This window comes from Schistocerca serialis, chromosome 8 (assembly GCF_023864345.2).
Source record: "Schistocerca serialis cubense isolate TAMUIC-IGC-003099 chromosome 8, iqSchSeri2.2, whole genome shotgun sequence".
Taxonomy (NCBI): domain Eukaryota; kingdom Metazoa; phylum Arthropoda; class Insecta; order Orthoptera; family Acrididae; genus Schistocerca; species Schistocerca serialis.
In genome coordinates, this window is record NC_064645.1 from 510,075,790 (window position 1) to 510,364,147 (window position 288,358).

The 288,358-nt window shown below is 42.3% G+C and overlaps 1 protein-coding gene and 2 non-coding genes across 3 annotated transcripts; 2 read left to right on the forward strand and 1 right to left on the reverse strand.

Moving 5' to 3' along the window:
- The first annotated feature begins 97,775 nt into the window (after positions 1-97,775).
- LOC126416605 (autophagy-related protein 16-1-like) lies at positions 97,776-233,251 on the forward strand. The gene is made up of 5 exons (XM_050084359.1): positions 97,776-97,892; positions 187,157-187,336; positions 195,760-195,844; positions 222,418-222,564; positions 231,291-233,251. Exons 1-5 carry the CDS (start codon positions 97,802-97,804, stop codon positions 231,385-231,387), a joined length of 600 nt encoding a protein of 199 aa, XP_049940316.1. The 5' UTR covers positions 97,776-97,801; the 3' UTR covers positions 231,388-233,251.
- Positions 214,959-215,033, reverse strand: Trnat-ugu (transfer RNA threonine (anticodon UGU)). The gene has a single exon. It is a non-coding gene; the product is annotated as a tRNA-Thr (tRNA).
- Positions 233,252-254,021: 20,770 nt separating the features above from the next.
- Trnal-caa (transfer RNA leucine (anticodon CAA)) lies at positions 254,022-254,095 on the forward strand. The gene has a single exon. It is a non-coding gene; the product is annotated as a tRNA-Leu (tRNA).
- Positions 254,096-288,358: the final 34,263 nt, after the last annotated feature.

Sequence of the window (288,358 nt, forward strand, 5' to 3'; positions counted from 1 at the left end):
GTGATCATAAACAGTACTATTAAGTACCGGTGTCGCGTGCAGTTACGACTTTTAAGAGGGCAACGTCTTGTATGCCGGCTGGAGTGGCCGAGCGGTTCTAGGCGCTTCAGTCTGGAGCCGTGCGACCGCTACGGTCGCAAGTTCGAATCCTGCCTCGGGCATGGATGTGTGTGATGTCCTTAGGTTAGTTAAGTTTAAGTAGTTCTAAGGTCTAGGGGACTGATGACCTCAGATGTTAAGTCCCATAGTGCTCGGAGCCATTTGAAAAAAAAACCTCTTGTATTACCCTGTTTTCCTGTAAGTGTTTCCGTTAGCTCCTAGTGTGCACGTAAGACGTATATGTGTAGGTGCCTTAAAAAAAATTTAAAACAAAAAAAAAGCTGTGCTTGGCCTCACTCAATGCCCTATATCCTCACCTCGGGAAAGCCTTCCATACAATTTCGCTTCACAGTTTAGTAAATTATAACAAAGAAATATGTTAGAGAACAATCAGTATACTGTCTGCAGCGAGAAGATCCGAACCGCACGTCGACAACCCGTCCAGGAAGAACTGGGGAGACAGTGCTCTCGAAATCTGCACGTGGCTTTGTTTTCGAGCGATGCACTTGTGCAAAGAGAGAGACTGACATTGGAAAATTGTTACGAACAGTACGAATACTTACGGATAGCGTTCAATATATGGAATAACATGCGAGAGATCCGCTAGATAATCGAAATGAGCGTAATGAGCCAAAAGAGATGTGTATATTGAATATTTTAGGCTAACTTCATTTCATTAACAGGTTGAAAATATTCGTGGATAGCAGTCTTACAGGACTGAAGACTCAAATTCAGGAACATCTAAAGCAGAAGCCAACGAATGTGGTGTAAGAAATTGTGGGTAGGCTTGCCTCGTATCTTTTTACACCGGAGATCCATGCCTCGATTCTTCTTGGTATCAAAGTTGTGAACTGCGTTACCTTTAAATTTCTGATCACTTGTAACATTGAATTATGAACGCAATTCTTAATTTTCTTAAGAGTGCTCATCCTTCTTTCAGAAGAAGCTGTTTCTAACAGGGAATATAAGAATCAGTTTATAAACTTTGTTATTTCGTTATAAATATTTTGAAGACCATTGTCCATTATGAACTTAAAAAGGTCTGCAGGTGGTAAATATTTATGTTTGTCAATGCAAACGTTTCAGAAGTCATTTTTCAGTCGTTCTTTGTTGAAGTATAGGTAAATTGTGAGAAGGTGGTTCAGTTCCATTGTTGGGAAATTTGATTTATACTTCCCAAACTGATTCTTATCAAGCAACTCTATAAACAGAAATTCCGAAGATCTGCAAAACCCATAGCCATTTGCACTATTGTGTTGTATAATATCACCTAAGGTTAAGTCTTAAGAGACTAGAAGTCCCGCTCAGTATAGCTTACATCGCTGTGAAATTTCCTTTACAGTTTTCTACCATGATGTCACAGTTTTTTTCTGAAATCATATCGTTTAAAAAATTGGTGGTCTATTTGATTTCAGCATTCTACATAATAATATGACATGCAGTTTTGTGCTGAAGACATGCATAGAGATGGTCAACGTACAAAAATATTTCGTTGTAAAGGCAAAGCAGGAAAAGGAATTAAACTTTATTAAGAATGCTAAACAAGCCAAACCACTGTTGCCACAAGCACTGTTGAATGACTCTGCATCCTGATCTCCATCATCTGATGTTGTTTTGCGAAATTGTCTTTTAAGTCATGATGTTTACTCGTAAGATATATTCTCTGAACAGCTCGTCAATTGAAGTTCCAGCGTGCAGTACTTGTCCGAGGCAACCTGAATCCGAATTTTCTAAGAGTTGTGTCCTCTTTGAGGTCTTACTAAAAATGAATGGAATGCAACAACACTGTAAATGAAGAACCTAATTGCTTTGACCTTTTTAGAACAATGCAACAGCGTTCGATTAAGTTTATGAGTGAAAAAACGTAGTTCGTAGACATTTTTGTTCAACAAAATTTTGGACACCGCCGCATTTACCTGCCGGCCGAAGTGGCCGTGCGGCTAAAGGCGCTGCAGTCTGGAACCGCAAGACCGCTACGGTCGCAGGTTCGAATCCTGCCTCGGGCATGGATGTTTGTGATGTCCTTAGGTTAGTTAGGTTCAACTAGTTCTAAGTTCTAGGGGACTAATGACCTCAGCAGTTGAGTCCCATAGTGCTCAGAGCCATTTGAACCATTTGAACCGCATTTACCTGCTGTCGTTGAGGCTCCATGATGTGCTCGGCTCACTAGTTTGTCAGTAACTCTCGAAACATCAAATGCATTGAGTATAATTTCTCATAAACTCTGAGCAGTTTTGTCACTAGACATATAGTGAAAACCAATAAGTCCTTCTAAGATACCATCTTGTGTACAAAACCTAAGAACAATACTCATTTGTGACTTACAAGAAACGTCTAGCGTTTCATCTGCTTGCTTTCGAACAAACTCACGTGACTGTAACCCTTTTTTTGCCATCATTAATGATACTGGTAACCATGTCAGTTAATTCATTCTGAATTGTGTTTGATATTCCTCTGAACCCAGAAGAGCTCAGCAAGTGATAACGAATAAACTGTTCCTGTTTAGAGACAAGTTCCAATAATTTCAGGTAATTGCATTTGGTGTCTCAACTTTCATCTTCAGTGTGTCCTCTGAATGCGAGCTCATGCTTGTCCAAGAAACAAACAACATCAGTAAGTCCCTCGATTACAAATCTGTTTTGTTTCACAGTCGTATTATGTTTTATGGCTAGAAGTGGAGGCTCATTCAGAAACTCAATAGGCAGTGCGTCCATGACCCAACATCTGAAAACTCTCCTGATTCCGAAGGTGCGTTCTTGAATCCCGGCGTTTATGTGCTTTTGTGTATAATTTTTCTGTCACACATACTGCGAAAGAAACTGATGTCCATTCTTTTACAATATCAGTCTCACTAAACGAAATACACGTGTAAAAAATAAAATTCATTTCTTACAGAGCAACCTGTAAGCCAAGACTGGTTTTTATACCACGAAAATTGAAGTTTTCTGATTTGTTTGCATAAGCTATTTAAATGTCTAAGGAGGGTTTGAATCACATATCTTTATAAGCGCACATTGTTTCGTTAAGCCCAGCTTGAAAATGGTTTTATCACCTAGTTCTCAAAATAAAGACACAAGTGTTCCCGCTGCGCAAGCCATAATATAATCAGTTAATCACTTGTACTCATGAAATATACTGCTACGAGGGTAATCCCAAAAGTAAGATCTCCTATATTTTTATAAGTACAGAGCTCTGTTTGAGTGGCAGTTGGTCACATTGTTATGAAGAGTGGTTCACGCGCTGTGTGTAAACATGCGCACGCCGCGCTGAGGCGCTCAGTCTTGGCTTGGCAGCCGTTGAGAATGGAGCTCCCGTTGGATGTTACCGCCAAGTGCGAATTGCGCGCAGTTATTCGGTTTTTGAACGCAAAGGGCACTGCGCCGATTGAAATCCATCGCCAACTGACGGTAGTGTATGGTGAGTCGTGCATGGATGTCGAAATGTTCGTAAGTGGTGTAGAGAGTTTGCAGCTGGTCGGACCGAAATTCACGACGAACAGGCAGTGTTGAAGGTTGAGCAAAGCATGCGTGAAGATCGGTGGATCACCATGGATGCTCTCTGCACGTTGGTTCCTGAGGTTTCCCGAAGCACCGCTCACAGAATTTTAACGGAAACGTTGAACTACCGGAAGGTGTGCGCAAGATGGGTGCCACGCATGCTGACTGAGGACCACAGGCCGCAACGAGTTGATGCTTCCCGCGCATTTCTTCACCGCCTTGCAGCCGAACAGGACAACTTTCTTGACTCAATTGTCACGGGTGACAAAATCTGGGTATACCACTTTACACCTGAGAAGATGTTCATAACTTTCTGAACAGCATGGCGGCGAGCTAGTATGACATGAGCATAAAAAACTGACACAGCGTCTGCAGAAATGCATCGACAGAAATGGTGATTATGTCGAAAAATAGCTAAATGTTCAAGCTGTAAACTGAGGTAAATCATTGTAGAAATAAGAAGGTCTATGTACTTATAAAAAATAGGAGACCTTACTTTCGGGATTACCCTTGTAAAAAATCTTTGTTATATCAGGGCTGAACAGCACGCGAAATAACACACAATTCCACAACTGAGGCAAGCCTCAATGCCACGCTCGTACGACACACGTGACTGGCTGTTGCTCTCCCGACTGCCACATGGAAACAAGAGGCTACGTCTAGAAGCTGCCAGTTAATTGTTTAACTGGATAACGTGCATAACGCAGACAACTCTCAACACACGGGTGGATGGAATGGAACTGTAGTAAAATACTAAAGAAACTTGTGCTGTTTTCGACGCCTTGTTACATTCTAATTCTAATTGTACGTTTTCTTCAAAATTTTCGGTGGGCTGTGCCTGAAAGGCCTCTGAAGAGCTTCGACACTGCGGGACTGTACAACTCACTGTTAACTTGTTAACTGACACAGTACAAGGATCCATAAATGGTGGTCGGCTGAATTTAAATTTAATGATTGTCGTCGTCTATTATTGCCACGATTAGGTCCGGAGAATTCCTTAAAAATTTATCCGGATGAACAGCAGATCTGGATTACTAAGGATCGGGTACTCGCGTTTCCGCTGTATTTTGAATCCAACGAAGAAATTCATTGGCCCACCTACCATACATTCGCTTTATTACGTGCACCACTCGCTGGCATTTCGTTTCCGCTGCAGTCATAATTACCTCCGTTCCCCGATCCATTTGTTTCCTTGTTTGTCTTAGCGATTGTAAGCATCCATTTCTCTTCTGATCGCTGACCAGTCGTCAGTTTTTAATATCTTTCGCTTTGGAAATCAGTGTCATAAGTTGCGGCCGGGGAGCACACTTACTGCTTCAGAACCCACCAGAAGCTTAGTTCTGAAAATTCTGTCTACGTTAACAGAAGCCCTCCTGTCCATTTTTACGCATCTGTTTGTTTCTTTCCCTGTCAGTACAGTCATTTACGTTATCAGTAGGTATGAATTAATGCATATACAATTTTGCAGTATCTAAAATGTAAAACTTGTCTTTCAATTACACCAGTCTGTGTGATATTACATGGGAATAGATGAGTATTCCTAATTAACTTTTTACGGTGATTTCGAAAATGTTCTTAGCTCTTCTGTCACGTACATGTTTTTCGTAATGGAATGAAGTTTATTTTGACGAACTGCCTGTCGACTTCTGTCTCGGGTTCTTCGGCCGACGTTCGTTTGATTAATTTTTTTATGACGTTTCGTTAGCACAGGTGGCTGGAATTGTCAAACGTTCACCATCCATTGCTGGTGGTGGAGTAGAACCGATGTCGCGGCCGTAAATTATGTGTACCTGGCGCGCCAACGTCCAAGCGCTTTTCTGTGGTCATTTCCGGTGGGGTTCTCCTCTTGCTACCTGCAACGGTTGTTCGCTGCAACGCGGGAATCCGGGATCCGTTCATCCTAAGGCTTTCTTCGTTCTTGTTGAAGCTATTGTCACGTTTATGTATTTCTATAGCCAAAGAACGCGAGACACAAGCCAACAGCCAGTTTGTCAACAAGTGGCCACAAAAGCCTTAACGGTTTTGGAGTTCATTTTCTTTGTAGTCGTAAGAATGTTTATTGGGACAAGAAGCTGGGTACAGGAAAATGCACTGCTTTTCGTGGGATTAGGGCAGCTGGACGAAGCTAAAGCATTAGAGCAGGGCGTGCAGCTTGTGCGGGCCGCGGGCGAGCCAACGCCCTGCCTGTCGCTCGGCTTCGTTCGGTCCTTCTCGGAAGTAGCCGGAACGGCGCGACATTTCATTTAGCTTTGCAGTGCGCCATGTTGTGGTTGCACAGTTCTCTGAGTTGGGCAGAATCGTGGTGTCGGCGCTGTTTATTCATCGCTGTTTGTTGGCATGAGGGACGTTCACAGGTCCAGTGACTGTTTTGACAAAAAGAGGCAATTTAGCGATCCGTCGTAATCCTTTAAAATGAATGGGAATGACAGAAGCTAGGGCCGAGAATTCTCAATTCGTATAAGCGTCAGGTACTGTTTATTTTCTACGAAACGGTATTATAGTACCGTGGAGAAAGAATTTAAACTTTAAGATGAAAGTGAAAGAGAAAAAATTACAACGATCGACAGACGGGATTCATTGTTTTGAACACCAAGAAGCAGTTTCTGTTAAATTTGATGGCAAGGAGCACTTGAAGAAATTGGTGGCACGAATAGTAAAATTTCTGAAGTCGCCCCCATTATTCCATTTTCAGTTGCAACACTTTTCACTGTAAAGTTCAGTCAAGGGGCATGCCTGGAACGATCTTTCCATTTAAATCTCGCTATTGTTGAATTTATGTAGGAGAAAGTACTGCAAGAACGAAAGTTACAACATCCGGAATGGATTGCAGGCTTCGTATTTTAAGTTGACTTGATTGCACCCTGCACACAGTAAGACATTCCGAGGCAACTTCTTTCCGATTGGATGGGGATGCACATAAAAATAAAATCACTTTGTAGAGGGGACACATTCTCACATAGACAATCTAGTTCCATAAGCTTAAGGGCGTTAAAGACAGCGCGAGATCTGAAGAATTCATTCTGACTTTGCAAAAATTACGACGATAGTTTTATAGAGTTTTTGAGGACACTGTCAATCTTACATCTGTTTTCAACCTGTTTTTAAGACATTGCCGTTTCAGTTGAAAGCGCCCCTGTGCATGTGTAGATGTAGCTGACTGACCTGCAAGGTAATTCCAGTTTTAATTACAAATCTTCTTACGTTAGGACTGTCCACGACGTCTGCATTGATTTTCTAGGGTAAGGTTTCCAAGTCTTCATAATACGTTGCAAAAGTGCTGCAATATTTCGATCGACTTACTTGTGTAAAAGAGCTTTTTTCGATTATGGAACTAAATAAGTCACCATTACGTGGCAACTTGAGTGCGAAACTCTGTGAAATTTTCTGCGTCTGTCCGTATACCGACACTTTGTACTAGATAAAAATTACATTGTCTTCAGTGTGTCAAAAGTAATTAATGAATACTGAAAAATTGTTTTCTTTGTGATCTGTGTTGTTGAGAAATGGAGAAATGTGAAGTATAAAACGAAGTCGTATGCAGTACTACTGTACTGCGATTTAAATGCGGCGCGTTCGCTGTTTTCCCCTCTTCCCCATCCTCAGCGTGGCATGGCGTTGGTGTAAATCTGAAGCGAGGCTGAGCGCTTTGTCACTCGGGCCTGGGCACGACCGACGAGCTGAAATCTTGGCCACCCCTGCATTAGAGTGTAAAAGCTTTGCCAGATGGGAGACTTTTGTGCCTGAGACTAAAATTATTTCGTATGAACCGCCTTCAGGGAGGGAGAAAATTGCGTCTATCACTACCTATAAAACTGGGCCTAGTGAAACACTTGATCCTGCTTTAAGTACCTTCCTATGAAATTTCCTGTCATCAGTGAAGAAAAACTGAAAGCTGGATTTTTTGTTGCTTCTCAAGTTGACGAACTGTTGAAGGTTCATGAATTCGAGGATACAATGATAACCCTCCACTGGGGGGGCAAAAATTTGGCAGCGATGGTGAGTCATTTGGACTTGCCAAGCGCGGCAAAATTTTTCTTTAATTAACAAAATTCTACAACTTACAGAGTATTTAAATGTTGTGCACACGCACTAAGTACAAAATATATCAGACAAAGACAAAATGTGAGTACAAAACATAGTAGCAAATCAGAAAAGTATATACAAATTATTTGACAGATAAAGTGCACAGGCACTGAAAAAATTCTTTAGCATATTCAGAACAAATAAACAGACTGGCAAGAATAATTAGATGTAGTACATAAAGTAAATGTTGTGCACACGCACTAAGTACAAAATATATCAGACAAAGACAAAATGTGAGTACAAAACATAGTAGCAAATCAGAAAAGTATATACAAATTATTTGACAGATAATAAAGTGCACAGGCACTGAAAAAATTCTTTAGCATATTCAGAACAAATGAACAGACTGGCAAAAATATTATATTGACAAGTGACAGAAGTGTATTCGCATTGGAGTTCAGCGAATCGAAAAATGTATAACCTATGAACATAAATGATGTTACCAAAAAAATTTTTTTCTTTATGTGACAAGAATCAGGATAGGAAAGGGAAGGATTGCATCATGGTTGTAGCACTTTAGATTGCACACAGCTGCTCTGAAAGTCCATATCTTTCCACAGAAGTACAACACCAAGTGACACAACTTGAAGATCTTTTCCCATCAGAATTTATCAGTGTAGCAAAGACACTGAACTGTCGTAGTAATGTTCCATGTTTTCATTTTGGCAGTACATTAGGTACACCAAACAGTGGGACCATAATAACGTCTTCATTGCTCACGGTGGTGGACAGCATGTCGTGTCAACACCACACTCTTACAAGGCACACCAACGTAGAATTAGTGCAAAACCAAAGATAGTGCTCCATGATCACTAGGATAAACAGGACAAATGGACATTGCAGTAATTCAGGGTAGTTAGCTCATAAGGTGAAGGACATTAAGTCACATAATATTGTCAATTACAGTAGTAGTGTGCGGCATTCATAGCCCAGTTATTGAACATTTCTGTACCATGTATGTAGTATTACAGAAAAATGTTCATTAATTGTTTTACATAGAATCAGTAATCTTCTTTTCCTAGTTACAAAGCATTATTAAATAATCGCATTCTTTTCAGTTACAGAGTATAATTAAGAATCATTAACCTTCTCCTAATTACAGTTAATTAATTATTTTCATTCCAATAATCATTAGCCTTTTCCTAATTACAGTTAATTAATCATTTTCATTCCAATAATCATTAGCCTTTTCCTAATTACAGTTAATTAATCATTTGTCGTTAATTAATCATTTGTCTAATTACAGTTAATTAATCATTTGTCTAATTACAGTTAATTAATCATTTGTCGTTAATTAATCATTTGTCTAATTACGGTTAATTAATCATTTGTCTAATTACAGTTAATTAATCATTTGTCGTTAATTAATCATTTGTCTAATTACAGTTAATTAATTAATCATTTGTCATTTCAATATAGTAAGAATTATTAGCCTTAATTAATTACAAAGCATTATTAAACAGTACCATAGTTAATTAATTATGTGTCACTACAATCTATTAAGAATCACTAGCTGGCATCATGGGTAATCGTATTACAATAAACAGTGGCGGTCCTTCGCCAGTTACAAAGTATATTTAGTAAGACAGAATAATGTTCATCAGAAGTCTTAGTTAAAAAGGAGAGTCAATTATTGGCCTAGCATTAACATAATACATTGAGTGATACAAATTATTGGCACTCATTGGCCATTAACCAAAACATGAAAACTCAACATGAAAAAAAAAAGGCTAATTAATGGCATAATTAATAACAATTCTTCAAGTGACATTAATTATTGGCACTCAGTGGCCAGCAAGTATTGAATAGAATCATCATTCAGTATTATTCAGATTATTACGAAGTCATTATTAAAAATCAGTTAATTACAGTCAAATCATTAGTAATCACAGGCATTATAAGTAATATCATTCAGTATTATTCAGATTATTACGAAGTCATTATTAAAAATCAGTTAATTACAGTCATAGCATTAATAATCATGGGCATTACAAGTACTCATTACAATAAACAGTGTTCCTCATTCAGTAGTATTCAGATCATTACAAAGGCATTATTAAAATCAGTTAATTACAGTCAAATCATTAGTAATCACAAGCATTATAAGTGGTAACATTACAATAAACAGTGTTAGTTATTAGCTAGTGACAAAGCATTATTTTGAATATAGTCTCATTAAGAGGTCATTACTCAAGTGACATGCTATTCAGAGTTGATCAGTATTATTCAGAATTATCATAAACTAGTGACATTATGTGGGACTGGTAATACATTTTTTTGGTAGCAATGCATTGCGTTGGGATCGATAATTAATTGCTGAGGCATAATACCTTTTGCTTTTGACCTATTGCTGCAAATGAGGATAGGTAACGTCATTCGTCATGAGTCAGCTGTAGCAAGATTATGTAACAAGGCAGTACATGTGATCACATTTATAAACGATAAACACAAATGGGTAAAAAATATAAAAATGCAAGTACTAGAACAGGTATAATAAGTAACAGGTTTAGTAAGTGTCATGAAAAACTTCTCCTGGAAAAAAAATACAAAAACGGATTATTGACCTGAAAGAAGAAACGCACACTATGCTGAAAAGTAGTGAACTTCGAATTAACAGACAGTGAAGTGTGTATAAAAATGTGTTCCATAGCTGTCCTTTCCAAAACTTTCAGTCATCCTACTATGCAATGTAACACCTGCTGTCAAAGCAAACTGCAACAATTACTTAAATAACTACGTAGCATAAATACATTACTTCAACATTATCCTCATCTGTAAAGAAAAAAAACTTCATTATCCATATCATCATAACTTCACTATTATCATCACCTGTAAAGAAAAACTTCATTATTCATAACATCATATCCTTCATCATTATTCATCAGTATTCATTATCATCTGCAAAAAATCACTTCATTACTTATTACACAACTATTCCTTATCACTAGCATATTTCATCACTAAAACTAAGATGTGTAGTTCAGTCTGACAGCCTGCATCAATCACCTTGTATTCTGAAAGAAAAAATTAGTTAAGACTGCTATTCTTCGATGAGTATAGTATATTCTTGTTAATGTTTGTTAATCCTGATCCATTTACTCTTCCTCATAAAGTTATTGCATCTCCTTTCGTTTATTCCGTAGGTGAAATTCCCATTTATGTTAAATTTATTTCTTAGAATCATCATTCCTTTCTGAAATTGATGAACAAAGATTAATGTCCTGCATTTAAATCATATACCCACTAGATAATGACTGGTTTATGGTAACATAATTAACCATACAGCATAACATGACAGAAAACGTAATATGTTAAAGACGTTGACAGTGTTCAGATGCAAAAATGTACACAGAATAATACAATGCAGTAGCAAAAAAAAAATGTGAAACAGTCACGATGTTGAGATGTCATAAGGCAAAAAAATGTCAAAGTCGACTGGTGTGTGTTATATCTTAACTATTTCATAGTGCATACAAACAAAACTGGAGTACAATCATATACACAAAAAAGTGGAAAATGTGCACGGTCTGATGTGTAACGACAAGAAAAGCGACCTGCTAACCTTACCTTGCCGGGCACTTGCCAAGAAAAAATACGATAATCATCAGTAATTAGTCACGTGAAATAATTGCGTTAGTAAATGACATCATAGTGTGTTGAATCATACAGTGGTTTCACTCAATAAACGGTTTAATGTTTGAGATATGGTGATTGCCTTTCGATTTTCTGGTTCTCAAAGTTTCGACGTGTACAACATTGGGGTGAGGGATGCTGCGAATCCGATATGGACCTGCGTATAGAAGTTCAAATTTACTGCACTTACCTTTTAATTTACTGGATAAATAGTGTGTACGTACTAGTATCTTCTGTCCAACGTGAAAGACGCGGCGTGTACAAACCTGTTTTTGCTATCTTCTCCGGCGCTCTGCGGCACGTTTGATGTTGTTCAGCGCAATGTTAATTATTTCGTGGTGTCGTAGGCGACGACTTTTGGGAAATTCTATTAATTCTTTAATTTTGTTCGGTGGTTCAACGTTTTTCAGTATAACAGTCGGAGATAGCATAGTGGATTCATTTGGAATGGAATTAATTACATCTTGGAATGAGAGTATGTGTGTATCCCAATCAATATGTCTTTTGTGGCAGTATATTCGGCACAGCTTACCAATTTCTTTCATTAATCTTTCACAGGGGTTCGAAGAAGCGTGGTACTTGGATATATAAATCGGAGAAATGTTTCTAGCTCGTAACATGCGTGTCCATATACTACTACGAAATTGTGATCCATTGTCGGAAATTACTTTCATTACATGCCCTACATGAGATAGAAAATGTTTTACAAATGCTTTCGAAACAGTTTTAGCAGTAGCTTTGCGTAATGGAGTGAAAGTAACAAATTTTGAAGTGAGCTCAACAGCGACAAAGATGTAGCAAAAACCTCTGTTAGTTCTCGGAATCGGACCAAAAATATCTACTGCGGCCATGTGTCTTAATTTAACAGGTATAATGGGATATAATGGAGGAATATGTGAAGTGGTGTCTGATTTAGCTTTCTGGCAAATTTTACAAGACGCTAAAACTCGTCGTATACGTTTTTCCATGTTAGTAAAATAACAGTTCTGTCTCAGTATAAGAAAACATTTTCGTGCTCCGTAATGTGCGTAACTTAAATGAGTGTACCAAATTAATTTGTTAACCAGTTCGTCAGGAATGCATAATAACCAATTGTTGCTGTCAGGATGAGAGCGGCGAAACAGAATGTCATTGCGCACAGTGTAGTGGTTTCTAATCGTAACATTATTCTTATCTAGCCAAAGGTGTTTAATTTCTTTCCACACATTGTCTTTATTTTGCTCCTTTGCTATGTCCTGTAATGACGATGAAATAAAGTTTTCAAATGCAACTTGCTGAATGTACATGACACTGAAATTTGTTTTGCAGAAGTTGGTTGCTACGTCTTGTTGATTGTTGCCGAGAGAACGCGATAGTGCGTCTGCTATAACATTTTGTGTACCGGGAATGTGAACAATCGTAAAATTAAATTCCTGTAAATACAGTTTCCATCTACTTAATCTGTCGTGAGTAAATTTAGCTGAAAGCAAAAATTGTATAGCTCTATGGTCTGTGTAAACGGTGGTATGTCTGCCATAAAGAAAGTGCCTAAATCTCGTGAAAGCCCATACAACACATAATGTTTCAAGTTCTGTAACAGAATAATTTCGTTCAGCGGGTGACAAAATGCGGCTTGCAAATGCGATGTTTTTAATTACTGTAGAACCATCTTCTTCGATTTCCTGTAAAATGTGTACGCCTAAAGCGGTGTTGGAACTGTCGGTAGCAATGGAAAAATTTCTAGTAAGATCTGGGTGCGATAATAGTGGAGCATTCAACAGAGCATTTTTTCACATAACATTCTCGTGAGCAAAATTCTGCGTGTCAAAAGTAATGTTTGCGTTACTGTAATATAAAACCTGTACTGTGTCTGGTGAAATTCTGTCGTACGTACTATTATTTACGGGAGGATGCTGTGGCATTTCGACTATTTGAACTGCTCTGTTATTTCTTACTGACGTATTACGCTATCGATGACACCTATTGTCTGTTTCATTCGTGATAATATGTTGTTGCTAATGTTCTTGCTGCTCATAATATCGACTGTTATTAAATGTACGTTGAAAATTGTGCTCGTTATTTTTTTTTTTTTTTACGTCTGTCCTGATAGTAATTTCTATACGGCGCATTGCGATGCGAGTTGAAATAGTGAGTTGTCTGTACGTGGTTATTTCTTTGCTGCCATGCATCACTATTTGTTGGAGCTGGGACTATACGTGCACGCGGCGAAACATTAAAGTTTGGTTGACCTTGTAGACTGCATTGTTGGTTAGGTATGCTAAGCGGTTGACTTTTATGCTATTGTAGCGAAAAACATATATTGTTACCAAAATGTGGTTTGCTATTGCTGATAATTTTACACATACTGATGATTACGATTTTATCTGTAATTAAAATTACGGCGGTAGTTGTCATCACGGGAGTGCCTACTGAAAATTGTCACATTCGGTAAAATATTTGTCATATCCGGTTTTCATTACATATTCTTAATCCTAGATAGAGCAATAGTTAAAGAGCTGTTTGGATAGATATAAAGGATAGTAGAAGAAAAGGCAGCAGTGCAGAAAACTAAAGATGAAACAGCACTACTACAGCTCGGGGCCCTATGCTCGCTACGGCACATATTCATTAAAGCGTAATGAATCCCCTGAGGTCATTTACGCACTGCAAATAAATTTTAGCTTTTGCGTTGCAAGCAATAGCGGTAAAATTTCAAAAGTAAATCGCTGTATTCTTGCTAATTCCAGTTTCTGCATAATACGTAATGCTGATGAAAATACAATAGCAAATTGTCGCCTCAGGTTCAAAGCTCGCTTCTGCATTACAGGTAATAGCGGTGAAAATACAAAAACAAATTGTCGTATACAGTGCAAATCGTGTATCTGTGTTCTGCCATTATTAAACTCCTTACATTTTCTTACAAATGCAAATTGCTTATAATCAATGTTCTCGTCACTGAATTTGATAACACGCTCAAGCTTGTGTGTGAATCCGCTCGTCTGTGTCATTTCGTCCTTTAAGTTGTGTAGCTTTTCAGATTTTAAGTCGCGTGGCTTTTCGGATTTTACGTCTCGTAGTTGCTGTAAATTGTTCACATTATACACGCTGCGTAAGTCTGACAAATCTTCGCAACGTGGCGGGTTCTGTGACGTATTGGTGACTGAAATAATTGTTAATTCTGTTACTTTACTACTTTCGTCAATTTGGTTGTTGTGTCGTTCACTTTTATTAACAACTTCCGTATTCACAGTGTGTAAAACTTCCACTGACTCTAAATTAACTTCGTCGCGAATCTGTACTGCGTTTTTAGGACATTGTTCGGTGACTGCATTAATCTCGTCTTTATGTGATCTTGTTGTGTCTACACGTGTGCTACTTGATTCTTGTGCAACAGTGCCAACTTTTTCATTACTGTTATTAGCACAAGCCTTACTATCCACACGTAATTGTTCTTTATTGTCCTGACATTGAACGGTAACAGCTGTAATCTCTTCCCTAACTTGTTTGTTCTGTTCGTTAACGTTGTCGTGTTTTTCGTTCTGCTGTTTAAGACTTTCAGAAAATTCTTTGTTCCATTCTATAAATTCTTTGTGCTGTTCATCAAGTTTCTTAATCATTTGTAGCAATAATGCTATAATTTCAGCCTCAGTAGCATTACCTGCTCTATTCTTTGTACTGTTTGACGGTGTATTTGCCATTGTCGCGTTTTGTGTGACCATTTGGTCATTCTGTAATTTACAAAAAGGTTTCTCACTCGAGTCCGTCGTATTTTCGGTACACTGACCACTTTCACGAGAATTTTTCAAACCGGGTGTGTTAGGCTCGGCAGCGCTCATTACTATAGACCGCTCCGCGTCATCAATTGTCGTCAAATTAACAGACGAGACAATTGAGTTCGTTTGTTCATTATCAAGGTAAAAGTCATCACTAGTGGTTGGAATGCACTGATTGTTAGTGAACGCAGGATTGTCATCATTACACTGCGTGTCACATGTCCTATCGGTAAAGTTGCTTAAATCGGTAGTTTCGTTCATAATACCTCGCGATACACTATTCACAGTCTTTCGCGGCATTTTAACAATAGTCAAAATTATTCACAAAATAAATAAGCACAATGCAAAAGCAACACACAAATACAACAAAGCAACGAATTGCCGTTGACCTGTAGAAAAAAAAAGTTACAAGTTAATAAAAGCGTTGCGCCAAATCCTAATTATATCTAAGCAAACAAGAGCAGATATCTGACTGTTGCTCAAAAGACTCTCAACGAAATTCGATCCTGGACTGGGTGTCGCCAAGTGTAACCTCCCCACCGTAATTTTAAAAGGAATGAAAATGACAATACTTAATAGAAATGGGAGCCGAGTGTAACCTCCCCACAAAAATTTTACAAGAAAATGACGATACTAATTAGAAATGCTGATGGACATTGCTCTATGCGTAACCTGCCCACAATGAAATGTACTGACAATGCCAACCAAAAACGTGAAATTCGCAATCTGACTCAAATATAAATTCCTCATGAAAAATTAAAGTCCATTCAGTGATAAGGAAATTCAATTAAACCGAAATATCGGTCTTTGGCCCTGTGTAAAACAATCAGAATTAAAGTCTTACCTCAGAATAAATGGATGTCACATATCTGCTCTTGTTGTTGCGCACCGCTTGGAGGAACTGCATTGCAAATAATAATATTCTTTTTTTTGTGATTTTAGTGGAATTTTTCTTCAAAAGAAGTGGAATGAAATGGGAAGTGCAACGAAATCTTGAGTTCAATAAAAAATTAAATTTTTGAGAAAATGCTTTTGAAATAAAAAAATTATTATTGGGAGACTTGTTGGAGAATAATTACAATAAATAAAATTTTTCATTATCTAATGATTATATTAATTAACAGTATACCTTATTCCTCATCTTGACCAGTGTTGCCGACCGCCTACATCACACAACCGCACTGGGCTGCTACTACTAACCGACCGCTCTGCATGACGACTACAGACTGAGTACCGACTCGCAACGACTGAACTGACAGACTCGCAACGACTGAACTGACAGACTCGCAACGACTGACTGACTGCTACTAACTGAGAACCGCTCGCAACACTCGCGCGGTCAAGCGCATACTCTCTGGTCACAGATGCTACAATGCCTCGCCATCGCTGCTATGTTACATACGTGTTTCAGTAGATAAAAAGATTCACGGTGAAGCATTAATTATTATTTTTTTCTCTAGTTTCTTCTCGGTTAATCAGTACTGTGATAATGTGTAATAAGAGAAAATAATTTCACTTATAGGAAAAGGAACTATTTTGTGAAAAGCATTACTTGCTCAATATTCAAAGAATCTATTTGAGACGTCGATAGTTCAAGAAACGTATGGATAGTGAATGTGAAGCCACTGAGAAAAAGGCGGAGAAGCTGTCTGTCTTCCTCTTGTTAACTTGCCTCTTTTTCTTGGCAGCTCAAGCTGAAGGGATGTAATTCGTGTAGTTCTTACAAGTTACTGCTAGAATTACGCGGATCTGAGCGGTTAGTTTCCGAACAATGACGCCTGCCAACCTACTCAGTGGCCTGATGTAAAGCAAAAGACTGAAAAAAACGACGGGGATAGGCTACATTAAGGTAATCTGGTGATCAGAATCATAGAAACTTGGATGTGTTGCACTCCAGCGTGCCGTTTACGCTCAAGCTAACCATAACCAGTGTCGCTCGCCTACATGTCACGACTGTGATACTTTATTGAGCTGCGTCATTTATAGGTTGTTAAATTAATTAGATTTGCGAAATGTATGCAGTAATTCTCTCATTGCAAGACAGTAGGCAACGTCACAATCGTCGTCCTTCAGATCTGTTACCAAAAGAGTTTTAGGAAAAAAAACATATCTAACTTACAAGAACATTGTCAAAAGCATGTCACATAATTTCAAGACGTTGGATTGTAATGTTAGTGTAAAAATTCTCTTCCTCACGGAAATATTGACTACTACTGTGAAAATTTGGGAGATTGTAGTGAAGAGCAAAGACAAAGCCGTCAGCAGGACATTAAGGAAATGGAAAAGTGCTAGGGAGTTGGAACGAAAGTATGATGGCCATCTATTATTGGATTTTTAAGAGGAACAGTTAAGATGGAGGTTGTGCGAGGAAATCAAAAAAGAGAAAGTTTGAGAATTTATCGTAAAAAGATAATGCTAAGAAAACAGTTTGTTGTAGTTCTAGTACGTGCCTATTAAATAAAAAAATTATAAAAATTCAGGCTGTTTGAAATTTTATTTTAATATTTGTACATCAGTTGCTGAAATCCGCAGAATATGAGATCTTATTTTCCGATAAATTCTGATAACAGAGAACACAATCTAACAATAAGTAATTTCCGGAATCAGCAGTACAAACGGCGTCTAGAAAATCTGTTTTTGAGAAACCAGGTTTGTGTTATCATTCACAGTGATATCTATTCTCATCGAGTCACACCTGAGGAGTTCTGTTTACAAAAACTCAGAAAGGCTTCGTTTAAAAAAAGGTCATACGATGCTAAAGATACAATACTGGTACACTTGAATTTCTTCTAATTTCATTGGAAATTCCAAGTAGACGTTTAGGCTTTTATCAGATCCGTAAAGACAAATGTTTGAGAGCTCTTTGTAGTTACTACAGGGAGCTAAGAGTGTTCCGCGGTTTTTATGTTGTTTTGAAGAGTGCCACGCTGAAGGTAGTTGCGAGATTTTCTGCGGGGTACGTGTGTCAAGAGCGGAATGGAGGACGGATTGAGCACCGCAAAAGCCCCGAAACAGACGCGTGAGCGGTGCGCTAAGCCCTGCAGCCTAATGCGCAAGTTATTCGCTGAAGATATTAACGCTAACGAGAGCTTATCAAGAATGGAGCTCTTTTAATTACAAGCCATTAAACCAGAGCTTCGAGAGAGTTCTTGACGCAATTAATGCCGCCTTAAGAGACTGTTGTAAGGCCCTTCTTTCTACTGCGCCCGCTTTTCTTTCTCTGCGTTTCGTTTCGCTATATGCATTCAGGTTCTGAGCACAATTGAGTTCTCGCGCGATCAGTGCTCGACATAAGAACCGCGGAACTCCAGCTCCGCTTAACATTAGCCGGCCCGATGACTTGTTCTGCTACTCGGAAGTTTACAATTACCCTCTGCTGCTCTTGAGGATTTGCCAGTCACTGTTGCCGATTCACCAGTTATTCACTCTGTCCGGGAGAAGACATAGCGGACTTTCGATATGAGGAACGCCGTGTCCCGATCTCTCATGCATTCGCCAGTATTTCTTCGATCTCCGTCCCTCCCGCAAGACACTCGCTCTAACGGTAGCCGCATCTTTGCTTCTGGTTCGTGCTTAGCCAACGAATGCTTCGGTGTTTCGTTTAAAAAGTGTGGTATTCCGTGCTAGTACAGGTACACGAGTTGGCTTTTATACGTTCCACTCTCAACGGCAACGTGTAGCGTCGTTTGCAATGTCGGCTCGACACGGTGGTAGTTAATGTGTCTATTGAGTTCACTATCAGTCACCAAGTTCCCCACATTACATTTATTTCTATAACTGAATGTACACAACACGAACGACGGAGCCAAATAACGGCGCCGTTTTGCGGATGTCGCGCAGTTTAGTTAGTCGGATATTTACTTTCTTAAGTATGGGTCATGTCTCGATGTTTTGCTACGATGTGGGCCATGCCATGATTTGAAAATGATACCTTTTCTCATGGCGAATATTTACTTGATATCTAGTATACGTTTCTGTTTCAGTGTTAATGTTTCTGTTGCCAAAGATGATTAAAGAAATTGCTAAAACAAACTTTTAAAAACCGCAGTTAAAAAGTAACTTTTAAGAAATACATTCTAAACTTTTAAGAAATACGTTCTACACATTGAAGGTTTACTTGGATAACATAGAGTAGGGGTTTGGTAAAAGATGTTATACAGATAAATAATAATAACTAAACGCTTTCTAATCCGGCCATTCCTTGCACATACGCGTGCGGGATTAGCGGAAGTGCTGGATTATTGAGAATGTCTTCAACCTAGTGTAAACGCATAGGGATCATATATTATCAAATCCAAAGATACATTCATTTTCTTACAAGGGAACCTCCCTATCGCACCCCCCTCAGATTTAGTTATAAGTTGGCACAGTGGATAGGCCTTGAAAAACTGAACACAGAATAATCGAGAAAACAGGAAGAAGTTGTGTGGAACTACGAAAAAACAAGGAAAATATACAAACTGAGTAGGCCATGGGCAACATAGGCCACATCAAGGATGATGTGAGCTCAAGAGCGCCGTGGTCCCGTGGTTAGCGTGAGCAGCTGCGGAACGAGAGGTCCTTGGTTCAAGTCTTCCCTCGAGTGAAAAGTTTAAATTTTTATTTTCAGACAGTTATCAGAGTTCAGGCACTCACACATAATCAACTTCGCTCTCCAAAATTCCAGGACATGTTCAGATTTGCTTGGACATATGCAGGATTTGACGGTCTACACACGGAAAAATTTGAAAACGTTAATAACATATGTTTTGACAGAGCACAGAGAAAACTGTGCGACTGTGAAACTGTTGCATTAATTTGTTGCAGTTTATGTGACGCACTCTTATGTTTTCATCACTTTTTTGGGAGTTATTATCACATGCACAAGAAAACCTAAATCGGGCAAGGTAGAAGAATCTTTTTACCCATTCGCCAAGTGTACAAGTTAGGTGGGTTGACAACATATTCCTGTCATGTGACGCACATGCCGTCACCAGTGTCGAATAGAATATATCAGACGTGTTTTCCTGGATCAGATGTTTTCGGTTCCCATCGGAGAAGCATATCCTTTCGTCTATTGGTCGCATTGTTTTGCGGTGCGGTCGCAAAACACAGACACTAAACTTATTACAGTGAACAGAGACGTCAGTGAACGAACGGACAGATCATAACTTTGCAAAAATAAAGTAAGTAAACTTTTCGCTCGAGGGAAGACTTGAACCAAGGACCTCTCGCTCCGCAGTTGCTCACGCTAAGCACGGGACCACGGCGCTTCTGTGCTCACATCCTCCTTGATATTGCCTATGTTGTCCATGGACTACTCAGTTTGTATATTTTGCTTATTTTTTCATAGTTCCACACAACTTGTTCCTGTTTTCTCGACTGATCTGCGTTCAGGTTTTCAAGGTCTATCCACTGTGCCAAATTATAACTAAATCTGAGGGGGGTGCGATGCGGAGGTTCCCTTGTTAGAAAACTTAGTCCAAATGGCTCTGAGCACTATGGGATTTAACATCAGAGGTCATCAGTCCCCTAGAACTTAGAACTACTTAAACCTAACTAACCTAAGGACATCGTACACATCCATGCCCGAGGCAGGATTCGAACCTGCGACCGTATCGGTCGTGCAGTTCCAGACTGAATCGCCTAGAACTGCTCGGCCGCTACGGTCAGCAGAAAACTTAGTCCTTGAGTTTCATCATGTCCAGTAGTGTCACTCATTATGAAACATGTCCCTGATTTTTAGTTGACGGAATGATGATACGCGACAGCAGTATGGTTTAACACACAACGGCTATACAAGCATTATATCGGTACTGCATGTATGTGATTGTTGTATAATATAATCCATGCTTGCAGCATTTCGCAGATTTAGCACTAGCAGTGTGAGATGTCTTCATGTTCTCTCCTCTTATGTCCCCATCTTCATCGCTTTCGTCATTACTTTCTATTACACTTTTGATTATCTCTTCGTCTGTTGAAGTTTATCATAAACAGATACTCGTGCAACATTGTACCCACCAGCAATGGCGTTCTGTGAGGGATCTCAGTTCAACTTACCTCTAATTTCGAGTTTGTGCTCGAGATCTAGCATAACGTGTTTCCTTCTGTAATCTATGATGCTGAACCGTAAGGAAAGCCATAATTTCAAACATGTACAACATTGTTTAACATTGTAATAGAGTTACAACATTGTTGCACTCGAGAGTGCATTGTTGTATGCCTCATTTCCGCTCGATGTGGACTGCGTTAATGAGCATGAAATTTCACACGTGTGGTACCACAGCAGAGATGTGAGCAGGTGAAGGTTGTTGGCAATTGCCTGGAAGGACATACGTTTCACGGTTCCAACAGCTTATTGCCTGTTCTTACTCTTTGATCGGTCCCTACGTGTCTGCACTCAACAGATAGATAACACCAACAGAATGAGTGAAGGGGACGAAATGAATTTCTTTGCTATGGCTCTCGTATTTTGAGGCGACCAGTCTCCCCACGAAAAGAACTGCCCTCTTTAAAATTCACTTTTTGTGGAAGAAAAAAAAAGGGAGGCAATGAATATAAAAGTTTGCATACTAAAGCCCTCGCTAGCTATTATGTTTCCGTTACGTGAGCCATCGACTCTGCTTAATCTGCACATAACTGGTCGTTCGTACGACCGTTCGTAGAGGCCGTGCTAAATTTCTGGATGCCGAGAAAGCTGTTAGAATTTAGAATTTATGGTGCCGTCGACAATGAGGCCATTAGAGACAGAGCACCAGCTCGGATTAAAGAAAGATGAGGAAGGAAATCGGCCGTGCCCTTCTAAAGGAACTATCAAGGCATTTGGTTTTTGCCTTAAGGAATTTAGGGCCATCACGGAAAGTCTAAGTCAAGACAGCTGAACGGGGATTTTAACTGTAGTTCTCCAGAATGCGAGTCCACTGTACTGAATACTACGCTACCTCGATGGGTTGTTATAATTTCTATCTCACATTACATCTTAAACATGTACTTCATTCAGATTCCGTGGCGCTCTGTGTTACTGCTGTAACAAAAAGACAATTCTCGTATAATTCTGTACGTATCGAGGTGTAATCACTGTCTCTCATTCACGATACGAAAGAATGACAGATGAAATCGACTTCTTCATGTCGTTAAAACACAGTGTATGTTTTTCTTATATGCTTCTGAAGCTGTTTCAAGGTCTCTAATACACTACCAAAAAGAAATACATAAAAAAATACGCCATTCGTTCCATGTTCTGCAAGAAGTGGAGATGTACATTCCTACCGAACATAACACGGTCACTCTTTTTTTTTTTTTTTTAGCCTTTATGGTACCACAGCAAAGACTATGAGAATTTCGTGTTGTGTTACCGGTCCTTTTCTTGTTTCATCGTAGTAGTGTTCGATAGAACGTCAAGAGATTTGAGAGCCTCACTACCCTTCATTATTATCAAATACGATCATCACTTAACCTGCTGGTCCATCTGGCAGCCTTTACCTCTTAGCAGGGTGCTTTCATGGTGATGACGACGACGTCGATGATGATACCAACGTTTAGAGATGATGAAATGGAAATGAGCTTTGGCGTCATTGGCCGGGAGGCCCCTTACGGGGCAGGTCCGGCCGCCTTGGTGCAGGTCTTATTACATTAGACGCCACATTGGGCGACATGCGCTCCGGATGGGAATGAAATGATGATGAAGACAACACCCAGTCCCTGAGCGGAGAAAATCCCCGACCCAGCCGGGAATCGAATCCGGGCCCGTAGGACGGCTATGTCACGCTGACAACTCAGCTATCAGGGCGGACTGAGAGATGATGGAGAATGGCAAGTGTATCACGAGGAACCCATTCAGTAAGGACTGAGTCAACTTTATGAAACTAATCGTGTTACTGGTTAAATTTGCCAATGAAATGTGAGAACCTACGAATTCCTTCTTTTTAAAAAGTAATTAATTAGTTTATTATGTATGTAGCATCTAACAATGTAGAGTAGGCATTTCGACCAGCATGTAGCGCTCCGTTATGAGGATTGGGGACAAGAAACTCGACTAATGCACTTCAGAAGGTTTAATGTGTCAACTGACAAGGTTAGTCATAATAGTGTGTACCAGTTAAACTGTCCAGCAGATCAGGCATAGCAAAAAGGCATCGTATGCGGTTACGCTCTCAGCAGATGTGATTGTTACGTTCGGACAGGTAAATAAAAACTGTAGCGAATCTTACAGCTTGTATCGGGCAAGTACCAAGGTAGGAATCGTTTGACGCGTAACATATTTTCAAGACTGCTCCAACGCTTCAGAGGAACAGGGCAAGTGATGCTGTCATATAAGGAATGAAGAGGACGACTGACTATTCGGATACCTGACTCTGGAGAAACTGTATTTTATCAATAATTAGAATGCACAGTGTCTGTTCCTTCGAGAGAACTGACACCACGCAGATCCAGCAGCTGTGAAACACTATGTAAACTGAAGGGGGATCACTGCTATCAGCTGCAGTGGGACATTAAGCAGAATCGGCGGCGACGAACGAAACTATGTACCGGACCGGATTCGAACCCGGGATCCCCTGCTTACTAGGCAGGTACGGTAACCACTGCGTCATCCGGGACACGCAACTAAGTAGCGAACAGCAATATAATGGACAGGGAATGCGGACAGGTGGCGCTCACTGGGAGTGTGGATCGGCCTTGAGGCGTGCCGAGATAGTCCGTGCAGTTGCGGTAACGCTGGGCTTTAATAATTCCAACACTACAGCTGCGAAAAGCCGTCATCACAATTTCCAGTGAATTTTCGGACGATGACTGTCAAACTTTCTTTCTGTTTTATTTTTTTATTTATTTACTACGAAGGTTGAAGTAGTTCTAAGTTTTAGGGGACTGATGACCTCAGATGTTAAGTCCCATAGTGCTCAGAGCCATTTGAAACCCCCCCCTCTTTTTTTTTTTTTACCCATCGTCTTACAGGACCCCATTATCTACACTTTCTACCAAATGAGCTTCGATCATTTTTGCCATAATTTCGGATAAGTTCGTGTTGCAAGATGGGATCCTGCATATTCTAAAATTCCTCGTAAGATCTGTTCACTGTAAGTAAGTATTTAGATGTCAGTTTGACCCAAGATGCTGCTGTTACGTTCCTACAGCAATCGATGATGTGCATTACGACATTCTTTTGTAAACAAGAGAAGCACGATTCACGTTCTATCTTTTGTGAGCCCTCGTGTGGTTCCCTCTCTTGCAGCAGTTTAGCATGTCAGCATCGTTGTAATTAAACAAAATGGTTCAAATGGCTCTGAGCACTATGGGACTTAACATCTGAGGTCATCGGTCCCCTAGAACGTAGAACTACTTAAACCTAACTAACCTAAGGACATCACATACATCCATGCTCGAGGCAGGATTCGAACCTGCGACCGTAGCGGTCGCGCGGTTCCAAACTGAAGTGCCTAGAACCACTCGTCCACACCGGCCGGCTGTAATTAAACCTAAGAAGTTCTGTAATAATAATAGTAATCACTACTTTTGTCCATGTTTCATTTGTAGATCACTGTTGTTACCTTTTGTCACGAATGACATAAAAAAGTCTTTCGGTTTCTGTGCGTCTGAAATTCGAAGGTGATCAGTTTTGTGACGTGTCGATTTTCGCGCCAGCCACACGCAGAATTGCACAATAGGAAAAAGTCGAACATTTGCAATGTAAATTTATTGTATGAAGTGTGATTCATGTTGTTCAACGGAATGCAAAATTATTTGTTGCATTGTGTTTAATACAAACGCGCCCCGCCCAACAACGTTTCGGAGCGTGAATGTGAGCAAAGCAGGCAACCATATTAATTGTGATGGACCATTCATAGTAGAATTTGTGGTACATCGATAACATCCAGTTCATTTACGATTTCCACGTTTAATTCCTGAGGTGGAAGCTGCGACTTATTCCGACTTCCGAACAATTAAGGTTGGGGAGAATGTTATATCAGGAAATTTAACCATTCTTAAAAAAAAAAAAAAAAATTAGCTTATCTATATCTGTCTTTTGTATCAGCTGGGTGACATAACGTTTCTTGGTCCTCAAGTCCCCGGCCCTTTTGCTTTCCATTTTCGCCTTTGGAAATGTTGAAAGGCGCAGTCTACTCTACAGAGAAAACGTAAACACAAGAGTCGAACTGAGTGCTCGTATTAAGAAGAGTGTAGCTCACTGGTTAGTTTGGCCCTGTCCTGTCCTTTGGTCCTGGGTCATAGTGGTATAACCACCACGCGTCCATGATGACTGCTAAAGAAAAACGGATTGGCCTGACACAGCTGTCACGGTTTCGCTGTTGCCTCGATTCAACGTGCTTTTTGAATGAAACTTCCTGGGAGATTAAAACCGTGTGCCGGATCGAGATTCGAACTCGGGACCTGTGCCTTTCACGGGCAACTGCTTTTCCGACTGAGCTACCCAAGCACGACTCACGATCCGTCCTCACCGCTTACTTGCGCCAGAGGCTGGAGATGTACTGGCAGAAGTATAGCTGCGAGGAAGAGTAGTGAGTCGTGCCCAGGTAGCTCAGTCGGTAGAGCATATGCCCGCGAAAGGCACAGGACACGAGTTCGAGTCTCGATACGAGACACAGTTTTATTCTGGCAAGAAGTTTCGCATCGGCGCACACTCCGCTGGAGAGTAAAAATTTCATTCTGCTTTTTGAATGTTTACGATCAATCGCGAAAGGCAGCGGGCAGCGATCTTCGGCGCATTCAAAGTGTCGTGTAAGATGTTGAAAAGTGATCCATCAGTGATTTTTACTTTTCCCACTGTCCCGTCCACTGTGATACGTTGATCTTCGAGCATCAGGGGCGTCCCCTTGTGGTTCCCGAATCATCTCAGAGAGATGGTCTGCCACTTCGTTCTTCGTCATTGACTTGTTCGACCGTTCTGAAAGCGCCTGCGCGACCAGAACAAGTATTCCATACGGCGGAGCTTTGTTTCCGCATATTTCCACTAACAAAGCATGGATGGTTGCAGCGTTCTTCCTTCCTTTCCAATTCAGAAAACGAATTAGCGTGCGCTACTCCACTAAATCATTGGGCTCGTAGCTCCGTTACAGATTCCGGATAGCAAATTACGAGTGTCTCCACAGAATCGGAAAGGGAAGGAATGTGTGGAAATACTAACCAGGACAACGACGAGCATGATGATAGGATGTATGTTAAGACATCATGAAATAATTTGCATGGCACTAGAGGAAACCGTACAGAGCAAAAATAGTAGAACATAGATTTAAGGTAGCCAAGAAATAATTGAGAACATGGTGTGTATGTGCTGCTCTGAGATGAAGTGGTTGGTACAGGAACAGGGATGATTCGAGAATATTTTTCCACGCAAGCTACATACATATGGTTATTTGCCTCTCCTTGGGCTGTTGGTCGGACTATTTAAAGTGGTCTAGCGGTTCTACGCGCTCAGTCCGGAACCACGCGACTGCTACGGTCGCAGGTTCGAATCCTGCCTCGGGCATGGATGTGTGTGATGTCCTTAGGTTAGTTAGGTTTAAGTAGTTCTAAGTTCTAGGGGCTGATGACCACAGATGTTGAGTCCCATAGTGCTCAGAACCATTTTTTTTTTGACTATTTAAAAATAAATTTAAGGCTGGTGGTTGCTGAAATGGGTTGTTTTGTTATTTTGAAATAAGATCTACATATTCATGCCTCTGTAACATAAATAAATCTCTCTGGGCCAGATATTGGGAAAAAGTAATTTCCGTTAGGATAATTCGTGAGACCTGTGAAAGTGCTTATGGAAACAGAAAAAAACTAACCCTTTTTTATTGCTCTAGCTTCAATGAAAATGCGCTCTCTTTAAAACTGGGTAGAAAGAATGAAAACGTAGAGTTCTGTTATTTTTGTTCAGTAATGACAATTTTAATGCAGTAATTTACAAATTATTTCATTTTCCATCTTGAAAAGTGGGAGAGACATTTGAAAAAAGTCGACATTGTGTAACTGCGTAGCTCACCAGTAAATTGTAAAGTGCTGAAATATTATAGTACATACAGTACAGTGTCTGTATAGTTCGATAAATTTTCCTTCGGACATGCCTGCATTGCATCGAACTATGCAGTAACTGTAAAATACGGACGGTGCCCTACAGAATTTCATGCCAAAGTAAGGCAATCTGACGAGTAAAAACAATGTCTCTCCCTGTGCGGGGATCATACATTTAGTATGCAAGTACTTTGGAGAGTAGACACTAGGGCATGGAAGTTCAGGTCTGGCTGTGAGTCTTGGAATGATAACCAAAGCGGTTAAGGCGACCTTCCTCGTAATGCGGGAAAACCGGTTTCGCGCCCCGGTCCGACACAAATTGTCATATGTAAATCGTATAGCCGGCGTACAATCATATTCGCAGCTTGCGAGTACATTTAATAGTATAGTATGTCTTGTTAAGGGTAGCCCCTGGGTGAAATTCGCGTCCAATTAGATGGGGGTTAATCTGAAAGTTTAAATTTCTAATATATTTTTACTGAGTAGGATAATTTTTCGATATATAAAGTAGTCACTCAGCATAAGTTTATTTTAAAAATCTTGGGCAAGTCTGAGTACCGCTTAGCGTTTCGCCTTCAGAAGGAAAGTAACCTATAATGTTTTAAACATATAATTAAATAAACGTGTAACATACTTTACACCATTGAAATGGAGGGAGAAGAGATCAATGTCCCGTCGACAGCGAGATGATTAGAGACGGAGCTCAAGTTCGGATTAGGGAAGAATGTGTAACGCCGGAAATGCATATCCTCGTATTTCCATCTATTGTACTATAATTTGTTTTCCTTATTTTTGCTACCTGAATATATGATATTTCTGTGTCTTTACATATTGTAATTGTTTTACCATTTGTATATATATATTTATGCGTTTATGTCGATGTATAATTGGTTTGTTGTGTAAAGATTATTTGTATTTTTACGCTGGGTCTTGCCTAGGGAAAACTGCTATCGAACGATTACATCGATAGGTCGTGTGAAGAATCAAAGTGTGTAGGATCTTTGGTAGTGTTAACTCTGCCGCGTGGAGCGCGGGGAGAGCATGGAGGGAGTCTGGCTGGAGTAGCGAGTGGAGCAGGTGTGTTGTGTGTAGCTACCGCGAGTTGCCGCGCTTTCGGGGTTTGGCAGCATATAATTGCGCTCGACTTGCGATAATAGTTTCTGACATGGTGTCGCGGACGGGAAGCATTAGCTGGCGCACATCAAGAGCCCGTTTCGTCTGGTGACCGTGTTGAGAAGAAGGCGCGCCAACATCCAGCTTCTGCAACAGCGACGGCCGACAATGAGTGACTGTCGCTACCTCCTCGATCGACGGCTTCAAACCTTCAATCAACCAACAAGGAAGACTGGAAGCACGTAAAGTTTTAGAACTGTATGGCAGACCTCAGCTTTTCAAATTGATCCATTTGCCTCGCAAAATTACAGCAACTTAGCATGAACCTTTGTTGCTCATTGTCCCAATTGCATTACCAACCAGGGGTCCCTTCCTTTTCCGAAATGAACCCGAGTGTCGTTGAAATTCAAACGCCAGCATAATTCCATTTCACTGCTTTAATTTCAAAGTTCACTTTAAGTATTCATAGCTGGCTATAATATTTAGATTACACAAGCACAAATTAAGAGTGCGAGTTTTGTTACCGTATTTTAGCTTACCTGTGACTGCAGCTCAGCTTGGTACGTACTAAATTTTACCATTGTTAATTATTCAGAATCATTTAATTCAAGTTCAAAGTAAGATCTCTTATTTCTAAATTGCGTAGATTCAAGTTGCTTTTGAAATGATTGTTGAGGTAGTCCAAGACTAACCGTATTTTACTGAATTTCGATGTGCTTCAGAAAGAAAGCTCACTATTAATTTCAGTCACTAAATTAACTTTCGATTTTCCGGTTTTGTTAATTCTTTTGCTAAATTAAGTCAGAGTGTATCGAAATTAATTACTTCTGACAAACTTTCAGTTTTCACACTACACGTGTCAACCTTCAGTTGCCACGTTTCTAGTGCTAATTATATGTGTAATAACCTTTCTTTTTCAGTTACTATAGTAATTGTCCATAGGACTGGCGACCGTAATTTCCCCCAAATCTCAAATATCTAATTACCGCTAGTTAGTTGTTAACGTAACGGCCGCACATTTACTTTCTTTATTAACTTTACCCCTTTTCAAAATTAATTTCCACCAGTTTCATTCGCATTTTTCCTTTCACTAAGATGTAACCCTTTCCTCCCTCTTTACCGACAGATTAACTTCGGTGACGATTGCTTTTCCCAAATTTCCATTAGGTACACGCAGTTTAATTTTTCACTGTCATTAAGGTCGATAAGTGAGGGGGAGGTTACACGTGGCGACCCAGTGGCAGGACAATCTTCAGATTTGAGGTTGTTCTGGACACGAATTTTTGTATGGTGCAAATGTCGTAACAAAGTATTGGTTACGAACAGGTAGTTACGTCAGCGAGATTAAGTAGTGGAAGGAATCCTAATTAGATTTGAGATTTGGCATTTATATTGAAAATTATTAAAATGAGTGAAGGCAACAATTGCCAAAATTTGGTAGACTTGGATACGGAACAATCGGTCGAACAGGGGGAAACGCGCACCGCGGTACCCATTGTTCAGGGGCAGGCGGCTAGCATGAAAGACGCGACCGCCGAAACGCAACAAAGAGCAGAAATGGAATTCCAAACTTTAGAAAATGTTTCGGAATCGGAAGTGAAAATCAAATCTGAATCCCTTGATGACGAATACGGGGGGACAATTTAAGAGGAAGCCGCTACGGAAGTAAAACCGGTAGTTTCCGGGAATTTAACTGATTTATTGAATGTTTTGATTAACGAAATCAAGAGTCAATCGGCCAAGCAAGAAGATCAGGCTGCCAAGCAAGAAGATCAGGCTGCCAAGCAAGAAGCTCGGGCTGCCAAGCAAGAAGCTGTCTGAAAAATTTGAACGGATGCTAGACAATCAGAACAAAGCTATTAACGTTGTTATCAACAATGTTGGAGTTGTTAACACAAAAGTTGATAAAATCAAAGAAAATATTGTTGTAATTAATACCGAAATCGGTAATCTTAAACAGGAAATGATAGGCGTTCAGGCGGAAATTGCGAGCATAAATACTCGTTTTAATTCCGAAATTAGCAGAATCGAGAAAAGTGTAGGAGAATCAGTTGCTCCGATCATCGAGAATAAGGTGACGGAACAAATTCAATTAGTGAAAAAAGAGGATCAAAAGAAGGTGGAAACTTTAAAGGCTTTAGTATCCGCAGTAGATACCAAAGTGACGAAGCAGGCTAATACCTGCGAAGAGAAAAAGAGGGAAGTGGAAACGCTTGCGACAACCACTTGCCAAGTAATTACGAGAGTGTCGGAATTAGAAAAGAAACTTGACGAAAAACAGAGCTATGTGCCAATCTATGCACACAGTTCGGAATTGTTGACGAAAGAGGAGCGGTTCGACCCCTTGAAAAAAGGCGGTATACACGCGACGGATTTAATTAAGAATTGTGAAAGAGTTTTACCCAGATCATGGACTAATGAGAGAAAAATTAATGCGATTATTGATGGGTTGGCTGGTGATGCCAAGCGTTGGGGCTTAAACCTCAACATTACGAACCTGACTTTTGACGAATTTAAAAATTTGTTTCTGGCTGAATACTGGTCAGAGCAAAAACAGCAAAGTGTCTGGCGCGAATTTGTCGTATCGAGGCCTTTCGATGCGAATTCGCGCGGTTCGATGAAGGAGTTTTGTGAGGGCTGGATCCGCAAGTTGGATTATTTGCGTGATCGCCGCACGGAATCCGAAATAGTCTGGGAACTCTACAAAAAGCTTCCAGATTATACAAAACGCTACGTAGGAAGCAATTACAGGACAATAAATGATTTCCTGGAAAGAGTGGAGGACGAGGACAATTGGCACAATAATCGCGACAGTGGTAGAGGCCGTGGTAACAACAACGGGTACCACAGCAACCACAACAACGATAACCATGGGAATAATGCATACCGCAACCATGGCGGCAATAACAATAATGGTTCGGACCGTAATAACAATCGGTACAATGCAAATAATCACAGGAATGACAGAAACCAGTATCATACTAACTTGATACGGGCTTCACAGAATAGTAATAACGCTAGAGGGTGTGATCAGCCGCCTCAGCTGCATCCGGGGAGCGTATCTGCTGGGACGAGACAGGGAAACCATTAGCCGCGCCGGTGAGGGGCCGACCGGGCGTGGAGAAATTTTGGCGGCCCAATAACAGGAGAAAACTCAGGTGTCGTCGTTATGAAAATTTCGTATGGAATAATCAACGGCGGGAGAGTGTGCCAGTGTTAAGAGAAAGGAGTGCGCCCACAAGTAGTAGATCAGCTGTATACACGGCAGTAGAAAATACATTCACTGTCAGTGAGAACAATTTAAGTAGTGTTCCGGAAATCGATTATAAAGTGGCAGCTGTAATACCCACAGCGGAACTGGAGATTGAGTTTAAGAATGATTCGCAGTTGTTGAGAGAAGATCAGATGTCGGATAACACGTACGTCATCGAGCGAGGGGATGCAGAGAGGGATGAGGTCTGGTTAAGGCAGTTCGGTCGCTTATACGACGAACTAAGAGATTATAGGGGCCTGTATGGGAGAAGTGTTTATGGGGAGCGCGTGCAGGATTTTCCGCGTCTCGTCCCGCAGGAAGATAGTGTTTGTGAAATGATAGAAAGTTCTGGCCCTAACCGGCAGACTTTACTAGAAATAGTTGATGTTAAGGGGGAGCACGAGCAAGATTCGTCGTGTCTCGTCCCGCAAGAGTTGGATGTTGAAGTAGTAAAGGAAAGTTCTGGCCCTAACCGGCAGACCTTACCGAAAGTCGTCGTGGTAGAAGTAGCCGACCCATCCGACGCAAACCTCCAGTTTAAACATTGCGAGAGTATTAAGGAGAAAGATTACGAAAATTTTAGTGATAGCCGGACACGATTGGTAGAAGAGCACATAGATTACAGCGTGTATGAGGTTAGAGCTGACATTATACGGTCAGACGATAACAGTGTGGGTTGCGCAGATCTAGAGGAAGTAATTGCAGATGCGACTGGGCACATTCCTCCAGGTAGATTGGCAGATGAGATCAATCTGGCCAAAGAGGAATCAACAAAGGTGACAATTAGTGAATTGATAGCAAAGCAACACTCACTAGTTGACAAGTTACAGGAAAAGGTTTCGGTATTGGAGGCGAAGCTACAGACTAAGCCTCAGGACAAACGTGTTGAAATTAAAACTGTATGTGAACAGAGGCTAAAAAAGCCGCCAGATAAACCGGATTTAGGATCAAAGCCGGATGGTTTTTTCTGGAATGACCTGGATATAGACGAGGATTTACTGTGGGAAAATAAAGAAACAGTCGAGGACAAGTGTAGACAGATAGTAGTGTCTGTTAATATGCACGACCTACAACTAAACGTGTTGATTGACACCAGTGCAGAATTGAGTGCTGTATCTGGGAAAATATTTGAGTTACTGAAAGACAGACCTGGCATCGTCGTTATGCCAGTAACAGGAGTGAAAATTATCGGTGCTACTGGGAAGGCCAGTAAACCGGTCACAAAACAGATTTTTGTCAACTTCGAGATATGTGGGCCACGATTTGAACAAGAGTTTGTCGTCGTGCCAGACTTAACTACGGAAGTAATTATCGGGTTAGATTGGCTATTAAAGTACCGTGCAGTGATTAATTGCGAAAGCAAAACTTTGACATGTACGTCACAACATAAAACAATAGTAGTTAGTTTTGACGAGGCAGGAGACGGTGTGCATAGGCAATACCAGCCTATACACATTGTTAACTGGCCGGGTGGTATTGACGTGGGTATGAATCTGAACTACTGTAATGTGAAGAATCTCGGCATTGACAATAATGTAGAAAGTGAATTGGAAAGTATTGTAGACGGTGTGTCAAACGTAACACACGAACAAAGACGAGGCCGACTTTCCCGTACCTATTGCCATCACAACCATAGGGCATGGGGCAAATATGAAGCAGAATTTAAGAGAATTATGAACACCTTGAGACATGAATCGGGATTTTCTCCAGAGGAAATCCTGTTGGATGACAGAAGTAAAAGTCTAGTGGAAGAGATAATCAAATTCCCTCCACGGATTAACATTAGTATTGGTGTGAAAAAAGATCGTTTGCGAGAAGTAATGAAGCTAAAAGCCGATGCTCGCACACGTCGTCATGACGCTAAAGCGCGTTTTGCTAAGTTTGCAATCGGAGACTTAGTACTTGTAAAAACTCACGAGAAATCGAGCGAGATAGGCAATGAAATCTCTAAATTTAAGTTTGTTTATAATGGACCATATAAAGTCATTGGTATACCTCACACAAATGCTTATTGCTCGGAGTATCCAAGCTCTGGAAAACTATTAGGTATACGGAACATTGTAGACTTGAAATTGTACCAACCTAGGATCGATTAATACCACACAATGGGTAATTTGTACAGTATGTAATGTAGAGTGTAAGATTTAAGGATGTGCCATGTTGCGATGCTTTTGCCTGACCTAGAGGTCATTAAAGAACTTGTAATTAACAAGTAATTAATTTTTGATTAGACGTTTTAACCAACTGAAAAATCCAAGCCGCTAGTTTAAGTTTTCAGCTGAGTCACAGTAGATTAAGGAATGTAAATATGCTTTTGTAACTAGCTGTCAGATTTCATGAATGTGTGTTTTATTAGTCATTGCCGATGTACTTAGACGCTGTTTTAAGTTTCAGGCTAGTACATGCGTGTGATGATGGACAGTGTTGAGTTATCCACTGTGATAGTATTAAGGGACTCCTTGAGATTACTCGGGAGTGAGTTTTTCCTAAAGAATTCAGTGAAACGGACGTTCTGGAAATGCCGTTACAAGGGCGAGAGAGATCAAGCGTGCCGCACAGGCGGGCGCAACAATACTGGCGGGGCGGAACCGCTGTCGGCTCTTGTGCCGCTGTCGGCTCTTGTGCCGCTGTCGGCATTCTTTGTACTTGCGGGTACGGAAGGCGGAATTGTTTTTCTTCCTGGACAACTGAAAGAATTGTACTGTCAATATTTATGGTTTTTTCGATCTGCTGAATATTATTTTCTTGTTTAGCATTAAGTGGACTCTCATGGCAAGAGTATTAATTACGAAAAGGTTATATAAAATGTGTATTCTATGTAATTAATGATTAATTTGCGTATTTTGATCTACCTTTTTTATGACCATGTACTCTGATTAATTTTGTAAATAGTATTCCATTTCTTGATAGTGTTACGGATTTTGACGATTTTGGAATAGCTAAACCATTTTCTATATTTTCTATGAATTTTAATATGTTGTCAACCTGTTTTATTTTGTGCAAGATGACAGAGTGGAATAAGATTAGGAGTGTCTTCACTCAATTATTATTGTCTAAAAATTGGTTTATGGTTAATTAGACGAATGCTAAATTTTTTTGATGTTTTGAGCATATGCATTTCCGCTGTTTCTTTTTTGGGACATTTTCTGAGTCTGTTTACGTTACACGAACATCCTCAGACAATGTGGGGCACGTGTAACGCCGGAAATGCATATCCTCCTATTTCCATCTATTGTACTATAATTTGTTTTCCTTATTTTTGCTACCTGAATATATGATATTTCTGTGTCTTTACATATTGTAATTGTTTTACCATTTGTATATATATATATTTATGCATTTATGTCGATGTATAATTGGTTTGTTGTGTAAAGATGATTTGTATTTTTACGCTGGGTCTTGCCTGGGGAAAACTGCTATCGAAGGATTACATCGATAGGTCGTGTGAAGAATCAAAGTGTGTAGGATCTTTGGTAGTGTTAACTCTGCCGCGTGGAGCGCGGGGAGAGCATGGAGGGAGTCTGGCTGGAGTAGCGAGTGGAGCAGGTGTGTTGTGTGTAGCTACCGCGAGTTGCCGCGCTTTCGGGGTTTGGCAGCATATAATTGCGCTCGACTTGCGATAATAGTTTCTGACATGGTGTCGCGGACGGGAAGCATTAGCTGGCGCACATCAAGAGCCCGTTTCGTCTGGTGACCGTGTTGAGAAGAAGGCGCGCCAACATCCAGCTTCTGCAACAGCGACGGCCGACAATGAGTGACTGTCGCTACCTCCTCGATCGACGGCTTCAAACCTTGAATCAACCAACAAGGAAGACTGGAAGCACGTAAAGTTTTAGAACTGTATGGCAGACCTCAGCTTTTCAAATTGATCCATTTGCCTCGCAAAATTACAGCAACTTAGCATGTACCTTTGTTGCTCATTGTCCCAATTGCATTACCAACCAGGGGTCCCTTCCTTTTCCGAAATGAACCCGAGTGTCGTTGAAATTCAAACGCCAGCATAATTCCATTTCACTGCTTTAATATCAAAGTTCACTTTAAGTATTCATAGCTGGCTACAATATTTAGATTACACAAGCACAAATTAAGAGTGCGAGTTTTGTTACCGTATTTTAGCTTACCTGTGACTGCAGCTCAGCTTGGTACGTACTAAATTTTACCATTGTTAATTGTTCAGAATCATTTAATTCAAGTTCAAAGTAAGATCTCTTATTTCTAAATTGCGTAGATTCAAGTTGCTTTTGAAATGATTGTTGAGGTAGTCCAAGACTAACCGTATTTTACTGAATTTCGATGTGCTTCAGAAAGAAAGCTCACTATTAATTTCAGTCACTAAATTAACTTTCGATTTTCCGGTTTTGTTAATTCTTTTGCTAAATTAAGTCAGAATGTAGCGAAATTTATTACTTCTGACAAACTTTCAGTTTTCACACTACACGTGTCAACCTTCAGGTGCCACGCTTCTAGTGCTAATTATATGTGTAATAACCTTTCTTTTTCAGTTACTATAGTAATTGTCCTTAGGACTGGCGACCGTAATTTCCCCCAAATCTCAAATATCTAATTACCGCTAGTTAATTATTAACGTAACGGCCGCACATTTACTTTCTTTATTAACTTTCCCCTTTTCAAAATTAATTTCCACCAATTTCATTTGCTTTTTTCCTTTCATTTAGATGTAACCCTTTCCTCCCTCTTTACCGACAGATTAACGTCGGTGACGATTGCTTTTCCCAAATTTCCATTAGGTACACGCTGTTTAATTTTTTACTGTCATTAAGGTCGATAAGTGAGGGGGAGGTTACAGATGGAGAAGGGAAGCGGTCGTGCCCTTTCGAAAGAACAATCCCGGCATTTGCCTTAAGCGATTTAGGGAAAGCACGGAAAACGTAAATCAGGATGGCCGGACGCAGGCTTGAACGGTCGTCCTCCCGAATGCGAGTACAGTGTCACTGAAATGGAGTACATGGCATAAAACTGGTACTTGCATAAATTACATCGCGTTAAAATTGTAAACAAAAACTATGCGATCAGAAGTATGCGGACACCTAGCTGAAAATGACTTACAAGTTCGTGGCGCCCTCCGTCGGTAATACTGGAATTCAATGTGGTGTTGGCCCACCCTTAGCCTTGATAAGAGCTTCCACTCTCGTAGACATACGTTCAATCAGGTTCTGGAAGATTTCTTGTGGAATGGCAGCCCATTCTTCGCGGAGTGCTGCACTGCAACTATTCAATAGTTCAATGTTTACGCTCCTTACGCCAAACGAGGCGTCGTTTCGCATTTACCGGCATGATGTGTGGCTTATGAGCAGCCGCTCGTCCATGAAATCCAAAGTTACTCAAAAATGGTTCAAATGGCTCCGAGCACTATGGGACTCAACTTCGGAGGTCATTAGTCCCCTAGAACTTTGAACTAGTTAAACCTAACCAACCTAAGAACACCACACACATCCATGCCCGAGGCAGGATTCGAACCTGCGACTGTAGCGGTCACGCGTTTCCAGACTGCAGCGCCAGAACTGCATGGCCACTTCGGCCGGCCAAAGTTACTCACCTCCCGCCTAACTACCATAGTATTTTCAGTGGATCCTGATGACTTTTGGAATTCCTGTGTGATGGTCTGAATAGATGTCTGCCTATTACACATTACGACCCTCTTCAACTGTCGGCGGTCTCGGTCAGTCAACAGACGAGGTCAGCCTGTACATTTTTGGCTGTATGTGTCTCTTCAAGTTTCCACTTAACTATCACATCGGAAAAAGTGGACCAAGGGATGTTTAGGAGTGTGGAATTCTTGCATACAGACATATGAGTCAAGTGACAGCCGACCACCTGTTCAGGTTCGAAGTCTGTGAGTTCCGCGGAGCGCCCCATTCTTCTCTCTCACGATGTCTAATGACTACTGCGGTCGCTGATATGGAGTACCTTTCAGAAGGCGGCAGCACAATGTATCTAATATGAAAAATGTATAGTTTTGGGGGTGTGCTGATACTTTTGATCACAGTGTACATGATTAGCTTAGGAGCCCAAGTCAAACTAGAAAATATGGAATGAAGTCCTCCATGGAAACAGTATGTATTACTGTTAAGTTGTGTGTGCATTTCATACAGCTGAGCATTTATCACACGACTGGCGCCCAGTACGTGGCGCGCTCTACGCCACGTTTACCTGGCATCGCACCTAGTTGCCACATGGTGCTCTTTCTACAAGTTGTGCCCGGTGTAAGGATTTTTACTGTTTCCATGGAGGACTTTATTCCGTAATTTCTACTGTTTGACTTGAGCTCCTTAGCTCATCATGTATGTTTACAATCTTAACGCCGTGTAATTTATGTACGTGCCAGTTTTGTTCAATATGCCGGGTGATCAAAAAGTCAGTATAAATTTGAATACTGAATAAATCACGGAATGATGTAGACAGATAGGTACAAATTGACACACATGCTTGGAATGACATGGGGTTTTATTAGAACCAAAAAAATACAAAATGTCCGGTAGATGGCGCTTCATCTGATCAGAATAGAAATAATTAGCATAACAAAGTAAGACAAGGCAAAGATGGTGTTCTTTACAGGAAATGCTCAATATGTCCACCATCATTCCTCAACAAAAGCTGTAGTCGAGGAATAATGTTGTGAACAGCACTGTAAAGAATGTCCGGAGTTATGGTGAGGCATTGGCGTCGGATGTTGCCTTTCAGCATCCCTAGAAATGTCGGTCGATCACGATGCACTTGCGACTCCAGGTAACCCCAAAGCCAATAACCGCACGGACTGAGGCCTGGGGACCTGGGAGGCCAAGCATGACGAAAGTGGCGGCTGAGCACACGATCATCAGCGAAAGACGCGCGCAAAAGATCTTTCACGCGTCTAGCAATGTGGTTGGTTCTAATAAAACCCCATGTCATTCCAAGCATGTGTGTCAATTCTTACCTCTCTATCTACATTATTCCGTGGTTAATTAAGTTTTCAAATTTATACTGACTTTTTGATCAGCCGGTACTCAATTTCAGTGTTCAAACGCGCCTTCTACATATCACGCCCAAGGTGCTGTAGGTTTGGTGCCACCTACTTCAGATGTCCTTAGCAAGTATCTGGTGTTGACCACAGACCTACGTCACATCACGTTGAGTTGTCGTTGACTCTGTTACCGTGCGTGCGGTCTGACAGGCGTGTCATCCAGATGCAGGAGGTGTCGGCGGGATAATAAGACCTACCTCGCCTGTGATCTTCGAGGTACGGAAGGATGCGTTTTTCCTTTCGAATGTAGATGCGTCACGATGAATCGACCAGAATCAAGGACCCCGAAAAACTCCCTTTCCGTCGTCTTTCAGAGCCTTGCCGAGTGCGATTACTGCGCTCGCAGACACATTCTCGGGACTACTGTTCCCTGTACGGCGGGACGTGAGGGCGGCCCGCTCAATAGCCGGGCGAGTTCTTCCAGCGTCGGCTGCGCGCCTCGCGGGGCGATCCCCCGTGACGCCCCTAACGGTGCGCCTACGGAAGGCGGCCACGGCCGCTTCTTTCGCCGGTAGGCCGGCGCCGGCAGCAGCCAGCCGCACTGCCAGATTGGTTTTGGACGGACGGAAGCCGCCGGCGCGCGGCGAAACCGCACGTTTGCCGGTCGCGCACTGCCAATTCCTGATTGGAAATTAAAGTACCGCCGGCGGGAGGCACGCGGAAGGCTGCCGGCCGCGCCGTGTCGGGCTGGCTCCCTCGCTGCGGCGGACGCACGTTCGACTCCGGCTCGGTGCAAACTTCTGATTCAGTTCTTTTCTCTGCCGACTGTGAGACGACAAACAAAACAGGAGGAAGGTCTAGAATTTTAACTCGGCATCGAGTTCGTCAGGAACAGAGCACTGCGTCACACGACGCGAGAAACGGTGAGGGTCGACAGTTGTCCTTCGTCAAAGAACTCTATCGACATTCGCGCTAACTCACTTAGGGAAAATCACCTACAACTACTGTGTGTCACACAATATTTGTCCTGATTTAAACTGGTCACAATTCAGTTGTTAACATCTACAGACAGACAAGACGAGAGTGCTGATAAGGAATGCCTCCGAATTTTGTATCTGAAAACTCGCAAAGCTTTTTAAATAAAACAAACGTCTTTAACATTCTACAAATTTTTTCTTCAAGTATACATTCACTACTGGCCATTAAAATTGCTACACCAAGAAGAAATGCGGATGATAAACAAGTGTTCATTGGACAAATATATTATACTAGAACTGACATGTGATTACATGTTCACGCAAATTGGGTGCATAGATTCTGAGAAATCAGTACCCACAACAACCACCTCTGCCCGTAATAACGGCGTTACAGGTACAGCTGCCCATGCAGCTTCAACACGATACCACAGTTCATCAAGAGTAGGGACTGGCGTATTGTGACGAGCCAGTTGCTCGGCCACCATTGACCAGACGTTTTCAGTTGGTGAGAGCTCTGGAGAAAGCTGGCCACGGCAGAAGTCGAACATTTTCTGTATCCAGAAAGGACCGTACAGGACCTGCAACATGCGGTCGTGCATTATCCTGCTGAAATGTAGGGTTTCGCAGGGATCGAATGAAGGGTAGAGCCACGGGTCGTAACACATCTGAAATGTTACGTCCACTGTTCAAACTGCAGTCAATGCGATCAAGAGGTGACCGAGACGTGTAACTAATGGCACCCCATACCATCACGTCGGGTGATAAGCCAGTATGGCGATGACGAATACGCGCTTCCAATGTGCGTTCACCGCGATGTCGCCAAACACGGATGCGACCATCATGATGCTGTAAATAGAACCTAGATTCATCCGAAAAAATGACGTTTTGCCATTCGTGTACCCAGGTTCGTAGTTGAGTTCACCATCGCAGGCGCACCTGTCTGTGATGGAGCGTCAAGGGTAACCGCAGCCATGGTCTCCGTGCTGATAGTCCATGCTGCTGCAAACGTCGTCGAACTGTTCGCGCAGATGGTTGTTGTCTTGCAAACGTCCCCATCTGTTGACTCAGGGATCGAGACGTGGCCGAACGACCCGTTACAACTATGCGGATAAGGTGCCTGTCATCTCGACTGCTAGTGATACGAGGCCGTTGGGATCCAGCACGGCGTTCCGTATTACCCTCCTGAACCCACCGATTCCATATTCTGCTAACAGTCATTGTATCTCGACCAACGCGAGGAGCAATGTCGCGATACGATAAACCGCAATCGCGATGGGCTACAATCCGACCTTTATCAAAGTCGTAAACGTGATGGTACGCATTTCTCATCCGTACACGAGGCATCACAACAACGTTTCACCAGGCAACGCCGGTCAACTGCTTTTTGTGTATGAGAAATCGGTTGGAAACTTTCCTCATGTCAGCAAGTTGTAGGTGTCGCCACCGGCGCCAACCTTGTGTGAATGCTCTGAAAACCTAATCATTTGCATATCACAGCATCTTCTTCCTGTCGGTTAAATTTCCGCGTCTGTAGCACGTCATCTTCGTGGTGTAACAATTTTAATGGCTACTAGTTCAAAATGGCTCTGAGCACTATGGGACTTAACTTCTGAGGTCATCAGTCGCCTAGAACTTAGAACTAATTAAACCTAACTAACCTAAGGACATCACACACATCCATGCCCGAGGCAGGATTCGAACCTGCGACCGAAGCGGTCACGCGGCTCCAGCGCCTAGAACCGCACGGCCACACCGGCCGGCGGCTAGTAGTTTATTTGTTGTTGTTGTCGTGGTCTTCAGTCCAAAGACTGGTTTGATGCAGCTCTCCATGCTACTCTATCCCGTGCAAGTCTCTTCATCTCCAAGTAATTACTGCAACTTACATCCTTCTGAATCTGCTTACTGTATTCATCTGTTGATCTCCCTCTACGATTGTTACCCTCCCCACCCACCAGTCCCCACACTTCCCTCCAGTACCAAATTGATGATCCCTTGATGATGCCTCAGAATATGTCCTACGAACCGATCTCTCCTTCTAGTCAGGTTGTGCCACAGATTTCTGTTCTGCCCAGTTCTATTCAGGACCTCCTCATTAGTTACATGATCTGCCCATCTAATCTTCAGCTTTCTTCTGTAGCTCCACATTTCAAATGCATCAATCCTCTTCTTGCCTAGACTCTTTATCGGCAATGTTTCACTTCCATGCATAGGTACACTCCAAAAAAATATTTTCAGATAGGACTTCCTGACACTTAAATACATACTTTCTGTTAACAACTTTCTCTTCTTCAGCAACGCTTTCCTTGTCATTGCCAGTCGACATTTTATATCCTCTCTGCTTGGACCATCATCAGTTATTCTCCTCCCCAAATAGCAAAAATCATTTACTACTTTAAGTGTCTCATTTCCTGATCTAATTCCCTCAGCATCATCTGATCAATTCGATTACATTACATTATCCTCGTTTTGCTATTGTAGATTTTCATCTTATGTCCTCCTTTCAAGACATTGCCCTGTCTCTGTCTCTGACAGAATTACAATGTCATCTGATAACCTCAAAGCTTTTGTTTCTTCTACATATATTTTAATTCCTACTCCAAATTTTTCTTTTGTTTATTTTATTGCTTGCTCAATATACAGATTGAATAACATCGGGATAGGCTACAGCCCTATCTCATTCCCTTACCAACCACTGCTTCCCTTTCATGTCCCTCGACTCTCATAACCGCCATCTGGTTTCTGTACAAATTGTAAATAGCCTTTCGCTACCTGTGTTTTACCCCTGCCACCTTCAGAATTTGAAAGAGAGTACTCTAGTCAACATTGTCAAAAGCTTTTTCTAAGTCTACAAATGCTAGAAACGTAGGTTTGCCTTTCCTTAATCTTTCTTTTAAGGTAAGTCGTAAGGTCAGTATTGCCTCACGTGTTCCAACATTTCTACGGAATCGAAACTGATCTTTCCCGAGGTCGGCTTCTACAAGTTTTTCCATTCGTCTGTAAAGAATTCGCGTTAGTATTTTGCACCTGTGAGTTATCAAACTGATAGTTCGGTAATTTTCACATCTGTCAACACCTGCTTTCTTTGGGATTGGAATTATTATATTCTTCTTGAAGTCTGAGGGAATTTCGCCTGTCTCATACATCTTGCTCACCAGATGGTAGAGTATTGTCAGGTCTGGCTCTCCCAAGGCTATCAGTACTTCTAATGGAATGTTGTCTACTCCCGGGGCCTTGTTACGACTTTGGTCTTTCAGTGCTTTGTCAAACTCTTCACGCAGTATCGTATCTCCCATTTCATCTTCATCTAGATCCTCTTCCATTTCCATAATATTGCCCTCAACTACATCGCCCTTGTATAGACCCTCTATATACTCCTTCCACCTTTCTGCTTTCCCTTCTTTGCTTAGAATTGGGTTTCCATCTAAGCTCTTCATATTCATGCAAGGGGTTCTCTTTTCTCCAAAGGACTCTTTAATTTTCCTGTAGGCAGTATCTATCTTACCCCTCGTGACATAAGCCTCTACATCCTTACATTTGTCCTCTAGCCATCCTTGCTTAGCCGTTTTGCATTTCCTGTCGATCTCATTTTTGAGACGTTTGTATTCCTTTTTGCCTGCTTCACTTACTGCATTTTTGTATTTTCTTCTTTCATCAACTAAATTCTGTATCTCTTCTGTTACCCAACGATTTCTACTAGCCCTCGTCTTTTACGTACTTGATCCTCTGCTTCCTTCACTATTTCATTCCTCAAAGCTACCCATTCTTCTTCTACTGTATTTCTTTCCCCCATTCCTGTCAATTGTTCCCTTATGCTCTCCCTGAAACTCTGTACAACCTCTGGATTAGTCGGTTTATCCAGGTCCCATCTCCTTAAATTCCCACCTTTTTGCAGTTTCTTCAGCACGAGAGAGTGCTGATAAGTAATGCCCCCGAATTTTGTATCTGAAAACTTGCGAAGCTTCTAAAATAAAACAAACGGCATGTTGTTGGGTCCATCTGTACCGCACTGCATGGTGTCGTGGTTGCAAAGATGGACCTCGCCATGGACGTCGGGAGTGAAGTTGCGCATCATGCAGCCTATTGCGCACAGTTGCGGTCGTAATACGACGTCCTGTGGCTGCAGAAAAGCATTATTCAACATGGTGGCGTTGCTGTCAGTGTTCCTCCGAGCCATAATCAGTAGGTAGCGGTCATCCACTGCAGTAATAGCCCATGGGCGGCCTGTCATCGGCAGTTGCTGTCTCTCTGTATCTTCTCCATGTCCGAACAACATCGCTTTGGTTCACTCTGAGACGACTGGACTCTTCCCTTGTTGAGAGCCCTTCCTGGAACAAAGTAATAATGCGGACTTGATCGATCCGCGTTATTGACCCTCTAGACATGGTTGAACTACAGTCAACAGGAGCCGTGTACCTCCTGCCTGGTGGAATGACAGGAACTGATCGGCTTTCGGACCCCGTCTGTCTAATAGGCGTTGCTCATGCATGGTTGTTTACGTCTTTGGGCGGGTTTAATGACAACTGTGAACAGTCAAAGGGATTGTGTCTGTGATACAATATCCACAGGCAACGACTGTCTTCAGGATTTCTGGGAACCGGGGTGATGCAAAACTTATTTTGATGTGTGTATATCCTATGCGACTTGGGACGTGTTCTCAATTACCTTCCAGGATACCTAGTACCTACATGTCATAGAATTATTTGTTGAGGGTAACATGAGTCTACTAACCGGATCGCTTGGCCTGCCACAAAATCCCTGTCCCGTGCCATTCTCTTCATCTCAGAGTAGTACTTGCGAATAAATTGAAGATTACGCTCAGACAGGCGTGAGAGGTTAGAACACTGTTGTTGCCTTCGTATGACGCAACTAGGACGCAGTAGGCAAGTTTAACGCTGGGATAACCGGCATCTCTGACCTCACTTGCGAAAATGCTGACACCGGGAATACAGGGCGGAAATTGTGTTGAGCTCCTTTCACTCACATTCAGAATTAATTTCCGAACGGTTTCGAGTAATGCCAGACGTCGGCGCTGCAGGCAGCGATTTATTTTGAAAGACTGCATCCCTCACTCGTTGAAATTTTTTTCATTCTTATTTTAATATGTGCTGTCGCATTTCTCGTGGTTTTCACTTTGCTACAGCGAGAGTTCCTTATTCACACAGCTTCTTCTCGATTTATACTTGTCAATTTTAGGTTACTAATTTGTGATTGTCTTTCGACGTACACCTGAGAGAACCTGCTTTATTCTGATGTCTACCAGAACATCCTATACCGTATCCTTTCTTTCGCGTAACATTTCATGATTGTGGTCGAGTACATTAAGAAATGCTTTTAGAAGTACGTGGTTCGTGTTTAGCAGTAATACTCTTTCATAAGTCAATGTGATCAGCGTAAAGTCTTAGAACACGCGTCACAGTTCCCAATAAAATACATAATAAAATAAAACCAGACATACTGACAAAGATCTTTCTTTAGAAACAACTCATAAAGAAAGAAAAATGGAAAAAAGAATGGCATTCCTTAGTGCGAGTCACGATGACGCTCGTCAAACTTGAGTGGCAGACGCTACAGGAGAAGCGTTCTGCTTGACGGAGAGGTTTACTATTAACGTTGCGCGGGCGTATCCTTATGCGGCTGGCGGCGATCAAACTTGTTCGTGAAATTAGCTGATTCCACATGTTTGTCAAACAAGAGCGCGTCAAATTTAACTTCACATTTGAAACAGTTGTCGCGCAGTTGTACGTGTCGCGAAGTATTTTGACGCTAACGGTAATGGCTACCATTGGAGACAGAGTATTTCCTGCACTGCGTGTAGAAAAGAAAAAGAAAACAAGACTCTGGTCCTGAGAGTGGTTGAACTTGAGAGATACAGTGCATGGACAAAAACATTGAAACTCTAAAAACACAACACGTTACCATTTCTAAGGCGGTGTTGGAAACCCTTTGGCATTCAAGACAGCTTTCTGCTGTCTCGGAATGGATAAATATAGACCCTGTGTAGTTTTCAATGGAACTTTATACTATTCTTCCTCCAAAATAGTGGCAACTTCGGGTAACGATGATGGAGGTGAATAGCAATCACGCACCGTTGTCTCCAAAGCAGGCCTACAAAAGACTCAATAATAGTGAGATGTGGAGTCTGCGTTCGCCAGGGAAGATGCGATAATTCATCCTCGTGTTCATAAAACCAGTTCTGGACCATGCGAACTGTGTGAATACGTACCCTGTCGTCTTAGAATACATTATCATCATTGGAGAACAACTAGTGTACCATGGGATCAATCAAAGTTGTCACATATTTCTTGTCAGTAATGCGACCTTGCATTTATGGAATACCACCATATGGTTGCCCAAATCGTCACCGAACTCCCGTCTTATTTCACTCTTAAGACGTAAGCTTGACCAGAAGTTTGAAATTTGGAACAAGACTCATCTGTCTGAATGACAATCTTCCATTGCTTCAACGCCCAGGTAATATGTCTTCGGCGCCAAGTTTTCTGTTACGGGCAGTTGGATCACTCATGAGTCGTTTTGGAATTCCAGTTTACCCTGCAATTCCCAGTTTACGGAGCGCCCTTCGTATTGTTTTGGTGTTTTCAGAGTTCGCCAGAGCGACATTCAGTTCTGCAGTGACTTTTGCAACTGTCGTCCTCTTTATTTATCGTCACCGTCGTCTTCAGTGACCGGCCGTCACGATCACGCAACACACACTTTCGCCCGCGTTGTGACTTAGCAGGTGCTGTTTCTCCGCTTTCCCTATATGCTGTATAAATCTTCGAGGCGACTGTGCCTCTTGAAACATCGAACAATTCGGCTACCTTGGGTACGAAAGCACTCACCAAATGAACTTCGAAAATTTGTCCGCGTTCGAATACTCTTAGCTACAACTACACAGAACACTGATCTGACTACGGTTGGAACTTGAAATGTACGAGTACGGAGGACGTTACACAGGTACCGTTCCGAGTCATATACTGTACAAGAGCACAACCTGCGGGTTTGTCTAGCATCTGCATTTATGTTCAAGCATGCATTCCTTTCGATGTTTCCATAGTTTTGTCCAACCCCTGTAAATATAGCAATAAAAATCTGCTAATGGAAATATTGGACTCGGAGCGTGATAACTACGTCGACTTTTATTGTTTTTTATTTTATTGCGCTCCGGTTTGTATGTTGCGCATAGAACATTGTCTTTCTTCTTCACTTCTTCCCTATGTAATATATGGCTGGAAAAGATGGACTACCTCTACCGTTTCGATAACTGCCAGTGCTCTCTCGTTCTTACTTATATCCTCTTTAGAACGTAGTTTCCACAATCAATCAAAATTTCCATCACACACATCAGACACAGTCCGTGTTTGGCAAACACATCAAACAAGGTCGGACAAGGCCTGTTTGATTAGATTAGAGTAGATTAGTACTTGTTCCATAGATCATGAATAAGACACTTTGCGATGATGTGGAACGTGTCAGGTTAATAAAAGGTGTCCATACAAGATATTACATTACACAAAATATTACATGACACTCATTTTTTTGTGGAGTTTGGTAAATTACCCACTTACTATATCCAAAAATTCATCTAATGAGTAGAAGGAGTTGCCATTAAGAAATTCTTTTAATTTCCTTTTAAATGATATATGGCTATCTGTCAGACTTTTGATGCTATTAGGTAAGTGACCAAAGACTTTCGTGGCAGCATAATTTACCCCCTTCTGAGCCAAAGTTAGATTTAACCTTGAGTAGTGAAGATCATCCTTTTTCCTAGTATTGTAGCCATGTAAACTGCTATTATTTTTGAATTCGTTTGGATTGTTAATAACAAATTTCATAAGTGAATATATAAATTGTGAGACAGAGTGAAGATATCTAGCTCTTTAAATAAGTGTCTGCAGGATGATCTTGGATAAGCTCCAGCAATTATTGTAATTACACGCTTTTGTGCAATGAACACTCTTTTACTCAATGATGAGTTACCACAGAATATGCCATACGAAAGCAGAGAATGAAAATAGGCGTGATAAGCTAATTTACTGAGATGTATATCGCCGAAATTTGCAACGACCCTAGTAGCATAAGTAGCTGAACTCAAAACGTTTCAGCAGATCCTGAGTGTGTTTTTTCCAGTTCAACCCCTCATCAATGAATACACCTAGAAATTTTGAATATTCTACCTTAGCTACCGATTTCTGATCGAAGTCTATATTTATTAATTGTGTCATTCCATTTACTGTGTGGAACTGTATATAGTGTGGTGTCATCGCCAGACACCACACTTGCTAGGTGGTAGCCTTTAAATCGGCCGCGGTCCGTTGGTATATGTCGGACCCGCGTGTCGCCACTGTCAGTGATTGCAGACCGAGCGCCGCCACACGGCAGGTCTAGAGAGACTTCCTAGCACTCGCCCCCGTTGTACAGCCGACTTCGCTAGCGATGGTTCACTGACAGATTACGCTCTCATTTGCCGAGACGATACTTAGCATAGCCTTCAGCTACGTCATTTGCTACGACCTAGCAAGGCGCCATTATCATTTGTTATTTATCTTGGAATGCATGTACAGTCAGACCGATGTTCACCAATTATGGATTAAAGTTAAGTATTCCAGCAGCTACGTACTTTTCTTGATAGTATAATTACTTTACCTGTTCCAGACCTCACGCCAGCCTGCGTGAGCTTAAACGCGTGCCTTACGGCTTCCTCCAAACCCCGTGAATTGCCTCCTGCCAATTCACAACATATACTGTGTTTTGTCAAAGTTTAATGAGAGCCCATTTGCAGAGAACCACTTAATGATTTTCTGAAAAACATCGTTTACAATTTCACCAGTTAGTTGTTGTCTCTTGGGTGTGATAGCTATACTTGTATCATCGGCAAAAAGTACCAGCTTTGCATCTTCGTGAATATGGAATGGCAAGTCATTAATATATATAAAGAACAGCAGAGGGCCCAAGACCGAACCTTGCGGCACCCCATTCTTGATTGTTCCCCAGTTTGAGAAATCAACAGTTTTTTCCGTATTATGTGATTGTTTAGAGAGGCGTTTATAAAATGAATCGGGTAACGTATTGCGTCATTCCAAGTATCGGTCGCGCAGGATGCGGTGGCCGATGCGCAGTGAGCAGTTTTCATCCTAGATAGGGCGAGTTCATTCGTTTGTTCAGAAGGGGAGGCCGACAAGCGTTTGCCAGCTTTCGGCCGGACGGTGATGACAGAATCGACGCGCACGCTCTGCAATCTTTCTCAGGCGATTTTACAGAAACTACTCGGTAAAAAATGTCGTTTTCGCTTTACTTGTAGCCTTATAGGACAGGTTGATTATGATGTGCCGATCATTTCGTTAATGGTCATAGTTACTGTGATGTTTACGTGGAAGTAAGACACTGCGCGAAATTAAAAAAAAAATTGCTATGATGTTGCGTTTGGTGCATATTGCATAATATATTTAGGTAACATACTGAATTTTTCATAGAAGTTATGTGAAGGTCTCTATCTCTCACCAATCTCGAGAAAACTGATCTGATGTAGCGCACTTATTTTCGTCCCGTCAGCACAACTTTAACATATACTGATGTCCGATCTAATGTTACTACAGTATATAGTGAGTGAATTATCATATCTGAGGAGTGTGCTATCATGTAACAGGATTTATGTCGAGCGAACGGGGATAAAAGTGCGCCGCAGCGTGCTACCACCTGGTGGCACTGACGTAAACTTCTAGTTTAGTGGCAAGGGCTAGATGTGCACATCGTGAACCACGCACGTTGTTTATCAAATCCGAATGTTTCCAGAATGAAATTTCACTCTGCACCGGATTGTGCGCTGATATGAAGCTTCCTGGCAAATTAAAACTGTATGTCGGACCGAGACTCGAACTCGGGAAACATCCTCCAGGCTGCGGCTAAGCCATGTCTCCCCAATATCCTTTCTTCCAGGAGTGCTAGTTCTGCAAAGTTCGCAGAAGAGCTTCTGTGAAGTTTGGAAGGTAGGAGACGAGGTACTGATGGAATTGAAGCTGTGAGGACGGGTCGTGAGTCGTGCTTGGGTAGCTCAGTTGGTAGAGCACTTGCCCGCGAAAGACAATGGTGCCGAGTTCGAGTCTCGGTCTGGCACACAGTTTTAATCTCTCACGAAGTTTCATATCCATATGTATTTGACCCGTAAGGCAACTACGTCACATGAGCTGCGCATGCGCAAAAGCTCCTTAAAACGTGCACAACTGTTCAAGTACTCTTGTGCTCTTATACAGCAGCTGCCAACGGACAGTACCCTCCGACACAAACGAGAAGATTGCGCCCTGTATCTGACAGATATTGATGAGCCGATCGTACAAAATCTGCCATCTAGTTAACCAGCCACAATCAAGTTTGTGTGTGAAACGGCTTACATTGAAGTAATCATGTTTGCTTAATTTAACAACACTAGTTTAGCGATTAACGCGTGACGTTATCGTTGCTTTCGAGGACAAAAAGAACTTTCTTCAAATTGGTCCCCAGTCACACTAAATATGACCGTGATACGGCCATGACCAGTAAAGTACTCTGGTGCTCATACGGAACTTCGGGCTAAGGAAGGTTCCGCCCTATATTTAATTGTAGGATTCCAAAATTAGCCAGTGTATCTCACAACAATGAAATTTACCTGAAGAACCATTCTGTAATGCGCATTACTGCTGTCAAGCGCAGAACAATCCAGTTGTGTGCTGAAACCTGAGTGAATCTAATTAATTTCTCGTACATCTAACTAACCGAAAACCCCAATGGGCTACGATTGAAATTCAAAGTATTCGGAACGTTGTAACGTAGAGGAGACAAACGCCGTAGCTCCTTCCGTCAGCGGCACAGATAAATTCTCGATCTGAACGAACAGTGCGTGGCAAGATGACGGAAACTAACCACACTCTAAACAAAACAGAAATGACGAACATGTGAGGAAGCGAAGTAGACCCTCATTATTGGTAAAGGAGCCAACCTACAGCTAGACTTGAGCGTTGCCATCCTGATACACGGAATGTCCACATGAACCCTACCTGATTCCTGTTTTTTTAACTATGAGGCGTAGATACTTGCGGTTTGTCGTAGCATGTAAAGCAACTTAAAAAGTTTTGTACATTTCTTACGGAACGATTTTTTTATTTATTTCGGGTGTTAAATAATTGCCAGGAATGACTATTCCGCCGGCCGGAGTGGCCGAGCGGTTCTAGGCGCGTCAGTCTGGAACCGCGCGACCGCTACGGTCGCAGGTTCGAATCCTGCCTCGGGCATGGATGTGTGTGATGTCCTTAGGTTAGTTAGGTTTAAGTAGTTCTAAGTTCAAGGGGACTGATGACCTCAGCTGTTAAGTCTCATAGTGCTCAGAGCAATTTGAACCATTTTTTTGACTATAACTCAAAAGAGAGTCTAATAGATGGTGTTGATTGCGGAAACAAAATCAGTCATTACTGTTTAAAGAAATATCCATCGTGAAATTCAAAGGGAGCCACCAGACGTTAAGACAATGGTCTTGGTTCCAAGCCACTGCAGGTGTAAACAGGCTGCCAGGTTTTGACAGAAAACGCACATCTGATGAAATAATAGAGGCGATCAGAAAGACCTTTCAGAGCATTCTATCAGAGCCAGTTCGTCGAGCAGCACGACCGCTAAATATCCCTCATTCAGTAGTTAACGTTTAGAGTTTGGCATAAACGACTTCGCTTGCATGCTTACGAAGTTAAAATTTTGCAAGTATTGAAGTGAAACGACTTGCAGCTTCGCCACAAATTTGCTGTTGATATGTTGGAGACTGGCTCGAGCAAAATCCCAACTATCTAGGAAAGGTCATTTTCTCTGACGAAGCTACGTTCCAGAACATTCGCATCCGAGTTTCATAATACCCCCTCAGTTTCCGGAAACATGTCGGAGACAACGAAAAGGTGAATGTATGTGTATGTGTATGCTCCGCCTGTAGGTGACCTTGGCGATCTCCACAGAATAATTTTGGATGCAATAGCCTCCATCATCCCAGACATGCTTGTGCGCACGTGGGTTGAGGCAGAACACCGTGTAAACATTTTACGGCTTACGAAAAGAGCCCATGTGGAAGTGTATTAATTTTTTGTACAAAACTGTTTCAGTTACTTTGCGTGATACCGCAAACCGCAAATATCTATGTCTCGCAGTTTTTTAATTGCATTTGTAAATAAGGGGGTTTCATGTGGATACCCTGTATCTTGTAGGCAGGTCTGCAATTACGCGCAAGCTGTCTAGGATGCAGCGTTGGGCTTGCACCACAAACATTTATAAAATAAGAAAGCCGTTTTAACGCTGTGGTGAGAACCCTCTTAACGTCTTGAAAGATGTAGACAATATTATTTTGTTGGATTTATTCGGCTGCATTTTTACCGGACAGTTGACATGAGTTATGTCAGCATTCGCCTCCCAAACACAGCGCTCCCTGCCGTCCTATGAATTCCTAGTGCCGTCCAATAAAATGCGTTCTGCTTCATTCGATAAAATAGCAGATACTTTCAAAAGAATTCATAAGGAATGTTTGGGATTTTTAAGTTAGTTCGAGTCTGTGGACTGCAGAATTCTTCTCTAACTAATTTCGTCTGAGCCAGGCTTCGTACGGTCTTTCACTTCTGTCGTCAAATGCGGATGACTGAACTCTTGAAGCTTGGGAAACTATTTTCTTATAATCTGATTCGTTAACGAGATATTTCTGGAAGATTTTGTTTGTGAAGCAAATGTATTTCAAATCTGCGTATTTGTTTCATTCCTTTTCTTCACTAACAAATTTTCTTATCCGGGGACTGCCAATAAATAATGTTAATAATTTCTCACGACAGACTTTAATCTTTTGATTTTGTTAGCTTAATGTGCAACAAACACGCCTTACTAGTTTCCATTGTCGGCATTCCTGGTTCCCGCTTGTGAGAAGCGGACAAGCTGAAGCATGTTCAGTATCGTCTACCCGCTTCCGTGACAATGGTGGTGACGAGCGATCAACAGTATGCGAATTTGAACTTCTGCATTCCTCTCAAGAAATTTTCAGCTGAGGCTTATTCAGTGCTGATGGGGAGTGTGTTCTGCCCTACAGCACAGTCGAATATGGCTCAAATTGTTTGAAGAGGGGAGAATCAATTTGAAAGGATAGTCCACCGTGCGCTCCAGTTGCTGCTCGTACAGAAGAAACCATCAACACCGCTGCTGTCATTGTGAGACACGAGCGACGAATGATCATACGAAAACCTCCTGATGTATTCAAAATTCCGTTGACTGCCACACACAATACGGTGACAGGAAATTTCCACGTGAGACGTATTTGTGCGGTATGGGTTCCAAGACCTCTGCTTTCCGAACAAAAGGACATTCACGTGCAGGTCTGCATGCAGTTAATGTTAGAGGAAGATCCTAAGTTTCCTTCAGAGGCAATCACTCCTGATGAAACTTGGCTTTATCATTTGGTGCATTTTCCATCGCCAGAATTAGTAGTGAAGGCTGCGGAAGCGATCTGAAGGACAGTTTGACAGTTCTACTCCTACATGTAACGTCGTAAGAACAAAACTCACTGCTGTCAAACTATAATTAACGTATCATTTCAATATACTTACGTCATTTACCGTCTAATCAAAACATTGACAGTTGTAAGACGGTTCACCAACAACAAAATACCGACATCCCATCATTCTAGACTTGGTGATAAATACACAAACAGTCTGTCGTTAATAGAGATTAATTACTATACTTAGCTGTTCTAGTGCATGTTTCTAATAATCATGTCATTACCTGACATATACTGGGTGGTCCTTTGATCGTGACTGGGCCAAATATCTCACGAAGTAAGTGTCAAACGAAAAAACTACAAAGAACGAAACTTGTATAGCTTGAAGGGGGAAACCAGATGGAGCTGTGGTTGGTCCGCTAGATGGCGCTGCCGTAGGTCAAACGGATATCAACTGCGTTTTTTTAAAAATAGGAACCCCCATTTTTATTACATATTCGTGTAGTACGTAAAGAAATGTGAATGGTTTAGTTGGACCACTTTTTTCGCTTTGTGGTAGGTGGCGCTGTTATAGTCGCAAACATATGGATCACAATTTTAGACGATCAGTTGGTAACAGGTAGGTTTTTTAAATTAAAATACAGAACGTAGGTACGTTTGAACATTTTATTTCGGTTGTTTCAATGTGATACGTGTTCCTTTGTGAACATATCATTTCTGAGAACGCATGCTGTTACAGCGTGGTTACCTGAAAATACTACATTAATGCAATAAATGCTCAAAATGATGTCCGTCAACCTCAATGCATTTGGCGATGCATGTAACGACATTCCACTCAACAGCGAGTAATTCGCCTTCCGTAATGTTCGCACATGCACTGACAAAGCGCTGACGCATTTTGTCAGGCGTTGTCGGTGGATCAGGATAGCAAATATCCTTCAACGTTCCCCACAGAAAGAAATCCCGGGACGTCAGATTCGGTGAACTTGCGGGCCATGGTATGGTGCTTCGACGACCAATCCACCGGTCATGGAACATGCTATTCATTACCGCTTCAACCGCACGCGAGCTATGTGCCGGACATCCATCATGTTGGAAGTACATCGCCATTCTGTCATGTATTGAAACATCTTGTAGTAACATCGGTAGAACATTACGTAGGAAATCAGCATACATTGCACCATTTAGATTGCCATCGATAAAATGGGCGCCAATTATCCTTTCTCCCATAATGCCGCACCATACATTAACCCGCCAAGGTCGCTGATGTTCCACTTGTCGCAGCCATCGTGGATTTTCCGTTGTCCAATAGTGCATATTACGCCGGTTTACGTTACCGCTGTTGGTGAATGACGCTTCGACGCTAAATAGAACGCGTGCAAAAAATCTGTCATCGTCCCGTAATTTCTCTTGTTCCCAGTGGCAGAACTGTACACGACGTTAAAGTCGTTGCCATGCAATTCCTGGTGCATAGAAATGTGGTACGGGTGCAATCGATGTTGATGTAGCATTCTCAACACCGACGTTTTTGACATTCCCGATTCTCACGCAATTTGTCTGCTACTTGTAACCTTTCCCTCACTTATCGACCTTAATGACAGTGAAAAATTAAACCGCGTGTACCTCATGGAAATTTGGGAAAAGCAATCGTCACCGAAGATAATCTGTCGGTAAAGAGGGAAGAAAGGGTTACATCTAAATGAAAGGAAAAATGCAAATGAAACTGGTGGAAATTAATTTTGAAAAGGGGTAAAGTTAATTAAGAAAGTAAATGTGCGGCCGTTACGTTAACAATGAACTGGCGTTAATGAGATATTTGAGATTTGGGGAAAATTACGGTCGCCAGTCCTATGGACAATTACTATAATAACTGAAAATGAGATTAATGCACATATAACTAGCACTAAAAGCGTGGCAACTGAAGGTTGACACGTGTTGTGTGGAAACTGAATGTTTGTCAGAAGTAATAAATTTCGCTACACTCTGACTTAATTTAGCAAAAGAATTAATAAAACCGGAAAATTGAAAGTTAATTAGTGACTGAAATTAATAGTGAGCTTTGTTTCTCAAGCACGTCGAAATTCAGTAAAATACGGTTAGTCTTGGGCTACCTCAACAATCATTTCAAAAGCTACTTGAATCTACGCAATTTAGAAATAAGAGATTTAACTTTGAACTTGAATTACATGATTCTGAACAATTAACAATAGTAAAATTTAGTACGTACCAAGCTGAGCTGCAGTCACAGGTAAGCTAAAATACGGTAACAAAACTCGCACTCTTAATTTGTGCTTGTGTAATCTAAATATTGTAGCCAGCTATGAATACTTTAACTGAACTTTGAAATTAGAGCAGTGAAATGGAATGATATTACTTTAATGCTGGCGTCTGAATTTCAACGACACTCGGGTTCATTTCGGAAAAGGAAGGGAACCTGCTTGGTAATGCAATTGGGACAATGAGCAACAAAGGTTCATGCTAAGTTGCTGTATTTTAGTGATACTAATGGAATAGTTTGAAAAGCTGAGGTCTGCCATACAGTTCTAAAACTTTACGTGCTTCCAGTCTTCCTTATTGGTTGATTGAAGGTTTGCAGTCGTCGGTCGAGCAGGTGACGACAGTCACTCATTGTCGGCCGTCGCTGTTGCAGAACCTGGATGTTGGCGCGCCTTCTTCTCGGCACGGTCACCAGGCGAAACGGGCTCTTGATGTGCGCCAGCTAATGCTTCCCGTCCGCGACACCGTGTCAGAAACTATCATAGCAAGTCGAGCGCAATTACATGCTGCCAAACCCCGAAAGCGCGGCAACTCGCGGGAGCGTCAAAAAAATGGTTCAAATGGCTCTGAGCACTATGGGACTCAACTGCTGAGGTCATTAGTCCCCTAGAACTTAGAACTAGTTAAACCTAACTAACCTAAGGACATCACAAATATCCATGCCCGAGGCAGGATTCGAACCTGCGACCGTAGCGGTCTTGCGGTTCCAGACTGCAGCGCCTTTAACCGCACGGCCACTTCAGCCGGCGCGGGAGCGTCACACAACTCACCTGCTCCACTGCAGTACTCCAGCCAGACCCTCCTCTGCCCGCGCTCCACGCGACAGAGTTAACACTACCAAAGATCCTAAACACTTTGGTTCTCCACACGACCTATCGATGTATTCGTTCGATAGCATAGTTTTCCCTAGGCCAGACCCAGCGTATAAATACAAATAATATTCACAAAACAAACCAATTATACATCGACATAAATTCATATATATACAAATAGTAAAACAATTCCAATATACAAAGACACAGAAATGTTGTATCTTCAGGTAACAAAATAAGGAAAAAAAATTTGCAGTGCAATAGATGGAAATAGGAGGATATGCATTTCCGGCGTTACATGCTGACGCGCGGATTAGCCGCGACAGTAGCTAAAACACCTTCTTTGGCATCATCATTTATTGCAGGTCGTGGTTGACGTTTCACACTTCCTGTTTCCTTAACTAACGTAACTATCCGGCGAACGGTCCGGACACTTAGATGATGTCGTCCAGGATACCGAGCAGCATACATAGCAAACCTCCGTTTGGCATATTGATCACAAAAGCCATACATCAACACGATATCGACCTTTTCCGCAATTGGTAAACGGTCCATTTTAACATGGGTAATGTATTACGAAGCAAATACCATCCGCACTGGCGGAATGTTACGTAATACCACGTACTTGTACGTATGTGACTATTACAGCGCCATCTATCACAAAAGAGAAAGAAGTGGTACCACTAAAACATTCGTATTTCTTTACGTACTACACGAATATATAATAAGAAATGGGGGGTTCGAATTTAAAAAAACGCAGTTGAAATCCGTTTGACCTATGGCAACGCCATCTAGCTGGCCAACCATAGCGCCATCTGGTTTCCCCCTTCAAGCTAGATACGTTTCGTTCTTTGTAGTTTCTTCGTTTGACGCTTATTTCGTGAGATATTTGGCCCGGTCACGATCAGTGGACCACCCTGTATTGTGCTGGTGGCCCTAAAGTAGAATAATTATAGATCATTTCTTTCATTTTTTAAATGTCATCAATCCTGCAATCGTGTCGCAGGTTCGGACACCAATTATTTGCCGTGGTGGTCAGGATGACGTGAGCAGGACGATGGCTTGCGTAGCACCAGGTACAGGGCAGTCGTGATAACAGAAGAGCTCACGTAGCAAATTCATTCTTTATTCAGTAAGGCGTTCATACAGTGGTAGGTGGCAGCTGCTCGGTGGCGTGTGTTGAACCCCGGCGAGCAGTAGATACCTCAGCATGGAACAAGGCGGCGTATTTGGGCGGTGCGATGATTCCAGGCCGCAGTGAAGCGGCAGCTAGCTGCAGTGTGTGGCCTTCCACGCATGGCCTTCCAGCTGTCTGCAAGCAGCAGACGTTTGTGTACGGGACAGCTAGCTGCTCGACGGACAATCGAGCGCGTGGCTCCGAACCCGAGACCCCTTGGAGACGGCCAGGGGCCGGATAAAGTCACCCTGGAGGTGGCCCCCCTCTTGGTGGCTCCCGTTCAAGACCCGGAATCAACAGGTCTAGCGGCGACTCGCTGACGGGCAGCTTGCTGTAAGCATTAGACGTAGATGAAACTGCCAGACAGATGAAACCGATTAGCCCGTATGGACCGTCGGCTGGCGTGAAGTACGTCTCGACTCTAGCAGTATTCGAAGACAAGATGTGACGTATCATTTTCTGGCTATCCATGGGGGAAGGGGTTATTGTACGGTTAAGAAAGATGGTCCGCTGTTTTCCTAATACTGCTGCGTGGTATCAAATGGAGCCTATTGACGGGTACGACGAGAAATTTCCCCCCCTGACGGTGGTTGCAGACAGGGTCCTGCCAGAGGACATAACGGAAGTGCTGTAAGCAGGAGCAAGGGAATGGACAATCACAATGTCTAGTTTCAGCTCTGGTTGGGGGAAGGGATGATTTACAAACCACTGAAAATAACTAAATGCCAAACAACAGCATCTTTTATTAGTAACATAATAAGCAATCAGTGCGTTCAGGTTTGCTTCGGTGAAAATAGAAGTTCAGTAAGGAAACTAAATGATGGTCAGCCACAGGTCACAGTTCTCTCAGTTTTCCTGTTCAGCCTTCAGAATTCCGACCTTCCAAAAGCATCGCAAGGAAATTCTACTATGAAGACGATATCGCTCTGGCTTGTCGATCAAAAGGCCTTGGTGAGTCAGAGGGAAAAGTTAGAGAGGATTTAGCGGACCTTTACTTACACGCGGTCTGTTCAAAAAATTCCGGAACATTCTTAATTTCGTGCCAATGGTGTGCTGGAGCGAAATGCGGGCGGCATCCCTGCACACGCCTATGTTTAATGTGCAGCTGTCGGAAATTTCATTGCTGCATATCTGTTAGTTATTGTTCAGTGCTGTATTGAGTAGAACGTTGTGTCGCAGAGTTTTCGAATTTCGAGATAGCAGAGTTAGAGGAGTAACGCGTCTGCATTAAATGTTGCGTGAAAAGCAATAAAACCTGTACGGAGACCCATCAAATGATACAAGAAGCCTACGGCGATGAGTGCTTAAGTCGTACTCGGTGTTACGAATGGTTCACACGGTATAAAAATGGCCGAACGGAAGTAAAAGATGCTGATACCATGCTGATAGTTTTCGTTGACTTTGAAGGGTTATTTCATCATGAATTCGTGCTACAGGGACAAACTATTAATCGATGGTGCTATCGGGACGTGTTGCGACACCTGCGAGAAAATGTGAGAAGGAAACGGCCTAAAATGTGGCGAGACAATTCATGGCTCTTGCATCACGATAACGCACCCGCACATTCATCCCTGCTGGTGCGTGACTATTGCACAAAAAAATCAGTGTGCTGCTTCTTCCTCCGTACTCTCCAGACCTGGCCCCTGCGGACTTCTTTTATTTCCAAAGTTGAATACCCTGTTGAAAGGACAAAGATTTGCCACGTTAGACGAGACAAAAGAAAATTCGCAGTCGGCGCTTCGCGCGATTCTGAAAGAGGCGTATCAAGACTTCCAGACTGGTTCCGGAAATGTAAACGGCGGTGGGAGCGGTGTATCAGTTGTGGAGGAGAGTATTTCGAAGAAGACCATGCGCAATAAGTAAAAAGTAAGCGAAGAAAATTTTTGTTGACAAAGTTTCGGAACAGATCTCGTATTTCAAAAAAATGGAGACGGAAGCCCAGTACTAGTGAGAGCGAGGTTAGTGCGTTTCACCTTAACAACAAACAAGCTAACTCTGAGCTTAAGGTGCAATTTGATGGCAACATTCTCCTTCGCAAGTACCCCAAGTATGTTGTCATCTTCGACCACACTGTGTCTTGTAAAAAACATTTGGAAAACACGTCAGTCCAGATAAAAACTCGCAATATCATAATTCAGAGGCTGTGTGGCACAACATGGAGACTTTGCATACACCGGGTCTTCACTGCTTTTTTCGGCCGCAGACTACGGTGCTTCAGTGTGATGTAATAGTCGTCATACCAGTCTCATCGATACGCTGCTCATCTAGGATTAACTTTTGCCAATGCTTTACCTATGCTATTAGGATTTATACTATTTGGATGAATTAATCACAGAAATCATATGTGTACATGATGCACATGATTACCGGCACACTCAGACCAACTCCTGTCTACTGGCTTCACCTGCTAATATTCCACAACAGATTCGCAGAACTAAGATTCTGCTTAGACATTACCACAGTCTACAAGAGAATAAGGGACTATCTTTTCATCACGACATAACTGTCTTAAGAAGAAAAGGGCTTCGTTCGAGTCACCCGCCACTACTGTACTCTGAACAGCTATCTATGTAAATGATCTTTGGAACAATAACTGCCAACACATCGGAAAACCAGAATGGCTCGAGAAATATAGCTGTGATACTGTGTGTGTCGAATTTTACAGGAAACAATGGCCCAAATTAAATAGAATCCGCGGTGGATGTCGCCGGTGCTCTGACACTTATAAATGAGCTAGTGTGAAGTCTCATAGTTGTGACTGTGGCGCACTGAAACGATCTGCCGGACATATAAGGGAGGAGTGCGTCCTACGATGGTATTAGGTCACGTGGAATGATTTTATGAATGCCAGTGACACAGCGGTGGAATGGATTAGTAACCTAGATATTGATATTTAGTCGATTTATTTTTGTTTCCTGCAGTGACATTCATTACATGTTATAGATGTACTGCGTGTGTGTGTCTCATACGAATGACGACGATGCTCTGGTTTTCTGATTGTAAGCTGTGAGAACGTCACGAAATCGCGTCAGTCGGTCCGCGTAGGGTGTTCTCTGGTGTGGAGGTGGTATTTTCGAAGTTTCGTGATCTACGAGGGACCTGAGTGCAATACGGAAGGCTGGAACATTCGTAGTGTGTCATGTCGTGCACGGGCAGCGATTTCTGCTTAGGCATTTTCAGGTTGTGCTTCGTCAGTAAAACGTTAACTCCGTCCACAGCAGGTGGTTGGCTCGTCGGTACCGAAAGACCGTTTTGTTACCCTCTGCCAGTGGCGTCAGTGGATGCGGTATGGAGGGACAAGCCGCTCTACATCTACATAGGTACTCCGAAAACCACCGTACGGTGCGTGGCGGAGGCTACCCTGCAACATTACTTGTCATTTCCTCAACCCGGGCGTTGCAGTTTTCGTGGCCTGGAGTCGCTGCGATTCGGTTAAGTAACTCCTCGGTTGGCGTCACGAGGCTGACTATATCCCAGTCCAGTCCTCCCACCAGGGAAAAATCCTTGGCAATACCGAGAATCGAACCCTGGTCCTCCACATGGCGATCAGCCGCACTGACCTTTCAGCTAATGAAGAGGACAGTCTTTCTGAGTGATAAGGGATAGTAGGTGTCGACTTGTGCTGTAAGATAAGGGCCCTGCGGAAACGTGGAGATTTTAGTAGTTGGAAGTGATAAATAAAAAGTGACGGAATGGCTGGGGCTGTTTCATTCTAATAAACGTCGTATATTAGTGGGAACATGAAAGCTTTCTAGTGACCTTTTCCTTGTTGAAACAGAACTCTGTTCCTGTTTAGTTGTCGGGTAGCATTAGCAGCAATTGCTAAAAGCCAGTTGAAGGTGTTTTATTGAACAGTTGCGGTGAACCTTTCCAATCCGCCGGTTGGATCTTGGACTCTTTAATCAGTTTAGTAGCAATAAGATTTCATAATTATTGACTTAGGTTTGTGAAAATTTAACCCTGTCTCGCGCGTCACAGCGAGACTGGGGACCTTCACGTAGTTTGCTTGGATTGTGTGGCACAGCAGACATTTAACCCAGACCCGTCAAAAACGTTTCCGATTAAATGTGCGGATCAGTCTGTGGCGTCAATGGTCTCGCTCGCCGCACATCGCCAAGAGTAGACGAATTCAGTTCGCGGGCGCGGGCGTGATTTCGCGCGATGCCACAGGAGCTGCGAGGAACAGACAAAACAAACGTTTCAGAGGTAATGCTAGATCTGCGTAGCGAGTATTTGTGGTGGCTGTGCCCAGCCTTGTTATGATTGGGTTCCGTCTTCGGCCACTCGGGGCACCAAGTCATCATCCCGCCAGGCCACAGCTTGAGGCCGGCCGGTGTGGCCGTGCAGTTCTAGGCGCTTCAGTCTGGAACCCCGTGACCGCTACGGTCGCAGGTTCGAATCCTGCCTCGGTCATGGATGTGTGTGATGTCCTTAGGTTGGTTAGGTTTAATTAGTTGTAAGTTCTAGGGGACTGATGACCACAGATGTTAAGTCCCATAGTGCTCAGAGCAATTTGAACCATTTGAACCACAGGTTGAGGTGACGTGCACGCAGGATAACGTGGCTAATGGGCAGGGCACGCGTGGGGAGAGTGGTAGTGGTGGGGTTTGCGGGCTGCCGCTGTAGGGGAAACGCCGAGCACAGGAGGGGAAGTGCCGTTCTGAATGCTTACATTTCTTGGAATCATTAAGTGGAGCCCCTCCTTGCCCACACTTGCATGGTGATCATTCAAAAATATCTGCTGTCGCCTCTGATTTCCGTAGCAAATGCGACTAAAACAGCGATTTGCTTTTGCCTGGTTTTCTAACCATTCGCAACTTTCCGAGAAGCGTCATGGGTGGTGAATTTTTACTAAAACTTATATTTCTCTTGCTGCTATGTTAAAACTAGCTTGTTTTGGCAAAACACAACAGAATTTATACGGAGTCACCTCACGAACATGTTGTTTCTGATGTAATTGCGAGAGAATCGTGACACAGTGGTATGTTAAGTTAATGGTGAGGGATTGAGGAAAAGGAAGGTCAATAGCTCAAGATAAAGCACACCTTCGGTACAAAAATAAACGTTTAATGTCTTACTTGTGTTGTCCCAAAACCAAAAACATTCCTCGTTTCATCGCGCCACATGCAACATCGCTATTTGCTGCCGAAGGACGTAGTAACTGAACAGGTGCAGACGCAACTGTAATCTGACGGTGTCCTCACAATCACGACACCAATGAAGGCTGTCCCTCCAGCAGAGGACGGTGAGCGAGTAGTAAAAGTTGTGCAGTAGGGTGTTCCAGCAGTTACCAATCAGCAACAGCAGGGAGAACAGAGGATGGAGCAGTGAATAATCCATTGCTGGTGCACAACTAAGTTTTATATGGATTTAGTGATTATTTTTTGTATTGTCATTGCACTTTCGTTGAAGAAATTTAACACTTCAGTTTTCTGCCTCTCATCATGTAGGTGTTAGGTATGTAAAAGACTGCGTTTAGTAAATTTTGAATCACTTTCGTTTCTGTAAGTATAAAACAATGTTTCATACACATCTGTTTGAAGGCTGCATTTTGTGTACTGTTTGTAGTGATGCATAATTCCCACATTGTAAAACTGATAGTATTTGTATTTATGTTCAATAAACGCTTTCTGTGGAAATCGGTGGTCCTTAAAAATTACATTAATTCATCGGAAAAGTCTGTAGTTATAGAATAACTCAGTAAAAAAGGAAGTTTTGCTTAATAACCATACGGAAAGAATCAAGGAGCAATTAGAACAGGAGTTAGGGGAATATCAGGGAGGTTTAAGACAATGAAGAAGCTGTGCAGAGCAGATAATTAGTTTAAAATTGATTATGGCATACTACAAGAAACGGAACAAACCTCTGGCAATAACATTTGTAGATCTTAAGAAGGCATATGACTGTCTCCACAGACCTTCAGTATTAAAAATTTTAAGAAATCTAGGACTCCATACAAAACTAATTAAAATAATACAATTCATTCTAACCAACACCAAATCAAAAGTGAAGTTTAGAGGAGAAATTTCGGAACCATTCCTCATAAAAACACGCTTAAGAGAAGGTGACTGCCTATCACCATTACTGTTCAACTGTACACTGGAATACATAATGAGAGAATGGTATAAGGACAATCCAAAGATGATAAGAATTGGAAGTGCAAAAGATGATATTAGCTTAAACTGCTTGGGATTCGCTGATGATCTTGCTCTCCTAGCCAACACCGTACAAGAAGCCAGGCAACAAGTGAAATCACTACAAGAAATAGCAGAGAAAGTAGGCCTTAGCATATCATTTGAAAAAAAACGGAGATTATGCTGATATACCACTTGCAAACAAAATTACAATAGCAGAACAGGGAATCAAAATTGTTGATAAATTTAAATATTCAGGCGGAATAATAACATACAATCAAAATGAGAAGCCATCATGGCAGAATAGAATAAAAAAACTGAACTACGCAAATTACATTACCAAAACTACATACAACAAAAAAAACCTATCTATAGATACAAAATTAAAACTCTATAAAACAGTTACACAACCAGAAATAACGTATGCAGCTGAAACTATCTTCAAAACAACTAATACAGCAGAAATTGACAGAACACTAAAAATAGAAAGAAGAATAATTAGGACATGTATAAATAAACAGTACAAAATAAATGGACATTGGAGAACAGCATCAAATGAAACAGTATATAAGAAAATAGAACCAGTCATGAGCACGATCAGGAAGAAACGCATCTCATTCGTTGGACATCTGATGAGAACTCTAGAAAACAGAATTAGTAAAAAAATAATACAAAAATTGTGGAATAGCAAGAGCGACATTAAATGGATCACAGAAATTAAGGAAGATATAAAAGAACTCCAAATTACAGTAGAAAACCTAAAAAACAAGACAGAGAATACCAGAATACTGCAAGATTGATTTCCAGACTACAAATGAAAATCAATAAAAGGAGTACAGGAAGAGTGGTCTCAGATGAAGAAAGAAAGAAAATATCTGAAAGAATGAAGAAATATTGGGCAGACAGAAGAGCAAAACACCATTCAAATAAGAATAGACTCTGATAATTATATTACCTAAATATCATATTAAGTTATTGTCGAGCCAAATTGTATCCCTGTGTAACAACTTGTTTACAACTTTGTATTTTTGACTAGAATGGTCCAATGAAGGCCAAAAATAAATAATAATAAAAAAAACATACGGAAAAAATACTCTCCTCTTTGCGTGCTGTCATTTGCCAAAATCTCATTTCGGTATCTCACACCGTTTATGAAGCATGGGGAATGTTGTGGATATTTCACTCTGGCTGATAGCCACACGGGCGATCGTAAGTAAATGTGCTACATCAGATCTGTTTTCTGGAGACTGGCGGTAGTAGAAAGCGCCACCGAAGCAGAAAAAGCTAAATCTCATACATAGCAACATATTATGTAATATGCAGCAATAGGAAAATCGTAGTGCAACCGTATTCTGTGTTGCAAACGTTTTCAAATTTCCCGCAGTTTCTTACTTACATGCAAATATCACAATAATTATGACCATTAACGAAATGATGGAGACGTCATCATGAAGATGACATATAAAGCCATAGGTAAAGCCAAATTTTTTTTTTTATCGAATAGTTTCTGCAAAATCGTTTCAGAAAGATAGCAGTGCGTGCGCGTCGATTCTGTCATCGCCGAGCGGCCAAAAGCGGGCAAATACTGTCGACCTCCCATTCCGACCAAACGAATGAACTCTTCCAGGGCTTTGGACGAAGACTGGTCACTGCGTATCGACCACCGTATCCTGCACGGACGCTACGTCGTTTAGCTCGTGACTGCGGCGGACTGGAGTCTTGCACCACACCGCTCCAGCAATATTGCGACCAAGATAGACGGTTGTGAAGTCTGGAGTCTTTCCGCAACAGCTCATTAAATCATAATTAGAAAGTAAAATTTTGTAAAATTAATAAACCTTAAACGCCGCCTTACGGGCTTTTACTTCGAAAATGATGTACGGGCTACCTTCCACAGAATTCCCCTTATAGAGCCCACACCACAGGAGTCCGCGACTCATAAATACAGTCCTACTTATCGGTACGGCGTTAGCGGGTGTGATTACCTCGGCGTACCTCCATTCGTTCCTCGCGGGAAGCTCCTCCCTGGCACAAATGTTTAACACCTGCAGTAACTCAGGTCATTTCAAGCAAACGATCAGTTCCATTCTCGGCTGTCCTCGCCGACGTGTAACCAGACGAGGAACGCGTCTCTGTCCTGTTATATTCATCTCCGTTTTCACGCACGCTTCTTGACGACCATTGGTTCAGGGCCCCTGCAGAATTATGTATTACTGCCTTATTTCGAAAAATCATAATGAAAAGTACTTGCTATACATACACTTGAATCTTTGCACGTCAACAGTTTATTTTTGGCGTTACGTTTCTGGACCGCGGCATACCATTTCATACAAAGAATTATTTCGGGTGTACAGGGTGGTCCATTGACCGTGACCGGGCCAAATATCTCACAAAATGAGCATCAAACGAAAACACTTCAAAGAACGAAACTCGTCTAGCTTGAAGGGGAAAACCAGATGGCGCTATGGTTGGCCCGCTAGATGGCGCTGCCATAGGTCAAACGGATATCAACTGCGTTTTTTTCAAATAGGAATCACCATTTTTCTTGCATATTCGTGTAGTACGTAAAGAAATTTGAATGTTTTAGTTGGACCACTTTTTTCACTTTGTGATAGATGGCGCTGTAAGAGTCACAAACATATGGCTCACAATTTTAGACGAACAGTTGGTAACAGGTAGGTTTTTTAAATTAAAATATAGAACGTAGGTACGTTTGAAAATTTTATTTCGGTTGTTCCAATGTGATACATGTACCTTTGTGAATTTATCATTTCTGAGAACGCATGGGGACTGATGACCACATAGGTTAAGTCCCACAGTGCTCAGAGCCATTTTTTGAGAACGCATGCTGTTACAGCGTGATTACCTGTAAATCCCACATTAATGCAATAAATGCTCAAAATAATGTCCGCCAACCTCAGTACATTTGGCAATACGTGTTACGATATTCCTCTCAACAGCGAGTAGTTCGCCTTCCATAATCTTCGCACATGCATTGACAATGCGCTGACGCATATTGTCAGGCGGTGATGGTGGATCACGATAGCAAATATCCTTCAACTTTCCCCGCAGAAAGAAATCCGGGGACTTCAGATCCGGTGAATGCGCGGCCCATGATATGATGCTTCGACGACAGATCCACCTGTCATGAAATATGCTATTCAATACCGCTTCAACCACACGCGAGCTATGTGCCGGACACCCATCATGTTTGAAGTACATCGCCATTCTGTCATGCAGTGAAACATCTTGTAGTAACATCGGTAGAACATTACGTGGGAAATCAGCATACATTGCACCATTTAGATTGCAATCGATAAAATGGGGGCCAATTATCCTTCCTCCCATAATGCCACACCATAAATTAACCGCCCGCATCTCGTGGTCGTGCGGTAGCGTTCTCGCTTCCCACGCCCGGGTTCCCGGGTTCGATTCCCGGCGGGGTCAGGGATTTTCTCTGCCTCGTGATGGCTGGGTGTTGTGTGCTGTCCTTAGGTTAGTTAGGTTTAAGTAGTTCTAAGTTCTAGGGGACTTATGACCACAGCAGTTGAGTCCCATAGTGCTCAGAGCCATTTTGAACCATAAATTAACCCGCCAAGGTCGCTGATGTTCCACTTGTCGCAGCCATCGTGGATTTTCCGTTGCCCAATAGTGCATATTATGCCGGTTTTCGTTACCGCTGTTGGTGAATGACGCTTAGTCGCTAAACAGAACGCGTGCAAAAAATCTGTCATCGTCCCGTAATTTCTCTTTTGCCCAGTGGCAGAACTGTACACGACGTTCAAAGTCGCCGCAATGCAATTCCTGGTGCATAGGAATATGGTACGGGTGCAATCGATGTTGATGTAGCTTTCTCAACACCGACGTTTTTGACATTCCCGATTCTCGCGCAATTTGTCTGCTACTGATGTGCGGATTAGCCGCGACAGCAGCTGAAACACCTACTTGGGCATCATCATTTGTTGCAGGTCGTGGTTGACGTTTCACATGTGGCTGAACACTTCCTGTTTCCTTAAATAACGTAACTATCCGGCGAACGGTCCGGAACACTTGGATGATGTCGTCCAGGATACCAAGCAGCATACATAGCACACGCCCATTGGGCATTTTGATCACAATAGCCATACATCTACACGATATCGACCTTTTCCGCAATTGGTAAACGGTCCATTTTAACACGGGTAATGTATCACGAAGCAAATATCGTCCGCACTGGCGGAACGTTAGTGATACCACGTACTTATATACATTTGTGACTATTACAGAGTCGTCTATCACAAAGCGAAAAAAGTGGTCCAACTAAAACATCCCTATTTCTTTACGTACTACACGAATATGTAATAAAAATGGGAGTTCCTATTTTAAAAAACGCACCTAGCTGGTCAACCATAGCGCCATTTGGGTTTCCCCCTTCCAGCTAGACAAGTTTCGTTCTTTGTAGTTTCTTCGTTTGATGCTTATTTCGTGAGATATTTGGCCCGGTCACTATCAGTGGACCACCCTGTATAGGCTGTTTCGGACAGAATACTACATGTTGTAGGAGGTGGTAGAATAGAAGAATATAAATGCAACATTACGCTTACTATGTGACCAGCATATGTTGGTTACAGAGAGGCAGCTGTTTGAATGTAACTGAAACTCTCACAGAAGGTGGTAAGCAAACGCAAGTAATTAAATTCACAGCTGATTCTCATAAATTCTACCTCCGACATCAATGCACTTTCCATTTACCGTGACAACAGAACGTGTAGTTGTTTCTAGATTGTTTTGGTGTTCCTTTATTCATAATCCGAATGAACAGCTCGTCACATGTGTTTACTCTTTAGCGTACCGTAAAAACGGAACCTGTATGGGATCGCTTTTGTTGTACGTCTGCCTGTCCGGTTAAAAACACCCTTTCTCAGTAATGGGTAGACGTGTGAAGGTGACATTTACGTCACATGCTGAGAACCATCGTTCGTCGGCGGTGTAAAAAATTGACGCTTCTAAGGCAATGCAGGCAAAAGATACGGCGATTTATGTCACCTTTGATACTCGCAAACTCACTCATCACACTATATGGGATACTTCTCGTTGGCCTAGAATCGTGAAATTGGTAAGAAGCAAGGTTTCTCAAGACAAGTAAATGAAAGAACCCGATAACTGTTAATTTGTAATTATACCAAACGAAAAAATATTTCTTTTCCGATTTGTTAGTCGATGTCAGCCTTGAAATTGAAACAATCAGTAGGTCTGCATTCAAGTTGACTGGGTTGCTTTGCTAAAAGTGAATAATCAGGCAGGGAATGACTTTATTGCTCATGTGACGCGTTTCGGAAATTATCCGTCGTCAGAATGCAGGAGCCATTGCTGCACGTGTATGTGAAATATCTGATATTTAATGATGGATAAATTCCGAAACGCTTCATATGAGCACTAAAGTCATTCTTCGACTGAAGCTAACATTTACCATTGCGAATCAATCAGCCTGAATGCAGAACTAGTTATTATTACTACAATAATGGTCGCCTGCTTCGTGCATGAATTTGTCACACGTATATTATTACAATTAAAACACTGTCGAAAATCTTGGTATCGCTTTGATCGATATCTCTCGAGTTCATAATAGGCAAATATAGTCGAGATTCTTGATTTCCGGAATGGATGAACTGCCTATATACATAACTAAGTACTCGAGTACTACTCACACTTGGATAATTTTTTATTTGTTGACTACGCTTCTCAGCCATTCTATAGGTCAAAATATATTGGAGTAAGATACAGGTAGTACGTTTGTGACAAAAAAACGTGACCAATTTTGCCGCTCCATCTTTTGAGAAATGTTAGGTTTAGATTATGTGTCACCTGGCGACTAGAATGTGCAGGTGACCCGTCATGCTGCACCCATCTACCCAAAGGAACGTGTTCCGATAATGCTGGAACCTCAGACTGTTAGGTAATGGGGCCCTGTAAGAACGCGTGCTAACACGACAAGCCCAATCAAGTGACCGTCTGTCGTAGCAAATCACGCATTCACGGAGAAGCGTTCTGGAAAATGTGTCTCCGCGAAGACATGTGGGTTTTCAAAGGCCCTTCGATGTAAGTTACGAGTGGTACTGATGTCGTCACGAGTGAAAGTTGCTCCATCAGTTACAGTTCTAATGGGATTATACGGCGATTTGCAATTAGTCAACGGTAAAATTCCAGTCGTCTATCTCCATCTCCTTCTTGGTGCTAAATCCGCTGTAAATGATAAAGATAGAGGCCTTGCATAATGCCTAACATAATCTTTTCAATAGTTGTTACCCAATCACACAGAAGAACCTGCCTAATACCGTGTAGGGCCCCAGCGAGCACGCAGAACTGCCACAACACGACGTGCCATGGACTCGACTAATGTCTGAAGTAGTGCTGGAGGGAACAGACACCATGAATCGTGTAGGGATGTCCATAAATCCGTAAGATTACGAGGGGGTGGCGATCTCTTCTGAGCAGCAAGTTGAAAGGCATCCCAAATATGCTCAATAATGTTCATGTGTGGGGAGTTTGGTGGCCAGCTGAAGTGTTTAAACTCAGAAGAGTGTTCCCGGACCCACACTGTAGCAATTCTGGACGTTTGGGGCGTCGCATTGTCCTGATGGTATTGCCCAAGTCCGTCGTAATGCACAACGGACGTGAGTGGATTCAAGTGATCAGACAGGATGCTCACGTACGTGTCACCTGTCACAGTCGTAGCTACACGTATGAGGGGTCCCATATCACTCCAACTGCACACGCCCCACACCACTACAGAGCCTCCATGGCTTGAACAGTACCCTGCTGACATGCAGGGTCCGTCGATTCCTCAGGTTGTCTCCTTACCCGTAAACGTCCATCCGCTCGATATAATTTAAAACGAGACTCGTCCGACCAGGCAACATGTTTCCAGTCATCAACAATCCAATTTCGGTGTTGACGGGTCCAGGTGAGGCGTAAAGCTTTGTGTCGTGCAATCATCAAGGGTACACGAGTGAGCCTTTGGTTCCGAAAGCCCATATCGGTGATGTTTCGTTGAATGGTTCGCAAGCTGACACTTTTTGATGGCCCAGCACTGAAATCTGCAGCAGTCTGCGGGAGGGTGGCACTTCTGTCACGTCAAACGATTCTCTTCAGTCGCCGTTGGACCCGTTCTTGCAGGATCTTTTTCCGACCGCAGCGATGTCGTAGAGTTGATGTTTTACCCGATTCCTGATAATCACGGTACACTCGTGAAATAGTTGTACGGGAAAATCCTGACTTCAATGCAACCCCGGAGATTCTGTTTTCCATCTCTCGTGCGCCGACTATAAGACCAAGTTCGAACTAACTTAAATCTTTATAAGCTGCCATTGTAGCATCAGTAACCGATCTAACAACTACGTCAAACACTTTTTGTCTTGTACTATTGCGAAAGAGGGGCAAGAGTGCCACGGATATGATACGCGAATGGAAGTGGCAATCTTTAACACAAAAGGCGTTTTTCGGTGCGGCGGTATCTCCTCATGCAATATCAATCGCCGGCTGCTGTGGCTGAGCGGTTCTAGGCGCTTCACTACGAAACCGCGTTGCTGCTATGATCGCAGGTTCGAATCCTGGCTCGGGCATGGATGGGTGTGATGTCTTTTGGTTAGTTACATTTAAGTAGTTCTAAGTGTAGGGGACTAATGACCTCAGATATTAAGTCCCATAGTGCTTAGAGCCATTTGAACTATTTTTGAATATCAATCGCTCTCTTCTCCGAATGCGAAAATATTTTGTTGGCGCCCACCTTTATAGGGAGAAGTGACCATCATAATAAAATAAAAGAAATCAATGGTCGCAGGGAAATGTTTCAATGTTCGTGTTCCCTGCGCGCCGTTCGAGAGTGGAACGGTAGAGAAATAGCTTGAAGGTGGTTCGATGAACCTTCTGCCAGGCCCTTAATTTTGAACTGCAGAGTGATCATGTAGATGTAGAGACCCAGTAGAGGTTTGGAACTGAATAGAAGTCATTGAGGTGAAGTGTGTCCATCAGGAGCTTTATGCCACCACATGTTCCTTTCGCCGAGACATATTAGTGGTAAAAGTTTCTTCCAGCAGTAGTTTGCAAAGTGGCCTCCAGATCCTTGGTCAGCACCGTAAGCGTGGAGAACTAGCTAGTTTTCTGAGTGAAGACCTAGACAAATACTTGATTCTCGTGTTACGGGCAACTTTCAGTTTTTATTTTAAGTCACGCTGAATTCAGACCCAAACATTCAGTTCGCATAATGTGTGCCTCATCTTTTTAAGTACTCACGGAATGTGACCGACTGATAAATAATGGGAGCAGCCTGAATGAACCTACCAACTTCGTCAGTATGTCGAATCCAAGCTTTTCTCTCGCAGAGAGCAGCGCCACGCAGAGCAGGTCTGCGGCCACGGGGTAACCAGTGGTATCGCCGACGACAGTGAGTGTCGGTAGTGCTGTGGCGGTGGCGCATCATGTGCGACTGGCGTTTTATTCAGCGAAGAATGAGGAGGCTCTGGTCCACACACGGAGCGATAGCATCTCTCATTTCCTTTTATAGCCATTCGTTACCACGGCTCCATATTTCTTTCACTTTAATGCCGGAGACATTAGGCCCGCGTGTGGCGTCGGCAGGCGGGCTTATCGCTGTAACAGCGCCGAGAGCATCTTGCCCGCGCATTAAAGCCGTGATGGCGGGCGCTAAATAACGCGGGGGCGGCTCGGTGGGGGCGTGGGGTGGGGAGGGGGTCACTGTGGCACTGTGCATCCCTCCTCACCGGACCGCGGCCGTCCCAAGCGCGGTATTGACTACCACTAACTGTTCGTCAGTTCTGTGACATTACGTGTGTTTAGCATTCCACGTCGAAATTTCACCGCCAGGGACATGTTGGCGTTACGCGAGCAGCTTTTCAATGCGCGGTTTCGCTTCGTATCCAGTACTTTCCTCTCGATATTACCGTACTCGATGCTTGTAGTCAACTTAGTACTTAATAGCATATGTCTTATCGAATTATCCTAGTATTGATGTATTAAATTTTTGTTATTTACATCTACATCTGGTGGAAGGACTATATAGAGGGTCTATACAAGGGCGATGTACTTGAGGACAATATTATGGAAATGGAAGAGGATGTAGATGAAGATGAAATGGGAGATATGATACTGCGTGAAGAGTTTGACAGAGCTCTGAAAGACCTGAGTCGAAACAAGGCCCCAGGAGTAGACAACATCCCATTATAACTACTGACGGCCTTGGGAGAGCCTGTCCTGACAAAACTCTACCATCTGGTGAGCAAGATGTATGAGACAGGCGAAGTACCCTCAGACTGCAAGAAGAATATAATAATTCCAATCCTAAAGAAAGCAAGTGTTGACACATGTGAAAATTACCGAACTATCAGTTTAATAAGTCACAGCTGCAAAATACTAACACGAATTCTTTACAGATGAATGGAAAAACTGGTAGAAGCCGACCTCGGGGAAGATTAGTTTCGATTCCGTAGAAATGTTGGAACACGTGAGGCAATACTGACCTTACGACTTATCTTAGAAGAAAGATTAAGGAAAGGCAAACCTACGTTTGTAGCATTTGTAGACTTGGAGAAAGCTTTTGAAAATGTTGACTGGAATACTCTCTTTCAAATTCTAAAGGTGGCAAGAGTAAATACAGGGAGCGAAAGGCTATTTACAATTTGTACCGATACCAGATGGCAGTTATAAGAGTCGAGGGACAGGAAAGGGAAGCAGTGGTTGGGAAGGGAGTGAGACAGGGTTGTAGCCTTTCCCCGATGTTATTCAATCTGTATACTGAGCAAGCAGTGAAGAAAACAAAAGAAAAATTCGGAGTAGGTATTAAAATCCATGGATAAGAAATGAAAACTTTGAGGTTCGCCGATGACATTGTAATTCTGTCAGAGACAGCAAAGGACTTGGAAGAGCAGTTGTACGTAATGGACAGTGTCTTGAAACGAGGATATAAAATGAACATCAACAAAAGCAAAACGAGGATAATGGAATGCAGTCGAATTAAGTCGGGTAATGCTGTGGGAATTAGATTAGGAAACGAGACGCTTAAAGTAGTACTTGAGACTTGCTATTTGGGCACCAGAATAACTAACGATGGTCGAAGTAGAGAGGATATAAAATGTAGACTGGCATTGGCAAGGAAAGCGTTTCTGAAGAAGAGAAATTTGTTGACATCGAGTATAGATTTAAGTGTCAGGAAGTCGTTTCTAAAAGTACTTGTAGGGTGTGTAGCCATGTATGGAAGTGAAACATGGACGATAAATAGTTTGGACAAGAAGAGAATAGAAGCTTTCGAAATGTGGTGCTACAGAAGAATGCTGAAGATTGGATGGGTAGATCACGTAACTAATTAGGAGGTATTGAATAGAATTGGGGAGAAGAGGAGTTTGTGACAAAACTTGATAAGAAGAAAAGAAGAAGGACCGGTTGGTAGGACATGTTCTGAGGCATCAAGGCATCACAAGTTTAACATTGGAGGGCAGCGTGGGGGGTAAAAATCGTAGAGGGAGACCAAGAGATGAATACACTAAGGATGCAGTAAGTACTGGGAGATGAAGAAGCTTGCACAAGATAGAGTAGCATGGAGAGCTGCATCAAACCAGTCTCAGGACTGAAGACCACAGGAACAACAACAACAACAACAACAAGAACAACATCATCTACATATACATCATACTCCGCAAGACACCTAATGGTGTGTGGGGGAGGGTACTTTCGTTACCACTATCTAATCCCTCCAACCCTGTTCCACAGCCGACCGGGGTGGCCGAGCGTTCTAGGCGCTACAGTCTGGAACCGCGCGACCGCTACGGTCGCAGGTTCGAATCCTGCCTCGGGCATGGATGTGTGTGATGTCCTTAGGTTAGTTAGGTTTAAGTAGTTCTAAGTTCTAGGGGACTGATGACTTCACAAGTTAAGTCCGAATGATTGTCGGTAAGCTCCAATAGCTCGAATTTTCTCATCGTGATCAATGGGCGAGATGTATGTGGGGGGAAGTAATATGTTATTTGACTCCTCCTGAAAAGTGCTGTCCGTAAATTTCAATAGTAAATCTCTCCGTGATGCCCAACGTCTCTCTTCTAACGTCTGCCAGTGGAGTTTGTTTAGCATCTCCGTAGCGCTGTCTCACTAGCTAAACGATCCCGTGACGAAACGCGCCGCTCTTCGTTGCATCTTCTCTACCTCCTCTATCAGCCCTACCTGATAGGGATCCCAGATAGATGAACAATATTCATGGATCGGGCGAACAAGCGCCTTATAAGCCATTTCCTTCGTGGATGAGTTACATTTCCTTAAGATTCTACCGATGAATCTTAGTCTTGTGTCTGCTTTTCCCGCTATCTGTTTTATATAGTCATTCCACAGAAGGTCGCTCTGGATAGTTACGCCTAGGTATTTTACGGCAGACGCAGCATCCCGCTGTTTGTCATCAACAGTGTAGCTGTACAGTAGTGGATTTCTTTTCCTATGTGTGCGCAATATGTTACATTTATTTACGTTCAGGGTCAGCTGCCATAGTCTGCACCATTCATCAGTTCTCTGCAGGCGTTCTGCAAATTCTTACTATCTTCTGGCGTTGCTACTTTGGTATAAATAACTGCATCATCTGCGAATATCATCAAAGAGCAACCGGCGCTTTCTACTAGATCATTTATATATATTGTGAACAGCAACGGCCTATCACACTTCCCTGTGCTACTTCGGAAATTACCTTCACATCTGTCAGTTTAGTTCCGTTAAGAGCGACGTTTTGAGTTCTACCTCTAAGGAAGTCCTGAATCCAATCGCAGGTCTGCTCCGATACTCCGTAAGCTCCTATTTTTTTCATTAAACGGCAATGTGGGACGGTGTTAGATGTCTTACTGAAATCAAGGAATACGGCATCAACCAGAGAGCAGTGGTCCACTGCGCTGTGGATCTCATGGAGGAACAGAGGGAGCTGAGTTTCGCAGGATCTTTGTTTGCGGAATCCAAGTTGATTTTTATAGAGGTGGTGCTCACTTTCCAAGAACGTCATAATTCTTGAGCATAAAACATGTTCCATAATTCTGCAACAGATTGACATCAACGCTGTAGGTCTATAATTGTGTGGATCTGTTTTACGGCCTTTCTTAAAAACGGGAATGACTTGCGCTTTTTTTCCAGACGTTAAGTATCTTTCGTTGCTCAAGCGATCTACGATAAATTACTGCTAGAAGGGGAGCAAGTTCATTCGCATAATCTCTATAGAATCTTATAGGCATCTCATCTGGTTCTGTAGCCTTTCCACTACTAAACAACTGTGGCTGCTTTATAGTTCCGCGATCGGTTATCTCAATATCTCCCATTTCGATGTTCGCACGACGATTGAAAGGAGGGACAGTGTTACGATGTTCCGCGATGAAACAAGTTCGGAAGACCGAATTCAGTGTTTCGGCCTTCTCTCTGTTATATTCCGTTTCTGTGCCGGTATGGTCGCTGAGAGAATGAATAGATGATTTTGATCCACTTACTAATTTTACATCCGACCAAAATCTCTTAGGATGTTAGACACGTCGGTTGACAACGTCTTACTTTCGAAATCATTGAATGCTTCTCTCATTACTCTCCTTACCCTCATTTTCGCTTCGTTCAGCTTTTGTTTGTCAGCTAGGTTCTTACTTCTCTTGAATCTGAGTTGAAATGCTTTTTGTTTACGTAGCAATTTTCTAACACGGCTATATAATCATGGTGGATCTTTCCCATCCCTTAAAACTTTACTCGGAACATACTTGTCTAGGACATATTGGACGATGCCTTTGCATTTTTTCCATTTGTTCTCCACATCTTCGTCCGTATCACCGAATATTTGATGCTGACTGCTGAGATATTCTGAAATTTGTATTCTGTCACACTTGCTGAGCAAATTTATCTTCCTGCCTTTCTTAACATTCCTTGTGGGACCCGTCATCATAGATTCTGTCACAGCCTTATGATCATTGATACCTTCCTCTACGTTAACTGATTAGATACGTTCAGGTCTGTTTGTTGCCAGGTGATCTAAGAGGTTACACTCATGAGTTGGTTCTCAAACCATCTGCTCAAGGTAATTTTTGGACAAAACTTCCAGAACAATCCCACACGATTCCCTGTCTCTGGCACCAGTTTAGATGGCATAACACTCCCAGTCTATACCTGCCAAGTTGAACTCACCCCGTATTACAACGGCATGATCAGGAAATCACTAATGATATTCTGCAAGCTCTGTCTGAAGCGCTCTACAACTACAGATCCTGACCCAGGTGGTCCTTAGAAGCATCCGATCACCATTTTTGACCTTTCTTTGACACTCAATTTCACCCAGATTAATTCACATTCGGAATCCGGGGTAACTCCGCTAGATTTTATCGAATTTTTTACTGTAATAAACACGCCGCCACACTGGCGACTAACCAACCCTTATGATAAATATTCCAGTCTGTACTTAGGATTCCGTTGTCATTGACGTCTGGCCTCAACCAGCTTTCTGTTACCAATACTATCTGTGGGTTATAACCTTCAATAAGCGATACTAATTCTGTGATCTTTCCTTGGATGCTCATGCAGTTCATTAAAATCATATTAGTCTTTTCTATTTCTGATCTGCGACGACCTAGTTTCTCTGAGGTCGCTGTGGCTGATTTAACAGGCAAATTGTGTTTGCTCCGAAGGGAGGGGTCCCGTAACGTAAAAAAAACCCACGTTCACGCCACACGTACTCCGCTACCCTAGTAGCCACTTCCTGCGTGTAGTGCACACCTGACCTGTTTTGGGAAACCCTACAATTCTGCACCCGTTAGCGGAGGTCGAGAAATTCACATTCGATACCGTCGCAGAGCCGTCTGAGCCTCTGGTTTAGACCTTCCACTCTGCTCCAAACCAGAGGACCGCGATCAACCCTGGGTACGATGCTACAAATAGACAGATTAGCCTGTACCCCGCGTACGTTGCCTTCACCAAATCAGCCAGCCGCCGAAAGGAGCCGAGGATGTCCTCAGAACCCAAGCGGCAGGCGTCATTCGTGCCGACATCTGCCAGTACATGCAGCCGGTTGCACCCAGTGGGCTCGATAGCCGCTGGCAGGGCCGCCTCCACATCACGGATGAGACCTCCCGGCAGACATACAGAATGCACACTGGGATTCTTTCTCGCCTTTCGTGCTATCTCCCTGAGGGGCTCCATCACCCGCCTAACATTGCATCTCCCAATGACTAGCATACCCACCCTCTGTACTTGTCCGGACTGGGCAGGAAAATAGACCTCTGGCCCAACAGGAGAGGCATCGCGTGTTGGCTCAGAGTTATCATCAACACTGGGAAGCACCTCGTACCTGCTGCTAAGACGTAGGGAGCCAGCCGCACGGCGTGCTCCCTCTTCCGCCTTTGACACGCAATCCCATCACTGTCTGCCATCCACGCGGACCGGTCAGATGTTGCGTATCGGAAGCCACAGCGACGTCCGGGCCACCAGGGGATTCCAGTGACACCAAAGGTTTCGCAGGTCTCGCCACTGGCGCCCCGACGTCACCGCAACTTCGAGCATTAGCTAGAAGCTTGTTGACGGTAGCCAACGCAGGTTCCAGCTTTTTACGGACAGCAGCCAACTCTCCTTGTGTCCGCTCACAACAAACACAGGCCCTAGCCATATCGTACTGTGTATAAAATAGATATAAGGTCTCAAATGGCGCTACTGAGTTTGAAAATATACCAAAGGAGAATAAAGTAACACTAAAAGTTGGTGTTCAGATTTCTCACTGAACTCTGAGACCGCAAACTATTAAACAGAAATAAATTTCTGTTCACGGAAAATTAACACTAGGAAGCCGCCCTACACAAGGATAATCACGAGACTTACGCAAAAAACAAAAACTACGATTAATTTTCTAACCAGAAGTCTACACGGCAAAATACGCACGTAGAGTTCACTTCTTTGCAGAAGCACGTGAACAAGAAACAAAGACTAAATTAATTTACTGTTTATCACAAAAGTGCTGTTGCTGCTCTGCTGCGCGTGCTCTCGGCTCGCCGACTACCCAAAATTTTGCCTGCGTAACTTTCAACAAGTGAACGCACGGTCAGCAACAGATCAGCAGTTGAACGAGTGGTTTGTGTGTGTGTGTGTGTGTGTGTGTGTGTGTGAACGACAGATCGATTGTAGGAAAACATTTGCGACGCAACGTCAACCGTGACAAGATCTCGTTCTCAGTTGCCTCACTCGCAATGATCATGTTTTCACGATATGAACTCGATAGCGATTTTTCTTTTGAAACCGTATATTCCTTTTGGAGTCATCGTGAAGACCCCCACACACAATGAAACTTATTTGTGAACTTCGCTCTTTTCTGTCGACAGATTTGTAGCTACCCCGTAGACGATCCAAGTTTGTCAAGTAACATCATTTTTGAAGCAAACGCTGTTCGCGATGCCGTATTTTGTCACTAGTGGGAAGGGCTAAAAATTCGAATAAATCATTTCTAACATTGCCTCTGCTACTGTGTTTAAAGAAGAGAAGAAGAAGAAGAAGAAGAAGAAGAGGAAAAGAACTAGATGCTAGTCCAAGTTATGATTTAAAATAGAGGAAAATATACACATGAAAACTTTTTAAAGGAAATGTTACACTCGGAACCGGAAGTGTTTTAGAATGAACCGTGAAACTTTTAATAAAATATTTGGTTGACAAAGTCGGCACAAGTCTATGAAAATGTATTTTGTTTGCTACGGTCGCAGGCTCGAATCCTGCCCTGGGCATGGATGTGTGTGGTGTCCTTAGGTTAGTTATGTTTAAGTAGTTCTAAGTTATAGGGGACTGGTGACCCCAGATGTTCTGTCCCATAGTGCTCAGAGCCATTTGAACCATTTTTTATTCTGTTCTACTTGGTTCTCTAATTACAGTTCACTAAAATACCACAACCTGAGAACATATAGCCTACATCTCCTGTGGAGGAACTAAAGTACTTCAATTCTTTTTATTTTATTGCACTCCAGCTTATATGTTGTGCGTAGAATATTGATTTTCTTCTTAACCTTTTCCAGCGTAATACATGGCTAGGAATGATGCGATACCTCTATCGTTTTGGTAATTGTTAGTCCGGTTTTGTATTTATCCTTGGTCGTAGTTTCCCTTACTTCCACCAAGTTGTGGAAATCACGATGCAGTGTCATAAATTGTAATAAAACTCTTTTTGATTGAACATATGCGGCGAAACGTCAACAGAAATTACGTCCGCCATCTTGTCAAATTTTCCGTAAGTCGAAATTTCTCTTGACAAACACGTCAAACAGTACTGTACTCTGACAAATATTTGGCTAACCTGGTAAAGCTTCACAAATTGTTTGATCGTGTGATCTGAGGTGACTTTCTACAGCTAACAGGAACTTGAACTGAAGAACTGCCTTTTAGCCGTCAGGCGTACGAATTATTCTTTTTTTCTTTAGCGGTTTCGATCGTAGAGTCCATCATCAGACAAAGAAAAAGCAATGTATGAGACAGATAAAAAAATTCATCTTTCCAACACATTATCTGAAAGTCTTCAAAGTTAGCATATATTTGTACAACCATACGTAATGCACCATGACTCGAAACAGCATAAAATTGGCCTCACATTAACTCACAACCGAGCATGAGCACACTCATCACTTATGGTTATGGGAACATACTGCAACTTTTAGGACTTTCGGTTCATCTGCAGGAAAGGAGAACTGCTTATCCATATGTTGTTCTGCTTTTTCTTTCTGTTATGACAGTTCCTACGATTGAAACAGGCAAAGAATTAAGGATAATTCGTACAGCTGATGGCTAAATTGCTGTTCTTCAAACTTTGTGCTACCGTGTCTGACCGCCTGTGGTGTAGTTTTGCGCAGGCATTCGGACTGTTCAAGCTGTGTGAAGATTGATCGAGTTTGCCATGCGGGCTTATGCTCATAAGCCTGAGCGTGTGTACCTACAATATGTAGGCTTTGTGAAGGCAGTATGCGTTGTGGCACTATGTTGAGTAGTGTGAGCAAATAAGTTGTAAATTGCTGGAAAAGTTTATTCTTGTATTTGAAAACAAACATTGCTTCAGGAGCATTAAATCGAAAGTCTTTCACGGTAAGGTAAAGACGTAGTTCGCAAACATTATACTTAAGAAAATACGAATCAGTTAACCCTAACACAGACAGCAGCGAAGCAACTGGAAGGTACTGATCAATGGTTGGAGAAGATCATGTACAGAAGTCAGCTCTTGCGTATTACCACTGTGTACAGATACGTATTTGAGGCTTCATAGCCCCCTTCACCTCCTGAGACATCGCGATATTCATAAATAAGTTTCTCCATTGATCTTGAAATAATTAATTCAACATGTGTTAAGTACACAGCCGGAAAAAATTGGTATACCTCGGAAGACGACTTCATTTTTGATTCGGTGACGGCATATGTTACCTAGGGTACTAGAGATATACTGTTAACGTCTTCCGCCAAATGATAACGTAGTGGCGTAGTTACCAGAGCGCTTTCTGTGTCTGCCTTTTAATGGGGAATGCTCGCAGCCAGAAGCCTCAGTGGGATGCAGGCATATGAAGAAGCACTCGTGTTCCCACACCCATCTGAGCGAATGACCTTCCAAGTGACGGGATGGCTCTTTTAGAGAATTGCCACACAAGTTGGACGTGCTGCGTCGGTGGTTGGAGATGATGATGTCACTAGTCACGTGAACATTCTCACACCTGTAGGCGAGGTTGTGGACGCCTACGCAGCACACATGACACCCAGTATCGTCGTACTGTGAGGATAGCAGTGGTAGATCATACAGGGAACACAGCACAGATAAAGGTCTTGTAAGCCAGACGTGTCAACACGAGCTGTTGCGAACCAGTTACTAGCGATAGGACTACGGGCATGCAAACCTCTGCCCCGTCTTCCATTCACGCCGCAGCATCGACGTGCACGACTCTACTGGTGCGCTCAGAGGATCACTTGGAAGATGGAATGGCGCACCGTGGTCTTCAGCGATGGAAGCAGATTCTGCCGGCACCAAGGTCATGGTCGTTTACGTGCACGATGTAAACATGGTGAGCGCTCTCCTGCAGAGTGCGTTTGTGCAAGACAAACTGGTCCCACCACAGGCCTTATGATCTGATCTGCCGGAGATAGCGGTCACGTGTGCATTTGCTTAAGTGAATGAATCCGTGTCTGTTTTCTTTTCTGAGGAAGGCTTTGACCGCAAGCTAAATCGTAACAGACTTCTCGTTGAGACTGTCTGCAACTCAACGTGTCATCTTTTATATCAAACAGTGGAAACCCGTCCGAGTTCTACGCAATCGAAGCAAGCACAAACCTAATCTTGTACAAGCTTGCTTGGGCTATGGGAACGTGAAGGGGATTTGTGCATGCTTGACAAAATTAGGCTTAAAATGGTTCAAATGGCTCTGAGCACTATGGGACTTAACATCTAAGGTCATCAGTCCCCTAGAACTTAGAACTACTTAAACCTAACTAACCTAAGGACATCACACACATCCATGCCCGAGGCAGGATTCGAACCTGAGATCGTAGCAGTCGTGCGGTTCCGGACTGAAGCGCCTAGAACCGCTCGGCCACAACGGCCGGCTCAAGATAAAGGTTGCTTGTGCAGACGCCATTAGTCTTCTTTGGCAATGTGTTATGCAAACACACACACACACACACACACACACACACACACACACACACACAGAGAGAGAGAGAGAGAGAGAGAATTATATATGAAAATATGTATACTGAAGCACCAAAGAAACTGGTATAGGCATGCGTATTCAAATACAGAGATATGGAAGCAGGCAGAATACGGTACTACGTCGGCAACGCCTATATAAGGCAACAAGTATCTAGCGCAGTTCTTATCTCGGTTATCGCTGCTACAATGGCAGGTTATCAAGATTTATGTGAGTTTGAACGTGCTGTTATAGTCGGTGCCTGAGCGATGCGATACAGCGTCTCCGACGTAGCGATGAAGTGGGGATTTTCCTGTACAATCATTTCACGAGTGTACCGTGAGTATCAGGTATCCGGTAAAACATTAAATCTCAGACGGTACGGCCGGAAAAAGATCCTGCAAGAACGGGACCAACGACGAAAAAGAGAATCGTTCAATGTGACAGAAGTGCCACCCTTCCGCAAACTGCTGCATATTTCAATGCTGGGCTGTCAACAAGTGTCAGCCTGAGAACCATTCATCGAAACATCATCGATATGGGCTTTTGGAGCCGAAGGTACCCCCGTGCACCCTTGATGACTGCACGACACAAAGCTTTACGCCTCGCCTGGGCGCTTTAACACCGACATTGGATTGTTGAAGACTGGAAACATGTTACCCCGATCGGACGGGTCTCGTTTCAAATTTTGTCGGGTGGATGGACGTGTACGCGTATGGAGAGAGCCTCATGTATCCATGGAGCGTGCATGTCAGCAGGGGACTATTCAAGCTGGTGCAGGCAATATAATTGTGGGGGGCGTGTGCAGTTGGAGTGATATAGGACCCCTGATACGCCTAGATACGACATTGACAGGTGACACTTACGTAATCATCCTGTCTGATCACCTGCATCCATTTATGTCCATTGTACATTCCGACGGCCTCTGGCAATTCCAATAGGAGAACGCGACACGCCACTCGTCCAGATTTGCTACAGAGGTGCTCCAGGAACACTCTCCTGAGTTTAAATGCTTCCGTTGGCCACCAGACTTCCCAGACATGAACATTATTGAGCATATCTGGGATGCCTTGCAACGTGCTGTTCGTATAAGAGATCTCCACGCCCTCATACTCTTACGGATTTATGGGCAGCCGTGAAGAATTCAACGTGTCAGTTCTCTCCAGCACTGCTTCAGACATTAGTCGAGTCCATGCCACGTCGTGTTGCAGCACTTCTGCGTGCTCGCGGGGCCCTACACGATATTAGGCAGGCGTACCAGTTTCTTTGGTTTGCTCGGGGGTGGGGGACATCTCAAGTATCCAATCTTTATATTGTTGTTGCGTACAACAATGACGACAGTGAAGTGTTGCCAGGACACAATCTCTTGCAGAGCATTTATATTTTCTAGCGTTACTCGACAGGAGTGTGAGCCTCAGTGGCTGACAACAGTTGGCGGACGTGGGTGTTCATAACGGGTCAAACCTAAGCCACCTTCGTTGCGTCGTGTGTGCTTTAACAGAACTGATATGTAATCACTATATGGTGGCAGAAATTTCAGAATTTATTTCTTTTTTTGTTCAGCAGTCAGCACTTTAGCCTCTGAGCCAAGTTTTCGGAAATTCTACAGTTTCTAACCGATACGGAGGCGGAATAAATGAAATTCTCCCAGAAGAAAGGAAGAAAAGAATGAATGGACAAACAAACATAATGGATCACCTTTGCGCAGCGCACAGCGGGATCGAGTAATTGAACCGGCCTGTGGGCGAGCTGGACCGATTAGGTCTGGTCGACTGGGATGCTGGACCCCTGCAATTTCCGTTGCGAGCCTAGCGTGCGAAGGCTTGTGAAACAATCACAATAAACGGGAGCCGGCGGCAGTAGCGCTGTAGAACCAGAGTGAGGGTGGGAAGACGCCGCTGCGGAGAGCACCCCTCCACCTCCCCCTTACCCCGGCTCGCCGTAATTCCATTTCCCGGGCCCGTCCCCGCCCCCGGCGCCGGGGTAAAGCGTGTTAATTGGATCCGGGCAGGGGGCGGCCATCCATCAACCTTCACTCAGACGCCATTAATTCATTCACAGTGAAATTCATTGAAGAGCGTCGAGGAGCGGGCGAAAAATCTCTTTTCTACTCTCTCTCTCCCTCTCTCTCTCTCCCCCCCTCACTCGTTCACGCTCTCTCGCTCGCTCGCTCGCTCGTTCATGGAGTTCCCGCTTGAAAAAGAAGAGCCAGGGTGAAAGAGAAAATTGTTTCATCCGGAATATAAAGGGCAACTCTCGGCAATCCTGTTGGCGCAGGCCTGTGGTACGTAAACACTTGTTGACCAATTGCTACGAAATTGGAGGTGGCGAAGCGCAAAATTCGACCTTGTTTTCATTTTCTCCTCCCATTTGTCGCTGGTTGTGTTCCGGACAGGATTAATTGGAAATGGAAGCGACGAAGCTTGGACTCATCCTCTTCTATTTCCAGCGCCATCTTATTTAATGTCTTCAAGAATGTATCCTTGCCAACCCGCTTCCTGAAATTTTGCAGCCCCTCTGAAGTGAACTGAGAGCTTTTGTGGATGTTAATATAACTTACTTTTCCAGAAATGAGTGGTTTTCTCTTTTTCTTCCATAAATGCCCATATAACTTTTTTTCCTTTTCATCAGCATCCAATTGAGGTAAAAAGCAGGCACAGGTAAAGTACGCTAATAATGTTGTACGGGAGATTTCTGTGGTGATATGTCTGATTGTCAGCACATTAGGCTTGGTGGCTGAGTGGGTAAGTGCCAGACCAGAAATCCAGAAACCTGTGATTCAGTCGTCAATTGGTTCCAGAATTTTTTTTCACGTTTTCACGCCGCTAATAGTATACTTTCTGCCGTTCTTTGGACGCTAGGTTATTTTATATTTTATTGGATTATTATTTTCTATCAATTATGATCATTTTCAGATCGATATGTGTCAATAAAATGCTATGAAACATTTTCTTTTGTGTTAAGAGTGGCAGCGTGCGGAAATATAAAGCATAATATTTTACGATGCTATCATTCGTGGCCAAAAATTCGTTTTGTTATCACAGACGGATTTGAAGATTGTGGTAACTAATTATGTTGTGGGGAAAGCGGACCAAAGACAGCGATGTATTGACAGAACACACAGAAGATGCAATAGGCATACTAGAGACCGCCTACTCGATTTTCTTCTGGAGTATTGCTGCAAGGTGTGCGATCCGCATCAGATATGCCTGACAGAGGAAATCGAACAAATTCAAAGAAGGGCAGTTCGTTTTGTACTTTTGAGAAAGAGGTGAAATAGTGCCACGGATACGATACGCGAATGAAGGTGGCAATTATTAAAACAAAAGGCGTTTTGGCAGGATCTCCTCGTGATATATCGATCACCAAATATCTTCTCCGGATGCGAAAATATTTTGCTGGCCCCCACCTTTATAGGGAGAAATGATCATCATAATAAAATAAAAGAAATCTGAGGTCGCAGGAAAATGTTTAAGTGTTCGTTTTCCCTGCGCGTCGTTCGAGAGTGGAACGGTAGAGAAATAGCTTGAAGGTGGTTCGATGAACAATGTGCCAGGCTCTTAATTTTGAACTGCAGAGTAATCATGTAGACGGAGAGAACACGTAGAGATTTGGATTTTAATACGGGTCATTGACGGAAGGTGCGGCCATTAGCAGCATTATGCCACCATCTCTCCCCCTTTTATCGACCAAAAACTGGCTGTAAAAATCTCTCTCAGCACTGGTGTAAAAACTAGTTATGAAATAAGCTATAAATAATTCTTGAGATGAAATAGTGATATATGTTACAGAATTACGAACACAGAAACACTGTGCTGTTCTTTGTAATCATGTCACATTTCGTCAGTCACGTCGCGAGTCGTCATCCCGGACACAAGCCATGGAAACCATTTTCACGTGTATTATGGGATATGTTGAAATAATTAGGGTGGGAGAAACGTAGCGCTTGCACTAGTCTCCGTTTTCGATTAGAGCCAGTACAGTAAACGCATCCGACGGATGATCGGTGTCGACAATGGCTTTATTCCATCACTACACGAGTCACTTTGATGGGATTATGGACTTTGTAACAGCGCCCTACCTTATTTTACGTATAAAATGCGGCAATAGGCCATGTAAAACAGGCGTTGCACCAGTATCACTAGTGGGAAATTGTTCTTATCGTGTTCATATCATCCAGCCTGTGCTCTTCTTGCTGCACTAAGGAACAAGAGCTAACTAAAAAGCCAGTAAAGCTGTCATCAACCCGATGGTTGTGTTTCAAAGCCACAGTGCTTTACTAAAGATGGTTGTGTTAGAAGCGGTATGCCGTTGCTTTTCCTCTGACTTCTGAACTGACTGACCCAACCAATTATAGCGGGGCATACAGTTTAACGTGGACTCATAACCACGGTGCAACTAAGCTTGTTTATAAAATGGCGAGATACAAATTATAGCATAGGTTTACTCTGTTCAATGTGACTCACGAAATGAAGTAAGTAAATAGCCCTATGTCACGCAATTCAAACAATGTTTTTCGCTCGCATTGGAAAGTTAGATCAGTTCTTAACATCCTTTAAACCCCAGATTCTTTAAAAGATAGAACTTCTACGTATAAAACAGCTTCAAACGTCTGATTACAAATGAGTTAAAGTGTTAAATATTTGACTTTTGCCTCATATCTCGTAAACTATGAGTCTCGTGCAGTGACATACGCTACTGGCCATTAAAATTGCTACACCACGAAGATGACGTGCTACAGACGCGAAATTAAACCGACAGGAAGAAGATGCTGTGATATGCTAATGATCAGGTTTTCAGAGCATTCACACAATGTTAGCGCCGGTGGCGACACCTACAACCTGCTGACATGAGGAAAGTTTCCAACCGATTTCTCATACACAGACAACAGTTGACCGGCGTTGCCTGGTGAAACGTTGTTGTGATGCCTCGTGTAAGGATGAGAAATGCGTACCGTCACGTTTCCGACTTTGATAAAGGTCGGATTGTAGCCTATGGCGTTTGCGGTTTATCGTATCGCGACATTGCTGCTCGCGTTGGTCGAGATACAATGACTGTTAGCAGAATATGGAATCGGTGGGTTCAGGAGGGTAATACGGAACGCCGTGCTGGATCCCAACGGCCTCGTATCACTAGCAGTCGAGATGACAGGCATCTTATCCGCATGGCTGTAACGGATCGTGCAGCCACGTCTCGATCCCTGAGTCAACAGATGGGGACGTTTGCAAGACAACAACCATCTGCACGAACAGTTCGACGACGTTTGCAGCAGCATGGACTATCAGCTCGGAGACCATGGCTGCGGTTACCCTTGAGGCTGCATCACAGACACGAGTGCCTGCGATCGTGTACTCAACGACGAAGCTGGGTGCAAGAATGGCAAAACGTCATTTTTTCGGATAAATCCAGGTTCTGTTTTCAGCATCACGATGGTGGCATCGGTGTTTGGCGACATCGCGGTGAACGCACATTGGAAGCGTGTGTTTGTAGTGGCCATACTGGCGTATCACCGGGCATGATGGTATGGGGTACCATTGCTTACACGTCTCGGTCACCTCTTGATCGCATTGACTGCAGTTTGAACAGTGGACGTAACATTTCAGATGTGTTATGACCCGTGGCTCTACCCTTCATTCGATCCCTGCGAAACCCTACATTTCAGCAGGATAATGCACGACCGCATGTTGCAGGTCCTGTACGGGCCTTTCTGGATACAGAAAATGTTCGACTGCTGCCGTGGCCAGCATTCTCCAGACATCTCACCAATTGAAAACGTCTGGTCAATGGTGGCCGACAACTGACTCGTCACAATACGCCAGTCACTACTCTTTATGAACTGTGGTATCGTGTTGAAGCTGCATGGGCAGCTAACTGTGCCTGTACACGCCATCCCAGCTCTGTTTGACTCAATGCCCAGACGTATCAAGGCCGTTATTACGGCCAGAGGTGGTTGTTCTGGGTACTGATTTCTCAGGATCTATGCACCCAAACTGCGTGAAAATGTAATCACATATCAGTTCTACGAGTGAATACCCGTTTATCATCTGCATTTCTTCTTGGTGTAGCAATTTTAATGGCCAGTAGTGTAGTTGTGGACGTAAATTTAGTGGATAATGTGGATACTGTTTGCCAACTGTGTAGCGAATAGAGTCGGTAGTAAGATAGTAATAGATTAAAACGTAATGTCTGATGATGAAGTTGTATTGGATGAACTCTAGTGAGCGCTAAACGTTTTTCCTTCCACCATATTGTGGTGTGTGACAGCGAGAAAAAGTTTCGTTAAGGTTTGAACTATGTGTAAATTTTGTTGGAAGTCGCTCACTGCTCTCACTCACAAATAATGGATGAATACAGCGCGCGTGTTAGGTTACGGCCTCTCCAGGCGCCTTGGTCCACCGCGGCTCGGCTAGTGCCCTGGTGCTAAGCGCTTCAGTGCTTGCTGGCCGCACCGGAGCGTCGACGCCAGTCACCATAGGCGTGTTGCTCACTCGCACTGCCGAAATGTCTCTTCCAGTGCTGAAACAGAAAATACTTCCGACAGAAAATATTTCTTTGAAATATGAAATGTTGCGGAAACTACCACCAGTCTGGATGTACAGCATTAATTGTGATAGACGTGATCGCTGTGAGTTCAAGGTCTTGCACGAACCACTTAAGGAGTTTAGAGACAAATTTTTGATTAATCGTTCGACGTCATTGTCCCAGCTATTGTAGAAAAACTACATCAAAAACAAAATACTGATGTCCGAGTTAGTATAGCATCTCCTGAGGAGCGTGTAGTGCTAACGTCACGGTGAGTAAATAGTCATTCATTGCATTCCTTTTTTAAAGAAGCTGTATATGATGAATATATTTTACAGAATGAATTGTTAAGAAGAAACTTAACAAAAATTAATTTACATTCCCAATAAATCGAAGACAGCATAACGAAAACTGACACGAAGAGTGCAGTTACTTCGGGAATGGTATGAGGAGGCTGCCGCTACACAGTGTCATTTGAATTAGCGTTGTCAGAAGTCCTTAAATTAAGTGATTGTTCTTCTTCCTGTTTTGGCTGAAATGGTGTGCTATTGCTTGCTACTTGAGTGTCCGAATACGGCTGGTAAATGCCACTCTGAACCGGTTGAAGTTCTGCAACAGTTAAATTTTGTATTTTTCTTTGCGGTATAAGTTTAGGAAAAGATGAAATTTGAGCAGTATATGGTAATATGGTAACAAACAAAAAAGAACGGAAGAAAGTCAGTTTTTTGCTTCTGCCGATGTCTTGCCCCAGCATGTTTCTTCTTTCAATGTAGTATTATTTAGTACAACTGTTCAAAAAAGCGCGAAGGGCTTTTGGCAACATCTCCATCTCCACTTCGTACTTTGCCGACTTCCAGCAGTTTTTCTTTTTAAAAAACATAAGACCACAAGTCTTTCCACCTCCTTCTGTTACACGTTTTTCTTCAAAGAAGACAAAAAGCAACACAATATCAATTTATTGTATAAGGATTAGAAACTGATTGTACAATTGCTTCGATACTCTGGCAAATGAAGTGTCTGCCTCGAAACAGTACTGAACGAGATAGTCATTACACGGAATTCAGTCCCATTGAATTTACTGCAGAATTAAAAATACCATAAACCACTATGATTACTAATATGTACAAGGTGACAATTATTGAACTATATGAAATAAAATCATCGTAACTTCCGAACGTTCAAATGGCACTGTTGGTCGCGGGGTAAGAATGGGAATTATTATGATGTGAATATGGTTTGATTTAGCGACGAACCCACTTTCATTTGGATGGGTTCGTCAGTAAGCAAAGTTGGCGCATATGGGGGACTGAGAATCCACATTTTGCGATCGAGAAGTCTCTTCAACCTTAATGGGTGAACGTGTGGTGTGCGAAGTCCAGTCACGGAATAATCGTTGCGATATTCCTTGATGGCACGGTGGGTAACGAACGACAGGTGAAGGTTTTGTAAGATGATTTCATCCCCATTGTCGAAAGTGACCCTGATTTCGACCAAATGTGGTTCATGCAAGACGGAGCTCGACCCCTTCGAAGCAGGAGAGTAATGATATCCTGGAGGCGCACTTCGCGGACCGCGTTCTGGCCTTGGGGTGCCTAGAGGCCACTGGCCACTGAACACAAGCGACTCCTTTTTGTGGTTCTGTATTAAAGACAAGGTGTACAGCAATAACCCCAAAACCATTGCTGAGCTGAAAACAGCCGTCATCGACAGGACTTTAGCGGGTCATACAGAATTCCGCTATTCGTCTGTGCCCCATCATCACCAATGTTGTGAGGCATATCGAACAAGTCATAACCTAAATCCGGATATCGGTAGTGACGTTTACATGTTGAATAAAGTGAGCACACGGCATAGTTTGTAACTAATTTACTTTTTTTTTTTCTTATAGTTCAGTAATCGTTACCCTGTAATTACAAATTTTAATTATTCTGTAGTAGCTTTCATGAATAAAAATAAAAGTTAAGTGTAGTTGAGCTGACAGATTCCATTTCATCATCTTACCTCATCATTTAGAGCCATTACGTTTCTATAAAGATCATCCTGAAACATTCCTTTTCGAAAACTGCCGGTTTTAATGCTTCGTCGTCCGTGGGGGACAGGAATCAAAGGAAATTACGCGATCAGTACGTTTATCAGGTAGTATAGTCTTCGAAGCCACTAGTAGACCCGCCAGGAAGAACCAACATGACAGTTCGTCTAACGACATGCCAAGTGACTAGCTGAATCACCTAGCGCTGAGTGCGGCCGGCCTCTGAAGTTCACATCTGTTTGCTTAGCGAGGTGAGTCGCCCGGGGATTCGCGAGGCGCGTCCGGTGTGGCCGCGATCTTAGCGCGCCGTCAGTTATATTGCCCCAAGACAAACACAGTCTCTAATTATAATGCTTCTGTTACTTTGTTAAAATTTTGACTTACGATTACTCCTCGTAATGAGTAGATTATGACTACAAGTGGAATAGATTCCGGTTTAGCGGTCTAGTAATACAGATGTTGGCGATGCTGACGTTCACAAGTTTTGCCAGTAACAAATGTACTTTCATGAAGTAACTAATATTTTCTCAGATTACTATTAATCACTTCACAGTCCTCGGCACTTGGAGTAATACACTAAAATCATTTCTGCCCACCGGTCATTATCGCCGCAAAGTCTTTCCACGGCAAGGAACGTTCACTGATGCTCCCTCCAAGTTGGCTGAAACCCTCACTAAGCTTCGAACATACTGTCGACGGTACCCGGGGACGGCTGCACTTGGCGCCAAGAGCAACCATCCAGAACTCTCTAGAAAAGTAGCGAGATTCTAAGCTCCGGAAATGAGCTGCAGTATCGATCGCCAGTAAGGTTATCGATAACGCTGCCCTTAATGATTAGCCGCGAAATTTAGCTCACAGTGATGTGAATAGAAAGTGTACACGTCCACATCTTGCCGGCTAAACATAAAATAATGAAATAATCGAATACTCGGGGAATGAGGGTAGGGGGAGCAGATGCAGAAACCCTGCACCGCCGCTCACGGCAACATCCTACTGGAATGTGTCTCTGTGTCGTGCAGGTGGCTGAGGTGAGTTGTTCTACAGTAAGTAAACTTATAGGTCGGGCAACCACAGCTAAAAATTTGTACATTATGTGAAGGAAAAACAAACAATTTAAAATAAGAGATGGTAAAATAGTCTGTGGAAGTCCAGATTCGCAATAGCTGTACATCGTGTTTTCACTGTTTGACGACTGGTTTCATATCCTGGAGGTATCTCTTCACGTCATATAAAAGCAGTACCTCGTGTGCCACGACTTTTACGGTGCAAGTGCACATAGAAATATGACACTCCTCGGTAAAACTTTAGGTGAGACGGCAGATGGGCATCTGATCCGAACCATGCACTGTCAGTCCGGGCTCGTCTTTTCAACGTGTTTTGGAGATGTACGAGGGTCACACCAAAAGAAATACACACTATTTTTTTTAATCCATATTTTATTCTACATGTTTGAAAGTTTTACAGCGTGTAGATACATCCTTTAGGAACAATATTTTCATTTCTCCACATAATTTCCATCCCTCTCAGCTGTCTTACGCCATCTTGGAACCAGCGCCTGTATACCCTCACGGTAAAATTCTGGACCAACCTGTTGGAGCCACTGTTTGGTAGCGTGCACAACGGAGTCATCATCTTCAAACCTTGTTCCACGAAGAGAGTCTTTCAGTTTCCCAAAGAGATGATAGTCACATGGAGCCAGGTCAGGATTGTAAGGCGGGTGTTTCGGTGTTGTCCATCCGAGTTTTGTGATCGCCTCCATGGTTTTTTGACTGGCATGTGGCCGTGCATTGTCGTGTAACAACAAAACATCCTGCTTTTGCCGATGTGGTTGAATACGACTCAGTCGAGCTTGAAGTTTCTTCAGTGACGTCACATATGCATCAGAATTTATAGTGGTTCCACTTGGCATGATGTCCACAAGCAACAGAAGGTGTGGTTCTGAATTTTTTTCCTTTGGTGAATTTGCATGATGCCACTCCATTGATTGCCTCTTCCTATCTGGTGAAAAATGATGGAGCCATTTTTCATCACCTGTCACAATTCTTCCAAGAAATTCATTTCCACCATTCTCGTACTGTTCCAAAAGTTCTCTGCATACCGTTTTTCTTGTTTCTTTGTGAGTCACTGCTAACATTCTGGGGACCCACCTGGCACAAACCTATTTTAACGCCCACACTTTCAGTATCCTGCAAACACTTCCTTCCCCTATCCCAACGTAGCGTGACAATTCGTTCACTGTGATGCGTCTGTCAGCAGTCACCAGTTTGTTAATTTTCTGCACATTGTCTGGAGTGTGTGCAGTACGAGGCCTGCCGCCGCGAGGACAATCCTCAATATTGCCGTGCCCGCTTTCATAAAGTAACTTGCTTGCCCACCGACTAACTGTACTGCGATCGACAGCAGCGTCTCCATACACCTTTTTCAACCTCTTGTGGATGTTTCCCACTGTCTCATTTTCACAGCACAGGAATTCTATGACAGCACGTTGCTTCTGACGAACGTCAAGTGTAGTGGCCATTTTCAAGACATGCCGTGACGGCGCCACTCACGGGAACAGGTTGAACTAAGTTTGAAAACAAGCGGGAAGGATGTATATACATACTGTAGAACTTTCACACATGCAGAATGAAATCTGTATTTTTCAAAAATAGTGTGCATTTCTTTTGGAGTGACCCTCGTACTACTGATCGTGCATGGTTCAGATCGGATGCCCATCTGCCATTTCATCCAAAGTATTACCAAGGACTTAAAGAGATACCTCCAGGGTATGAAACCGGTCGTCAGTGAAAACACAATGAACAGCTATTGCGGATTTGTACTTTCGCTCAGTTTAATACAGACTGTTTTACCATCTCTGATTTTAAATTGTTTGATCGTCCTTCACATTATGTACATTCTTCTACAGTGCCATGTTGGGTTTGTGTTGTTATGGATGAAGGGAAGGGAGAGAGTAAAACCCGCTGCCGGCACATAAAAATGGTTGAAATGGCTCTGAGCGCTATGGGACTTAACATCTGAGGTCATCAGTCTTCTAGAACTTAGAACTACTTAAACCTAACTGACCTAAGGACATCACACACATCCACGCCCGAGGCAGGATTCGAATCTGCGACCGTAGCAGCAGGGTGGTTCCGGACTGAAGCGCCTAGAACCGCTCGGCCACAGCGGCCGGCCGCCGGCACATAGCCTACTCCTCTCCAGAAGCACCAAGGGGATCTCCAGACTTAGCGTCCCCATCCCACCAACGGATCTGCAGTGTCGCACGCACGCATTCTCTTTACGAGACGCTGCGGAGAGGTTTGGAATTTAATCCAGGACACTGGCGCCAAGATTGATGATCAGAAACTTTACGCCGGCACGCCTCTTCCCCTTGCCGGCCAAATACTGGAAGTGAAAATTTCAGCCACTTCCAGTGTTCGAATGCCGGCTAAATACTGTTCTTCAAATTTTTTACTACATCGCCCGCAGGATTGAACTCATTGGCAGTACGTCGAGCGCAACCGAACCGACGGATATTAGCCATCTCGGGGCTTTGGACGCAGCTATACGATACTGAGTTTTGGTGGTACTGTTGTTGGCTCAGGGACAGTCTAGAAGTAAAGGCGTTTTCATCTGACGAGCCGTGGATCTCTCCCTCCAGTCTTGCCGCCTGTCAGAGGCTTTGTTAATCATTCGTGCCAGTAAGAGGCTAATAGCGTGCAGAAACGGTAGTTCACTTTTACTTTATGCGATTTTTAAAATGTGTGAGAAATTAACGATCTCGTCAAATGTGAGGTTCGTAGTGTAACACGGCTTCTAGATGCAATAAGCGTCTGTCCTATCGAAATCTACACATTGATAACCGAAGTTTGTGGAAATGTGATGAATGAAACTTCAGTTCCAAAATGTGGCATCAGGGTTTAATGGTGGACGCGGGAATATTCATTCTAAAGAACGATCAGGCCGACATTCAGACGAACTCAGATCAAGGATCGTGGAGAAGACTCTGAGAAGCTCATCTGCAGAAACCAGCACGGTTTTAGGATACAGCGGTCATGCGAGACACAGCTGGCCCTCTTTTTGCATGATATACAACAGGCTCTAGATACCGGCTCCCAGGTTGATGCCATATTTCTCGACTTTCGAACGGTGTTCGACTCAGTTCCTCACTGTCGCTTGCTACAAAAAGTGCGCGCTTACGGTCTATCCGATGACATATGCGGTTGAATAGAAAGTTTTCTAACAGATAGGAAGCAGTGTGTCGTCCTGAACGGGGTGACTTCAACAGAAACAAGCGTAACTTCAGGTGTGCCCCAGGGCAGCGTAATAGGTCCTCTGCTTTTTAGGATTTACATAAACGATCTGGTTGATGGTATTGACAGCTGCCGTAGACTGTTTGCCGATGATGCTGTAGTCTACAGGAAAGTAGCATCACACGAAAGTTGTGAACAAATCAGCGAGGATTTGCAGAAAATAAATGCGTGGTGTAATGACTGGCAGTTATCTCTCAATATTAGTATGTGTAACCTACTGCGTATAACAAGGCGAAAATCCTCATTAATGTACGAGTACAAAATAACTGGCCAGTCTTTGGAAGCGGTAACATCCGTCAAGTATCTGGGTGTGACTACCCGAAATGATCTCAAATGGAATGATCAGATTACACAAGTAACGGGTAAGGCGAACTCTAGATTGCGGTTTATTGGTAGAATCCTGAAGCGATGCAGTCCTTCAACAAAAGAAATAGCTTACAATACGTTAGATCGTCAAGTCTTAGAGTATTGTTCGTCTGTATGGGACCCTTACCAGCTGGGTCTGATTCAGGAGATTCAGGAGGTCCAAAGAAGAGCGGCAAGATTCGTGACTGGTACATTAGCCATCGCGAGAGCGTTACAAATCTCATAGAAAGTTTGAAGCGGGACACTCTTGCAGATAGACGGCGCGCTAAACGGAAGGGTCTGCTCACTAAATTTCGAAATACGATCTTCACCGAGGATGTAGAGCATATGTTACTACCACCAAGTTTCAAATCGCGCAATGATCACTATTCAAAGATAAGGAAAATAAGAGCTCGTACTGAGGCTTTCAGACAGTCGTTTTTCCCTCGCGCTATCCGCGACTGGAACAGAGGAGGGGAAACATGACTTTGGCGTGAATTGTGCCCTCCGCCACACACCGCTTGCGCTTGGTGCCTAGCGGAATATATATGTAGATGTAGATGTAGATGTAGAAAAATTAACAGGATAGAAGTTTTACTGTTGATGAATCAAAGACTGTGATATCCTGAAATTTCACGATCAGTTCTATACCTGATTTTCGTTATGGTTTGGGCTGTATAGAAGTGTGTGCTAGGTGGGTTCCTCGACTTTCGATACGAACGCGGACGAACGGCGAATGAGATCTGTATTGGCTTTTCTCGCTCGGTGCGACAAGATAACGAGAACTTTCGGAACCGCATTGTTACTGTTAACAAGACCTGAATTTCACATAAAAAGTATAGAAATGAAACCCTAGCCGCTGGAATAGCGTCGGTTAGGATTTCTAACAAAAGAAGGCAAACGGATTATGAGCACCAAAAGTAATGGCCACTGTGTTTAGGAATAGAAACGGGCGGCGTCCTGCTCAGTGACTTCATGCCTAGAGAAGAGCCCATAAATGTAGCAGCCTACTCAGACGCTTCACTGACTTCGCAGCTTTGTTCAAAACAAAAGGTATGGATTGTTGTCCAGCGGCATTGTGGTTCTTAACGATTACTGTCTCATCTTCTGCGTTGACGAAGCATTTGCTTCGGCAGTGTCAAGTAGGAAGTTTATGGTTTTCGCCGTATAGCCTCGACTTGGCCCCGAGTGATTGCCATCCTTTTCCCAGATTGAAGGATTTGTAAGGTAGAAACACTATGGAAGCGATAAGGAACTGAAAGTGAACGTTGTGTTTGGTTCAGCACCTCATCAGCAACCGAGTACGTAGGTGTGGGAAAACCTGTTGGGCGCTACGACAGATATGTAAATACGAGCGACGACTAGGTACAAAAATAGCTGGTACCGGACGTCAGTTTGTGCGATGGATTTACATGCCCTTTGCACTTGGTCCGCCACTACATAGACGGTTATTGCTCTTTGTGGATGACGCTGTAGTTGTCCGATATTGTCCCTTATGCGCCCGATTGGAGACAGATCCGGTGATCGAGCAGGCCAAGACAACATTCGACACTCTGTAGCGCATGTGGGGCTGCAATAGAGGAATGTGGGCGAGCGTTATCCTGTTTGATAACACCCACTGGAATGCTATTCATGAATGGCAGCAGTGCATCTCGAATCACCAGATTGACTTACAATTTTGGAGCTAGGGTGCCTGTGGTAACTACGAACGTGCTTCTGCCTTCATACGAAATCGCACCCCAGACCATAAACCCAGTTGTAGATCCAGTGTGTCTCGCACGCAGACGGGTTCGTTGCAGACGCTCAACTGACCTCTTTATAACCAACATACGACCATTACTCGCACCGAGACAGAAACAGCTTTCATCAGAAAACGCAACAGATCCCCACCCTGCACTCCAGTGAGCTCTCGCTTAACACCATTGAAGTCGCAAATGGCGGTGGTTTGATGTCAGTGGAATGCACGCTACAGGCTCGAAGCTGTCCTTGAAGTAACAGATTTTTAACATCTAATTGTCTCACTGTGGTGCCAGCTGCTGCTCAGGTTGCTGCTGCAGATGCAGTACGATGCGCCAGAGCCATACGGCGGACACGATGGTCTTCCCTCTCGATAGTGTCACATGGCCGGCGGCGTCCGGCCTTCTTGCGACCGTATATTTTCGTGAACCACCGCTGCCAGCAGTCAAATGCAGTGGCTACATTCCTACCAAGTCTTCCTGCAAAATCGCAGAAGTAACATGCAGCTCCTCGTAGCCCTATTACACGATCTTGTTTAGACTCAGTGAGGTGTTGATAATGGTGCCTTCTCGGCTAACATCAACTCACCATGTCCTGTCTGGAAGGTAACTAACGCGCAAGGCCATTGCAGCGTGTATTTAAAGCTAACTTAATTTTCGTCCTCATAGTGGCTCTACTAGCGCTACTCTTATGCGACTGGCGTGAAAACTGAATAGACGTCTTATTTTAAGTAGAAACACGAATACCAACTTTCTTTTATGTCGCACAATTCCTTCTTGGTGTTGCGATTTATTTCCGTCAGTGTGTTTTCTTTCAGCATCTAGAATAAAAATGTTTACAAAAACAGTACGTTCTTTGCCTTTAGAATGACCCTCATATATGTGATTTTGTAAAACAGAGATGGTGACAATGAGTTACGTTTTTATATTTCAGCACACCCTCACCGGGCACTCGGGCAAGGTGATGGCTGCGAAGTTCCTGGGCGAGCCCACCAAGGTGGTCACGGGCAGCCACGACCGGACGCTCAAGATCTGGGACCTGCGCAGCAAGGCCTGTGAGTACCATGTTATTACGACTGCTGCGCGTCTTATCGCGACGGGCGCAAAACTTTTCTCTTCCCACTGGCAGGCGAAAGCTGGCCGCCAGCTGATTAGTTGTCGTGTCCGCGCCGCCTGTGAAATGTTTCCCCGGCACCGGAAGAACGTGAAAATTCCTGGGAAGGGCTTTTTCCTGCAGATATTTACCAGCACCTGTTTGGCGGAGCTCTGTTCGTTAAGCAGCTCGTAAAGTTCCAGGGCCTAGGAATCTTCCTCCCATTAGACCTGGACGACATTCGGGTCGTAAATTCTGCGTGAGATGATGAAAACTTCGTTAGCAGCTTTGGTAACCAGTCTTTTTTATTTTTGTTTCGAATATTTGTGAGCAACAAATCCTTCCTCCCATTATTAAGTTGGTGATAAAAGGGATTTTCAGATGATTGCGTTCTGATAAGTGGAAACAACAACTGCCTGATTGTTTGTGAGATGTCAGTACAGAAGACCGTAGAGGAAAAGGCGAGAAAAAGCCTTGGCAGCGAGGAGATTCAGCGCTCGTTTCAAAATATCCATCCAGGATGCCACCGTCGTAAAATATTTCTTACTTCAGATAGTTCGTGAGCTATGTCGTTTGCTGCTGTTGGATAAAAATAAAATCAACAGTCGGCTCGTTGTAGGAGTCGGTAAAGTTATTTTTAAGAATCTGTTTTTACATGTAAATGCACAGCCACACACAATGCTTCGTATTCCGTTGAAAACCAGAATCTTTAGCTGCATGGACGGGAGCGGCATCGTCAGTCTTTAATTACATCATTGTGCCAATTAGGAACGGTATTTGCCAAAGACGGTAGATAATTAGAAACGAAGCACAATCTCGGATTCGACAAGGATGAAGCAAAAAATTGCCCGTGTCTTTTTCAAAGCAGCCCTCCCTGCCTTACCCCCGTGGTGTATCTGTGCTTGACGTCAATAAAAAATTAAGTCTGAGTCCCCCTTCAATACAGCACATGCACCTCGCAAATCAAAGTTAAGGATTTAATGAAAATAATCGGATGAATTGGATGGCCGTAGTTGATTCCGGGTCACTGTTTCCGAAGTTCACTTGTGTTGTCAGGTTTTGTAACTGTTTGCAACCCGAATACTAACAAATCAAATACAACATTATTTTGTAAACAGTTGATAGATCTCCATAGTCACCGTTGCCAATCTACAATTCGTTCGCATTCACAAAAATTAAAAGTCTCGTAGGTCTGCGTGCTCCAGCACACCACAAGCTCACTGTCAAGTGACACCAGACGTCTATACGAAAGTATTTAAAGGCACCCCTCTACCCAACAGTTTAAAGTATGTGTTGTTACAAAGAATGAAGAGGACAAGTTTACTAAAGGATGGTCTTTTTTTCATTTACATTAAAGTTAGCTCAAAAGAGTTTTTCAATTGATACATTTAATTTATGTGAACGTATATACCCTCAAACCTGTCTGCCTACTTAGCAAAATATAGTAAGTGAAGATTTTATGTCCCGGGTTCGATTCCCGGCGGGGTCAGGGATTTTCTCTGCCTCGTGATGACTGGGTGTTGTGTGATGTCCTTAAGTTAGTTAGGTTTAAGTAGTTCCAAGTTCTAGGGGACTGATGACCATAGCTGTTAAGTCCCATAGTGCTCAGAGCCATTTGAACCATTTGAAGATTTTATGAAATTAGGGCACTGAGAACTCATCTTCAAGGAATTGCTAATTGATTTTGCGGGTTTATCACCATTTCCAAAGCTATGGAGGATTTAATATTCTGATTTATATTTTAGATATGGTAATTCAGATGATACGTTAGGATTGCAATTGTATATGTGTAAATCACGGTATTTTGTCCTGCAGCATATGGCGAATAAATGTTAGCTCCCAAATATTCATTTAATTACATGCGGATGTTACCCAATCGATTCCTTTCGTCATATGTGATACAACTTTGACGTTAGCCAAATGGATCGGTTCCCAGTGAGACGTATTACGCTGCTCGTGATTTAAGTCACTATCGATCCTCAGTTTATGGTAGCAAAATACAGTGTCTTCCGAAGTTATTCGGTCACATTAATACAGGAGGTAGAGAACATCAAAATAAATGTGTTTCGATGAGGAACATGTAGCCTCTGAGGTCAACTTGTAATGTTAGGGCACATATTCTTTGTGGTGCTGACTTTAAGTTCTTGTGCATGCATCACTGGTTGGAAATGCATAGTGACATTCAAATGTCCACAGTTCGCGTGTTTGGGCACATGTGAATCAACGAAGTACTCGACCTCGTGCACATCAACAGCGATTCGGTGTTAATTTATGGACGGGCATTCTCGGTGATTTGTTGATTGGACCATTCAGTTCCTCCATTCCGCCTCAACGGACGGTAATATCGCACCTTCGTAGAACGTGTATTGTCAGAACTGCCGGGGGATGTATCTCTGAGTGTTAAGCCAAGAAGGTACTTCCAGCACGATGGAGCGCCAGTCAATTTTAGCATTGCTTTGAGGGATCATCTGAGAGCTACCTTCGTGAATCGATTGATCGGCTGAGGTGTCCTTGTGGTCTGGCCACCCGGGTCGCTTGACTTCAGGTATCTGGATTTCTTCCTCTAGGGGCATATGGAACAGCTGGTGTACGAAACCATCGTGGAAACAGAGGAAGACCTCGTCGCTGTCGCCCCTTGTGCTATTGCGGACATGCCAGGTATCTTCTAATGGACACGACAGCAATAGACCGACGATGTAGTGCTTGCATGTAGGCCAGTGGTCTCGCATTCGAGCAGTTCCTGTGAGTGGCACTGCTGAAAAGAGCATGCTAATGTGCCTTCTGTGTACATTGTCCGTAGCGTCAGAAATTGCCGTCGGGGACCACATGTGCCATAATTAAATATATTTGTTTTGATTTTCCCTACCTCTTGTATTAATTGGAGCGAATAGTTTCGGAACATCTGAATAGGATAATGAATTAAACTGGTTTCAACATTCGAAATATGGATTTCTTTCGGGAATCCTAAAATACAATTTCGGAAGGATTTCATTGTTTCGATGGAATCAGCAACCAATCAGTAATATTGCACTGTTGTGTCACGTATAAAAATGGAAATTGCGTGACATAAATTTTTCATTAGGTTCAGAGAGTTTGTTGTCAGATGTCGCCGTCGACTTCGCTTCAACAATCTATTATGAAAATTTGTCACACTCCACGTAAGCGATTTGGAGTAACTAGGGAAAAACCAAAAATGGAATGACAACACGGGGGATTTCAATCCCCCTCCTTCCAAATGCGAATGCTGTGTTACCTAACTCGGAAGGCATCTGAGCACGAAAGAGAGTGATTCCAGCGGATGTCAGTTTCAGTTACATTCTACCTGCCACAACTCAGTTGTACAGTGGAAGTAAGGTGAAGCAGTCTTAAGTGTTGCTGACCATAGTCCCACTGAAAGTGGTATACGTGTGCCTTCGTCCAACGTTTGAAATTACTTAGCTTGCCAGTGCAGCGGAGCCTAGGATTTAGCGTGCACTCCGAACCACGTTGTCCAACAAAAATCACCTTTTATACTGAGGTTTGAACCCGGACCTTCGGATTTGTAAATTGACTCTTACACACTTTGTCATCCAATTTATCTCCAAGACTAGCTATACGCCCAAATTTTGCAACGGATGTTCAGGAAAGGCCTTTGCATACCGTTACATTTTAGGATTCCATATATTAGTCGCTAAAAACGGAACACTTATTGGATCTCTCTCTCAATAAACTCGCTTTTCCTAAACAATAAGTCAAATATAAATCAAACGTTTCGAAAAAAGCAAAGTATTTTCATTAAGCTTTTAATGCGCAAGCAAAATCAGTAAATCCGTACGGCTGTACCAAATAAATACAATGTGAGTTTGTGTTCGTGAAGATAAGACCGCGTCGCTTAATTCTGTCACACGTCACTAGAAAAATAAAAATAGCGCCATCTGTCGGTTCTTCGGTTTACCACAAAACTAATCTGTTGTTCATTTGGTGTACTACGAAACTAACAGCGCCATCTATTAGTTCCTTGGTGTACTACGCTGTCACTAACGTAAACATCCGAACTACTAAGCTTAGCAGATTCGTAAAACTTTTAATTACCATTTTTTTCTGGATCGATTTCGATGAAATTTGGCCGATATGCCGCTCCAAGTTACACTCAAATTACCTGTGAAAACATCATGAAAATTCGTCCATTTTGGAGAGTAGCTTGTTCAGACAAATAGACAGACATGACGGTCTTACAGTTTTGTTATTAATTAGAACAGGTAGTATTCGTGACAATCAAAGTGGTCTACTCCTGATGCAATGCAACATAAAAGGACAGACCTCCCGTCTTATTGTCTGATAGGTTCAAACTCTTTCTTCTTTAAGACTGAGTACATCCCATAATCAGTCAAGAGCACATTATAGTCGAGCAAAAATACAAGATTATTATTTGTCCCACCTCTTTATTCCACTATTCCGTCCAAACTGAATATTTTAAATTTTGATGCGGAACAGATATCATAAATGATAGTTGCTCGTCAGTATGTTGATCACTGTGATTGATATTACTAAGGCAGAGCGCTGTGCTGCTGCCGGAATAACTTTAAAGACAAATTGACATTGCAGGTGTAATAGAAAATTTTCTGCAAATTAAGTAGCCTTGAGAATATATCGGCACTTCTCTCTTGCTTGTATTAAGTGGGTCGTAATCAGTAGTTCGGTAAATTTTAAACTATTTTCGACGTGGTATTTTTCTTTTTGCCGAGATCCTTCGTATTTCGCCAATTAAATCCATTTCATCACCATTCGTATAATCACTTTCATTTTTCTCTGCATCTCACCTGTGGCTGTTATGTTTGCATTTGACGAGGACAGAGATTCCCTTGATCGCAATGTTGTATGTGAAATGTAGATTTATGGTGCGATCTTGCCATTCAGTATTCGTTCCACAGATGTTTAATCCTACTATCTCCAAGAGACATTAGTCTAAATTCCACTCTCATACTAATTTTTAGTTGTAATACTAGAATTCATAAAATGGAGAACTTTAGATTACCTTGCAACATCCGTATATCCCGATGGGTTAAATCGCTTTATCCAAACAAAGGACAATTGGTTTCGAATTACAGCGGATGCCGGATGGGCTCAAAAAAATCAATCACCACGATCTAAACAATCAAATTTCCTCTTAAATGTTGACGGTGATACCGTAATTTTGCTATAATAACTGAGACTCCAAATGTACGACCACGAGAATTCAAACGCATTGCGTCATAATAAAGCTTACCTTCGCAAAACTATTAAAATATCCTCCTTCCGAAGCACAACTGAAATAGTATTGCAAATGAAATGATAATTCAACGTCAGAATGATGCATGCTAAACCACAACGAAATCAGTTCAGAAATAAAAACATTATCTCTCTCTCTCTGTTCCACTAGTACTAGTTAGCAATGTTCACTAGCAGCTGGAATAGCAATAACGTCGTGCTAGGTTCTAAGACTCTCCCTGGAGTCGTGCTGGGGTCGTAAGATCTCACTGCGCTGCCGTCCGTCCGTACGCTCAGCGTGATCTGAGGGTAGTCTGAGGATAATCTGAGGTGGAACTTCGTGGGCGGGTGGGTGAGTATGTGGATGTGTTTGTCTGTGTGGTTCTTGCAGAAGTGTTGCCAATGAGTGGCTGGACTTCCTGGTTTTTATGTGATAGGGCAGTTTGCTCTTTATTGACCCTTAAGAAGGGCTGCGGGGTTCATGGAGACCTGAAGCCCTCTTGGGGTGGGTGCTGACTTTCTTAGATTGTTTTCGGTGGGGTACCTCGATAATGGCCTGAGGTACCCGAACGCGATGCCATCTTTCTGGAACGACTGAGCGCATGTAGTCCAAATGGCGAGATGCAGGTCGAGGAGTGTCGATTTTGTTTATCTGTTCCCGTGTGGATACTTCGATGGGTTCTCGGAGAGTCTCGATGGAGAGTTCATGATGTAAATCTGTACCCACCTGGAGACTCTTACGATCATCCTCAAATCCTCGTTTTGCAAGGTATGAGTAAGCCTGAGGGCTGATTTGTAGATGGTACCCAAAGAGGAGCAACCATATAGGATGGTTCGTATGAGGAGTCGAAATTCTCGAATGTGGCGGCTTATAAAGACGCATCGACCAATCACAGTTGCAGGCAGTGAAGTGATGCGAATTGGGCGTCCTCTGTTGACCTCTGTAGCTGCACGTGGGCGGCATGTTGCGAATCCTCTTTATCTGCGGTTCGCACCGGCTGGTTAAAATGTTTCTTCTGAGGAGTAAAAAGGGGAGCGCGACGCGTCATCTTCGGTCGACGAAGACACTGTCAGTACCGCAAATTAAATGTATAATGAGTTAATCCTGGTATATGAGCCTACTGTAGTAAGTTAAAGATTAGGCAAATGTGACCAAAGTGGTTGAACACTACTGTCTAAATGAACGGCGGAATGATAGGCTCAGTACCCAGATCGATGAAACCCTCTAACTTGTGGACTGAAAACTGATATTTGATCAACAGTAGGTGCTTTAGCTAATGGTGTTACTCATGTTGGACGCTTCACTATTTATATGAACAGCATGGGAAAGCTTGGAGATCGAAGGAGCGTACCGAAAACGCTTTCCGCCCAACGCGGAAAGCAAAGAATGCCATTCGGACCAGCCTTTTGGGGTCGCCCTCCTTGAGATGGCCATGATATGTTTTCCCGTGTTGTAACGGTTGGCGATACTATGATAGCTTATTCCAACACAGAGTCAAAGCAGCAATTAATAAGTAATAAAATGAAACACTTGCAGCCGTCGTTTTGATATTATGTATTATGTTGCAACAGTTTCGGTGAATCAAAACACCATGTTCAGGCTTTTAGTGACGCTGAAGGGATGTACTGCAATCGTACACATGATCCTATCAGTGGCCAACATCTGTGAACTAGCTGTAGAATAGTGTAATAGCGATGTTGTTCTGTAACTAACATCATCACGTAAGTGAACGGCCTAAGTCCCATAAACCATCAATCAAAGGATGAACACATAAAAACATTCAATGCAGTGGAACCGTTCAACTTCACCAAAACCAAAAATATGTAAGCATTCAGTGGTGTCGAGAAACGATGGGCCCAGTTTTTTGGGACAAAGCTGGCGTTCTTTTGATTGATCTCGCGATACGTGGTTGCAGATGATATGTACTGCGAAATGCTCACCGAATCGAGACGTACCATCCAAAATCGACGACGCGAGGAACTGTCGTCCAGAGTAGTCCTCCTCCACGACATCACTGATCCACACACCGCTGCCCGTACCAGGGATAAGACGCAGCATTTCCGTTGTGTACTTCTCAACCAGCTACACTATGGTTCCGACCTTTCACCCACCGACTGTTACTTCTAGCCCTTGGAACAGTGACTTTGTGGACAACAATTTGAAATTGACAACAAAGTCAAAGTCATTCTTGTCATCTGGTTCAATTCGCTGCCGAAGACCTCTGCGGATTGTTTGAAGAAACTAGTAATAGTTAACGAAAAGTGGTTGGAAGTAAATGGAGATTCCTCGTAAAAGTCAAGTAGGTTCGAAGTAAACTAAAATTGCCAATAAAAGCTTTTTCTAACTATTATGTTTATTTTTACTTTTCGAATATGCTTCGTACAAAATCGGAAAACAAATAGAAAGAAACTGCCAGAACAGTTACTGACAAACAAATAAATTTAGAATACCTTTTATTTTAGTACTTAAGGACTTAAGTATGTACTTGAACCGTTGAGTTAATGGACAAGAAGGTTAATTTTGTAACTGGTACAAACTACATCAGACAGTTAAGTGATTCGGTTTGATTACAGTTTTACGAGTTTTTCATTAACCCAACCACACTCCAGTTGTAATATGCAATAATTACAGAACAATATAGCATGTAGTAATGACATCTCGATAATGACAGACGCTAGCTACGGTACTTTATTAGATCACCACAACGGTGTTAGTGCTGCGCAAGCACCACACTCGCTGGGACTGCCGACTGCGTGCTAATGGGTCTCGCAAATTGTCGAGTTTTATTACCGTTGCATCGAGCGATGAACGTCTTCAGCAGTCCACCGGCCTTCCGCGTACTTCTCTGTGGCTCCGCGCACGCGATGTACGGTAATTCTGCCAGGTAATCGTGCCAGATAGCAATGGTTCGCTGCTGCCACGAACATGACGTACGTTGCGAGTGCAACTGAATGAGGAATATGTAATACCAGCGCGTCTAGCAGCCGGTGGCGGGCGCCACGTGTCACCAGTCTGTTTCCAGTCCAAACCAACGACGGATGAGAGCCGGAATGGGTATCTCTCGAGCAAATGAATGTTAATGTGTGACATGTTTCGATAACACTCTCTCTATTCTTCCAGTTCTCACAAGGGAAACTCCCCATCGCAGCTCCTCAGATTTAGTGGTGGGATGGGCCAGTCGATAGCCCGTCAAGCATGAAAACAGGAAGAAGGTGTACTTAACTGTGGGAAAAAATGGAAACAGTGAATGGTCCAAGCTAAACAAGTGCGATATTGAGCATTAATTAATAACCGTTGTGGTTCAGTGGTCACGGTGTTGGACTGAGAAGTGGACGACCCTTGTTCAAAAGTGACTCGTGTCATGTATTTTTATTTTTTATTTTTTTTTTCACAGTATTATGTACTGTCCGTCCGCTCATTGATTTGTTTGTTCTCTTTCTATAGTCTTGGCAGTTGTCATACCTTACATAGGTTATAGAATATGAGTCATATGGTAAGAAAAGGTTACTCTCGCAAGTACACGTGATGAACAGTGAGGGCAGGCGAGATACCACACATACGTCCCACAGAAATGAAAACAACAAATAAACGGGTGTGAACAATGTTACAACACAGTCAAAAATTCCTAAAATGAACGCAACTCCAAAAACGTTAAAAACGTACGAGGGTGAGTCAAATAAAAATCGTAAATTTGTAAAAACAAATCAAAATTTCGCGCCGTTATCCTGTAAGTTGGTAGGCGTGCCACAAGCAGCGTGCAGAATGGCCTGTAGGTGGCAGCATAGTGCAGATGCACACATACCGTCGCAGTATCAGTATATCGATGGCCGTCCCACTTGCGACTTGCACCAGGAAAGAACAGCGTTCTGTTATTCGGTTTTTGCGTTGTGAAGGTGTGAAACCTATTGAAATTCATCGACGAATGAAGGTTCAGTACGGTGATGCATGTTTGTCACAGCAGCAAGTCTACGAATGGAGCAGGGAGTTCGCAAATGGTGTGACTTCAGTGTAAGATGCTCCTCGTCCAGGTCAGGCACAACGAGTTGTGACTCCACAGAACATTGGAGCAATTGAAGCCATAGCGAAGGAAGACGAACGAGTGACACTGAATGACATTGCAGCATATTTACAGATTATTCATGGGTCAGCACACGACAATGAGCATGATGTGCTCCAGTCTCACAAAGTGTCTGCAAGATGGGTGCCACGGCAGCTGTCTCCTGAAATGGGAGAACGACGTGCTGATGCTTGTGAAGAACTTCTTCAGCGCTTTGAACGAGAAGGTGATGGCTTCCTTGCAAGAATCGTTACTGGGGACGAAACCTGGGTTAACTTCCACCAACTGGAAACGAAGAGAGCGAGCAAGGAATTGCGCCATTCCTCATCACCAAAACCAAAGAAGTGTCGAACAGAGCCATCAGCAGGGAAGGTTACGCTGACTCTCTTTTGGGACGAAAGAGGCGTCATTTTGGAGCATTACATTTCCAGAGGGACCACTGCCACCAGTGCATCATACACAGATCTCCTAAAAAAATCATCTGCGGCCTGGAATCAAATCAAAGCGACGTGGATTGCTGTCAGCAGGTATCCTTTTGCAACATGACAATGCAAGGCCCCACACTGCCCGTACAACAATTGCAACAATCACAGACCTGCATTTTGAGTGTCTTCCTCATCTACCATACTCATCAGACCTTGCCCCAAGTGATTTCCTTATCTTTGGAACACTCAAAGGCGCAATGGGAGGAAAGAAGTTCCGTTCTGATGAAGAGGTACGCCACGCGGTGCACGAGTGGTTGCACGGACTACCAAAAGAATTTTTTTCTAAAGGAATTTATGCACTTTGTAAGCGCTGGAGAACTTGCATTGAGCGTGGGGGAGATTATGTTGAAAAGTGATACAGTTTTGTACCACTTCTGCACAATAAATAATATTAAAAAAAAATTTAAGGTTTTCATTTGACTCACCCTCGTATGTTTTGACACAGCACAGAGAAACTGTGTGACTGTGAAACTACTACGTTCATTTGTTGCAGCTTATGGCTTATGTGACAAACTGTTATGTTGTCATCATTATCTTGAGAGTGATCACATTCACATTCATACGAACACCTAAATCGGGAAAGGAGGCATATCGCACTCACTTAACAGGTGTGGAAAGTAGGTGCGTCGGTAAGAGATTCCTATGAGGTGACATACTTACTGTAACTAATGCCGTGTATGATACACCAGACATGTCTTCCGGAAAAGGATTCGGTTGACTTGCCTTGTGTCGTTTGTGGTTCCCATTCGAGACCCATTTCCTTTCGGCTGCTAATAGAGTAGTTGTGCAGAATGAACTGAGATTATAGGCCCCTTCCTTACCAAATGGACGTTACGCCATGACACAGGCAGAAATTTGCATACAGTAAACAGCGAGGGAAAAAAATATGGCACGAGCGAGGTTTGAACACGGTTCTCCTACTAGGAAGTCCAACAGCTTGACCTCTTAACCACTACGGCTTTGCTCTCTCGGTCTCCTATATACTGAACTTCTTGTTCTTGGACCGTTCGCTGTTTCTGTTTTGCTTTTTACACAGTTCAGTACGCCTTCTTGCTATTTTCATGCTTATTTAGAGAATATCTGCTATGCATTTTGCTTTGGTCATTAAACAACTTCATTATCATTTATTGTTTTTTAATACTGTTACTACACTAACTGATCAATAGTATCCGAATCCGTCTACGACATGCGAAATTGAGCGCTAGATGTCGTGAGAAGCGACGGGGAATATTGTTTTGTCAATGGAGAAGCAGTAACAACTGATTTGCTCGGTGGGGAGAGGTCAGTGACTAGTCATTGTCTCTCGCCTGAGTAATAAATCCACGAGGAACATTTCAGTCCTTCTGAAGCGGCCCAAGTCGACCTCTGGAAATGTGATTGTGAACTGGAAAAGGGAAGCAACCACCGCAGCTGAACAAAGACCAGGCAGAACTCAGAACTCATGTACTGCCGGACAGGGAACGTCGGTCATTGCCGAGGATGGTTGTACAAAATCGCGTGAAACCAGCGGAAGGAATAAATCGCGAGTCCGAAAGTACTACCAACAGCCCAGTTAGCACAATGACTGTGCGCAGTGAGTTAAAAACAACGGGATGAAGAGACTGAGCAGCCACGCCTTTCTAAAGACAGTGGTGAGCGACACTTGAGGTGCTGTGAACCGCGACGCTACTGGACAGTAGATAACCGCGAACGAATGATTTCGAGTAATGGATCGCTCTATACCCCGTGGCAATCCAGTGGAGCGGTTTGGGTTTGCTGAATACCTGGAGAACGTTACCTGCCATGAAGTGTAGTGCAAACAGGAGGACGTGGTGTTAAGGGCGCGGATTTTTATGTGATTAGAGTGTGATCTCCTTATTGAGCTTAAGCAAACGCTAAATTCAGAAGGATATGAACACATTTCGTAGCATGATGTACTGATTGCATTGAGGAATAGTTCGGGAAAGGTGGTCTATAATGCATCCTGTCGTAATGCAGCATTTGTGAGACACTGGTTTATGGGGAGTAACATTCTTCATATTTTCACTGCGCAAAGATTGTTCCATAAAATTTCGAGCGTGCAGCCGCATACATTCGAGTTCTTCTAATACATAAATCAAAAAAAGTTTTGCATCACCTCGGTTCCGGAACCTGTACAGAAAATTGGAATAGAGATCAACATAAACATCATTTCCGCCCCTTTTATTTCTCATGAAAACCACACATTGCATGTTGTACCACCTTACAGCGAGATCTTCAGAGGTGGTGGTCCAGATAGCTGTACACACCGGTACCTCTAATACATCCTCTGCATTGATACGTGCCTGTATTCGTCGTGGCTTGCTATCCACGAGTTCATCAAGGCACTGTTGGTCAGATTGTCCCACTCCTCAACGGCGATTCGGCGTAGATCCCACAGTGTCGTTGCTGGGTCTTGTCATCCATAAACAGCCCTTTTCAATCTATCCCAGTCATCTTCGATACGGTTCATGTCTGGAGAACATGCTGGCCACTCTAGTCGAGCGATGTCGTTATCCTGAAGGTAGTAATTCACAAATTGCGCGCGATGGAGGCGCGAATTGACGTCCATGAAGACGAATGCCTCGCCAATATGCTGCCGATATGGTTGCACTATCGGTCGGAGGATGGCAGTCACGTATCGTAAAGCCATTTCGGCGCCATCAATGATCACCAGCGGCGTACGTCGGCTTCACGTAATGTCACCCCCAAACAGCAGGGAACCTCCAGCTTGCTGTACCCACTGGACAGTGTGTCTAAGGCGTTCAGCCTAACCGCGTTGCCTCCAACACGTTTCCGACGACGATGTCTGGCTGAAGGCATATACAACACTCATCGGTAAAGAGAACGTTATGCCAATCCTGATCGGTCCATATGGCATGTTGATAGGCCCGTCTGTACCGCGCTGCATGGTGTCGTGGTTGCAAAGATGGACCTCGCTATGGACGTCGGGAGTGAAGTTACGCAGCATGCAGCGTATTGCGCACAGTTTGAGTCGTAACACGACGTCCTGTGGCTGCACGGAAAGCATTATTCAAATTGGTAGCGTTGCTGCCAGTGTTCCTCCGAGCCATAATCCTTAGGTAGCAGTCAACAACTGCAATAGTAGCTCTTGGGCTACCTGAGCGAGGCATATCATCGACAGTTCCTGTCTCTCTGTATCTCCTCCGTGTCTGAACAACATCGCTTTGGTTCACTCGAGACGCCTGGTCACTTCACTTTTTGAGAGCCCTTCGTGGCACAAAGTGACGACTCGGACTTGATCGAACCGCGTAACTGACCATCTAGGCTTGGTTGAACTGCAGACAACAGGAGCCGTGTACCTCCTTCCTGGTCGAATGACTGGAACTGATCGGCTGGCCTACCCCCTCCGTCTAATAGGCGCTGCTCGTACATGGTTTTTTACTTCTTTGGGCGGATTTAGTGACATCTGCGAACAGTCAAAGGAACTTTGTCTGTTACATAATATCCACAGTCAACATCTACTTTCAGGAGTTCTGGAAACAAGGATGATGCAAAACTTTTTATAATGTGCGCATGCGGCTGAATACCGTCCAGCCATATTCAGGCTCAGCCGAGGCGACTGAAGATGGATGGACGGTATTCAGCCAAAATATTAGAAGAAGATTAAGTCGAAGTCATGTGCCTGCACTCCCGAAATTTTATGGAACATTCCTGAAGTGGACTGGGCCGTCAAGAGTCCCGACAGGAACCCAGTGGAAGGCGTTTGGGACGCCGACTTCGCCTCTGGGCCCAGAGTACAACATCAGTACCTTCTCTGGTTTCGGCTGTTTGAGAAGAGTGGGCTGTCATTCCCCCTCAGACATTGAGACACTTCATTAGAAATGTCTCCGGCCGAGCTCGGGCAGTCATAAAGGCGAAGGGCGACGCCCCACGTTAGTATCCACTGATAGGGTACATCTGATAACACAGCGTATATTCAGATTTTATGTAATACTGACTGTTGGTGATAATTTCAGTCTCACCGTCCATTACTGGCAGAACACAATTTTAGCTCCGCGTGTAAATGGAAGCCACCCCTCCTGACAAACGACTTTCAGTACCGGAACAAAACGACAAGGGCGATACGGTATACACAGCTGTCACGGGTACTCATTTGAGACCAGGAAGTCCGTCCTGCAAAAAGGGCTAGCACTGTTATCTTGGTTACTGATTTTCGTGTTCCGTATAATGTTAACGCATTTCACTCCCTGCACATCTCTGCGCTTTGCGCCGCCTATGATTAAAAAGACGCGATTCAGAAGGGTCGATATAACTTTGTGGAACAACCTGTAGGGGCTCCTTACGATGTGACTAGATAGTGTGTGGGGATGCGCCTGCTTATTCATCAGTTTGCCAGCAGACTATAACGGACTCTGTGTAATGACAACAATAAAACGTAAATCATCGAGCCAAACTTCTCGTACATGGCTTTCCACTTTTAATGCGCTACTTCGCTGTAATGTGTTTATTCTAAGTTTTATAGCCGGCCGGTTGAAACGTCCCCTTTGAACAATTATACAGGACTGTGCTTAACCTGACACACAATATTTTTAGCGCAACGCAATCTGACTTTCAAAATTCCCTACTAAAGAATGGCCCTGACAAACATTAAACTATACCTTTCACAAATCACTTACCTCACAAAAATCTTCGCTGCTCAAGCTACTGCAATACAGCGAGCGCCACTACTGCCAGCTAAATAAAAGATTCAAACTACTGAAGGCACTAACTACTGATAGGGGTAGTTAGCAAATGAAAGATATTAATAGAGAGCAAACAATGTATTTACCTTAATATCATCACAAGTCATAATATATATATCAGTTCATGACAAATTACAAACCTCCGCCATCTCTCTCCCCACATCCACCACTGCTGGCGGCTCACCTCCAACTGCGCAACGCTACGCGCTGTTCACAGCCAGCTGCCTAACACTACAATGGCGAGTATTACAACAATGCAAAGCAGCCACAGACTGCACATAGCACAGCCAGTGATTTTCATATTGAGCGCTACGTAACGTTGCCAATAAGAAAACATAAACAGCCTACTTACATAGAGAAAACATAAACAGCCTACTTACATAGAGAAAACATAAACAGCCTACTTACATAGAGAAAACATAAACAGCCTACTTACATAGAGAAAACATAAACAGCCTACTTACATAGCCCCCATGCTCCCCACAAAAATTTTACAAATTTTTTTTTTGGGCAGTGGCCAATAATGATTTGATAAAATTTTTCATAATTACAATAACAAAGAAATCAAATGCACACACTTATTGATATTATGTTGGTCAAAAGCTCAAATTTTCTCACAGTCCATAAAGACAGTCCTAATCGTACATAACAGGAGAATAGCAGTGTTTTTCTCAAAGTCTGAGCAGTAAAAGAAAATGCACACAGAAGTAGTGGATTTCCATGCAGTCTTGAAGAAGTAGTGTTGTCCTTCCAACGGAAAGACAGTGCTGACTCTCGACATGCAGACAAGTATTGGTCCACAACAGAGCAAACCCACAGCAGAGTCAGTCGAAGTTTTGATGAATATTGGTAGGTAGGTCATCACAGAGCAGACCCACTGTAGTCCTGGTAGAGATTACGGTATTGGTGGGCCATCAAAGATGTAGACCCACTGTAGTCCTTGTAGAGACGGCCAGCAGCCATCTGTTGCAAATGTGCAGGTGCACAATCACCATCGAAGAGTCTTGCAGAGAATATAGCAAGTCCATAAACCACCACTTGTGCACTCACAACGTTTTTGGAATTGTCCTTAGAACCAGCAATGCTGTTATCCAGTCCCTTGCTGAATTATTAACACACGTGCAAACACTATCAGTCCCTACTTCTCACATATTGTCCATGTACTATGACCAACAGAAACGTGTGCAGTGAAATGTTACTTAATTTGAAGAACTGGTAACAATTACAATTTTATAACATGAGAATACAATAACAAAGGTACACAATACATCATTAAAAACATAACAATATAGATAACATTTGTAGTAATAGGGGCTTTACAAAAGAATAGAAATAGACATATACGTCAGTGTTACAAAAATAGTGACATAAGTACATACATAAAATAATGAGAATAGTTTTCGAAACATTAATTTCACACATGAACATTGAAACAGAACAGAATTGTAAACAACTTTACAAAGAAAATAACATATTATTAATGCAACTTATATTTGAGGATAACAGTATTCCTCCTCATAGTGAATATAGCTTAGTATTAGAAGAGAAAAAAAATTCTATGAAACAGTACACAGAGACAGGAAGAAAACAAATACTCAAGGGTACACAAACACATAGTGGGATAACACCAATAGGAAAGGACAGGGTTCGTTTTCAGTGTAACATTTGGTACTGCAGTCCAACCCAAAACTTCATATATCTTTCCTCTTATTTCATCCTTTGTTTCCACCAAAAAAAATTCTAACTAAGCATGCTTTCTGTGTTTATATGTTCACACATTTCCTACCTCATTTTTATTTTCCATTATCTTACCTCATCATTTATTTCCAAGAAAATCCTACCTAAACCTGTTTTCTCAATGCATTTCTTCCAATTCATCGCAACTCATTCTCTTAGAGGCTACCCCCTCTTAAGCTAACTTAAATCTACTGAGCTCAGATGCTAAACTAAGGAACGAGGCAATGCAGCAGCACAAAGCAATTAACACAAGCAGCAATGACAAAAAATACAGATTGGCAAAGCTAGCAGCAGCAAATGTAATAACTTATATCAAAACATGACATAGCTCAAGCAGAAAAAATAGTACACTAAAGATAACAATGCAGATAAGGGAAATGTATAATCACATCTTAATGTCTATGTAATTAAAGTGGTGCACCACAAGAAGTTATTCTACCAAAAAGTTACCAATTACTTGAAAAGAAAATTATGAATGCAGTTACTAGTTCCTTCTTATTGTTCTTTCCTTTCCAAGTGCTCCTTTTTTAAAGAATGTGGATCATAAAATAATTATTTAATAGATCTGTTGACAGAAAGTGTTCACATTAGCAAATGCATTTTATTTTATAAAAGCAATGCTGCAACACAGCTGAAAAACAGGTATCAAATGAAATAAGCAATTACGCAAACCAAAGCATAAAAATATCATTCAATAGTCATGTGACATTTCATAAGTTAGTAGAAATTCTCTCAACTCTCGTAGAAAGACGCTTGTCATTATAATGGCCTCCCCTTTTTTTTTTTTTTTTTTTTTTTTTTACCTGTGCCGCTGAAAAGGGCTCGCAATAATGGCTTTTTCTCCAGGCGTCTGACACAGCTGGGTGCCCGCGACGCATTACGTGCAGGTGGTCACTTAACTTTCGTACGGAAATATTTACGACAGCAGTTTCTGCTACCGTTGCAGTCTCATTTAAAAATATTTCACAGGTCAAGAATTAGCGTTGCAAATCTGTAGAAACAAAATCCTATAAATATAAGTGTCCAAAAAAAAATATTCGTCAGCATTGTGACACAGTCACACATTTCATAACTCTTAAAGTACGTTTCTTGGTTTCCAACATCCTTTTCATAAATCAGAGTCCCTAAACACTACTCATTATTCCTTACCTCATTATACATATACATATTCGTCGACACTTCTTCAATATTTCATCGTGAGAAATACGTAGCATAATAAACATTCCTCAACAACATAATACACATCGTCGTCGTAATAATAACATCATAACACCTCAGTCAAATCTCAAAATCGTCGTAACTTCCTCCAATAATTTCTGAGCCTAAAAAAATTCTCTGCTCATTTCAATAGTGTCATCTACCTCAAACGTACTTTAAAATCATGCTCCCTTATGAAATACGTCATTCAAAGCTCTCATAGTATCACAATGATTCCGAAAAATATGAGCGTTTCTCAAAGTACAGACAAAATACAGTTTCATAAGTGTGAAGTTACCCAACTGTGTATTGCGTAAACATGTGTCACTGATGTAGTAAAAAGAATGTTTGTTTCTCTGTCAAATAATCAGATAGCTGTGTAATTCTGTGTTAGAGAAATATGGTACCGATGTGTAAAGTTGTATAAGCAAATACCATATTAGCTAGGGTTCCTTGTGGTTGCCACACACATGGTACACAAAGTAAGCGTGTACCCCCCTGAGGATAAATGTAATTATACCCTCAGGTGTTACAAATTACAGCAATGGAATGAAATGTATCACGGAAAACTTTCTTTGTAATTAAAAAATCTTTGAAAATAAGTGTTTTAAGTATAAGATTAATCACTCAAATGCGTGTCCTGTAGCGCTAAATGCGCGTCTTGCTGTAAGATAATTCTGTGGAAGTGTCGTAGTTATCGTCCTCTGTAAGCAAAGTTCTGCTAAAGTCAATGTACTTACCTCATGATACACAAAAGTGAAATGCTTTGCGTATAGATATCTTAGTTATTACGCTTATTGCCGTGATGAGGAAAGTACTGTACAGTAACGTATTGTTGTGCTACAGAAAAGGCTGTCTCCTTGTAGCTATACCATAAAAGTTACTACTAAAACATGTTTTACTTTCCAGAATAATACAGAAAAACTGTGCAGATATAAAACAGAAACACCGCAAAATCAACATTGTACATTGTCACTCATTAGTAGCGTCGTGATAAAAATCGTGTAGCTATCACATAAACTAACCACTGTGTCGTCTGGTATCTCACAGAAAGTACTTTAAACCCAGAATGTATTTTCAAGTAAACCAAAATGTTGCATTAAAATCTCATTAGCAGTACCAGTATGTGTCCTAAGTATGTAACCCTGATAGTCGTTACGTAATCGTGCAACTAACAAGCAAGAATGTACAAATACAATACTGTGTCGTCTGTTCACTATAACAATGCATTCGTAATTTCTGTTTTAAAAATGTTCCCTAGGTTCTAGACTGGATATTTAACTTCAAACATTGTTGCATGTTAACAGTTTCTTAAGTCTGACAAAGCATACTAAAAATGTGAAGTGAAAAGTTATGTGACAAAGACAAAGTTAAAAAGCAGATTATCTTTCAATAAATGGTTTTACATGTGAAATGTGGTGTAAACCTTTACTCTTCCTAATACGCAGAGTTTCAACTTCAACGCAATTATCATGTGGTATACGTCGGATTCTGTATGGTCCATTGTAAACTAGAAAGAATTTGTGACTCAAGTGTTTCTTCTTATGTGACAATGAATGAGCTTTAATGAGAACTTTCTGACCAATATACAATTTCTTTGCATTTGCTTTACCGTGTAGTTTTCTCCTTTTGTCTGCTGCAGATTTTATATTTTTAAGAGCCAAATCAATTATGTCTTTGTGTCGAAGTTTACGTGTATTCGGGAAAGGTACAAGCTCTCTGATTCTGTTCGGTGGTTCTTCATTCTTCAGTACAAGAGTAGGTGGTAAAGCAGTGGAATCATGAGGCATTTCATTCAGCACGTTTTGAAATAAGTGTAAATATCTGTCCCAATGCTGATGCTTTGTGTGACAATAAAGCCTGCAAAGCTTATTGATTTCTTTCATAATCCGTTCGGAGGGGTTACAATGTGGTGAGTACAATGAAATAAAAACGGGTTTGATTTTATGGTTGCGAAGCATGCGTGACCAAACAGCAGATCTAAATTGCGGTCCGTTATCTGAAATGACTTTAGCAACGTGGCCAACTTCACGTAAGAAATTTTTAACAAAGGCGTTGGATACAGACCGTCCAGTGGCTTTACGTAACGGAGTGAAAGAAACAAATTTTGAAGTAAGTTCAACAGCGACTAGAACGTACGAAAATCCATTAGATGTTCTGACAAGCGGTCCCAAGAGATCAACAGCAGCAAATTCTTTTAATTTAGAAGGAATAATAGGAAACAACGGAGCACGATGTGAGACAGTAGATGGTTTCGCCTTTTGACAAAGTTTACAAATAGATAAGACTCTTCGAATTCTTTTTTCCATATTGTTAAAATAACAAGTCGTTCGAAGAATATGATAACATTTTCGTGGACCAAAATGTGCGTAGCTGAAATGAATGTACCAAATGAGCTTATTAACAAAATCGTCTGGAATGCAAAGTACCCATAGCTTGTCATCAACAGTGCAGCGTTTGAAGAGTATGTTGTTTCTAACCAGGTAATAATGCCGAATCTGTGTGTGTGTCTTTTCATGCCATTTGCTCTTGATGTCTTTCCAAATCGGATCTTTATCTTGTTCATGAGCAATGTCCTTTAAAGATGTGGTGATGAAGTTTTCAAAGGCGACTTTCTGAATGTAAAGAATACTGAAATTTTTCTCGAGGTTGCCTTCTGTGGTACTTTTCTCAAGCCCAGCCGGTGCGCGTGACAGTGCGTCCGCAACAATGTTCTCCTTGCCGGGAATGTAGACTATTGTGAAGCGGAATTCTTGCAGAAACAATGCCCAACGTTTTAACCTGTCATGATTTAATTTTGAAGACATAAGAAATTGTAATGCACGATGATCACTGTATACTTTTACGTGCTTACCAGAAAGAAAGAAACGGAATTTGTTAAATGCCCAAACGATAGCTAAAGCTTCTAATTCAGTAACGGAATAATTTTTTTCAGATTTGGTTAGCACTCGGCTAGCAAAAGCAATGGTTTTCTGAACGGTAGTGTCATTTTCTATGGCTTCTTGAAATAAATGGGCACCAAGACCGACTTTAGAAGAATCCGTACTGAGGCAGAAATCTTGTGACAGATCTGGATGAGCTAAGATTGGCGCGTGAAGTAACGCTTCTTTCAAAGAATTGATTTCAAACTGTGCTTGTTCGTCCCAGTTCCAAATAGTATTTTTTCCAGTGAGAGAACAAAGTTTTGGTGTAACAAGAATTTGCATATTCAGAAAACGACGGTAAAAATTTACGAGACCTAGAAAACTGCGGACTTGTCTTTTTGTAGATGGAACTGGAATGGCTCTGATTGCTTCTAACTTTTCAGGATCCGGCTGAATGCCTTCAGAAGAAATAATATGTCCCAAAAACTTCACTTTTGTCCTACCGAATTCAGACTTTTCCAAGTTAACTGTAATTCCAGATTCTGCAAAAACTGTTGAGAATGCGATTATGTTGTTCCCATGAAGCTTCTGCTATCAGAATATCGTCCACATATAAGGTGATGTGACGTTTTGAGAACTCAGGTAATATGGAATTTAACCCACGAATGAATGCTGCCGAAGAAATGTTCAAACCAAAGGGAAGTTTCCGAAACTGATAACAAACGCCGAAACAAAGGAAAGCTGTGTATTTTCTGCATTCTGGATGAAGTTCGATCTGATAAAAGCTGGATCTGAGATCAATGGAAGACAACACTTTTACACCATTAAAATTTTGAAGAAGTTCTTCCATCGTCTGCGGCCTGTCTGTTTCAGGAATAATGATAGTATTGATTTGTCTCGAATCTAAGACAAGTCTGGTCGATCCATTTTTCTTCTCAACAACATGTAACGGATTGTTGTATGAGCTTACTGCAGGCTCAATAATGCCCTCGTCAAGCATAGATTGTATTTCTGTTCTAACACGGTCCCTATAATGCGCCGGAATTACGTATGGTCTAACACAAAATTTAGTATGCTCACGAACACGAAATTGGTATTGAAATCCCTTGATTGTTCCTGTTTTGTGAGTAAAAACTGTGGAATGTGCTTGTAAAATCTCAAAAAGGTCCTGCCTATCAGTGTCATTACAATTCTCAACTGCTTGAATTTTATTCTGAATTAACTCATTAATTTCAAATATGCCGTCGATGTCATCCCTGTCAGTACTTGCAGAGTGATTGTTAGTGTCAAGTTCCGTCGAAAATTCCGAACTGTTGTCTAACAGAACGTAAAGCCGATTAATTTCCTCATCATGGTTTGAGAGCCAATCTTCAAATTTCAAAGCTATTGACTTACCTTCTTTTTCTAAAGTTATTTCAGCATCGTGAAAGTTTAAGATTGCTTTGTATTCATTCAGAAAGTCTACTCCCAGTATAATTTCCGTCGACAATAATGGAACAATAAGAAAGTTCATAGAGAAGCTGTGTCTTTGACAAAAGAATTCTAAGTTCGTTTGTTGGCGTACATCTACACTTTTTCCAAAGATTGCACCTTGTAATTTAATCTTACGTAACGGAAGTGTGGGGCAATCGTTCGATTTGTTGCATTTGCTAAAGGCTGTTTCACTGATTACTGAAATGGGACTGCCAGAGTCAAGTACTGCCGTAAATTTTACGTCATTTACTGTAATGTGAATCACAGGATATGCAATGTTGTTATGTTTTACGTCGTGTTCTTGGAGTAAGATGTCCCTAATGTCTTCCATTTTTATGTAATTACTAGCTACGGCAGCTGCGTCGTTAGTTTCATACGTGCGTTTTGTGGCTGCCAGCGGTATGAGTCATTGCCTATTGTCTCTTTGTTGGCGCGCGTCGTTATTGGGATTTGGAGACCTAACTTCTACAAATTCACCGTGACGAGAGGGCCCTGCCCTGTTTAAATCCCGCCAGTTCTGATGCAATTCAGGTCTGTCGTTACGATCACATCGTCTGTCGCCATGTCGGTAGTTCCTGTAGTTCCTTTCTTGTCGGTTAAGTGGTGGAGAATTTCTCCCTGAATCGTAACTGCGCGTTGGACCGTTGCGTCTAAAGTTATTCTGTCTCCCTTGATAATAATTATTTTGGTTCCCAAATTGTCTGTTTCTCTGATTGTCTCTGTGATAGTCACTACCGCGGAGAGGTGATCTTTCCCTGTAATTATTACTACTCTGCCAACGGTTGTAATACGGGTGGTGTCTATTTCGGTCACGATTTGTGTTGTGAGAATAGCCTTGTCGCGTCCAGTTATTATTTCTTTCATCGCGGAATTGCGACGGATGTGACCTGTAATTGCTGTGTTCCTGGTTTCGCGTTCCGCGATTGTCAGTGTCAATTTCTAATTCTTGTAAGAGTCCCTGAAATGCTTCAATGTCGTCTTTGCAACGTCCTGCCAAAATAATATGTCGTAAATGTTCAGGCAGTTTGATTAAGCAAATGCGGATGAGTTCTGAGGGGCTGTATGGGTTTGACAGGTATTGATTCTTGTGCAACATGTCTTCAAAATATTTCACAAGACTGGAAAATTCAGATTGTTCGAAGTGTTTCATCATTATGATGTTATGTTTTACACGGTCTTGTGTAGCTTGAGACCAATACGCTGAGAGGAAGGCATGATAAAAATCTCCTTCACTGTGACAATCGTGAATGACCGATCGCATTCTTACACCTGGTTCATTCTCTAAGTAGCCACACATAAATTCTAACCTGTGCTCCAATGACCAGTTGGGAGGGAAACAATGAGAGAATTGATGGAGCCACGCTTGTGGATGAATGTCGTTGGCAGAATTCTTAAACGTTTTGAATTTACGTTTAGTAATGAACAGCTTATAGTCAAAATCATCGTGTCGGCGAGTAGCATCTCGGTCATAGTTACGTCGTGTCGGCGGTTCCATCTCAAAATTCGGTGTACCTTGCCAATTTCTTTCATAATTACCGAAATGCCCTGTGTTATTATTTTGTGGCTTTTGCGTATTTCTAAGTTCCTCTTCCCGTGTTGGAGCGCGAGTGTCTTCTGAAATACGTAATTCTTGTATTACCTGTGTCAGCTGATCTTGTACTTCCCGGATTTCTCTTTGGTGTTGTGTATTAATTTGATTCTGATTTTGTTTGAATTTTCTGATTTGTTCATACTCTTCTGTGTCAGTGAAGGCTACGGGTCTTGTGTCATTCAGATCATCATCTACCTTTGTAGATAAGTTAGTGACCTGATCCGAAAGTTCGGCTACTTTCTCCGATAGTGTACTTATTTCCTCCATGTGTCTTTCTGAACCAATTTTCAGGGTATCTACTGTGTTCTTTAAGTTTTCCTGAGTTCTTGCAAGTTGCGTAACCGAATCGGTAGATGCAACTGAGTCAATTTTAGCTTGCAAGGTCTCATGATTTTCATGAACAATAATTTGCAGTTCTTTTATGGCTGCTTCGTGATTCTCTAATACATTTTCATGACGCAAAAAAATAGGTTGGAAATGCTCACAAATTTGTGTTTTTACGTCATTACAGACTTTTTGACATTTCGATTCAATGTGATGTAACTCAGTAGTTAAATCTTCACGCGTTTGTTCAAGAGTTTGTTCCAATGAGTCTAACTTTTGAAGCTGTTGCTGTGTTTGTCTTTGATTTTGTTCCATTGTGTCTAACTTTTCAAGCTTTTGCTGTGTTTGTCTCTGATTTTGTTCCATTTGTTGCATTAATTGCAATAATAATGTATTAGTGTCTGGAATCTGTTTCTCTACGCTTTTCGGCAGTGCATTTGCACCGGCAACATTCACATTTTGACAAGCAGAAAATGTGTCTTGACTTATTTGAGAAAACGGTGATGACCCAAAACCTGAATCTACAGTATTTGCGAAATTGTGTCCTGTCATTTCGGATTCCTGAGGCGAGCTATTGCCGACCGGTCGATCGATAATGCTTCCCTCTTCACTAATTGTTTCACTGTCCACGCCATTTTTTGACGCCCGCTCCATTTCCCTGTGCACAGTTACCAAATTACTACTTTGAACATTAGTAAATTCATTACTCGGCGGCGCTGATAAGCTACGCTCGTCATCACTATTATTTCTCAGTTTAGTTTGGAGCCTAGTGTTACGTTTTTCACACGCCATTATTGTCACAGTATTTCACACGACAACACAGAAAAACACAATTTGAAGATCAAAAATAAGAGAACACATTAACATAGCACTGAAAATAATATCTAGTTAATTGCAAGCGCAGCTGCGAAATACTTGCTGCAAATCTACATGCATGCCACAACTGTTATACTGTACAACAATGAAAAACTACAACTACAAAGGAAATTCTCTCTATAATTACGCGCTAGCAATAAACAAAATCTACACTAAATACACAAACTACAAGAAAAAATCAGAAGATTCCAGTGAGGTATCCTAGGCTAAGGGTCAACATATGAAACGTCCCCTTTGAACAATTATACAGGACTGTGCTTAACCTGACACACAATATTTTTAGCGCAACGCAATCTGACTTTCAAAATTCCCTACTAAAGAATGGCCCTGACAAACATTAAACTATACCTTTCACAAATCACTTACCTCACAAAAATCTTCGCTGCTCAAGCTACTGCAATACAGCGAGCGCCACTACTGCCAGCTAAATAAAAGATTCAAACTACTGAAGGCACTAACTACTGATAGGGGTAGTTAGCAAATGAAAGATATTAATAGAGAGCAAACAATGTATTTACCTTAATATCATCACAAGTCATAATATATATATCAGTTCATGACAAATTACAAACCTCCGCCATCTCTCTCCCCACATCCACCACTGCTGGCGGCTCACCTCCAACTGCGCAACGCTACGCGCTGTTCACAGCCAGCTGCCTAACACTACAATGGCGAGTATTACAACAATGCAAAGCAGCCACAGACTGCACATAGCACAGCCAGTGATTTTCATATTGAGCGCTACGTAACGTTGCCAATAAGAAAACATAAACAGCCTACTTACATAGAGAAAACATAAACAGCCTACTTACATAGAGAAAACATAAACAGCCTACTTACATAGAGAAAACATAAACAGCCTACTTACATAGAGAAAACATAAACAGCCTACGGTGTGGCGCTTCAGTCTGGAACCGCGCGACCGCTACTCTCGCAGGTTCGAATCCTGCCTCGGGCATAGATGTGTGTGATGTCCTTAGGTTAGTAAGGTTTAAGCAGTTCCAAGTTCTAGGGGACTAATGATCTCAGATGTTAAGTCCCATAGTGCTCAGAGGCATTTTTTTAAAGTTTTATATAAATATTGCATCTGGAAGAGACATTACGATGTCATATTTTTTAAATAGTTGTTACGCATTTTTGTTTTTTGACGCGTTCCATATCCTCTTTGGTCTTCTCATTTTGGGTCTGTGGTACGAACAGTGTGTGTAACATATCGCAACATAACCGTACCTACACTGAGGTGACAAAACTCGTGGGAGATATCTTAATATCGTGTCGGACCTCCTTTTGCCCGGAGTAGTGCAGCAAACCGACATGCCATGGACTCAACTAGTCGTTGGAAGTTCCCTGCAGAAAAATTGAGTCACCCTGCCTCAATAGCCGTCCATAATTGCGAAAGTGTTGCTGGTTCAAGATATTGTGCACGAACTGACGTCTCGATTGTGTGCCACAGATGTTCTAAGGGATTAGTCGGGTGATTTGGGTGGCAAAATCTCTCGCTCGAACTGGTTAGAATGTTCTTCGAACTATTTGCGGACAGTTGTGGCCTGGTGACATGACATCGTTGTTTGGGAACAGGAAGTCCACGAATGGCTGCAAATGGTCTCCAAGTAGCCTAACATAACCATTACTAGTGAATGATTCAATTGCCTAACATAACCATTACTAGTGAATGATTCAGTTGGATCAGAGGATCCAGTCCATTCCCTTCAGACACAGCCCACACCATTATAGAGCCACCACCAGCTTGCACAGCGTCTTTGTGACAACTTGGGTCCATGGCTTCGTGATATCTACGTCGTACTCGAGCCCTACCATCAGCTCTTACCAACTGAGCTCCAGACTCATCTGACGAGCCCACTGTTTTCTAGTCGTCCATTCAATACACTTACTAGCCCAGGAGAGGTGTTGCAGGCGATGCCGTCCTCTTAGCAAAGGCACTCGCGTCGGTCGTCAGCTACTGTAGCCCGTTAATACCAAATTTCGCTGCAGTGTCCTGATAGATACATTTCGTAGTCCCACATTGAATGCTGCGGCTATTTTACGGAGTGTTGCTTATCTAATAGCACTGAACTCTACGCAAACGGCGCTGCTCTCGGTCGTTAGGTGGAGGCCGTCGATCACTGTGTTGTGAGAGGTTGTTGTGAGACTGGTTTGATGCAGCTCTCCGAGCTACTCTATCCTGTGCAAGCTTGATCATCTCCCAGTACCTACTGCAACCTACATCCTTCTGAATCTGCTTAGTGTATTCATCTCTTGGTCTCCCTCTACGATTTTTACCCTCCACGCTGCCCTCCAGTACCAAATTGGTGATCCCATGATGCCTCAGAACATGTCCTACCAACCGATCCCTTCTTCTTGTCAAGTTGTGCCACAAATTTCTCTTCTCTCCAATTCTATTCCATATCTCCTCATTAGTTATGTGATCTACCCATCTAATCTTCAGCATTCTTCTATAGCACCACATTTCGAAATCTTCTATTCTCTTCTTGTGTAAACTATTTATCGTCCACGTTTCACTTCCATACATGGCTACACTCCATACAAATACTTTCAGAAACGACTTCCTGACACTTAAATCTATGCTCGATGTTAACAAATTTCTCTTCTTCAGAAACGCTTTCCTTGCCATTGCCAGTCTACATTTTATATCCTCTCTACTGCGACCATCATCATTTATTTTGCTCCCCAAATAGCTAAACTCCTTTACTACTTTAAGCGCTTCATTTCCTAATCTAATTCCCTCAGCATCGCCCGACTTAAATCGACTACATTCCATTATCCTCGTTTTGCTTTTGGTGATGTTCATCTTATATCCTCCTTTCAAGACACTGTCCATTCCGTTAATCTGTTCTTCCAGGTCCTTTGCGTCTCTGACAGAATGACAAAGTCATCGGCGAACCTCAAAGAATTTATTTCTTCTCCATGGATTTTAATTCCTACTCCGAATTTTTCTTTTATTTCCTTTACTGCTTGCTCAATATACAAACCGAATAACATTGGAGATAGGATACTACCCTGTCTCCCTCCCTTCCCAACCACTGCTTCCCTTTCATGTCCGTCGACTCTTTATAAGTGCCATCTGGTTTCTGCTAGATACGTAGGTTTGCCTTTCCTTAATCTGTTTTGTAAGATAAGTCGTAGGGGCAGCATTGCCTCACGTGTTCCAACATTTCTACGGAATCCAAACTGATCTTCCCCGAGGTCGGCTTCTACCAGTTTTTCCATTCGTCTGTAAAGAATTCGTGTTAGTATTTTACAGCCGTGGCTTATTAAACTGATAGTTCGGTAATTTTCACATCTGTCAACACCTGCTTTCTTTGGGATTGGAATTATTATATTCTTCTTGAAGTCCGAGTGTATTTCGCCTGTCTGATACATCTTGCTCACTAGATGGTAGAGTTTTGTTAGGCCTGGCTCTCCTAAGGCTGTCAGTAGTTCTAATGGAATTTCGCTTACTCCCGGGACCTTGTTTCGACTTAAGTCTTTCAGTGCTCTGTCAAACTCTTCACGCAGTATTGTGAGAGGTAATGCCTTTAAATTTGGTATTCTCGTCATGGCCTTGACGCTATGGATCTCGGAATATTGAATTGCCTAACGATTTCTGAAATAGAAAGTCCCATGCTTGTAGCTCCAACTACCATTCCGCGTTAAAAGTCTGTAAATTCTCGTCGTGCTACCAGAAACACATCGAAGACCTTTCCACGTGAGGAGTACAAATGACAGCTCCGCCAATGTGCATTGCTCTTTTATACCTTGTGCAAGCGATACCACTGCTATCTGTATATATGCATACCGCTATCCCGTGACTTCATCAGCTCGATGGGGGGGAGCAGGAGGGGGGGGGGGATATATTGGTAGTGGCTTACGAGACAGCTTTTATAGCTGCTCATTCAGTTTTTTTCTTAGTGGTTTCTATATCTACGCTTCTGCTGCTCAAAATCGTAGGAACACTCTACATAGTATGAGTGGAACGACAACGCAGATTATGTACAGATTTTCGATAATTTTGTACCGATCTTCAACTGCAAGGCAGGTCTCCCTGCACCTATTGTCCACGATGCTTTTAATTCCTGCCATCGCTGCAGCCTATTGCAGAGCCAAATCATGTACAGATTTTCACGGTGCCTTCAGCATTTTTATATACTTTTTGTATCGGAAAGATTTGCCTTCTTCCGTGCTTTAGACGCCAATTTGTGGGCTTAGACTAGTTACTTTCTTTAATCGCTTAATGAGAAAACTTGAAAAGGTCACGCTGCAAGTTTCCATTCCCTCTTCGTCCAATCCATGTTCGGGCTGCATCTCTATCGGCCTCGTCGCGGGCGCTGTTTGCGGCCTAATCTCTCTTCCTTCCTACCAACAAACACCCCTCCGTCCCTGTTTGCATAAAGATCTGTCAGCCACATCAATTCATGTCTCTCACACGCGGCATTCTGGGCATTATATGCTTAGCTGAGCAAATTACTCGTGCAAGGGTCTCATATATATGCAGTGAAACACTCTACCAGTTCTGCAGCAGGGAAATGGTGATGCAGGTAGTATTTGATTGAGGTGAAAACGTCAACGAAGTACGTGGGAGAGCCAAAAATTATGTATAGTTTTTGTTCTGCGACCTATTTACAAAACATGACGGTTCGACGTATACATTATTTTTCAATATTTTCTTCTTCCTTGTCAATGCATTCCAGTGCACTTGGTCGAACTGTTCAGGAGCTTCCGTATTCCGGCCGAGAAGGAGCTTATCCGTTGGTCGAAAAGCCAGCTTTTCTGCGCTATATGCACCTGCACATTTCAGGAAAGGCGGCGATTTAACAAGGCGTCCTTGAGGGACCCAAAACAAATGAAAGTCGTAGGGAGCGAGATCTGGGCTGTAGGCAGGGTGTCCCAGCAGCTCAGAATCCAGTCTCGTGATGGTTTCAGTGGTGTGGTGAACAATGTTCGGGCGCGTGTTATCATGCAACAACGACACTTTCACTAACAAGACCTTGTCATACACTGCGAATTGCTGGCTTTAGAATGTTTCCAACAGTTCACTGTAAGACTGTTTGTTGATGGTTGTTCCGTTTGTCGCGTACAGGCCCACCTGCGTCCCATAAATTGGTTAGTATTATCTTTCCTGCCGATGGTAGAGTCCTGACAAAAAATGGTTCAAATGGCTCTGAGCACTATGGGACTTAACATCTATGATCATCAGTCCCCTAGAACTTAGAACTACTTAAACCTAACTAACCTAAGGACATCACACAACACCCAGTTATCACGAGGCAGAGAAAATCCCTGACCCCGTCGGGAATCGAACCTGGGAACCCGGGCGCGGGAAGCGAGAAGTTAGAGTCTTGAATTCTTTTTGATGATCTGGGACCTTTCCATTCCATGCTCTGGGCCGGCCGGGGTGGCCGAGCGGTTCTAGGCGCTACAGTCTGGAACCGCGCGACCGCTACGGTCGCAGGTTCGAATCCTGCCTCGGGCGTGGGTGTGTGTGATGTCCTTAGGTTAGTTAGGTTTAAGTAGTTCTAAGTTCTAGCTTACTGATGACCTCAGAAGTTAAGTCCCATTGTGCTCAGAGCCATTTCAAACATACTCTGGCGCTTAGGTTCTGGCTCGGCGACTATGCTGGTCGAAAATGAGGCGTCCTCACTTTTGAAACGGAGGCATAAATGTTGGCGAATACAACGCATTTGACCTTGAATTCTTCAGTAAGCTGTATTGGTATAACCATAAACTTTATGGAAACAGAGTTGATCGTGGATGATCTGATAGCCAGAATCATGATTTATGTCCAAAAATGACTCGCGTATCCGATGAAATCATCACTGCTTGGTCTTTAGGACTATGGTAAAAGATGACGGGCTTCCTACTCCCTCTTTATGTGTCACACTCGTCGAGCCATATTCGAACATCTCGGCTCGTTGTGGTGCAAACTACTAGCGGAACGCACACCTTCACGCTGTCACTGGCAGAGTGTAACTGAAGTGGTCGGGGTCGAATGGCGGGTACGTGACTACACTAGTACCATCTGTAAGCATGCATATGCAGCAGGCGGCATGAGAATTTTAAAGGCGTGCTATGACGGAAGTGTAGATAATTTTTGACTCCCTCTCTTATAATTACCCACATGTTTAGTTTAGTGTAACTGATAGTCTACATTAGGGTTTCAAAAACTTTTCCTCTGTCGAACACTCCGAGAATCCTGGCACTTTGATGGAACACCTAGTTTATTTTGAAGGTTATAAAATTCTTAGGAAAATGAAAGAAACTTGTTTTATGCAGTGAATTTTAAATCGTAAGTAATAACTCAGAAAACATAATAAAATTTTAAAAAACAGTTATCACCGTCAAAATGTCGAAAAAACGCCCTATTATGAATAGTTTTTCGCGAGGCGCTTATTCATTTCCAGCGGAACACCAGAGCTGTGCGGAACACAGTTTGCGACCCTGGTATCCGGAAGAAAGGACAGCGTTAGCTTACGAGACCGGATACCCGTCGAAACTTGCTCCACGCCACGGACACAGGCAGTATTACGCTATGGGGAACATTTCGTTCAGCTCGTACCATACAGCTGTGAACTGTGTGAGCATCACTGCAGACCACCTGTATCCCTTGATGCTTGATGTCTGTCCCGACGGAGATGGCTTCTTCCAGCAGGATAGCTGTTTGTGTTACGGTGCTTTGAGAAGCATGATAGTGAACTCACGCTGATGTCTTGGCCACCACATTCGCCTGATCCGAACGCGGTAGAACACACGTGGGACTCTACCGGTTGCTACCTCCGCGCCCTCAAATTCACCGGCCCGTAATTTACGGAAGATGTATGACCTCTTCGTAGACATCTTATGGCACATATCTCTGGAAGCCTACCAAGGACTTGGGCGCATGTCACGAAGAATATCGCTGCTGTTGTGCAGTATTAACTCGCGCTTTGCCTTCCTATTTCATTCGCGTATTGAGTGACTAAAAAATTACTGTGTTCATACCTCTGCATGCGTCCTAATCCCTCTTAATGTAATTCTCATGATCTATGCGCGAGATACATCTACATCGTTACTTTGGAAGCCACATGACGGTGTGTGGCGAAGGGTACTTCTGGTACGACTACCTGACCACTTCGTCCCTGTGCCGTTCGCGAATGGCGCGTGGGAAGAATGATGTCGGTAAACCTCTTGTATTAGTTCTAATTTCTCGAATTTTCTCGTTGCGGTCGTTTCACGAAACGTATAACGGAGGGAGTAATATGTTAGCTGACTCTTCCCGGAACGTACTCTTTCGGACTTTCAGTAGTAAATATCTCCGTGATGCACAATGCCTCTCTTGTAGTGTCTGCCACTGGAGTTTGTTGGGCGCCTCTCTAATGCTCCCGCGCCGACTAAACGATTCCGTGACGAAGCGCGCCACTCTTCGCTGGACCTCTTCTCTCTCTCTTCCATCAGTCCTACATGGTAAGGATCCCAGACTGATGAACAACACTCAAGAATAGGTCGAACTCACGTTGCCTAGGATGTATTTATTCCAATCTTCTGTTAGTCCCTCTCGTTCTTCCCCTTCTCTCTGTCCTTCACTTCCTCTCTGTTCATCTCTGTCCCCCTCTCTGTTCCCTCCTCTACCCTCTTCTTTCTGTCCATGTCCTCCTGCACCTCGCTCTGCGCTTTCTGTTCTCCCCCTCTCTAATAATCTGCTTCTGCTCCTCTGTCAATCTTCTCCTCACTCTCCTCCCCCCCCCCCCCAATCAATCTGAACATATCTTCCTTCCCCTCTGCCATCACCTCCTGCACTCTATCCCTATTCATCTCCTCTTTGTTCCTTCCACTGTCCGTCTTCTCTTCTCCCCTCAGTCTGTCAATCTGCTCCGCTTCCCTTTCTCTGTTAATTTCACGCTCCCTCTCTGTTCATCTCCTCCTTCCCCTCTTTCTGTCTACCTTTTGCCCCCACTGTGTCTGTCCATCTCCTCCTTGCCCCTCGCTGTCTATCCATTTTCTCTCCGCCCTTCTCTCTGCACATTATCACACGCACCTGAATAGAGCTGGTGCTTACCCCACAGTATTTAATTTCAGATTGTAACTAAAATGTTCCAGGAGTTTGGGATGAGCTTTTTACCTGTGGCTTTGTCCGCGTATCGGCGTGTCAGATACACACTGATGAGCCAAAACATTATGAGCACGTAATTAATAGTTTGTTTGTCCCCCTTTGTAACGAAATACATCACTGAATCTTTGTACAAGGGATCCGACAGTTGGTAAGTTTGCGGAGGTATCTGGCATTAGATGTCTCCGCACAGGTCATGCAATTCACGTAAGCAACGGGCGCTGATTTGCATACGCTATGATGGCATCCGACAGCGACCCGGAGGTTCCATAGAATTTATATCAAACGAATTTGGTCGCCGAAACATCAACGTGGGTTCAGTATAATGTTTCTCAAGGCACTGTAGTAGCATGGTTCTGGCTCTGAGACATGGAAAATTATACTGCTGAAAGATGAAGGCCGTCAAGGAAGACATCACGCATGAAGGGATGTAGTTGGCTCGCAGCTGTCAGCGTGTCTTCGATTACTACCACATGTCCCAAGGAAGCGCAGGAGAATGTGGAATCCTGCCTACTCGTTTAATACAGGGTGCCTAGGAAGCTCTTTTCTCTAATAGCTAGACAACAAACTAGAAATCATAATAATGGAGTTTATTATGTGGATGATTTATTTTTTCTTAACATTCATTCTATGACTCAGTCTGCAATCTGCTTTTGCTACTATTGATCTTTCCACTTAAGGTCGCTCTGGATAGCTGCTCCCAGATATTTTATCGTAAAAACTGTTTCTAGCGGTATGTCATAAATAGTGTGGTTGTACTAGCCGATTTGCTCTCCTATGTATGCAGGATATACATCACTTATTTTCGTTCAGAATCATCTGCCAGTCCCTGCACTATTCATCATTTCTCTGCAGGTCCTTTTGCAAATCGCATGTCTTCTGGCGTTGCTACTTCGTTATAGGCAACCACATCATCTACGTACAGCCTTATGAAGCTTCCGGTGTTTTCTACTACATCTTGTACACATATTGTAAACACTAACGTTCTCATCACACTTCGTTCGGAAACTCCTGAAATTACCTTTACAACTGTCGATTTTGTTCTGTTAAGAGCGACATTCTGAGTTCTGTCTGCGAGGAAGTCTTGAATCCAGTCGCAAACGTGGTCTGATATCCGATAAGCTCGCATTCTTTTTTCGGCAGTGCGGAACAATACACAGTGATGGGATTATAATGGTCGCACAGTCTTCTTGGAATGCGAAAAGGGTTTCGCGGATACTGCATCGTCTCCTTTCAGAGTATTCCCATTTAAGTGTTTCTCTTACGCTTTTGTAGTTACCTATTGCGGTCCTAGCAATGGGTATCTGAATTCCTTCTGAGTCTGTTGTCTCCCTTTCTTGTTAACGACTTCAATGACTGAAACGATGCACTAGCATTGATTGTCCTAGCGTCTTCTATGGGTTTACCATTACAGATGTCGTGCACTCTCCCAGAACCTTTCCAACGAATCTAATTCCTCCATTCTTCTCTCCTATTAACGGTTTTACGCGATCGTCTCGTTACATATTGCCTCTGAGAATAATACCCAAATACACTTAACGTGTGATGTGTTTAAGAAGTTCGCCGATCACTGTTACTAACAAGGGGACCGTACCCCCGTCCCCTCACCGATCTGATTCGTATTGAAAGTGTGTGTAACTCACAGCTAGGATACGATATTTCAGTGTTTGTGTTATTAAGAAGGACGATGGATGTTCCTTCGGACATGTGTGCATGAGGGAACATTACATCGTTCTTCTTAACAAAGCAGACACTAGAATATCGTATTTATCCGCCGATACAAGGCAGCGACTTTCTATCAAAAGATGTCCTACCCTGGACGGGAATTACATAATATGTGTACGAGTACAGTTTGTGACGCAGAAACGAAGTCATACCGAAGTTTCCCTCTGACCTTGATGTAATCTAACTAAAATCTTGCCGTATCCACCAGCTTTTTCCAAGTATACCTCTTCTTCTTGAGATTCTTGAACAGGGTATTCGCTATAACTATCTGAAATTTATTACAGAACTCAGTAAGTCTCTCTCTCTCTCATAAGTAGTACCAACCACAATACTCTCTCGTAAGCCTTTCTTCTGCTCCTTCCCCTCCAACCGTATTCCAGTCCCCCATGACTATTCGATTTTCATCTCCCTTTATGTACTCCATTACGCTTTCAGTGTCATATATTTTCTATATCTCTTTATCTTCAGCTTACAACGTCGGTATGTATACCTGAACTATCTTTGCCGGTGTTGATTTTCTGTCTATTCTGATACTGAACTATACACAATAATACACTGTCTGTCCTATCTTGTAGTTCATAATGAATCCTATTCCCGTTAAACCATTTGCTGTCGTTGTTGATATTACCCTATACTCACCGGACCAGAGATCCTTGTCTTCTTTGCATTTCACTTCACTGATCTACGATGACGAAATTTGCCAAGAAGAAAGATTTCACAGCACACGTAAAGGAAAAAAAAATCCAAAATTGTTAATTTGTTATTGTATTGCACGAAAGAAATTTGATATTTGTTATGCGACGTCTGACATGGTTCAAATGGCTCTGAGCACTATGGGACTTAACATCTGAAGTCATCAGTCCCCTAGAACTTAGAACTACTTAAACCTAATTAACCTAAGGACATCAGACACATCTATGCACGAGGCAGGATTCGAACCTGCGACCGTAGCAGTCGCGCGGCTCCAGAATGAAGCGTCTAGAACCACTCGGGCACCGCGGCCGGCAGTCAGACTTGAAATTAAAACAGTCAGTAGTTTTGGTTTCAGCTTGTCAAGGTCGCAATGGCAAAAATCGAACACCAGGTAGGGAATGTTTTTATTACTCGTATGACGCGTTCCATCATCAGATATCCAGGAAAAGTTATTGCACGTAGATATGGGGTTTCAAGTGGTATTTGAAACAAACATCCACATACTTGTCTGCGAATGATTCCTTCACAAATTTCGAAACGCATAATACGAGTAATTAAGTCATTCGTGACATAATGCTTGACTTTTGCCACTGCGACTCCTGTCAGACTGAATAGAGAACTACCGATCATAATAATAACGGTCGCCTGCCTCCTGCATGAGTTTATGCTGAAACATTTTCGGAAACCTTGGAATCCATGGGACCGATATCATGCCAGTATCGATGTAAATAACAGGCAGAAATCGCCGAGATGCTTGATTCCCGGAAGGGATAGATTAACTTTGTACAGATCCCTCAGGGCGCGAGTCCTACTCGAAACTGGCCGGTTTTCATTTGTAACGCCTTCGGTGTCTGCCAGCTTGCGCACTTTCAGTTGAGGGGCATCCAACAACACTTTGTGGGTGTTCTTCACTATTTATGGCGTGGCCATCTCATTCCGATGACAACTGCGGTGATCGTCTTGACAGCTAATACGGCCTCGCTTAAGCTCTGCCACCCAGTATTTTACTTTTGTAAACGAGTATTTCCGCAGAGTAGAATTTTGGTCAGCTTTAATATTTGTTGGGCTAAGGCCTTTCAAATGAAAGTATTTTATCACATAACGATGGTCAGCTTTATCTATGTTTACGAAGTTGCTGAGATCGTTCCACTATTAATGGTTGCCAATCGAACACTAAACGACGTAGCATCGTCGAACTTAAGCTTCACGAGGTTGATACTTTCTAGCACAGTCATTAGTTTGAAACAACACCCATTATCTATACGTCAGATCGGACACTTGAGACACCCCTCGTATTCTACTTTGTGTCTTGGTTACTAGTTTCGGAAACGTCAGAGGATGAAAGCATCCAGTTCACCTACAGCTTTTGTTTGAAAATTTTCGTGAGTGAATAAAGCAAGCTGTGTTTCACACAAGTGCTTTTTCCTTGAATTCGTGCTGTTTCTTTGAGAAAAGTTTCTTTTTCTCCAGGACCTTCATAGCTTCTGAGCTTTTTTATGTGCTTTAATATCCTGCAACAGATAGACGTCAGCGATTGGTTCTTAAGTTTGCACACCCGATCTTTTACCCTTTTTGAAACCATGACTGACCAGCGCTCTTTTCCAGTAGTAATAAAGGCGCTTATTCCACAGCGTGTTCAGTGTAAAATTTCAATGGAATTCCGTCAGTACCTAGTACTTTCTTCACTTTAAGGTCTCTTAATTCTTTTCCATTGCCTTATGTGCTAGTATCTATATTTCCCGTCTGCGAGCATGTGTGGCTCAAACATTGGTGTTTAATATTTTTGCTGTCTGTCTGCTCTATTCGGTTTCAGCACCTGACGAATCCCCAAGAGATTAATTGGAAGGTTTGGAATCGTCACGGATTTTACGTATGGCTACAATTTTCTACAAATTTTTGATAATTGCGCAAGGTATTATTCCTTATAAGACCCAGTTATACGTTTAGTGCATAACTTAATGATAGCTAACACTTGGTTCAAGAATCATAAAAGAAGGTTGTATACATGAAAGAATCCTGGAGATACTAGAAGGTATCAGATAGATTATATAATGGTAAGACAGAGATTTAGGAACCAGGTTTTAAATTGTAAGACATTTCCAGGGGCAGATGTGGACTCTGACCACAATCTATTGGTTATGAACTGTAGATTAAAACTAAAGAAACTGCAAAAAGGTGGGACTTTAAGGAGGTGGGCCCTGTATAAACTGAAAGAACCAGAGGTTGTAAAGAGTTTCAGGGAGAGCATCACGGAACGATTGACAAGAATGGGGGAAAGAAATACAGTAGAAGAAGAATGGGCAGCTTTGAGGAATGAAATAGTGAAGGCAGCAGAGGATCAAGTAGGTAAAAAGACGAGGGCTAGTAGAAATCCTTGGGTAACAGAAGAGATACTGAATTTACTTGATGAAAGGAGAAAATACAAAAATGTAGTAAGTGAAGCAGGCAAAAAGGAATACAAACGTCTCAAAAATGAGATTGACAGGAAGTGCAAAATGGCTAAGCGGGGATGGCTAGAGGACAAATGTAAGGATGTAGAGGGGTAAGATAGATACTGCCTACAGGAAAATTAAACAGACCTTTGGAGAAAAGATGACCACTTGTATGAATATCAAGAGCTCAGATGGAAAACTAGTTCTAAGCAGAGAAGGGAAAGCAGAAAGGTGGAAGGAGTATATAGAGGGTCTATACAAGGGCGAAGTTCTTAAGGACAATATTACAGAAATGGAAAAGAATGTTGATGAAATGGGAGATATGATACTGCGTGAAGAGTTTGACAGAGCACTGAATGACGTAAGTCGAAACAAACCCCTGGGAGGAGACAACATTCCATTAGAACTACTGACAGCCTTGGGAGAGCCTGTCCTGACAAGACCCTACCATCTGATGAGCAAGATGTACGAGACAGGCGAAATACCCTCAGACTTCAAGAAGAACATAATAATTCCAATCCCAAAGGATGCAGGCGTTGACAGATGTAAAAATTACCGACCTATCAATTTAATAAGCCACTGGTGCAAAATACTAACACGAATTATTTACAGATGAATGGAAAAACTGGTAGAAGCTGACCTCAGGGAAGATCAGTTTGGATTCCGTAGAAGTGTTGGAACACGTGAGGCAATACTGACCCTACGACTTATCTTAGAAAATAGATTAAGGAAAGGCAAACCTAGGTTTCTAGCATTTGTAGACTTAGAGAAAGTTTTTGACAATGTTGACTGGAATACTCTCTTTCAAATTCTGAAAGTGGCAGGGGTAAAATACAGGGAGCGAAAGGCTATTTACAATTTGTACAGAAACCTAATGGCAATTATAAGAGTCGAGGGGCATGAAAGGGAAGCAGTGGTTGGGAAGGGAGTGAGACAGGGTTGTAGTCTCTCCCCGATGTTATTCAATCTGTATATTGAGCCAGCAGTAAAGGAAACAAAAGAAAAATTCGGAGTGGGTATTCAAATCCATGGAGAAGAAATAAAAACTTTGAGGTTCGCCGGTGACATTGTAATTCTGTGACACAGCAAAGGACTTGGAAGAGCAGTTGAACGGAATGGACAGTGTCTTGAAAGGAGGATATAAGATGAGCATCAACAAAAGCAAAACGAGGATAACGGAATGTAGTCGCATTAAATCGCGTGATGCTGCGGGAATTAGATTAGGAAATGAGACGCTTAAAGTAGTAAATAAGTTTTGCTATTTGGGGAGCAAAATAACTGATGATGGTCGAAGTAGAGAGGATATAAAATGTAGACTGGCAATGGCAAGGAAATCGTTTCTGAAGAAGAGAAATTTGTTAACATCGAGTATAAATTTAAGTGTCAGGAATTCGTTTCTGAAAATATTTGTATGGAAGTGAAACATGGGCGATAAATAGTTCGGACAAGAAGAGAATAGAAGCTTTCGAAATGTGGTGCTACAGAAGAATGCTGACGATTATGTGGGTAGATCACATAAATAATGAGGTGGTATTGAATAGAATTGGGGAGAAGAGGAGTTTCTGGCACAACTTGACAAGAAGGAGGGATCGGTTGGTAGGACATGTTCTGAGGCATCAAGGGATCTCAAATTTAGCATTGGAAGATAGTGTGGAGGGTAAAAATCGTAGAGAGAGACCAAGAGATGAATAAGCAGATTCAGAGGGATGTAGGTTGCAGTAGGTACTGGGAGATGAAGCTTGCACAGGATAGAGTAGCATGGAGAGCTGCATCAAACCAGTCTCAGGACTGAAGACCACAACAACAACAATATACGTTTAGTAGTATTTATTCCATATATACCATATATGTCGTATTCACGAAAATTGGAAAACAGTTTATAGTCTCTCCTATGAGTGTGGCGCAACGAGGAAGGGAACAAGTAAAATGCACATTTCATGTAAAGTATAATCTGGATTATCGTGCAACATTGCATTTTTCACACAAGGAAACATTTGCCGATGAGGTTAGTCACGTGAACTGCCACACACTGTATTAGGAGTCACTTAGGGTTACCATACGTCTCGATTAATCTGGTATTTCCTGTTTTTCTTTGTCCCGGCGTCCCAAAAACACTCAGTCGGGACGCTCGATGTTCAACTAAGAGACTCGAAGATTTATATTCTACTAGTTCAGTATATTTATATGTATAAAAATGTAACGTATAAGCTACCACCAGCGGCTTACTGTCGTCCTAGTTATTTGACTGCAGCCGGCAACGCTTTGTAATGACTATTATTCACTTATGCATATTGCTGAGTAACTTAAATTCCATATATTTGTTTACCGTTGCCGAGCCTGTGTGTGCTATTTATAGCATGTGAGTTCTTATTATTTTGTGATGCCAAAGCCGAAACGCAAGTGCTAACTCAGTGACGGATACACAGAAATACGATCTTTCGTAAAAAGAGATAACACAGATGGGAAAGCTTTCTACAAAATTTTGTCCCTGTCGTTTTTCAAGTGAGTGGTGGGAAAGATGTCGTAAGTCATCGTATTGAGCCCCAAAAACTACAGAAGTCGTGCTCAAGGAGAGGCATCCAGTTTAAAACTCCAAACATGATTTGTAAAACCGTACGCAAGAGGAAATGCTCATTGCCACCGCTGAAATGACAAAATCACACAGAACTCCAATACTTCTCCATTCACTTAAGTCACCTGAGTGCAAGACGAAATTGTGCTTAGTCATGTATTCTGATTATATGACTGCTAAAAATCAAAGTGTTGCAAGGCCAAAAGCCGCAGAAATAATCAGGCACATTCTTGTTCCTCATTCTGTATCCATTTCCACTTTGGACTCGTAAAAATCTCCGTTTTACGGACTAACAACTGATGGCGGCAATCATAAGCCAATGAAATTATTTCTTCCAGTTGTTCAGTATTTTGATGCAGGTGAAGGGATAAAAACTTAACTAATGAAGCTGGATTGTGTGCAAAATGAAAGATCGGAGACTATGATATCCAAGTTATGCATTCCAGCTCCCACACATCTTAAAATTAATTTAAAAAGTGTAATATTTTGCAGCGACAACTGCAATACCAATTTCGGGGGATTCAGCAATAGAGGTGAGAACAAAATATTCAGTCGTTTAAAAACGAAACTTGTTGCGAACTGGGAAGGAGTAGGCTGTCCAGCGTACTGTTTACATAACACTGTTCCAACTGCTGCAAACATTGTATCTGTCGATATCGAGTTAATTGTGGTAAAACGTTTTAACTACTTATCCATCTGCAGAATAAGAGCCTCAACGCTTGATGACTTTTGTGAATTTGTGGATACCTGCTATACTATGGAAAGTTCTGAAATTTTTCTTCTTGTCAGAACATAAACACCAACGATCTTCGTGGAGTTTTTCTCTGCTCCTTTAAGCGAAGGTTACCGGTTTGGTCACCAATGAGTTTGTTTGGTAAGCAAATAAAGTGGGAGTAGTGACATATCATTGATTGAAGTGAAAGTCATTATTGAGATTAAAATAATTTAACCGCAAGAGAAAGAGAGCTACTGTTATATGGGTATGAAAAGTAAAGAAATTTAAGAAAAATGCGGAAGATCATTCTTCTGAACTAACTATCGAAAAATTTCATAGCAGCTTAAAAGAGTTTTATGAAACGGCTGTTATTTATCTTACAGAATGGTCTCATCATCTATCGGGTTTCTCTTTTTCTGAGTGGATGTCTTTGACTAAATTAGTGGAACGGGTAGACATAGAAAGGACATTGGTTTATGTAAAAGGAAAAGAAGTAGTGAGCCAGCTATGTTTGATTAGTATAGGCACTTGGAGAATTTTCTGGTTGCAAAAGTTTCAGAGGATAACTGTAAGTCGGTATTACCTACCCAGAACAATTGTCTAGAATTTTTTAGAAATACAGATCAGCGTTTAGAAGTCAAAACTGCTAAAGATACGTCGATATATATCTTCAATTGTAGCAGCTAATTCTGATGTTGAGTGAATTTGCGTAACTGAGTGCCCAATTGACTGAGGAACATAATCGTTTGGATGCATCAGTAATTAAAAGTATCTTACCATGTACTTATAACATTCAAATGAACTGTGCAAGTAAACAAACTGATCTTGTAAAAGCTCTCAAATCGTCTGAAAAGTATGGCTGGTCCAAAACAACCTGCTTAAGAACTGAGTAAGTAACTTATATTACACTCTTTTCTTTTCAAACATATTTTACAAGTATTATGCTCGCATAGGATAATTTCCCAGGCGTTTGCAGTCTCTCCTCATCCTCGTCTTATTATTGGATTCCTCTGGATTTCGTCTCGAATTTAGTTCCATTATTAAGGCAATCCTAGACTGACTGAGAAGCAATACTGCCATGCACTACGCCACATGAAGCATTTAAGTTTACAGACAGGATTTTCAAGAAAATGAAGAAGAGGTGTTGCAAGAAGTGTCACCTACATGTGACGCGGTGCCTTACTATTTCGCATATCATGACACAAGCGATCGCGTTGGATTCACACGTCTAGTAGTCAGTCAGTTCTCCCGCTGAGGCAGTCTGTCGGGTTCTCGCCATCAGGCGGCGGATGTCGGAACTACAGCGCCGCCTGTCTGCCACACACACTCCATCTGGCGGGTATTCGCTGCTCTTCTTGGTGCAGACGTTTGATGTGTTAATGCCGCCGTCAGCTAGAGGAATGCAAACGGTGAACGTAACGACCATTGAACGGTAGCGAGTATAAACCAAGCTAACATAAAATGTAAGCTTTCCCCAACGGAAATGATACTATTATCAAAATTTTCTGCGTTCTCAGGCCATTTCCTTTTAAACCCGGTTGGGGTGGTCGTGCTTTCGATTCATTGCACACAGTTACTGAGTGCGTCGTCTCAGACATTTAGACATTTAGAGTGCACACGCCCCTCTATTCGACGTGTTAAGGTTTTAAACCAACATGTAAGTCACGTGACAAAGGACAAACAGCCGAGTTTCTGTCATTACTCAATATACGAAGTGGAGCCGTCAGTTACAGTTTTTCTCATCTATCGATGAAAGCAGGCACTGATTTTAAGGATTGAACGGCTTCTTGTGCTCGTGTTACACAAACAGTAGTACAGTGAACGTAATTTCTCCGAAATTCTCAATGTTAATGGGATGTTTATCGTTTTACATTTAACCAGCTGAACAGTGGAAACTTGAATTGACTTTTTTTAGAACTACAGTTTTTCAATCAGTTCATGGTTTTGTTGCACTGTGAGTCACGTAGTTCGTCGGTTCCACGGAAGTAGGATAAAATATATCAATTTGGCGAGAAGCATTTAGTTTTTCTCAACAATATGTGTGACATGTTTTATTATGCTTTTATAAGAAACGACATCCATTTCTATCCACAAAATTCCGTTTTTACGCAAAATAAGCTTTTATGGTTTATAACTTTTGCTTATTCCAGTACATACAGCGTAAAAATAATAAGATGAGAAGCATAATGTATTAGAAAACCTTTGGTTAAACAGAAAACTCTTGTAGTGATTTAGATACTGACATTATACTGTCTCGAAATCTTCATCGTTCATAGAGCTTTCGACCAACATGCATCCTAACTTTAAAAAATGTGTTCACTTTTTTTGTTTTCTTAAAACAAATTAACCAGTGGTACGAAATATTACTTGCTTTGAGACAACTTTCGGTGAAATCAAACACTGCACAGGATTTTACCATTGAAATAAAGAACCCTATACTAAAGTTAAAGATAAAAAAAAGTTAAACTTTTTTCTCGAAGTAATTTGAAAGTGGATGTCGCCACCAGTCAGCTGATCGAGAGGTTGCTTTTAATTTAATGTTTTAATATAATGCCATCATACGCGTTCAGTATCATCTATGGTCTACGTCGCTAATAAAAAAGAGTTCACTCGTTTCTGAAACTATTTTATCATGCCTTTCGAACATGTTTCATCATCGACATAACAGAGAAAAACGTAATACATCAAGTTCGCCGGCCGCGGTGGTCTCGCGGTTCTAGGCGCGCAGTCCGGAACCGTGCGACCGCTGCGGTCGCAGGTTCGAATCCTGCCTCGGGCATGGATGTGTGTGATGTCCTTAGGTTAGTTAGGTTTAAGTAGTTCTAAGTTCTAGGGGACTGATGACCACAGCAGTTGAGTCCCGTAGTGCTCAGAGCCATTTGAACCTTTTTGAACATCAAGTGGTATCTATCGTGACCTGACCAACTTTACTTGACACGGGTGTCTGTTTCTTTCTCTGATCTGCTGATGATAAGCCATTCCTGAAACGCATTAATAATAAAGGTTTTAACAACAGATGGACTCTGGTCACTAGCGACCTAAAATGGTGATAAGGACGCACTTAGTCTTTTATGTAATGGTTGCAGACCCCCTGAGCGACTTTGTATCGTAACGTGAACTGCACACGAGGCTTAGCTGTAACGTGAAATTTCGTAGCGAGGTACATCTGCACCTGGGCGAGACGTCACATTTCGATTGTTGTCGTCTCCAGCGCCAAGGTCTCGCACTGCGCATCCTCTTCACTACTGAGGTCGTACTAATCGCAAAGAACATATCGAGGACTCGAGCTAGGGGAGGCCGGGGTTGTGGAGAGAGGGAGAAACTCATGTCCGTTTCGAAGAGAATGATGAAACTAATTTAAGATTTTCGTGCTCAAGCTAAACCTGCTACTATTTAACAACCAATACTTGATCTGAATTCTCGGAAATGTTACCGAATAAATGTGTATCTCTGGCGCAGCAGGGCGTGAGTTCAGTATTCGAAGGTTATTTTTCAAGAGGGCGAGGAGAGACCGTTAAGGGTACGCCTTTGCTAAGCGTCCATCGTAGAGATGTCGAAAGAAGAAGTGAAATGTGTGTGTGGGAGGGGGGGGGGGATGGGGCGATGACAGTCTTCCCACCGTTTGACACGCCCACGGTGGTGTCGGGTAGAATTTTGGCGAAATTTGGTGCCAACGTAACATCATTAACCCACCTTACATGTCACATTAACTTCTGAGCACTGACTTTTTTTCCCTCATGTGCCGATATGTTGTTGTTTGAAGCATCGCCAATCCCGAGGGCGATGTCGCAGGGCGTCACACTTTCGCAAATGTACAGAGGAAGTTCATAGGCTCCTTTGACCCAAATTTCAAACTTCTGCGTCGCAATGACAGACGAGTACGGCGTTTCAAAAATGTGACCCTTTAATTGTGTTACGCGGTGTTGTTTCGGTACTGAGTAAGAAATGCACCAATATTACACCTTGTGATCATAGCGGTTATATGCGAAAACAATCAACAACAGCCAATTACACTCAAACTCTAAGTACATGTGACGTCACGCTACGTCGCGTATGTTCTTACGCAGTTGTCTTAACGCTCTGAATTACGATTGGCCTGATGTCTATGCAACCCGCGTAACATAACTTCTGTGCGGGTTTTCTAACTCATTGGCGGTACAGTAGGATACCACGGGGGAACGCTGTCCCGAATGTCAAATCTTCCTTCCTTCCTCCCTCTCTGTAACACAGTTTAGAGCAAGAGTAGTGGGATCCATTAGCGCTGCTACTGACAATGTACAGACACACTGAGTGTGCAAAACCTCAGTGTAAATAGTTGTAGCTAAACTGCAACATAAATTGGAACTGGAGAATGTATCTGCGAAATACAAACTGGAAAAGTGTACACAACACACTTGGCATCAATAAAAAATGTAATGTATTCGGTAAGGTAGTCTCCAGTCCCGAAGAAGAGGGTTCCAAACCAAGTTTAATAAAAAGTTCAACTTTAGTTTATTTTACAAGTTGTAGTTGACGTATGGAGATCAAATGCCACTTTTGCTAAACATAGTAGTTCATTTCGCTAGCAAAACCTGACGAGACAGAGGCGTTCGAAATTAATGGTTGACAATGCTAGGTAAATCCGTCGTGTTTTCAAGGGTCGAAGCGAGCGACCAGTTGTAGGTGTTGTCGTAAGCCTGAGTCGATGTATCGATCGTCTAGTAAGCCTACAGTATCGAAAGGGATGCATGTAGTTGAAGACTGTAATGCGTGTAACAGTGTAGAGGAGGCGTTTATCGAGCAACGGATTACAAATGGCAGTTCATGCGTAATAAACGTGTAATGTGTGGACAAGAATCCGACCTTCCACGGAGGGCACTGTCAAGCGTCGCCTGGCCTCCTCTGTCCAGGGCGTATAATTCCAGGAAGAAGACCAGAATCAGTTCGCTGCGCCCACGACTCACACGCAAAATGGTTATTTTGGGAAGGGCGCTGAGCCCCCATTTGTCACGCATTAATCTATTCGCTTGCAGTTCCAAGTAAACACAACTGTGAGACACGCAGAGAGCGACGAACCACCACGTACACAATTCGTTACGGTGGCGACTGGAGAACTTTAGGAGGAATGCTAGTTTTGAAGTACACGTTAGCGAAGAAACCAAGAGGAAATCTGATAAAGGAAGGAGAGGCAGAGTGGCGGGCAGAGGTCGCGAACTCAGCCAATCGTGTCATTGGTAACAAAAGCCCTGGTCCCACATCAGGAATGTAAAGTGAAACGGTTTTCATGTGAAGGTGGAAAATGAGGTTTGGACGTTGAAGGAGACGCCTCGAAGCGAGTTCAGCCGCACTCTCTCTCTCTCTCTCTCTCTCTCTCTCTCTCTCTCTCACACACACACACACACACACACACACACACACAAGCCGACGCTGGCGAAGGAGCCATTCAAATAGCTGCCGTAGCAGCCATTTTCCTCAAAAGCCCCAAGTTATGTAAGGCACTCCCCTGCTTTGGACCTGGTTCAAGCGACCCTCAGAGTTTCGAGCATTCTTATTCGTTTGAATAATTAACTGTTTCTAAAATTATACAAAATAATTACTCTCAGTTCGAATTTTCTGCATTTCTTTCTCCAGACCCCTAATAAAAATGCTGACCTAGCGTTAAATCTTGATCTGATACGAGACGACGAAGAGATTACGGTAATCGTAGGACAACCTCAAGGTCAATGTTATTTCATTTACATAATGAGGAAGCATTACAAACAAAATAGGTAAATCAGGCATAGCAGTTTCGAAAATAATCGTTTGGTTTCTGCACTGAATTTTGTAGGCTTGCCTGCTATTTTGATTTGTCAAATATGTAGTAATGAAATTCTTTTTAACTATTAGATTTGGAGAGGCTATGCGCGCAGGTTCGCGTGACCTTGACGCGCTACCTTGACTCCCACAAACGTCGGAACATTTTACACTCGAAACAAATTTAAGGTGTAACTCTTATTACTAATTGCATCGCATTATAACTTGCTAATGATCTGAAAATGCAACTCTGACAGGGGTTACCGATTTTAGATTTCGATCCGAACTCTTGCTAAAGACTATGATGTATGTTCCGAATCGTTGGGTGAATATTATTGTGGTTCGGTTACTCCAGCAAAATACAATCAGTTTTCAATGTGATTTCACTGCATGCCTTAGTTATCGTTCTGATAACTTCGCAGGATTCACCGAACAACAGTGCGTATTGGGATGAGAGCAGTGACGAATTACTGAAAATGGATACTAATAGCGAAGGACAAATTCTATTTTTTTTTTTTTTTTTTTTTTTTTTTTTTTTTTTTTTTTTTTTTTTTTTTTTTAACTAACTGAAAATATATTACTGAAACCTTTTCTTTTCATATTATGAAGGAAGAAGGAAAGAAAGGAAGGAAAGAAGGAAGTTTAAAGTTTAACGTCCAGTCGACAGCGCGCTTGTCAAAAACGCATCACAGGCCCTAATTATTAAAGGATGGGCTTTCCAAAGGAACCATCACGGCAGTTGCCTGGAGCGATTTAGGGAAATTACGGAGAAACCATCTCTGGATGGCCAGACGGGTATTTGCACCGTCGTTCTCCCGAATGCGAGTGTAATATGCTAACCACTGCTTCATGTCTCAAGTCCGTTTTCGTTATCAGAAATTTAACTGAAAACAGTGGATGTAAACAAGATGATTACGGCTAGGCGTTTTAGCTGTCAACTATGGACGATCCAGAATATATTGTCTCATTTTAGAATGGGAACTTAAACAATCACTTTTTAAGTAAACGACGTATTAACATCGTTGTTAAATATGACTGAACAGACTGAAATCGGTGACATATAATGAACCAATGTCTTTAAAATGACGGGACAATGGATAAGAAATTTTTGTAGCTAATATTAATACCAGTAAGCACCAAGAATTAATAAAGTACATTGTTCCAAACCAAAGTTCATCACGTTCAACACATGTAAGCTTTCACGGCCGGCGTCTTCATTAATTAAAACTTCCGGGCTGAATTGCCGTGGTCCATATTTAAAACTTCTTCTCCTTCTTGACGTTTCGTTGCCTATTGCGGGCAACATCTTCTGAGGTGAGTCGGCGACTGGCTGCTAGGCGCTGGTGGTCCCGCTTATGTAGAGCGCTTAGATGGCGCCACCACTCGTCACGTGCTTTCGACTTTAAAACTATCTCTGGCTAGTGCCATCTCTTTCGATTACAGAAAATCGATTGTCACTTCGCTGGTAAGAGTCGACCGCCATATCTTTATATTTATGGAATTTTTCGTACAACAGGTGCTGCAGTCGACCAAAAAAAGCCCTTTGAAATGGTATCGATACGTGGATGACACATTTGTGATAATGGAATCATGCTGAAAAGGAACTGAGTGATTTTTTTGGTGCACATAAACAATTTCAGTCCAAAGATACAATTCACCATGGAGAAAGAGAGTAATGGACAACTAAATTTGTTGGATGTATTGATTATTAAACGGGCAGATGGGACTTTAGGGCACAAGGTATATAGGAAGGACACACACACCGATCGTTACCTACATAAGAATTCGAATCATCATCCTAGGCAGAAGAGAGGAGTCATAAAAACGTTAGTGGAGAGAGCTAATAACATCTGTGAGCCAATTTACTTGCAGATGAATTAAGCCATTTGCGAACAGCTTTCAAGAGAAATGGGTACACTGACAAGGAAATAGATCGAGCCCTCCACCCTAGAAGAAAAGTGTCCGAAAATACACGACAACAACAACCGTCGGCTGGAAAAGTTTTTCTTCCATTTATTCATAACATCACGGACTATATTGGTAAAGTTTTGGCCAAGTTTCAAGTGGAGACAATCTTTCGACCTACCAAGAAAATTAGTGAAAGTTTAAGATCGGTGAAAGACGCACGACACCCCTTAGCTACCCCAGGTGTGCATAAAATTCCATGTAGCTGTGGCATGGTTTATATTGGAACAACTAAAAGGAGTGTTAATACCCGCCTAACGGAACACAAAAGGGACTGTAGATTGGGACAGATTGAGAAATCAGCTGTAGCGGAACACGTTTTCAAAGACGGTGATCACGAAATAAAATTTAGTGAGACAAACGTGATAGCTAGGACCTCACATTATTATACTCGCATGTATAGAGAAGCTATAGAGATCTACAAGCACGGAAATAATTTTAATAGAAAAGAAGAAGGATTAATACTAGACAAGATATGGCGGTCGACTTTGTACCAGCGAAGTGACAATCGATTTCCTGTAATCGAGAGAGATGGCACTAGCCAGAGATAGTTTTAAAGTCGAAAGCACGTAACGAGTGGAGGCGCCATCTAAGCGCTCTACATGAGCGGGACCACCAGCGCCTAGCAGCCAGTCGCCGACTCACCTCAGAAGATGTTTCCCGCAGTAGGCAACGAAACGTCAGGAAGGAGAAGACGTTTTGTAAGTGGACCACGGCAGTTCAGCCCGGAAGTTTTAATTAATGACGTTCATTGATATTATTCTTACTCCCCGAACATTCTAGGTATGACACTTGTGTTGGAGCAGAAGCGCAGTCGTAAATTGTGGTGACGAAAAATATTGCACTGTTTCTTCACGTCTATGTTGATATAGGCAAAAATGGCTCGCTGTGACCCTTTCTTGGGCCATTGTTCTTGAAGCATCAGTAGCTCAATTATTTCGCCACGTACTATTTCGGGTAAAATCTTGAATCCGAGATGACTTGTAACCGCACACGCATTACGACGCCAATTCCCTTTCCATTCACAACACAGTTTATCGCACTAATATTTACACTTCAAATGTGCACTCCAAACATCGACTGCACTTCGACACTGCTCATAAGCGACTGTCTTGGCCTACTCTCAAGCGCTGAGCGCCAAGGTCGGCTAAAAAACGCACCAAAGGAAACGACGTAATGGTTCTCCTCCTCCCCCTTTCAGACCCGTCGACGGGACGAGGTTCCCCTCACTCGGCTTCGGATAGGCCACAGCCCTATGACGCATGGCTTCCTGCTCCGGCGGGAGGACCCTCCAATGTGTGGTGCTTGTGGCGTCCAGGTCACTGTGCGCCACGTTTTATTGGATTACGTTTTATTTTCTGACCAGCGTGCCGCGGCTGACATGCCAGCGGACCTGCCATCTCTTTTAGGCAACACTCGGACGAATGTGGTTAAAGTTTTAAAGATCTGTGCCATGTCAAATGTTTTTACAAAGATTTTAGGGAGAGGATCTTAATTTGCTCACTGTGTGACAAGCTCGCCCATATTTTATGTAAGTGGCCAGCCAATGACAATTTACTGTGGCATTCTTGTTGCTACGATTTCCCTTTCCTTACGTTCTACTTTCTTATGTCGCGTTTTCCTTCTTTTCCTGCTTTCTTTGCGTGTGTGCTTCAATTTTATTAGGTCTGTCCACATTCGTTCCCTTTAATGTGTGTCAGGGTGCTGATGACCTCGACGTTGAGCGCCCATAAGCCCCAACACACACACACACACACACACACACACACAAACACACACACACACACACACACACTTCCCCCCTCTCGGGCCCTTACATGATTGACTATCACAACATTGATTTTAAGACCAGAAAAATCCCGTGAGATTCGAATAATCGTTTACAACTGAAATTGAATGAACATGTCACCATTCGATGCTACATTATAATAAATAATCTTTTTTTTACAAAATATATACAAACTTACGTTCACTTGAGGTCAAAGGTAGAACAACGCTGCTTCACTCGTTCTAACTGGTTACCGACACAATCGAGCATGACACACATCGAAATTTAAATAAGTGCCCTTTTGTCAGAAAAAAGGAAGATATGCTGGTGTTGTGTTGCAAGATTCTCATTTGTGCGTAGAACAGCGATGGGGCGCCGCAGTGATTGTAGACCATTAGCTGGCAGTCCGGGGCGGGGCGGCGCGGCGGCGTCAGCGGCGGAGGGGTGCTGTAAACCGGCTGCGCGGATTAGCTGACGCGAGCCTGCGCTGGCGGGCCTGTGTTTGTTTTAATTTCGCACTTAGCGGCACTTCCGTCGCGAGTTGGACGGCGCCGGCGCAGCCCCGGCGATTCTCTCTCCCTTCTGTGATAAAGGCGCCGGATAATCTGATTACGGAAACTTCCTAAATACTTCAAACCCCCATTACCTCGGTGCAGAGCGCGTTTTAGAATTGTGTGATGGCATAATCCGTTTGTTAAAAGTTTCGCCCGCCGTGAATTACCCCGCGAAACTCGTTTAAATGAGCTCATTCATATTGAAATTCCGCCTGGCGTGGTGTATTATACTCGAGGAGTTGGGACCGCCCGGCGCTGCGCGGCGCCTTCGGATCAGCGCGAGACGAGACACGCCCATTAGCAAACAGCAGCACCGTGTTCCCCTGCGTGACGGCTGCCTGCATCCAAAAGCGTCTGTCACCGTACGGCACTCCTGATATTGCCGCTGAGCTAAGAGGTAGAACCTTCTCTGCGTCTCATTGCCATCTACACTACTGGGTATTGCCAGCCGCGGTGGTCTCGCGGTTCTAGGCGCGCAGTCCGGAACCGTGCGACTGTTACGGTCGCAGGTTCGAATCCTGCCTCGGGCATGGATGTGTGTGATGTCCTTAGGTTAGTTAGGTTTAAGTAGTTCTAAGTTCTAGGGGACTGATAACCACAGCAGTTGAGTCCCATAGTGCTCAGAGCCATTTGAACTACTGGGTATTAATATTGCCACACCAAGAAGAAATACAGACGATAAACGCGTATTCATTGGACAAATACATTATACTAGAACTGACATGTGATTACATTTTCACGCAATTTCGGTGGGTAGATCCTGAGATATCAGTACCCAGAACAGCCACCTCTGGCCGTAATAACGGCCTTGATACGCCTGGGCATTGAGTCAAACAGAGCTTGGATGGCGTGTACAGGTGCAGCTGCCCAAGCAGCTTCAACACGATACCACAGTTCATCAAGAGTAGTGACTGGCGTATTGTGACGAGCCAGTTGCTCGGCCACAATTGACCAGACGTTTTCAATTGGTGAGAGATCTGGAGAATGTGCTGGCCAGGGCAGCAGTCGAACATTTTCTGTATCCAGAAAGGCCCGTACACGACCTGCAACATGCGGTCGTGCATTATCCTGCTGAAATGGTTTCGCAGGGATCAAATGAAGGGTAGAGCCACAGGTCGTAACACATCTGAAATGTAACGTCCACTGTTCAAAGTGCCGTCAATGCGAACAAGAGGTGACCGAGACGTGTAACCAATGGCAACCCATACCGTCATGCCAGGTGATACGCCTGTATGGCGATGACGAATACGCGCTTCCAATGTGCGTAACCGCGATGTCGCCAAACACGGATGCGACCATCATGATGCTGTAAACAGAACCTGGATTCATCCGAAAAAATGACGTTTTGCCATTCGTGCACTCAGGTTCGTCGTTGAGTACACCATCGCAGCCGCTCCTGTCTGTGACGCAGCGTCAAAGCTAACCGCAGCCATGGTCTCCGAGCTGATAGTCCATGCTGCTGCAAACGTCGTCGAACTGTTCGTGCAGATGGTTCTTGTCGTGCAAACGTCCCCATCTGTTGACTCAGGGATGGAGCCGTGGCTGCACGATCCGTTACAGCCATGCGGATAAGATGCCTGTCATCTCGACTGCTAGTGATACGAGGCCATTGGTATCAGCACGGCGTTCCGTATTACCCTCCTGAACCCACCGATTCCATATTCTGCTAACAGTCATTTGATCTCGACCAACGCGAGTACCAATGTCGCTATACGATAAACCGCAATCGCGATAGGCTACAATCCGACCTTTATCAAAGTCTGAAACGTGATGGTACGCATTTCTCCTCCTTACACTAGGCATCACAACAATGTTTCACCAGTCAACGCCGGTCAACTGCTGTTTGTGTATGAGAAATCTGTTGGAAACTTTCCTGATGTCAGCACGTTGTAGGTGTCGCCAGCGGCGCCAACCTTGTGTGAATGCTCTGAAAAGCTAATCATTTGCATATCACAGCATCTTCTTCCTGTCGGTTAAATTTCGCGTCTGTAGCGCGTCATCTTCGTGGTGTAGCAATGTTAATAGCCAGTAGTGTACCTTACGTTTATTATCAAGTATTTCGAATCTCTTTGAATGGAAAATAGCATTCGAGAGCTATTTTTTTTTCAGCCTCCGGTATGTCGCGAAATTAAAACCACACTGAAACTACGGTGCACCTTTGCGCAGATGTGTTGCGCATTCTGTATAGTACGCCTGTCTATCGCATCACGTTGCACTTTTCAATTGTGAGGGTACAGTAGGACGTAAAGATGACTCAAACAATCGTGTCTTGTGCCAAGTGCCTGCTTAGGGGCTTGGTCTGATCCATGCAGCAGAACTGTCCCAGTTTCCTTCTTCGTAATAACTCTCGACCGCACACTGCAGGTGCAGTGAAGACGCTTCTGCTACGTTTTCGATAGGAGTTATTTGATCACTCTCCATACAGCCTGCACTTGGCTCCTTCTCATTTTCATCTCTTCGCTCATATGACCTGCCTGCTACGACAGCATTTTGGCACAGACAACGAGCTGCATACCAGCGTAGGGAATTGGTGGAACTCATAGGCCTCCTGTGGCGAGGGTACTGGCAAGTTGGTATCACCCTATGACGGTCGGAGCGGGTACGGCAAGAGAGGAAGAATGAATTGATTGTTGGTGTTAATAACGATCATCCTCCTTTACCTCCTCTGCATTACTGCAGATGACGTGTCACTGAGCACATTTGTTCTGTGCATGCAGCACACGTGAGGCGCCTAGGTGTTTCCATGCACTGTGTCGAATACGAAGGTTCTGTTTTAGTTCACTTACCTGCTGTCTTCAAGTTGATGTCCCCAGCGCAGAAAACTACACGCAGGTCGTAGGTTCTGTATCTTGAGGCTGAAACTGACTTTTAGCGAGGTTCTGTTCTGAAATAATGTATCACTTGTTTGGGATGCCACTCACGTATTTTAATATAGCAGACACGAGAAGACTACATGATCTTAATACACCTTCTGATACAGCAAAGTACATGATCAAACACAATGTTTACGAAAATATATCTTTACACTATTTGTGGCACGTGTCTGTGCCGCATGACTACCGGAGTGAATCTTTTAATACTGAATACTAGCAAACACGTCCTGCCACAGACAACATGACTGTACATCTCGACTGCCTAATCCAGAGTGACGAACAGGAACTTAAAAAAAATTGGAAACACATCCGACGACAGACAACACGGCTGTTCTTCTCGACTGCCTAATCCAGAGTGACGAACAGCCCGAAACACTTCGCGCGCCATACCCGAAAAGGCGTGACCCGAACGCTTCCGAAGTGCTTCGTCTGCAGTTTCGTCAGTCTTTTGTTTTTAATAATTCTAAAATGATTGATTGATAGTCAACTGTTGAGAGATATTTATATTAAAAAGTGAAGTCATTGCAATGAGTAGTTTAACTAATAACAACAACTATACTTTAACGTTTTGGCGCCCTTGCTCCGAACACAGTAGCCGATCACAGAGCAGTAGCATCATGCAGGCGGTCTTTCTCACGGGAATGGTACCATATCTAACATCTATCACAGGTACCTCACACCACATTTCGTCATCTATATACTTCTTGCATCTCCACTGCTCTGGGAGCAGCTTCTTGGAGCCTAATGTGATGGCTGACTAAGCCAGAAATATTACAGCGGCGACTATGTAGAGAGGCTGCTCGAAGGTGTAGCTGAATGTTGCAAATAAAAAAATTTTGATTTTCACCATTTCGCGGCCGATCGCAGGTTTAAAAAGGTAAGTTTTTATTAAAAATGAAATTCCTCCTGCTGTACTTAAGATTTTATATTTACTTCTCTACTAGTTTCGACGTTGCGTCAACGCCAAGGTCGAAATTAGTAGCGAAGTAAATATAAACTATTAAGTACAGCAGGAGGAATTTAATTTTTAATAAAAATATACCAGCTGTGTCCCACCTTCATGCAGTTTAAATATGGATGTAAGAAGAAAAAAGTTAAGTAGCCCCCGTAGTGACAAATTCACTACTCACCTTTTCAATCTTTCAGCCATGTTCATCGAAATATGCGTTTTACGGGTAAGCTGACGGGTACTTCTTGACGAATTTTTTCCTACGTGATCTACAAATACAGTCATGGCGTATTTCCTAGTATCGTGTCGGACTTCCTTTTGCACGGCGTACAGCAGCAACTTGGCCTGGCGTCGACTCAACAAGTCGTTGGAAGTCCCCCGTGGAAATATTGACATATGCTGCCACTACAACCGTCCGTAATTTGAAAAGTGTTGCAGGATTTTGTACACGATCTGTCGTCTACATTATGGCCCATGAATTTTCGATGTGATTCACATCGGGCTATCAGGACTGCCAAGTCATTCGCTCCAACTGCCCACAATGATCTTCAAACTAATCCCGAACAATTGTGGCCGGCGACAATTCCACTAACCTTTGAGAACATCACCATGAATGTCTGCAAATGGTCTCTGCTTAGCCGAACGATACCATTTCCAGTCAATAATCGGTTCAGTTGGACCAGAGGACCCTGTCCAATCCATTTAAACACAGCCCACACCATTATGGAGCCATTACAAGCTTGCACAGTGCCTTATTGACAACTTGGAACCATGGCTTCGACAACTCGGGTCCGTGGCTTCGTGGAGTCTGCACCACACCTGACTCTTACCATCAGCTCTCACCAACTGAAATCGGGACTCATTTGACCAGGCCACAATTTTCCAGTCGTCTGTGGTCCAACCAAAATGGCCGCGAGCCCAGGGGAGGCGCTGCAGGTGATGTGCTGTTCGCAAAGCCACTCGCGTCTATCGTCTGCTCCCATGGCCCATTCATTTCAAATTTTGCCACACTGACCTAACGGTTACGGTCGTTGTACGTCCCGCGTTGGTTTCTGCGGTTATTTCACGCACTATTGCTTGTCTGTTAGCACGGACAGCTGTATGCAAACGCCGGTGCTGTCGGTCGCTAAGTGAAGGCCGTCGACCACTGCGTTGTCCGCAGTGAGAAGCAGTGCCTGAAATCTGTTGTTCTCGGCACAATCTTGACACTGTGGATCTCGAGTAATTCATTTCCCTAACGATTTCCGAAATTGAATGTCCCATGCGCCTAGTTCCATCTGCCATTCCGCGTTCGAGGTCTATTAATTCAAAATCACATTGGAAACCTTTTCACGTGAATCACCTGAGTACAAATGAGAGCTTCCCCATTACTTGCCTTTGTATACCTTGTTTTTGCGACCCTACCGCCATCTGTATATTTCGTATCGCTATTCCATGACTTTTCTCACCTCAGTGTATATGTTCCACATGTCATCATGCGGTGCATCTCGGAAGGTACCTTATGCTGTTGCTAGTCATTCTATTTCCTGTTCCATGCGCAGATGAAGCTAGGGAAAAAGCGACTAAATGCTTTTGAATGACCCCTGATTTCTCTTAGGTCGTCTTCGCTGCTCTAATGTGGAATGCACGTTGGCGGTAGTAGAATCATTTTGGATTATGTCGTAAGCGTTGGTTCTCTAAACAGTAGTGTTTCACGAAAAGAAAGTCTTCTCTCCAGAGATTCTTATTTGAGCTCCCAGGGCATTTTCGAATTACTCGCTCCTTGATGGTAACAAACCTAGTAGCACCCCTCGGAATTGCTTCGATGCATCCCTTCAATCTGACGTGGTGCGGATCCCAGACAGTCTAGCATTGCTCAAGGGAGGATCGCACAAGCATTATGCACGCTACCTCGTTTATAGGTGAGCTTCACTTTACGAGAATTCTCCCAATGAACCGAAGCCGACCATTCACTTTCCCTGCAACCGAGATTACGTGCTTGTTCTACACTCCTGGAAATGGAAAAAAGAACACATTGGCACCGGTGTGTCAGACCCACCATACTTGCTCCGGACACTGCGAGAGGGCTGTACAAGCAATGATCACACGCACGGCACAGCGGACACACCAGGAACCGCGGTGTTGGCCGTCGAATGGCGCTAGCTGCGCAGCATTTGTGCACCGCCGCCGTCAGTGTCAGCCAGTTTGCCGTGGCATACGGAGCTCCATCGCAGTCTTTAACACTGGTAGCATGCCGCGACAGCGTGGACGTGAACCGTATGTGCAGTTGACGGACTTTGAGCGAGGGCGTATAGTGGGCATGCGGGAGGCCGGGTGGACGTACCGCCGAATTGCTCAACACGTGGGGCGTGAGGTCTCCACAGTACATCGATGTTGTCGCCAGTGGTCGGCGGAAGGTGCACGTGCCCGTCGACCTGGGACCGGACCGCAGCGACGCACGGATGCACGCCAAGACCGTAGGATCCTACGCAGTGCCGTAGGGGACCGCACCGCCACTTCCCAGCAAATTAGGGACACTGTTGCTCCTGGGGTATCGGCGAGGACCATTCGCAACCGTCTCCATGAAGCTGGGCTACGGTCCCGCACACCGTTAGGCCGTCTTCCGCTCACGCCCCAACATCGTGCACCCCGCCTCCAGTGGTGTCGCGACAGGCGTGAATGGAGGGACGAATGGAGACGTGTCGTCTTCAGCGATGAGAGTCGCTTCTGCCTTGGTGCCAATGATGGTCGTATGCGTGTTTGGCGCCGTGCAGGTGAGCGCCACAATCAGGACTGCATACGACCGAGGCACACAGGGCCAACACCCGGCATCATGGTGTGGGGAGCGATCTCCTACACTGGCCGTACACCACTGGTGATCGTCGAGGGGACACTGAATAGTGCACGGTACATCCAAACCGTCATCGAACCCATCGTTCTACCATTCCTAGACCGGCAAGGGAACTTGCTGTTCCAACAGGACAATGCACGTCCGCATGTATCCCGTGCCACCCAACGTGCTCTAGAAGGTGTAAGTAAACTACCCTGGCCAGCAAGATCTCCGGATCTGTCCCCCATTGAGCATGTTTGGGACTGGATGAAGCGTCGTCTCACGCGGTCTGCACGTCCAGCACGAACGCTGGTCCAACTGAGGCGCCAGGTGGAAATGGCATGGCAAGCCGTTCCACAGGACTACATCCAGCATCTCTACGATCGTCTCCATGGGAGAATAGCAGCCTGCATTGCTGCGAAAGGTGGATATACACTGTACTAGTGCCGACATTGTGCATCCTCTGTTGCCTGTGTCTGTGTGCCTGTGGTTCTGTCAGTGTGATCATGTGATGTATCTGGCCCCAGGAATGTGTCAATAAAGTTTCCCCTTCCTGGGACAATGAATTCACGGTGTTCTTATTTCAATTTCCAGGAGTGTATTTCATGTAGCTTTGCAACATACCCCGAGGTATTTAAATAATCGAAGTGGCTGAGTCAAGCAGGACACCACTAACACTGTATTCGAACATTACGGAAGTGTTTTTTCTGCTCGTCCCCATTCATTTACATTTTTCCATTTGTTGAACAAGCTGCCATTTATCGCACCATACAGAAAATTTCTCCTACACTCACTCGATGACGGCACTTTTCCGCACACTACACCATAATCAGCAAACTGTCGCAGACTTCTGCTCATCCTATCCGTCATATCATTTACGTATACGGAGAACAAGATTGGTCGTATAACGCTTCCATAGGCCGCTATTGATCATTATGTACGGATGAACATTTGGAGTCCAGAACACCGTACTGGATTCTGTAAAAAGCCTTCGAATTACATATCTGCGACGCTATTCCGCATGCAGACTACTGTTACAGTGTGCATTGTGATTCTGTGTCAAACGCTTATGAGTTAACGAGCATTTCGCTCTCATTTAAGTATATGACCGAAAGAGTCAGCCTTCAGGAATCGTAAAACGAACCCTGTCGTGCAGGGCCAGATGGCACAAAGGGCGCAGAAGGGGAAACTCACAGGTATCTCTTGTCTCAAATGGCTCTGAGCACTATGGGACTTTCTCGCATTCGGGAGGACGACGGTTCAATCCCGCGTCCGGCCATCCTGATTTAGGTTTTCCGTGATTTCCCTAAATCGCTCCAGGCAAATGCCGGGATCGTTCCTTTGAAAGGGCGCGGCTGACTTCCTTCCCCGTCCTTCCCTAATCCAATGAGACCGATGACCTCGCAGTTTGGTCTCTTCCCCCAAACAACCCAACCCAATTATGGGACTTAACTTCTGAGGTTATCAGTCCCCTAGAACTTAGAACTACTTAAACCTAACTAACCTAAGGACATCACACACATCCGTGCCCGAGGCAGCATTTGAACCTGCGACCGTAGCGGTCGCGCGGTTCCAGACTGTACCGCGAAGAACCGCTCGGCCAAAGTCTTTTGCCACTTGAGGCCTAAGCGCTGTAGTGTGCAAGTGAGACAGACGAGAACCTACGTCATAGAGAAACCCAGTAGAAGGCTTTCGTGGCCGAGGAGACGTTGCAGTGCTAAATATGGCGGACCTAAGATCGGCCATAAGGGAAACATTTATGAAAACTATTTAATTCTGTAGTAGTGCAGGGAATCAAGCTACAGTAATTTTAATCTGCCACCCTCCATAAATTTTCGTGGTGATAACAATAAATTTGAATATTGATCATATCTATAATAGGTTAGGATTTGCTGTTAAAGTGAAATCAACAAGTTTTGTAACAAAGACCTGAATGCCAAAATCTGGATTTTTTGGTCTATGTTAACGATCGACATTTCGTATTTAAGCGCATCATTAAAATGACAAACGTAAATATCAACTGTGTAACCTTATTTGTTTACAAGATATAGTAAATTTAAATTATCAATATTTTCAGTTAAGCATCATATCATTTCCTTCACATAAAACACAATGAACAATGACAGCGTGACATGTTATTGAATCATTAGGTAATAGCATATTTGTTGTAAAGTTTAGTGCGTAATTGTTACTTTTGTTCTGTATTTATTTATCAGAAAGCACACTGGTGCAAGGCTGCTGGCTGTGACATTCAATGTTAAGAAGGAAATTGTATTGGTTTTATGTAAAAGAATTTAACGTTTATCATGTAATAAATATTATTGTTACTTTATTTAGAACGTGAAAGTGGTCAAGCTTTAATTATTTAAATATGTTAAAATGTAAAATAATGTAGAATTAGCCGTAGTCAATCAGGTGGACGGGTTCAGGAAAAGGAACTGCACTAGTCAGTTGAGCGAAGATGTTTGTCAGCAAGAAGGCTTTGCTCAAGTCGGCAGAATTCTGTGCTGGTTCCCAGAGCCTGCACGGCGTATTCTGAAGTTGCATTTTCGACGAGCGGCCGCACTGGTGCCTTAGCACCGAAATGGCAAGTATTTGTTTAGCGTGTTTGTCAGCGAGAATCCTGCCTTTGCGTTCCTATGAAATGTAAGATATTGAGGACCATCTCGATAGCATTCCTGTTTGGCCAATCCTGTGCACTGCGTCCCCTTGCAGACATTTCGGGAGTTCATTGGGTTATTTTTGTTGTTATTCTGAAAATGTGAGTTGCACAGATGAAGAACTATGATGTATTTTCCTTTCAGTCTTCGTAACGATGCCAATCAAAGTCATAAATTACCAGCTTCATTTTTTTTCTTTTTGTTTTCCAAGAGTAACAGTCGAATAAGATTACACATATGTGAAGATGCTATCTGTTCTTTCGGTCTTTCGGACATGTCCGAAAGAACAGATACCATCTTCATACAGTTAAGGCTAACCGGCCATTGACCTCCTTCTTCTGTACTGGATGCACACGCATTTCCCGAACTCGTACGGGACTCGGTAAGATTGTCTGCCACGAATAATGAGTGTAATGGGCAGGGGCACTACGAATGTAGTGTGTGGACATTAAGTTGGGAATGTGGGTCTCACGGGGAGCATGCAAGGGATACATCCCTGCAGTCGCACTATCCTCGGTGGCTCAGGCGGATAGAGCGTCTGCCATGTAAGCAGAAGATCCTGTGTTCGAGTCCTGGTCGGGGCACACATTTTCAACTTTCCCCGTTGATGTATATCAACGCCTGTCGACAGCTTAGAGTCTTGGTTTAATTATCGTTTCAAGATTACACATTGTTTGTAAATTTGAAGGAAAATTTAATAATTTTTAAAATAGACTTCCATTGTTGTTGTTGTTGTTGATGATGTTGTTGTTGTCTTCAGTCCTGAGACTGGTTTGATGCAGCTCTCCATGCTACTCTATCCTGTGCAAGCTTCTTATCTCCCAGTACTTACTGCACCTTCATCCTTCTGAATCTCCTTAGTGTATTCATCTCTTGGTCTCCCTCTACGATTTTTACCCTCCACGCTGCCCTCCAATGCTAAATTTGTGATCCCTTAATGCCTCAGAATATGTCCTACCAACCGGTCCCTTCTTCTTGTCAAGTTGTGCCACAAACTCCTATTCTCCTCAATTCTATTCAATACCTCCTCGTTAGTTATGTGATCTACCCATCTAATCTTCAGCACTTTTCTATAGCACCACATTTCTCTTCTTGTCCAAACTATTTATCGTCCATGTTTCACTTCCATACATGGCTACACTCCATACAAATACTTTCAGAAATTACTTCCTGGCACTTAAAGTTATACTCCATGTTAAAAAATTTCTCTTCTTCAGAAACGCTTTCCTTGCCATTGCCAGTCTACATTTTATATCCTCTCTACTTCGACCATTATCAGTTATTTTGCTCCCCAAATAGCAAAACTCATTTACTACTTTAAGTGTCTCATTTCCTAATCTAATTCCCTCAGCACCATCCGACTTAATTCGATTACATTCCATTATACTCGTTTTGCTTTTGTTGATGTTCATCTTATGTCCTCCTTCCAAGACACTGTCCATTCCGTTTAACTGCTCTTCCAAGTCCTTTGCTGTCTCAGACAGAATTACAATGTCATCGGCGAACCTCAAAGTTTTTATTTCTTTTCCATGGATTTTAATACCTACTCCGAATTTTTCTTTTGTTTCCTTTACTGCTTGCTCAATATACAGATTAAATAACATCGGGGAGAGGCTACAACCCTGTCTCACTCCCTTCCCAACCACTGCTTCCCTTTCATGTCCCTCGACTCTTGTAACTGCCATTAGGTTTCTGTACAAATTGTAAATAGCCTTTCGCTTTCTGTGTTTTACCTCTGCCACCTTTAGAATTTGAAACAGAGTATTCCAGTCAGCATTGTCAAAAGCTTTCTCTAAGTCTACAAATGCTAGAAACGAAGGTTTGCCTTTCCTTAATCTTTCTTCTAAGATAAGTTGTAGGGTCAGTATTGTCTCACGTGTTCCAGGACGTCTGGCTCGGAATTGTCCTCGAAGTAATCGATTTGTGACCGTTCGTTGTGGCACTGTGGTGCCAACTAAGTGGTTCAAATGGCTCTAAGTACTATGGGACTCAACAGCTTTATGTCATCAGTCCCCTAGACTTAGAACTACTTAAACCTAACTAACCTAAGGACATCACACTCATCCATGCCCAAGGCATGATTCGAGCCTGCGACCGTAGCAGCAGCGCGGTTCAGGGATGAAGAGCCTAGAATCGCTCGGCCACAGCGGCCGGCGGTGCCAACTGCTGCTCAGATTGCTGCTACAGATGCGGTACGATGCAACAGAGCCATACGCCGAACACGATGGTGTTCCCTGTCTGTAGTACCACGTCTTCTTGTGACTGTACGTTCTCCTGACTACTGCTACGAGCAATCATGTACAGTGGCTACATTCCTGTCAAGTCTTCTGCAACAACACAGGAGGAACATTCAGCTTCTCGTAGCCATATTACATGACCCCATTCAGTGAGGTGTTGATAATGGCGCCTTTGTTGCTTTAAAGGAATTCTTGACTCATCACGTCCGATATCAAAGGTAACTAACACTCACGACCGTTACGGTGCTTAGTTAAAGCAAACCTACCAGTGCCACTCACATGCGACTGGTGCGGCATTTGATAGACATCATCTTTCAGATGTAGAAACACGCCTGCCGTCTTTCGTTTGTGTTGCACAATCCCTCCTTGGTGCTGCGATTTTTTCTGTCACTGTATTTTGCGTTAAGGAATAGAATTTCATTTTAAGTGCGGAACATAGTTACTGCGTCCCATAAGACGTTCGTGCAATATGTATCAAAAATACTCCAGTTTCGATGTCGAGACATCGACGTTCAAACTCACAGCATATGTGTTTTGTAAATATAGAAGATGATCAGACGTCGGTCTCCAGTACACTTTGGTTTGTTCCGTGCGACAGTGTACCCTTCGCAGTTTTACAGTTGTGCATTAACCTGTACGTTGTATAGTTTCGTGTTAGTGCTAAACCACTAGCTTCGTATTTTCAACTGAATGCTTGTGGGGGAGAAAGAGAGCAACTGAGGCAACGGTTTTAAAAAGCCGGCGGCTGCGCCTAGCCACCCAGTGTGGGGAGGCAAGCTGGGTGGTGTGTCCGCCGATGCGTGCATTAGCTGATTGTCAGCCGGGAGCAGGGGCCGGGGGCGCGCACTTTCCAAACAGCGCCGGAGTGTGGGACTCGGCCGGATTAGTCGACCGGCCACTGTTGGACGTAATTGAATTAATTTTTCAGGGGCCGGCAGGAAGATTACACGGTAGGAGAGTTCTATGACGATGATAAATGAAGGCCAGCGCTTCAGTGTTTCGCGGTGTGTTGGTCGCAGAGCTTGCCGGCGGGCGGTGTGGCTGGCCTCATCTGCTTTATTCCGCTGCTGCTAGCACGGCGATCCGCCCTATTTTAAAGATTGTGTTGTCACTCACATATTAGCTATTGGATTACATCAGAGTGGTTGTTATATTTCGTATTGAGCTCTTTTGCTGTTTCCAGAACGAAATTTTCACTCTGCAGCGGAGTGTGCACTGATAATCAACTTCCAGGCAGATCAGAACTGTGTGCCGGGCCGGGACTCGAACTTGGGACCTTTGCTTTCCGCGGCAAGCACTCTACCGACTGAGCTACTGAAGCACGACTCGCGACCCGTCTTCACAGCTTTATCTCATTTCCTACTTTCCGAAATTTACAGACGTTCTCCAGCGAAACTCGCAGGACTAGCGTTCCTGGAAGAAAGGATATTAAGGAGACATGGCTTAGCCACTGCCTGGGGGTTTGTTTCCAGAATGAAATTTTTATTCTGCAGCGGAGTGTGCGCTGATATGAAACTTCCTGACAGATTAAAACCGCGTGTCGTGCTTGGGTAGGTCAGTCACTAGAGCACTTTCCTGGGAAAGACAAAGTTCTGTAGTTCAAGTCTCGGTCCGGCACCCATTTTTAATCTGCCAGAAAGTTTCTTTTGTTGTTGTTGCAGTCGTCAGCCCTAAGGTTGTTTTAATGCAGTTCTCCACTGTTGTCGCTTTATAGCCATACTCTTCATTTAAGTTACGTCCCACATAATCGCAGGTCTGCCTTTGACAAAGTGGCCAAAAACAACCTCATAATAAGGTCACACTATGACGGTAACGTAATAAGAAAACCTCCCCGTGCAAATGTTACCATAGTGTTCACAGAACGTGATTCGTTCGTACTGAGTTTGCAGTCTGTGTGTCGCTAGCACTTAGGTCTTAATGTATCGCACGACTTAGCGTGCTTTTGTTCACCCCGTAGACATTCTGCAAGCGCCTATGAACATCTGCGATGCTCTGTTTCACCGCCAAAAGTAACCCATTGACATTTATCCGCTTGGAACGCGGCTCCGTTGCAGGAGCTATTTTAAAGTCTATGTATAGCACCGAAACCTATTGGCGCTTCTTGAAACTATAGGGCTGTAATATTCCTCGATGTCCCGCAAAAAAATCCGCATTATTTCAACCAAAATTGGCCGAGAAAAAAATGTGTAGCATTACTTACTGAACGCTCGTCGTAGATGCAGTATTCGAGTATTGTCCGTGCAAGTGCTTTGTGTGCGTTATGTTTTGTAGATAAATTGCAGTTTCCCAGTATTGTTCCAGTGAAATGCAGCCTGCCATTTGCATTGCGTACAGCTCAGCATACATAGTCGTTCCACGTCACCTCTGTACGTGCCATCATTCCCAGATGTTTGTATGGCATGCATAACTGTAGTTGTGACGCATTAATCCTGTAGCATTAGAGAAACGTGGTTCAACTTCCTCCTAGTGTGATAAAATTGGCTCATAATAATAAATAAAGCATAAAATAAGAGAGGAAACTAAATAAAAATTTCTGTTCAGTGTAGTGACTGAAAGAAGAACCTTGGGTACCAGTCGATAGATGTCAATGGAAATCTTGTTAGGACAGAATAAGATATAAGGGAGACCCTGATCAACTATTTTGTAAAGAGATACGAGCCAACGACAGGAACAATTACTGAACATCAGCAGGATGGAACTCTGTTTTGTCACCTGGACAGGAACTGCAACAGCTCTTAATAAGTTGGCGAATAGGATATCATTAGGAATCGACCAACTCAGCAGGGCAGCAGGGGCCAAAGTCTACAGTGACAGCTCTGAACGCTCATTTCGGTGTGGAAGCACAAATAAGTGCCAGAAGATCAAAGGTGTTGTTATACCCCCGTTTAAGAAAGGTAATCGTCGAAAGTGTTCTATCGAGGAGTAATGCTTCTTTCACACGGCCTGAAAATTCTCGAGAAAATCCTAGAGCTGGGATTACTAGCAATATTTGAGGCATAGCTAGTAAAAGAACAAAGTGGATAAAGACGAAAAAGGTAAGCAACAGGTCTAATCTTCAGTGCCCATTTGTTGATAGAGAAATACTGCGGGGAAAGATAAAGATCTGATCATAATATTCCTTCATATCGGGAAGACATACACTATGTGATCAAAAGTATCCGGACATCTGACTGAAAATGACTTAGAAGTTCGTGGCACCCTCCACCGGTAACGCTGGAATTCAATATAGTGTTGGCCCACCATTAGCCTTATGACAGCTTCCACTCTCGCAGACATACGTTCAATAAGGTGTTGGAAGGTTACTTGGGGAAGGGCAGAACATTCTTCACGGAGTGCTGCACTGAGGAGAGATATCGATGTTGGTCGGTGAGGCCTGGCACGAAGTCGGCGCTCCGAAACATCCCAAAGGTGTTCTATAGGATTCAGGTCACGAATCAGTGCAGGCCAGTCCATTACAGGGATGTAATTGTCGTGTAACCACTCCGCCACAGGTCGTGTTGAAAGCTGCAATCGCCATCCTCGAATTGCTCTTCAACAGTGGGAAGCAACAAGGTGCTTAAAGCATCAGTGTAGGCCTGTGCTGTGACAGTGCCACACAAAACAACAAGGGGTGCGAGCCCCCTCCACGAAAAGTACGATCACTCCATAACACCACCGCCTCCGAATTTTACTGTTGGCGCTCCACGCGCTGGCAGATTACGTTGCCGGGAATTCGCTAAACCCACACCCTGATATCTGATCGCCGCATTGTGTACAGTGATTCGTCACTCCACGGAACGTTTTTCCACTGCGCAGTTTCTAACGTTAAAAGGTTTTTTTGCTTTTCGTATTTAACCAAATATAACATTGATGATGATAATTTATGGCAATGTTTGCCGACAAGATAAAGAATGCAACCTAGTAACACTAGATTGCGTACTCACGGCAGTTCTCCTTGGCCGTTTTTTTTTTTGTGCTACTTGGAAAGAGAGAAACATTAATGAATGATCGACGATGCGTCGGTTCTCGATTGTTTTCAGGAGACGTACAGATTGACTGCGTGAAAATAGTTTCTCAAATGACCTCTTAACCCGGATTGCTTTCACGCAATCAGACTCTTCAATGAAATTACCTAAGGGACCTATCTGAATAATAAAAAAAATGCAAAACAGTGAAATTTTGTAAAAAAAAGTTGTCAGATCGGAAACTGAACACATTAATGGTCCCCCAAATACAATCGAGACACCGCGTTAAAGAGCGAACCTGTAACAAAGTTCATTTAAACATAAACATTATTTGTGGTTAATTTAAAGAAAAGAATAAGCATAGATTTTCTGTACAGTGAAGCATCAATATATTCTTAAAGAACAAAGGCGTTAAACTAGAAACATTAACAAATTTACAATGTATACAAAACTTACATTTTTATGTTTTTCTCATACATGGAGCAGTCCAACAATCGCTGCTTTTGTATGTGTGATATTTTGTAAAAATTAAATGTCCTGGCGTGCGCGTAAGTATTTTTTTATCGTCACAAGGTTTACAAAAGCGTTTTCTTTCTTGATGATAACGTGGTTTTTCACACTAAATGAAATATAACTTGTAGCGGTGCTGCACAACACGTCTTAACAAGTCGGCGACCAAACATCAAAGGTAATGAAGTACATGTTAACATATCGGCGACCAGAAGTACAACTAACTATAAAGTCTCTAGAATTTTCCTAACAAATGATAAATTGTTCTTTCTTCTGTTTCGCAGCTTCTTGCTATCAAGCGCTGCGGCAATGATTTTAAATATCTGCGCCCAGCGAGTCATAGTATTTAAAAGTACCTTTTAAACGCTGGCCGCGCGTCTTGGTATAGGCGCACTTTATAAACAGATTTCGTTTCTTTACTCTCGTGTTGTCATGCTTAGTATCACTACAAACTACAGCTCGGTGGCTGTCCTTTTCTCATATGCAAAATGTCTGAAATCCAATAATATCACAAGTTGTCCAACGTTTACGCTACCAAGCGAGGCGTCGTTTGGCATTTTCGGGCGTGCTGTGTGGATTATGAGCAGCTGCTCGACCATGAAATCCGAGTTTTCTCACCTCCCGCCTAACTGTCATAGTACTTGCAGTGGATCCTGATGCAGTTTCGAATTCCTGTGTGATGGTCTGGATAGATGTCTGCCTATTACGCATTACGACCCTCTTCAACTGTCGGCGGTCTCTGTCAGTTGTACACATGCCAACTAAATTCAATACATTTCCAAGGTTGCTATTAATAAAGTAAAAAATGATAGTTATTCAGTCAGAAACGGTTATATGGCGTTTAATATTCCAAGGAACACCCTAGAGCAAAAATAAAAACCGGTTGTGATTAAAAAACTGCAGTTTGTCCAGGTTCCTGTTTAGGTTTAGCCGATGAGCAACGACTTGTGATTTCCTCTAATTTTCTCTTCAAATCTCACCTGTTACAAGTAGTTCCATAAAAACATTTTAAGACTATTAGGTACGTTTTTAATATGATTTCCTTCTTATCTGTAAAGTATTTAGGCATCTGGTCATCTATCCCTTACTTGTCTAGCCATCTATCCCTTATACACGGGTGAGATGCCCAAGCATTACATAATTACAAAAAATTCTTAGTTAGTTTGAAATTTGGTCTGACTTAGTGAACGAAATCTTATTTTGTTTTTTACGAACGTATACAGCAGTATATGTAAATTTTCCAGGTTTTTTTGTATATTGTGGTTGTTATTTGCATCTGCAAAAAACATGGCCACCTAGCCCTGTTTTATCCTGTGCCATTGCTAATAAGAGATGTTTCTGAACTCCTGTTCAGTTTAGTAAAGATGTGGATAATTTCTAAAAGAGACATCAAGTACGAAAATTTAACCACACGGAGGAAGCTGATAAAGTAAATATAAGCCAAAAGATCAGTATGTAAAGTGACTGATAATTTGAAGCTATTTTGTGTAGTGGCCGAAGATGTCTTATATTACATCAGAACCAACTGTTACTACTTAAGTTACGTTATGACGAACAAAGCATTTTTCTTCTGAAGCATTCGATTTGCTAATAAATTGATTGGTTGCAATTGAGATCGGATTTATGAAAATCTCGGTGACCTGGAGTTATATCCGAATACCAGTCTATGATAGGCTTAATAATGTCCGACCGTTATGTTATGAATGCTGGAGATAATAAGATAGACGTCATCCTGGATGCAGATGAGCACAGTGGCTATGTGTGCTTATGCACAAAAACGATTATTTTTTGATCAAAAATTAACGAACAGTGTCAGTATTATAGTTAATTTTCGTTTAGTTGATGACCTGCATCACAACATGACGCGTGGTCGCACGTATATGATTAGGGTTGCTTATTCCTCGAATATTTGCAAGGCCCAGCTCTAGGAGTAGTCTACTTCCGCCATTATCTTTCATATAAGCTACCATCATTTTCCTGTGCATGCGGACTTCATCGTTCCGACACATTTTTCATTTAGAAAGAAATGTATTTCAGCTGGGTGCAGTCGATATCGAGGTACGTCAAACGTAAGTTCGCAACAAATATTTGGAGCCGTGTGTACCGATTTCAGCATACGAAATAATCCAGGTAAGGTGCAAGCCTGACGGGAGATGTCTACACACGTAACACCTTGTAGTGGTCTATAAAATTTTAATATATCTGTAGCTCAGTCTAGGGAAAAACGCGGAATTGAGAGAAGTGCATGTCTTCAGATCGTAAACTGGGGAAACGACGAAGGAATTAATTGTTGGATCGAACACAAAATACCACCGTCGTTGCTTGATAATATTGTGTTTCCAGAATGAGATTTTCACTCTGTAGCGGAGTGTGTGCTGATATGAAACGTCCTGGGAGAGTAAAAATGTGTGTCTGACCGAGACTCGATCTCGGGAACTTTGCCTTTCGCGGGAAAGTGCTTACTAAGTATCATAAGAGAACTGTTGTGAAGTCTGAATGGTGGGAGACAAGGTGCTGGCGCAACTAAAGCTGTGAGGACGGGTCGTGTGTCGTGCTTGGGTGGTTCAGTTGATAGAGAACTTGCCCACGAAAGGCAAAGATCGAGGGTTCGAGTCCTGGTCCGGTGTTTCATATTGTGTTGTTTGACTGATTGAGTGTAATACGTAGGACTCCGCGCTCTTACTTAAGCACGAAGCAATAAGGCCAACAACTGTTCTTCCACATCTGCATTCATACGGTGCAGGCTGCTGTGAAATACATGGCACAGTATAATTAATGCCCCAGTTATGGCGGCTTCTTCCTCTTCTATTTATGTGTGGAATGCGGAAAGAATACTTGTTTAAAAGTCTTCCGTGCGTGTTGAAATTAGTCTAATCTTGTCTTGGCAATCCCTATGGGAGCGATACATAGGAGATTGGACTATATTTCTAGATTCGTCACCTGAGGCAGGTCCTTGAAACTTTTTAAGTAGGCATTCTCTGGATAGTTTTCGTCATCTTAAAGTGTCTGCCAGTGAAGATCCTTCAGCATGTCCGTGGCACTCTCCCTTGGGCCGTTAGTGCTGCTCTTCTATGTACACGTTCAATGTCCCCTGTTAGTCCTATTTGTTACGGGGCCCACGTGCTGCAACGATTTTCTGAGGTGGGTCACGCTAGTGTTTTGTAAGCAATCTCCTTTGCGGACTGATCGCATTTTCTTAGTATTCTACCAATGAATCGAAGTCTGCCACATGCTTTACCGACTTTGTGACGGTTCCATTTCATACCCTTACAAATCATTTTATTCAGAAAAAAATCGCGGCTTACGCTATTGACCTTCGGCTGAAAACTATCGTTTCCTTTCTTACAAGCGCTGCTAATGAGCCGCTGGCGCCTTTTTCAACATTAATCTAATCTGTCTACAATGAGAAAGTTTTTGCGTAGTAGCACGCTCGTCCTCTAACATTACATTTTATGATGTGGAATTAATGATGCCGAAATTACGGCAAATTGAACTGTGGGCGATTCATCAAGATACTAGATATCGTGAAAGTTGGGTGGTTTATGAATTTGCCAACAATGATATGGGTATGGTGATTATGTAATTCACGCAGTGTTGTTTCTGTAGCTCTCTTTCAACGCGATACGTTTCGTAGATGGTTTGAATCCTTATTTAACTACTTTTGAACGTTCTCCTAAGTGTCGTCTCTGATCTGATGAAGTTGTTCAGACCCAGTGTTGTCGGACTTTGCAATCCTCCTGCTTTCCCGACCGTTAAATGAGTTTGGTAAATTATTTGACATTCTGTGGGCACTTCTGACCGAAAGCATACAAGCGATCTATTGTCGGCTCCCTTGTCCATAGTTCTAATTCTTTTTATTTTCAAAATTCGACGCCATTTAATATGTAACTCGGCTATAAAGAACACTTAGGCACGAACCGTTGCTCGAGGTGCACAAAGCACCCGCATATTACAGGCGGCTGTCATAGACATGTGAACGACCTGTAGGTAGCGTACGAAAGCACTGACATCTAGTCCGGGAGTAGCAAATGGCACAATGTAATTGAGGGCCTACCGCGAACATCAGGTCATTGCTTCGCGCGTTAGCGTGAACCAATCGCGCAGCCCATGCTCTCCAAGTCGAAAACCTTGCCTGTGCTGATAAGGCGCGAATCTTAGTATGGCTTGTGGCATTTTTCTGGTCAGACGTCTGTCTGTGAGATCCATGGTTGTAAATGAGCCGTTGTTGCTGCGTCTGCTATCGTTAGTACACCCGCTGGCAACTTATGTTTAATCGTTTCTTTTCTGGGGAATTGCATGTCTTCAAAGTTTGCAGACGTCCCGCGGCAGTGCTTCGGGCTAACTATGTCGCGGTAAGTAGCAGGAGGACAGTTGCCTATGAAACTCGTCTGTGACGCTGTCGGATACTGTGATCAGCTGCGACGCGGGGAGGGGGGGGGGGGGGAGGCTTGTGTTGAACGCCTTGGACTATTTTGCAAAAAAATGGCTCTGAGCACTATGGGACTTAACATCTGAGGTCATCAGTCCCCTAGAACTTAGAACTACTTAAACCTAACTAACCTAAGGACATCACACATCCATGCCCGAGGCAGGATTCGAACCTGCGACCGTAGCGGTCTCGGCCAGCCGTTGAGTCCCCTAGAACGTAGCACTACTTAAACCTAACTAACCTAAGGACATCACACATCCATGCCCGAGGCAGGATTCGAACCTGCAACCGTAGCGGTCTCGGCCAGCCGTTGTGGCCGTGCGGTTCTAGGCGCTTGAGTCTGGAACCGCGTGACCGCTACGGTCACAGGTTCGAATCTTGCCTCGGGCATGGATGTGTGTGATGCCCTTAGGTTAGTTAGGTTTAAGTAGTTCTACGTTCTAGGGGACTGATGACCTCAGATGCTAAGTCCCATAGTGCTCAGAGCCATTTGAACCATTTTTCATAGCGGTCTCGCGGTTCCAGACTGAAGCGCCTAGAACCACTTGGCCACACCGGCCGCCGGACTATTTTGCAGACAGTCTCCATGAGTAGTTGAGCAGTTGTTCGGATATAATATCCGCTTCAGACCCAAGAAGTTGACGACTATTTCAAATGTTTTTTGTGTGGATATTCCACACGTATATCATAAATGAGTCAGACTGCATTTTTTTTGTTTCTATTTAATCGGGAAAAGAATCCTCTGTTCAAGAGACAGGACACGGAGACTGAAAATGACTATTCGCAATGAACAGGTATGAAAGTTAGAGAACGATTATCTCTGTTTTAATACTAACTGAACGTATCAGACATGAACTGAAAAGTATTGCAAAAAAAAAAAAAAAATACCACACGAAAATCTATTTCAGTTACTAATTTTTCTGCAACTATAGGGGAAAAAGACACTAAGAAAGAGATTTCCTATAGCGTGTTAATAGCAACTGAACAGTCAGATTACTGACGAATGAAAATAGTTCCTCAGTTTTAACATGCGGTTACTGTATCGAATACTAGAAAATCAAATACCTTTCGTAACTTCAATACTTTAGAATGTAAGTAGTTCATTCATGCCTGTATAAGTGTGGAAAAAAGTTGTAGTATTTAGAGTGTCTGTGTACTTTGCAATGTCCTGCAGGTCTGCATGCATGTTTCAAAGACGTTGCATAGTGTATCGCATAACACAGACACTGCAAATACGTATTCATGCCTAGACAAGGCCGCGACAATAATAAGGAGAGTTCTTCTGAAAAACGGTCAATTAGACGAGGTGTAAAAAGCTTCAGTCTAATATTTCTACGTATCCTTCACTGCAGAAACAGTCCGCCCCCGTTAGCTGAGTGGTCAGCGTGGCGGAATGCCACGCCAAGAGGCCCGGGTTCGATTCCCGGCTGGGGCATGAGATTTTCTCCGCTCAGGGACTGGGTGTCGTGTTGTCCTCATCATCATTTCATCGCCATCTCCGACTTGCGAGTCGCCCAATGTGGCGCCGAATGCTATAAGTACTTGCCCTCGGCGGCCGAACTTCCCCGAATGGGGGACTCCCGTTCCACAGTGCCGTACGTTCATTTCCATTTCCATTCTACAAACAGCCACTGCACCCATAATATCCAAAAATTTTAAAAGCAAGACGAAACCTGACAGGACAAGCACGTTTCAAAACGAGTTGTGTTTACGTGTGGGTAAAAATCGCTTGCGGAATTGGAAAACCGGCAACGAGATCCAGAATCGATTTTAAAGTGTTTACATTACGACCCAGAAGCGGTATGGGAAAATCGGTTTACGAAATCCTGTTTTATAAGCCCCATGTAAATGGGATGACAGTGACATATGGAAGTTTGGTTGGTCCTGGAATCGTGCTCGAGTAGACTCAGTGGTTGAGGCCACCGCTTTATAAGCGAGAAATCCGGGATTGGAGTCCTGGTCCGACATCAATTTTCATTGCCACTAATCCATTGTGCAGCCGAAATCTGATCGTATTCGCAATTGCGAATACATTTAATTCAAAAAATGGAAATAGTGTACATCTAAAAATCGTTGGAAACTAGTACAACAAAATTACAATGCTTCATGTACAGCACAATCTGCTATTTTCACAAAGTCATAAGAAGCGCAAGCGTCACTTAGAGCAGAACTTGTATTCACAGAAATTACTCATTGAGTAAGCATGAGGCCGGCCGAAGTGGCCGTGCGGTTAAAGGCGCTGCAGTCTGGAACCGCAAGACCGCTACGGTCGCAGGTTCGAATCCTGCCTCGGGCATGGATGTTTGTGATGTCCTTAGGTTAGTTAGGTTTAACTAGTTCTAAGTTCTAGGGGACTAATGACCTCAGCAGTTGAGTCCCATAGTGCTCAGAGCCATTTGAGCCATAGTAAGCATGATCTCCACTTGAGTCATCTGTGAAGCCGGCTGGACATCACGTATATACATGGAAATAAGAATAGAGTAATAGATTTAGGCTACTATAGACTCTGTAATATAATCTGTTGGTCTCTTTAAAACGACAGTCACGATTAGTAATAGCAGACTGTGGAGTATGGCATTCGTACATAAGTTTCTTGCATGAAATCTTTAAAGAGCGAGCAGTAACCGCTATGAAACAGCGTAGCGAACCGCCTGCAGAACCAAAATACATAACACTAACTAAAAAAACAACCTTTAAACAGTCAGAGCCCTCAGCGTACTGGGTAGACGGTTCCAATGAGAAAGAAACAGTACTTGTGCATTTATAAAAAATAGAGAACTGATGTCTACCCGGCAGGACACAGTGACGACAGAGGATATATCGGCGTGGCATCCAGCAATTCGAGTGTCGTGCTGATCTGGTGCCACAAGGCTGCAAGGTTGGTTGCCCACACGGGGCTAAATACAAAATTTTTGACGAGTGCGAACGATTCTGTCTAAACCACTGTTTCAAGAAAGACACTGGATGCAGTGGTTCAGTAATTTCAAGCCCAACAACAAATGATCGTAGCATGCTGACTGAATTGAATTTAAAGAACAGTATCAATTTGGAAAAGAATCACAATATAAATAAAACATACAAGCAACCCATTCACTAAACTTTCAAGTTTTTTTATTTACTATGTGTTTTAGGGGCTCATTTTGGTAGAAACATGTGGAAATTTTGTTGAAATGTACAACAAAAATCTACTGATATATCTATCTACACTCCTGGAAATTGAAATAAGAACACCGTGAATTCATTGTCCCAGGAAGGGGAAACTTTATTGACACATTCCTGGGGTCAGATACATCACATGATCACACTGACAGAACCACAGGCACATAGACACAGGCAACAGAGCATGCACAATGTCGGCACTAGTACAGTGTATATCCACCTTTCGCAGCAATGCAGGCTGCTATTCTCCCATGGAGACGATCGTAGAGATGCTGGATGTAGTCCTGTGGAACGGCTTGCCATGCCATTTCCACCTGGCGCCTCAGTTGGACCAGCGTTCGTGCTGGACGTGCAGACCGCGTGAGACGACGCTTCATCCAGTCCCAAACATGCTCAATGGGGGACAGATCCGGAGATCTTGCTGGCCAGGGTAGTTGGCTTACGCCTTCTAGAGCACGTTGGGTGGTACGGGATACATGCGGACGTGCATTGTCCTGTTGGAACAGCAAGTTCCCTTGCCGGTCTAGGAATGGTAGAACGATGGGTTCGATGACGGTTTGGATGTACCGTGAACTATTCAGTGTCCCCTCGACGATCACCAGTGGTGTACGGCCAGTGTAGGAGATCGCTCCCCACACCATGATGCAGGGTGTTGGCCCTGTGTGCCTCGGTCGTATGCAGTCCTGATTGTGGCGCTCACCTGCACGGCGCCAAACACGCATACGACCATCATTGGCACCAAGGCAGAAGCGACTCTCATCGCTGAAGACGACACGTCTCCATTCGTCCCTCCATTCACGCCTGTCGCGACACCACTGGAGGCGGGCTGCACGATGTTGGGGCGTGAGCGGAAGACGGCCTAACGGTGTGCGGGACCGTAGCCCAGCTTCATGGAGACGGTTGCGAATGGTCCTCGCCGATACCCCAGGAGCAACAGTGTCACTAATTTGCTGGGAAGTGGCGGTGCGGTCCCCTACGGCACTGCGTAGGATCCTACGGTCTTGGCGTGCATCCGTGCGTCGCTGCGGTCCGGTCCCAGGTCGACGGGCACGTGCACCTTCCGCCGACCACTGGCGACAACATCGATGTACTGTGGAGACCTCACGCCCCACGTGTTGAGCAATTCGGCGGTACGTCCACCCGGCCTCCCGCATGCCCACTATACGCCCTCGCTCAAAGTCCGTCAACTGCACATGCGGTTCACGTCCACGCTGTCGCGGCATGCTACCAGTGTTAAAGACTGCGATGGAGCTCCGTATGCCGCGGCAAACTGGCTGACACTGACGGCGGCGGTGCACAAATGCTGCGCAGCTAGCGCCATTCGACGGCCAACACCGCGGTTCCTGGTGTGTCCGCTGTGCCGTGCGTGTGATCATTGCTTGTACAGCCCTCTCGCAGTGTCCGGAGCAAGTATGGTGGGTCTGACACACCGGTGTCAATGTGTTCTTTTTTCCATTTCCAGGAGTGTACTTACCTGTGTATATAAATAAGAGCGTCCATCCGTTCATTCATTTGTTTGTTTGTAATTCATACCAATCTACCGTTTTATTTCGATCTTGGTAAAATTTTGCATACTGTACGTTCAATACAAGAGGAAGATCACAGTTTACATAAGATTTCGTAATCTAAATTGCAACACATATGTATGCAATACGTAAAGGGGAAAGGTTGTTACCAAAAACCTCTGAAAGTTCTTGGTCGATTTACTTCAGGTTTCTTCTCGATCCCGTATGAACATAAGGGTGGACAAAGGCTATATACAGGGTGTGCATAAAATCCGTGAACACTTTCAATTATTTATTGCACAAGAAAAAGTGGTTCAAATGGCTCTGAGCACTATGGGACTTTACTTCTAAGGTCATCAGTCCCCTAGAACTTAGAACTACTTAAACCTAACTAACCTAAGGACATCACACACATCCATGCCCGAGGCAGGATTCGAACCTGCGACCGCAGCGGTCGCGCGGTTCCAGACTGTAGCGCCTAGAACCGCTCGGCCACCGTGACCGGCTATTGCACAAGAACCAAACATTGTGCAGATATCATACATATGTCATTTTTAAGAGAAACCTTTTTTTTTTCATGTGTACCATGACAGAGTAGTTTGGTAATTTGCCGATGGTCAGCGCTAGTCGCAAACATGGCGAGTTCAGGTGCGGGCCGAGCTTTCTGTGTGTTGGAGTTCGACAAAAACAAGTTGCTATAGCTGTTCAACGGATGTTTGGAACCAAGTACGTAAGAAGCCACCAACAAGGAAGGCCATTTGCCACTGGCACAACAAATTCGTCACGACGGGTTGCTTGTACCCGGCAAAGAGAAGTGTGTGAGTGAAGTGAATGTGGAGCCATGTTTGCGACTAACGCTGACTATCGGAAAATTACCAAACTGCGCTGTGGCGCTGTAGGGTTTCTCTTCAGAATGACATACGTATGATATCTGTACAATGTTTTGTTCTTGTGCAATAAATAATTGAAAGTGTTCCCGATGTACATCCTGTAACAGAAAGGAGAAATATTGCTAACAAACATCTCGGAAAGTACTTCACCAATTTGCTTCAAAGTTATTGACCGATTTACTTCAAATTCCTTCATTCAGATCCAACAATGAAGAAAATAAATGAAAAATTGGATTCATGACAAACGAAATATATCGTGGTATACTGACTGTAATTCCTTGCGCGAGAATAAATTACAGCGGCAATACCCGTCTTGGATATAGCAGGCCCTTCCATCAACGTCACTACATCGCAGAACGTGCGAAAGCTCGATAATTTGACAAAAAAATTACTGCAAACTTTTACTTATTAAGTAAATTGTTCGAACAGTTCGAATCGTGCTGAAACACAGCCCTACAGTGAAAACTGAGCTACTCTATAGAACACGAATTATCCAAAAACGCAATGAGATGCAAAATACAATAACTGTTGGTGCAGCTAATCATCACTTGGGGCGATATAGGTAAAGTCGTATTCATTCGTCGCATTCCGTTGACACCCGCTGATTCAAATATGCCCTTCGATTTAAAGCCATTGCAGTTTCCCATGCGGCTTGCATTCGCTATGAATATCAACAAGGCACAGGGCCAATCACTTTGTGTGGCAGATATTAAACATCCAAGCAACACTGGGCACTGCAGGCAGTATTTTATAAATAAAAGCCCGTTGACTGCCTGTGTTTCGAAAGCATCATCGCCTTGGTTTCCAAGATTCTTATGATGATGTCCGTCTTGAAATAATGAAGCAGTCGACCCTTCAGATTGTGTAAATTAGTTTCACTGGTTATTCATGGTGAACGTTGCTTCTTCTTCTTCTTCATCGTCTTTTTTCAGTCTATCTGAAGGAATTTCTTCAAGTACACCAATACAGGTTCGCTAGTTCAAGACGGAAAACCTCGTGTGAATCTTGGAAAAATGGTTGACGAAGCTTTCGTTCCGAAATACATATCGGAAGTAAAAATCGAAATAGAGAGAGTCGACGAACTTTTGTTTATATATTGTTAATCTCTCATAGTTTCTGTGCGTCACGTGAAACCATTATGGATTCGTCAAAAAATCCACTGATGTGTGTAATAATCTTCTGTAAGGCCGGAGACGTTACATACCTGTAACAATTCTGGTTAAGCCTGTTAACAATGAATGTGCAAAAGTCATATACGAATATCTCGAGGAACGTACACTACAAAGCAGCACAGGACTGCAGGTATGCCACGTCAGTTCCAAAATATTTCTTCCTACTAATCCACCACAAGCTGATCAGTGTGATAAACATGAAACATTCTCAATATTTCGACATCGCTGGTTTTCATGGTAACAATGCACCCGAGCTACACACGAAACTGTCACCTGATGCAAAACGTTTCGTAAATAAAACAAATTAAAGTTTAGCGATCATTTGCGTCGTGTATTTATTTATATTTGAAATAGCCAGTCGCGAAAACAGCCTACGAAACGTGTTTACGTCTTAAGAAATTCAGACTTGTGGGAAAATTAAAGATCGAAAATATGAGAACTGAAGAACCGGATGTTGATGTATGAAAAGTGTATCTGCCACGGATTGCTGAACATTTGAGTCATCGGGGTGACTAAACAGAGATCAGTTTCAGAAAAGTGGACCCTCCGGAACACAGAGGGAAGTGCACCGGTTGTAGGATGTTGAGCATACTATTTTCTGTCAGCAGGTGGAAGGAATTTTCTCTGCAAACTGGAACCACGTATTACGTTGTGTTACTGAATTACCGTAGCTGTAGGCACTGCGGAAAGTAGCCAACTTTTCTTCATTGACCGTCATTAGTACGTTCACGTTTTTCTCGAGAGAGATCTCGCTTCAGGTCCTGTGCATTTATGCTCCGAGGGGCGCGACGGCTGGCAGGGCCCCGTTTTGCGAGTGGGGCGCGCCCAATCTCCACGGGCAACGACGTCGTACAGCTTTAATTGTCGCCACTGTGCGATTCAAACGAGTGGTCGCGTTACGACTCATAACTGTTTTATGACGGGTTCCGGAGCTCTGCACCCATAGATAACGGCTGGTCACCGATAAAACGGGCCAACCGGGCTATTGGTGCGAGTATTAGCCCTGCAGCAGTCGGGTGGGGCCTCTCCTACCCAGCGATGATAGCAAGTGGTCGGTGGGAAATTTTGATTCCTCGTATGACATGCTGAAAATTTCTGTTTACAGACCACTTGATTATCGAAAAAACGAAAGGTTGTCTCATTGCAGTCGGGCTGGGATGCTACGGCGTCGACAAGTGGGGGGGGGGGGGGGGGGGGGGGAGGAGGATATTTATACGAAACTGGGAACGCAGCTTGTCTACTGAATGACGACAGCCAGCTAACAACCTCTTATTCTTCTTTGCCTTAAGCTGTCATTAATATTAACTAACCTTTGATCTGTTCATATAATAATCGATGGAAATGGAACTGCCTTGTGGCTAGGGCCTCCCGTCGGGTAGACCGTTCGTCTGGTGCAAGTCTTTCGAGTTGACACCACTTCGGCGACTTGCGTGTCGATGGGGATGAAATGATGATGATAAGGACAACACAACACCCAGTCTATGGCGGAGAAAATCTCCGACCCAGTCGGGAATCGAACCCGGGCTGTTAGGCATGACATTCCGTCGCGCTGATCACTCAGCTACCAGGGGCGCACAATAATCGATGTACTAGTCTTAAAAACTGATCAGGTAGTTCTAGTAGTCATACATTAATAAAAATTGATTACGAACAGGCTGTACGCGGAGGAGGCAGGATCAGGTGTGCATTTGCGACTTCGCTCAGCCACGCGGGATTAGCCGAGCGGTCTAGGGCGGTGCAGTCATAAACTGTGCGGCTGGTCCCGGCGGAGCTTCGAGTCCTCCCTCGGGCATGGGTGTGTGTGTTTGTCCTTAGGATAATTTAGGTTAAGTAGTGTGTAGGCTTAAGGACTGATGACCTCAGCAGTTAAGTCCCATAAGATTTTACACACATTTTACACACATTTCGACTTCGCTCAGCTAGTTTATTGCGAACGGTTTGTATCGTTGTTCCGTTTAACGGCTAGCTGCCACATAAATATTTAAAATTTTAAATACTGACTGATTACTATATCGCTTTTATGTGTATAGAAGAGTCTTTTGAAGCATAAGTGAGTGTGTCATGAGGTATGTGTAAATTTCAGTCCTTCACAGATCGAAATATGCGATAATTTTAATCATGAATGATAATTAATTTTTTAGCATCGTGGTACAAGTACCTGATCTTACGAGGATCGCTCAGAATGCTACTAAATAATTCGTTATTACCGTTCCACTATACGGAACATGGGGAACGATACCCTGTATAAGTAGCAGTCGCTCTCTGTTCTATAGTATTTGTGCATGGAGCGAGGGAAACTGGCTGGCTCTAACTTCTTATTTTTCTCTCATCATCCTTATGCGAAAAATAGGGCGGATACAGTAGAACTGTTACAGAGAGTGCTTTGAGTACAGGTTCTCTCGATTTTTCCCAATAGAGTTTGACGAGAAAGACGACGTCATTTCTTCCAATAATCATCATCATTGCGCCTTACACCTATACGACCGTCAGATGCAATGTCTTGCAACTGCTGATCTATATGTTTTTATCCCGCTAATGTAACTGCATGTTTAGGCCAGTCCATTTGCGTGTAGGGTTGACTGTGGGCATGACAGACAGCCTCTCGATTTGTGTGAATGGAAGGGTGTCTCTCCACGTTGTGTCCTGTGCGTAGTAAATTAATCGTGATTTCCGGTCTGTCTTGACCGTGGAAGGCAATCCGTTCGAACCTACTGGTATGGAGTTCTAAATGATTAATTACAAAACTGAGGAGATGCACAGGGGTTCTACACACGGTGAAAAAGGTTATCATTAAAATATGCATATATTACAATAAAGAACTTTCACGCTGGCGAGAATCGGAAACCACTGTCACAAAATTACAGATGCAGCCAATAATTCACAGTAGTCAGCCGTAACCAAGACACTGTCACACAAAGGGAAACATGCTTTACTGAACAAGTAGTGATTACAGAGGGGCGGGCAATGTGGCGGTATTTTAGGAACTAAATTTAACCTCTACACTGCAGATATCGTTCAGAGGAAATTTTCTTAACAAAGCAGATAGATCTGAGAGATTATTGTACTCATGGTACTTTGGTCGAGCCGACAAAGGGGGATGGCTGCCATTTCTTCTTATCATGCCAATATGAAGACTGACTGCAACATCCAGTAGGCTGCTACAACGCTGCTGCTCGAGATAGTTCTCACCCTGCGCTGAAGCAGTTGCGCTTCATCGCAACCGTCATTAGGCGTCTCAGTCCAAGGTAATGACTCCACGTGGCAAGTGCCTGGGCCCGAGAGCGCTAACCATTGGCGTTTCCAGAGAATAGGCCTGAGGGCGTCGCGGTGACCAGTATTCAGTAAGCTTCTGACCTCACGAAGTAGCTCTTGTAACGACTACTGAGGAAGGTAACTTCTACCTGCTGAAAGAAAGAATCTTCGTTCGTCATAGGGTTTGCATCCTGAACCGACGCGAAGGTGGACGTTGTCTGTATCAAGATGCCTCTTTTAAGGGGGAGGACTCTTCTCATTTTGGAGAAATAAGCACGTTCTGTCATAATGACCGTATCGTAGAGCAGGTTCCGGGATACTTTTCTGCAGTAAAATGGTTCAAATGGCTCTGAACACTATGGGACTTAACATCTGAGGTCATCAGTCCCCTAGTATTTAGAACTACTTAAACCTAACTAACCTAAGGACATCACATACATCCATGCCCGAGGCAGGACTCGAACCTGCGACCGTAGCGGTCGCGCGGTGCCAGACTATAGCGCCTAGAACCGCTCGGCTTTTCTGCAGTATGTCAGTATGTAAAGAATGGCCCTAAGCGCTATGGGACTTAATATCTGAGGTCATCAGTCCCCTAGATTTCGAACTACTTAAACCTAACTAACCTAAGGACATCACACACGTCCATCCCCGAGGGAGGATTCGTACCTGCGACGGTAGCTGCAGCGTGCTTCCAGACTGAAGCGCCTAGAACCGCTCGGCCACAGCGGCCGGCCCTCACTATGTAAAGAATCTGGCTATGGTAGTCTCTTTACTCTCCTTTTGTTGTCGGAGGGGGAAATCTGTGTGCAAAGTACACTGTCTGACAGAAAAGTGAAACATCCAGAAGACATGGACGGAGGTCTATGTAACTTCCTTCACGTACACACTATCGCTGTGTATGTAAATGATAAGAGTTGTTAATTTGTGTGACAGGTAGAACGTTCACCAGACTACATTAGTGTTGTTCGTGTTTGGTATTTGTACCAGGTAGGGAGTATAAGGGGCGTGAAGTGCGTCAGATGTTGAGTGATCAGTATGAAGGTCACAGAGATGCCGCATACTCGTGTGAGAGAGCGTTACAACATCTATCGGTGCTTGGAAGGGGTCTCATTGTGGGCCTCCAGTTGGCCGGCTGGTCGAATCGTGCAGTATCCAGATTTATGGATCATTCGGATGTGACAGTGGCCCGGTGTTAGATTGCATGGGAACTTGAGGGTAGGCGTACCTGTCGTCGAGCTTCAGAGACGATCGCTGTATTGTGCACCAGGCAAATCGTAACTCCGTCGACATCTGCTCACGCCACCCGAGAACACGTAATGGACTCTATACAGCATTCAGTGTCATCCTGCAACATTTGTCGGAGACTAGCAGCACTCCATCCCGTGCGTAGGCCGCTGTTAACACTAACACAAACGACTGAATTTGGAATGGTGCCGTGACTGGGAAGCATGGACGGCGGGTGGCATCGCAATGTCTTAAGCGATGATTCGCAGTTGTGCACTACCCTCGAATAGCCGTCGTCGGTGAATCTGACGGCGACCTGGGGAGAAGTATCATTCTTCCAGTGTTTTGGAGAGGCACAGTGAAGTCACTCCTGGCATCGTGGCTTCGGGACCATTGAGTATGACTTGAGGTCGCGACTGGTACTATTTGATGGTACTCTGACGGCACAACGGTAAGTCACAGACATCATGCGTCCTCATGTGTTACGTGTAATGCGACACAGTCGTGGTGCCAATTTTCAACTCGACATTCCTCGTCCATATGTGCCACGTTTCTTATGAATTGTCCGCGTGATACAGCGCTACTCCCCTCGCCAGCAGCATCCCAAGAGCTGTCCTAGACAGAACATGTCTGGGATCAGCTCGGACGTCAGCTCCGTCCTAGTACCAAGTATGGTTCGAATGGCTCTGAGCACTATGGAACTTTACATCTGAGGTCATCAGTCCCCTAGAACTTAGAACTACTTAAACCTAACTAACCTAAGGACATCACACACATCCATGCCTGAGGTAGGATTCGAACCTGCGACCGTAGTGGTCGCACGGTTCCAGACTGAAGCGCCTAGAACCGCTCGGCCACACCTGCCGGCCAGTACCAAGTATCCGGGATATTAAGTACAGATTACACCATTTGTTGGCCAGCTTGCCTCAGGAAAGGTTACATTCCCTTTATGAAGCTACTCCCGACCGAATAAGTGCAAGCATCCAGGCCATACGGGTTGCAATGTCATACTGATCTGCGGACTTATCTCTATACAGTCAAGTTCTTCGTACATTTGACTCGAGTTTGTAATCAGTGAAATAACATCAAATAACCTCTCAACTAGTGTGAAGTTTAATTTCGTTTCCCTATCTGCTTCCTGGTGCTTCACTTTTTTTTTTTTGTTAAGAAGTATACATCGACACAAAATTCATGCTAAGAAGTGAGATACAGAAGAGTGTTAACTGTAACGAAGGGATCACTATTCCGTAGAGATACGTATAGGAATTTTAATTAAGGTGTTTGATCTCGCACAAGTGGTCAAGTACGAATTTTGGCACGTGGTGCGGGTGACTTGTGATATAATATCACAACCACTCACAACCACTCTCACAGTTGGCTGAGGAACAATATATGAAAGTGTTTGTTTGCCGCCTCGTCCCTCCCTCTACTCAGATATCGATCTTACTGAGGACGTCTGATACACCTTTCAGTGTAATTGTGCCTCTTGAACCTGCCTCCTACCAATCTCCGTGGGTTGTGTGTCCTGGTGGATCAGATCGTGGGTCTGCCAGGCTCCCCCTTGCTGCCCCGGAGTAGCCAGTAAATCGACCGTCTGTCATTTTAATGGATAATGCCCCATACAATTCAGTTATTAAATAAAATTATCCACCGATGGCGAAGATAAAAGCCGACATCGTTGAACGGTTGAAACGCCACAACGTGAAAATTCAGGACGCTTTATGTAAGGCGGAACTCATGGAAATAGTAAAGAAAAATAAGCCACAGTTCCAACTGTATGTTGTGGACGAGGTAGCTAAATAACATGACCACAGGGTTCTTAGGCTTCCACCATACCACTGGCACTTTAACGCCATCGAAATGATTTGGGTGCACATTAAAGGTAACGTGGTAACAAATAACAAAAGCTTCATTGTGGCAAAAATTAAAAGACTGTTATAGGAAGCAGTGGTACAAATAACGCCAGAGAAGTGGAGAAAAGAAGCGTGTACACGTGAAGTGAGTGTCGAGAGTAATATAGAAACTACAGTTATAGCCTTGGGCAATTCCAGTGGCTCGTCCATGGACCAGCACTCAGATGACGACAGTGTCGAGGAAGAAAGTGATTCTGAACTAAGCGGCATTTACACGTTGCCATGGATCGTCTTTATTTTTGTGTTTGTGTTGACTGAATGGTGTGTACTGCATTTGCACAATAAATCTCATCTCACTGTTAAGGAGTACTCTTCTGCACAAATACGACGCTTTGCATGCACATTACAGTGACTGGCAAGCTGTTGCTGCTACAGCCATAATGTGCGTGCACGCACATCACCCCCTTCCTCGCTCAACTATTCATCGCTATCAGTTAGTTTGTTATTCTGATCTGGGTATAGCCGTAGCAGGGACGCGATAAGTTGGCTGCCGACCACCAAGGAATGATTGTTAAACGCCGGCACCATTCGAAACACTTCGTGTCGACTGTTTTCTGTGGCAGACTGCTGTCACCTTCAGTAACACCTAAGCTGTGAGACTTCAGTTGCCTAACTAAGTGTTGTTGTTTTTTCTGGGTCATAGGTTAATTAATTGATTGATAATAGCACTTTTACTTATGTTTAAATGCATTATGCTATAAGAGTGACGAACACAAATACATACTAAATGTATTCAGTGTTATTTTTCTTCTACTCATTGCGTTGTGTCATAACAGATTTAATTAATTAATTTAATGTTAGTTGCTGAAAATAAGTACCGCATTTGAAGATAATCTCTGTAACGCGCATTCACGAATCCATGTTATCTAAAAGCCGTAAATTCAACTAAATACCTAGGTATTACAATTACGAACAACTTAAATTGGAAGGAACACATAGAAAACGTTGTGGGGAAGGCTAATCAAAGACTGCGTTTTATTGGAAGGACACTTAGAAAATGTAACAGACCTACTAAGGAGACTGCCTACACTACATTTGTCCGTCCTCTTTTTAGAATACTGCTGCGCGGTGTGGGATCCTTACTACTTAGGACTGACGGAGTGCATCAAAAAAATTCAAAGAAAGGCAGCACGTTTTGTATTATCGCGAAATATGGGAGAAAGTGTCACAGAAATGATACAGAATGTGGGTTGGAAATCATTAAAGGAAAGGCGTTTTTCGTTGCGACGGAATCGTCTCACGAAATTCGAATCGCCAACTTTCTCCTCCGATTGCGAAAATATTTTGTTGACACCGACCTACATAGGAGGAACGATCACCACGATAAAATAAGGGAAATCAGAGCTCGTACGGAAGGATATAGGTGCTTACTCTTTCCGCGTGCTATACGAAATTGGAATAATAGAGAATTGTGAAGTTGTTTCGATGAACCCTCTGCAAGGCACTTAAATGTTATTTGCAGAGTGTCCATGTAAATGTAGACTTCCGTGTCAAAATTTATACCATAGCAGCCCACGCCCGTGAGTCGTTAGAACAGCAAGACGAACAATAAGACATTCCACCTCTCATATATCACAGTGTCCACGCTACTTGCCCCTTTGCCTGTGAGGTAACTCTACTTAGCTCACGGCAGAATTCACCTACAACTCTACTTAGCTCACGGCAGAATTCACCAACACGAATGAAAATTAAATCTTAAAATACTGCTGTCTCAGTAAATATTTTTGTTTGTTACTGAGCAGGAAAAGTAGACTTCTAAGAAGCTACTAACATTAGTTGATTTTTTTTTCATCCAGCTCTTAGTTGTTAGTTAATACACATATTATTATAAAATACGTCTGAGGTCCGCCGCCCCCGCGAGTACTTGATACGGCCGCAGTTTGACGAGCTGTCATTTATACTAAAAAAGTCAGGAACCCTCTTTCGCGACCACACACGAAGGGAGACGAGCGGATTTTGGGTAGTTCAGTGATGCTGTCGGAAATCAGTGACGCGGGACTGGCCGCCTATCGCCAGCTAAGAGGAAGACGAAGAAGACAGATGCTAGCGTATAAAACTTAATGCGTGATCTTTTTTTTTTTTCAGGCAGTTCCTTCGGCTTCAGCGATAGGTGCACAAGGGAGTAGGTGTTGACAGTCGATTTCCGAGCAGTGAACCAGAACTTTGCATTTTAACGTCTCGTCTGCGCCGCAGTTAACACTGGCGGTACCTACTGACTGCTCCATCTACGTACTTGTCATATAGTTGCGACAGAACATACGAAGCTACCAAACTACAGTACTGGTTCCTTGGTATTTCTCTTTTTTCCAAAATTTTCTTCGATTAGCAGACTCTAGCACAGGTGTCAGTACTATAGGTCACACAGTCTCCTCAATTTTCAGCTGTAACGTTACAGCACAAGGGAGTAGGTGTTGACCGCACGCAGTGCCTTAAGGTGACACACGGACCTTCCGGATACAACACTACTTCTCCTTTATTTTTTTTTATTTCAGAGCGCTCAACCTTTTGAACCTAACTGGTTGTTAACTTTTCCCCCAAAGGTATCTGAAGATGCTTTTTGTTAGTCTTTTGTACTGCATCCTGTAAATATTTCGAAAGTATGGCAGTCTGTTTCTTCTTTCTCATTGATTCTAGTGTGTTTTCCATGTTCTGATAAATTTCTTGTTACTTACTAATTTCCAAAATCGTGAACTCGACCTAATATTTATTTAAGATTCTTCTACCTAATTCTTATAATTTTTCAAGCTTATAATTCAGTACTAAGTATTATCTAGCATGTAGGCGCTCCAGTTGCGACACTGTACTCTAATATTTCGTTTTAAACTTTTTGGATAATCATTTTTTATCGTAGATGTGCTTAATTTTACCGTAAGCTATTTCTACCTCAGGCATTGTTTTCTCTATAGCAGTTATACCTACACTGTTTTGTTGGATTACTTCCCGCAAATATTTCAATTTCTTTAACTTTTCTACTGCTCCAAGACCTGTTCTTGATAGCTTTGGAGCGCTTTTTATATTCGATACAAATAACGCTTTCTTTGCAAAGATTTTTAAGCGTAACGTGTTGACCGTGTCTTGCATGAGATTTATTTGCATTCTTGCATTTAAACTACTGGCCATTAAAATTGCTACCCAAGAAGAAATGCAGATGATAACGGGTATTCATTGGACAAATATGTTATACTATAAACTGACATGTGATTACATTTTCACGCAATCTGGGGGCATAGATCCTGAGAAATCAGTACCCAGAACAACCACCTCTGGCCCTAATAACCACCTTGATACGCCTGGGCATTGGGTCAAACAGAGCTTGGATGGCGTGTACAGGTACAGCTAGCTGCCCACGCAGCTTCAACACGATACCACAGTTCATCAAGAGTAGTGACTGGCGTATTGTGACGAGCCAGTTGCTCGGCCACCATTGACCAGACGTTTTCAATTGGTGAGAGATCTGGAGAATGTGCTGGCCAGGTCAGCAGTCGAACATTTTCTGTATCCGGAAAAGGCCCGTACAGGACCTTCAACGTGCGGTTGTGCATTATCCTGCTGAAATGTAGGGTTTCGCAGGGATCGAATGATGGGTAGAGCCAAAAGTTGTAACACATCTGAAATGTAACGTCCACTGTTCAAAGTGCCGTCAATGCGAACAAGAGGTGGCCGAGACGTGTAACCAATGGCACCCCATACCATCACGCCGGGTGATACGCGAGTATGGCGATGACGAATACACGCTTCCAGTGTGCGTTCACCGTGATGTCGCCAAACACGGATGCGACCATCATTATACTGTAAACAGAACCTGGATTCATCCGAAAAAATGACGTTTTGCCATTCGTGCACCCAGGTTCGTCGTCGAGTACACCATCTCAGGCACTCCTGTCTGTGATGCAGCGTCACGGGTAACCGCAGCCATAGTCTCCGAGCTGATAGTCCATGCTGCTGCAAACGTCGTCGAACTGTTCGCGCATATGGTTGTTGTTTTGCAAACGTCCTCATCTGTTGACTCACGGATCGAGACGTGGCTGCACGATCCTTTACAGCCATGCGGATAAGATGCCTGTCATCTCAACTGCAAATTCGCGCATATGGTTGTTGTTTTGCAAACGTCCTCATCTATTGACTCACGGATCGAGACGTGGCTGTACGATCCTTTACAGCCATGCGGATAAGATGCTTGTCATCTCAACTGCTAGTGTGATACGAGGCCGTTGGGATCCAGCACGGCCTTCCGTATTACCCTCCTGAACCCACCGATTCCATATTCTACTAACAGTCATTGGATCTCGACCAACACGAACAGCAATGTCGCGATACGATAAACCGCAATCGCGATACGCTACAATCCGACCTTTATCAAAGTCGGAAACGTTATGGTACGCATTTCTGCTCCTTACACGAGGCATCACAACAACGTTTCACCAGCCAGCGCCGCTCAACTGCTTTTTGTGTATTAGAAATCGGTTGGAAACTTTCCTCATGTCAGCACGTTGTAGGTGTCGCCACCGGCGCCAACCTTGTGCGAATGCTCTGAAAAGCTAAGCATTTGCATATCACAGCATCTTCTTCCTGTCGGTTAAATTTTGCGTCTGTAACACGTCATCTTCGTGGTGTAGCAATTTTAATAGCCATTAGTGTATTTAGCTTTCGAACTACATCGCAAAGTCATGTGCAAACGCTTGGCAATTTATGGCAACCGGTTTAGTGTTTCCCCTCGGCATGAGTTGTAATACTGTTTGTTTAAATTTTTCATTCAAAATTCTCACAGTTTTCCTAAGATGCAATTGATAAGACAGTGGAAGTCTTGTTGTGACACCAGTATTTATTAATCGTTAATGTATTTTTATGTTATGCTATACGAATTAGTAAATGATTTCGTCGTCCGCAAAGGTGTGGAAACGAAATTCGCCGGTTCCATCTGCAACGACCTGGTGACGTGGGACGGCTCGGGCGCGACTATCATCAGCGGCCACTTCGACCAGAGGCTGCGCTTCTGGGACGCGCGCACCGAGTGCGGCTCCAACGGCGTCCTGCTGCAGGGGAAGGTCACCTCGCTGGACATCTCCAAGGGTAAGCCGAGCGCTCACTTCAGCCAGTTCCAGACGTAGCTCGTTAATTCGCAGGGTAGGGCAGCACTCAGAAAAAATAGGTATTTCAAAACCATCAAGAGCTGCTAATTTCCCATTCCTCTCCTTCATCGATCCTCTGACTGGTTGGAGCGACCCGCTACGACTTCCTCCCAACCTGTTAATCTCAGAGTAGCTCTTGCCCCGTACGGCCTCAGTTATTTTTTGGGTGTCTTGTCTTTCTTTTCCTACAGATTACTCTCCACAGCTCCCTGTAGGACCATGGAAGTTATTTCCTGATGACGCAACACATTTCCTATCATCCTTTCCCTTCTTGATTGGTTGGTTGGTTGGTTGGTTGATTTGACGGAGGGAACCAAATAACGAGGTCATCGGTCCCATCGGATTAGGGAAGAATGGGAAAGGAAGTCGTCCGTGCTCTTTCAAACGAACAATCCCGACATTTGCCTTAAGCTTTTTATTACGTTTTGCGAGCACAGAAACCCAGCCTGTTTTTCTCTGTATGATGGTGCACCCAGGTTTTCCAATAACCATTGTAACATTTATTTTGGTAGATTAATCTTGATGGATGCGACCTTACGCGTGTTCACCTTTAAGCCGCGGGGCTCTCATTTATCTTGACCGCTGCAAATAACTTTCTGTCCAGATAATGTATCAAGAAAAGTTGTTTAGCCACCAAGGGGACATTAATCAGCATGACAGCCTCTCTTATAACTTCGTTTGTTACGAAGACGTGAACTGCAATACGTCTTTTTTAAACAACACCCAGTACGTTTGCCGGCCGGAGTGGCCGAGCGGTTCTAGGCGCTACAGTCTGGCACTGCGCGACCTCTACGGTCGCAGGTTCGAATCCTGCCTCGGGCATGGATGTGTGTGATGTCCTTAGGTTAGTTAGGTTTAAGTAGTTCTAAGTTCTAGGGGAATGATGAGCTCAGCAGTTAAGTCCCATAGTGCTCAGAGCCGTTTGAACCATTTTGAACCCAGTACGTTTTTACTTGATAATCAGCTTACTCTCTTCAAGACCTGTTCGAAAACGCGCCACAGTGTACCATTCACGCTTATATGATGCTATTGAAAACGTTACACAAAATTGACTTCGACTCTCCCGTACTGGCAAACACTGCAAATAACCCAGGGTAACGTAACTCGTCCACTTGCTGCAGTTGACAGGAGAAAAATGAAAGCACAAGGAAAATGCATACCAGTCATTCAGTCAACCGCCTTCAGCAGAAGGTTTATCTGAGTACGATATGCACCAACGAAGAGGAGGTAGCAATGGTGCTCATCTGTGGAGAATGTAACTTAGCACTCTAGTTATCTCCACAATGTGCTAGTATAGGAGAGACAAAAACACTTATGTGTTACGCTTTTAAGAATGCCACATTTGCGTGGACAGTATACAGTGGCACGTTTTCGAACGGGTCTTGCTGAGATGAAGTGGATTACCGAATAAAAAATGCAGGATGAAATTTAAAAAAAAGTGTTGCTCCTGTTCGTATCTTCGTGACGAACAAAGTTACAAGAAAGACAGCCAAGTTGATTAATGTGTCCCTACTAGATGAACAACATTTGCTTCAGATAATTTTTATTTAACTTGTAGTTATTTTGCATGGTCAAGATAAAAGGGATACCGTATGCTGTTATTGTATAATTCATTCAGCTGCTTTATTGATGATAATTTACTAACAGGATCGGTTTCGCAATTGTGAAGTTTCGTCTTCAGACGTGTTTGCGGCAGTCTAACTCAGCCGAAACGTTGAAGTGCGTTGCCGATTTGGTTACGTTTTGGATCGCTTTTATGTTCTTCAGTATTTCGTTTGAGTTAAGATGAAAGTGTATACCTTGAAATAGATCATTTAAAGTACATAACAACAATAAAACATCTCTTCGGATTGTCCAGTAACAGTATATAACTTTTTCAGGATTTGATTTCTTGTGCGCTGTTACTGCACCACTGCCAAACAAAACGAATTAGTGCAGAGTTAGATCACTGGATTCAAGTTCGGAAGGGGTTCGGTTCCCACCCAACTGTTGAGAATTAGCCATTCAAATGCTACTGTTAATCGATAACGGCGATTGCCGATATGGTTCGTTTGGACAGGAAATGGCCCCTATCCTTCTTAATGCTTGTATAATCCAAATTCGTAATGATCTCGTCATCGACGTGGCGTTAAAACCGAATCTTCTCTTCTTTCCTTTATCCATCGGCAAATTGTTGGGGTGTCAGTGTCTATACTGATCCCATCAGCATGTCTCCTATTATGGTAAGACTTTTCCACGTGTGTCATGCCTCCGTAAGTTTTTTGCCACTTTTTAAATTGGTAACTTATTCGTTAACTTCATTTTAAAATTCTCCACCAACAATAAATTTCGAATTCTAACAGTTTCTCTCTCCGAGTGACTACATACAAAACAGAAGTGTTGTCTTCCGAACGTAGGAATTCTAAGGTAGTTCTCGTTTTGTGTTGCCACTGCTATATTACGCCTTTCTGATTTGTCGTTAGTTAACTTCCTTCTTATCTTTATAATTTACAATTTTTGTCGTTGCTAGCTTCATATTTTCGTTTATTGTTGTCCAGTCCTGCGTAATCCTGCCTGCCCATCTGATTTGTCAATTATTCTATATCTTATTTTGCCTTTAGCTTGTAGAACGACCATTTCTTGTACACTTCCTTATTGTTTCTTCTGACATATTCAGAAACTCTTTCACTTTCTGTGACGCCTGTCAGAAAAGTGGTATACAGGAAGTTGAAGAAAAGGGTCAGGAGCATAAGAAGAATGAAAACTTTATGTAGATTATAAATGCTGCCATATTTAATCTACTTTCTCACTGTTATTATTCCGATTGAAACTACATTCTTCGCTTCGTAATATCAATTGTTGGTTTCCACTTTAAATTTTTGAGAAGTTTGTCGACGAGATCCATAAATATGCTAGATAAACAAGCGTAATTTTTGGTTACCCACGTTGTGACCTAGCTGTTCGTCATTGAGTATCTCCTCAAGTTTTATGTTTACTCTGTTGTGTATTATTTTAGTAGACAGTTAGTCTACGAAATGTGTTAAAAATATCGGAATTTTTTTTTAATTTCGCGCGTTGTATTAGTCCGATTCGCGCGATTTTTTCTTGTTATGTTGGTAAACACGTCGGAAACGTATTGTACACTGATAGCCATATGGGTTGTTTAGTCTGTCATCAGCTGTCGAGTAGGTTATATCTGTTTGCTTACAGGTGGCGATCATTTGTTTGTTTTAAAAATGGATCGGAGAATTTGCATAAAATTTTGCTATAAAAATGGAATAAAATGTAACAACGTTTGAGAAATGTTGAATACTGATTTCGGTGGGTCTCGTATGACAACGTTCTACGAGAAGCATAAGCGTTTCCATGATGGCCGTGAAGAAACTGAAGATGACGAACGTTCTGGACGCCACAGCACATCAGCAGCCGATGAAAAAGTGCCAAAATTGAAAGAAATGATTATGAACGATCGCCGAATCACAACCAGAGAGGTTCCTGATGGTGCTGGCATATCAGCTTGCTCATGCCATGAAATCTTTCCGGATGTTTTCGGTATGAAACTTGGGACAGCAAAATTTGTGCCAAAGGTGTTGAATTTAGAGCAAAAACAGCGTCGAATGGTACCTGCTAATGAGTCGCTAAACGAAATCAACAATGATGCAGAACTAATGAAACGTGTCATGACAGGCATGGGTGTACGGGTACGCCGTCTGACTCGCCAAGATCAAAAAACACTCAGCAAGAGCGGTCCAGTGTGAAGGTTCTGCTCACTGTTTTCTTCGATTTTAACGGCGCAGTGTATCAAGAGTTCTTGCCAAAAGATCAAACGCTCAATAAGAAGTACTACCTGCAAGTTCTACGCCGTCTGCGGGAAGCAATCCGAAAAAAAGCCCGACTTTGTGGCGACAAAAACCTTATCTTTTGCACCACGGTAATGTACCTGCTCACACTTCATCGCTTGTTCGCGAATTTTTGGCGAAAAACAACACTGTAGCGATACCTCAGTCTCCATATTCGCCAGATGTGGTCCCATATCCCTTTTTTTTTGTTTCCATAAGTAAAGAGGACCTTAAAGGCCCCTCGATTTATAAGCTGAGACTAAAAGGGCATTGTTGAATGAGCTAAGTGGTGTCGCAAAGTTAAAGTCCCGTAAGTGTTTCGGGTATTGGCGGAAACTCTGGCATGAGTGTATATTACCTAATAGGGACTGCTTTGAAGGAGGTAACATTAATGTGGACGAATAAATAAAATTATTTACAAAAAATGTAAATTCCCGTTACTTTTTGAACATACCTCTACATACAGTTTTTTTGATAGCCCTTTCCCTTATCTTCATTGCTTAATGTCGTTACAAAAAGCGAAAGACGTTGTTGTGATTTCCCTTTTGTGTAACCAGGGCCAGTTATAAGTCAGACAAATGACTCTCATCGACCGCCCCTCAGCACGAGGGTAACGTGCGGGAGGGATTGGTAAACGATGGTGACACACCTAATTCTTCTTTCTCGGTCTCCACGAGGTGAGTTTTATTGGAGAAACAGAGGAAAAATGGTTGCTGAGAGAACGACCGTAAATCTTTATTATCTGTTCCGCCGGATAAACATGAGACAGCTGCTTCCGTAGGCTTCGAAATAGGCTGTGAACACAATGTACGTTAAAAGCTACACGGAGGACCAAATCCTGCGTCTCTCTTTCTTTTTTGGTTTTTCATTTTTATTCCTGCACCGAGGGGCAGATTACCGTCATCGATGAACAGTGATCCTGTGCTTGGGCGGTGCTTCTGAATCAGGCCTCGCTGAAACTTCTTATAAATCCAAATAGCGCAAAAAGAATCACCTCAGTGACTCTTACTGAAGCTTCATTTCTATACCTACAAATAGAAAACTCAGACATCCCTGAAATTATATATATATATATATATATATATATATATATATATATATATATAGGGCAGTAGAGCAGAGATAAATCCGCAATCGAAGGATTGAATACCACAAAAATTTACCAAGTGGCTCTTAGTGGATGTGAATGACCCTTTGACAGCAAGAGAATTCGTCCCGGAGCACAGCTCAAATTGGAGCACAGTAAGGAAGGAAACTAGACCTACTACCCTCTCGCAGAAACCGACTCGGTACTCCCCGTAGGCTATTTCGGGAAATGACGGAAAACCTAAATTTGAATTCTGGACGGAGTTTGAACAGCCGTCATCCCGAATATGAGTTCATTTTCTTATTACTGTTCCACTTCTCTCCGTCCCATCCGGTCAAAGTCGGTCCAACAAATTGATCTGGAAGCCGACGTATCATTCCCATATATAAAAAAGTGGTAAGAAGCAAACTGCGCGTACTATGCCAGTAAAATTTCAAAGATGAATTGTAGGCTTATCTGTCTGAATTGATAGCCTTATACTTTATGAAAAATGTGGTTTTTCTAAGAATTGAGTGGACAGCCTTTAATTACGTCTTAATGAGGAGTAAGGAAACCAGCTAGGTCAGACCGCAAAGTCTGCCCTGTGGAACTATGGGTTGAGTCCCTACAGTCATTTCTGTGCACGCAGATGTAATGACCAACTCGTAATAACACCTTCTTAAGGACCAGTGTCGCCCCAGCCCCGCTTCTCTAAGGAATCGAACTACCTTGTACACTGCAAACGTTTGATTACTTTAAAAATGAGTTAATGTGTTTTTCAAGCATCTCAATGTTTATGACGTCACAGCCACTGAGCTATATATCGTATAAAGATATTTTTGCAAGTAAATTAAAAGGTATATGCGGATACTGTCTGCAAAATGTGTTGAGAATAAAGTGATTAGTAAAGAAGTAATAAATTAACACATTGTGCCTAATGCTGTAGTTGTACTTCAAAAACAACGACAATGTAGTTAGCGATGAACTTTCTTCCCTATGTTTTGTAAAGGTTTGAAATTAAGACGTGTAAAACTGTTGGAAGTCGCTAAGTGCACTCATTCTCGATTACTGGATGAATATAGTCTGTGTATTCGCGCGCAGTGAGTTACGCTGCCTCGAGACACATACACAGTTTCTAACTGTAATTCCTTCTGTGTTAGAACTTTAACGTGAAATTATTCGTCTTAAAGAGTAGATTAGGACCCATTTTAAATTTTTAAATTCGGTCAGTGGTTGTGCGAAATACTGAAAGTAAATTTCTGCTGCCCCTGGAAGCCGTTAGATAGGCCACCTGCAGCTGGAACCGAGTGCCACGATCAGTCGTTAAATAATATACAGGTAGCTTATTAGGGCATCAGTCTTCCTTCTGTGTAATATTTTAAATTTTTTTTGAGCTGTGGTCTGCAGTCCTCACAGACCCTATTCCATATAAAGGTCGTTCAAAAATCCAGCGCCCAAGCTAATAGGGATAATTATGGAGACAAAAACAAACCTACTTCGCAACGCAACCCAGTGTCGGAAACGCATGTTCTTGGAGTACTGAGTGTGCAGGAGATTGAGAATAACATGTTATTAAATATTTCCAGTTGCTTTATTGTTCTGTATTTGTGTGGCTGCTGCAAGAATTCTGGCAACCAGTTCCTTCTCTGAGTCAACAAGGGCAGAGTACATTTCGGCTTTCATGTGGCCCCGAAGAGAGAAGTCTTATGGGGTGAGGTCCGGGCAGCTTGCAGGCCTATGTACAGCTTCTCCTCTGCCTATCCTGCACTGCAGCTGTCAGGCAGGCGCTAGCGGCCGTCACGAAATACGCACCTCATGGTACCCTGAGTTAACGGTAATTTCAAATGTTATACATCCCTATATTTAGTCTACAGTATGATGGCGCAGTTGCTAAAAGGAAATTTGTGCCACCTGCTACGAAAACAAAAAAATAAATTAACGTTTCAAGAAATTTTGAAGAAAAAATTTTTTTTTACTTCAGCCTGTGGAAAGAACAGACTGACTGTCATATTTGGACTGATAGTAATATATGAACCTTCTCAAAGTTTATAGATGCATGTGATACATATTTTAGAGTGAGAACATAAAAGTATTGTGAGATAGAAATTAAGACCCAGAGTACGTCTGTAGCCGCACAGTTCTCTGGTGGCTTCGTTGCTGCTACTGGACAGTTGCCAGAAGGGTCCGTGAGACAGGACTGTGTGCCAGCACAGTAGCCGTGTGCATCTCACTCACCCCTTCCGTTAAAACGGAGCGTTTGCAATGGTACACACAACATAGACAATGGACACAAAGTCAGTGGGCTAATGTTGTCTCCACGGATGAATCCGGCTTCAGTCTACAATCCGATTCTCCGCGGGTCTTCATATGGAGCGAACATAGGACACAATACCATCCCCGAAACACCAGGGAAAGGGTCATATATGTTGGTGAAGGTGTACTGCTGAGTTGGGCAGGGATCACGCACGATACCCGCGCACCACTCCGTGTGTTTGACACTGGTTCCGTGAATGCCCAGAGGTACAGACAGGAGAGCATAGAGCCCTATGTTCAACCTTTCAGAGGTGCTGTTGGCCCTCATTTCATGTTTATGGACGCCAACGCAAGACCACACAGGGCCCAAACGGTTAATGAATGTCTGCAAAGCGAGGATGATCACCACATGGCTTGGGCCGCGTTAATCACTACATCTGAATCCTATTGAAAGTGATTGGGATGATCTTGGGAGGGAAGTTGCAACACGCTATCCCTCCCTCCCACCCAGAACCATTGTTGAGTTAAAAACCGCTGTGGAGGAGACACTCCTGAACTCACTTGTCAACAATATGTTCACTGCATGCTGTTTGTCTGCCCCAGGTGACCACAAACCGTACTAGTAAAGTTTTCACAGCCATTTTGGAACCTTTGATTTAGACCACATTGGACTCATGGCCATTACTTATGCTAATCAGTGGCGTTTGATGATGATGATGATGATGATGTTTGGTTTGTGGGGCGCTCAATAGCAGTCATCAGTGCCCGTGCAAAGTCCCAACTTTTTCTCAGTCCAATTTCTTACACAATTCAATCTAGCTACTGTCACGAATGATGATGATGATGATGATGGTGGTGGTGGTGGTGGTGGTGGTGGTGGTGGTGAAATGAGAACGCCAGTAACACACAGTCCCCGGGCAGAGAAAATCCCCACCCGGCCGAGAACCGAGCCTGGGACCCCATGATCCAGAGGCAGCAACGCTAGCCACTAGGCCACGAGCCGCGGACATCAATGGCGTTTGAATTGTTGTTTTGTACAAATGACTGTCCCACAGTAAACTACATCCACACCTATTTTCATATATATCTCTCCAGGATTTCCTTAGTTTTGTCCACCAGTGTAGTTGGACACAGTAATACGAGGAAGCCTAAGTTTCAGAATCGTAGCTGCTATTAAGTTCTAAGTTCTCCTCATAACTGGAGTTCTGTTTTTGTTTTCCTCTGCAGATGGCAAGTACCTGCTGGCCTGTACGCGGGATGACAGCCTCAAGCTGCTGGACCTGCGAATGAACCAGGTGGTCACAACGTTCACGTAAGTGTCCTCTCTCATTTATCTTCACCTTCTTTCTTCTCCTTGTTTCCTAACTTCCCAGGCTCTCTCTCTCTTTCTCTCTCTCTCTCTCTCTCTCTCTCTCTCTCTCTCTCTCTCTCTCTGCCGGTGTGGACGAGCGGTTCTAGGCGCTACAGTCTGGAATCGCGCGACTGCTACGGCGCAGGTTCGAATCCTGCCTCGCGCATGGATGTGTGTGATGTTCTTAGGTCAGTTAGGTTTAAGTAGTTCTAAGTTCTATGGGACTGATGAGCTCAGCAGTTAAGTCCCATAGTGCTCAGAGCCATTTGAACCATTCTCTCTCTCTCTCTCTCTCTCTCTCTCTCTCTCTCTCCCTCTCCCTCTCCCTCTCTTCTTTTTTACTTTCTCTAAAGCAGCCATACAAGTGTCATATTTTGACATTAAGAAATACAATGAAACACCGATTTCCAATATCCACACCAAATTACTCTTCTGCCGTGTCTCGGATATTTGCATGTGCCACTTTAGTATGAACGCTTGGCTACGACCATGGATATTCGTAATTCATCCTGGAAAAAATTCATACACTTACCTCTTACCGTATGGAGAAGATTAGGATAGGAATGAACTCAAGATGGGGTGGAGATTGTAATGCCTTTATTGATAGTAAATCGGTTTTCCCTCGGGGTTGGAATATGTAGAGAAGTTTATCGGTCAGGTCCAGTTCTGCAGTTTAGTCAGTGTTGAAGTAATAAATAATAATTATTAATCACCCTGAGAATCCTGCTTCCTCTGATCACATACACTATGTCATCAAAAGTATCCGGATATCCCCCAAAACATACATTTTTTTACGTTAGGTGCATTGTGCTGCTACCTACTGCCAGGTACTCCATATCAGAGACCTCAGTAATCATTAGACATCGTGAAAGACGAGAATGAGACGCTCCGCGGAACTCACAGACTTGGAACGTGGTCAGCTGATTAGGTGTCACTTGTGTCATACGTCTGTACGCGAGATTTCCACACTCCTAAACATCCTTAGGTCCACTGTTTCCAAATGTGATAGTGAAGTGGAAACATGAAAGGACACGTACAGCACAAAAGCGTACAGGCCGACCTCGTCTGTTGAATTACAGAGACCGCCGACTGTTGAAGAGGATCGTAATGTGTAGCAGGTAGACATTTATCCAGACTATCACACAGGAATTCCAAACTGCATCAGGATCTACTGCAAGTACTATGACAGTTGGGCGGGAGATGAGAAAACTTGTATTTCATGGTCGGGCGGCTGCTCATAAGCCACACATCACACTAGTAAATGCCGAAGAAGCGTAAACATTGAACGACTGAACACTGGAAAACGTTGTGTGGAGTGACGAATCGCGGTACACAGTGTGGCGATCCGATGGCAGGGGTGGGTATGGTGAATGCCCGGTGAATGTCATCTGCCAGCAAGTGTAGTGCCAACAGTAAAATTCGGAGGCAGTGGTGTTATGGTATGGTTGTGTTTTTCATGGAGGGGGCTTGCACCCCTTTTTGTTTTGCGTGCAACTATCACAGAAAAGGCCTACATTGATTTTTTAAGTACCTTCTTGTTTCCCACGGTTGAAGAGCAATGCGGGGATGGCGGCTGCATCTTTCTCCACGATCGAGCACCTGTTCGTAATGCACGGCCTGTGGCGGATTGGTTACACGACAATAACACTCCTGTAATGGCCTGGCTGCACAGAGTCCTGACGTGAATCCTATGGAACACCTTTGGGACGTTTTGGAACGCCGACTTCGTGCCAGGCCTCACCGAGCGACATCGATACCTCTCCTCAGTGCAGCAATCTGTGAGGAATGGGCTGCCATTCCCCAAGAAACGCCTGCGAGAGTGCAAGCTGTCACCAAGGCTAATGGGGTGCCAACACTATATTGAATTCTAGTGTTACCGATGGAGGACGCCACGAACTTGTAAGACATTTTCAGCCAGGTGTCCGGGTACTTTTGATCACATTGTGAAACTCTTGAACTGATGAACTAGTACATATGACTGAACGAAATAAACACCAATTTTCAACCATTTCTATAATGGTGCGGCAGTACGACCTAACAAAAGAACACCCAAAATTAATTGGGTGACCCCCATTGTCTGAGTTACAATGAAAATGAAACGAAGCAAGAAGTAAAACAGCTACAGATATTGTTGCTCGACATCGTTAATACAAGACCTCACACTGCAGTTTACACTACAAGCACGATGAGGAGACTACGGATCCCTGACTACCAGGACCCCTGATTTGTCAGGCATAGAACATATCAGCCGTACAAAGGGAAGACGTATACTTTCCCACCAATCCTCAGCTCTCAATTTTCATGAACGGACACCATGTGTGTTTCTGGAATGGCAAGAAATTAGCTTCCATGCCACAACGAATATAATAGTGTATTATTTCCCTATGGCATCATACCTCACACTGATGTTGATGGATATCGGTTCCAAACGGAAAGAAGTGTAATCATTTAATATTAATTTTGTAATATATATCTCCGCAAAGTTTAATAAATTTAGGACTATCGCCTCATGAAGTAACGATTTCCATGTCCGTCACTGTAAGTGGAGTGATAATTGTACTGATGTACTAAATTCTGAAGAATTCTACGTAACCAGCTTAGCGCCCACTGTTTTGCTTTCGTGAACTGTGTGGTCTGCAGAAATTTTTTTGTTTTTTTCCGTTAATCGAATTTTTAAGTTGTTGACAAATTGCAAATATTCTAAGGTTTTCATGCTAATGATGGCCATAGGGACCATAGTCTTTAGCGAATATACTTCTGATGAAAAAGTGATTCTGGTAGTTGGTGGCCAAGGTTTTTGTTATCATGCCTTTTGCGTTCTTGTGGTAATATTTCCGTAGAAACTTTCATGCCTCATCAAATCTTTTTATTTCGAACCGAGAAGTGAAATACCAGTTTTATAGATGTAGGTTTAAGAATTTCTTAATATAACGAAATAATTTGCGAAAATTTTTCGTCCTCTACTGCACCCTCTTAGCAATTGAATTTCCAAAAACACTGAAGCACGTATTTTTTATTTCTAACCAAAAAATGAGATACCAGTTTTCATAGATGTAGCTTTCAAAATATTTTAATTATTACTTCATAATTATTTATTTTCAAAAAAGATTTCACCCACTATTTTACCCGCTTAGTGGTTGAATTTCCAAAAATACTGAAACACGTATTTTTTATTTTTTACTGAGAAAACAAACATCAGTTTTCATAATTCTAGCTTCATAATTGCCGCAGTAGCAACATAGTTTCAATAAAGCGTTTCATCTCCTGCTTCTCCCTTATAGGGGTGGAATTTCTAAAAATCATTTCTTAAACGACGGGAATAGTGTAAGATCAAAACCCCCTGCAAATTTCAAGCTTCTATCCTTAGAGGTTTGGCCTGGGCGTCAGCTAATGTGTCTGCTCGCTCTTTTCTTCGTTAGCGTATCACAGCACAAATTACTGCCAGTTATTAATTACTGCAAAAAATTAACTCACACATCAAATTAACGGTCCAGCTCATCTGCAGATTGCGGCGCTGCATGCGACCAATCAACCAGCGTTGTTTGTTGTTTACATTATCGGTAATTGTGTAGCAATTATATTTAAGAGATTACGTTATTAGCTTCAATAAACAATGACTATACTAGCATTATAATTAAGATTACATGCGTGGGTGGTTGGGAGGACCATACAGATCTAGCACTGTTTCTAGTGCGCACTGTGCGTGGAAGATGGTGCAGCAGGAATGATGGAAATGAGGGATCGATGAAGAGCTGCATCGTGAGGTGGCACTGGGAACTGAAAGTACGAACATTTTACACAGTTACGACGAAAATGTCAATAACAATACGTTGAACGCTTGCACATATTCGAAATCAGTTCGAAATCTGTGTGCGCATGCAAAGATTAGACAACATGACACTAGCTCAGAGGAAATTGCGAAAATATGGATAAGAAGATCTCAAGAAAAAGACGAAGGTTCTCGATGTAAAGAAATTACCTGGGACCAAGATCAAGCCTCTTCAGAGAAGAGTGAAAAATTCTCGCTGTGCCAGTGAGTGCGTTTGCTGTCGGCCACCTTTATTCTACACGCATAAAATTTGGTAACGGTACCCCTCAGCTGCTAGATACTTGTCTGACTTGGTGGTACGTACCGACGAATAAGTTATTTGTTCGGGTGGGCATGCAGACTGTTATTATGGAGACCTGATAATACCCGATACGGCCTAAATCACATTGTTATCACAACACTTAGCAGAAGGATAAGCTTCTTATTCCCCACGCACTCCTCGTACTCGTCCATTCCACGTGATGCTTGCGTTCTACCAAACATGGTGATGGGTAGAATCGAGAACTCTCGTTTCGAGAACCAGTGTGAATGGAATACACATCTGGAGAGCCGACAATTTTACGAGTACAGCCTGTCTGCTAGTCGCTCCATGTACCTCTGCTACGAACCCGGTAGTAAGTACTTGGAAAGTACTCTTTCCAAACAGTAAGTGATATTTGTACCAAGGTTGGTTGAAATCAATCCAGTGATTTAGAAGGAGATGTTGAACGTACATACATACACACACTTTTACATGTACATATTATCAAAGCATTCCTGGAGCAACGAGTGCTCCAGCACTTAGAATGTGTACTTAACTGTTCAAGAAAAATAAAGCAAAACTATTTACTGTAACTACAAACTTTTTTGCATTCAGACTACTGTTGATTGTCCCGTCTCATTATAAATTATGCACTTCACTGAAAATCTTTCCGACGTGATTTTTTTTTTCTGAAAATGAAGTAACCGCCATGTCATCAGGAAAGATTTCACCGAGCGAGATAGTGCAGTAATTAGCATACTGGATTCGCTTTCGGGAGGACGACGTTTCAGATCTCCGTCTGGATATCCAGATTTAGGTTTCCCGTCATTTCCCTCAGTCGCCCCCAGGCAAATGCCGGGATGGTTCCTTTGTAAAGGATATGGTCGATTTTTCTCCCCATCCTTACGTATCCCGAGCTTCGTGCTCTGTCACTAAAGCACGTCGTAGACGATGGAATATTAAACTCCAGCCGCGCGGGATTAGCCGAGCGGTCTCAGACGCTGCAGTCATGGACTGTGCGGCTGGTCCCGACGGAGGATCGAGTCCCCCCTCGGGCATGGGTGTGTGTGTTTGTTCTTAGGATAATTTAGGTTAAGTAGTGTGTAAGCTTAGGGACTGATGACCTTAGCAGTTAAGTCCCATAAGATTTCACACACATTTGAACATTTTTAAACTCCAAATATTTCTTCCTCCTAGTTCAACTCGTTACTGATTAGTACAACCGGCTAGAATTAATATACACATGTAGCAATAACAACTGTTTGTTTGTTGACTGTGAACACAACTCACTGCAGTCTCTGGGAACGAATGTCCACACGACTTGAATACTACTGAAACGTTAGTCTTTGACTGTTACAACACATCGGGTTACGAACTCACGTGACGTGCTGTGACGAGCGCTTGGGCGGCCGCGCAAGCCCGGAAACAAAGGATGAGTCGAGAAGTCATTAATGAATATGAAATTATGTGAAAAATTCGGAATCTTTTGCTGAGCAACAAACAACTGCTGTACCCACAGTTTGCATATCAATTTTATTTCAAAGTATTCAATGATTCAATCGCGAATTAAGACACATAAATAATTAGAGAAACGAAAGAAATTCTGTAATAATAATTCCATATGTACAGGGGAAGTAAAATTTGTAAACAGGCTTCGGATGCTGTTATTCTGAGGGGAATTAATAAATTGGTCAGTATGGTGGCGGCAGTCAAAAAGATTCAAGTTCCAACGGAGGGTCTTCATGGTCTTGAAGCGCGCACGGATACAGAAAAGCCCGCTGTCCCAACGGGCGAGACTGCGCCAGTTTAGGAAACCTCTGGTGCAAAAAGGAAGCGACGGGTTCAATGGCCCAGCAGGCGACAGGTAGCGGCTTGACCATCTAGCAAGTTGGCACCAGAACTACTTTTTTCAGACTTAGGCACACAAGTGTGAGGTGCCGACCAGCTAACTAAATCCTGAGCATCGCCGCTCCGGCCCATTCTGCAACATCTTCTTGGAACGCCACCAGCTGCCGTCTCGCCCGCGACTGTGCCTTGTCGATAGATACGCTCCGTCGTGCTGCGGAAAAGTTTAACGGTTCGTTACTTCGAACACAGTCTAGTAATGATACCCCGAACCGATCGCCGTTTCGGTCGTTTGGCGATCGCGAGTATTTCGCGTTGCTGCGGAAGGGCATCAGCGTCAGCCATGCGGTAAGGTTCAGTGAAATCTACCACCCCCTTTCTGTTGCCGAAACCTAATTCTCTTGGTTCAGTATTCCCACTCCGAACTGTTTGCGTACTTGCTTAGTTACAGGTCAACGCTCTCTCTGTATGTCATTCTGTGACTGTGTCTATGGCAGTGCAGGCTGTCTTGTGAGTGTATCTATGGCAGTGGAGGGTGTCTTCAGTCAACAGTGCGTTGTTCTTTGGTAATTTCAGAACATACATCTTTGTGAATCTTCCTTGAAAGTTAAAACTGTGTGCCCGACCGAGACCCGAACTTGGGACCTTTGCCTTTCGCGGGCAAGTACTCTACCAACTGAGCTACCCAAGCACTACTCACGACCCGTCTCGACAGCTTCAGTTCTGTCAGTACCTCGTCTCCTATCTTCCAAACTTCACAGAAGCTCTCTTGCGAAGCTTGCAGAGCTAGCATTCCTGGAAAAAAGGGTATAGGGGAGCCTTGCTTAGCAACAGCCTGGGGGATGTTTCCACAATGAAATTTTCACTCTGCAGCGAAGTGTTCGCACATATGAAACTTTCTGGAAGGTTAAAACTGTGTGCCGGACCTAGACTCGAACTCTGGACCTTTTCTTTTTCGGGCAAGTGCTCTACCAACTTAGCTACCCAAGCATTCCCCAAGCTGTGGCTAAACCATGTCTTTGCAACATCCTTTCTTCCAGGAATAATAGTTTTGCACGGTTCGCAAGAGAGCTTCTGTGAAGTTTGGAAGGTAGGAGACGAGGTACTCGCAAAGGTAGGAGACGAGGTACTCGCAGATTTTAAGCTGAGGACGCTTCGCGAGTCATGCTTGGGTAGCTAGGTTGGCAGATCAATTTCCCGCGAAGTGCAAAGGTCCCGCGTTCGAGTCTGGGTCCAGCATACAGTTTTAACCTTCCAGGAAATTCCATATCACCGCACTTTCCGCTGCAGAGTGAAAATTTCATTCTGGGAATCTCTTTCTGTTAGTTTCTAAACATTTTATTTGTGTCCCGACTTCTACCACCTTTCCTCAGTTATGCATTCAAATCAATGGCTCCCTGCAAGTAGGGCGTCCACGCCTTCCCACCGTCTCATACCGGGTAGAATAATAACATGAGAGCCGGCTGGCGTACCAGTGTTTAGCTCGCCCGCTCAATGGGGCAAGCTCTTTTTATTCAGGCAGCCGGGATACGAAAACTATGGCAGTCAGTATAGGTGATGTAGCACACAATGCATAGCAGATGCTTATCATGACGAAGTCTACAGCCATTATCGTGGGCGATGGGTAGGGAGGTGTCGTGGATGAGTAACGACACAGTCTCACAAGGCTGTGAGCTCGTGAGCAGTCAAGTCGCAGGTCCAGGTAAGTGGAGCCCTCAGAAGCCTCTGATGGACGTATGGACGTCCAGCGGCTGGAGTTCACGACGAGGGCGAGAAAGCAATGTCCGCCGGGCAGCAGCTGCAGTGGCAAGCGTTGAGTCCCTAAAGTAGAGTAGGGAGGATTCATGGTCGGTCTGGAGTCCGGCGTATGACTGGCCACCGAACGATCCGCTATCTTCTCTTTCTGGGGGGGGGGGGGGGGGGGGGGGGGGGGAGGGAGGGGGGGTGAAGGATGTGATGTTTGGCAGTGTTTACTGCAACAGTAGTGTGAATTACAGTTCATTTATTTCTTCAGTGTACTGGTGTGTCGTCCTGTGAGTGGTAGTAACATTGGACAGTAGGGTCTTAGTAATGTTTTTGTAATTTCAACATTGCAGCACAGTCTGCAATCGTGATAATCTAATATATAAGAAACTATCAGCCTCGATTGCGGTAATGAGACCAACATTTCCCTAGGTTTCAGCCCAAATAATTGAGCCTTCTTCAAAAGATATACCTGAATCTATAATTTGTCTAAGAGGGCATGGTCTAGAAATAAAACTAAAACAGCCAGAGTAGGCGTAGCCACATTTAAAAAATGCGGTACATAAGTACTAAGTCAACACCAAGACGTAACGTAAGCTCTGGCGTGCGCCTCGTCTCCATGGACGCCATGCGGTGGGCCTCGGGAACTCACGTGGAACTAAGCAGGACTAGACAACGCGCTGCGAATCAACATGGCAGGGAACATCGCCAATGTCTGACTGAGACCATGACTGTCAAAGATAAAAGACCAACGCAATTATATCTTAAAACAAATAACTTATAGAAAGGTTGAAAATCTTAAACATAAAGCCTCTGCACCAGGTTACGACTAAAATGTAACAAACTGTGTCTGGATTTACATAAGTTCGAGCACACTACCCCGACTTACACTATTAGAATATATCGGCCCTTTCACAACGAATGCTGCATAACGCGCCCATCGTTATTAATGAAACATGACATAGGACATAGAACAGCGAAACGCCATAATGCAATAATCTCGGTTAGCCTGTACACCTGGCATATAAGTGGTTACTAGCCCACGAGCGATGAAATGGAGCCTCAGGTGACAAGATGAAGTTTAGCTGGTCCGCCTCGGCCTTTCGGGATTTAATTCCGTTTATATTTATTTGTAGTTGCAATCCAGAGACGACTTCATCCTTGTCCATTTATGGCATGCACATGGGCATATTAGTAGCTATCTTTTTTTTCTTTTTAATTGTTCCCTGTGAAGAACATGCCGTTTTCCCACGTCAAGTGTCCATAAAATTTTCCTGTGTGTCTTTTCGGGTCAAGGACGTTTTATCATATCATATATCTATTAAATAATAGCCTTTAATATAAGAGGCATAATTCTCTTTTGTAGCGCGTAGTGAAATTGACCTCTGTCGGTCGATGGACTATAAGGGCGATGAAAGGGCGTTGCACGACCGTTCATACAACTACCATACCTTTTGCACATAAAACATAATTTGACGTATGCTGGTTATTAGCTATTACACGGCGATCAAGTGGCGTTGTTCGTTCACTCACGCGTTATCTGTAGTAATAAGATAAAAAAATAATCTTGATAATATTCTTCATTCAGTGCGTGTCAGCAATACGAAATATATCTACACCTGATAAAAACACCTACTAGACGATATGTGTACAGGTTAACCGAGATTATTGCATTATGCCGTTTACATACTACAGTTTCGCTGTTTTTATGTCCTATGTCATCTTTCATTAATAACGATGGGTGCGTTATGCAGCTTTCGTTGTGAAAGGGCCGGTATATCCTAATAGTGTAAGTAGGGGTAGTGTGTTCGAACTTACATAAAAAAATGTGTGTGAAATCTTATGGGACTTAACTGCTAAGGTCATCAGTCCCTAAGCTTACACACTACTTAACCTAAATTACCCTAAGGACAAACACACGCACCCATGCCCGAGGGAGGACTCGAACCTCCGCCGGAATCAGCCGCACAGTCCATGCCTGCAGCGCCTTAGACCGCTCGGCTAATCCCACGCGGCGAACTTATATAAATCCAGGCACTGTTTGTTACACTTTAGTCATAACCTGGTGCAGAGGCTTTATGTTTAAGATTTTCAACCTTTCTATAAGTTATTTCTTTTAAGATATAACTGCCTTGGTCTTTTATCTTTGACAGCCATGGTCTCAGTCAGACATTCGCAATGTTCCCCGTCATGTTGATTCGCAGCGTGTTATCTGGTCCTGCTTGGTTCCACGTGAGTTCCCGAGGCCCACCGCACGGCGTCCATGGAGACGAGGCTCACGCCAGAGCTTAAGTCAAGTCTTGGTGTTGACTTAGTACTTATGTACCGCATTTTTTAAATGTGGCTACGCCTACTCTGGCCGTTTTAGTTTTATTTCTAGGCCATGCCCTCTTAGACAAATTATAGATTCAGGTATATCTTTTGAAGAAGGCTCAATTATTTGGGCTGAAACCTAGGTAAAGGTTGGTTTCATTACCGCAATCGATTCTGATAGTTTCTTATATATTTGTAGTGTGCCTTACTATGTGTCAAGTAAGGCCATGAGCTGTCGAAAGTGGTCTCTGTCGTCATGTCTTCCGCCAAGGCGGCGGATGAGCGGGGAAGGGGATTCCGTTGTCTTTTCACATGTCCTGCAGGCGTGATTTTGGAAGCCAGCAGGGACTTCCATTTCTTGTGTTGCATCGTGCAGGGGTTGGGCTAGAAACCGTAGGGTACTTGAAGTATACTCCGTAGGGCGTCGTCTTACATCTGCTAGATAGAGCGTAGCTGGTAGTTAGCTGCAGAGCCCCTTGCCTCATGTGCATAATATCCATGATTGGGCGGACACAAGCCCGAGAGAGTGTGAAGCCACAGTCGACTGGCAAGGCGGATGCTCCTTGCAGGAGTGCGCCAAGTCGTTGCTGCACCTTCCGTTTAACATCGCGCACATGCTTTTTCCAACTGAGCATAGGTTCAAGGGTAACGCCCAACGTACACTACTGGTCATTAAGATTTCTACACCAAGAAGAAATGCAGATGATAAACCGGTATTCATTGGAAAAATATACTATACTAGAACTGACATGACATTACATTTTCACGCAATTTGGGTGCATAGAATCTGAGAAATCAGTACCCAGAACAACCACCTCTGTCCCTAATAACGGCCTTGATACGCCTGGACGTTGAGTCAAACATAGCTTGGATGGCGTGTACAGGTACAGCTGCCCATGCAGCTTCAACACGGTACCACAGTTTATCAAGAGTAGTGACTGGCGTATTGTGATGAGCCAGTTGCTCGGCCACCATTGACCAGACGTTTTCAGTTGCTGAGAGACCTGGAGAATGTGCTGGCCAGGGCAGCAGTCGACCATTTTCTGTATCCAGAAAGGCCCGTACAGTACCTGCAACATGCGGTCGTCATTATCCTGCTGAAATGTAGGGTTTCGCAGGGATCGAATGAAGGCTAGAGCCAAAAGTTGTAACACATCTGAAATGTAACGTCCACTATTCAAAGTGCCGTCAATGCAAACAAGAGGTGGCCGAGACGTGTAACCAATGGCACCCCATACCATTACGCCGGGTGATACGCGAGTATGGCGGTGACGAATACACGCTTCCAATGTGCGTTCACCGCGATGTCGCGAAACACGGATGCGACCATCATGATGCTGTAAACAGAACCTGGATTCATCCGAAAAAATGACGTTTTGCCCTTCGTGCACCCAGGTTCGTCGTCGAGTACACCATCGCAGGCGCTCCTGTGTGTGATGCAGCGTCAAGGGTAACCGCAGTCATGGTCTCCGAGTTGATAGTCCATGCTGCTGCAAACGTTGTCGAACTATTCGTGCAGATGGTTGTAGTCTTGCAAACGTCCCCATCTGTTGACTCAGGGATCGAGACGTGGCTGCACGATCCGTTACAGCCATGCGGATAACATGCCTGTCATCTCGACTGCAAGTGATACGAGGCCGTTGGGATCCAGCGCGGCCTTCCGTATTACCCTCCTGAACCCACCGATTCCATATTCTGCTAACAGTAATTGGATCTCGACCAACGCGAGCAGCAATGTCACGATACGATGAACCGCAATCGCGATAGGCTACAATCCGATCTTCATCAAAGTCGGAAACGTGATGGTACGCATATTTCTCCTCCTTACACGAGGCATCACAACAACGTTTCACCAGGCAACGTTGGTCAACTGCTGTTTGTGTATGAGAAATTGGTTGGAAACTTTCCTGATGTCAGCACGTTGTAGGTGTCGCCACCGACGCCAACCTTGTATGAATGCACTGAAGAGTTAATCATTTGCATATCACAGCATCTTCTTCCTGTCGGTTAAATTTCGCGTCTGTAGCACGTCATCTTCGTGGTGTAGCAATTTTAATGGCCAGTATTGTATTTTGCAGCATCAGCCTGTTGTATAGCCTCGCTGAAGAGCTGTAGTTGCGGCATCACTGGACGACGTCTCTTGGTGAACAGTACAGCTTGGCTCTTACTCTCATTGAGGCCTATCCTCCACTTGGCTGCCCATCCCTAGGTGTGAACATACTTCCTGCAGTAGTCGATGTATGACTTTTTTTTTTTCTTTGGTCATCAGTCTACTGACTGGTTTGATGCGGCCCGCCACGAATTCCTTTCCTGTGATAACCTCTTCATCTCAGAGTAGCACTTTCAACCTGCGTCCTCAATTACTTGTTTGACGTATTCCAATCTCTGTCTTCCTCTACAGTTTTTGCCCTCTACAGCTCTCTCTAGTACCATGGAAGTCACTCCCTCATGTCTTAGCAGATGTCCTGTCCCTTCTCCTTATCAGTGTTTTCCACATATTCCTTTCCTCTCCGATTCTGCAAAAAAAAAAAGAACCTCCTCATTCCTTACCTTATCAGTCCACCTAATTTTCAACATTCGTCTATAGCACCACATCTCAAATGCTTCGATTCTCTTCTGTTCCGGTTTTCCCACAGTCCATGTTTCACTACCATACAATGCTGTACTCCAGACGTACATCCTCAGAATTTTCTTCCTCAAATTAAGGCCGGTATTTGATATTAGTAGACTTCTCTTGGCCAGAAATGCCTTTTTTGCCATAGCGAGTCTGCTTTTGATGTCCTCCTTGCTCCGTCCGTCATTGGTTATTTTACTGCCTAGGTAGCAGAATTCCTTAACTTCATTGACTTCGTGACCATCAATCCTGATGTTAAGTTTCTCGCTGTTCTCATTTCTACTACTTCTCATTACCTTCGTCTTTCTCCGATTTACTCTCAAACCATACTGTGTACTCATTAGACTGTTCATTCCGTTCAGCAGATCATTTAATTCTTCTTCACTTTCACTCAGGATAGCAATGTCATCAGCGAATCGTATCATTGATATCCTTTCACCTTGTGTTTTAATTCCACTCTTGAACCTTTCTTTTATTTCCATCATTGCTTCCCCGATGTACAGGTTGAAGAGTAGGGGCGAAAGGCTACAGCCTTGTCTTACACCCTTCTTAATACGAGCACTTCGTTCTTGATCGTCCACTCTTATTATTCCCTCTTGGTTGTTGTACATATTGTATATGACCCGTCTCTCCCTATAGCTTACCCCTACTTTTTTCAGAATCTCGAACAGCTTGCACCATTTTATATTGTCGAACGCTTTTTCCAGGTCGACAAATCCTATGAAATTGTCCTGATTTTTCTTTAGCCTTGCTTCCATTATTAGCCGTAACGTCAGAATTGCCTCTCTCGTCCCTTTACTTTTCCTAAAGCCAAACTGATCATCACCTTGCGCATTCTCAATTTTCTTTTCCATTCTTCTGTATATTATTCTTGTAAGCAGATTCGATGCATGAGCTGTTAAGCTGATTGTGCGATAATTCTCGCACTTGTCAGCTCTTGCCGTCTTCGGAATTGTATGGATGATGCTTTTCCGAAAGTCAGATGGTATGTCGCCAGACTAATATATTCTACACACCAACGTGAATAGTCGTTTTGTTGCTACTTCCCCCAATGATTTTAGAAATTCTGATGGAATGTTATCTATCCCTTCTGCCTTATTTGACCGCAAGTCCTCCAAAGCTCTTTTAAATTGCGATTCTAATACTGGATCCCCTATCTCTTCTAAATCGACTCCTGTTTCTTCTTCTATCACATCAGACAAATCTTCACCCTCATAGAGGCTTTCAATGTATTCTTTCCACCCATCTGCTCTCTCCTCTGCATTTAACAGTGGAATTCCCGTTGCACTCTTAATGTTACCACCGTTGCTTTTAATGTCACCAAAGGTTGTTATGACTTTCCTGTATGCTGAGTCTGTCTTTCCGACAATCATATCTTTTTCGATGTCTTCACATTTTTCCTGCAGCCATTTCATCTTAGCTTCCTGCACTTCCTATTTATTTCATTCCTCAGCGACTTGTATTTCTGTATTCCCGATTTTCCCGGAACATGTTTGTACTTCCTTCTTTCATCAATCAACTGGAGTATTTCTTCTGTTACCCATGGTTTCTTCGCAGCTACCTTCTTTGTACCTATGTTTTCCTTCCCAACTTCTGTGATGGCCCTTTTTAGAGATGTCCATTCCTCTTCAACTGTACTGCCTACCGCGCTATTCCTTATTGCTGTATCTATAGCGTTAGAGAACTTCAAACGTATCTCGTCATTCCTTAGCACTTCCGTATCCCACTTCTTTGCGTATTGATTCTTCCCGACTAATGTCTTGAACTTCAGCCTACTCTTCATCACTACTATATTGTGATCTGAGTCTATATCTGCTCCTGGGTACGCCTTACAATCCAGTATCTGATTTCGGAATCTCTGTCTGACCATGATGTAATCTAATTGAAATCTTCCCGTATCTCCCGGCATTTTCCAAGTATACCTCCTCCTCTTGTGATTCTTGAACAGGGTATTCGCTATTACCAGCTGAAACTTGTTACAGAACTCAATTATTCTCCTCTTTCATATTCTCCTGTAACCTTTTCTTCTACTCCTTCCCCTACAACTGCATTCCAGTCGCCCATGACTATTAGATTTTCGTCCCCCTTTACATACTGCATTACCCTTTCAGTATCCTCATACACTTTCTCTATGACTACCAGCCATTAACTTCTCGTAGAGAGGGCGGTGTCGTCTGCCTAAACTGCCCAAGTAACTTGAAGTGTCGTGGGCAGGTCCGACGAACAAAGCGACTAGAGGACTGGCCCAAGCACGGATCCTTGGGGAGACCTGCCTCGGCGAATCGGATGGTAGAAGTGGCCTCATCGACTTGGACTACGAACGTCCTCTCTTGGAAATAAGTTGCCATCAGCTGAATGTAGTGGCCATGAAACCCAAAAGTGAAAAGCTTATACTGTAAACCTGGATGCCGAAAGCTGTCAAACGCTCCCTTCACATCCAAAAAGAGGGCACCAGAATATTCCGCATAGTTGAAGGCGACCGTGGTCTCTTCTACCACTCGAAGGAGTTGGAACGTGGTTGAATGCCGTTCTCTGAACCAATTACTCTGGAATTAGAAGCGTATCTTGCGTGACTTTCTGAGATATCCGTACCAGGAGGTGCTGGCCGCCGAGAGGAAGACCGGCGACCTAAATACCCGTCAGCGGAGACACTCCGGCACGATATAACGTGGACACGTAACCGCGCGAAAGCGAATTGGTGCTTAGACTGCACCGCTGCAAGGCATATTGGTGCGGCTCGCGCTCCCTGACGCTGTGGCGGCTGCGGTTGATTTGGAGGAAATGAGCACAGCGCATCTTCTCTTCTGTTAACAAGTGATCGCCCGAAGTAAAGCCGGCGTCGTGCCTGGCCCGTGCTACACGTCTGCAAGTGTGGTGGCCAAGCGTTTAGGGCCGCAGCCCTGCATAAGCCACTCTCCTTCCTTGAGGTAGTTTTCGTGCTATCAGGTATGTGGCTTCACATCCTGAGAGTGGCGCAATACCAACATCCAACAGCCCACTTCCTCCGGACTCACCATAAGCCATTGCTCCCGGAATGACATGGAAGAGCACGGTAGCGGACGCCCATCCGTGCTCCCTATTTTATACTCGTAAGAAATGTCAGCCGCGCGGAGGGGCCATTTCGCCATTTCGCGGATTGCGCGGATTGCGCGGCCCCTCCCGCCGGACGTTCGAGTCTTCCCTCGGGCATGGGTGTGTGTGTGTGTGTGTGTGTGTGTGTGTGTGTGTGTGTGTGTGTGTGTGTTGTTCTTAGCATAAGTTAGTTTAAGTAGTGTGTAAGTCTAGGGACCGATGACCTCAGCAGTTTGGTCCCATAGGAATTCACACACATTTGACCATTTGAACTTAAAAAGGTTTAAATGGCTCTAAGCACTATGGAACTTAACATCTGAGGTCATCAGTCCCCTAGACTTAGAACTAATTAAACCTAATTAACCTAAGGACATCACCAAGCCCGAGGCAGGATTCGAACTTGCGACCATAGCAGCAGCGCGGTTCCGGACTGAAGTGCCTTGAACCGCTCGGCCACAGCGGCCAGCACGAATTGAACTGTCATTTGCTAATAGTGCCTATCTTCCGGAGACTTTTGACTTGCCACATCATTGGAAAGGTCGCGTCTTCATCTTGTCTTTACTATTAGTGATGTTGCAGAATTTGCAGTAATTGGTAAAACATGGCGGTTTGTAATTCCTGATGAACTGTTTTGACTGCTACTGGCTTTCACTCTTGCTCGAGTCTTCCTGTATTTTGATAATCATCTGGTTTAGCTTGGACTATCAAACAGTGTCCACTTTTCCTCGTTACGGGCTATCATATGTTATGTCCACTCCCTGTCCAAATTCAGTATATTGTTCACATTCAAACAAAATTTGTCCAAGTGTGCCCAACAATCCACAGTTGCACGCCTGTGCCCTAATTTTGTTAATTCGAAATAAATACACAGGATATGGAGCTTGTCCTGTGAAAAAGTGCATCACAGATTTGGAGGGGTTCGTGTAATTTATTGGAAGTGCTTGACGGATGCTTGTGAAAAACACACGGGCTTGCCTTAATGTTGTTCCCGCGTCCCAGTCGTGTCGCCATTCGGAATACATGAATTCATTTAACTGCGTCTTGTCAATGGCGTCGTAGACAGTCAATTCCTGTAAGTTTGCTAAATTGCCTCTGTGCAAGTAATGACAAGCTGTTAGATGCCGTACTTGTCTTTGGGACAAGTTCTAACTAGACCAGGATTGCTTCGGCACGCGTTGTACAAAAAGCGCCCATTGGACAGACCGGCATTGCTCTGCAGACTCGATGCAATGTGGGAGTGACATATTCACTTCGTAATTTCGGGCCACGAACACTTTAGGCGGACTAACTATTGCTCCCAATATGACATCGTGATGTACTTTTATCGCAGACTTGGAAGCCGGTATTCCTTTGTAAATAATGTCAATATTTTCTGAGTAACTTTTGTAGTTATCTGTTTAATATTATAAAATCCATTTTTCGTCGAAAATGGCATCCAAATATTTGCATGTTTCGCATCTTAGAATGGGGACACCGGCTAGCTTCAATGCAGTATTTATTGCCAGCTCGCTTTATGTAGAATATATACTGTTTGATACGCGGCTGCTGCAAGCTTTTACTGTGAACACCTGATTGAATCAATTGGGTAGAGTTCTGGAGAACATCGAGAATACGTTGGAATAGAGACCGTCTCGGTTCTGGGATTTTCCAACACTACTGGGAAAGGAATCGCTGCATCCCCGCACACTCGACACAAGCGCTATTATTATCGATGGCGGCAAGGCAGCGTTCTTACGGAAAGCTCATATGAGAAGCAGTAAATAAATGACCTCGATTCGCTCACTGCCCGTGCGAAGACTTCCCAGTTGACGGTTTGCTGCCAAATGTGGCACGTTCCAACAGGCAAAATCTTGTGGGACTAGGGTTGCCAGGTGTCCAGCTTTAGCCGAAATGTCTGGCTTTTTACGATCTTCTCCGGCTACAAGTCCACCCTGTCCGACTTTTGTTCGGCTTCTTAGCGATCAAGTAGAGAATGCACAAGAACACCGTTTACAAAGCCGGCCGCTGTGGCCGAGCGGTTCTAGGCGCTTCAGTCTGGAACCGAGCTATTGCTGCGGTCGCAGGTTATAATCCTGCCTCGGCCATGGATGTGTGTGATGTCCTTAGGTTAGTTAGGTTTAAGTAGTTCTAAGTTTAGGGGACTGATGACCGCCGGCCGCGGTGGTCTCGCGGTTCTAGGCGCGCAGTCCGGAACCGCGCGACTGCTACGGTCGCAGGTTCGAATCCTGCCTCGGGCATGGATGTGTGTGATGTCCTTAGGTTAGTTAGGTTTAAGTAGTTCTAAGTTCTAGGGGACTGATGACCACAGATGTTAAGTCCCATAGTGCTCAGAGCCATTTTTTGACTGATGACCTCAGATGTTATTAGTGCTCAGAGCCATTTGAACCATTTTTTTAACCGTTTACAAGCTAATGACATAAGCGCCAGAAATAAGTCTAAGGAGAAGTTATGAGAAATACCGTAAGGCTATAGATACAACAACAAGTGCTAATCTAGAAAGAACATGAAGGTCGGTGCCAGTAAATTCTTTGATCAGTGGCAAAATTTCATGAAATTCATGGAAAAAAGACGCCTCTTTCTTTAGAAAGCTTTAGGCGTATGGAGTGTGGACAGCCTATTTCAAATCACATTATAATGAAGAATTTTATTCTAAATTATTGAAATTGACGGAATATTACTTTGCAATTCCGGGACATAGTACAAACTACGAAGGTGTATTCCCTTTTATAAACGCCCAATGGATAAAAGTACCAATAAACTGCAAACCGAACAGTCGCAAAGATAATGTTATTGAGTAATTTAAAATTATCCTTTCAAGAGACCACAAAATGATTTCCAAGAAAAATAACGTTCGTGGTAAAGTGGGTTCAAATGAGAAATGTCAATACTTAAGTACATATTACTGTTGTTTACACTGAAATGACCAGACGTGTTGAATATCTTTTCGTTTCCAGTCACAGTAATACAGATAGTTTTTATATTGTTAAATGAAGAACTTTTATACTTTATTTTGTCACTAGGGAGGGCACTGTGCTATTGAGAAGACTATACAACTAAAGTGCTACCGTAATTGCGAAATAATAAGGCTGTTTACTGATTGCTACCACGTTTAAGTTTGATCTCGCAAAAAGTTGTCTGTAATTATTTATCAGTATACAAGCGAAAATACCCATGTGACTCTATTTGAAACAGGTAGTTCTGCTTTTAGGGCTATTTGTGCGGCTAAATATAACACCGAGTCCGGATTTTCTGCTTTTGACGATCGCAACCCTATCTGGGACTCGACTTCTGGAATCGGGGCACGACTTTTTCTCATTGTGACTAAGACTACAGACTGTCTTTTATGGATATGATGTCTGTTCTTTCGGACATGTCCGACGCGCGTTGATATATATCAACGGGGACAGGTGAAAATGTGTGCCCCGACCGGGACTCGAACCCGGGATCTCCCGCTTACATGGCAGACGCTCTATCCATCTGAGCCACCGAGGGCACTGAGGATAGTGCGACTGCAGGGACCTTCTCGCGCACGCCTCCCGCGAGACCCACGTTCTCTCCTTGTATGTCCACACTGTGTTGGGCTGGGACACTACGAATGTAATGTGTGGACATGTATGTCCACACTGTGTTGGGCTGGGACACTACGAATGTAGTGTGTGGACATGTATGTCCACACTGTGTTGGGCTGGGACACTACGAATGTAGTGTGTGGACGCACAAGGTGGGAATGTGGGTCTCGCTGGAGGCGTGCGCGAGAAGGTCCCTGCAGTCGCACTATCCTCTGTGCCCACGGTGGCTCAGATGGATAGAGCGTCTGCCATGTAAGCGGGAGATCTCGGGTTCGAGTCCCGGTCGGGGCACACATTTTCACCTGTCCTCGTTGGTATATATATATATATATATATATATATGTATGTATATATATATATATATATATATATATATATCAACGCCCGTCGGCAGCTGAAGGTATTAATATAATTCTAATTTTGTCTTTATGGAGATCCGACAACACAAACTACTCTCCAGAACACACTGCTGTCACTAAACAAAATAGGAGGATAAGCTTGAAATTGGATGACCACAGCTGGAATGAGAGAATTAGTAACGTTCAGGATGCATTTGGAGTAGTACATCCACGTTATAGAAGAATATATGCTGCCGATTGTTCGGTCTCTTGATCCAGCAGAAGAGATGACTATCATCGATTTCATGCTCGATAAGAAGAGCGTGCTCACATCGAAAACAGGCAAAAATTTCGTGAACTGTCATTCCGAAGTATCATCGTTGAAGTGATCCGCAAAATCTCGAGACTTAAATCCAATCGAACTTGTTTGGGTGCCGATAGTTTGAGACTGGTAGTTCCACCAGGAACGCAGACTACTCGAGAGCCTTCGGAATCACGTTTCTACCACGCAGGAGAGCACTAAGTGACGTTGGCGTAGTTATAGCTCTGTCATCTCCTTCATCCATTGAAGATTAACGATGTGTTGGACAATGAGAAACTGACAGTAAAAGGAGCTACGTTTTACTTTAAATTTCATCTTTTTTCAGAAGAGAATGCGGTGATTTCCACAGTCCTCGAATTAGACATAAATAGAAAGTAATTTATTTTTATTTTCAATTTGCCATTTGCATATTTTTAATTTTTATCGGTTTTTGGTAACACGTAGTCACTAAACACCATCAAAAAGCGTGTTTTCCACATTCTACTATCATATTTCGATTATTCTTTCAGCTGATAGGCGCTCATTTTTAATTTGTAGAAGCACACCTCATCTCAGAAAAACTAAAGTCACCAATTGGAAAAGTTTCTTGTTCAGACTCACGTAGTGTAAGGTTATGAAATACGACGTATAACAGGCAACTTACTTTTGGAAAAAAATCCAACAACCAGTTACTTTTAAGAGTTGTTTATTGTAAAACAATTGCCATATTGCCGGCCGCTGTGGCCGAGCTGTTCTAGGCGCTTCAGTCCGGAACCGCGCTGCTGCTGCGGTCGTAGGTTCGAATTCTGGCTCGGACATGGATGTATGTGATGTCCTTAGGTTAATTAGAACTACTTAAACCTGAGTCTAGGGGTCTGATGACCTCAGATGTTAAGTCCCATAGTGCTTAGAGCCATTTGAACCATTACCATATTCTGACAGAAATACAGGTCACAGGGAAAATCCCACAGGAACGGAAATGCGCGTTTGATTATCCCCTTCACAAAAATGACGACAAGATAGATCTTAATGATTACAGAGGTATCTCAGTATTATCGGTCTCTAGACAAAACTCTCGCGAAGGCATTACTCAACAGACTAGAACCACACGCTGACACAAAGGTAGGTGAATGCCAAGCGGGCTTTAGAAAAGGAAGATCCTGAGTTGAACAGATTAGGAACCTACAAACACTCTTGAATGTCAGACGGGTAACACGGTCGTCACGTTCGTGACGTTAAAGTGGCCTACATGAAAGTGCTCTAAGATTCCATAGACAAGCAGACACTCTTTGACACACAAGAAGAATATCGTTACAATAGGCATTCCACAGACACCACACCCGAAATAAAATTTATGGAGAAACGTCAGAACCAATCGAGATACATACAAGGGTCAGACAAGGAGATGGTTTCTCGCCGCTTTTGTTCAACATGGTCTTGGACAAAATATCAAACAGTGGGAAGAAAAAGTAAAAGGGATTCAATTATGTAAACAGTGCAAACAACAAAATCAAGAAATTACAGATGATGTGGCAATAATCAGCAGCACGACACAGAAAGCACTGGAATACTTACACGAAGTCTCAGCCAAAACAGTTTTCAGATATTACATGAGATAACGCAATACATAGGACACGAGTCATGCACCGTAAATACGGTAAGGTTAACAGAATAGAAAAAAATCAAGTATATAAAGGAATCCAACATAGAACGATCAGAAAAACTTCAGAAAGCGTACAAACTCTCAAGGACGCACTACAATAAAAGAAACATATCGAGGCAGGCGAAACTGAGGCACTATAATAGAGCTGTACTACCAGAAACACTCTACGCATCGGAAACGACCACAGTCGGAGCATTGGGAATCACAGAGTCAGAAAAAATAGAACTTAAAATCCTGGAAAATTTTTTTGGAGCAATACACGCAGATGGTACATGGATGAAGAAGCCAACCAAAGTATCATACGAGCGCACGTGCAGACTGACAGACATGATCAGAAAAGGCCGACTAACATTTTATGGACACATACATAGAATGAACAATAGACTCACAAAGATTTTTGATATTGTAAACAGCTGAATAAAAAGCAGTTTCCTTCAAAAAAATAGAAGAAGATTAAAACAATCAGGAATTAATAGGGAAATGATGAACGAAAGATAAAAATTCAGAAACAAAATTATGAACTCGTAGTTTGAACTAAAAGAGAGGAAGAAAACAGGGAAAATATGAACATAACAAGGAAAAAAAGAACACAGTCAAAAAATGAAGACTTTTGGGAAGAAACAAAGAAGAAGGGAACAAGAAAAAAAGGAACAGTCCTGCAACATTGTATTAAGAGCAAAAGCGTGTAATAATAATAATAATAATAATAATAATAATAACATTATCAGTTTTGAGGGCTTGCGAGTGTGTGTCCAACCATCCTCATACGGCATTAAAATGTAAAAATATTTTGTATATTACAAGTGCGAGCCTTCGTCGAACAAACACGTAATAATTTGCGTATTTCGAATTTGACACGCCTTTTCCGATAAAAACAATGCGTGTAAAACAATAGTAAGTTGATCAACGTGCAACTTGTTTCCTACATATAATATGAAAGGACAGCTTGAAAAATTAAACATTTTGATTGTACACTATTATTTTGCCTCTCCCCTGCTTAAGAAGCTCATTGTGTAGACTGCGAAAAGAATGTATCAGGCGAGCGTCTATTATTAATGAACTGTCCGACGCTCTTTTCAATAGTCACACTTAGACTTTTCGATAGTCACACTTAGAAATTTCTATCGCCACAGATGAATATTTTTCTTAAAAACGGTTCTAGTTATCTGTGGATATGATCCATGACCATGTGTCATAGATACAACGGTTCACTGGAATAAAAATGCATAAAGAAAACATTACAGTGCGCTCGCTTTTAATCAGAAGCCCAGTCTTCTGTTTTCAAATTGCATTTCAGTGAGCTATGTTATCGTTATTATTGTTTCTCGTCGAAGGAGTACTATGAAAAAAAATAATAGTTTCATCGTAAGCTTGAAATTTCACTATTTATGTGGGGATTTTTGTGGTTTACTTTTAGTAAAATGTTTTGCTATTGTCCCTTGCGGCAGTTCAGGAGGTAGAGACGCTTGCATAATGTAATGTGTTATATACAGTGCCATGCAGATCTCTTTGGTAATACACTGCCACTCGTCATGGCAAACGGATCGTAAAAGTCTTTTTGTACGCGAGTGTACCGCTATTACAGACAAAAAGAATAGGTATGCTTGCTCGTGTTTCAACCGAAGTCACATTGAAAGAAGGTAAAAAGACGATCATGTTTTAATAACTTTCGTTTTCCCCATTGTGGCACACATTTGCGTAGCATGCTAAAGCTTTCCCGATTTTGCCAGGTATCGAAATTGCGCCATCAGGATGGCTTCGTTTGCGGTATGTTCCCGCCGTGACAGCTTATTACTACAGACCGACAGTATATCACGAACTGGTCGTGCAACAAACGAAATTTCGCCGGGAAGCACGCGCTTACGAAATGACACCGCGTGCGCACGTTGTCAGATACGGGCTGGCGACGCGCAGGGCTAAATTCGCATGTTGACATGTGTGCACGTAGGCGGGCCGGCGGGTTTTTGCCGTTCCGCGATTCAATTAAACAGTACGTGCTTTCACATTTAGCCAGCAGATACACCGTGTTCCGACCAGCGCCCGGCCGCGGTCAGAGTTTCTGTCGTGTTGTCGCCCCCGGTGAACATATTATTGTTTGTCACCGCGGGTCAACAAATCACTTAGCTATTTGCAAGTCAGCGGGAAATGTGGGAGGTGCCGGAGGGAAACGACCTACATGACACCGGGCGAGCTTCTACCTGGTACATTGTGTAGCTTGTAATTGCCGCTTGGTTGTGTTAAGGGGTAGACTGTCTTGAACAATTCATTTGGCTTCCAATCTTGACGTTGTCATTTGCAGCCTCTCTAACTTTTTGGTTAGTGAATGTATAAATAGCATTCTGAGTTGAGCAACGGTTCAGGAATCCAAATTGCGGTATCCTAAGTAGACTGGTTCTCAAATGAAACCATACGGTTCCAGACACGTTTCCAAGTCTCGTATGCCTGTCATGTATATATGGAAACAGAAGCAACAAATGAAAAGTTGTACTAAGATCGGGATTCGAACCTGTGTCTTCTGCTTATCAGGCAGATGCGCTGGCCACTACGCCACTACGGCACGGTGGCTTTGCACGATGCACGGACTACCCTAGCTCGCCTCCCTCCTCAATCCGAATTCCCATTCACGCCTCAGCCCTCTTGGCGTTCCCCCTAAACTCGAACGGCACTGCAGAGAGTCTCCATCTGTATTGCTGCACCTGATCAACGAAAGAACTCCTGCCTAAAACCCAGGAATAGTTGCATTAATCAAGTTAAGCAATAGGCTTCCAGAGATCTTTTCAGGTCTCAAACGTTTGTGCTGAGATGCTATTCCACTACATTAATGAACCGATTTAGTTGTATTTGTTCCTTTATTATTAGATCACTGCCGGTTTAGCGGCACAGAAAGGTGCATCTTCAGGTGAACTTACAACTAAAACATTATAGCTAAAATCTCGGAACTTTCTATCCGATATATGTTGTCCGTCAGAGCAAAACATCGTTAAAAGACTGAAGAAGTGGACCCATCCACTACATTGGAATCCGACTGTTTTTTTCTATGACATACCGCGTTTTAGCGGTGTTTTGTTCTGATGGACAACGAATATTGGATACAAAGTTCGGAGAATTTTAGCTCTGATGTTTTAGTTATATGTTCACCTCAAATGTAGTGCCACGAAACCAGCAGTGATGCAATAGTAAAGGACTAAGTGCAGCTGAAGCGGTTTACTAGGTGTACCGGTATGAAATGAGCGTTAAGATAGAAATGTGTCAATAGGGAACATTTGTTGTGAACGAGCCTTAATTTTTTTTATTTGGTTGGTATAACATCTGTCAAAGATATTTTGTATACATCAATTCATGGAACAAACAACATCATATGTTTTCATCGTACCAGAAAGTGATGATTTGCGGAAAGCATTAATTTTTTGTTTTCATTTGAAAAAAAGTGCTGCAGAGTCGCATCGAATGCTTGTCGAGGCATATGGTGATCATGCTCTATCAGAAGCAATACGCAAAAGATCATTTCAACGGTTCAGAAATAATGATTTTGATGTAAGAAATTAAGAACGTGGAAGACCACCAAAAAAAGTTCGAAGACATCGAATTGCAAGCAATATTGTATGAAGATGATACTTATGAGTCAGAAGCAAATGGCAGAAATGCTAAATGTTCCACAACAAACAATTTCTGACCGTTTGAAAGCTATGGGAAAGATCGAAAAGTGTGGAAAATGGGTGCCACATGAATTGAATGAAAGACAGATGGAAAACCGAAAAACCATTTGTCAAATTTTGCTTCAAAGACATGAAAGAAAATCAATTTTGCATAGAATTGTTACTGGCGATGAAAAATGGATTTATTTTAAGAATCCTAAACGGGAAAAATCATGGGTTAATCCGGGAGAACCAGCAACATCGACTGCAAAACCAGATCGATTGGGCAAGAAGACAGTGCTCTGTGTTCGGGGGGATCAGAAAGGTGTGGTGTATCTTGAGCTAAAACCAGGTTAAACTGTGAATACTAATCGCTACAGACAACAAATGATCAATTTGAACTATGCATTGATCGACAAAAGCCCAGAATGGGCCAGAAGATATGGCAAAGTAGCTTTTTTACACGACAATGCACCTGCACACAAAGCAAAACTGGTTCAGGATACAATCAAAACACTTCGCTGGGAGCTGCTACCCCACCCGCCGTATTCACCAGACTTGGCCCCTTCCGACTACCATTTGTTTTCATCAATGGGACTTGCATTGGCTGAGGAACACTTCGATTCCTACGAAGAAGTCGGAAATTGGGTGTCTGATTGGTTTGCTTCAAAAGACGAACATTTCTATTGGCGTGGTGTGCACAAATTGCCAGAAAGGTGGTCAAAATGTATAGAAAGCAATGGTCAGTACTTTGAATAAAATGTTTTTACTTTTCAATTCAAAATTAGTGTTTCATTTTCACAAAAAAACGCTCATTTCATACCGGTACACCTGGTATTGATACTCAAGATGACTACTCGTAGCTGAGACTGCCCTACCTGCAGGGTTGTCTGCTATTCCAATACAGTGAAGAGTCCCTGCAGTGGTGTTCGAGTTAAGGGAGAATACCAAGTGGACTCATGCATGAATGTGAATTTGGATTTAGAAGAGAGGCGTGTTAGGGGGTACTACGTGCATAGTGCAAAGCCTCTCTGCCAGAGTGGCGTACTGGTTAGCGGATCTGCCTAACGAGCAGGAGACATAGGTTCGAATCCCAGTCTTGGTACAAATTTTCATTCGTTGCTCCAGTCTATGTATATGTTATATTACTCTTGAGTGAATTATATTGTTGTTATTTGAGTCCATATTTCACGTAAGACCTTTTATAGTATAGGCCATGTCTTGCAATGAATGTAATGTAAAAGATAAGGTGGCTAGTGTCATGTATAAGAGGGTCCTGATCTCATTATAATAAATAAAATAAATATTTAGAGTGACGCTAGTAGGACTGTGGTGACAGGAGAGTGACGTCTGTGTGGTGGTGTTGTGCAGGGCGGAGAACTTCCGCGTGGTGTGCGACTGGGCGCGCGCCGCCTTCAGCGCCGACGGGCGGCACGTGGCGGCCGGCTCCGCGGACGGCTCGCTGCTCGTCTGGGCCGTCGCCACCGGCAAGCTGGAGCACACGCTGCAGGAGCACGGGTGAGTGAGTGGCGCGGCCACGGGGGTTTTAAAATTGTATACAGGCTGTTACAAAAAGCTACGGCCAAACTTTCAGGAAACATTCCTCACACACAAATAAAGAAAAGATGTTACGTGGACATGTGTCCGGAAAAGCTTACTTTCCATGTTAGACCTCATTTTAGTTTCGTCAGTATGTACTGTACTTCCTCGATTCACCGCCAGTTGGCCCAATTGAAGGAAGGTAATGTTGACTTCGGTGCTTGTGTCGACATGCGACTCATTGCCCTACAGTACTAGCATCAAGCACATCAGTACGTAGCATCAACAGGTTAGTGTTCATCACGAACATGGTTTTGCAGTCAGTGCAATGTTTACAAATGCGGAGTTGGCAGATGGCCATCTGATGTATGGATTAGCACGGAGCAATAGCCGTGGCGCGGTACGTTTCTGTCGAGACAAATTTCCAGAACGAAGGTGTCCCGACAGGAAGACGTTCGAAGCAATTGATTGGCGCCTTATGGAGCACGGTACAATCCAGCCTATGACTCGCGACTGGGGAAGACCTAGAACGACGAGGACACCTGCAATGGACGAGGCAATTCTTCGTGCAGTTGACGATAACCCTAATGTCAGCGTCAGAGAAGTTGCTGCTGTACAAGGTAACGTTGACCGCGTCACTGTGTGGGAGAGTGCTACGGGAGAACCAGTTGTTTCCGTACCATGTACAGCGTGTGCAGGCACTATCAGCAGCTGATTGGCCTCCACGGGTACACTTCTGCAAATGGTTCATCCAACAATGTGTCAATCCTCATTTCAGTGCAAATGTTCTCTTTACGGATGAGGCTTCATTCCAACGTGATCAAATTGTAAATTTTCACAATCAACATGTGTGGGCTGACGAGAATCCGCACGCAATTGTGCAATCACGTCATCAACACAGATTTTCCCTGAACGTTTGGGCAGGCATTGTTGGTGATGTCTTGATTGGGCCCCATGTTCTTCCACCTACGCTCAATGGAGCACGTTATCATGATTTCATACGGGATACTCTACCTGTGCTGCTAGAACATGTGCCTTTACAAGTACGACACAACATGTGGTTCATGCACGATGGAGCTCCTGCACATTTCAGTCGAAGTGTTCGTACGCTTCTCAACAACAGATTCGGTGACCGATGGATTGGTAGAGGCGGACCAATTCCATGGCCTCCACGCTCTCCTGACCTCAACCCTCTTGACTTTCATTTATGGGGGCATTTGAAAGCTCTTGTCTACGCAACCCCGGTACCAAATGTAGAGGCTCTTCGTGCTCGTATTGTGGACGGCTGTGATACAATACGCCATTCTCCAGGGCTGCATCAGCGCATCAGGGATTCCATGCGACGGAGGGTGGATGCATGTATCCTCGCTAACGGAGGACATTTTGAACATTTCCTGTAACAAAGTGTTTGAAGTCACGCTGGTACGTTCTGTTGCTGTGTGTTTCCATTCCATGATTAATGCGATTTGAAGAGAAGTAATAAAATGAACTCTAACATGGAAAGTAAGCGTTTCCGGACACATGTCCACATAACATATTTTCTTTCTTTGTGTGTGAGGAATGTTTCCTGAAAGTTTGGCCGTACCGTTTTGTAACACCCTGTATACTGCCTGACAAAAAAAAAAAATAGTTAAGCACCCATAAGGGTAGGAGGAAACCGCACAGGTTTAGAGGGTGTGTAATGTTATTTCGGAGGTTAAAAAATCGAGTGAAATTTCCAGAGAACTTGGGAGTGCGGGCCCACTTATCAATATGACGTTGCTCCGCCTCTGGTCTGGATGCATCCACTGTTTCCGTTGGGAAGGCTGTTATAAAGCAGTGGATACTCTCCTGAGGCAAGCTTGTTGACAACTGTTGTAAATGATATCCTGTACACTGGCACTGGGACAAAGTTGACATCCAAACTGGTCCCATATGTCCCACACGTATTATGTCAGGGACAGCTGTAGGGATGTTGCTGGCATGGCTGTACCTCAATACCACGAAGACAGTCAATACAGACACTTGCCACGTATGGACGACCATTTTCCTGTTTAGAACTGGCACCACGATACTGCCACATGAGAGGTAACACATGGGGATGCAGGACGTCCCCATAGCAGTGGAACTGCAAGTTTACCTGAGACGCCAATAGCGGCCGTGCGAGATCCTGCAGACGCAATGGAGCACGCGTGTTGAGCTACGCCTGTAGCGGCTCTGTACTTCTAGTGCCCTCTGTCACAGCAATATAGGAGAGCCAATGGCAGTGCCTGACACCACTCGTGCCTGGAGTCACTTCCTTGGGAAGTCAATAGCTGGACTTTGTTTCCTGTTGCATCATCTGTAACGAGTCTTCTGTTTGTTGTGTTACATCTACAACTACATCGATACCCCGCAAGCCACCTGACGGTGTGTCGCGGAGGGTACCTTGAGTACCTCTATCGGTTCTCCCTTCTATTCCAGTCTTGTATTGTTCGAGGAAAGAAGGATTGTCAGTATGCCTCTGTGTGGGCTCTAATCTCTCTAATTTTATCCTCATGGTCTCTTCGCGAGATATACGCAGGAGGGAGCAATATACTGCTTGACTCCTCGGTGAAGGTATGTTCTCGAAACTTCAACAAAAGCCCGTACCGAGCTACTGAGCGTCTCTCCTGCAGAGTCTTCCACTGGAGTTTATCTATCATCTCTGTAACGCTTTCGCGATTACTAAATGATCCTGTAACGAAGCGCGCTACTCTCCGTTGGATCTTCTCTATCTCTTCTATCAACCCTATTTGGTACGGATCCCACACTGGTGAGCAATAATCAGGCAGTGGGCGGACAAGTGTACTGTAACCTACTTCCTTTGTTTTCGGACTGCATTTGCGTAGGATTCTTCCAATGAATCTCAGTCTGGCATCTGCTGTACCGACGATTAATTTTATATGGTCATTCCATTTTAAATCACTCCTAATGCCTACTCACAGACAATTTATGGAATTAACTGCTTCCAGTTGCTGATCTATATTGTAGCTAAATTGTAAAGGATCTTTCTTTCTGTGTATTCGCAGCACATTACACTTGTCTACATTGGGATTCAGTTGCCATTCCCTGCACCATGCGTCAATTCGTTGCAGATCCTCCTGAATTTCAGTACAATTTTCCATTGTTACAACCTCTCGATATACTACAGCATCATCCGCAAAAAGCCCCAGTGAACTTCCGATGTTATCCACAAGGTCATTTATGTATATTGTGAATAGCAACGGTCCTACGACACTCCCCTGCGGCACACCTGAAATTACTCTTACTTCGGAAGACTTCTCTCCATTGAGAATGACATGCTTAGCTTGTTCACTAATCATTTTTGCACCTGTCCATCTTTCTCACAGCGACCGTTGTCGCACCTCTCTGTAGCCCATCTCTCCTTAATATTGTGTATGAAGTCATCCACAACACTACCACTGTGATTTCATAGGTCCCTCAGTCGTTACCAGCCATGACCTGACGTCATTGCCAATGAATACCCATATCTCGCATGAAGACCTCTCCTAGGGTCGCTGCTGTGCTCGCCAACGACGGTTATTTGGCATATGGAGAACTGCGATCCGTGACGAAACACAGTGTGACACCATTCACATGAAGTCCACACTTTGCAGTCATGGCATTACTCCAGGCACAGCCGTTTGTGTTGTGTTGCTAACGGGAACCTACGCATGAAACAGTAATTCCCTAACCTGACTGGGAAAAAAAAAAAATAAATGGAAATGCCGTGTGGCTAGGGCCTGCCGTCGGGTAGACCGTTCCCCTGGTGCAAGTCTTTCGAGTTGACGCCACTTCGGCGACTTGCATGCCGATGGAGATGATAATGATAAGGTCAATACAACACACAGTCCCTGAACGGAGAAAATCTCCGACCCAGCCGGGAATCGAACCCGGGCCGTTAGGCATGACATTCCGTCGCGCTGACCACTTAGGTACCAGGGGCGGACACCTGACTGCCGATAGTCTCTGACTAATGGTGTGGGACATCACAGACTGTTGCTGGGAGTTCATCACTTCTTCACAGGTGGCAGGTGCAGATGTGGAGGAGATTCACCGAAACTTCCACTATGAGTATGCCTGCCGTCAAATTTCCATGCAGTCCTTCATCAGGGCACTCTCGCATCTGAATAACCCACGAATCTGAATACTGCACGATTTGTCCTGCCAGCCAAATGGGGAAGCCCACAGCGAGGCCCTTTACAAAGTCTGTCAGGTGCTGAGGATGCTGTCTCGTACAAGTAAGCGTTATGTGCGTGTCCGTCAAAGCGCTCACTCAAGATGTGACGTTCTCCACGCCCCTTATATACCTTACCAGACCTGCTAACAACACTACGAGTAAACCACTAATGCACTCTGGCGACCGTGCTACCTGTCACAGAGAATTGGAGCTCTAATCATTTACATATCTGCCGTATGTGTACGAAGTTACATTGACATATGATCATGTTTTTCTTTGTGCTTCACTTTCTTTGTCAGGCACTGTTTATTGATGAATAATACAGCACACAATAAAATGTATGTCTTGTTCCATATGACCGCTACTGTACACTGAATTTAGTGTGATGTACCTCGCAGGGCATATTTTATTAACTCATCATGAATTTAATAACAGTGCATAAATTACTAATTACTAGAAGAAGGGATCGGTTGGTACGACATGTTCCGAGGTGCCAAGGGATCTCCAATTTAGTATTGGAGGGCAGCGTGGAGGATAAAAATCGTAGAGGGAGACCAAGAGATGAATACACTAAGCAGATTCAGAAGGATGTAGGTTGCAGTAGGTACTGAGAGATGAAGCTTGCACAGGATAGAGTAGCATGGAGAGCTGCATCAAACCAGTCTCCGGACTGAAGACCGTGACTACAACACATTACTAATAACAAATAAAAGAAAAAGGGCTGTGATTCAGACTAGAAAAAATCCGTTTGCGCATCGGTTATGTTACTGAAGACAAGTTTAGCGACAGTGTCGTAGCCGGCCGCGGTGGTCTAGCGGTTCTAGGCGCGCAGTCCGGAACCGCGCGACTGCTACGGTCGCAGGTTCGAATCCTGCCTCGGGCATGGATGTGTGTGATGTCCTTAGGTTTGTTAGGTTTAAGTAGTTCTAAGTTCTAGGGGACTGATAACCACAGTAGTTAAGTCCCATAGTGCTCCGAGCCATTTGAACCATTTTTTTTTGACAGTGTCGTATGCTATTGACAGGATATCGTAAGTCTGACAGTTTTATTTCAGCCGTACTCTACCTTCAGTATCTTTTCTATTAATCTTTTATTTGTTGAAACTGCGTTCACAAGATACTGCGTGACGGCATTGTTCTAAATATCCTCAAAACTCTTGATGTTTAAATAAGCATTCCTTAACCCTTACCAGCAAAAAAAAATCTTACAAAATATCCGTTTGGGGAGCCAGTCAATGGTCATCATCTCTTTCACTTGGAACTTGAAACCAGCTGTTTCCTTAACTAGCTCTACTATATCAATATCTTTGCTAAATGTGGCAACAACATCATCTGCAAATTTTGCAAGATAAGATATAGATCTTTCATTTAAGGCATTTCCTGACAAGAAATGAACTTCAGATGAAATGGTGAGTTACATGTGAGATGTTTACATTTCAGTTATTATGCTATTCTAGCTCAGATTGGAGTCCTGCGGTCAAATATCGTATCTGCTTGAGTACGCACCCAACTACACTCTCAGAAAAAAAAGATGAATCACGAAGAAATTATCCGAATGGGACAGAAATCGGTAGATGCAATGTATATGTACACATAAACATAAGATTACAATTTCAGAAACATTGGTTGATTTATTCAAGAGAAAGAGTTTCACAAGTTGAATAAGTCAGTATCACATTGGTCTTCCTTTGGCCTTTATGCAAACATTTATTCGGTTTGGCATTGATGATGATGATGATGATGATGATGATGATGATGATGATGATGATGGTTGGTTAGTGGGGCGCTCAACTGCGTGGTCATTAGCTACAGTACAAAGTCCCAATTTGTACGCAGTCCAATCTTGCCACTGTCACAAATAATGATGATGATGCTGATGATGCACTGATGAGGACAACACAAACACTCAGTCCCCAGGCAGAGGAAGTCTCCAACCCGGCCGGGAATCGAACCCGGGACGTCGTGATCCAGACGCAGCAACGCTAGCCACTAGACCACGAGCTACGGACGTTTAGCGTTGACTGATAAGAGTGTTTTGATGTCTTTCTGAGGGAGTATTGTACCAGATTCTGTCCAATTGGGCCGGCCGGAGTGGCCGAGCGGTTCTAGGCGCTACAGTCTGGCACCGAGTAACCGCTACGGTCGCAGGTTCGAATACTGCCTCGGACGTGGATGTGTGTGATGTCCTTAGGTTAGTTGGGTTTAATTAGTTCTAAGTTCTAGGCTACTGATGACCTCAGAAGTTAAGTCGCATAGAGATCAGAGCCATTTTTGTCCAATTGGTGCGTTAGATCGTCAAAATCCAGAGCTGGTTTGGAAGGCCCTACCCTTAGTGCTCCAAACGATCTTAATTGGGGAGAGATCCGGTGACCTTTCTGGCCACGTTCTGGTATATCAAACACGAAGATAAGCAATACAAACTCTCGCCGTATGTGGGCTGACATTATCTTGCTGAAATTTAAGCGAAGGATATCTTGTTCGATGGGATTTCGGGATTGCAGCCGGATCATGTTGACTTCTTGCCACGATATTTCGGCTGGCAATCGTCCAGCCATCTTCAGGTGAGTGACCGTCACTGGAGACTGAAAGTTCTCGGAGTCAACTTTATAGCAAAAAATTGGGGCGAAAACGCATGCGCATCGGCCTCCGCCACAGGAGCGTCGTCTATCGAAATCTGCGCCCTCTGGAGCTACTGTTCTATCTGTGGCGCGCAGGCGCATGCGTAAAGGTGAGGACTACATGTCGGCCCTCTATCGGAATGCGCGCCCGCGACGTTAGAAACAGACGTCAGATGTCGCCAGACGTGTCATTATGAATAAAATGTCTTCTCTCACAGGAAATTAGAGAGATCACCGGGTCCCAAGCCTTGTCCAGTTGAAAACCGCCATCACGATTTATAAGATTTTGCGCTAGGCGTATCTCCACAGATTATTTAATTACTGAATCCCAGATAGTTTTCGCTGGGGCCAAGATTTTCGTGGCAGAAACTTCCATTGCCAGCCGAAATATGGTGGCAAGAAGTTAACATGATCCGGCTGCAATCCCGAAATCTCATCGAACATTCAGTACGCCGGGAAAACTTCAAGAATCACATAAGGATATCTTGCCATGAAGGGCAACAAAATGGGACGTAAAATACCGTCGATGTACCGCTGTGCTGTAGTGTGCCGTGGATGACAACCAAAGGGCACGGCACCACAGACGACTCTTGTTTGTCGGACCGTATGTCGGGCGACAGTCAGGTTGGTGTCCCACCGCTGTCTGGAGCGTCTCCAGGCATGTCTTCCCTGGCCATAAGAGCTCCGTTCGAAGCGGGACTGATCACTGAAGATAATTCTGCTTCAGTCAATAAGACATATCTAGTAGAAAATATATATTAGACAGTTTTTAAAAAACATTCGTTTTATCATTTTCCTGGCGAAAATGGTTGAAATGGCTCTAAGCACTATGGTACTTAACATCTGAGGTTATCGGTCCTCTATACTTAGAACTACTTGACCTTCACTAACCTAAGGACATTACACACATCTATGCCCGAGGCAGGATTCGAACCTGGGACCGTAGCAGCAGCGCGGTTCCGGACTGAAGCGCCGAGAACCTTTCTTGGATATTAACACTTTTCCAGGTGCCGATTTCAATAAGTAAAGTCAACGCAAAAAAAAAAGAAAATGAGTTTTCCAAAATGATACACCACAAATACAATGTATTCGCGCACGCACCCACAAGCGCGCACAGACGCGACACAAACCCAAACTTACCAACTCCGTAATAAGGCAGTCGGGTTTCCTTCTGTATCGTGGGCAGCCGAAGAAGATATGACTCGTATGTCCTGGAGCATCCTCAAACCGCATTATGGTGACGGTATGAGGCAGAGCCTGTAAAGATCTTGTTCATGGCGGCTGTGGTTAAATTTCAACGTGGTAATGACCCTCACAAACTGTATAGTGGTCCCTATGCCAGAGAAGTTACAGTTCAGAGCTCCCTTTGGAACATACCATTGAACCTTCTGTGAATTCAGTGGGATTCGCCTATACCAAGTGCCCTTGTGTAGATCTTCAGTCTTTCATACCTCGTTCCAATAACGTTTGGACAAGCCTCTAGCCACATCAGTGAGATCTTCCGCGGGAGTGAATCGCTCTTGTATGCCACTTGTCGTCGCGTCCCTGGTCGATTGGTCTGCTCTCTAGTTCCCCATAATGCCAGTATGGCCATTCATCCACACAAAAGGGAACCCACTACCGGTTCTGTAACGTGACAGTTCAGAGACGCACTTCTGGTAGAGCTACGCAGGGAACTGGTCAGTTCATATTTCGCTAGCGTCTCTTCTGATGTCTCGTCGTGGTGCAACAATAGCATGGGCATTATCGGTCAAAGGATTACCGCTTTCTCTTCTTAGTTTAGTGTTAACTTGGGCCATCCAGAAGCAGTTTATGCCTAGTGAAAGTAACATAGGAACTAATATTTTTTTTCCATTCAGATGACCAGTACAGCACTGAATTAACTTGTGCATACTCTCCTCTTCACAGGCCGAACGGCGTAACAGCAGTGTCGTTCCACCCGCACGGCTCATTCATGGCGAGCGTTGACAAGAAGCGCAAGGCCGTAATTTGGACGGACTTGTGAGAGCGCACAGTCAAAGGAGGTCGACCGATCGCGGGGGCGACTTTGCCGCCGGCTGCTTCCACGGTCGGAGGGACGCCTGTCAACACACTTCGCAGCTTCATTCTCGTGTCTTTGATCTGCACGAATCTTTAAGTTTTCATATACCATCTATCGTGCTTAGTCTATGAACGACGCTTGGACTTTTCTTGTTATAAAATCTTTCTGTGCTGCGTCTGCTTTGCATGAACACCTCTTCTCTTATTTAAAAATTTTGATGACTAGATGAAGACTTCGCCGTTTCTTAGCACTGCCATTTGCCACATATTACTTTTGCAGGCATCATATTAACATTTCTCAGCAAGCATCGTGTGATATATCGTTGGCCTGTCGTTCAAGAGTACGTATTTTGACCGTTATCAACTAAAAAACAACTTCGTTTCGTGTATTATGCCTTTATTTTAACGAATATTTCCGACTTGTCGGTCCCTACTTTCCGAATCTTCTTCAGTGGCGAAGCTTTTACAGATTCCTCATAAATCTTGGTTTAGCAACTTGTGGAGTCCGCGGAAGTAGACCGTAGTGATCATCAAATACCACATTTGGGCCGTACGTAGTTCCAACCCAATGGGTCTAATGGTCTTGCGGCCTTCACGGCTGCTACTTTACGGCAGTGTTCACTTCTCGGCCTCCAAGTTGTAAGGCGTTATGTGTTGTGCTGGCGCTCTAGTTGCAGAACGATCGCTTTGATTATCAGACTGCTTTTGTGGAGACTACTGTAGTTGTGAAAAATCGTAGGAAGAACATAGAATTTAGCCGCAAAGTCGTTTTTTTTAAATTTAAATGTTATGTTATTGTGGGCCTTTATTTTAAACGTTTTTGTGAGATGATGTCATGTACCGTTCCTCCAAAGATGTTTTTATTTTTATTTTATGTTTCAAATTCAGCTGTAATGGGCTTGTGAGTCAGTTGTCAGTTACGCTTATTTTGATTAAGCCGAAAGTGTTGCACGTAATAACTGGAAATACGCGTTCAGCAAGGAAACACTGATGTGACTGGTCCAATTGGTGAGCTGGGAAAATGTTTCTACTTGCTCTGCCAACAATGTGGAATATAATCGAGACATGCTTATCCATACACTAAAGTTTAACAAAACTCTAACCTTTTACTCACAAAGCAGAGTTTGATCGCGTTCATTGCATAACCTGACTTGTTCCTCTTCTTCTTCTTCTATTCTTATCACAAACGTCTTATTCTCTTCCTTCAAAATGCAGTAAATCATTGACAATAGTTTTTTGTTACCAAAGTTATTGCATGCACCTTCTGCTGTTTTCAACATAACATCACAAACAGAAATATGTAAATATTTTTATTTTTTCTGGGAACTTGTTTAGTATGTAAGAAAATACACGTTTTTTGTACTGTTCACTAAACAGTACAAGATTGCCTACACTAAGATGGCTTTCATGATGCTATAATACGACTGTAAAAGTGGAATTCTGATGCTTTGCCATTTATGAATACTCATGGCCGAAAGACAGCATATAAGATGCTATGAAATTAAGTATAAACATATTTTCTTGTTCTTAAGGAAATAATGAAGGATAACAAAAGTATTGTGTTGCCTTATTAGTTGATGTATGCATGTGGTGTGGGTAAAATTACATTATATCTGGAAACTAGAAATATATTTGTACACATCAATACTGAGAAGTACCAAAATTGGAGTCATATGCGATAATTTTATGTGTTAATACTTTGTAATGAATATCATGTATGATTTAATGAACTGAATTCTTACCTGTAATTGTATTATTCGTTATTTTATCATGAATTCATTGTTATATTTTAGGAACATATGTCTGAAATGAAATATATTTCGTAAATATTGTCGATTGTTTCATTTTGTATGGATCACATGGAACAGTTCCTTGCATAATTGTTAATCCCATTCACACCTACTTACCAATGATTTAAACTGCATAATTTTAATGTCTCCCCTGCTACAATACTCTCAATGAAAGAAAAAAAAACCTCTGAAATGCTTCAACATTCCAACAAGGAAGAACCATGCATTTTGTTACAATTATAGTAAACAAGTGTGATAAAAATATGCTTAGCGATGGGCACTAGACATTTACACCTTTTGTTTATCTGTTCTCATGTATCCAAGGCGATCAAAATTCTGCTGTTCACTCTATACAAATAATGCTGGATTGGAATAGGCACTGTCTCCTCATTGTTTCAGAAAAAACATTATAACTAATGGAGACTGCTGATTTTCTTGATGCAGCTGAATATTCATTGTTGTAGCCAATTTTCATCCAGTGACTTCAGGTCCTCATGCATTATCTTAAATTCTAATACTATAAGATAGGTAGATATTTAACCATTTCCAGCCCAACTTTTATTTACTTGTGGGAAAAGTATTTTTTCGTGTATTTCCCTACATAATGATTGGAATAATATATATTTACAGAAATTTTGTTATTTTTTTGCTTTTGGAGGGAAATTTGGGATGACTCCATATGGCATCATTGGGCAGGATTTGTTTCCTTCAGTCAGGTGGTTGGGATGTCACAGTGCTTGATAATGGAACTTGAATGAATATTTTAATTACACAATTTGATGCAGTTTATTAAAGAAAAATTAGTACATACAATAATGCAACTTGCATTTCAGGACAATTTTATGTTTTTTTTACAGCATGATTGTTGCTTTACATGTAAATTTAAGAAACAGTTCCTGTCTATGGTAAAGCAAAGAGGTTTATTACATTTGATGCATTTCGTTCAAGAATATACTAAATGCACAATTTACATCTCTGTTTGTTTCCAACATGCTGTGGCCAGTGTCCAATGTTGTCATACCTTACATCATCAACTGGGCTGGGAACCAATGGGGCTCGTTTCTTCACAACTGTGGGCGATGGATTGTCATCTGATGGCCATCCTCGTCTTCTTACCAAAATGTCTCCTGCTTTTAGTAGTCCATGAGCTACATCAGACCGAAAAATCAACAGAAACATGTGTTTGGTAATTCCTGTTTGTCTGCAATGTTGGCGGTATAGGAGCCACGAATTCACAACACACATATCAAGGAGGTGGAATATAATCATTAGATAACATCTTTTCACACCAACATTACTCCTATACAAAGCAACCAGCATGTCGTGCAGATCAACTCCTCCCATCAAATGGTTATATTCTCTAACAATGTATGGCCTTGGAACATCAATATATTTTCGTTCTCCCAGTGACCAACGTTTCACTGTTTCTACTGGACTTACTCCTTTGTATGATGATGCAAGAACGACAGACTTGTTATCATACCACTTCAGCGCTATGATGTTCCTTTCTGTTTCAGTTTGATAATCGTATGATCCTCGTCCCTGCTTTTTCAGCTCACTGTCTGCTTTTAGATTGCAGCTTTGAAGTCTTGTGGGTCTAACAGCTCCAACAGCCAAAATGCCATAGTTTTTCAGGGCAGAAATAAGATTGTAAGAGGTGAACCAGTTGCCTGTAAACACTTTAAAATTTTTATATTTTGGCAGTCCTTCCACAAGCCTTATCACAATATCACCACTTATACCAAGACCAGTATCATTATGTACAGTTCCTTTCCTTCGGTATATTTTAAAAATCGTACACAATTCCACTAGAACCAGCACGGGCAAAAACTTTTATACCCCACTTGTGTGGTTTGCTGTTTACGTACTGTTTCAGGGATGAATGAGCTTTGAAAGGAATGATTAATTCATCCACTGAATGATATTCCTCTGGTTCAATAACTGAAAAACCTTATTTGATTTTGTCAACAAATGGTCTCGCCTTGAACAGCTTGTCGTAATCAGGATCCTCTCTTTGTTTCATTTTAGTGTTGTCATTTACATATAAACCTCTTTCTAGGCATTGAGTCAGCTATTGGAGAAAATCTTGTAGCCTCTGCCCAGTACATTCTGCAACTAGGCATTTTCACAACACCTGCTAGGATGTTTATCCCTGTATACTTTTCTATTTCACGAACATTTGTATCTAAAGATGCACGTGTTTTCTGTGTGCAGTATAGATTAGATTGCTCGACTAGGTTCTGGATAATGTCATCACTACACATTGTTCTGAAATACTGCAAAGGTGACAGTTCATCTCCTGGAGGGTCAAAAAAACTGTATTACATGATGTGTCCACTTCTTCAATGTCCTTCATTCTCCGCCGAAGATCCCAGTGTGTATCACACTGAATTTTCTGAGTTGAATGACTTGGTGCAAGGTTTGGCTCAGCAAGTAATCTTGAAGCTAAGGGAACATCATCTTCATCATTGGCTTGAGGGCCCAGAATTTCAACCATATTAAGCTCCATTCCTTGAAGAAACTGTATATCCAGTGTAGTAGGGTCCTGCTCCCGAGCATTTTCAATCTCTTCCTCCACATCAGATGTATCAAGGTCCAAATCAGTTAAATCACCTTCGAGAAGCAGCAATATTTCTTCTTCTGATAACGATTTATGATTGCAAATCATCTGGTAAACAAACCAGGAATTTTTTACTAAAGCAGCAAAAAAACTGGTAAATTATATCAATAAAAATTTCAACATATTAATATTAGTTAGTATAATAAAGCTTCAAAAGAAACTTGAAAATATTGCAAGTGCTACATTTGGTAACATAACAAATGCCCAATGATGCCAAATGGAATCACACATGTTTGTGACTTCCAATCAGAAAATTACCGTAACTAGAATTATTTTCAAAGTGTTTACTAGTTAATTTGCACTTTCAACAATAATTTATTAGTGCAACTTTTATATTAGTTTGCTTCCTTTACCTTGATATAATATTTTGAAAGTCCAGCTGGGTGCATTGTACTGTAGACACCATGCAACAATACTTTTGTCAAGGCATTGTAGCCTGGTGCTCTCTGTTTTAGCGAATTCAATGAACTTTAGAAAGCCCTGCACACTTGTTCATAATCTTTGGACAAATATTTTGGCCTTGGGAAAAAGTTAAATATGATGATGCCATATGGCATCAATGGGTTGGAAAGGGTTAAGAGTGCATTGAAGATTTTATCGTAGGCTTACATTTCATCAAATACAAGTTTTACTTTATCCACCTTGATACATTACTTCCAGCCACTGACTGAGAAGTCTAACATTTTAAGTTTCATTATCAAATCCACATTGTGACTGTTGCTCTAGAAAAGACATGTGTCTCTCAAAGATGGTAGGAAATACAAGTATATTAGAGAAAATTATATATTTATCTTCATAATTGATCTACAAATGCATTTTGATTATTAATGTAATCATGGCAAATGTTCCAATTGAATGTTTGGTGTCACTAATTCAAATAATCTTTCAGCTGTAGAAAATTAACAGTATGACTGAAGTAGACAGATTATCACAAAAACTGACTTGGAAGTGACAGAAGCAAATACATTTATTTAATTATCCAATATGACCTCTCAAAAACTGTAAACGTACAAACTGAATCCCCATTCCCCATATCAAGGAAATCATAAATTGAGCAGATAGACAACATTTGCAAAAATAAGTGAACAGAGCAATAGTAAATAATCAAAATGCACTTGTAAATCAATTATGAAGACAAATATATAATTTTCTCTAATATATTTGTATTTCCTGCCTTGTTTGACAGACACATGCCTTTTGTAGAGCAGCAGTCATAATGCAGATTTCATAATGAAACTGAAAATGGGAGATTTTGCTGTGAATGACTGGAAGCAGTGTATCAAGGTGGATAAAATTAAAACATGTATTTGATGAAAAGTTAGCCAGTGATAAAATCTTCAGTGCATTCTTAAATATCCAAGTATCTTATGGAAATAGATTATCACAAAACTGACTTGGGAGTGACAGAAGATAATACATTTATTTAATTATCCAATATGATATCTCAAAAGTTGTAAATGTACAAACTGATTCCCCATTCTCCACATCAAGGAAATTATAAATTAAGCAGATTAGATAACATTTGCTAAAATAAGTAAAAAGAGCAATAGTTCATGTAACGAAACCTTATTCTGACACGACACCATTATTTATAAAAACTTTTAAACTGTTTGTACTTGTGGAGTCGCAAGGTAGTTGTTTTTTAATTGACCTCTTTTTTAAATCATTGACTTCAGACTTGTAGCTCAATAGCCATTAATGTAATATGTCCATATCATCATAAATGTACATATTGATCACCCACACAATGTGTAGAAGTGTGGTTATAATCATCATTTGTTATCCATTGCTGCATAAAGGCCACTTGCAGAATTCTCCATGCAACACAGCCTTGAACTGGAGACATTTATGTTGCTTCTGCATTTTCCTGGGCTCATGTAGCCATCTACCATTAGTACACTGTCTCAGTAATTTCTTATATTCTGAAATATAGCAGAGAAGCTCATAAGTTAATGTATCATCAATTCCCCAGGCTACAGCCCACACATTTCCATTTCATTTTCATTGCATTCACAATCGCGTCTCCTACTTCTGTCTGTCCACTGGTCCATTTGCTTGTGTTCTCATCTATTGTAGTAATTCCCAAATTGCATCTCTCCATTACTCAGAGGAACACTCACTTTTTGAATAGTTTCCTCATTAGAAGTCCATGTCTCACAACAGTAATTCAAAACTGGGTATAAAGACAGACTGTAAGGTTACAGAATCAGAGTCCTCAAAAACTTAGTTTATAAACGTGTTTAGATAATCCAAAACACCTGAGGCATTTTCCTTATATCCCGTTTATTTTCTTTTGCTCGAATGCAAAAATGTCATCTACTGATTCTTTGAATTCATTGTTAATTTGAAGTATTTCTTTGATTTGTTGAATATGCATTATTCTAGTCTTATTACTATTAATTTTCATGCTTACTATCAAGCTTGCTCTATTCAGCTATGTGATTAGAGGCATACTGCTGTGTCATTAGGAGAACATAGGTGAGTTAGACATGTTCCATCAGCTCACAGTCCTTGTTTTTCCAGAATAGTATCCATGATGTGTGAATTCCATTCCTGAGTTGCCTTGAAATTCTGAATGTCCCTTAACCATGATGAAGTATCATGGAAGCTGTAGCAGTAGTAAATGTGTTCTTCAGAGTGTAAAAACTTGTTTCTGAGTGTTCATTGTTCAGTTTTAGTTGGAACGCAGTGAAACGCTTTCTGAAGCCACTGAATCCTAAGTAGAGTGGTAATTAATATTGATTTCTCAGTAGCATAATTTTGGTCACAACCTGCATGTGGTCTTTTGTGCTATATACAACACTGAAATTAGCTAGTCGATTTGCTTAACTGAAAGGAAATGTTTTATGTTCCATATCACCCAAGTGGATGCCCAGCACTACTTTGAAAAGTGATACTCAGTTGTCTGTGGTATGGTCATGTTTACAGATCATGACGGCTTGTCAGAAACGGAGTATTATTTGTTACTGGTACCTGCTGACATCCATTCAGTATACTGTCAGCATAATGTAATGCCCATAAAGGAGAAAAGGACATACATGAAAATTTTTGAATGCTGAAATAATTTAAATATGAATTTTTTATGCATATGAACTCTGTTACATTATGTATTACATTCCTGGCCACTTTTGTCTGTGGTCATTGTCAAATACCTGCAGTATCAAGAAAATGTCCATAGGCCTAAACTTCCTATTCATTTAATATTAGATATAATAAAGTTCATCTGTAATAAAAAAGTTTCTGACAGCCTACAGTGGACATTTAAAATCGTTTTAGCATTCATAAATTATGTAGAGGATGTAGTAGGCCCATACATGAAGGAGCTAATACTAGAGAAAAAACGTTTCACAACAACAAATTTATGCAATGTATTGGTGCAGATAGGTACTTGGGAACATTTACTACCAAGACAAATTATCTGCAGTGGTACATATACAGAATCAGTCTGAATAAGTTTCACCTGGCCCACTTTGAAGCCCAACACAGGGTTAAAATTGTCACTACTCCTGTGTCACTAATATATACCCTGTAGCAAGTTAATCCCTTTTATGATTCTGAGATATGATTGCTGGAGTGGAAAATGTATAGCGTAACAGTTCATAAACTGCTTCCAGCTGGCGCTAAGCAACTTCCACTGATTTTATCCACCAAACGAAAAGAATAGCAGTTCAAAGTCAGCTGGGAGAAAGCCACTCAAAAACACCACACTTGAAGTTCCTATGAGGAAGAATGTAATTTGTTGGATTTAGTTACACCTCATGGGTAGTAGGTGGTTCCCTCTCAAGATCATGGTGGGAGCAAGATCATCTCAGGAAGCTGCGTCCCTGCCCTGTACAACCACTTGTTTCCTCGCCTCCATATCCTGAGGAGAATGTGCCTTAAAGCCCTTTTTCCAAACTTCTGTTAATTCCTGTACAATCCTCGCATCTCTTCTCACCCCATGTTGGACCAGTGTGAGAAGCTATGGTCCAAACTTTCCCTAAGTGAAAGTGTCGAACTTTAAAACAAGCATACAGTAGGTAAGTAGAGTTGGATGCTCAGAATCTCACTCTGAAATGCCAGTCTGGTCCATGAATTCACCGAGGGAGGGGGTCAAAAATCCAACTAATACAAATAAACAACAAAATAAATAAAAACTTGGGCAAAAGTATCTATGCAGCAACATGTAGTATTCGCACCGTGAGGTTGGGAGAATGTCTTGCCTGTTTGGAACACAAATTGCAGAACATCGAATTGGATGACCTCTCTGGGATGTACTCAGAATTGGTGTAATGAGTCTAAAAGCCAAAGCAATAGCTATCCTCCTATTTGAAAATAACCAGGAACTAATTCTGTGTATTGGCGGCATAACTTTACTGATTGACAACAGGAGGAAACACCTTATCAACAAGACCATATCTGGCTCAGAGTGATCTACATGGCCCTTGAGTTGAATGGTACGACTAGCCTCCAGATAATTTGTGCCTACACATCTCCTTCCACATCAAGCAGTGGTAAAGTAGAACAGTTGTATAAAGATATGACAACAGTAAAAAATTCAGAACACACCACATTTTCCTTAATACTTGTCAATTAGATGCTGAGATAAAAGCTAAGTCTACAGAAGACCCTCCCTTAATTGGAAACTTTTTAATTGGAAGATGAAACCAGAGAGCACAAATAATGACGAATTTTCTTTACAAAGAGCGTTTATACTGCTTGAACACAGTTTACGAGAAAAACTCAAAAAGGATGTGGACTTGGAGAAGCCCTGGTGGCATGATTAAGGCTGAAATAGATTACATCCTAACATACAACAACCGAATGTGGTCAGATGTGTCACTTATAACTGTTACAATACAGATAGCGACCATAGGCTAGTTAGAGCCACGATCCAAATTAACATTCGATTCGAGAGAAAACATATGATCTAAAGAAAGCTCCAGCCTACGATAAGTGAGCTGAAAGAAAAAAGAAAGGAGTTCAGCCGATGCAAAGACAAAAAACTACCGGCAGAAAAGTTAAAAGGAGTGGTACCGGACGAAGTCACAACAGAAACGACCGACAGTTTCGAACGAAAGTAAAGAAATCCGAAATTCAACCTTAAAACATAACAGCTTACAAAAAAAGGCTAAACACTGACAGACTCACCCCAATTCAGAGACCTCAACAAAAAAGAATAGAAGACAATGAGCAGCGATCAGAGAATGCAAAACATGAGACTGATCGAGGAGACAAAAAAGAAGTGTGAACATGAGAATCATTGCAGTCAGTCGAAAGGTAAGCTGATCATTCACAAAATTCCAAATGGTCGAGGATAAGTTCTTACTGGAAGAGACAAAATTATATAAAACTGTCGAGGACTTTTCAAAAGCTCTACAGTCGGTGACAACCCAAAGTCTGCATGATGAATCACGAAGATCAATTGTGAATGTGAGGTGGGAAGAACTAGAACCTAAACAACTCAAGAATTGTAAAGTGCCTGGAGGAGATCAGGTCATGAGCGAGATGTGTAGAATTGGAGCACCGACACTTTAACAAGCACTCCTGATCCTTTTAAATAAATGTCTCAAGGAAGGAACAATTACAGAGTCTTGGGAAAATGGAGAAGTCATTCTCCCCTTTAAAACAAGCGCATTTATTAGCTTTTTATCTATATTTTACAAGGTGCTAACGAAAATCAGTACTAACTGCCTGAGGCAGAAACTTGTCTTTTACCAGCCAGTCATACAAGTGGGTTTCAGAAAAGGTTTCAGTACAATTGGACATATTCAGGTAGTATGCACACTTACAGTGAAATCTATGGAGTGTAAATCCCTTTCAAATGTCCTTTATAAACAACCAGAAGGCGTTCGACATGGCCGATATAAGGAAGACATGATCACTGGGAATGTTCCTGTGAGAAAATGCATCAGACAAGGAGAAACAATCTCATCTAAATTATTCAAAATGGTTCAAATGGCTCTGAGCACTATGGGACTTAACATTTGAGGTCGTCAGTCCCCTAGAACTAAGAACTACTTAAACCTAACTAACCTAAGGACACCACACACATCCATGCCCGATGCCTTCGAACCTGCGACCGTAAGCAGTCGCGCGGTTCCAGACTGAAGCGCTTACACTAAATTATTCACTTTAGCCCTGCATTATCTGTTCAAGAGGCTGTCCTCCGGACGGAAAGGTGTCAACGAAGATGAAAAACATCTCAACCATCTTCGCTTTGCAGATGATATCAGCCTCTTCAGCAGAGTCACAAATGAACTGTTAACAACGATCAGGGAACTCAAAGATCCCTCCCAAACCATAGGCCTCGAAATTAATCTTCAGAAGATAACAATCATGTGCCTTGCCATTATCACAGTCTCCACTGCAAACCACCCCTTGGCTGTTGTAAATGAATACATTTATGTGGGACATAAAATGCAACTTGGGAAAGATAACCAGACAGCACAGATAATTTAGCGAATTGGCCCCACATAAATGGCATTCAGGAAACTTGATTACATTCTCCGCAAACTAACTATAACTGTAAACTGAAAAAGGAAGGTTCATGACACATGCATTTTCCAGTGACAAAACACAGTCTCAAAACAGTGACAGAACAAACAGTGCAGATCAGCTACGGGACTGTCACAGGGCAACAGAGAGAACAATGCTTGGAATGAATCTGAGAGACACGATTAGGAACGAAGATTTAAGGAAAACAGAGACGTACGACACTGTCGAGCGGATAGTGAGACTGAAGCGCCATTGGGAAGAACATGTTGCCAGTAGCAACTTCAAATGGACCGAAACAGTGATGCATGGCGTCCGAAGAAGGCAGATAGGAGCGTCAAACGTCATTTGACGTGATGGAGAGACGATATCCCAAGATATGCGTGAAAAAACCAGCAAAGATGACTTGGAAATCTATGGAAGAGGCCATTGTCCAGGGGTGGATATCTAGAGGCCGAAGAAGAAGACGTAGAAATAGAACTTAGACCTTACCACCTTGCTACTGGCTCTCTGATGCTATGAGGCCTTTCTCCCTGTGAAACGCTTGCATGGTAATAACCACAACACTCGGATAAGTAAGCAGAGAATGACTGAGAATGATTGATTGGAATTACATGCCTGCACATGGGAATTCACTTTTGAACTACTTTAAGTTTCACATAAAGAAAGGAAGAGAAATTTATCAATCCCGAAGGATAACCCAACTCCCAACCCGCAAAACTTTTAAAGTGTCACTTGTGCGCCTACAACCATGAAGGCTGCCACCCAAACTATCTTGATTTCCACTCTCTCCAAGCTGCTACGCAAAATATTTTCAACAGTCAGGTCTTCTAGTCAGTCAGTCAGTCTCAGAAGCAGAATGAAACACTTTCATTGCATCCTTCCTGCTTTCACTAAAAGCACTCCTTTTCAAAGTGCTGCTTCCTTTTTGGAAAATTTAGAAGTTTGTTCCCAACAGGTGCTGGAAAACACATGCTTTCATGTGTGGGCCATTAGGCTTTTTAGCCATCCTACTAGGCTTCGATCATAAACCAAACAGATTGATTATGAAAAGTTTGACCTATCATTGACATTCTTGACAAAGACTTATCTCACGAAATACTGGATAGGCTACTGGCTTTAACTTCCACAATAGCCAAGAGGGTGAGCTCACAGGAACGGCCAGGAATCAAATACTACATTTACATCTACACTCTGCAATCCACCTTTTGGCATGTGGCGGAGGGGACCTCGTGTACCGCTGTCACTTCTTCCCCTTCCTGTTCCATTCGCGAACAAGAATTAAGCTCTATCATAGTACCCTCATGGTCATTTTGCGAAATACACGTAGGAGGAAGCAAATATTGGATCAGTTAGTTGACTTTTGTAGGAAAGTACGCGCCTGCAATTTAAACTACATACCATTCCTTACGCTTTCGCACTTATTAAACAAACTATTGACTAAAAGAGCTGCTCTTCTTTTGATCTGTCTGTCCTGTAATTAGTTTCATGTGGTCGTCCCATACTTCCGGTTATGAATGCGATTGTTCGGCAGTCGTGTAATGTTAGACTGACGTGTCTTTCTGCCTATTTATGAGCAATTCGTTACATTTGCCTATGTTAAGCTTCAACCGACAACTGTTGCACCAAGCAATAGCTGCAAGTCTTCTCCCACTTAGCAACACTTTTTCTATCGTTGCCACTTCTCTATATACTACAACATCATCCGCAAATAGCTTTATGGAGCTTTCAACGTTATCACCTAGATGTTTTAGGGATATTGTGGACAGTAATGATCCTACAGAGCTTCCTAAGGGTACCCCCGAAGTTACTTTTATGTTTGAAAATTTCTGTATTTCTGCTTACTCATTTTACTAAGGTTTGAAGCTCCTATTTTCGTTCTTCCATGTTTGCGATTTAAAAACTGCGTTCTTTTAGAAATCAGCCTTATGCAAACATAATTAGTTTATTTTTATATTTACTCAGACATGTTTCGACACCAATGTTTTATCTTCTGTGGGTCAAATTTTTATTTCTGTGAAGTAAAATATCACATTTGCAATAATTTAACTGCTATAGGCCTAATAAATACAAAATTTGCAATTTTCTTAATTTGGTTTAGACACCTACCTTAAAATTACATCTCTAACCGAACTGTATTATTATACATAGATTTTAGTGCTTGTTTTCGTGTTTTTTTTTTTTTTTTTTTTTTTTGACAGAATGTCATCTGCATACTAGCCATGAAGAAAATTATTGCGTACTTGTGGAGAGCTGTTTCGAGGGCAGAGGTTATGTACGTTTCTGTACTTACATTTCTCGCCCTGTTTCGTGTCTCTGGTCGATGCCTCAATCAACTGCTATTTAGTGCATTGTTTCGACTCAGTTTTTCACAAATTTCCGCTCACTACTTCACCTCACACGCACTTACACAAGTGGCGAAATGTGATCTGAGCAGACACTTCTGACAACACACTCAGTGAGAGGTGTTATGTTATTGTCGTTGCTCACTTGTTCATCATTGGTCTTGTGTTTGTTATGGCGGTGATTTTGAATGTGTGTGTGTGTGTGTGTGTGTGTGTGTGTGTGTGTGTGTGTGTGTATGAGTATGTGAGTATGTGTATGTATGAGAGAGAGAGAGAGAGAGAGAGAGAGAGAGAGAGAGAGATGGAAAGAGGGGTGGGGAGGGAACCAAGAAAACAGAAGTTTTTTAAAAAAATGTTATGCTTTTTTTAGGGAATCACCATTGTATAGTTCACTGTGTGTTCCAAACATTGTTTTTTTGCACAATGTTGTATTTTCATTCAGGACTCTCTTTCCCTGTGTTATTGCTTTTTGTATGTGGTAGTTCTCCTCTATTGTGAGTTTTTGATAGAGACTGTTGCTTTCTCTGAGGATCTTAAATCAGTCTCCATGTTTGTTGGGTTGTCATTTTCTTGTATTAGATGGTCTGCAAAGGTGGAGTGTATACTAGCACTTCTTAGTGCTCTGAGGGGTTCTGAGTACCTCATTTTGAAATTCCTGCATGTTTGGCCTATGTAGACCGATTGACATGAACTGCAAGTTAACTGATATATTCCAGCTTTGGAGAGGTGTTCTTAGATCTTAGATTTTTCTGTACTGTGTCATTTGTGTGGAATGATATTTGCAGCCCTTGTTTCTTCAGCATGTTCCCACCCTGTGGACGTCTCTGTTACTGTATGTTAATATGTGAAATGCTGTACTCTTTGTAGGGTGTTCATGGTATCCTGTGTTTGTCTAGAGCTTGTGTTCTTGGTTCTCTGTTGTGGCTGGTGATTTGTTGCTGGTTTGTTTTCTTTTAATTTGTTTTTTTTTTTTAATTTTGTTCTTCAGTTTGTTTATCATTTGTGTGTTGTACCCATTCTCTCTGGCTATTTGGTGTATTGTATTTAGTTCCTGTGTGTAGTTGAGTTTTCCAGTGTACTTCTGTTGAGGCTATGTAGCATGTGTATGAAACTTGAGAGTGTGTGCTTGGGGTGGTTGGAACTGTACTTGTGGCTGTAGGTTTCCTGAAAATTCCAAAATTATGCTTGTTGTGGATTCTGTGTATGGTAATTTTTAAGAAATTAAGCTTCATTTCCTCTTCTGTCTCAATGGAGAATTTTATTTTTGGGTGAACTGTGTTTATGTCACTGTGTAATTGTTTTATTCCGGTATCCATTTCATCAATCAAGCAAATGATGTCATCTACATATCAGTATCAGTATATAATCTTGTGCTGTTTTAGATGTATGACTTCGTTGGATATTTTGTTTAGAGGTAGACCACTGATGGGTGAGCCCATTGGTAGGCCATCTTTTTGCAGATAGAACTCTTTCTTGGAAGTGAAGTAGTTCTGTTCTGTTATAATCTTTAGGGTGGCTTCTGTTTCATCTATTTGTGCACTTGTTATGTCCACTTGATACTGCAGCTGTTTTTTTGACAATGCTGATTGTTTCTTCTGGATGTCATGTCAAAAGATACTGGGGTTGTTGTCGTGGTATGTTTATATCTTTTATCTTTTCTATCCATTCACTGGTATTTTTTAGGTTTCTATTGTTTGTGAAAGCATGTATGTTGACAGCAAAATGCTTTATGAGATGTTGTGACGATTTTTAATGCACTCAAAAATTAATATTAGTCTTGAATACAGTATTATTTGTCTATTTTATGCTTACTTTCACGTTTCGCTTTTATGCCATTCTCAAAGGCTCTGCAAGAGAAATACACTCCTGGAAATTGAAATAAGAACACCGTGAATTCCTTGTCCCAGGAAGGGGAAACTTTATTGACACATTCCTGGGGTCAGATACATCACATGATCACACTGACAGAACCACAGGCACATAGACACACGCAACAGAGCATGCACAATGTCGGCACTAGTACAGTGTATATCCACCTTTCGCAGCAATGCAGGCTGCTATTCTCCCATGGAGACGATCGTAGAGATGCTGGATGTAGTCCTGTGGAACGGCTTGCCATGCCATTTCCACCTGGCGCCTCAGTTGGACCAGCGTTCGTGCTGGACATGCAGACCGCGTGAGACGACGCTTCATCCAGTCCCAAACATGCTCAATGGGGGACAGATCCGGAGATCTTGCTGGCCAGGGTAGTTGACTTACACCTTCTAGAGCACGTTGGGTGGCACGGGATACATGCGGACGTGCATTGTCCTGTTGGAACAGCAAGTTCCCTTGCCGGTCTAGGAATGGTAGAACGATGGGTTCGATGACGGTTTGGATGTACCGTGCACTATTCAGTGTCTCCTCGACGATCACCAGTGGTGTACGGCCAGTGTAGGAGATCGCTCCCCACACCATGATGCCGGGTGTTGGCCCTGTGTGCCTCGGTCGTATGCAGTCCTGATTGTGGCGCTCACCTGCACGGCGCCAAACACGCATACGACCATCATTGGCACCAAGGCAGAAGCGACTCTCATCGCTGAAGACGACACGTCTCCATTCGTCCCTCCATTCACGCCTGTCGCGAAACCACTGGAGGCGGGCTGCACGATGTTGGGGCGTGAGCGGAAGACGGCCTAACGGTGTGCGGGACCGTAGCCCAGCTTCATGGAGACGGTTGCGAATGGTCCTCGCCGATACCCCAGGAGCAACAGTGTCCCTAATTTGCTGGGAAGTGGCGGTGCGGTCCCCTACGGCACTGCGTAGGATCCTACGGTCTTGGCGTGCATCCGTGCATCGCTGCGGTCCGGTCCCAGGTCGACGGGCACGTGCACCTTCCGCCGACCACTGGCGACAACATCGATGTACTGTGGAGACCTCACGCCCCACGTGTTGAGCAATTCGGCGGTACGTCCACCCGGCCTCCCACATGCCCACTATACGCCCTCGCTCAAAGTCCGTCAACTGCACATACGGTTCACGTCCACGCTGTCGCGGCATGCTACCAGTGTTAAAGACTGCGATGGAGCTCCGTATGCCACGGCAAACTGGCTGACACTGACGGCGGCGGTGCACAAATGCTGCGCAGCTAGCGCCATTCGACGGCCAACACCGCGGTTCCTGGTGTGTCCGCTGTGCCGTGCGTGTGATCATTGCTTGTACAGCCCTCTCGCAGTGTCCGGAGCAGTATGGTGGGTCTGACACACCGGTGTCAATGTGTTCTTTTTTCCATTTCCAGGAGTGTATATGAAAGGATGTCAGTGAAAACATTAGTTTGGTGCATATGTTTGTAGTGTTTTGCATAAGTTTAATAAATACAATAGATACACATAACAGAGACTTTAGGCCCAATAATATGTTCTCCGTCACTACAGACAACAGTCTGCCAACGCTGGGGTAATTCGATTCTGCACGTGTAGAAATGATGTGGTTTTGATGCTTAAAGAGAGCAGAAAAGGTGAAAATCTGATAGTGCAAGATCAGATGAATAAGTGGGCTGCAGAATGGCTTCCCAACCCATATTCTGTTAGTCCCATATTTTACACTTTAGCAACCACCTTCATCACATGCAAATGTCATACGATGGAGAAATGATTACAGTCCATTACATCTGCCAGTTGTAGATTACACTGATGTCAACCATTGGGGATCAATTGCGTTTAAACGATCTTCATCAAACACGAAAGGTCTTTTCGAACTTCGAGAGTCACAAACCACAAAACGATCCCACTTGAAATGAGAAAACCACATTCATGTTGCACCCTGTCCAATGGTATTACCCCCATACATGGCGAAAATGCTTCTGGCTGCCTCCACTGCTGTCATCCCTCTATTTGAATCAAACAGATGAATATGTCAGAAATGTTCTGATTTCTCCACCCTTCACTTCATTTTATAGATTCCACAGCTCCCCTCGCTAGCTCCAAATGACAAAATTATATATTGTACACTCAAATAGCAACAGTGAACTACAAATAAACCCATTGCAACCAGAATACCAACATGCAAAACAAAAACGCTATGTACTTATGCACCAACCTAATATGTTGTTTTAGTCACATAAAATGTACCTCATACAACTGGAAGAAGAAAGCACTCAGGGAAAAATATTTATAAAGTACATGACCAACACATCATAAAAAATGAATAAAGTAATAAGTGGGGACTTGTGTGCATTTGGCATGTTTTTAGTGCACAACCTTTTTTTACAAATTAATTGAATTAACTACATTATATAAACCTTTTTATAAGATAAGAAAAACAGTTTATGTAACATGATATAATATAATCTAATTAATTTGTAAAAAAGATTATCCATTAAAAACATGGTTAGTGTGCTCAACACATTCACTTACTACTATATATAACAATCCAAGCCAATTTTGAACACACTAAAATTAATTTAAAAAATAGTGAAGTTTTTAATTCTTAATTAAAGTCTGCATGTGGTGAAATAAAATTTTAGTAAAAAATAATGAGCTTTTTGAATGCACTAGAATTAATGTATAAAAGATTATTTAAGACACAAAGTTATAGTAAGTTTCAGTAAAACATTTTGGCATCTTTTGAAAAGAAATGCTGCATCGTTTTCCTGATGTTACTCTCTTTATTTCATTTCACCCCCAACCAATCTTTTTGCTGAACTTCGTTGCTGGACTGCAAGCTGGGTGCTAACCATCATCCACCAATCTTCTTCTGCTATGTGTTGGCCAGTGCTTATTGGTACACCTTGGAAGGTCTGCTTCTGATGGTCATCTTTGTCTTATGTTGATGGAATTAATCAGTGAACAACGATAGCAAAGAAAAATAGTACTCACTGGCCGAACGAATCTTGTAGCTTTTCAGTTGTGTAAATAGCGTTCACAAATCAAAATCATCTGTTAGCGGTTTCCTGAACAAGCTCCATCTGCTACAGACATGCAGAAACTGTGGTTTGATAGTATGATGCGATCTTCTGGCTGCACCAGATAGCAATAAATACTTCAGTCAGCTTAGAGCCACTTTAGAGAAAGATGCTACACAAGGCGGCCTGCTGAATAGATAGATTTCCATTAATTTCTCAGCCAAATATTAACTGATTTTAAAAGTTGAAAATACTAACAAAGTCTACATAGATAGAACTATTTAGAATAATGAGTAAAATCGGAAATAAGTAGATACCCAATTTGTGGGCTTAAGAAATTCTCAGTCAATATACTGGGTTGGGCATAAAATGTGAGATTCTTCTTTCTGTACATAATTATGTAGGTGACTGCGTCCACCGGTATTTTATCGCTGAATGTTGCATAAATCTCATGATAGTCCTCTGAGCAGTAAAAATGTTGATTCTGCGAGTCATGTTAATCACATAGATAACATAGTTTGTTACAAAATTATTGGACTTATATCTACATTGCATTGAACTGTGTAATCAATAAGTGCATTGTATGCTTTCAGATAATTATTTAGTGGACCCAGATTCCAAATTTCTTGAGGAAATATTTCACTCCTACAACTTTTAATATTCAAGAAGAATTTAATAATTCCAATCCCAAAGAAAGGTATTAAAAGATGTGAAAATTACCGAACTATCAGTTTAATAAGTCACAGCTGCAAAATACAAACGCGAATTCCTTAAAGACGAATGGAAAACCTGGTAGAAGCCAACCTCAGTGAAGATCAGTTTGGATTCCATAGAAATGTTGGAACACATGAGGCAATACTGAACCTACGACTCATCTTAGAAGAAAGATTAAAATCCATAGAGAAGAAATAAAAACTTTGAGATTCGCTGATGACATTGTAATTCTGTCAGAGACAGCAAGGGACTTGGAAGAGCAGTTGAATGGAATGGACAGTGTCTTGAAAGGAGGGTATAAGATGAAGATCAACAAAAGCAAAACGAGGATAATGGAATGTAGTCGAATTAAGTCGGGTGATGCTGAGGGAATTAGATTAGGAAATGAGACACTTAAAGTAGTAAAGGAGTTTTGCTATTTGGGAAGCAAAACAACTGATGATGGTCGAAGTAGAGAGGATGTAAAATGTAGACGGGCAATGTCAAGGAAAGCGTTTCTGAAGAAGAAAAATTTGTTAACATTGAGTATAGATTTAAGTGTCAGGAAGTCGTTTCTTAAAGTATTTGTATTTGTATGGAAGTGAAACGTGGACGATAAATAGTTTAGACAAGAAGAGAATAGAAGCTTTCGAAATGTGGTGCTACAGAAGAATACTGTAGATGAGATGGGTAGATTTTTTAAATTTTATTTACATGTGAAGTTCTGTAGGACCAAATTGAGGAGCAAATCTCCAAGGTCATGGAACATGTCAGTACATGAACTTGCAACATAAAAGTAATAACAGATAAAAATAAATGTTCATGCACCTGAAAGAAAATCAGTCCATAAGTTTAAGCAAACACTATCAGCAATACATTGAGAATGAGCTTAATTTTTCAAGGAACTCCTCGACAGAATAGAAGGAGTGACCCATGAGGAAACTCTTCAGTTTCGATTTGAAAGCGCGTGGATTACTGCTAAGATTTTTGAATTCGAGTGGCAGCTTGTTGAAAATGGCTGCAGCAGTATACTGCACAACATTTTGCACAAGAGTTAAGGAAGTCCGATCCAAATGGAGGTTTGATTTCTGCCGAGTATTAACCGAGTGAAAGCTGCTTATTGTTGGAAATAAACTAATATTGGTAAGAAGAAACGACAATAAGGAATATGCATATTGAGAGGCCAATGTCAAAATACCCAGACTTGTGAACAGAGATCGACAAGAGGTTCGTAAACTCACACCACTTATTGCCCGAACCGCCCATTTCTGAGTCAAAAATATCCTTCTAGAATGGGAAGAGTTACCCCAAAACATACCACCATACGACATAAGTGACTGAAAATAAGCAAAGTAGACTAATTAACATGTAAAAGTATCACTCACTTTCGATACTGTTCGAATAGTGAAAATGGCAGTATTAAGTCTTTGAACAAGATCCTGAACGTGGGCTTTCCACAACAGCTTACTATCTATCTGAACACCTAGGAATTTGAACTGTTCAGTTTCACTAATCATATGCCTGTTCTGTGAGATTAAAACGTCAGGTTTTGTTGAATTGTGTGTTAGAAACTGTAAAAACTGAGTCTTACTGTGATTTAACGTTAGTTTATTTTCTACAAGCCATGAACTGAGGTCATGTACTGCACTACTTGAAACCGAGTCAATGTTGCACACAACATCCTTTACTACCAAGCTAGTAAAGTAAGCCAGCAACAGAAATATTTTAGAGTTATTCATAATACTAGAGGGCATATCATTTATGTAAGTAAGGAACAGGAGCGGCCCCAACACTGATCCCTGGGGCACCCCCTACTTGACAGTACCCCACTCAGAACCCACATCACAGTCATTATCGACATTGTGAATAATGACCTTTTGCTGCCTGTTGCTAAAGTAAGAGGTGAACCAATTGTGAGCTACTCCCCTTATTCTGTAATGGTCCAACTTCAAGAGTCAAATGCCTTTGTTAAATCAAAAAATACGCCAAGCGTTCGAAACTTTTTGTTTAGCCCATCCAGAACCTCACAGAGAAAGGAGAATATAGTTGTCAAATGACTTCTAAAGCCGAACTGTACATTTGATAGCAAATTGTGTGATATAAAATGATCAATTAACCTTACATACACAGCCTTTTCCATAACTTTTGCAAACACTGATGGCACAGAAATAGGTCTAAAATTATCTACATTATCCCTTTATCCCTTTTCATAAAGCGGCTTTACTACTGAGTACTTTAATCGCTCAGGAAACTGACCATTCCTAAAGGAAAAATTACAAATATTGCTAAATACAGGGCTAACATGTGCAGCACAGTACTTTAATATTCTATTAGACACTCTATCATAACCACGAGAGTCCTTAGTCTTCAGTGATCTAATTATTGACTCAATCTTCCTCTTGTCTGTATCACGAGTATTTCAGACGTCAATCTTGGAAAGGCATTTGCTAAGAAATTTATACGATTTTCTGTTGAAACTAAATTTTTATTTAATTCACCAGCAATGCGCAGAAAATATTTGTTAAATACTGTATATATATCTGATTTATCAGTAACAGAAATATTATTGCTGCGAACTGATTTTATGTCATCAACCTTGTGCTGCTGACCAGACATTTCCTTCACAACTGACCATACGGCTTTAATTTTATCCTGTGAATTAGCTACTCTATTTGCATACCACATACTTTTTGCCTTGCTAATAACATTTTTAAGCACCTTACAATACTGTTTGTAATGGGCTACTGTAGCTTGAGTGTGACTACTTCTAACATTTTGATATAATTGCCGCTTATTTCTACATGATATCCTTATCCCACTAGTCAGTCAACCGGGCTGTCCATTACTGCTAGTACCCCGTTTAGAATGTTCTAATGGAAAGCAACTCTCAAAGAGCATGAGAAATGTGTTATGGAAAGCATTGTTTTTATCATCTACATTATCGGCACTATAAACATCTTGTCACTCTTGTTCCTTGACAAGTTTTGAAAAACTCTCTATTGGTGTTGGATTAACTTTCCTACATAGTTTGTAATTAAATACGACATTGTTTTGAGTACAAAAACCTTTTAGTGTTAAAATTTGTGCATCGTGGTCTGAAAGGCGATTCACCCTTTTACTAACAGAATGCCCATATAGAAATGAAGAATGAATAAAAATATTGTCTATGACTGTGCTACTGTTCCCTGCACCCTAGTTGGAAAAAACACACTTTGCATCAGATCATATGAATTTAGGAGATCTACCAACATCCTTTTTCTTGCACAATCATGTACAAAATTAATATTGAAGTCACCACATATAACTACTTTCTGGTACTTCCTACAAAGTGAATCAAGAACCCTCTCTAGCTTTAGCAAAAATGATCTGAAGTCGCAGTTAGGGGACCTATAAACAACAGCAATTAGAAGTTTAGTTTCACTACATTCAACTAATGCTGCACAACTTTCAAATATGTGTTCAGTGCAGTGTCGTGATACGTCTATGGACTCAAATGAAATACTGTTTTTTACATACAGAGCCACTCCCCCACCCTGCAAGGAACTCCTTGAGAAACAGCCAGCTACTCTGTAGCCTGGTAAAGGAAGCCTCTGAATTATCAAATTATTTAAGTGGTGGTCTGATATACCAATAATTTCAGAGTTAACATCTATTAGCAGTTGACTAACTTTGTCTCTAGATCACATAACTAATGAGGAGCTATTGAATAGAATTGGGGAGCTCTCCTGTAAAGTTTGGAAGGTAGGAGATGAGATACTGGCAGAAGTAAAGCTTTGAGGACCAGGCGTGAGTCATGCTTCGGTAGCTCAGATGGTAGAGCACTTGCCCGCAAAAGGCAAAGGTCCCGAGTTCGAGTCTCGGTTGGTGCACACAGTTTTAATCTGCCAGGAAGTTTCATATCAGTGCACACTCCACTGCAGAGTGAAAATCTCATTCTGGAATCCAAAAGGAATTCTATATTTGAATAGATTTTTGAGTAATTTACCACACACATTTAAAATAATTGAAAATGGAAAGTCATTAGTTAATACTGTAATTAATTCGAAATGCATCTCCCTGGTTATAATTATTGAGGTCCAGGAACAAAATTAGAAGAAATTCTTCATGAAATTGGTAATGCATTAGGTTTAGAACATACAGATGTTAATGGAGTAATGTGTCCATACTATAATGGTTTACATTTAGAACTGTTTCAAGATGATATGTATGCTGTTTGAAGCTTGTATGGTAAAAAAGTATTGACAACAATAACACAGTCATCTACACTGAAAAGAATTTCAGCTGTTTAATCTGAACTGATTGAATATGTTAAATTAAAAAGTTCAATCAGTTATTATTTGTGGATGGAATTTTATATACTTTTTATCAGAAGTTGGTGTGGATAGGTAGTGTTATGAAATCACACCTAATAACTAATTGGTTAATATTTTTATTGTAAGATATACAAAAAACCAGATAGTGACATTGTTTTACTTGTTGACAATGTGACAATGTGATATAGATTAAATTAATACCAGGATATCCTAAGCCTATATCTAGTATGGGATTATGTCAAGATTTTAAGTTAAATGGTGGATTAAGCACATATACAGGAAAAACATTTTTATTCTTTAATGAAGTTGTCCATATGGTGATAGATGAGTGGGATTTCAAATATAAAAAACGGGGTGCCATAACTAGAGAATTTACAAGAGTATTTACTGGAATAAATTCTGCATTTAGGTACATCTATGAATTGTTGTATTTTTCAAAGATGATACTTTCTATGAATATAATGAATTTGCAAAAAGAGAGAGCTGGTACAGCTGATTTATCTTTATTTGGTACTGGTTGTAATAAATTCATCAGCATTAGTTCCTGAGATAGTAAATATATTAAAATATGCATTGCAAAAACTAAAAAATGTATTTTTTCCTCATGCAATTTTGATCTATATAAATGGGAGACATCCAGTCTAAACCAAGAAAATATTGTAACACTGAGACATCAGTTGATAGTTTTACTTAAATATATAAACAACATAATTATATAAACAATAAATAGTTAAAGGACTAATTGTAGTCATTGTATAAGTGAATATCATAGAGAGCTATACAACTGAAAAGGAATTCGTTGTGTGCATGGGAAAATGTTTCTATATCTTGTTATAAAAATCATGTACATTGAATTCCAAGTGAAAAAAGTTTAAAGATATTGTTGCCAATGAAAAATAATGAGCAACAGCTTGAGACAGGTTATGCACAAAATGTGTTGATTGTCAAAAGATTAAACAAATAGAATGTATTCACTCAAACCTATCTTCAGAAGACAAACTTACAAGTAACTGTAAGAGAAGTACTTGAGAATAAATAAAAAATCAGAAATGTGGAAGATCCCTTTCTAAAATTCCTTAATCAATTTTTTTATATTAAATAAGAGACTAAAATGGAGAAATTCATGACTGCCCAACCTTGTGATTCTTGTGGAAGTAATAATATAAGCACATGACAGATTAAGGGAAGATGAATTAACTGAAACAATTATGTCACATAATTTATTTGTTCCTACAAGGACTTTCAAATATATGAGAGTAGCTGAACTCAAGACTGAGCTAGAATTCTTCATATTAGAGGCTATAGTAAATTAAAGAAGTCAGAATTAATTAATTCAATTCTTTTACAACATTTTCCATTTAATAAAGAATTATTCCAAAATATTAAAAGAAGACAAAAACGTGCACCTAATAGATATTATTTTTTGGCTTTCACAATTATATTTTTGAAAAAACTCAAGCATCAAGACAAATTTATCCATTCAGTAGTAAATTATCTGAGCAAGAGAAAGAGAACAAACAATCGAAAAAAAATTTTTGTGAGGTTAAAGAAATAAAATCTGAAATTAATGAAAAATTTGAACCTTGGTCTGTTTACTTTAATATTGTCTTTAACGATTCTAATATTGGTAAACTTGATACTATTTCTGAGAAACAGATTATATAATGCAAGCACTTAGTTTTATGGTAGAAGTAACTAAAAAAGCGAACTAATTTTAGAAAAGGAGATAAGTTGGATATAACAACAGCAAATCGAAAAATGTTTTATCCAATTTCTGCAGAATAGAGAACATCAAACAATACTAAAGAATCTGTTCAAGTTTTGTGCAATAAAATCAGAGATATATTAACATGTGTTGTATCTATTGACACAGCATTTAATATCCAGATGTTTGCAGTTCCAAGAGGTAGTAAATGTAACAAAATAATAAACTTAACTGATAACAAAAAGCCTAAAAGATGGATTACTAGAATTAGTAATAGTGGTAACCTGTGTTATCTTAGAGCAATAATAGTTGCATTAATGTATCACACAGATGTTAGGCAGTGAACTAATATGGCTGAAATTAAGAAAAATTACAGGTGATAAATACAAATTACAAAAAGAGTTAAGCTGTATGTTATGTAACCAGTTGGGGAATATGACAAAGAACGATTTACTCTAGATAATATTAAAAATGTTCAGCATCTTTCAGATATTTAAATAACTGCTGAATGTGATGAAAATTTCAATTTAGTTGCCTATCGTTGTCCTGAGAAAGAAATAAAGTTATCACTGTATAAAAATGGCGACCATTTTGGTGTTTTGATGTAATTACCATTCTTAATATCATATTTCTGTGGTAAATGTAACAAAAACATATAACAACAAGAATGAACAGAAAAGCAAAATATAAAAAGAAAAATATATGTATTATGCAGTTGTACAGAACACAGTACTGTGGAAAACAATATATACTGTGATAAATGCAATATATACTTTTATAATGGAGAAATCTTAAACAATCACCAATAAGTTTGTGATACCTCTTATAAATGTGAAGAAAGTAACAGAATTTGTTTGAGATCTAAAGAGCACATATGTGGCTTTGAAAAAAGTAAAGGCTGTATTCTAGAAGTAGAAATAATAATCGTAATGTTACATGTGATACAAATAGTGATGAATGTGAAAGAAAATTTAGTGAAGAATCTGTAGTCAAAGACTGTAAAATGTAATAAAAATGGTTGTTACGTTAATGAAGAATTCAAAGGTTATTAAGTATTGCAATGCTTTATATGCAATGAAATAATGACTGGTAAGGAGTTTAAATGTTGTGATAAAGGATTCCCAAAGAGAATTCATTGTACTTATACTGAAAAATGATGTGATTTGATTAAGAATCTCATTAAGAACCAGGAATACATATTCCATATCTCATTATAGCTCGCAATTTTAATAGAGATACTGTTTATAGATTTAAGACAAATGATCAATTCTGTAGTGGATGATATCTGAAGAAAACAAGGGAAACAAGAAATATACATTCATATCTCTCTATGCTAATGGATATGATTCACACTTTACTTTGAAGTGTTATGTAGAAAATTCAATAAAACCATAAAATATTTACACAGGAACTAAATTACTGTTGTTGTTGTTGTTGTTGTTGTTGTTGTGGTCTTCTGTCCTAGACTGGTTTGATGCAGCTCTCCATGCTACTCTATCCTGTGCAAGCTGCTTCATCTCCCAGTAAGTACTGCAGCCTACATCCTTCTGAATTTGCTTAGTGTATTCATCTCATGGTCTCCCTCTACGATTTTTACCCTCCACGCTGTCCTCCAACACTAAATTGGTTATCCCTTGATGCCTCAGAACATGCCCTGCCAACCGATGCCTTCTTCTAGTCAAGTTGTGCCACAAACTCCTCTTCTCCCCAGATCTATTCAATCCCTCCCCCTCATTAGTTATGTGATCTACCCATCTAATCTTCAACATTCTTCTGTAGCACCACATTTCAAAAGTTTTTATTCTCTTCTTGTTCAAACTATTTATCGTCCATGTTTCACTTCCATAAATGGCAACACGACTTCCTGACACTTAAATCTATACTCGATATTAACAAATTTTTCTTCTTCAGAAATGTTTTCCTTGCCATTGCCAGTCTACATTTTATATCCTCTCTACTTCGACTATCATCAGTTATTTTGCTCCCCATATACCAAAACTCCTTTCCCTCAGCATCACCCGACTTAATTCGACTACATTCCATTATCCTCATTTCGCATTTGTTGATGTTCATCTTATATCCTCCTTTGAAGACACTGTCCATTCTGTTCAACTGCTCTTACAAGTCCTTTGCTGTCTCTGACAGAATTACAATGTCATCAGCAAACCTCAAAGTTTTTATTTCTTCTCCATGGATTTTAGTACCTACTCCAAATTTTTCTTTTGTTTCCTTTATTGCTTGCTCAATATACAGATTGAATAACATTGGGGAGAGGCTACATCCCTGTCTCACTCCCTTACCAACCACTGCTTCCCTTTCATGCCCCTCAACTCTTATAACTACCATCTGGTTTCTGTACAAATTGTAAATAGCCTTTCGCTCCCTATATTTTACCCCGCCCACCTTCAGAACTTGAAAGAGGGTATGTGTAATGAACTTAAGTAATTAAAACAGTTACCTGAAGTTGTCAAACCATGGGACCGAAAAGCTACTTGAACAAATATGATAAAATTCAGAGATAATGCAGATGTGTTATGACAAAAAATAAGATTTGATGATGTGTGTAGTCTTTATCCAAATGTACAGTGTTACAATAATTATCCTGAGCAACACAAAACAAAAAATATATATCAAGATATTATTCTAAGAGATGGTATGCATTTATAAAATATAAAGAATAAGTGTATAGAGGAATGTATCATCCTGTTTTTACAGCATAAAAATGAGAAACTTAAGTTTCCTTCGTGTTTCAAATATGCAGAAGAACAAAAAATGCAATCCCAACGATGAGGAAAGAAATTTTATTGGCACTTGGGAAACTGACAATGTAAAGAAAGCTTTGGAAAAAGGATATAAAATTTTAGATGTCAATGCAGTGGGGGATTTTAGAAATAAAACTAACAAGTTGTTTAAAAATTGTACAGAAGATTTTATGAAAATAAAATTAGAAACCAGGTCCCACAATTTTGGAAACAATGTGACATATATGAAAACAGTTAAAGATTAACTGGTTATTGATTTAGATCCCAATAAGATAAAAGAAAATCCATAGAAGCAAACTGTTGTTAAGATATGTCTGAATTCATTGTGGGAATTATGTGGATATTAACAAAAGATGAATAAAACTAAGTATATGGCAGCTTTACAACGTTTTTATGAGATGCTACTGGATAATTAGTTAAATAATATAGATATACATTTTATTAAGGAGCATACAGTACAGATGGAGTATATTTTTAAGGATTATTATGTAGAAAATAATACAGCTACTAATACATTTATAGTTGATTCCCCACATCAAATACAAGCCTTAGGTTGTATGATAGGTTAGATATGTTAGGAAATAATGGTATATATTGTGATATGGACAGTGCAATATACATCAATGATGGTGAAGTCAACTTCAAAAAGGTATGTTAGGTGAATGGACAGATGAATTAAGAGACAATAAATGGATTAAAAATTTGGCTTTGACTGGACTTAAAAGTTATTATGAGAAGTATTATAAAGGCACAGTTATGAAGGTAGAAGGCTTCACATTAAACTATAAAAATATTAAAAAGTTGGATGGTGAATCTATGATATGATTAATTTAGAGTCAAGTGAATGAAAAAAATACGGTTTGTGTACATTAGGGTAACCAAAGATGTTGCTGATATTGAAAATATAATTAACAAGGAAGTTAAGAAAGAATTTTTGTTTCAGTATGATAAAAGAGTAGTTCTACAAAATTATGATACAGAACCTTATGGATTTTAAGCTTCACTAATAAATTCTGTTCTACATAAATGAAAGTATTAGTGAAGAAGCTCAGAAATGCTAACAAACTAATTTGTTTAAAAAGAGCTACAAGTAAATTTTTATATAACATTAGCAGTTACGAGTATTTGATTACTAAACATTGTGATAAAATGTTCTTGGAACTGAATTATGAATTTAAATTATTTAGCCAGACTGATATTTGAAATTAATTAGCTTTTGGGGTTCTCAGTTTTTTGAAGGAGGGATATTAAACTGAAACATAAAGGAATGAAGAAAATTAAAAATAATGTTCATCAATTTCATGACCTAGAATTTTTACTCTGATTTTTTTACAGTAATCTGGCATTAAATGACTGTCCAACACTGAATAAAACGTAAAATATTAAATTCGTTTTATTTAATTACCTTGTGAGGGCTGGTCATCTGCCACTGAATTTGATACACCAAAATTAATTTTTAAAATTAACTCCAGTGCACAGTAATTGTCTATTATTTTCAACCAAAATATTATTAGATTTTTATCGGGAATTAATTTTAGTGTGCTCAAAATGTCCATTATTTTCAACTAAATTTAATTCATTGTAGTCCACTCAAAATTTCCTTTGATTTTTATGTATGGTAGTGAGTGGATACACTAAGTGCACTTGGCATGTTTGAATACACAACCTTTTTGACAAATTAATGAAATTAATTATATTATACCATACTATATTATAAAATAGTTTGTATAATATAATTAATTTATAAAAAAAACTGTGCATTAAAAACCTGCAAAGTGCACTCAGTGTGCCCACTTACTACTGAAGCCTGTAAAACACTATAAAAATCAGTAACATTCTTAAGGCAAACGAAACTGATTTTATCAAACATGGGAACAAAGTATCTAGTCTACATTACTTAATGTCATCTGAATGTAAAACTGACTGAATGTATACATAGAAGTATTAGATGAGGAAGCCACTAGGTGGCAGGATTGTAGAGTATTTATGAAAAATTCGTGTTTTGAAATACAGAAGTACTCATGCACTTGGTTGATACAATGTAGTTAGAAATGACAATTAACTTGCTGTTACATCTATTACATCATGCAGTTTATTTTCTAACACATATACCTGTGGTTCAAGGAGACTGGCGAAAATCATCCACAAGATGACGTAAATGTAAAAAAAGTAATTAAAGTAACTGACTGTTAAATAAAATAATATAATACAACAAATACACCGTTTAGTTTCCATTTAAAACATGCCTAAAAACTTTTAAATCAGTGTATTGACATTCCAGCCATAAGATAAAACAAAATTTACAAAGTTACATGCAAAATGGCAGCAAGCATTTAAAATTATGTAACCATTTTGTGTAGATAAGCATGAGTGTATGAATTACGAAATGCAATACACTAAAGAGCCAAAGCAACTGGAACACCTGCCTGATATCGTGTAGGACCCCTGCAAGCATGCAGAAGAGCCACAACACGATGTGGCATGGACTCGACTAATGTCTGAAGTAGCGCTGGAGAGAACTGACACCAATTCTGCAGGGCTGTCCATAAATCAGTAAGAGTACGAGGGGAGGGGGAGGAAGATCTCTTCTGAGCAGCACGTTGCAAAGCATCCCAGATATGCTCAATAATGTTAACGTCTTGGGAGTTTGGTGGCCAGCAGTACTGTTCAAATTCAGAAGAGTGCTCCTGGAGCCACTCTGTAGCAATTCGGGAAATGTGGTGTGTCACAGAGTCCTGCTTAAGCTGCCCAAGTCCGTTGGAATGCATAGTGAACATGAATGGATGCAGATGATCAGGCAGGATGCTTACGTATCTATCACCTGCCAGAGTCGTATCTAGACGTATCAGTGGTCCCATATCACTTCAACTGTCCAACTGTGTACACCCCACATCATTACAGAGCCTCCACCAGCACTGAAATCTCCAGCAATTTGAGGAATGGTTACATCTCTGTCACGTTGAACGATTCTCTTCAGACTCGTGAAATGGTTGTTTGGGAAAGTCTCCACTTCATCGATACCTTGGAGATGCTGTTTCCCATAGCTCGTGCGCCGACTATAACACCATGTTCAGACTCACTTACTCACTTAAATCTTGATAACCTGCCATAGTAACGGCAGTAACCGATCTAACAACTGCACTTGTTGTCTCATATAGGCGTTGCCGACTGCGTGCCTGTTTACATATCTCTGTATATGAATATTCATGCCTATACCAGTTTCTTTGGTGCTTCAGTCCATATTTAGGGATAGGAATACACCAGATGAGTACATAATTCATATACAGTTCAAAATAAACAATAAAAATTAGCATTTACGAAGTCTTGTGATCATGCACAATGTGTAACCTACTTTTAAAATGTTGTGAGCCACAGTACAATGTGACCGTACCATTACAAATCTGATGGTCTTGTATAAAAATATTCCACTTGTAAAAGAGCCAATGACACATAAAAACTGCATTAAGAGTACGTAAAACTTGATACAATAGATAAAGCAAAGTGATAATGTGCTGTGATATACAACTCTTAAAAGTGGCATGAGGAATGTGTTAATTTTTTTTAGTAAGTAACAAGTTGTCCATATCACGTAAGTAATGTAGTTATTGTTTCATGTCAAACCAACCTCGAAAATATAGTTATTGTACGTCATAGCAAGTATCAGGTACAGTTACAAAAACAAGCTCGCTTCCTTTTAACAAGTAAACCATGAAAAATATGATTTTTAAACCGCTGTAATGATCCATATGTGCTTTTAACAATATTATAGCGTTATGTCGAATTATTGATGTAGAAGTATAAATTGATCGCTATCACCTGGCAGACGAATTTCACAGAAACGGTTAAAACACACTAAGTATTTTCTCATGAAAGCAAATCTTACAAATACACAGCGACGTTATACAATGAAACTATGCAATAACTATATTCAGCATATATAATGTATAAAGAAGATTAAAATTTTTTTTTGGTATGAATAAACGAAATAAACGTGGGATTACTGTAAATGTTAACACTGTATTGTGTCGCTATCTATCAGACTCCAATAATATCTTGCAGCAACAGTTATAGATATTTGGAGAACGAATTAAAGAAAGCATACCTTGCCACACGGGGTAGCTGCACGATCTTGGGCGTCTTGTCACTGTCCACAGGGTTTGCCCAGCGGAGGTTTGAGTTCATCCTCAGGCATGTGTGTGTGTGTCGTCCTTAGTGTAAGTAAGTCTAAGCTAGATTAGTGCGTAAACTTAGGGATTGATGACCTCAGCAGTTTGGTCCCATAAGTCTTTACCACAAATTTCCAAAGAAAAACTTATGAGAACATAGTGGAGCTATATAATAAAACTGTGCAGTAACTCTACTCGGCATATATCTATGTATAAAAAAACGCGATGTTCTGCCTGACTGACTCATGTTCGCTCACATGTCAGCGGAAACTGCTAGAGATAAAAGCTTGAAATGTGGAGAGGTAGTTGATCTTATACTGAAGAAGTCGTTTAAGATGGGGATTTTCGAAATTCCAAACCTATGGGGGCGAAATAAAGGATCAAAAAGTGTTTTGGATATATGCACTTTTGAGGCAATCAATTTTGAAGCTAGACCGACGAAAATTGATATTTGATTTCTTGACGAGAAATAAAGAACTATGTTTTCAGAGTTTTTTGAAATTTTACCGCAATGGGGGTGAAATAAAGGGTGAAAATTCTTTTTTAAACCATATCATTAAAAAAAACAACTAGAGAATTTTGCAGCTATAAGTATGAAAAATGGTATGTGACATCTTGGTTACAACCACAAAAGTACACTCTAAAGTGCTTTTGGAAATTTAGTGCTGAAGGGGTTGTAACAGGACCAGAATAACTCACTGACTCATTATCGCCCAACCCAAATCTTTGGGGCAAGAAACTTGAAATTGGGAGCGCGTGTCGATCTTATGTTGTAGACATCGATTAGGAAGGCTTTATTTAAAATTCCACTTCCAAGAGGGAACAATTCGAGTGAAAGACCAAGAACAATATGCCCAGATTAAGAGGGGGATAAGAAAGGCATGTAGTCTTTTGCCCCTACTTTTCAATCCACACATTAAATAACCAATGATGGAAATAAAAGAAAGGTTCAAGAGTGGAATTACAATTCAAGCTGAAGGGATATTGATGATAAGATTTGCAGAAAACATTTCTATCCTCAGTGAAAGTCAAGAAGAATTACGGGTTCTGGAATGAACAGTCTAATGAGTAAGAGTAAATCAAAGAGTTATGGAACTAATTACCAATAGCAGAAATGAGAACAGAAGGAAGTTAAACATCAGGTTTGGCGATCATGAAGTAGACGAAGTTAAGGAATTTTGCTACCTGGGCAACAAAATAACCACCGTCAGATGGAGCAAGCAGGACATAAACAATAGAACAGCAGTGGAAAAAAGGGCGTTCCTGTCCAAGAGAAGAGCTCTAGTATCAATCACAGGCCTTAAATTACAGAAAAATTTATGAGAAAGTATGTTTGGAATGCAGCATTGTATGGAAGAGAAATATGGACTGTGGAGAAAACGGTTGCGATATTGTGCTACAGAAGAATGTTGACGACTGATAAAGTAAGGGATAAGGGGATTCTCTACAGAATCGACGAAGGAAGAAATATATGGAAGACACTGACAAGCATAAGGGATAGGATGGCAGAACATGTGTTAAGGCATCTGGGAATACTCTCTATGGCATTAGAAGGAACTGTAGGCAGTAAGGACTGCAGGGGAGGATAGAGATCGGAAAACTTCCAGCAAATAATGGAGGACATGAGTTGAAAGAGCTACTCTCAGTTGAAGAGTTTGGCACAGGAGTCGAATTCGTGGTGGGCCACACCAAACCAATCAAAAGGATGATGACTCAATAAATAAATAAATAACATAAATAAAAAGGCGATATGAGGGATGAAAGGCGTTTTGAAAATATGTCGGTATTAAGGCAATTTTGAAGCTAGAAATCCAAAAATTATTAATTGGTTTCTCAGTCAGAAATAAAACAGTACGGATTTCAGTAATTTTGGAAATTGAACCACTAAGAGCTTAAAATAGTAGGTGAAAAGTTATTTGAAAAAAAATTATTGAAGATTTACTGAAGCATTTTTAAAGCTGCAACAATGAAAACTGGTAAAATGAAAAAATTCGAGTTGCAGTGCTTTTAGAAATTCAACCTCCTAGGCAGTGGAATAAGCGACGAAAAATTTTCTGAACTTATTTCATTATGAAAGCATTTTCAAACCTAAATCAATGACCATTAGTATTTCGCTTCTGTGTTAGAAAGAAGTAAAATGTGTGTTTCACTGTTTTTGGAAATTTAACCCCTAATGGGGTGACCTAGGTGATGACAATTTTTAAGAAATATTTTGTTACTTTAAAAAAAATTTAAAGCTAAATCTACGAAAATTGGTATTCGAATTCTTGCACATAAAAACCACATGTTGCACTGTTCTAGGAAATTCAACTCCTAAGAACTGAAATAGGGAATTTCAATTTTTAAGAAAATATTTCATTGTGTTAAACAATTTAAAGTTAAATGTATGAAAATTAGTATTCAAAACTATGTGTTTCACTGTTTTTGGAAATTCAACACCTAAGCACTGAAATAGGGAGTTTACAACTCTTCGGAATATATTTCGTTGTATCAAAAAAGTTGTTAAGGCTAAATCCATGAAAACTGCTATTCGATTTGTCGACTAGAAACAAAAAATAACTGCTTCAATGTTGTTAGAAATTCAAATCCTAAGGGGCCAGAATAGTGGTTGAAAAGTATTGTGAAAATATTTCCCTGCGAAAGCATTTTTAATGTTTAGCCTATGAAAATTGTTATTTGGCTTCTCTGTTAGACATAAAAAAATGTGTGTTTCACTGTTTTTCGAAATTCAGCCTCTAAGAGGGCGAAATAGCGCCTGACTGATTCACTGACTCATCATTGCCCAGCCAAAACCACTAATGAGAGGAATTAGGGACTTGGCACAGATGTTGATTTTATACTGCAGTCATTGTTTAAGAAGAGATCGTTCGAAATTCCGTTCCTAAGGGGATCAAATAGGGGATGAAAGGCTTTCTGGAAATACATCGCTATTAAGGCAATTTTTAAGCTGGAAATTCGAAAACTGGTACTTGGTTTCTAAGTCAGAAATAAAAAAAAATACCTGTTCGACTGTTTTTGGAGATTCAGCCCCTAAGGTGTTGAATAGCAGATGAACGCTTTTATGGAAATACTTCATTCTGAAAGAATTTTTTGGTTAAGGTACTGTAAATTTGTATTTGTTTGCTGTGTTAGAAGTTTTTAAAAAATGTATGTTTCCACATAAATTCAACCCACAAGGGGTAAAAACCAGGGAATGAAAATTTTTAGGAAAATATTTCATTATAATAAAACTTTTTCAAACTAAATATAAGGAAACTGGTATTTCTCTTATCAGTTAGAAATTTAAAAACAGTATGTGTAGGGGATGAAAGTAGCTATGGAAATATCATTACAAAAACTCAAAAGGCAGGGTCAACAAAAACCACCGACTCGAGCGATCAGAATCGCATTTTGGTCAGAACTTGTTTCAGGGAAGACTTTGCTTCTTTGCCCTTAACTGGCGGGAAAAGTTTAGAAGGTGCTGCATTTTGTGAACGATATGGAAATTCAATTAAAGAAAAAATATGTCTGTGCAGACCATACAGACATTGCGAGCCTCTATTTTTTATGAATTAACGAAACAAACGCAAAATGACCGTAATTGGAAGTTATGTGAGAAAATACCATATTGAGGCGCCATTTACCGAACTCCGACTCCAAAAGTCATCGAGTAAAACAGAAGTGATTTCTGCCGTTCCCCAAGGTAGTGTTATAGGCCCTTTGCTGTTCCTTATCTATATAAACGATTTGGGAGACAGTCTGAGCAGCTGACGTCGGTTGTTTGCAGATGACGCTGTCGTTTATCGACTAATAAAGTCATCAGAAGATCAAAACAAACTGCAAAACGATTTAGAAAAAATATCTGAATGGTGTGAAAAGTGGCAGTTGACCCTAAATAACGAAAAGTGTGAGGTCATCCACATGAGTACTAAAAGGAATTCGTTAAACTTTGGTTACACGATAAATCAGTCTAATAGAAAAGCCATAAATTCAACTAAATACCTAGGTATTACAATTAAGAACAACTTAAATTGGAAAGAACACATAGAAAATGTGGTGGGGAAGGCTAACCAAAGGCTGCGTTTTATTGGCAGGACACTTAGAAAATGTAACAGAACTACTAAGGAGACTGCCTACACTACATTTGTCCTTCCTCTTCTATAATACTGCTGCACAGTGTTGTCATCCTTACCAGATAGGACTGATGGAGTACATCGAAAAAGTTCAAAGAAAGGCAGTACTTTTTGTAATATCGTAAAATATCTGAGAGAGTGTCACAGAAATGACATAGGATTTGGGCTGGAAATCGTTAAAAGAAAGGCGTTTTTCATTGCGACAGAATCTTCTCATGACATTCCAACCACCAACTTTCTCCTCCAAATGCGAAAATATTTTGTTGACACCGACCTACATAGGGAGGACCGATCACCACGATAAAATAAGGGAAACCAGAGCTCGTACGCAAAGATATAGGTGTTCATTCTTTCCGGACGCTATACAAGGTTGGAATAATAGAGAATCGTGAAGGTGGTTCGATGAACCCTCTGCCAGGCACTTAAATTTGATTTGCAGAGTATCCATGTAGCTGTGGATGTAGATGAGAAAAAGATCATTATATCAGGTAACAAAATAAAAACTGTATGGGATATTGTGAAGACAGAGACAAGTGGGGCCACAAAGGAAGAGGAGCATATAGCTCTAAAAATAAATGAACTTCAGTAACAAGTACATGGAAAGTTGCAAACCTCTTAAACAAGTACTTCATTTCTGTTACTGACAGCTTGGGGTTATCAGGTTTGGTGAACAGTGCAATGGAGTATTTGAGACCAGTCTATAAAAACAATTTCAGTAAAATGGAAATGACACTCTCATCTCCCCGAAGAACCAGCATCCATCATAAAATCCTTAAAATCTAAGTATTCCAGTGGGTATGATAACATATGTACAAAGTTAATCAAAGAATGCTGATGTGAGTTTAGCTTTATCTTAAGTTATTCATGTAATTAATCTCTTAATAGCAGAACATTTCCAGGTTGGCTAAAATATGCTGCTGTTAAGCATCTTTACAAGAAGGGGGATAACGAGATATCAAACTATCGACCAGTTTCACCTTTGCTGGCTTTCTCAAAAATATCTGAAAAGGTTGCGTTCAAGTGTCTCCTTAAGCATCTGACTGCAAATAATATATTGTCCAAGTCACAGTTTGGATTTAAGAAGGGTTCTGATATAGAGAAAGCCATTTATACTTACAGTGAGAATGTACTCAATTCACTAGATAATAAATTAGAGGCAACTGGAATTTTCTGTGATCTGTCAAAAGCCTTTGACTGTGTGAACCACAGTATTCTCTTAAGTAAATTAGAATATTATAGTTTCACTGGCAATGCTGCGAAATGGTTTGAGTCTTATCCATCTAACAGGAAACAAAGGGTGTTGTTGCAAAATACCTATGCAGTAAGATGTCATTCTTCATCTGACTGGGAATTAATTACATGTGGTGTTCCTCTAGGTTCCATCTTGGGTCCATTGCTTTTCTTTTGTACATTAACGAGCTCTCATCTGTTACATCGCCAGATGCTTTGTTTGTTTTGTTTGCAGATGATACAAACATTGCAATAAGTAGCAAGAGAAGTACAGATTTCGAAATAGCTGCCAATCATATTTTCACTGACATTAGTAAGTGCTTGGAAACTAATTCACTGTCATTAAACTTTGAGAAGACCCACTATATGCAGTTCAGAACCTGTATAACATATGAAGACATGCAGATTGAAGAGGTTGACAGTGTTAAATTTCTGGGATTACAACTCGATAATAAATTCGGTTGGGAAGGGCATACCACAGAATTGCTTAAGTGCCTAAACAAGTCTGTATTAACTGTGAGAATGATGTCAGATGTAGGAGATATAAATATAAAAAACTTGCATACTTTGCTTATTTTCATTCTATTATGTCATATGGGATGGTATTCTGGGGCAACTCATCAAACTGAGCAAAAGTTTTTAGGGTGTAAAAGCGTGTGATAAGAATAATTTGTGGTGTAAATTCAAGAACATCTTGTAGAAACCTGTTCAAGGAACTTTGTATTTAACCACTGTTTCCCAGTATATTTATTACTTAATGAAGTTTGTTGCAGGTATTACACCTCTATTTCCAACCAATACTTCAATACTTAGTATCAATAATAGGAATAAGAACACTGTATATAAAGACCTAAAATCACTTACCTTGGTCCAAAAAGGGTCCAATATTCAGGAATACACATTTCAATAAATTGCCAGCAACCATTCAGAACTTGGTTTCAGATAAAGCACAGTTTAAACAGTGTTTGAAAGACCTTTTGATAGGCTTCTACTCCATAGATGAATATCTTAACAGAGACTGTTAAGCCAGCTTAAGTAAAAATATCTGTTAGATTTCAGTTTTGACAACACTTGGTCACAACAGTCAGGATTAGATATTTTGTGTATGATAAATTTATTAATAGTGTAAACCGTGTTCAATTCTCATAGTGTGTTAATTCTGTAAATATTAGCTGCTCCAGTTTACTGCATTGAATTAACCTATTTCAACCATCTCCTGACAAATGATCAGGGTAGTAAGTATTATATTCAAATGTTTTACATTTTTATATTATACTTTGACATGTTCCACAACCACTGGAATCATCACATTTTTTTGTCTATGGAACGAAAATTGAATCTAATCTAATCTAAACTGACTAAATATAGTTTCTTAATTACCATACAGTAAAAAATTGGTATGAACTAATCATGTGAAAGGAAAGCATTAAAAATATTGACACGTCTCATCATGCAAATGAAAATATTAAATATTGTGTAATGCAAGCTGTGTATGTAAGGAATATGTAAATTCCTATTTATGTTTTTCACAACATGGACACATGAATGGAATAGTATATATTTTCTGAATATGACAAACATTCATGTTTTGCTACTTGATGAAACAGTGTTTTATGTAAACATCCTTAAGTGTTTGTTGTGTAATGTTTATGCAAAATTTTTTTGGTCACTCAACACTGTTTTGAAGTACTGTTGATGTTTCATTCATGTATCCCTGTCGGGAAACCTCAATAAAACATGGGGCATTTGTAACACCTATATCGATTAGCAATAGGTTTATTTTAAGTAACTGTGTATCTGCCATTTATGAAGTGTGGATTCTGTGTTGTTTGAACTCTTTGATATATGGCGAAAAATTAGAGTTTTGTTATTTATATATGAAAAAGCAAAAGAATACATTGAATTTTAAAATTATTATAATTGAATATGTGTACAAAAATATATGTTTGTTAAAAGCTAGTTCATGCTTAGGGTACTTGTGTTTGTTGCATGTAAACGCTGTAGGGAAGTCCCTCTGCAACGAAAGTGGTATGGCGAGATGTAACAGGTGGGTTTGGGGGTCAAACTGAGCATCTCCTTTGTGTGAATGGCCATGCAGTGTGGCTAGCCTCCGTACAGTACCTCTCAATGGTGCTACGAAATGCAATTGGAGGCTGCATTAGAAGTGGTTTGCCTTGGATGTGGATCTGGCTATTATTTATTATCCACAGAATAATGGAATGGCCCTAATATGTTGAAAATCCAACGCCAAAAAGAGATTTTATAGAGCACTCGCACATCAAGAGCTGTGAGTACAGGTAGCTGCTATTTCGCCTATCACTAATCTTTACCACTGCTTCACAGACTTCATACATTCAGTTAAGTAATGTATATGGGCATGTACCAGTTAATTTGTGTATTCTTTCAATAACAATCACATAAAACGTCAATCCGTGATCGAAACCATCACTTCAATCCTGATTGCGAGCCTATGCAGGGTCCTCACCTAAGTGCTAATAAAATATAGTATCCTGATTTAAACGAACAATTCTTGCATTCATGTTTTTAAAAGTGATTTTTTGTCGAAAGTAAAAGGGGTAGCAAAAGTTAAAGTAAGAGTAACATTTGGATGCTTTATTAATGAACTACTTCAAGTGAAATTAATAAGGTATAAATTTAAGTAAAAAAAATCAAAGGTCAAATAATAGGAAAGTGAAAACCTTAATTATTTAAATCATAAAACCACAAAAGTGAAGTTGGATAGGCTTTGGCTAAAGTATCCTTAGTTTATTATAAAATATAATTTTGTAGAATTACAGAACAAGATTCTGTAAATATTATTGCCAAGAATACGTGCTTCATAAGTGATTAAAGTTCATGTACATATAAATCTTTAATGAAGTACTGTTAGAAGTGAAGTTATGCACATTTTCAAAGATAGTGTAGTTTTGATACACAATATGAATGGTTCCTTTTGAAGTTAACTAAGCCCAGCATTGTATTTTATTATCTGGCAAAGTAATTTAAGTGAATGATTAGCTTTTAGAGTTAGTTTTTACAATTGCAATAATCAAAGATCCTTGGCTAGTGAAACTATACCAATTTAGGGGTGCCCATCATATTTCCACCTACTAAGAGAAAAATTGAACTATTGCTGTTGCTAAGGAAAACTGCCATCTGCAGAGGAGCTTAAACAGTATATTTAAGTTGTTATTCGTCTTTATTTGTGTTTTCATGTTAATCAAGATAGAAGCCCCTCATGTCCAAAATTAGTTCTGCAATTCATGCTGTGATGTTTCAGTATTTGTTTAAGTAAAGCTGTTGAGTGTGGCTGTCATTATTATGAGCTAGGTGCAATTTTGCTCCCCGTAATTTACTGGTGTGTATGTGTTATTGGTAACTGCTGCAACACTCGGTACAGAGTACACTGTGTCAGTTTGTATCCTGTTTGCTACTCAAAGGGAAATCTCAACAAAATTAACTTCAATAACTAATTTCCAATTTTCTGAAATATATATTTCCAAATTAATGTGCCTAATTAGGCTGGCGACCGATCATTTTTCTTCATTCATTTATGATTTTACCACTTCTGTTAACTCCCAAGGTTAAAGCCCGTTTGGTTTACTTCACAAAATTCGAAATTATAGTCTGATACCCTTTTCCATTACACACATGCGCGATTGAAATTTGAAATCCTCTCAGAGGGTAACAATAGCGTGTTTCATGGCATATTTATGTTATAAGTTCACTAGTCCCTCGATAAAACCACCATTATATGTCATAGACGCTCCCACCATCCTTTTATCTTTAGGCTTCTGGGAGTCTTTATTTTTCAGTCTGTTATACAAAAGTCTAATCTCCTTGTGTTACAATCATTAGGATTAGAAACTCGCATCAGTTTATTTAATTTCTTGTCAATATCCTTTGATTTTAAGAGGTATTGTATTAATCTTTTAATCACTGAACGAAAGTAGTCCTATTTATGTGTTCTTGGATGATATGAATCTGCAAGTATGATAACATCATTCTGAAAATGCCAAATGACAGACTGTCAGCAGCTTTACACACAATCAAACCAGGGCATTTTCAGAACTTTTTAACTTCATGTTCCATAGTGAAACAAGTGACTGGATGTACAGTGTGAAGTTTTCCTGCTCTATCATTAACTATAGTCCGATTAAAATTACTTGATAGCTGACGTCTGTTACTTGTTGCTACAGAGTTCCCACGTCCACTCGGTTATTTATGATACAGAAACATGGCGGCTCACTTCACAAATGCTGTTAATGTTAACATGGAGCAAAGTTGGAAAAATTTCATAATATGTTTATTTGCATAGCTTGCTGAGCTATCTCTCAGTTTTACCTTTACAAGCAAACTGTAATTTCTCACTGTCACTGGGTACCTCAAACTATCCTCACACTGGCTATATGGACGCCACGTTACCAATCGATGAGCAGTCCTCTTTGCCACTTGGTTGCAGATTATAGGTGACACAAGCAGATTACAAACGAAATAAGAATGTCAGGGAGAAAAATAAGAGCAAATGAAAAAGTCAATACAGTGATGAAAATGATGTGGCCGAGTATTAGAAATAAATAAAAAATGCATTTTAACCAAATATCTGAGTAAAAATCGTAATCAAAGAGTACTCATTAGATTTAGGAAAATTAAAATTTTAATTGCTTTTGATGAGATTCAAACCTTCGACCTTCTACACGACAAGTTCATGAGCTAACTACGAAGCTAAGTTATTGTAATGCACTAGGCTTTGCATTTATTCTACGGTATCCCAGTCGCAACGATTAACTGACACCCTTCAAAAGTTCGTCTTCACGTTATGTTACCGATAAAACTAAAGTTTTGCTGTGAAAGATGGATATGCGAACATACATACACTATGTGATCAAACGCACCCGGACTCGACCCAAAAAACATACTTTTTCATAGCAGAGGCATTGCGCTGCCACCTGCTGCCAAGTACTCCATGTCAGCGACCTCAGTAGTCATTAGACATCATGAGAGAGCAGAATAGAGCGCTCGGCGGAACTCGCGGTCTTCGAACTTGGTCAGATGATTGGAGAATGTTCAAATGTGTGTGATTCCTAAGGGACCAAACTGCTTAGGTCATCGGTCCCTAGAGTTACACTCTACTTAAACGAACTTACGCTAAGAAGAACACAAACACCCATGCCCGAGGGAGGACTCGAACCTCCGGCGGGAGTGGCGAGATGCTTGGATGTCACTTGCGTTATACGACTGTACACGAGATTTCCAAACTCCTAAACATCCCTAGGCCCATTTTTTCGATGTGACAGTGGAATGGAAATGTGAAGGGACACGTACAGCACAAAAGCGTACAGGCCGATCTCGTCTGTTGACTGCCAAAGACCACTGACAGTTGAAGAGGGTCTTAATGTGGAATAGGCAGACATCTATCCAGACCATCACAAAGAAATTCCAAACTGCATCAGGATTCACTGCAAGTACTATGACGGCTAGGAAGGATGTGAGAAAACTTGGATTTCATGGTTGAACTCATAAGCCACACACCACGCCGGTAAATGCCAAACAATGCCTCTCTTGGTGTAAGGAACTTAACATAGGACGATTGAACAGGGTATAGGTATGGCGAATGCCCGGTGAACGTCATCTGCCAGCGTGTGTAGTGCCAACAGTAAAATTCGGAGGCGGTGGTGCTATGGTGCGGTCGTGTTTTTTATGGAGGGGGCTTTCACCCCTTGTGTTTTGCGTGGCGCTATCATAGCACAGTCCTACATAGATGTTTTAAGTACCTTCTTGCTTCCCACAGTTGAAGAACAATTCGGGGATGGCGACTGCATCTTTCAACACGATCGAGCACCTGTTCGTAATTCACGACCTCTGGCGGAGTACTTACACGACAATAACATCCCTGTAACGGACTGGCCTACACAGAGTCCTGACCTGAATCCTATAGAAGACCTTTGGAATGTTTTGGAACACCGACTTCCTTCCAGATCTCACCGACCGACATTGATAACCCTCCTCAGTGCAGCACTTCGAGAAGAATGGGCTGCCATTCCCCAAGAAACTTTCCAGCACCTGACTGAAGGTATGCTTGTGGAGTGGAAGCTATCATCAAGGCAAAGGTTGGGCCAACACCATGTTGAATTCCAGCATTATGGATGGAGGGCGCCATGAACTTGTAAATCATTTTCAGCTAGGTGTCCGGGTACACTTGATCGCATAGTGTACTATGAAATTTTTCTCTCTTGAGTTTGCTCTTACAGGTTACCCTAAAACACTGTGAACAAATCGATCGTGATTTTAGTTCTGTCGTAAATGGCTGATCGCCAATTTTCGGTTCAGATGGTTCAAATGGCTCTGAGCACTATGGGACTCAACTGCTGAGGTCATCAGTCCCCTAGAACTTAGAACTAGTTAAACATAACTAACCTAAGGACATCACAAACATCCATGCCCGAGGCAGGATTCGAACCTGCGACCGTAGTAGTCTTGCGGTTCCGGACTGCAGCGCCTTTAACCGCACGGCCACTTCGGCCGGCGCCAATTTTCGGGTATACTGCACATCACGAGGATGTAGTTGTTTTAGGATGAGTTTAAATTCGAGGTTACAAAACCCGTTGTCTGCTGCAGTTCACTCATTGGTCACTTAAAATCATCTGTCGACACAGCATCTCCCATTTCCGACATTCCTCGCGGCGGCCGCTTTCAAGATTGCTCCGCGATTCACATTAACAACATTTCTTAAGTGACTCGCCATGGTTTTGGTCGCCTATGACCGAGTGGATGCGGCAACGCTGTAACGGCAAGTGACAGACGCCAACTATAAAGTAATTTTAATCGTCTAGCAACTTCTCTTGGGGAGGAATGCGGTATTGCATACGCTAAAATGAAACACTATTAAGCACAGTAGAGAATAAAAAGTGCGCGGTAATCATTCTTTGTCAAACATACAACTCTCTTCCTTATACGTCTCATGGTATAACGTTGGTAATTGCAAATCGTGCATAAAAATCTCACATAGCTCTGTTTTCTAACTTAAGTCAACTGCCAAAGAGATACCAAAAGGTTGAGTTATCTTCTTACGTATATATCAGAGCCACCAACGATGCAACTGTCGCCTGTCGACACTATAATCTTTGATCGTTTTGTGTTTATGCCAAATACTGAAAACAATCGTACACCTATGTTACAATATTTGCACCTCTTGAGAACTGAGAAACCATAATACTTTGTGATATACACAGAAGAGCCAAATAAATTGGTACACCTGTCTACCATCGTGTAGGGCCCGTGCGAGCACGCGGACGTGCCGCAACACGACGTACATCATGAATCCTGCAGGGCTCCCCATAAATCCGTAAGAGTACGCGTGGGAGAGATCTCTTCTGAAGAGCACGTTGCAAGGCATCCCAGACATCCTCAATAATGTAGATGTCTGCGGAGTTTGGCGACCAGCGGAAGTGTTTAAACTCAGAAGAGTGTTCCTGGATGCACTGTGTAGCAATTTTGGATGTGTGGGATGTCGCATTGTCCTACTGGAATTGCCCAAGTCTGTCGGAACGCACAATGGACATGAAGGCATACAGGTTATCAGACAGGATGAACGTACGTGACAACTGTCACTGTCGTATCTAGACGTATCAGGAGTTCCATATCACTCCAACTGCTCACGCCCCAAACCCTTACAGAGCCTCCACCAGCTCGAACAGTCCCCTGCTGACATGCAGGGTCGATGGATCATGAGGTTGTCTCCATACCCGTACACGTTCATCCACTCGATATATACACATCAAAAGAAGTTTTGCATCATCTCGGTTTCGAGAGTTGCGCAACCTGTACAGAAAATTGGAATAGAGATCAACATAAACATCATTTCCGCCTTTTTATTGCTCATGAAAATCACACATTGCAAGTTGCACCACCACACAGCTAGATCTTCAGAGGTGGTGGTCGAGATTGCTGTACACACCAGTACATCTAATACCCTCTTGCATTGACGCGTGCCTGTATTCGTCGTGGCATACTCTCCATAAGTTCATCAAGGCACTGTTCGTCCAGATTGTCCCACTGCTCAACGGCGATCCGGCATATATCTCTCAGAGTGAATATCTCTCAGAGTGATTGGTGGGTCACGTCGTCCATAAACAGCCCTTTTCAATCTATCCCAGGCATGTTCGATAGGGTTATTGTCTGGAGAACATGCTGGCCACTCTAGTCGAACGATGCCGTTATCCTAAAGGAAATCATTTGAAAAATGTGCACGATGGGGGCGTGAATTGTCGTCCAGGAAGACGAATGCCTCGCCAATAAGCTGCCGCTTTGATTTGCACTATCGGTCGGAGGATGGCATTCACGTATCGTACAGCCGTTCCGGCGCCTTCCATGACCACCAGCGGCGTACGTCGGTCCCACATGATACCACCCCAAAACAGCAGGGAACACCTTGCTGCACTCGCTAAGGCTGTGTCTAAGGCGTTCAGCCTCACCGGGTTGCCTCCAAACACATCTCCGACGATTGTCTGGTTGAAGAGAACGTGATGCCAATCCTCAGCGGACCATTCGGCATGTTGTTGTTCCCATCTGTACCGCACTGCATGGTGTCGTGGTTGCAAATATGGACCTCGCCATGGACGTCGAGAGTGAAGTTGCGCATCATGCAGCCTTTTGTGCACAGTTTGAGTCGTAGCACGACGTCCTGTGGCTGCACGAAAAGCATTATTGAACGTGGTGGCGTTGCTGTCTGGGTTCCTCAGAGCAATAATCAGTAGGCAGCCGTCATCCACTGCAGTAGCAGCCGTTGGGCGGCCTGAGCGAGGCATGTCATCGACAGTTCCTGTCTCTCTGTATCTCCTCCATGTCCGAACAAGCCGACCGGAGTGGCCAAGCGGTTCTAGGCGCTACAGTCTGGAAACCGCGCGACCGATACGGTCGAGGTTTGAATCCTGCCTCGGGCATTCTTGTTTGTGATGTTTTTAGGTTAGTTAGGTTTAAGTAATTCTAAGTTCTAGGGGACTGATGACCTCAGATGTTAAGTCCCATAGTGCTCAGAGCCATTTGAACCATTTTGTCCGAACAACATCGCTTTGGTTCACTCCGAGACGCCTGGACAAAGTAACAATGCGGACGCGATCGAACCGCGGTATTGACCGTCAAGGCATGGTTGAACTACAGGCAACACGAGCCGTGTACCTCCTTCCTGGTGGAATGACTGGAACAGATCGGCTGTCGGACCCCCTCCGTCTAATAGGCGCTGGTCATGCATGGTTGTTTGCATCTTTGGGCGGGTTTAGTGACATCTGTGAACAGCCAAAGATACTGTGTGTGTGATACGATATCCATAGTCGACGTCTATCTTCAGGAGTTCTTGAAACCTGCGTGATGAAAAACTTTTTTTGATGTGTGTAATTTGAAAAGAGACTCGTCCGGCCAGGCAGCATGTTTCCAGTCATCAACAGACCAACGTCGGTACTGACGGGGCCAGGCGAGGCGCAAAGCTTTGTGTCGTGCAGTCATCAAGGGTACACGAGTGTTACGTTGGCTCCGAAAGCCCATATCGATGATATTTCGTTGAATAGTTCACACGCTGACACTTGTTGTTGGCCTAGCATAAATCTGCAGCAATTTGCGAAAGGGTTGCACAAGTTCAACGATTCTCTTCAGTCTTTGTTGTTCCCGTTCTCGCAGGATCTTTTTCCGGCCGCAGCGATGTCGAAGACTTGATGTTTTACTAGATTCCTTTATTTACCGTACACCCGTGAAATGGTCGTACGGGAAAATACCCACTTCATCACTACCTCGGAGATACGAGTCCCATCGGTCGTACGCCGACCACCACCTTCAAACTCACTTAAATCATGATAACTTTCCATTGTATCAGCAATAACCGATCTAACAACCGTGCCAGACACCTGTTGTCTTGTATAGGCATTGCCGACCGCAACGCCTTTTTCTGCCTGTTTACATATCTGTGTTTGAATAGGCATGCCTAGACCAGTTTCTTTGGCGCTACAGTGTGTTTTGCCATTAACACAAATCTTTTCAACAAATTGAAAGTCATGATTAACACTTGATCCATATTTCAAAATGTGCTCCCTGTACACATTATACCTACATCTACATGTACATGGATACTCTGGAAATGACATATAAGTGCCTAGCAGAGGGTTTATCGAACCACCTTCACAATTTTCTTTTATTCCAATCTCGTATAGCGCGCGGAAAGAATGAACACCTATATCATTCCGTACGAGCTCTGATTTCCCTTATTTTATCGTGGTGATCGGTCCTCCCTATGTAGGTCGGTGTCAACAAAATATTTTCGCATTCGGAGGAGAAAGTTGGTAACTGGAATTTCGTGAGAAGATTCCGTTGCAAGGAAAAACGCCTTTCTTTTAATGATTTCCAGCCCAAATCCTGTATCATTTCTGTGACACTCTCTCCCATACTTCGTGGTAATAGAAGACCTGCTGCCTTTCTTTGAACTTTTTCGATGTACTCCATCAGTCCTATCTGGCAAGGATCCAACACCGCGCAGCAGTATTCTAAAAGAGGCCGGACAAGCGTATTGTAGGCAAACTCCTTAGTGGGTCTGTTACATTTTGTAAGTGTCCTGCCAATAAAACGCAGCCTTTGGTTAGCCTTCCCCACAACATTTTCTGTGTGTTCTTTCCAATTTAAGTTGTTCGTAATATTAATGCGTAGGTAGTTAGTTGAATTTATGGCTTTTATATTAGAATGATTTATCGTGTAACCGAAGTTTAACGAATTCCTTTTAGTACTCATGTGGCTGACCCCACACTTTTCGTTATTTAGGGTCAACTGCCACTTTTCACACCATTCAGATTTTTTTTTCTAAATCGTTTTGCAGTTTGCTTTGATCTTCTGATGACTTTATTAGTCGATAAACGACAGCGTCATCTGCAAACAACCGAAGACGGCTGCTCAGATTGTCTCCCAAATCGTTTATATAGATGAGGAACAGCAAAGGGCCTATAACACTACCTTGGGGAACGCCTGAAATCAATTCTGTTTTACTCGATGACTTTCCGTTAATTACTGCGAAGTGTGACCTCTCTGACAGGAAATCTCAAATCCAGTCACATAACTGCGACGATATTCCATAAGCACTCCATTTTACTACGAGCCGCTTGTGTGGTACAGTATCAAAAGCCTTCCGGAAATCCAGGAATACGGAATCGATCTGAAATTCGTTGTCAATAGCAGTCAGCATTTCATGTGAATAAAGAGCTAGTTGTGTTTCACAGGAACGATGTTTTCTAAACCCATGTTGACTGTGTGTCAATAGACTGTTTCGTTCGAGGAAATTCATAATGTTCGAACACAATATATGTTCTAAAATCCTGCTGCATATCGACGTTAACGATATGGGCCTGTAATTTAGTGGATTACTCCTACTATCTTTCTTGAATATTGGTGTGACCTGTGCAACTTTCCAGTCTTTGGGTACGGATCTCTCGTCGAGCGAGCGGTTGTACATCATTGTTAAGTATGGAGCTAATGCATCAGCATACTCCGAAAGGAAGGTAATTGGTATACAGTCTGGACCAGAAAACTTGCTTTTATCAAGTGATTTGAGTTGCTTCACTACTCCGAGGATATTTACATCTATGTTACTCATGTTGGCAGCCGCTCTCGATTCGAATTCTGGAATATTTACTTCGTCTTCTTTTGTGAAGGCATTTCGGAAGGCTGTGTTTAGTACCTTTGCTTTGGCAGCACTGTCTTCAATAGTATCTCCATTGCTATCGCGCAGAGAAGGGATTGATTGTTTCTTGCTGGTAACATACTTCACATACGACCAGAATCTCTTCGGATTTTCTGCCAGGTTTCGAGACAAAGTTTATAAATTACAATCAGGAAATATTAAAAATTTAGTGACCAATAAGGAGATTGAGTGAGTTTACTTCTCCTTCCCACAAGAAATCTACTCTGTCTCGTTGGGTAAACACCACCAAGAGCTAGCCCCACTGTTGTCTTTCCTGTAAGTGGGTAACCGGTTCGGCTGCAGAGATCGTCCCCGGTGCGGGCCCGGTATTTCGGCCGCGGCCCCTGATGGGGGCGTGATGGTCGGCCGCATCAGTAGCCCCGTGCCCGCGCTGCCGCAGCCGCCGCTTATCGCAGACCGCCGCGGGGCTAACGACCCGCCCGCGTGTCGCAAGGGGCGCCTCTCCCTGGCGCCGTTATTGAAGCCGTATATCAAACCCAGGCCCAGAAAACCCCACTCCACTAATGTCCGTTGTTTCACGTATTTCACAACAGAGTTAACTTTATGATTTTTTTTTGTATCGGACGCTTTTAAAGGCTTAAGACACCTGGTATTGTAATAAAAACACTAAACCACTTACAGTAAAGCAAGAAACGCTCAAAGTCTGTTGCAGATTGGGGAATGCAAAGCCAAACCTGGGTAACCAGTAAACCCCCGATTCCTTAAAAAATCAAATCCCTTTATAAAACAGTATAAAACTAATGATTACTGTGAAAATGAGTTACTGTGCTAAGAGTCTGACCTTAAGCAGGTAAGCGAGAAAAACGTTCGAAATAGTCTGAAATTATGTGTAAAGTTTAATCCTAGTGCTCTCATTCTCACATACACCCAGCTCCACGAATTATCTTAGAGATGTGCAGATACCTACAGTTTTACCTGCTGCAAAAGGTTAGGTACCCTGTTCTTCCTCCATCACTCGGCCGCTATAATTCCTCTGAAGGTGTCTACACACTTGCTGATGGGCACTCATCTCTTCTTCTACTCCCGCACTACTCAGCCCCTGGAATTCCTCTGGAGGGGTCCAGACTTTTGTGGTTTTACTTGCTGTGAAGGGTTGGGTACCAGTGCCCTTCTCCCCCTTCCCCCCCTCCCCTCCCCCATTACTTGGCCTCTGGAATTGCAGTAGATGGTGTCTAGACACTTACGGTTCTACCTGCTCCAGAGGGTTTCACCGCCAGTGAGTTTCACTGCCTGTAGACGTGTCACTATTTATTAATGTAATACTTGTCTCATTGTGATTAAAGTTTCACGTTAGATTATACCTGTTAATGAGTACATTATGGCAGTATTTTAAATTTTTAAATTCGTTCACTGTTGTTACAAGTATTCAAAATCCAATGTTTGCTGTCTCTGCAAACTGTTAGGCAGACAACCTGCAGCTGGTCTGGGCCAAGGCTGTATGTATTAAACCGGGGACCTAGAAACGACGGAGAGGCTTCGTCCCACCGTAGCCCTCAGTGGTTCACAACCCCACAATAGGCCACAGCGATCCATCAACCCCACCGCCGCCCCGCACCGTACCCAGGGTTATTGTGCGGTTCGGCCCCCAGTGGACCCCCTCCCCCGGGAACGTCTCATTCCAATCGAGTGTAAACCCAAATGTTTGCGTGGTAGCGTTATTATGGTGTACGCGTGCGTGGACACGGTGTTTGCACAGCAATCGCCGACACAGTGTAACTGAGGCGGAGTAAGGGGAACCAACCTGCTTTCGCCGAGGTAGGTGGAAAACCGCCTTAGAAACCATCTGAATGCTGGCCAGGGCACTGGACCTCGAGACTATTTGGCCGGGCGGATTCGTGCCAGGGACCGGCACGCCTTCCCGCTCGGGAAGCAGCGCTAGACCGCACGGCTAGCCGGACAGACTGGGCCAAGGATAGTTGAGCAGTGTTACCTCGTTCTATGTTTTGACATCCTGCCACTTCGGTCGCCTGTTAGCTAAGTCTTCACTTGTAGTTCTTTGGAACAGCTGGTTGACCATAACGTCAGGCAGTCGGTCGCAGTCGGGGCGAGAGAGAGGATACGAGGCACATGTGACGTACGGTGGGATGTTCACGGAGCTTACAGGCGCACGATTGTCTAAGCGGCCGGTCGTCGGTGGAGTTGTGTTGGCCGGCAATACTTGGGTCTAATATCGACGTAGCCGATTTACCCTGCATTAACGAAGAATAGTAGCTGATGTGGGTGTTCGAGTGCTGTTCATTTTCTGGTGCTGTCTGTTCTGCCCTTTGGCGGCAAGGTACTTAATACTTGACTGACGCATGTGTTCCCTTGTAGAAGTTGCTCCCGCTACTCTAGCTTGCCCGTGGTTCTGCATCACACTGTTTGAATAGTTGAATTTACTCTTTTGATGCCTCTGTTTGAAATTATTTGAGTGTCATATTTGTTTTAGGATTTCTTTTAATTACAACTTGATCAATGTCTGCTTGTTTGTCAATTATGTCTGAAATTAATTAACATATATTCTAGGCCGCGACGTATGTTAGTCACCATTGAAGTCGAAACTGAGTTATTTGTGTAAACGTAGGCTTCCGCGGCCGTTGTCACAGTCAGTAAAATTCTTCTGGGTTTGAGGCCGCATTGTCATCTGTAAAATTGCGACGTTTCGGCGACTGTTCCAAGGCGCCTTCCTAAGGGTGTATTGCTAATTGCAGTTAGCAGTACACCCTGAGGAAGGCGCCTTGAAACAGTCGCCGAAACGTCGCAATTTTACAGATAACAATGCGGCCTCAAACCCAGAAGAATTTTATTGACTGTGAGTTATTTGTATTGGAAGTTGTTGCTTCCCTGACTTCCCTTTCGGGAAAATTAACACAGATTGTAGATGTTTGAGTGTTAGCCCTCAAGATTCGCCTGTTACCTTTAAGGCACTTACGGTAATGTGTCTGAGGGCCGTGTGATTTTCTGCTTATTACTTTAACTTGTTATATTTTATTGTAAGATTAACCGATTAATACTATTAGTAATTCTTATTGTAAAATTACTGCTATAGGTAAGGTTTGGTTGGGTCTTGGGGCCGCGCTCACATTGAGCTTCTTGTCTTGGTCTGAGCGTTTTGATATGTCTATGATTATTGTGCGTGAGTTATATGTTTGCTTGTGCCTTGCGAGCTGTTCGCAGCGTCTGGAGGCTCTGACCGGGGCGTTGTTTGTTATTCCTCGGTGCATCGAGAGCAGCCTGTCCTCGTCGGCTGTGTACGTTATGGCCTCCTGGCTTGCTAATTCATCTGCCTTAAGTTGAGTTTCTATCTCATAGCACTCGGTCGTTAATTCACCCAGTAGTGCCCGTTATTCTGAACCATCTTATTCAAACCTGGCCTGCCGTACGTGCCCCTTCCGTGGTTTCCCTGTCTGAAGTTCGGTTTTTACCGTAAAGGTTTTAATATTGATGTAATGCTCAACTGTTAAATTTTATTATTTTTCCATTACAGTATCTTGAATATGCTCAAGAGCCGTCGCTGATCGAGCAAATATGTTTTCAAGCATTATGTGATTCAACTTCGGACACTGTTCCAAAAGAAATTACTTTTTATTTATTCCTATTGAACCTACCCCCCCCCCCCCCCCACCCCCCATGAACCATGGACCTTGCCGTTGGTGGGGAGGCTTGCGTGCCTCAGCGATACAGATAGCCGTACCGTAGGTACAACCACAACGGAGGGGTATCTGTTGAGAGGCCAGACAAACGTGTGGTTCCTGAAGAGGGGCAGCAGCCTTTTCAGTAGTTGCAAGGGCAACAGTCTGGATGATTGACTGATCTGGCCTTGTAACATTAACCAAAACGGCCTTGCTGTGCTGGTACTGCGAACGGCTGAAAGCAAGGGGAAACTAGGGCCGTAATTTTTCCCGAGGGTATGCAGCTTTACTGTATGATTAAATGATGATGGCGTCCTCTTGGGTAAAATATTCCGGAGTTAAAATAGTCCCCCATTCGGATCTCCGGGCGGGGACTACTCAAGAGCATGTCGTTATCAGGAGAAAGAAAACTGGCGTTCTACGGATCGGAGCGTGGAATGCCAGATCCCTTAATCGGGCAGGTAGGTTAGAAAATTTAAAAAGGGAAATGGATAGGTTAAAGTTAGATATAGTGGGAATTAGAGAAGTTCGGTGGCAGGAGGAACAAGACTTCTGGTCAGGTGACTACAGGGTTATAAACACAAAATCAAATAGGGGTAATGCAGGAGTAGGTTTAATAATGAATAGGAAAATAGGAATGCGGGTAAACTATTACAAACAGCATAGTGAACGCATTATTATGGCCAAGATAGATACGAAGCCCACACCTACTACAGTAGTACAAGTTTATATGCCAACTAGCTCTGCAGATGACGAAGAAATTGCAGAAATGTATGATGAAATAAAAGAAATTATTCAGATAGTGAAGGGAGACGAAAATTTAATAGTCATGGGTGACTGAAATTGGAGTGTAGGAAAAGGGAGAGAAGGAAACGTAGTAGGTGAATATGGATTGGGGGTAAGAAATGGAAGAGGAAGCCGCCTGGTAGAATTTTGCGCAGAGCATAACTTAATCATAGCCAACACTTGGTTCAAGAATCATGAAAGAAGGTTGTATACATGGAAGAACCCTGGAGATACTAAAAGGCATCAGATAGATTATATAATGGTAAGACAGAAATTTAGGAACCAGGTTTTAAATTGTAAGACATTTCCAGGGGCAGATGTGGACTCTGACCACAATCTATTGGTTATGACCTGTAGATTAAAACTGAAGAAACTGCAAAAAGGAGGGAATTTAAGGAGATGGGACCGGGATAAACTGAAAGAACCAGAGGTTGTACAGAGTTTCAGGGAGAGCATAAGGGAACAATTGACAGGAATGGGGGAAAGAAATACAGTAGAAGAAGAATGGGTAGCTTTGAGGGATGAAGTAGTGAAGGCAGCAGAGGATCAAGTAGGTAAAAAGACGAGGGCTAGTTGAAATCCTTGGGTAACAGAAGAAATATTGAATGTAATTGATGAAAGGAGAAAATATAAAAATGCAGTAAATGAAGCAGGCTAAAAGGAAAACAAACGTCTCAAAAATGAGATCGACAGGAAGTGCAAAATGGCTAAGCAGGGATGGCTAGAGGACAAATGCAAGGATGTAGAGGCTTATCTCACTAGGGGTAAGATAGATACTGCCTACAGGAGAATTAAAGAGACCTTTGGAGATAAGAGAACCACTTGCATGAACATCAAGAGCTCAGATGGAAACCCAGTTCTAAGCAAAGAAGGGAAAGCAGAAAGGTGGAAGGAGTATATAGAGGGTCCATACAAGGGCGATGTACTTGAGGACAATATTATGGAAATGGAAGAGGATGTAGATGAAGATAAAATGGGAGATACGATACTGCGTGAAGAGTTTGACAGAGCACTGAAAGACCTGAGTCGAAACAAGGCTCCGGGAGTAGACAACATTCCATTAGAACTACTGACGGCTTTGGGAGAGCCAGTGATGACAAAACTCTACCATCTGGTGAGCAAGATGTATGAGACAGGCGAAATACCCTCAGACTTCAAGAAGAATATAATAATTCCAATCCCAAAGAAAACAGGTGTTGACAGATGTGAAAATTACCGAACTATCAGTTTAATAAGTCACAGCTGCAAAATACTAACGCGAATTCTTTACATACAAATGGAGAAACTGATAGAAGCGGACCTCGGGAAAGATGAGTTTGGATTCCGTAGAAATATTGGAACACGTGACGCAGTACTAACCTTAGGACTTATCTTAGAAGAAAGATTAAGAAAAGGCAAACCTATATTTCTAGCATTTGTAGACTTAGAAAAAGCTTTTGACAATGTTAACTGGAATACTCTCAAAAAAATGGCTCTGAGCACTATGCGACTTAACTTCTGAGGTCATCAGTCCCCTAGAACTTAGAACTACTTAAACCTAACTAACCTAAGGACATCACACACATCCACGCCCGAGGCAGGATTCGAACCTGCGACTGTAGCGGTCGCGCGGGTCCAGATTGTAGCGCCTAGAACCGCTCGGCCACTCAGGCCGGCCGGAATACTCTCTTTCAAATTCTAAAGGTGGCAGGGTAAAATACAGGGAAGCGGAAGACTATTTACAATTTGTACAGAAACTAGATGGCAGTTATGAGTCGAGGGACATGAAAGGGAAACAGTGGTTGGGAAGGGAGTAAGACAGGGTTGTAGCCTGTCCCCGATGTTATTCAATCTGTATATTGAGCAAGCAGTAAAGGAAACAAAAGAAAAATTCGGAGTCGGTATTAAAATCCATGGAAAAGAAATAAAAACTTTGAGGTTCGCCGATGACATTGTAATTCTGTCAGGCAGCAAAGGACTTGGAAGAGCAGTTGAACGGAATGGACAGTGTCTTGAAAGGAGGATATAAGATGAACATCAACAAAAGCAAAACGAGGATAATGGAATGTAGTCGAATTAAGTCGGGTGATGCTGAGGGAATTAGATTAGGAAATGAGACACTTAAAGTAGTAAAGGAGTTTTGTTATTTGAGGAGCAAAATAACTGATGATGGTCGAAGTAGAGAGGATATAAAATGTAGACTGGCAATGGCAAGGAAAGCGTTTCTGAAGAAGAGAATTTTGTTAACATCGAGTATAGATTTAAGTGTCAGGAAGTCATTTCTGAAAGTATTTGTATGGAGCGTAGCCATGTATGGAAGTGAAACATGGACGATAAATTGTTTGGACAAGAAGAGAATAGAAGCTTTCGAAATGTGGTGCTACAGAATAATGCTGAAGATTAGATGGGTAGATCACATAACTAATGAGGAAGAATTGAATAGGATTGGGGAGAAGAGAAGTTTGTGGCACAACTTGACCAGAAGAAGATATCGGTTGGTAGGACATGTTCTGAGGCATCAAGGGATCACCAGTTTAGTATTGGAGAGCAGCGTGGAGGGTAAAAATCGTAGAGGGAGACCAAGAGATGAATACACTAAGCAGATTCAGAAGTATGTAGGTTGCAGTAGGTACTGGGAGGTGCAGAAGCTTGCACAGGATAGAGTAGCATGGAGAGCTGCATCAAACCAGTCTCAGGACTGAAGACCACAATAACAACATTGAACCTATTTGTGTGCTGTTTATCTGTAAATCTGAACTGAATAGTTTCCACTTTTAATGTATGTTTGAAAAATGCTCTGTATTTTTTGTGGTAAAATGGAATAACAGAATTCAGAAGAAATGATTTTTGCCAGGGAGGTGCAATAAAATATTGTTGGACTCTTGTGAAGTAACAAACAACTTGTGATAAACGGCCTGCACCTTTCCATTCCCTTTTAGTTGTTCCTTTATCCTGGGGCATCCACTGACATTTCAACAGTCGCTTGGTAATGTAGGTATTTGACCTTAAGCTTCTCCTCTGCTCCCCTCCCCTCCCAATTTCCCTATTATTCCCCCATCACTCATTCTACCTCAGCCCTGCCTCTCCTCCTACGAACTCCACTTCCTCTTCTCACCTCCCCCCTTTCCCATCCCACTCACTGCCTTCCCATACCTCCCGCGCGACCGCTACGGTCGCATGTTCGAATCCTGCCTTGGGCATGGATGTGTGTGATGTCCTTAGGTTAGTTAGGTTTAAGTAGTTCTAAGTTCTAGGGGACTGATGACCTCAGATGTTAAGTCCCATAGTGGTCAGAGCCATCTGAACCATACTTCCCCTTTCCTAACCCACACCTCATTTTTGGAAATATGTCAATCAGGTAGCTTCTAACCCAACACATATTATATCTAGCTCTCCCAGTAGCAGCTCAGTATTTCACTGTCATCAAAATGAAAGAACCAACCACATTTCTCAGCTCCTTCCTAAAAGATTCCTTGTAGGCCAATCAGCAAAATTCTAACGCAATTGTATTGCCTATAGTAGTTCAGTATTTTATTTCCCTAAAAATGGAACAGCCAATCAGAGAGTTCCTGTGGTAAGGAGTAGTGTGGAAAAACATTATACTCACGCGGCAGTATTGGAAACTGTGTAATACCTGCATGTGTTTGAACACTTTTGCTGGTCTTTGTGTCGCCGAGCGGTTCTAGGCGCTACAGTCTGGAGCCGCTAGACCACTACGGTCGCAGGTTCGAATC

Bases quoted from the DNA above. Each gene is read 5' to 3' on its own strand.
- LOC126416605 (XM_050084359.1), top strand. From the start codon at position 97,802: ATGGCTGCGAAGTTCCTGGGCGAGCCCACCAAGGTGGTCACGGGCAGC. The intron at 195,845-222,417 runs GTAAGTGTCCTC...GGTGTTGTGCAG, and splicing joins CAGGTGGTCACAACGTTCAC to GGCGGAGAACTTCCGCGTGG. The intron at 222,565-231,290 runs GTGAGTGAGTGG...TCCTCTTCACAG, and splicing joins CACACGCTGCAGGAGCACGG to GCCGAACGGCGTAACAGCAG.